Source organism: Pempheris klunzingeri, chromosome 2 (genome assembly GCF_042242105.1).
Source record: "Pempheris klunzingeri isolate RE-2024b chromosome 2, fPemKlu1.hap1, whole genome shotgun sequence".
NCBI lineage: Eukaryota > Metazoa > Chordata > Actinopteri > Acropomatiformes > Pempheridae > Pempheris > Pempheris klunzingeri.
The window spans coordinates 3038204-3273449 of NC_092013.1; the positions used below are offsets into that span (position 1 = coordinate 3038204).

General features: G+C 43.7%; 22 protein-coding genes and 1 non-coding gene across 25 annotated transcripts; 6 read left to right on the forward strand and 17 right to left on the reverse strand.

Moving 5' to 3' along the window:
• Window positions 1-29788: 29788 nt before the first annotated feature.
• On the reverse strand, window positions 29789-36518 carry arl8bb (ADP-ribosylation factor-like 8Bb). The gene is made up of 7 exons (XM_070851200.1): window positions 36317-36518; window positions 34146-34226; window positions 33940-34013; window positions 33622-33715; window positions 33116-33183; window positions 31886-31956; window positions 29789-31762 (listed from the first exon to the last, which is right to left on the reverse strand). Exons 1-7 carry the CDS (start codon window positions 36437-36439, stop codon window positions 31713-31715), a joined length of 561 nt encoding a protein of 186 aa, XP_070707301.1. The 5' UTR covers window positions 36440-36518; the 3' UTR covers window positions 29789-31712.
• Window positions 36519-37633: 1115 nt separating this feature from the next.
• Window positions 37634-44106, reverse strand: cxxc1b (CXXC finger protein 1b). The gene is made up of 14 exons (XM_070842674.1): window positions 43992-44106; window positions 42775-42890; window positions 42581-42681; window positions 42331-42467; window positions 41865-42020; window positions 40937-41083; window positions 40747-40854; window positions 40466-40641; window positions 39862-40069; window positions 39641-39751; window positions 39056-39105; window positions 38869-38965; window positions 38616-38768; window positions 37634-38013 (listed from the first exon to the last, which is right to left on the reverse strand). The coding sequence occupies exons 1-14, from the start codon at window positions 43992-43994 to the stop codon at window positions 37867-37869; spliced, it is 1710 nt and encodes a 569-aa protein (XP_070698775.1). The 5' UTR covers window positions 43995-44106; the 3' UTR covers window positions 37634-37866.
• A 3474-nt stretch (window positions 44107-47580) lies between these two features.
• Window positions 47581-57387, reverse strand: tfe3b (transcription factor binding to IGHM enhancer 3b). Its single transcript, XM_070841820.1, has 9 exons — window positions 57253-57387; window positions 54018-54243; window positions 53694-53918; window positions 53161-53256; window positions 52328-52439; window positions 52168-52224; window positions 51972-52047; window positions 50708-50855; window positions 47581-49918 (listed from the first exon to the last, which is right to left on the reverse strand). Exons 2-9 carry the CDS (start codon window positions 54207-54209, stop codon window positions 49436-49438), a joined length of 1389 nt encoding a protein of 462 aa, XP_070697921.1. The 5' UTR covers window positions 54210-54243; window positions 57253-57387; the 3' UTR covers window positions 47581-49435.
• A 346-nt stretch (window positions 57388-57733) lies between these two features.
• Window positions 57734-65526, reverse strand: gnl3l (G protein nucleolar 3 like). The gene is made up of 15 exons (XM_070844382.1): window positions 65508-65526; window positions 65363-65406; window positions 63793-63906; window positions 63576-63692; window positions 63396-63479; window positions 62174-62309; window positions 61700-61803; window positions 61452-61596; window positions 61280-61367; window positions 61020-61197; window positions 60335-60477; window positions 60109-60245; window positions 59114-59274; window positions 58828-59002; window positions 57734-57824 (listed from the first exon to the last, which is right to left on the reverse strand). The coding sequence occupies exons 1-15, from the start codon at window positions 65518-65520 to the stop codon at window positions 57760-57762; spliced, it is 1704 nt and encodes a 567-aa protein (XP_070700483.1). The 5' UTR covers window positions 65521-65526; the 3' UTR covers window positions 57734-57759.
• Window positions 65527-66534: 1008 nt separating this feature from the next.
• On the reverse strand, window positions 66535-69407 carry LOC139209095 (red-sensitive opsin). The gene is made up of 6 exons (XM_070838785.1): window positions 69305-69407; window positions 68302-68598; window positions 68024-68192; window positions 67780-67945; window positions 66746-66985; window positions 66535-66633 (listed from the first exon to the last, which is right to left on the reverse strand). The coding sequence occupies exons 1-6, from the start codon at window positions 69405-69407 to the stop codon at window positions 66535-66537; spliced, it is 1074 nt and encodes a 357-aa protein (XP_070694886.1).
• Window positions 69408-74455: 5048 nt separating this feature from the next.
• On the reverse strand, window positions 74456-77936 carry LOC139218870 (blue-sensitive opsin). The gene is made up of 5 exons (XM_070850601.1): window positions 77558-77936; window positions 76707-76875; window positions 76445-76610; window positions 76125-76364; window positions 74456-74560 (listed from the first exon to the last, which is right to left on the reverse strand). The coding sequence occupies exons 1-5, from the start codon at window positions 77934-77936 to the stop codon at window positions 74456-74458; spliced, it is 1059 nt and encodes a 352-aa protein (XP_070706702.1).
• A 1188-nt stretch (window positions 77937-79124) lies between these two features.
• LOC139219433 (blue-sensitive opsin-like) lies at window positions 79125-81249 on the reverse strand. Its single transcript, XM_070851282.1, has 5 exons — window positions 80871-81249; window positions 80583-80751; window positions 80322-80487; window positions 79739-79978; window positions 79125-79226 (listed from the first exon to the last, which is right to left on the reverse strand). The coding sequence occupies exons 1-5, from the start codon at window positions 81247-81249 to the stop codon at window positions 79125-79127; spliced, it is 1056 nt and encodes a 351-aa protein (XP_070707383.1).
• A 2014-nt stretch (window positions 81250-83263) lies between these two features.
• Window positions 83264-92901, reverse strand: LOC139214697 (blue-sensitive opsin-like). Of its 2 annotated transcripts, XM_070845618.1 has the most exons (6): window positions 92884-92901; window positions 84514-84868; window positions 84269-84437; window positions 84027-84192; window positions 83604-83843; window positions 83264-83365 (listed from the first exon to the last, which is right to left on the reverse strand). In XM_070845618.1, exons 2-6 carry the CDS (start codon window positions 84755-84757, stop codon window positions 83264-83266), a joined length of 921 nt encoding a protein of 306 aa, XP_070701719.1. In that variant the 5' UTR covers window positions 84758-84868; window positions 92884-92901. The 2 variants fall into 2 exon arrangements, with proteins under 2 accessions (XP_070701719.1, XP_070701712.1); XM_070845611.1 differs by lacking the exon at window positions 92884-92901 and having other exon boundaries at window positions 84514-84892.
• trnaf-gaa (transfer RNA phenylalanine (anticodon GAA)) lies at window positions 86090-86162 on the forward strand. Its single transcript has one exon. It is a non-coding gene; the product is annotated as a tRNA-Phe (tRNA).
• hcfc1a (host cell factor C1a) lies at window positions 91145-105217 on the forward strand. The gene is made up of 28 exons (XM_070845589.1): window positions 91145-91252; window positions 92376-92576; window positions 93146-93294; window positions 94256-94416; window positions 94509-94717; window positions 94895-94979; window positions 95108-95214; window positions 95337-95516; window positions 95599-95841; window positions 95976-96124; window positions 96220-96402; window positions 96492-96713; window positions 97116-97220; window positions 97336-97552; window positions 97829-97965; window positions 98058-98205; window positions 98335-98555; window positions 98805-99624; window positions 99836-99984; window positions 100146-100283; window positions 100373-100580; window positions 100902-101177; window positions 101267-101373; window positions 101466-101600; window positions 101690-101875; window positions 101992-102289; window positions 102383-102446; window positions 102565-105217. Exons 2-28 carry the CDS (start codon window positions 92381-92383, stop codon window positions 102602-102604), a joined length of 5133 nt encoding a protein of 1710 aa, XP_070701690.1. The 5' UTR covers window positions 91145-91252; window positions 92376-92380; the 3' UTR covers window positions 102605-105217.
• On the reverse strand, window positions 104895-107865 carry LOC139214710 (ras-related protein rab7). The gene is made up of 5 exons (XM_070845629.1): window positions 107810-107865; window positions 107494-107620; window positions 106483-106701; window positions 105284-105409; window positions 104895-105165 (listed from the first exon to the last, which is right to left on the reverse strand). The coding sequence occupies exons 1-5, from the start codon at window positions 107863-107865 to the stop codon at window positions 105079-105081; spliced, it is 615 nt and encodes a 204-aa protein (XP_070701730.1). The 3' UTR covers window positions 104895-105078.
• A 4573-nt stretch (window positions 107866-112438) lies between these two features.
• Window positions 112439-117089, forward strand: gata1a (GATA binding protein 1a). Its single transcript, XM_070851129.1, has 6 exons — window positions 112439-112627; window positions 114330-114544; window positions 114642-115142; window positions 115932-116077; window positions 116197-116322; window positions 116420-117089. The coding sequence occupies exons 2-6, from the start codon at window positions 114331-114333 to the stop codon at window positions 116705-116707; spliced, it is 1275 nt and encodes a 424-aa protein (XP_070707230.1). The 5' UTR covers window positions 112439-112627; window position 114330; the 3' UTR covers window positions 116708-117089.
• A 5122-nt stretch (window positions 117090-122211) lies between these two features.
• On the reverse strand, window positions 122212-125926 carry LOC139214389 (bcl-2-like protein 1). Its single transcript, XM_070845236.1, has 3 exons — window positions 125795-125926; window positions 123822-124467; window positions 122212-122836 (listed from the first exon to the last, which is right to left on the reverse strand). The coding sequence occupies exons 2-3, from the start codon at window positions 124362-124364 to the stop codon at window positions 122696-122698; spliced, it is 684 nt and encodes a 227-aa protein (XP_070701337.1). The 5' UTR covers window positions 124365-124467; window positions 125795-125926; the 3' UTR covers window positions 122212-122695.
• A 1438-nt stretch (window positions 125927-127364) lies between these two features.
• Window positions 127365-131851, reverse strand: adnpa (activity-dependent neuroprotector homeobox a). The gene is made up of 4 exons (XM_070851418.1): window positions 131764-131851; window positions 131084-131196; window positions 130699-130791; window positions 127365-130593 (listed from the first exon to the last, which is right to left on the reverse strand). Exons 2-4 carry the CDS (start codon window positions 131189-131191, stop codon window positions 128248-128250), a joined length of 2547 nt encoding a protein of 848 aa, XP_070707519.1. The 5' UTR covers window positions 131192-131196; window positions 131764-131851; the 3' UTR covers window positions 127365-128247.
• A 672-nt stretch (window positions 131852-132523) lies between these two features.
• Window positions 132524-137336, reverse strand: LOC139217300 (DEP domain-containing mTOR-interacting protein). The gene is made up of 9 exons (XM_070848629.1): window positions 137239-137336; window positions 136981-137159; window positions 136769-136892; window positions 134549-134727; window positions 134242-134457; window positions 134026-134163; window positions 133872-133942; window positions 133166-133270; window positions 132524-132649 (listed from the first exon to the last, which is right to left on the reverse strand). Exons 1-9 carry the CDS (start codon window positions 137319-137321, stop codon window positions 132524-132526), a joined length of 1221 nt encoding a protein of 406 aa, XP_070704730.1. The 5' UTR covers window positions 137322-137336.
• Window positions 137337-141190: 3854 nt separating this feature from the next.
• mafbb (v-maf avian musculoaponeurotic fibrosarcoma oncogene homolog Bb) lies at window positions 141191-143158 on the forward strand. Its single transcript, XM_070848618.1, has one exon. The coding sequence runs from the start codon at window positions 141486-141488 to the stop codon at window positions 142470-142472; it is 987 nt and encodes a 328-aa protein (XP_070704719.1). The 5' UTR covers window positions 141191-141485; the 3' UTR covers window positions 142473-143158.
• An 18741-nt stretch (window positions 143159-161899) lies between these two features.
• fam83d (family with sequence similarity 83 member D) lies at window positions 161900-166086 on the reverse strand. Its single transcript, XM_070842872.1, has 4 exons — window positions 165299-166086; window positions 163683-163850; window positions 163406-163530; window positions 161900-163236 (listed from the first exon to the last, which is right to left on the reverse strand). The coding sequence occupies exons 1-4, from the start codon at window positions 165785-165787 to the stop codon at window positions 162354-162356; spliced, it is 1665 nt and encodes a 554-aa protein (XP_070698973.1). The 5' UTR covers window positions 165788-166086; the 3' UTR covers window positions 161900-162353.
• A 2390-nt stretch (window positions 166087-168476) lies between these two features.
• zhx3a (zinc fingers and homeoboxes 3a) lies at window positions 168477-181887 on the forward strand. Of its 2 annotated transcripts, none has more exons than XM_070842851.1 (3): window positions 168477-168769; window positions 176860-179773; window positions 180328-181887. In XM_070842851.1, exons 2-3 carry the CDS (start codon window positions 177057-177059, stop codon window positions 180359-180361), a joined length of 2751 nt encoding a protein of 916 aa, XP_070698952.1. In that variant the 5' UTR covers window positions 168477-168769; window positions 176860-177056; the 3' UTR covers window positions 180362-181887. The 2 variants fall into 2 exon arrangements, with proteins under 2 accessions (XP_070698952.1, XP_070698960.1); XM_070842859.1 differs by having other exon boundaries at window positions 168477-168582.
• Window positions 181888-182710: 823 nt separating this feature from the next.
• top1a (DNA topoisomerase Ia) lies at window positions 182711-194081 on the reverse strand. Its single transcript, XM_070845601.1, has 21 exons — window positions 193940-194081; window positions 193424-193448; window positions 191149-191245; window positions 190864-190978; window positions 189702-189754; window positions 189510-189602; window positions 189358-189427; window positions 189100-189191; window positions 188895-189010; window positions 188679-188800; window positions 188458-188580; window positions 187473-187660; window positions 187230-187374; window positions 186331-186474; window positions 185940-186125; window positions 185789-185857; window positions 185558-185672; window positions 185091-185218; window positions 184492-184586; window positions 184235-184384; window positions 182711-184123 (listed from the first exon to the last, which is right to left on the reverse strand). The coding sequence occupies exons 1-21, from the start codon at window positions 193970-193972 to the stop codon at window positions 184021-184023; spliced, it is 2262 nt and encodes a 753-aa protein (XP_070701702.1). The 5' UTR covers window positions 193973-194081; the 3' UTR covers window positions 182711-184020.
• Window positions 194082-196430: 2349 nt separating this feature from the next.
• cyld2 (cylindromatosis (turban tumor syndrome) 2) lies at window positions 196431-203209 on the reverse strand. The gene is made up of 13 exons (XM_070851306.1): window positions 202721-203209; window positions 201427-201556; window positions 200757-200986; window positions 200493-200661; window positions 199725-199857; window positions 199465-199569; window positions 199144-199223; window positions 198944-199010; window positions 198727-198859; window positions 198525-198633; window positions 198304-198422; window positions 197508-197706; window positions 196431-197243 (listed from the first exon to the last, which is right to left on the reverse strand). Exons 1-13 carry the CDS (start codon window positions 203153-203155, stop codon window positions 197038-197040), a joined length of 2115 nt encoding a protein of 704 aa, XP_070707407.1. The 5' UTR covers window positions 203156-203209; the 3' UTR covers window positions 196431-197037.
• A 1103-nt stretch (window positions 203210-204312) lies between these two features.
• LOC139220294 (glutathione hydrolase 7-like) lies at window positions 204313-209231 on the reverse strand. Its single transcript, XM_070852374.1, has 16 exons — window positions 209093-209231; window positions 208396-208595; window positions 208161-208312; window positions 207960-208077; window positions 207794-207861; window positions 207640-207713; window positions 207373-207554; window positions 207189-207276; window positions 206967-207097; window positions 206776-206864; window positions 206339-206491; window positions 206110-206227; window positions 205889-206026; window positions 205110-205194; window positions 204913-205010; window positions 204313-204351 (listed from the first exon to the last, which is right to left on the reverse strand). The coding sequence occupies exons 1-16, from the start codon at window positions 209220-209222 to the stop codon at window positions 204313-204315; spliced, it is 1863 nt and encodes a 620-aa protein (XP_070708475.1). The 5' UTR covers window positions 209223-209231.
• A 225-nt stretch (window positions 209232-209456) lies between these two features.
• LOC139219059 (tumor protein p53 inducible nuclear protein 2) lies at window positions 209457-212446 on the reverse strand. The gene is made up of 4 exons (XM_070850848.1): window positions 212308-212446; window positions 211341-211563; window positions 210469-210571; window positions 209457-210014 (listed from the first exon to the last, which is right to left on the reverse strand). The coding sequence occupies exons 2-4, from the start codon at window positions 211447-211449 to the stop codon at window positions 209765-209767; spliced, it is 462 nt and encodes a 153-aa protein (XP_070706949.1). The 5' UTR covers window positions 211450-211563; window positions 212308-212446; the 3' UTR covers window positions 209457-209764.
• Window positions 212447-214627: 2181 nt separating this feature from the next.
• On the forward strand, window positions 214628-218158 carry snai1a (snail family zinc finger 1a). Its single transcript, XM_070846033.1, has 3 exons — window positions 214628-214896; window positions 215429-215947; window positions 216626-218158. The coding sequence occupies exons 1-3, from the start codon at window positions 214821-214823 to the stop codon at window positions 216808-216810; spliced, it is 780 nt and encodes a 259-aa protein (XP_070702134.1). The 5' UTR covers window positions 214628-214820; the 3' UTR covers window positions 216811-218158.
• The last annotated feature ends 17088 nt before the right edge of the window (window positions 218159-235246 follow it).

Below are 235246 nucleotides of genomic sequence, written 5' to 3' on the forward strand. Positions count from 1 at the left end.
ATTGTTCGATTGAATAACTGACTTCACAATAAAACCATTACTGTTATTTTCCCGTTAGGTTGGTTATTCCTTGGAGCTTTAGGACGGGCAAATGTCTGCTGGCCGACACAGAGAGCGGGAAGCCCTCAGTCCAAGCAACACGGAGAAAAGTTCATTTGCATACACTAACAACATTATAATGATATAAAGTCAGTTGAAAATAGTTGGCTGTGTTAATCAAAGCTGTCTTTAATGACTTCATTAACACAAGATGGTTTTTACAGCATGTTCCCAAACTGTGCAGTAGGCTAATGCTAATGCTAAGATTTATTCTGCTGTTATATTTTCAGTGCACAGTTGTGGCTGCACGCTTGCTGAAAGCCTTTTGCCGTCAGTGCAGCACAAATGAGCTCACAGCCAGAGGAGTTTAACCATTTAAGGAGTTACCGGTCATAGTGTTTGCGTTTCATAAGAGCATGTGAATAAGCACACGCAGCACAAATCACTCGTGATTACTTTAATGATGTACCAGCCAGGGTTTAAGGGGGACATCGGACCTGTATGACATTTTATCAGTGGACTCAAAGAAGGAAGAGTTCTTCAGTTCGCATCATCAGCTCTTACTGTCTTTCCCTCACAAACACAACTGTCCCTTGAGCCTGAGGGACGTGGCTGCGTCAGTGCTTTCACCACCATGTCTCCTCTTTACAGAGTCATCCACGAGCCTCACCGCATCCATCCCAGGAGCCACATCTGGAGGCCACATGTGCTCAGGACCTGGGTGGACCAGAGCCAGGGCCCAAAACAGCTCAGGGGGACATTTTACGCAAGGCTGGGATTGCTGGATAAACCTGGCTGCTTGTCAATCATTTTTAATTACCAGGGCTGCTTATTGATGTGAGCTCCTTCGCCGTAGTTTGGCTGAACAGAGAGCATTTGAGTATTAGCAGCAGGTACAGACATGGCATTACCTCAGCCCCCATGTGACCCAGCCCTGCTCTGACATTCAGACAAACGTCTGAACACCCAGTGCACTCACTGCTTTGCTGTGAACTCTTTATTTGTTATCATTTTTGTGCATTAAAGGATTTCCCCAAACCCCAAACACACTATTCACGAAGCACAAATAATGCATTGAACACAAACACCACATTTTGTTAGCTCATATTATTTGTACTGGGAACAAAGGAACATTTAGCTGTAGTGCGTTGAAAACCATTAAATCTTAGTTTGTCTTAAAAGACCAAACCAGGGTTCTTGCATGTTTCAGCCATAGATCACAAATTCTTTACATTCCCACCAGTCAAAGCGTAAAATATTGTTGTAAACTGTGAGCATGTTTTTTGCTCTTCAAAGCAGCCACGAAAATCAACTTGCGGAGGCTCGAAAACTCGCTCGAGCAACAATCTCTCCAGTAAATGTATTTTGTTTTTATGTCTGTCTGACTTACGGAGCATTTGTGTGCCGAGGAGAAACTGTAGAAACTGACTAATGAGCGCTGCAGTTGGAGCCCAGAGGACAAAGAGGATGTCACGAGAGGGTCATGTAAATCTGAGAGTACTTTGCAGCAATGGCGCCGTCCGTCAGTCAGTTGTTGTTACGCTGCTTCGATGCTTAAGTGACAAATTGGCAAACGAAAATTTGGTAGAGCAGATGTGCCGCTGGTGGGTTCCCGATTTGGAGGGCACGTTGTACAATTGTCTGTGAGCACAAAAACAGCTTCAACTGTTCATTCGAGATAAACGAGACCAACAAATCAAAAGCAAACGACCCTGGAAGAGCCACTCCAAACATTTCACCGCACATTATACTGTGTGTAACCGTGCATGTGACAAATAAAGGTCTTGAACGTGCTGCAGCTTCGGAGATGACGCCAATTCAACGCACATGCACCAAAATCAACAGCTGCAAGTGAAAACATGTGGTGCAGAAACACACAAACACCAACCAGAGTTCTCCAGGCCTCCAGGGCGGCGCTCTAAGTGGAACAGACCAAACGAGCAAGCGTGTTTGATTGTGAAGAGAATGGAGGTAAAGAGGCGACATAGAAAGCTGCTATTGTTTTATAATATTATATAATAATCCAATAATATTGTTTGGGGAGTTTGACTTTGCAGTTTGACTTTTTTTCAGCTGCAGCACGTTTCTTCTGTTGTATTTGTGTTTTTGAATTGGTTTCGTCTCCAGAGCTGCAGCTCGTGTCTCCAAATGGAAATGTTTGGGCACGTTTGACCATGTCGACCACCAAAGATCAGGGCCATAAAACCAGGAGCCAAACAAAACAAAAATCAATTAATCAGGCACTAAATCAATGAACAAATACTCTGAAGATGCCAAATGCAGGATAACACTGATGTCACATAAACAACTCAAGGAAATTCAGCTATTTGAGACACATATTGACCACGTCTTCATCCATTACAGGTCACAGAAAGGTCATAGAAAGCCTAAATCCAACAGGAAACAAGTGAAGTGAACATGTGACTGTCCACTGAGCCAATGACAAACTTCTGAAGTCACATCCACGTGCATAGTAACAGCTTAAAGGTCAGCTTTGGGTCACGCTGCAACTCATCACTGATTAATCCACAGCGACTGGATTGTCGTCGCTGTTGCCCCCATGTTGACTTGATCTCGTCCTCAGCGATGACAAAAGCTATTTTACACAATACGGATGAATCGAGCCAGTTTACGTGACTCAGTGCTTGTAAACAGATCCTAAATCCGTCCAAACAATGATGACATAACATCGGTTTGGTGCACAAGCCTTTCAGTTTCACAACAGTCGTCTCTGCTCTTTGATCAGAGACGCTTGTGAACGCCACTTGTGTGCGCTGACATATTTACAACGCTTGTGGAAGTTTTCCTGAAGTGTTCTTGGAAGATTAACACGAAAGGATTTTTGGGACGAGGAGGAGTCTCCTCATAACAGGCTGTCAGCTGTCCCAAGTGCAGACACAAATCAAGCTTTTTGCTCTTTCACCCTTGTTGCTCTGTGGTTATGCAACAGCGTTTAAAAGAGGGTTTGTGTCGTGTGGGAAGCTGATGTTGACTGTAATCGGATAATAAGAGCCGACATACAATTTATGTTGTTTACTGGCTGTGTTGCAAACATCTTTTTATTTTTTTTCATGTGACACTGCACACAGACGACGGCTAAATCTTATTGCTTCATTGGGAAATCTGAATTCTCCTGTTCTTTACGTAAAGATCTTTCTGATGCTATTTTAATGACTTATTAGCGCTCTAAAATCCAAAAACAGTAGGAAAACCATGCGTGTACGCCGGTGCACTCATGCACACGCTGCAGTGAGAATTTCCAAGAGTTCACCGGCATGTAAGCTAGATTAAAGACGAACATAACAGTTCTCTGTCCACTCGGTTGGAAGGAAACGGACGTACAGAGGGACCTGAAAAGCTTTTTGCAGCTAGCTGCTGGGTCTTGTAGCTCCTGGAGACTTTCAGTGTAGATTAGTGTCAGCAGGTAACAGAGTGTGGAGCCCCGTAAAGCTCCTGGGACGGGCATCTGCAGGCAGGACAACAGGAAACGATGAAACAAAGGGACACGTGGGAAGAAATAGAATAGGGACATGCAACCGAAGAGCTAGATAGGAAGAGTTGAGGGTTTTAAAGACAGCTGCTGTTTAACACTGTGGGGTATAGATTTGATCTCTTTATAGTTATTCACGTAGAATTATTGTTAAAGCTGCAGTTTGTGTCATTTATGGATTAAAGGAGACATATTTTCAGCTTCATTCTTGCATTTGGGTGTCCTACTAGAATAGTTTAACATGCTGTAAGGTATAAAAAATAAGGTTTTTCTCATACAGTTCATACGTAAGAACAGGGGCCATGTTTTCACACACATTTCCTGAAGCATGGAGCAAGAGAAAAAGAGAGAGGATGGTCTTTTCTCATCGTTTGGGGGTCTCTAGACACACTGGGGACACTGAAAAATGCAATTTGCAATGTCCAAGTGCCGCCTGTAATTTTGGTCCCCAAACAAGAACAGGATTATATCATCTGAGAAAAACTTCAATAGCTACATTCCTCTTTAACCTAATTTAAAGCTGAAATGTGCAGAGGCCCATGCATCTTAACAAGGAGAAGTGTGAGAGGCAGAAGGCGTGACTCCTGTCCTGTCAATCACTCCCAGCTTATTAGCCAGCCAGCAGGGCGCTGGGAGCACAGCAAAGTGTACCATTCCTTGTGTTGGTTTGAATTTCTGGAAAATAACATTCCTTTCCCCTCCCCTTTAAACAGCTTCGAGAAATAAAAACAAAATCTAATCTATCTAATCCAAGGCAATAATCTAGTCGTGCTCACTGGCAGGATCTTTGTCCTTTTCTATCAGTTTTAATGCCATTTAAATTAGCCCACGTCAGATTTGTTTGAAAAGCGGCAGGAGCCTGCTGGCATCCTTTCACGTATTAGGTGTGGCTGAAACATCTTGTCAGTTTGAAAAGGTCGGAGTGACTTTTGTCTTCTATGACACGTTTCTTTTAACGTACGATGTTAGACAATGTGCTTTGGGCGTGCGTGCAAAGTGTGTGAGAAGAGAAAATAAGTGCTGCTCCTCGTGTTTACGCATGCAGCGACGTCTCAATGCACTTACAGAGCATATGTGCATGCGTATATGTGTGTGTGCACACACTGGGCGAACTCTTTAAATGACCCAAAGTTAGTCATGCCTGGCACTGATCCCCCAATATGAGGGAGATACAATCCTTCTCCTCTAACTTTAAGGCTTAATAAAGGAAAATTGCTGCGCCCCTCTAGGAAAGGTCTTAATGAAAACTGTTCAGTCCTGTTCAGCGCCTCGCTCAGAGTGCGTAATCACAGGTTACAGGGGACAAACAAAACGACATTTCACACACCATTCGGTCCAACTGTGATCGCTTACCTGCTGAACTGCTGGGGACTCTTTTCACTCAGACTCACTTCAGGGTGTGCGGAGAGAAGTGTGTCTCCTTTCACCACAAGTTTATAACACTCATATCGCACGTCAGCATGAAATCGAATGGAAAAAGATGAAGTGGAGTCCATAAAACTAAATGTTAGGAGTAGTTAGTTAAACCTGTTTGACTGTCAAAAGCTGATAACTGGAGGACTTTCAGAGGGAACTCTTTTTATATTATTACCACTTTAGCACAGATTTAAATGGCCGTGACATTTCGTACAGGAAGTCATAGGGATTAAAGTGACTGGTAACTCTGACTTTTCCCGCTGTGGTTGACTTTTTGGGGTTTTCAGAAAATGTCTCATCAACTATTAGACTGGTCACCACAGAATTTGGTGCATTTGATATTCATGTTCTTGAATTGCGTCTTTACTTGCTGTGACTTTTATCTGTATCTGCTCCAAAGTGGTGACACATTCAATCAGCTGTTGTGAGCGTCTCAGATCCAGAGGACGAGACTCGACTGCAATGATATCTTCAGATAAACAAACACAAGCACACTCAGACAGACACGCCAGAACCGTTGTACCACTACAGAGCTGATTTTACAGACAGACACCGGTGGCTGCTTCGATTCACTCAGAAAGATGAAAGGCCGGATCCTCCCCTCTCTCTGCAATCAAGATGCACACAAAGATTGAAAATATGCAACCTTTCTGTCTCTGGAGGGAAACTGAACAAAGCCGAGAGGTTTAATCAGTCTGGACTGTGATGAGATCACGAGTCAAAGATACGGATCTTTTGTTTTGTCTTATCGTGATGAAAACAAACATTTTTTTTTTTGGGGGGGGGGGGGGGGGGAGCGAAAGCGTCGGACAAACGCTCGGCGCTGGATGCTTGGCTCCGCGAGAGGCTGGATCCAATTTAGAGTAATTTAAAGTGTGTTTCTCACAACAGCACAACAACAAAATCTCCCCCCGATGCATCAAACATAACCAGATACATGAAATATATCGAAGTTATTTACGCCTGTGTTCACATAACGCTCCCTCAAAGACGCCACCATGATGACATTACGGTGTGCTGTCATGGTTGGCTTCTATGTGGTCAGTGACATAACGCGTCTACTATGTCACATTGTGAGGGGACACTAGATCATAGCAGACCCACTATCTGATCCCAGAGACACAGACACGCTGCTTAAAAGCCCCAAAGTTCCCCTTATAGGCTCTTATCGAGTGGGTGGTCTTGTGAAACAGTCACAGCATCACAACGCTTGCTGGACGGTCGGTGTCGTTATGTCTGTTTAAAGGTGCAATATGTAATGTTTCTGCTTTAAAATGTCTAAAAAGGATTAGATCTGTTATATATTTTGTTGAGTTGTGTACTTACATTATGCTAAACATGTTTAACCCTTTCATGCATGGAGGTCACTACAGTGTGCAGCTATTCAAAAGATGTTTTCTTGTATATGCATGAGTTTTGACGGCATAGTTGCACATCAGCCACCACAGTGAAGCTACTGCATCATCTCATACACTGACTGCTGCCCAGTGGGAAACCAAGATGGCCGACAGACAGACAGAAACACCAAGTTGCTCATTTCTTTCTCTTCAAACCTTCTATAAAAAGAAACCCTGGCAGGTAAGAAAAAAATGGTGACATCAAGTAACATCTAAGGAGTCATGCAATTGCTAAATTTTCCAATCACGTGTCCACTGAAGTGTACATCATGCATCACTAGCTATATTTCAACTACTGGACATGTAAATATATCTTTATAAAATATGTTTTTCATGCCTATGGATGAATAAAAACACTTCCTGACTGAGGTTATCATAATTCATGCATAAAAGGGTTAAAATGTGTTATTTTATTTGTCGGAGGCGTCGCGTCCCCTGAAGAAAGGAGCTGGTTTACCACTCAGTTGCGTTTTTTTTCTTGTTCTATTGTTTGTTTGACTCACTCATCCGAAGGCGAGTTCTCGTTTCGTTTGCTAACGTTACTTGCGGCTATTGCAATAGAGTGAAGTGACTTAATCACTTTATGTCGCATGACTTGGAAAGTAAGTTTCCATATGACGAGGCACATTGTTGTATAACCAAGAAATATAAGATATAATAAAAATGTAGAAAAAGATGTTTACAATACAGAATATGAGGAGAAATGTGATTTAAAGAATGTGCATTTATATATTTGTATATTTGTACTATATTTTATTCTTGTACATTTTTTTATTTTGTATTTTTTGTACATTTTATATTATACTTTGTATATTAGTATTTATTTATTTATTTTATTTATTTATTTATTTTTTTCTTTCACTGTAATTTTTCCGACTATATGCGAATTTCCCCTTTGTGGGGATGAATCTTAATCTCATTCTATGTGTTTTTAAAAATGACAGAGCTAGATGAGCAATAAGAGGTGCCTTATATTATATAATAATAAGTATTGCAGGGGTCAACAGATAAAGAAGATATAAAAATAGATCAGCAGCGATGGCAGTGAAGACAGAAGCTCCCATAATCCCACAATAGTTCACGAGGACAACTAAGTACGTCTTTATCATTATTTTTCAACCCCTAGCAGCAGAAATGACACACTGAGGGTTTAAGACCACAGGTCGCTCAATGACAAACATCAGTAAAGCAGGAATGCTACAGTTACTGCCTGTACAGTGCTCTGGTAGCTGAGAAGGCCCCACACAAAGAACAAGGCACCTCCAGCATGTAATGCAACTCCTCGCTGAGAACAATACAGGTGATGGATGTAGGTTACAGTAAGCAGTCACAGGGTGGAACTAGTGCCTGAGGTCAGATCACACACTTTTCCCTCCTGAAGCTGAAATAGCTGGAGCCTCTTATAATTACTGGCTCATATTTCATAGAAAGCTGCAGCAAACGGTTTCATCCATTTTATGACCTCAAGACACACCAGAGTGTCACAGTTCAAAGATACGAGGCTGCGGTACAGTCATGATTCATAAAGGCATGTGTGCATACGCCCGCTCCTCTCCCTGCCGTGTTTTTGTTTCACTATGAGGCAAACGTGGCCTTTGCTCAGGAGTCATGTGTGTTATTTCACTGTGTGCACACAGGACACAAGGGACAGGAGCTCAGGCAGCTAAGTGAATTATGATCATCCATAAACATGTATTATGCATGAATATCAACAACTCTTAGTCAAGAGATTCAAACGTTATAGGAATAATTCGGTTTCATTACATCTTAGATCTTAATTTTGGCTTGAAATTCCAATCAGTAACTGTACCATATGTTACTGAAAGTGACTGACTGAGATCTGGTTATGCGAGGATGAATAAATCACCAGATTAGCCACATTTACTTAGAAGAAATATCGAAGACAGGCTGTAAAATCTTAATCCCAACTGACAGTTACAGTAAACATACGTCACAGTTTACAGACAGCGTCCTGCTACAAACCCACGCTGTAGTTTTCCTGTGCAGTGAGGGATTATTACTGACACAGCAGGTGTGTCCAAATAAAGTGATTTAGATGCTGGCTTCTTTACAGCCTGATTGTCGGGCCACTTGTGTTTGTTTTCCTGCCGCAGTGACGTCACCGTATCCTCAGAGTTCAGAAAATAAGTAATAAAACTTCAACAAGAAATGTCTCTCCTAGTAAAGACTAGGTTCATAGTTTTGTCTTTAAAAAAAGCTTAAAATACTTTTTAACGCCTGCTTGAGGAGGAAAAGTTCCAACAAACTGAAGTTTAATGGAAACAGACTGAGCACATAAATCATGACGTGCATGTGTGGAGACTCAGAGCGCTGGAGCTCCAAGCCTGACCTCTCATGACCAAGCTGAGAGTGCATCTCAGTGATCACACACACACACACATGTATAAACACAAGTCCTTCGTTCATGCAGCCACAGCATCCCCTGACCTCTCTCTCTCTCTCTCTCTCTCTCTCTCTCTCTCTACCTCTTGATAATCTATTACTCACCTCTCCACCAGCACACACTCTGACAGGCCTGAGGGCCCCAGATCACAACCTCTGTCTAATTTATACTCGGCTGTGCTGTGAGGCCACGTGCCCGCTCATGTTGTTTATGTGGTAGCTGCTGACAGGGCATTTGAGGTTCGACACTTAACTCTCGCTTTTGCTGAACTTTGAGGTCCTGCATGGCATAAACCAAATTCTCTCTCTCTCTTTTTTTGTTTTGAATGTCGTCCAGGACAGAAAGTGAAGGCTGAGTCCATCATTCTGAGGTTCAGGCTGAGGTTCGGGACTGTTTTTCACTGCACACAGAGACAAATTGAGGCAAAGTTACTGACGTTAATTAGTCGGGGAGCTCATTTCAGGGAGAAGTGGTAAGAACGGGTCTGGAGAAAGGAGGCGTCACGCTGCACTGTAACTAATGGATGGTGGTTCTTCATGAGGCACAGATCATAACTGCCACAGGCTGCATCTCTGTTTTATGTCTGAATATGACTCCTGGGCTCTTTACCTTCTCCCTTTCTCCTTCATTCTGTCTTCTCAAGAGCTCTAATCGCCCTCGACAGCTGCAAGAAAGCTCGGAAGATAATAGAGTAAAAAGAAAAAGCTCTGTTTTGACATAATTACACATGTACTGGGAGCCACTCGGACCCTTTGAGGCTCTCGCTCTTCGCTTTCTGCTCGTCTAAACACGCCGTGGCTGAAAGTGCTGCGTGGAGGATTTTTCTGCATCGTGTTGCTACCCTGAGGACGGAAAATGAGAGCGCGAAAAGAAAATGGGAGTGACATCAACTTTTCAGTGAGTGATGTCAAAGTGAAGGGTGGAAACTTAAGGGGAAGGTCAGACTTATTTATACATCATAGTATCGCAAATTAGCTGCAAGGGGTTTCACAATCTGTGCAGCATGCGACGCCCTCTATCCTCAGACTACGGTGGCCGGGAGGTGCAAAACAAATTTACAATAGGAGAAACACTTTTACAAAGCTGGAGACAAATTTACATTTTACAAAACATTTTTACAAATCAGAAAACAAAATTACATTTAACAACACATTTACAAGTCCTGAGACAAATTTACATTTGAGAAAACAAATTTACAAGACGTGAAACACTTTTACAAACGCCGAGACAAATTTACAAGTAACTTTTTCAACTAGAAAGGGAATGTACCGCGTTAATCGGCTCATATGTTCACCACAAAACGGGCAAAAGACCGCTTGACTGCCGTCCATCGTGGGTCGCCATGAACTCCTTATCACTTCCGGTTCTACTCCACAGTTGGTACATTCCCTTTCTGGTTGAAAAAGTTACTTGTAAATTTGTCTCGGCGTTTGTAAAAGTGTTTCACGTCTTGTAAATTTGTTTTCTCAAATGTAAATTTGTCTCAGGACTTGTAAATGTGTTGTTAAATGTAATTTTGTTTTCTGATTTGTAAAAATGTTTTCTCAAATGTAAATTTGTCTCCAGCTTTGTAAAAGTGTTTCTGGTATTGTAAAATTGTTTTGCACCTCCCGGCCACCGTACCAGACCCTCCATTCAGCTGAGGAAAAGCTCCCTAGAAGGAACCTTAGAGACGGAGGGGGTGTCCATTATTTGGACTGTTTAGTGCTCTGACTTTCTCACTTGGAATAAGAGAAAACACAAAGAGTCCACAGAAGACATAAGGGCTGATGCACGTTGCTGTTTTTTGTAAGATCTCTAACTCTTGTGAGTGACACTCTGAGCTGGCGGTGACCACGCGGACCCGCCACTGCTCTTAATTTAGCACCGAGTCAAGCGCCACCGTCTGTTCTTACGCACATACATAAAGACTGATGATATTTTCATAACCCGGTTATGGTGAGGTAATAGGCTATAAAGGAAGGCCTCCACCAACAGCTGCAGTGAGGATGACATTGGGACCCCGTGGGATCTAGAGAGGACTGCACCCTTTCCCTCACACCTATGTCCTGAAATCCATTTTATTTACGCGGAAACCACAGAACAGGAACAGAATAAAAAGCTGCCGCTCAGTTGCCAGCGGGCTGTCAGTGCTGGGATTTAAACGGCTGGATTGTCTTTTATGAGGATTTATATATCTGTCATCAGTGTTTTAGGTGTAGTTTAGTTAAAGGTGTAGCTGCACATGATCACAGATTAAGAATGAAGGAATTATTGTGCGGTGGATGGATTAGAAAATGTGTTTTTGTTTCCTCTTTGATAATATTTTCCAGAAAGAGCCATACATGGAAAACAGCCGTGACGACAGAAAGATTAAATAGTTTTCCTTCCATATGATTAATTTTTCATTTGACTTGTGAATGACTTTAAAACCGGAGAAACAGCCGCAACAATTAGCCAACACTGAGGCCATAATTGAATTTGACAAACAGTGTAATGACACACTTAAGAGACTGAGATGATAAATAATTGTGCGTTAGTCTCAGTCATCTAAATACACATTACTCACCGGCGACGTTATGATCAGCCATCATCGTGCATAAAATAAACACAGTCCACAAACTTTATTTTGAAAAGTAAATGGAAACAATTAACTTGGGACTTCGTTGGCCAGAGGTTTCTGCCAACATCTGTATGTTGTCGCAGCTGTCCACGTGAAACACGATGAGCATGTTCGCCTGTTTATGTGAGTGTGGGGGAGGAGGAGGAGGGAGGAGGGAGGAGGAGGAGGGGGAGGAGGTGACACCAGCTACAGATAACACTGTTATTCCAGAGGGGTTCACTTAAAGCCTCTACGGCGAAGAAATCTGGAAGTTTAGTCTGATGCCAGTGTGGACAGCTGGGTGTGTAGTTACAGAGAGGAAGAAAGACGTTCTTCTCAGGAAGTTCATTCAAGGACCGCTTTTTGGGATTTAGTGGCATCGAGCGAGCGTGTAGGAGAACCCACGGTGGCCGACAAGGATTCACACCTCCTCCCTTTTTTCTTGTGCTAAACGATAAGTTCGTCGCTCCATTTGTCACAACACACAATCTTATTCCTCCTCTTTGTTTTCTTCGTCCTCCAACTGGTGCATTTGTGTCACCAAATTCAAGCGGTCACATAAAAAGCAAGGCTGAAAAAGGTTGAAAACCTAATTATGAATATCAGATCATAATAGATCCTCCTGGCTCTCACACACTGGACCTCTAAGCTCCCCTTTAGTCACTGCTGCTCCGCCTGTCAAGCTTTACGTTCTCGCCTTTCATTTACAGCGATGATCACCGCTGAAAATTCACTGTTTTCTTCTAAACAACAGCTCGTCACATTTCTGGCTCCTTTTTATCAGGTGTTGCTTACTGGTTAAAAAAAACGCTGCCTCCAGCTGACTTTTAAATGTTTATAGGTGATCTGGTCCTGGTGGTTTTAAATATGTGGCACTTAACACCTGCATGTTTAACGTCATGCTAAGACACTGATGCTAAAGCTACATCGTCAGCTGATGATGGACGCAGAACCTAGAAGCCTAATTCCAGTATTATGAGTATGAAATAAAAAATTATTTCAATCTAACTAACGGCTGTTTTGAAGCCTCTAGTTTGGCATTTTGACCGTCGCCATCTTGGTTTTTTCAGAGCCAGAAGTGATGCTGTGTTCACTGTGAGGGATTTTGTGAAAGGCCAAGTAAAGTTTAATAAATAAATGCTTTATGTTTTAATTTAAACAGCAGGTTTTATCAGTATTGAGTTACAATTAAATAGATCGCTTGTTCTGTCGGCAACAGTGGTGTGTTTGTTTTGCTTTGCCATTCCTGTCAGTGTGTAACTGTGGTGCTTGTGGCAGGAGTGGGGGGTCCTTGGGGACAGTCATCCCAGACCAGAAGGGGAACAGGTGGCTATTCCTGTAAGCAGGCCTTTCCCTAATACCAGAGCGCAGAGTGAGCGTGGTGTTAACACTTTTACAGCTCCCCTGGGCGGCCTGTGTAAAAGCCCGTGGTGACAGGTCACCTTGGCAGAGGGTGGCACCGTCGGCCCGGGCGCTCCGCCAGGTCACACGGGTCAAACCTGCGGACAGACACACGATCAAGACGCTGCCAGAGAGAAACACGCAAACAGGTGGCGTGTATCTTAGTTACACTTTAAACTCAGACTGTGTTATACAGATGTTTTAGAGTCAAAGTGACAACATTATTAATTCATAAAAATGCTGTGAGGTCGGCTCCTTGCTCAGTTTATCAGTAGGATTAGGAGAAAATAGACATTTAGCAAAGCTATGAATAAAAAAATGTAATGAAGTTTAAAATGCTGGAAGGAAAATCAGACACAGTATCACAGCTTTCTGTGACACTACTCTTCACAGAGGTGGGACACGATGATAATAAGTGCAAATCACTTCTCCTAGAGGAAACAGTGGGCAACAAGGTTCAAACACGTGGCTGCAGTTCAGATATATCAAATATCTAATCATGAGTGATCCTCTAGTGTCTGCATACTCATTTTGTCCTTTTCACACTAGAAAAAGGAAACAATAAAAGAGGTTTTTAGGTAAAGTACTGTCTCACTAGCCATGAAAAGAGGTGAATAAAGAAAATATTCTAACATCCAAAAGTGTCCAGTGTTTCTGACCACTAGAAAAATGATGGCCAACCAGTTACTGAGGTCACAGGCGGTAATTATACCCGGCTGGATTTGGAAATGCTGCAGATTTCTTCACAGATTTCTGTTGTAAGTTTGTCGTTAGGTGACTAAAGGGTTCGTGAACACCTTCGGTTTCTTGCGGACAGGTGCACAGGAGAGGAAGCGAGAGAAGAGAAAGCTCCGGCACACGGTCTTATTACTTTAGTGAAAACATAATGTTTCTGTCCTGAGATCTTCGTCACGCGACGCAGAGGAACAAAGCAACAAACACCTGCTCAGGTGAGGCCAGTTACAGTCCTACAGTCTGTACGCTTGTAGCCAATCAAACGGCACCTCTCATACAAACATTGGTGTCAATAGTTTAAAATCATGTGTGGAGTCTGTGAAAGTGATTTATGAAGGCAGCAGTGATCTTCTTTGAAACAAACTGCAGGTCAGTCAATCTTACTTTTATCTTTCAAACAACTGCAGCACGTTAACAGCTTGACCGTGACATGAAATTCATTTAAATTCAGCTACTTTCATCGGGCGACTTCAGCTAAGTAAAGTCATCACCTGCTCGAGGTGGCAGATGCCCAGTGCGTCCTTCCTCATGAGGTTCACATTAAGTGAGACATCAAAGGCACAACGGGCGTATAAATATTGCCGCCTGTGCCTTTAATCCAGTAACATCATCAGCACCGTGCAGCGTTCACAAGCCGAAGCAATCTTTGATTTATACATTAGCCAGAATAAAGAAGGATACGATTTCACAGGGAAATGCTATTAAGAGCAAGTTGATGCTTAGAACATCCAACTTAATGTTACAGGTCCAGGAATGTGCCTGCAGAGATTTATGTGGGCTGTCAGGTGACATTACAGGTAACATCAGGCTGGAAAGGGTGGGCAAATTAACAGGAACACCTTTATTATTGTGTTGTCGGGGGATATGAAGCTTCTTTTCTAGCCACACTAGACTGTACAGACACCTGCTCACTGTGTTACCAGGTGATTAGATGATTATCTCACATCTGTCCCAAATATATGGGCTGGTGGGGGCCTGCTAACCTCCCGCTACAGTGGGTTCAGGAGTTTGTTATCCCTGATTGGATCCAGCGCTCCCTTCTGTGCTCTGTTATTTCTGTGTAGCGGACCGTTGCCACGTTTAACAGATACAGTGGAAGCCATACAAGCCTTCAAATCAATAAAATAGTTTTTTTTATGTCAGTATTTTGTCTAAAACTGCTGATTTCTTAAGTACAAAGCCGTTTAATGAGCGGGATAATGAGCAGAGAGCCATGTCATTGCTGCAGACCCCTGCTCGTGACTTTTGAATAATTTATTTCAGTTCAGGTTCAGTCTTCTGTGCCTGCATTATGTTCTACATGTGTGATGGTCACACTTCGCCTACTCGATGTCCTGATAACGCAGGCATCAGGTAAAGTAGCCGTCAGCCAGACCACCACTTTAGTCCTGACTGAAATATCTCAGCATCTATCAGATGAATTGTGGATGATGTACAGACGTTTGTGTCCCTCTCAGGATGACCTGTAATAACTCTGGACTCTTTATCCTGAACCATCAGGACGGCATCTTGATTCGTCCAATATTTTGCTTCATGACCATAAACCTTCCAAAACTAATGAGACTCCCATCAGAGACTCCCATCAGCCTCAGCCAGTGCTAAATAGCGACTGTTAGCATCCTAACGAGCTTCACTAAGCTAGTTATAATTAGAATTGCAGGCATTAGCATGAGCTCAAAGCACCACTGTGCCCAAAAGAGCCACCGGCAAGGCTGTACACCTGTACCTGCAAGTATGTAGTTATGCGAGTGCAATTTTTGAAAGAACATTAATTCCAAGATACTAAAGGAGATTTTTATTGCTGGTTTACATTTCAGGATCACTTGTGTACAAAGAAGTGGACGAAGCTTCTTAGTCTGAACAGTGAAGCTGATGCTGCATTCTGTCTAATGTCCAGCAGGGGGCGACTCCACAGACTTCTCATAAAGAAGTCTATGAGAAAATGAGCCGACTTCTCTCCTGATTTATCAGCTCAGGAAACATTTTCCTCATGAGTTTATGGTCTCTGTCGCTAGTTTACAGTCTTCTTCAACACAACAGGATGTTTATTTAGTAGATTATGATCCCATTTAGAGGAAAATAGACCATAAAGCAGGTTATGCTTTAAGGCCCTGTTGTGATTAGCTAATCGGAGACGGTCTTCGTGGGAATGAACGTCACTTCTGGCTCCAAAAATCAAGCCAAACTCGAGGCCTCCTAACAGGTGACATCACAGTGGCTTCCTCCGCTTCTTATGTGCAGACTAAGGTGGTGTCACAGCAGCTTACTGAGAAACTTCAGCCAGTTTATCACCATTATGAGCGATATCACCCCACCACAGCCAGATTATCAGACATCAGCAGGGTGTATTGCTCTTTCGTGGGTTCAACAAATGCGTATTGTCTGCAAACAAATTCCATCACCCAGCACAATACCAAGTTTCACAGAACCATCACAGCAACAATTACAGGGAACAAAGTGGTACAATACAGCTATTGAGAGCGGTTATACGAGCTGCAGGCTCACGGCCAAGCTGTCCACATCTGTTACCTTTTTTTTATACCTGCACACTGATATTTATAATCTGAAAGCTTCTGGGCAGCACGAGGAACAATCATTTTTTATTCGGAGATCACGCAGGACTTGAGGTGCCTTGTTTGGAGTGTTTCTCGGGCGAATTTAAAGGAAGGTCGAACGTTTCTTCTCGCAGGAGCGTTTGCTCACTCTTCCCAAATATCCCTGGCCCTGACGCGAGAGGGGGAGGACATAAATCTCATCCCTTAAGAGATTACACACTATTAAAGGCATATGATCCAGGTTTGATGGAAAGCAGAGATGCGGAGGGGGGGGGGGGGGGGGCTACAGGAAAGAGTCCAGCTTTGCCTGGAATGACTCTGGCTGACACACTGGCCCCATTCTGTGCCCCATTCTGTGCCCCACAGCAGGTTTATCACTGGAGCCCCGCCAGGATATTTGATTACTGATTGTGAAAATCTAAATCTAAATCTAGTGTTGCATATCAGATTTCAGAGGAGGGGTCGCGGTGCATCTATAAATGCATGATAATCTAATAACTCAGTGACTCGCACAGTCAAACAGGACTGGACACGAGAGGCAATTTTTACCTCTGCCAAAGGAGATCGTGCTTTCAGAGCCGTTTGTCAGCAGGATTATAAAGAGACTAGAGTTTCAGTACTTTCTGCACAAGTTGCTGTTCTCTAACAAGAAGCTTAACAGCAACATTCACAACAGGTTTGATCCATGAATCCACCAATACATTTCCTGCTTCAGTTAGAATTGGTATTTAAACAGTCCTCCTCATCCTGCTGTTCACATTCTGACATCATGAGACCAAGACGACACCTAACAGTTGATCAGCAGCACCTCAACACTGGAGGCTTCAAACAGGAAGTCCTCAGACGGAGGTGTTCACTGAGCTTAGAGGGTCACAGAGTGTCATCAGGAGGTTGGAACAGTGATACAGAGACTGGAAGAGTCACAGAAAGGAGAGGAGTGGACGTCCTTTGGCCACGTCCCAATTTATTGAGACACTGAAAATGTTTTGTTGTGGTATACCTACCACTATTGGTAGATTTTCTTCAAATACATTGTTTAAAATGAATAAAATCACCAGTGCATGCTTCTACTTAAATGCCCTACTTTCATGATATAATATCACTGTAGCATTCACTTTTTACATTTTCCATATATTTCACCTGAAAGTCAAATATCCCTAACTTTTTGTGAGTAGTGTATATCCAGACATATGTAGATGTGCATGTTTACAGACTGGGTGGAGGTCTGCGCTCTCCTTAGATATACGATACATCATCGTGCCAACTGATAAACTGATGTGGCCGATGCCTATGGTGCCCGGAGTTAACGCACAGATTGAGGGAAGAGATAAATAAATACGTATAAGTTGCCTTGTTGTAGATTCTTTGGCAGAAAAAGAAGGTTGTCTTTGCGGTCACTCCTCACCAGGCACAACCACGCTCACACAACCTGCGGCCGTTTGCACTCAACACGAAGTCCTCTTGAGGAAATTATTCTGAATGCACTCTGATGAGCTGACGTCGAACAAAAAGCTGCTGAGTGGTCTTAACGAGTCCCTGTTGTCTCAGCTTTGACGGCCACAATCAGCACTAATGCAAAGCACTGATGATCACTAATTCAGCGGCTAAATGTTCAAATCGTGTCTAAAATCACTGTCGTTCACTCTTTCACAGCTCCAGAGACGCTCAGCTGTGTGTGCAGGTTATTAAAAAAATAAAGAGATTTTGGACTCTTAACAATCATTTTACATCATGAAGCTTTGCACTGCTGACATTTCCACATTTTAAAAATGCGACCATGTGTATTGTGTCATTTGCAAAAAGTATTGTCCATGCAGTGGATACTATTCTGTTTGTCCAATGTGGGATTGGTTTGAAGGACACTAAACCAAAACAGAGGGAAGTTAATATGGAGCCCTCTACAGTAAATAAGGACCTGAGAGTGTGCAGCCACGCCTCTGTGATGCTCTTCTTAAAACACTTTGAGCTACATGCTAACATGCTCATTATAACAAAGCTGAGATGCTAGCTGATATTTAGCATGTATAGTGTTTTTTTTTTTTTGTCTGAACAAAATTTTCACGACAATCCCTCCAATAGTTTCAGATAAAAACCTTAAATATCAAAAAAGTCAATAGTTCACCAAAGCAATTAGGATTCATCCTCCAGATAATAACAATCTGTATAAAAACCCACAGCTTTCCGTCCAGTTCTTGAGATATTTCTGGTTTCTGGACGAACGTGGAGGCCTGACCCACATCGTAATGTTTGAGTCACGGCTCTTACACATGCACTTTAGCTCTAATTTAATGTAATAACTTGCCTGGGCCGGCTCCGGGAGATACACAACACTGAGAACAGATTAATTTACCTCATAGTTATTCATGTCCTTAATGCCTTCAAAGTGTAATTCACCCGCGGGTGTTGTGTTTTATTGACTGAGAGAGGAGCCAGAGGTGAGATCTGTAGATGATAATCTCTATATGATCTGTCTGGCACGCCATAAAAGCCGCCCTGATGTTAACCCTTTCACCTTAATGATATTCAGACTAGATACAGACTTACTCACTCAAAATCCCATCATGTCTTGACAGACGATGCAGATTAAAACAGGACGAAACACGCGTCTGACGGTGTCCATGTGACCCCTGTTAAAAATTAAACAAGAATTAATACACGCCGTGTGTTTGTGGTTACTAAACACACTCTGACACACTGTGAATCGCTTCCTTTCCGACAGTTGAACAAAAGCTGCTCTGTTTGAAACAAAACATCAGAATGTGCAAGAGGCCCCAGACTTCACTTGGCTTCCCCCCAAGCGCTCCAATGGCTCATCAAAGTGAGAATAAGGAAGGAACTCCGCTGTGGTTTCATGGCAAGCTCAAACATGGGCTCAGCCTTTTGAGAAGATGTTTGAAAAATTGCCACCTTTTTTTTCTTGGTTTTTACTTTTTAGTGTGAAAACTAGACAAAGAGAAATATCAGCAGTGCTATTAAAAAGAGCCCTTTACGTACGTATGAAGTGAGGAAGATACGACGAGTGGATGTCATCCATCCGCACTCACCAAAACCTATATCTAAATACGTCCACGCCTCATCTGGAGTTAATACCACTTGGCTCTTACAACAGGCTGCCTCACCCCCCCGAAGGTGGAGCTGATGGATCAAGACAAGTTTGTTAATGTATCTGTCCCTGGGTGGGTGGGAGGCAGGCGTCAGGCCAGTCAACCAGGCAGGCCAAGGTCCCTGGATGGCAGCATGACAGACAGGAGGGGGGAATGGCTGGAAGAGGTGCCTGGGAACCTTGCTCTAAGAGGATGACAGCTCTATAAGTCAGGCCCTGATAAAGCAGTCAGGAGTGACAATCTCTGGGCCCCAGCCAACGCAGCGTCCGTCCTGCTCAGATAAAGTCAGACAGGCCATCCATCAGTCCGGAGACAGAGAGCCGGACCCACGCTCTCCCACCTCAATGGGAACGGCTCAATGACCAGCCGCTGCTGGAATGCACGGAGCCTCTTGGTCTCGAGAGGCAGCGGTGGGAGGAACAAAGATGGCTGTGAACCATCTCTGGAGGAATCACGCATAGCGATTAGTAGGAGTGTGTGACGCGGAGCCTGCTAAGAGGCAGAGGTGCCTCGTCTCTCTTGCGTGAAAGGGCGGAGACGGTGGTTGACAATGGCGGGAGGGACGTGACACGTCTCCAGCCAAGAGGACCACCACGGCTGCAGACTGCAGGCCGACACTAGAGAACCGTCATACCGTAATGAGAAAGCAATAAGCCATGGAAAACTGCGAGTGTCACACAGTACATTCCACACGTCAGGCCAGACAAAGCCGGTGTCACGGGGGAATGAAAGGAAATGCCACCTCCAAGGATGCATGGACGCAACATGTTACGAAATTTCAGACTTAAAAGATGTGATTTCAAAAACGACAGGACTGAAAAAAAAGAAGAAAAAAACTATTTTGACATCCCAAGAATCTTGTGAATAAACACTATTGTAAATGCAATTATTCAGAGCAAACATCTTCACCTGGAAAAGCCTCCTCTGTATGGACAACCTCTCACTCTCTGCCTCGGCTGCACCCGCACAGCTTTGCATTGTGGTCTCGAGCCAGGAACTTGTCTGTGTGTCACTCCAAAGAAAACACAACCAATTTCACAAGAACAAACAATAATTTCCCTCTCCTGTTTACTCAGAATCAGCCTCCAAGGAGCTGCTTGTGACAGGCGAGGAGCAGGAAGTCTGCATCGGTTAAGAGCCGAACTAAATACGGTTTGATTCTGCTGGAAGATGTTATTAATCTTTTCCAAGCCTTTCGCTTCATTTGCATGCACAGAATACATTCAAACACACCAAACGCCAAAGTGTATTATGTGTGTTTTGTGAGCCAGAGAGGAAGCCCTCCAACAAATGAGCTCATTGTTTCTCTCAGTGTTTACAGTGGCTGCTTAACGGGTCCGATAAGTTATGAAAGTGGAAGTGTGTGGCTGTTTAAACGCTCCTGTCACCAGCATCTGGTGTGTGTCACTGGGACGGTTACTGAAAAACAATATCACACTGGTTTTGTACCAGTTTAAAATAATAGTTTTTGACACTTTAATCACTTTCTTAATGAGAATTAGATTAAACATGTGAACAACTGCATATGAAGCTACAGGTAGCAGCAGGTTAGCTTAGCTTAGCATAACGGCTAGAAACAGGAGCAGCTAGCCAAAAGGTAACATATAAAATAAATAATATATTTCATCTAGTTCATTTAAGTGGAAATTTGAAGTGTAGGAATTAAAAGCTGTGGCTGAATTCAGGGATTCATGTGCAGGAACATCTGTCGGCCAAGTGCGCTGACTTCTTCCCTCCATCATTCAACCACAAGTTTGTCATTTTTACACGTTCGCGTCTATAAAGAGCTACGTGTTTTTAACGCCATCATCTCAAAATCTCGAGTTATTTTTGCATTGTCTCGAGATTGCAAAGTTCGTTTTGATAACAAGTTCATTTATTTCGTTTTCTCGAGGAAACAAAAGACTGATCTCTGAAGGTAATGACATCATTTATCACGAGGAAACTACAAGATCACAGGATAATTAAGAAGAACTCAAAAATGAGCGTCTGGTACATTTGATCACTGCCGTTTTCAGCGCTCAAGATAGAAGATAGAAAGAAACGATGTAGTTTTTGCCTTAAAGTACAGTCTGGTGTGTTTATCCATCATAGGTCCTCCTCGATCTGACATTTTCATCTTAAATCAGTTGTCAAGATGCCGCCGATGTGTGACCCACACAGACTGTACTCACACTTTAGTGTGTTTATCTCATACTGATGTTAAATTAACTGTTTTTGGGACGAATATTTTTGATAGTTTGTTGATTGTGAATGGATCTTGTGGTGGGGCTACGACTGCTACCCTCTCATCGTTCTGCCAAGAGCAACCTGTCTGAACAGTGACACTTCCGTCTGGTCCTTTCTCCTGTTAAACAAGACAGTTTTATGGGACCTCTTGTCCTGCCATCATATACATGCAGGTGTGACACCTAGAAAGATATTGTTTTTGTGTGTGTGTATATAGTACAACCATAGTACATGTATTCACACTTGATGCGGTTTATTATGCTGAAACTTCTAGTTATTTGGTTCGAGCATAATTACACCCTCCAGTAGGGGGCAGTACACAGAGGTAGAGGAAGTCTTGTCTTGTTTTGCTTGTTTTGTTTGACCAGTTCTGTCGGTGAAATAATAAAAGTGAACTCATGTTTCTACATCACACTGTCCCGGTCTGAGTGGTGTAACATTGGCATCAGTAATAAGTAGTAATAAAAGTAATAAAGTAATAAAAGGAAACGATTTTTTTGTTTTCTCAAGACAACGGTTTCATTATCTCCAGATACTAAAGTTTGTTTTTTTGGAATCTTGAAATTACGGCATTAAAAAAAAAATAACTGCAATAACAGCCACACTGAACCAACACATAAGTTATTGATTAGTCAGCTTTAAACGTGCCGGGCTAGCTGTTTGCTGTTCATGCTAAGCTAAGCTAAGCTAAGCACCTGTTGTTTGTAGATACTGTATATTTAACAGACAACAATCAGAGTGATATCAAGCTTGATCCAAAAAAGTAAATAATATTTCCCAAAGTATTCCTTCAATAATGCTATTAAGGAATGAAACAGTGAGAGTTGTGAACTTGCAGCCGGTCTTGACGTCCCCGTTAGAACTGGCATCCACAGACAAAAACAAAAAAACAACCTTTCTGCCTGGTGTATCCTAGGACAGCCGGTTATTGTTTACCGCCAACCTCTGTGAAGAGTCACCTTCAGAGGGGATCGTGCTCAGTGCAGCCTGGCACAATGACTTGGAGTCGTACTCCACCAGAAATAGCAACTTGTCCTTATTTCAGAGTCAAACGCCAACAGCAAGGAAACAGCATTCCTGTAAAACAATAGCATTCCAGTCCTGCTTCGTCATGCTTCTTCAGGGAAGGACGCTCGGCTCGAACGCGTGCATATGCTGCGCTCAAATGTTATGCTCTATAAGGAGCCTTTAATCATGCTCTCAGAAATGCTTTTAACTTGGCAGCAGCGTGAGTGTGAAGGACATGCTAACCGTGTCAAAGAATGCAAGTCTTTCTTCAGCTGAGACTGCCATGGCTCATCTCCTTTCCTGTGTATCCAAACACTTTTCTTCATCAGATCGTGTTGAAACACTTCCCTAATTACAACATAACACTTAGAGGTGGTTGGATTGGCAAATCCTTCACACAAAACATGGCAACAGAGTTAATGACTGGAAAGTTTGCTTTGGAAATGTCTCAACGACAACATGCTAAAGCAAAGCTGCCACTTGGAAAGCATTGCAGGCGAGTCGGTGAAATTAAAAGGGACAATCCATTAAACTCTCACACACAGAGCGCAGTGTGGAAAACATGAACACGTTGTAGGAAGGAAAAAGGACGTCATAGTGAAACTCGGTATCTAGTACGCATTCGTAAGACTTTCACTGTCATTTCGTACACTTCTCCTGTTTTTCTCTCTGCTGAAAACAGTGTATATTCAGGCAGGTGGCTGAAAGTTGCCAAAGTGATATTTTTCCTATTCCTGCATACAGCTGTTTCTCATCAGCAAAAAACTTCAGCCTTCTCACAGTTTATAATGGAGCACAAACCCACAGGGGGAAACTGTTGCTTCTACTGGATGAGCAAGAGTAAATCATGTTGCTCAAGAGACGTTGCTGCAGATATTTCCCTCATGTTATAAAAAAAAAAAAAAAAAATGAATGAGAAAAAACAAAAAAGGCAAAGAAATCAGGATCAGATCACTGTCTGTCTTTCAAAGTGACATCCCAAATCCGAGGCCTCCTCACAAATCACTCCTCGTCTGGAGCTACGCTCACGCCATCATTGCTGCATATGCAGCATGCGGCACAGCGAGGACGAATGTACGATCACCTTCTTTCCGCTGTGACTCCAGGAAGGTTGCAAGAGGGGTCCTGGCAAGGGATCAGACCGAGGTAAAGGCTGTTCTTCCATCTGATTGGCCTCACGTTGTCTGCCAAGGCCAGCTACCTGCAGAGGAAAGGTTGTGCTAATATCAAAGGCAAGCTAGCTGGTCTGAATCCAGCTGTCACCGGGTTTCCAGTCCATCTGGCCCGAGGGAACATCTGCTCCTCTCATTGAACTGAATCCAAAGTCTCATCAAGGCCTCATTTGGAGGAGCAGGGGTGGTGGGAATGATGCTTAACTCTCCCTGGCAGCGAGGCTCATCACTCACAGGACGACAAACACGGATTTTTCTGATATTTTTTGGAATATTAAGTGCAAAACAAAACCGATTAAGTTTGGGAATAAAATACCAAAAGCCAGCACACTGAAACTGGCATTCAAAACTGAGTTTTTAGGTTGCCACTCTGTTTTCACAACATTATTTTCTCCTATTGTTAATCTTTTTTTTGTCCAACATTCCAGCCTGCGGTGCACCATTTGTCCCGTCAGCCTCTCTATTCACAGCCCACAGCGTTTTCAGCCATTGTCAACCTGGGGCCACGGTGACTGGAGGATAAAGGACTCCGCGGGCCCTGCGAAGTTCTCTGAACACACTCGTACCTGATGTTGCAGGCAAACAAAGAGCTGCAGATTCCTCAAAACTCCAGCCAGGAAGGCTGCGAGCCCACTGTGAGGACATCCTTTGTAGGGATTTGGACAGCATTTATCAGAAAAGACACATTTTAGTGACGTTGTTTTGTTTTTCTCTTTTTGCAATTGTCTTGTGTAGATTAAAGACCTCCTGGGGTCCAGTATGTTAATGAATAATCCAGTCTCAGGCTCAGTTTTGGAAGAGTAGTGATGGGTGACACTGGTAAAGCAAGTCACTTTTCACACAACAGAAGAAGCACTAAACTTAAAACTGTGTGACTGAAATTAGGAATTCACACTCAGACCAATGTGAAAGAGTTTTATGAACAATACTGTTATATTTCTGACGGAGTATATTTATTTACAATAAATAAAGACATAAATACATGTATGTTAAGCCACTATCTATCCCTAAATGAGTTAACACAAGGTTGATTGAGCCCACTTGCCTTCGCAGTATTTATATATATTAAGAACTGGGCGTCGAGTCGACATTCCCAGCAAAAAGTAATGAGTGGCGTCCATCATCCAGCAGCGGTCTGCTAACGTAGCGAGCAAATGGTTACGATGGCCAAACAAACAGACAAGTTTAATGACTCCAGACGACGAAGCTTCAAAATCAAGTTCGAATTCAAAGAAAAACAATTCAATTCAATGTTCAGATTAAGACAAATACTGTAGATAAAACCATCATGGAGGACAAAAAAAAAAAAAATCACAACTGAAATCACCACAATTACAACTCTCATGTTTGTCCTTTTCATGTAAATCCACTGCCAGTAGCCAGTTAGCTTAGCTTAGCTTAGCTTAGCTTAGCTTAGCATAAGGGCTGGAAAGAGGGGGAAACAGCTAACATGACTCCATCCACGGTGCCAAAACTATATCACTACCTCAAATGCTCACACACATTATGTCTTATCTAACAAATCTGTGCAAAAAGTGTTAAAAACAACAGCTGGACTTTCTTTTTGTCACAGACGTTCTCCATTATTCCCTGTCTTTATGCTAAGCTAAGCACATCCTGGCTGTCCCTTCATACCTAACAGCCAATATCCTCTCGTCCGACTCTAAAAAGTATGTTTCCTAAAGAGTTAAACTATCCTTTAACTGTGCTAATGGTCAGGACTGTTTCTTTGGACTCTCCTCTGTGTGCTTGGAAGAGAGATGGCAGGTGAACTCGGGGGAAAACCGATCATATCAAACCCGCTCCGGCTCGTGCGGCGAGGCCGACGACTTATCTCACTTCCATCTTCTTTTACAGCAGGATAATAAAAAATAAAACAACTGCAGATTGATATTTCATATTCTTAATCACATGATGTTTGTTGTTGAGGAGCTACTGAGAACAGAAGTGCAAAGAACACCACCATAAAAAAAAAAAAAAAAACTGACCACACCAAAGGCATTTGAGCACTTGAAAGTTCAGTTGGCTCACCGCCCCGGCATTACTATTCACCCCACATACCAAGTATACTCCCTTGTTCAAAGAATTACACTCCCTACATCAACTTTTCATTAAATATACATAAATCCAACATGGTTTAATAAAGTGGACTACAGTGAATCTGCCTTAAAATGCAGACTGATAAATACTCAATCTATATGTAAATATGAGGTACATTGGAAAAAAAAAAAAAATCAAAATGCAGGAAAAATGCATTAGCCACCCTATTTGATCAGAGCCCCGGGAGCTGAAGTTATGCTTTTTAATGGAATCTGAGGAGGGGAGAGTGTCGGAGCCGAGGCAGGAGGTGAGAGTCTGAAAGCGTTCACAGGAGAGCTGACTATCAGAGAGAGGACGCCGGATAACAGAACGGACCTGAAAGATTACTCGCGCTGAGTGGAAATGGAATTATTGCGTTTGGAGGGCTCAGCAGCTTTTCTGCACTCCCATAATCACAAAAAAAAAAAAAAAAGAAGAGAAGAGAGTCACGGTTTACGTAAAAAATAAAAAATAACTTTCTCGTTTGACGCTCAAACAGTGATTTCAGGAAACAATCAGGAAACATTGTAAAGTTTGAGTAGTTTTCAACTATTTTAGGATATTTTACTTGATTATTAGATTAAAAAAAATCACCTACTAGCTTCACCAAAGATAAAACATCTAAATATTCATTAGTTGACATTAAAAGGTCTACGGTAAAACCTCGCTAACTTTTCTAAATGCTGATGTCAGCATGCTAACATGCTCACACAGACTGGATGCAGCAGCATGCAACTGGTTTGTGGACTAACTTTTAAATAAGTTTAATTAAGTTTGGCATTTTTGTTTTTTTGAGCCGAAAGTGGCTCTTGATTGTCTTTTAGGATCCACATTCCACAAAGATTGGTTATGTTTAGGCATGACATGCCTCTGATTGGTGAGCACCACCCTAAATTATCCCATTTTGTCACCTATTTTCCCTTTAAACAAGACCATAATTCACTAAATTGAACATCCTGCTGTGCTGAAGAAGCCTGTAAACTACCGACTGAGAGCATAAACCCATGTTCACTGAGCCGATAAAGTGAGAAGTCGGCTCATTTTCTCATCGACTTCCATCCAATCAGACTTCTGTTTGGAGCCAGTGGAGTCGCCCCCTGCTGGACGTTAGAGAGAACGCAGCTTTAAGGCTCTTCAGCATCAGCTTCACTTTTCAGACCCTAAAGCCACGTCCACTTCTTTCACACAGTCAAAGTACGCTCAGTCACAAAGCTAACATGCCGTATTAGCATTATGTATTAGCACGCTAACATTTGCTAATTTCCGTGCATGTATTAAACCAAAGTACTGGACTGAGTGAAATGGTGGTACAAGGGAAAAAATCACTGTTGTGTGACTCTACATCAGATAGCAACAATAGCAAAACCCATCTTTTCACACTTTCCTACTCCCTCTGATTCATTTTGCACTGTTACTGTATTTTATTGCTTGTTTTTATACCTGTTTTATCTATTATATTGTATGTTTTATGTGTATTCTGTACGGCGCCCTAAAAATAAAATGTATTATTATTATTATTATTATTATTATTATTATAATAAAATGATGATTAATGAGCATCTGAAATGTGAACTTACTCCTTCCCTTTTGAGTGAACTAACAAGTGAATGAGTGAGTGAGGGGGTGAACGAGGGGGTGGTGAAAGAAACAACAGACCTTCATTACCATCCATAAAGCTACGACAGTGGCAGGAAATCATTAAAAAAAAAAAAAAGAAATCAATGAATGTAAAAAAATAAGCATCAAAATGTGATAAGAGCAGTCGAATCAGATGGTTTAAACAGAGCTGAATTGAAAATCACATTGGGCCAAACACTCACTGGTGTATCTGCACTAATCAGCACACGGCTCAGGAGTGTGTACGTCTACGGAGTCTCATTAAGACGGGCTATTACAAGGCGTGTGTAACATGTAACCATCTGTCTTTTACAGGGTGTAGAGCAGTAAAGCACGGCGATATGTGCCGCGCAGCCCTCTATGAATCATGTGACATTCCACAAATAGTGATTAGTGCCAAATTATGGTCCACGCTGGGACCTGAATGAGGTGCTCGCAGATGACTGTCGATGCCGGGGCTTCAGACCTCTAATCCCAAAACTGCAGTTTTAACAACTTTGGAACAACTTTGTGACGTCTCATAAAAACAGAGGCTTTTAAGATCCCGGGACAAATGACCCCACAGTTAGCTCAGCTGCAGACGGCGGTGCCCTGATGTTATCGCCGTCACATGAACAAAAGAGGACTTACTGGAAAATGAACAACGGAGTGCCTGAGCCAACGTGAAATCATGTCCGAAATATGAATGTTTTCATGCTGCACAGTAAAAAAAAAATAAAATACATTATAGAATGAGTGACTCCATCCGTGCTTCATTAGAGAATCAGGCTGCATCCACTTTGTGAAAGCGATGCTCTGTGGGTGATCTCTAAACGCTGTCTATCACAAATATTATGACCTTTAAGTCTAAATGCTGGAAGTGCACTAAATATTATTACAGGCCTGTCTGGAGAATACAAAAACAGTTTATAATAATGACATGGGGAATTAGCGAGAGGAGGGATGGGAATGATTCAGCCTCGATAGGGATAGTGCTGTAGTTACTGATGGCTCCAGTGTGCATGCTAAATGAAACCACATGCACACACACACACACAAAAACACACATATGACCATAAGCCGGGAGACAAAAGAACTCCAGGCTTGTCTTTGACGGGACAGAAACACATTTGGACTGGAAGAAGAGTCAGAAGACACCAGAGTGACCTCTCCCTTACACATTTCTGCACAAGCTGTGTACAAGAAATGATTATGGAGGTGGCACAAAACTAGGTGTGATGTGTTCGCCTGCTACAGCGCTGTCAGACAATCCAGTGAAAGTAAAGCACAGGCTTCCTACGCCGAGTGGTGAGCGAGACTGTCCAGGTCCAGAGCTTCAGTCTGTCAAATATTTATTCAAAAGGCCACGGTGAGTTATCGCTCAGCAGACTACCCGGAGTGCTACAATGATGTGTTCCTGATTACAAGAGTATGAGCAGCCGCTGCATGATTTAAGAGATCCATCAAGAGGATTTATAAAGCTCGGGGTACTTGGAGTTAAGTAGAGTGAAAGCTATGAGGGAGTGAATCGTGTCTCGAGGAATATTCCAGAACTCGAGTTACGGCAGCTCTTGTAATTTCGCTGATGAATGAATTGGACCGACTGAAGAGTCGGGATACTTGAGAAACGCAAACGGCGAAGTTGTGACAGGTGGTAGGTGCCAAACCCTGCTGTATTACATAATGAGGCCGTCGGTAATGGAGTGTAACTACATTAATAGTGTGTCACGCCTTTGGGTCTTCTCCACGACCTCCTCACATGGATGCATGTGGCAAGTTTGTTACCACTAGTTACTCCCATGTGGTTATTGCAACTGCAAACCACACAAGCATATATAAAGTTCCTATATGGACACACACACACACACACACACAGGTCTCCACTGACCCATGGAATTCATCAGACAACACCTACGTCTGTCCACACGTTCTAACTACCGCCCCGTCATTCAATAAATGCCAGCAGCTGTTCTTTAAATGCTGCGTTAAAGAAATGAGATTAATTAAGGTGTTTGGGCTCGAACGGCGCAGGCCTGCTCTCCGGCGGCTCCGTGCAGCTCCAGCTGTGAGAACACGGCTCACTTTATTGCCCCCTAGTTTGTGACACACTCCCGGCGCTCGTCTCAACGTTCTGCTCGGCAGAGTGTTACATTTCTGCACATAATAGGCATTTTTCTGCCAAGAAACACACGGAGGTGTTAATCATCCATTATGGGATCTGTAAGTAACAATAGCTGCTTAATGGAAAACGCAGAACCATATCAGTGGCAACATGGACTGGTCTGCCTTACAGAGGGCCGGCCTGATGTCTTGTTTTGAAATCCTGAGAGCTGTGAAGTGTCAAGTAAGTGTGAACACAGCTGAAAACAGAGCTTGAATCTTTTCACAGAAACACTGCCCTGCGATAACCACTGGGGAAAGTAGGTCCACGGTGCACCAAAAGAGAACTTCAGGTAAAACTTCCCAGTCTTTGGAGACTTTAAAGCTCCTTCACTAGTATCCTCCCACAGTCCTCTGCTTCCACCTAGTGGTGGCAAACTAAACTGACCGCTTCCCAAAGAACGGGGATGCCACGCCTGAAATCCTTAAAAATAAAAACAAAATTTATTAGCAATCACAGGGAAAGAATGCATGACATCTACAGGAGCATTTGTTGGAATAAAAATGCTAAACTTCTTATTTACAAAGTCTGCAATTGAATGTGAATAACTTCAGCACATGCACATACAAATTGCAAATAGGCTATGTTATTACACAGGTAACAAAGCTTTCCCCAAATTACCCACACAGTCACCCACATTTCACAGCCCCTCGCTGCTGCTGTGGTCCCAACAATCGGCATTTTACGGATTACGACGATCACCAGCGGACACAAAACAACATGTGAGATAACGGGGAGCGTGTGATGGATCTGTAAGCAACATTATAGTGAAATGCAGAGGCCGTCTAGGCCTACATATGGTGTTGTAGCAGAAAGGGGGGTAACCCACCCTGATCCAGCGACACTCACACACAGGAAAGAAAAAAAAAATGAAAAGAAGAAGCTTAGATTGATCAAGATGCACTGGCCAAGCAAGGGGCAGATTAATGACATACAGTGGTCAAACCTTGTCGCTGAAAGGATAATCAGGTGTCAATCAATGCGTCGCTTATAGAGGAGACGGCGTCGTCCTCGTGCTGCTAAGGCTTCTATAAAAAGACATCAGGATTGAGACGAGGGTGTGGCGAGGCATGGCTGACATCACAGCGTCCAACACTTTGAACTACAGGACTTCTGCTCTCCGTAAGCTCAGCGGTCATCACGACCAACGCTGGCTTCCTGTTATCCGACCCGAAGATACTTGGGCACACCCAAACTGTGTTGAATTCTTTAAAAAAAATTAAATTAAAATAAAATAAAATAAAAATCTAATAACATCCTGAGAACTGCAAGCAAAAGTTAGCCCACAAGTTAACGGCTACATAAAAGAGTCACAGGCTACGAGTGAAACAGCATCCAAATTATTCATCAACCAAACAACGTTGTAACATTTTCTCAGTCACCTCATCCATCACTTCATTCCTCATTTGTCTCCGTTAGTACAGTGCTGTCTTTTCTCAGACGTCATAATGCGTTCACGTGATTGCAGAACAGAAAAAGAGATTGTCGAGGGATGGTGTAATCAGCGTGATCAAGGGGGTTTCTGCTGCGTCTGTACCGAGAGTTTATTTCTAATAGTAGGTTAGAAGCTGCGTCGGGCAACGACCTGTCTGATTGGGACTCTCACTTAGCCGAAGGCACTTAAAAACTCTGCTGTCGTAGGATTACGCCTCAGACGCGACGCCCGCTCGGCCCTTACCTTCAGTTCTTACATCTTCGCGTCATGTGTAAACTTCACGTCGCTTTAATAAAACACCTCCGGACGCCGGCGAATAAAATGCAGGCTACATTGCTTTAGAGCTGATCGGGATTTGAAGGCATTAGCGCAAGCAGCAACCATCATCATCATCATCATCATCATCATCATTTGGCAAATAACTGATAAAAATTACAATCACAGCGTTGTCACGTAAACACCAAACGTTGCCAGGCAACAGAAGGGATGTCCAAATGAGGGACTGGAGAAGCTCCATCCTCGTCTAGCCGGGGGAAACGGTACACCGTGGTATCATTAGATTCTTGTATCGAATGGACCAGAAGCCATGAAAGGAACATTTTTTTTAAAAAATCCATGATGGACACAGACAAGAGAGCATGTCCGTAATGATGGGCGATAAGGCATGATGTGTACGGACAATCCACCTTCTAGCACGGTACTGAGACAACTTTTCCGGACAGTTGGGGCGGCGGTAGTGCTGTACAGGGGCTACACATCTATGGTAGTGTACTGGGTGGTGCAGGTGGTGACGGTAGTGAGCAGAGGGAGCTGGATTACTTCACAGAGGCAGTGGAAGGGATGGCTGTCGAGGACCCATGACCGTTAGGGGGGGGCTGAGGCCAGAGCTGCGACTGGGAGGGCGTCATTTTCAGCTTCTCCGTGACTTTGAGTGCTGGATGAGCCACTGCAGTGTGATATCTGCAGGGAGGAAGGGAGGAAGGGAGGGAGGGAGGGAGGGAAGCTTTAGGACCTTTATGTATTTTACAACTCCTGCAAGACCGAGTATTATTAAACACCGTCTCTCTCTGATCTGCTCTTTACCTATATTGTCTTTCTCTTTGCAGGAGACGGAGTAGCAGCAGATCTCTCGGTCCTGAATGGCAGATAGATTCCTGAAAAAGGAAAGCAGTAAGCAAAATCCTAATAAAGGGTCTTAATTCTTGTGTTTATGCAAGACCATAAAAACACCGCCTAGCCACAGGAATGTCCTCATCGGGCTCTCTGTGGCCGATCCAATACTTCTGACCATCTAAACGTTGTAGAAATATGAGAAGTTACAACGTTGAATAAGGGGAGGTCACTGATTTGTTAATGAATCGGTGTATTTTGCCGACCTTGGCGTCAGAACTCAAACTCACTCAGTGCTCAGTTTTCTCTCTTGTATACACAGATGATTTGAAATGCTAACAAATGGATAAAACGCTACGGCTGCAATTTCAATCGACCGAGTTTTCATTTGGTGGTTGATCTCACAGAATAAAAAAAAAAAAAACCCTCAAGCTACATTCGGGAACAGCACTGTGTCAATATTGGGTCAAAACCTGTGTCTCCAGACTGCTACAGGTTCGTTTGACAGGTCGAGGATTCAAAGTGTGGGATCATCTCGAGAGGGTAGAGTCCTGTCACGCTGTGTTTAGACTAATTAGCAAAAAAGTTCAGTCTCTTTGCTCCTTCTTACAACCTTCACAATCATCACCTCTTCGGTCGTTCCAGCGTGCGCCTCTATAATGTATATTTTAAAGGCTCATCGCTACAGTTTTGTATTTCTCAGAAATGCAGCACAGCGTTAATGTTGCTTAGAACTTTGTATCTCATCCACGGAACTCAAACCACTTCTGATGACCTGAGAAATATAGATTTAAATAACTAAATTAATGTCATGAATGTGCAACGACTAATCAACCAATGGCCCATTTGGTTCATTTTAGCCCACAGTGATCAAATAAAGTGACTCTCAGGACCGACCGGTAACATCTTTACCTACACGAAGCATCCCTATTCCTCTTATAAAGACTAAAGATTAACCTTCACTATATGGCCAGCGGTCTGTGGACATTCCTGACATTATTGATATGCGCACTAAAAGCCTCCACTCCTCTGGGAAAAGATTTCCCACAGTACTTTGCAGTTATTTAAGTATTTCATATGTAATACAGGTATGTGGGTACCCATGTCCGTTAACTATATTTACCAAGTTATGACAAGAGGACACTTTACATCTGAAGTAAAGTAACGTAACGTTTGTGCAGGATTATCGACAGAAACACTCACATTTTTTCAATGAGCTGCTTCTCATCAAGTGCGTTGGGTAGATCTCGTTTGTTGCCCAGTACTAGAACCTGAAACACGAGGAAGAGAAAGACTGATCAATATCAGGCACAGCAACGGATCAGCATTATCAAACAAGTTCAAGGATTTCTCTCCGCCACGTGCTTCGTTCATCTCTGAATCCTTACTACGAGGGCAAAACAGGCGGTCAAGTCAAAGCAGCATCGATTCAGCACATCAAACCCTGTCAGGTCAATTATCGTGTCAGTTTGATTTGAAAACTCATTAAAAAAAAAAAATCCTGGCTTGGGCTCAGATGACCACTTAGTATAATGTCATCAAGCCTGAGTCACCGTTGCCCATTAGCTGCAGTGACGACTAATTATGACGTTAACCGCAGCATGTGATCGGAGCCACTCGAGCCTCAGAAATCAATGTGATGAACCCCGTCGAGGCTGCGGCATCAGGAGGAGGTTTTTTGGGGCCAAACATCAAAAGTGTCCTCTTACAGGAATTCCTTGTAGCTGTGGTTTGTCTAAAAGGTTGTGCAGTTCATTTCTGGAAGCTTCTATCTTCTCTCTGTCTGCTGCATCCACCATGTAACTGCAAAGGAGGGGGGGAAGAAAAAGCTGCTTAGAGATTGATTGCCCAATGCAAAATTTAATATTTCAAACTCTTAATATGACACAAGAATGTGTAACTTTACACAGTTATACGGAGAATCGAGCCAAACACAGACACACTGAATGAATGACTTTAAGATGCCAAACTGTAAATCTGTGGTCACACAGGCCACCTGCTGCACTCTGGAGTGTCACAAAACTTACACAATAGCATTGACTCCTCTACAGTAGCGCTCCCACATGCTTCTGAAGCGGGGCTGTCCGCCTATGTCCCATATCTGAGAGCACAGAGAAAGCACAGTGTAAAGCCTGCGAGCCGACCGAGCAGCTGTGGGCAGGTCCACAGGAAAACTGATACTGGCTGAGCAGTGAAAGCACCCCCGGCGGGATACTTCCGCTTGTGGGCTTACCTTTATTGTCACATTTCCTTTAGTGACCTTCCGCATGTTGAAACCGACTGTGGGAATCATGTCTTCACTGAACTGGCCCGACTGCACAAGACAAACGAAGACAAAAGACGGCATGTTGGTGAAAAAGACACTTCACAAGTACTGACATGCATCTAATCTGTCTCTTTTCTGTCTGACCACCAACAGCAAATGTGTAATTTAGAGCTGCAACATTTAGTCCATTAATAGATAAGCTGTCGAAAATAATCACCAACTGTTAATGTTTGTTTTTTTTTAAGAAAAAATTTCCAAAATCTCTGATTCCAGTTTCTTAAATGTGAATATTTTCCTGCGTCTTTCTTCCTCTGTGGCAGCAAACTGAATATCTTTGGGTTGTGGACAAAACAAGACACTTGAGGACGTCATCCTGGACTTTGGGAAACACTGATCGATATTTTTACACCATTTTCTGAGCAAAACAACTAGTCACTTGACGGAGAAAATGATCGACAGATTATCCGATGATGAAAACAGCCGTTGGTCGCTGCAGCCTTGGTGTATTGACAGTCTGTGTGTTGTGAATGTCTCTGCATCAGCACAGCCAAATAAAAATCTGCCGACATTTAGTGAAAGCATTGTTTCATCTGAGTCAGAAGTCACGTGAAAAGCACAGCTGATGGGAACCATTTGTGCATGGGGTCAGAGTAAATCAAGGAATTAATTGATTATAAAGCCACGAAGCCTCTGTTCACCTCATGAATCATACTAAAGACGATGCATCAGCAAACAACAGCTTCATAACCACATATCCCACAGGCTCACTTCATCCTGAAGGCGGGGCCAGCCCTCATAAGAGGAGCCTAATAATAAGACTGATAAAATATTTCAAATATGCTCGGTCGTGTGGCTAATTTACAGCTTGGATCCGGTCCAGCGGCCTCTCAGCGACTCTGTCAAGGAAGCTTTGTTCAAGCCTAATTACACATCACCTGACATGACGACAACAGAGGCCGGAAACACTGTGAATTCTTGTGATGAATCCAGGACAGAGGGAGCCTACAGGACTGTAATCTATTACCTGAAGACAGACAGTGACCACAGTAACACCTACAGACATGAACATAAGCAAACTGGAATATCACCTTTACCGTGAACACACACCCAGCCAAGGTGTGGCGGGCTAAACAAGCTACACACAAGTCCGACAATACACATTAAAATAAAGTTTAAACCACATTTCAGGGGCCAATATTGTACATTTTACTTTCCCCTGACAGCTTCACTTACTTTGCACATTCAGCTAAAATAACACAAAACATAATCAACAAATAAATTATGATGTATTTTTATAGATTAAACTTTATTGATCCCTGAGAAACTCGCAAACTATCAAACTACTCCACCCTGAAAACATTAATGCCTCAATAACTATAACCCACTAATATCATATATATATTATTAGGAGCCAATTTGCATAATGAGTACTTTCACTTTTGGTGCTTACAGTGTATTCTGATTACTCCAATACTTTTGTAGTTTTACTGAAGTATAAATAACATCTGTTTTCTGTTCATTTCATGTGAAGCATGTCATTTCTTTGCTGTTTTCAGCTTCACTTCTTGTATGAAAAGTGCTATAAAAAGTGTTTTTAAGTATTATTATCATTATAACTGTTACTTTCAATCACAGCAGTACCCGACCTGAGTGGTTCTCCCACACCTGGCTACATGACAGCCTGCCATAAAACCAAACTATGGAGGAAAATCTCTGAATTGTGTCTTCTTTTCTGATTTGGTGTGACACCACGGACGGCTGGCAGCCCGTGGCCCTGGGGGCTGCAGGCCTGGTCCGGCTCTGGGCAGTCCGGCTGGGTGCAGACCCGGCGGACTGTTTTCCAGAGTCCAGCTGCTGTCAACACATGCTTGATGTTGACACAGAGCTCCGACAGGTCCGTTCACATGACCGCTTTCATAAGTAAGCGCACAGTCATGCTCACAACTTCGTCATTGTGGCTACAACCACATTTGGAGCACCGACACCGTCCAGACCTGCAGCCACGTCCCTGAACCCCTACAGTAATTACCTAAACACGACGTGACGACCACATTTATTATGAAACACAGCGTTTAAAAACCCCTCCCAGGTAGTAGCCGGGGCCCGCACTGACACTGCTTGTTTGCTAGCTAACTTACCGCGATCACGTTGACGAAGGTGGTTTTTCCGGAGTACTGGAGCCCCACCAGGGTGAGCTCCATCTCCTCCTTCCAGAAGAGGGACCGGAACCAGTCCAGGAGCCTGTTTATGAGGGCCAGCATCGTGGAGGACACGGTAGTCTCGGCGGCCGTCTGGATCGGGGCTGGCTAGCTGTCTGCACAGGAAGTAGTGGGTCTGCTTTGTCACGTCATGTGATCTGCTGGGTTCTGCGCGGCACGCAGCTGACGGGAGCGCGCACGTCAAATGCGGAAGCTGATTGAAAAATGACTTTTCTCTTTATTTTATTTTATTTTTTTAAATCTTTGAAAACGCTTCTCATAAGAAGTTTTTTTTTTTACAAAGATATTTATATATCCATTATTTTATTTTTACTTTTTTTCGTAGTTAGTTCCGTACATTAGTTTCATGTAGGAATAATGATTTTGCATTCTTCAATTCAGCACAAATATATCTAAAATAGAAAGGCTATAGAGAGAAATAAAAAGGAAAAAAAGATGCATAGACAAAATAGAATAAAAACAGGACATGGACGTAACAAAAATAATAGAATTAAATATATGTAAAGCAGGGCATTTTCTCATTTTTAAATAGTTTTTACTTCCTGTGTGCTTTTATCCTTTTCGTTTTATTCTTATTTTAAGCATCTTGTCTGGTTTTACTTTGTTTTGTAAAGCACTTTGTACGTTGTTGTTAAAAATTATTATCACCATTATTTATTGAGTCAGTGTAACAGTCTTCAATGTAATTACTATTATTTATTATTATTATTTTGAGACTCTATCAACATATCAGTCAGCCCATGTGGTGGCAGTAGTGCAGATTAAATAAATGAATAGTGTTCAGTTCCAGTGTTTTAAATGTGCACGTAAAACAAAGCAAACAAACAGAAGCAGCATGAGCCTCATGTGGCCCATCTTATTCACTCCTGGATCAGCCCTGATCCGATCATGTCCGTGCATTCGTATACTAAGATATGTTTAACAAAGTGTTCATGAAAATTACTAAAAATCAACCTAAAAAAAAACATCTCAGTAGATGTCAGTTATCGAACATAAAACCTTTATATTCTAGGTTTATGATTGCATGTTCACATTCATTTGGAAGTTAGACGAAGGCAACAGTTCTTATTATTGTTATTAGTTAAAAAAACTCCATTAATGGTAATAAAATATCAAAACAGATGCACTTTGAGCTTTTGTACAATTTAAACACTACTGTACAATATTGATAACTTAGTGTGTTAATAAAAAGGAGCACAGTCTTTGTTCACACACACACACACACTTATCCTGGAGCAAGTTTAAAAAGGTGTTTATTCAGGGCAGCCATACCAAAATCAGTAGTTCATCTGCTAGTCAGGAAAATATATATTGTTAATTATCATACAAAGATTTGAAAATAATTAGTTAGAAAATCATTTTTCATCCATATGGTAGTTATGGTTCTTTAAGCTTAAATCCTTAACACCCAAATCTAAAGTTATGCACAGTTGATCCACAGATCCGGAGACAGACGCTGGCCAGGTCGACTACCTGTCCTTGTTGCTACGGAGATCCGTCGTCAAGGGGTCGTGCTGAATAGTTTGGTGCAACATCAGCGCGAGCAGACCGGCTCTGTTGGTCATAGCAGTCCTGACGTTACGCTCCTGTTCAAAGAGCTCGTCCAACTTGTACCACTGTGGGCGAGGAAGAGGAGAGCGGGTTCAACAGGCTGAAGAACGGCTCTGATTAAAGTCACACAGTTCTCACTTCACTTATTGTGAGGAGAGAGACATGATACATTAGTGTGTTAGGGGCCATTAAAAGGTAAAAAATTAAGGTGCCTGGGGAGAGAGGTAATAATCAGGGGAAAAAGAAAAAAACAAAAACATTGATATTCTGAAATAAAAGTAGTAAATTCATGAGAAAAATACAGTTACACCAAAAAACACTCAGGAAAGAGTGCTGCTTTCTGTATAGTACACACATACTTGGAAATACTCTTAATTTTAGCCCAGAAACTATTTTTTTCTCATAAAGTTTTTACTTTAATCGCAGAGAATGTCTGAGTTCTCCACACAAACTTATCATTTTATAGCTTTTTCTCATTCATTTATCTACTTCATGAGCTTTTAGTGTTAAATATTCAGAATATTACATCCCACTCCACCAGCTACATTTAAAAAAAAAAAACCTACAATGGCTCTAGTTCGCAGTCGCACAGCGAGTCATTAGCTTTGGACACATTAAATCTAACTCAGGAAGTCTTATATATATCCGGTTGGACGGTTGGACCTACCACTCTGACTCGCTCCAAGTCCACCTCTGCCCTCCTGAGCTTTTCCCAGTTGTAATGTTTGTTGCATTTCCTTTTGGACACTCTGCAGTAATCTCCAGTCAGCTCAAACACGTTCTTCACCAGAGGACATCCACACACCTCATCCACCGACACCTGGAGACCACACAAGCAAACAATCTCAAGTTATTAATGACAATACTTCACTGGTGGAGATCACCTTGGTTTGACAAGTGGCGGAGGGGTCTCTGCTCACCTTGGGATCTCTGGAATGTTCTGGGCACAGGACCTGAAGCCTCTTACAATACGTTTTGCTTTGGGGATTGTACACGTCACAGAAGAGTCTGGTTGCTCTGCGGAAAAAAGAAAGAGTTAGAAAAAAATCAACTGAACTGCGAAGAACGTCTTTACACTTGGAGGGTTGGAGCGTTTCTTGTTCTTACCCTTCTATTCTTGTAGGGTACATGGAGCCGAAGGAGGTCTGACTCTCGTACTGTCAAGATAAGCATTTTGGAAAGAAATGTTACAAGCAGCCAGTGCGCTTTTGTTGGTGTGTACGTCTGATGCCAAATAATGCTGAAAGTGTTTTAAATGTCCGAACAAAACGGATAACCCAGCCAGAGGATTGATCATGGAGTCTTGTACGCGAGTCCGTCTCCTACGTTAAACAGCTGCTGTCCCGTCACAGGTTAGTAAGTCTGTCCGCTGATCACCAGTCCTCCAAGCTTTAGCAAGAAGCTAACTTAGCAAAGCTGCTAAAGCAATGAGTTTACAAAACACACATACAGGCAGGCCGTCTGAATAATCCCTGCGATCTGCTCTGACCATCCATTAAGCAAACAAGCTTGTGCTCCACTACTTATAAAAAGTAACTTCTCCCTAAAATACTCCTGAGGAGGTGGTGTGAGCGTTTCAAATCTGACGCCCACAGAGCACAACTCAAGCATCACATAACAAGTGTCACTTATCGCTTTCAGTGCGTCTGGGCCTTTTAGAAGCAGAGCCAGGAACTGACAGAAGATAATCACCTTTGCGTAGCATCTCTCCATGTGTCTCAGCGCCACTTTTGGATTGATGGGATGACTGCAAGACACGCAGAAAATCTGCAGGTCTGTGTCCTCGCTGTCACCTTCATTCACCTGCAAACAGAACCAGAGCATTTAACCAGAGAGTGACCTCTGCTCTTCAGCGGCTTCAGTTAAAGAGAGCAAGCTGCGCGACCAAATGAAGACGCATGCTGGTGGCTCACCTCCTCGTCCTGCTGCACCGCCTGCTGCTTGGCCTTGGCGATGATGCCTTCCAGCTCGTGGAAGCGTCGCTCCATCTCTGTGAGACGCAGCCGGGCGTTCTGCTGTTCCCGCCGGATGCGCTCCAGGTGCTTCTTACCGTGCTCCTCGGCGATGCAGGGACTCTGCTGCCACTGTTGGATGCGCTGAGGGAGGATCTCATAGATCCGGCTGTGGATCATAATGCAAATTAATGCAATTAGATGTTAAAAAAAAACCAGCATGAGGCAGATAGAAGACACACTAAACAGAGGGTGATGATGAGAAAGAAGCAGGAGCAGTGGAATAAATAGTGATACAAAAAAATTCAGCATTTAATTATTCAAGCACTAGGTGGAGCAGTTCAATCATTTCAATACAAACTGTATCATCCACGCTCTTTAAAAACAGACAGACATGTTAAACAAGGTTCCTATTATTTCCTGCAATGAGCAGGAAACAAACTTTTAATCTAATAACTTTAATTCTCCTGAATTGTTGGCTTTGTCTGTCCCGCATACAGTTTCTATCCTGACATAAGTAACACACAACACGAGCCCATGAAAGGTGAAAGTAAAGAGTTCCTACTTGGCAGCTAGCTTCATGCCACAGTCCTCGGAGCAGTATTTGGAGTTGGGTCTGGATGCCTCCATGCAGCTCGGCCCCAGACACTGACGCTGCCCTGTCTCGCGGGGGTCGCCCCTCTCGCTGTATCTGGTTCTGTCTTTGTGCTTCTGCTTCTGTTTGTGGCGCCGTGACTCCTTCTGGACAGTTCAGACAGGAGGGTTATTAGAACGGGTCTTTCCACAAGTGTTTCCACCTTCTCAGCTTTTCAAATAGCAACATATCTACGATGACGCACATCTTACTTTCTTGTCAAACTTCTTTTCCCGTCTCTTAACGTGCTTCACCTTCACCGCCTTCTTACGCATGACGGGGCTGAAAGGCGGCTCGTCGTCGTCATCACTACCCCACAACTGGACGAGGGAGAGCAAAATAAAAAGTTTTATTTGCTGCTGATTATGATGAAGAACAATATGCTGCCAAATGTTCCACTACCATGTTGCTGCTAATTCCTGCTGCCTTGTACTGCTGGTAGAGCTCCGCCTCGCTGTCGTAGTCATCGGAGTACCGTCTGCGTCTGTGGTAGGAATTGTCCCTCCTTTCTTGCAGGGACAATTCCTCATCCTTCACACGCAGCATTTTCTGTACAAAAATGACAAGCAGAAGCCACAAGGGACAAATACATCCCAGATTAAGGAGTGCTAACTGCTTCAAGGACTGATATGAATCAAGTATTATTAGTAGAGAATAAACTGTTAGTTAAGGAGCTCACACGACAAGTTAAATCTACAACTTTCAAGATCTTTCTTGTCAATTATTTGCTGATCTGATCCAAGGAGCCTGATTCAACTGCCAATCTCACTGTCGAATCATTAAAGTGACGTAAAATGTGTTCACTGGCTAAAGATTTGGCTAAATACTAGATAAATAATAGATGAATCCTGCTGGTCTCCGGGTATTCGTGTCTGTACCAGATGAAATGTCGAGACCACCTTAATAAAAGGACGCAGAGCAAGTGCTCTACCTTCTGCCAACATCTTTACATGCGCTGGTATCCCGTATCATGGCAACCAGAGCCATGATACGGGACACAGCAAGAGGCTGTTGTGTTCAGGCTGTCTGTCGATCTCCGCTCCATTCAATAGACAGACACGGGATTCAGACATCAGATTTTAAAATGAAAATAGGCAAACAAGAAGCATTTTAATTGGGTGTTTCAGCTTTTTTGTCTGATGTGGAAAACCCCGAGGCCAAAGTTGCTAATTAGATTATAGATCAATGACCAAAAGGGAAAAAAAAAAACCCGATCTGATGATCAGTTGATGAAAGACTTGACAAATCGGATCTGAAGATCAAATATGGAAATTCTTAGTTCTACCCTTTGGTGGTATTGTCTTACTTGAAAACAAATAAAGTGACTCACCCTGGCTCGGACCTCACACTGCCTAAACCTGCACTTCTGTCTGATTTTGTTGGGGCCTCCAAACTTCTTCATGTCCTTGCAGAAGTCACACTGGGCACAGTCCTCCGTCCTTCTGCAGGGCTCACACTCCCCACACATTCGGACTGAACGCTTCACCTGAGGGAAGTTAAATCATGGACAATAAAATAAAAGTCATGGCATCTTGAGAATTGTGCATCGTTTCACATCCTGATTGTTGATAATGGATCATTGTACAGCGACACAAAGCAATATTTTCATTTAAGAAAAAAATCAGGTTATGAGTTTAAAAACATCTGCACAAAATGATCAGCTTCATTGAGCAGCTCTCAAATATTTGGTTTAAAATGAAAGAACACTAATGCATGTTGTGTTTTATGATCCTATTATTTCATTTTGTCACATATTGCAGTAAAACATGAACATTTAAGTCAAAAGTACAGCTTACTTTGGATCCACGCCGCCTTTCACTCTTATAGTCTGGAGTACTCGGGGTGCTGTACTGTTTTTCTGATCTGTCGGGCTCAGATTCCTTCTCTCGGCTTTTCTTTGATCTGTACTTTATTTCCAGCAAAGGGTTTTTATCTAGTGAAGGAAAATAACACAACAATGTTTTCATTTCACAGATTTATGATGTATTTACTGTTCAGCGTAAGCACCCTTAAACTGCAGTGAGAAAAGAAGAGTCTTTTTCTCACCTCTGCATCTCATGCAGTACCATTCTCGGATTGCCTTCGCCGTCTTCTCCGTGATGTTAATGCAGTGGCCATGGAACCACTCGTTACAGTTATCACAGCCACTGTCGGTGTCAGAACATAATGCGTGAACATTGCTGCGTCCATTCGCAGTAGCTTTGTAAATGAAACAACAGCATTGGTGTTGGTGAACTTACATCATGAAGCAGTTGATGTCTGGTTTCCTGCAGATACAGTAAAGTGGGGCGTTCTCTCCCTCCATACTGCTGGTCTCAGGCCCGGGTGCGGGGTCATTGTCAGACAACTCGCTGTCCTGAGAAGAACCAGACACATTAACACCAGTGATAACTGATTACTGAGCTGCAGGGCGTTTTCCTCAAAGGAAGAGGGCTTCCTGTGTGTTTCTAGCTCCCTCTGCAGAGCAGCTCTGTTGAAACACAGTCTGCTGCTCTGAATCAGAATCGTACGAGGAGTCTGTTGTAGTATTTTGGTGCATTGCAAACATAGTAATAGAGAATCAGAAAATATATAGAACAAATAGGGCAAAGTCTAGATGCATGACTGGAAAACAGAACATTTAAAATAAGACGAATAGCTGTACTGTTTGTGAAGGAATTCATTATTAAACATGGAAAGTACAATATTCAGAGTATTAAGTATGAACATGTGCAGAGATGATAACCCAAATAATGTGCATTAAGACAGATTCACATATATAATTAACATATAAGACAAGTTAAATATTGCTAAGTCAGTGCAGCATGTCTGAAACAGACCATCCTTATGTGTTTCTACTGTTTCTAACAAACTCTTAACTCTCCCGCCTCTACATTTTTTGGGAAATGTAGTTTATTAAATTATCCTGTAAGAACCAAGACATGCTGTCAAACATTTTAAACTCCTCTAAAAGCAGAAGATCTTCAGTGCCTGTTAGTTAGCGTTAGCTGGCTGCCGCCTACCATGAGTTTGTAATGTCTAGAAAGATAATTTAACAGATACTGTTAAAAATGTGAGGAGTTAGTCCGTTAACAGACGATCTCAGGGTAGTGGTGATGTTAAAAACTGCTTTATTCACACACAAACCTGATGTTATTGTGTGGGCTAAAGTTAGCTAGCATAGTAAGTTAGCATCAGCTAACCTGACATTAACAGGTAGCCTGTGCAGCTAACGTTACTTTGCTGCACCCCGTAAGTTGTCAAACCAATTTCAAATGCAATACTATATTATTCTACAGTGCCAGGATTCATATTTAAGTGATAAACCTAAAGTTGGATGAAGTTAACTAAACCGGATGTAGTTAACGTTAGCAACAACTGTATAGCCTCATCTTACGTTAGTCGGCGAAACTGAATTAGCAAACTTTAGCTAAACGTAAATCTAACAAACAAGAAAATCCCCTTTTCTAGCACTCACCATCCTGTCAGATCTCTCCAGTCTTTGATTGCAAATAAAGTTTTTAAAAAAAAAAGGCACCAAAAACAAGCCGAAACAGTGAAGCTATTAGCTCGACGGCTTGCGTTGCTTTGAGGTTTACACGGAAACAACATCGCTCACAATCGGCTGAACTCGTTAAAACTCGTGAAAATGTCGTTGGTCATTGGTCAGTGTTCTTCTTCTGTGGTGTCAATTAACATCTAATGGCGCAGTGTCGCCACCTGATGGATCAATTACAAATTGTGTTTATTTACATAAGAAAACAGACAGACAGAGTAATCTGGATTAAGTAATAAGATTACAAATAATAAGTAGCACACAAATATAGTTATATATATGTTTTATATATTTACACTGTACTTAGAGGTTAAAATGTTTTGCTTATGTTAAATGTATGTTTCAGCTTTGTTGTTCTTGTTTCCCTGTTTGTCTATTAATGTTTAAGTACATGAGAGCAGTGGGAAAAACCAAAGACAAATTAATCCTGTGTGTTCACATATTTGGCAAATAAAGCTGATTGTGGTCTAATGAGCCCAGATTACATTTTTAAACATGCACCAAAGTTACATTGTGAAGCATTACTGTATTGCATTTTTGATAAAGTATTTAAAATTAGGGCGGCTTTGAAATGAATAATTTAAAACTGTAGTTTGTGAGAGTAATTTGATCTGATCAACTGTAGCTGCTGAATATGTAAAATGTATTTTATCTGCATTGAAAATGTGTTGAGATGTTTAAAGAAATAACATAGATTTGTGGATAAAGTTATAATATTTTCAATGTTTTTGAATTTGTAGTAATCCAATCCTACTCAGATAATTATATTTTTTATTAATCCAATGAAGTTATTTACAAATTACAAAAACTGATGCGTAATTTGTTTTAGTAACTACATTTCAGAGATTAATCTGAGGGCAGAATGTCATATTGTCTCCTGCAAAGCAACACACTGAATAACTTTAAATATATGTAATATATAATAATATTGCTTTATTTACATTACAGCATATTAGATAGATTACCTAGAACTAAACAGGCAATATTAATACAACGATTCTTGTTCTTGTTCCTGTTTTTACACATACCTGTGCACACACACACACACACACACACACACACACACACACTTGAGGAGAGAGCAGCTGTGAGATGTAGTTACACCGTACATCACACACACCGCTGACAGCTGATGGTGCCACAGAAGGATGCGGCTGTGATTAATGCTGCGTGCTGGATCGCCCACAGATGAACAGTAAGTACGATAATAATGTTTCTTACTAAACTGTGATCATACGGAACAACACGGAGACATAAACACTGCACGACCCCTGTGCATCACATCACAGGGATGAATCACACAAAATGTGAGGAAGATCGAATGGCTGTTGATTCCAAAACATTAGATGAACTGAATTAATGTTTATTGAATGTAAATAATTTGGATTTAATTCATGAAATTTGAAACAATTATTACTGTATAGCTAAAAAAGATTTATAAAACATTACAAAGACTTTGAGTTTTGATGAAATGCTTCAGATGGCTGAGCTAAATGACAACTAATCTGCTTTATCTTCAAATAAAAAAAAAAATCTCAAACCTCTGTCAGCGTGCTGCATGAGGTAAGTATTACTTGAAGACATGAATTATTGAACAGCGAAAACAAGATCTTACATTCTCATTCAGCTGTCAGGAAATCTGCGCGCCGCCTTTCATCTACATTAGAAATGTTTCCAAACTGGTCATTAATTATGGATTAACTTCTCTGCAATTTCCAAGATGTCCACTCATCACAAACAGCCACGAAAACCTCAGGCGCAGATCTGACTCTGGGTCTGCGGTGTCTGCAGACAGCCATGAGGTTTCATTTTATGTAACAATGTTAGTAAGTGAATGATTTCAGTTTAAAAAGAGAGAAGAAGTCAATTCAAAGCGTCACAAATGGTCTTATATTTAGGGGGCATTAACTTTAGGTCCTGGTTCACTGATTCCTCCCTCGTAGCCCTGCTTGGTCGTCTTTCAGGTGCTCTGATGTAGCTCAGTGGACGTCAAACTAAATTCTACGGACGTGCCTGAAAAGATGGACGACGGAAGTGACGTCAAACCGAAGCTCGAGGACCCGCTAACCACCGCCTCAGAGTCGCCCGTCGTACCTGACAGCTGCATCGCAGGTCAGACAGGTTTGTTTCCAGAGGACAGGGTTTACGGTTTAACTGATGAAGTGCACTTGTTCAGAAAAGCTCAACTTTGTTCTTTTGTCGTCTCGCAGAGTCTCTGACTGAATTCACCAGTTTTTCAGAACAGATTTCCACAGAGGACACAGAAATATCTTCAACTGACGTCTCAGTGAACCCAAATAAAGCAGCAGGTACCTTCATCTCTGAGCTCTATACTAATATCAGGATCTATTTCTGTGAAGGCCTTGGTAAGAAGTGTTAGTTAAGAGGTGATGAGACAAGGGGCAAGGTTGGATCTCCGTCATGCTCCTGGAGAGCTCTCTCAGCAGCCGGCAGAGGGTCGCTGCCGCCGGAGCCATGACCAAGTGTGAAAGGTAGCTGCTGATGGCCTTGATGTTTCCAACCATCAAGGCCTGGAGATCCACCAAAACCCAGACCGAGAGCCCAGGAAGGCGTCCGTGGATCAGCACATGACTGAGAAACCAGACACTGTGCTGCTCTCAGAGACATCCAAGCCGGTGGTCGTGCTCACAGTGCCCTGGGAGGGCTGCGGGTGTCGGAGGGAGGGGCTTTGCAGTAAAATCACTGTGCAAAGTCTCCAGTCTCCTGCAAAGGACAAGCCATCAGCAGAGTGGGGGGGTCTGAGTTTGAAAGACCCCAAAGATCACGATTAATATAAAGCTGTAATATGTCTATTTTCTGCCAAAGCAGATTTCATAAACATTTGTTCATTCTCCTCTCTTCTGCAGAAGATGTCTTGCATAAAGACCCAAAAGGTGGAGTGACCAGAGGGGTGTCCATCTGTAGCCCCCCCTGCTCTGTGGAGAAAGAGCAGCCGAAGCCTCTGTGTGCCCTCCTGCCGTCCTCTAAGGAGACCTGCACCGTCCATGAAGTGACTCAGTCATTCACGTCCATCAGCAGGAGTCCAGACCTCAAAACCACCGCCGTCCACACCGAGCCAGACCCTGACGGTGAAGACGTGGAACTCCGATTAGAACACGATCTCCTCTTCCTTTTAAAAGCTTGTTCCTGCTGAACTGAAGTGTTTCCCTCCCCTCTTTCTTTCCCCTAGACCTTTGCGCTGCGATCCTCTTGGCCTGCCTCTTCTGCCACCCACTGGACTGTTTCCTGGCCTCCATGAGAGGATGTAACGAGTGCCTCTGGTCGCTGTGCTCGTCCCTGTGCGGCTGCGAGCCCACCGCCCTGCGGCCCCTCCTGGACATCGCCCGACCCTGCGACCCCTGCGGCTGCCTGGGCGCCCGCTGCTTCCTGTGCGACTGTCCCGCCTGCGACGTCTGCCTCCAGGCGACGGAGTGCCTGGACCTCGCTATGGAGATCTCTCAAATGCTCTACCACTAACGCTGCCAGGAAATAACCACACCCGGACATGAGCCAATGGGAATCTTTTATTCGTTAAAATCTTCCGAAAAGCCAACTTGTAGGGACAAGACACAAAGGCTACCTGTTTACGGTTAACAGTCAATGTTAGCACTCAAATATATGTCAGGGTAAGACATCGTTAATATTGTGTATGAGCGGAAAAACTCCATACCATAGGTTTTTACTCTTATTGGACTAGGAACAGCGCAATCACCAGCCCTCAGAGTCACGGAGCGGGGCTGCTTTCATCTCAAAACACAGTACATAAGTTGTGAACGAACGTAAGACATTTTAAAATCACTGTAAGAAGCACTGATGTTTTTGGCTGCTTTAACTCCTTTTGTTTTCATGTTAGCACAGCTCAAAGAAGAGTTTAAGATTTAAGTAAATCGATAACTTGGAGGTTGTGTTGAAGGAAAAAAACAAAACAAAACAGTGCGTCAGTGTTTTAAAAAAAACAAAACAAAAAAAAAAAAGGTAGGTACTTTTGCAAACACACATTCAATAACTGTACATACGGTCGCGTTAAGCATCGGAGAAATTAAATGCCTTTTCTAAAGTCTGTTGCTAGTTTACAGAATAATAATTGCATTGCAGGTTTCACACAACAAACAGTTAAACCCTGTTGTTACAGAGCTGAGGAGGGTGGTTGGTATAAAAGAAGGTCATCTGAATTCACACTACAATGAGAGACAATCGATGAGCATCATTAGACACACCGCTTTTGATCATCCAAACAGAAAAAAATAAAAAAAGCCACAATCTTAGTAGAACATGCTAACCGGTAAAATCACTAGGTGACCAACAAGGCTAATGGAGACAACCGATCACTGACGACACAGATATTAGTCAGGAGAAACCACTTATCAAACTATTATTCAGGTATCAAAAAAAAAAAAAAATACGCAATGAACTACAGTACTATTGTAAAAGGATAAAATTGTTCTGCATTTCTCATTCTGTCTTGCATTTCCATTGAGTGAATGTATTCAAAAAATAAAACGCTGATTTGTAATTTGTAGCTACTCTGGAAGAAGTCCTGCTTTGGCTAACTAGCTGCAGCAGCGAGTGATTTTCCACTGCTTTTAAGTTTTATTACAAATACATGCGACCCGGGCATCAGCTGTCCACCGTGTGTGATCGTAATAAAAACAGACAAAAGCTCTCATAAAATGCATAGACTGCCATAAAATAAGGTGCAATACAACTGCTCAAAATAAAATATTCTTATGTACAATATGCAGTAAATATTTCACAAATGTGCCAATTTCGCTTTACAAAGATCCCTTCTGTAGCTGCTGGTGAAACAAACCAACACGGAGGAGGAGCATGCAACTGCTATTTAGCAAACCCTGATTCCAGTCAGTCGAAGAAAACGACAAGAAACACAAAATACACCGTGTGCTGGCATCTCTCGGTCGGTTTAATATGCCAATGTTGTTGTGAAAAACAAACCCCGCAGCTTTCCTCCCTATAAATGAGCACATAGTAGATTCAAGCAAACTTTATATCCCTCTTAAATCTCTGAATAAAATCTTAAAAACTATCTAAGAATGTTATTATTTCTTAATGCTAAGTCCATGCCCCTATTATACAATATTCCATTTTCATAAGATTGCATTTATAAACTCAGACATAATCGTGTCACCAGCTCCAAACAGGAACAATAAGAATTCGGTCTGTATGGCAAAAAAAAAAATTCAAGAGCTGCTTGTTTTCTCCTGATGCAACGTTTTTCGTTAGTTTTGATCGTTATGTTAGCGATTTCTGCTTCAGTCCTATAAATAGACTCACGTTATTTAAGGACAGACTGCACTTCCTGACATTCTTGTCCCTACAGACAGTCTCTGGGGGCCACGCAGGGCTCATCACAAGTCCTCGTCCATTTCAAGGCTGCTCCTGCGACTGCTGGTTTTAGAGGCACCTGGTGACAAAGGAGAGAACAGCGGCTCGGCCACCCGCTCTGGAGACAGGGCGCACCCGTCGTCCATAAGAATGTCTCCCAAGCCCACGTCAGGGTAGAGTGCTGAGGCGGAGGCGTCGTCCAGCTCTGCAAAGCTCAGGCTGCCCAGGTCCAGGGGGCTGCTGAGGGTGACTCCTGCAGAGTCCGAGGAGGGCGGGGACAGGAAGGAGGCCGGCAGGGGCTGTCCAATGGCTACGGCGCCCATACCGAGGAGGTTCTGGGAGGAGGCTCCTCCAGCACTGGGAGGCAGAGACTGGCCGCTCTGTGGGACCGGCTGCTGCTGCTGCTGCTGCTGCTGCTGCTGGAGCAGGGAGGGGTCGGAGCTCAGGCCAGCTGAGATGCTGCTGGTGGTGGAGAGGCCGTGCACCCGCGCCTGCATCTCCAGTTCCTGAAAAAAGAGCAGCTGCAGCTTTACTATCAGATGCCAATCTGATCTGAAATATGTCACTGTTTCACACCCCGGGACAGTTTGTATGTGGAAAGTAATGTCCTTTCTACAAACATTAACTTTAAAAAGGAAATTTCACCTTTGTCACCTAAAGCGAGATTGATTAAGTTGAGCTTTGACTAACTTTTGGCTGAGAGCTAATAAAAATAAACTGAGTATTTCTTGGACCTTCGTGGCAGATTGTTTGGCCTTACTGACTTTAGGCAAATATCACCTAATGGAGTTTTCTTACAAACAAACACAGTTTTGTTAACATTTTTTTATTCTACATGTTAAGTATGAACAAAAATCTTCATTTATTCTTTCCTCATTGGCACACTGCTGTTTTATGGTACATTACAGTGACCAAACTATCCAGATGTGGGATTTCATGATTGTCATACAGCCCCTTTATTTGAATAAGACCTGTCCACACTTTGGGTGCTGGAGCCAATCCCAGCTGACAGTGGGCGAAGTGGGGAACACCCTGGACTGGTCCCCACTCAATCACAGAGCATAACTTTGGTTATAAAGCTACAATAAAACAAAACAGGTCTGCAGCAACGTCCATCACCTGCGTTGGTGGTGTGCGCGTGCACCCTTGTTTACTGACCGAGCACTAGAAACCTGCTTATCACTGTACCGTACCGCTATTGATCACAAACGTGCCTTTAAGGTCTGGAGCAGAAATGTAACTACCACAACAAGTCAAGCAGTCCTGACATGCCACCTTCTGACTTGGATACTGACCTGGATGCGCAGCATTAGATTGTGGTTTGCCTGCTCCAGCTTTTTCTGACGTGTCTCGATGTCCTTGGATCTGTGCTGCTCCTTCTGTAGCTTCCTGATGTAGTCTACAGACGCTTTCAGAATGGTGCCTTTATTCCAACGCATCTCTCTGTCAGTCGATGTACAAGTTGTAGAGGCGGTGGAGAAGAAACGCAAAAAACAAGATTAGTCTCGGCTGTAAAATTTAAATACTACAGTTTCATATTTATTAAAGTGTAACTCTGATATTCTTAACCTCTAAAGACCTGGCGTACACATGCGTGGACATCACATCTTGGGTTATATTACCATAGTAGTTCATTCTGCTTAGCTGGGGCCGTATGGACATGTGTGTGGGCAAAATTGTTGATATTTCATATTGTTTTTTGCACCGTGATTTTCAAAACATGTTTTGTTTGTGTTATAAATACATGCAAAAGCAGTCAGGAAAAAAAAACTGCTATGTTCAGGGTGGAAATAAAGAGTTTTGCACAAAGGTGACTTTATTGTGTTTTCTGGAAATGAAGACCGATTGTCCACATATGTGGACATAATGTTTCTCTAAAACTACACCATGTAAAAAGATGATGCTTAGGTTTTATACTTATCAGGGTCCAATAAGCCCAAATAGCAAGGAGAAATAAAAAATGCATATCAAACAAGAGCTCGGGTCTTAAGAGGTTAAATCTAGGCGCTATTTCAATATTTTTGGTTCAAAGGGATGGCAGGTTTCTAGCAGACCACAGGAGTCTGTAGTTTAGCTGCTGTGACACCAAAGTCACACAATAACACAAACAAAGTAGCCGATCAAGGCAGCAGTAGGCCAGCAGCTCCTGTGTCCTGTGAGCTAAAATCTCTGTTTTAGTGAATGTAGTCTGGTGTGTGTGCAGAGAGCGATATAACGGCTGTTTGTGGTTAAACCAAAAGGATCTTCCAGGTCTCTCTCTGTAGGGATCCTTTCCATGATGCTGTCACACACTTAGAATAACACTCTGAGCCTGTCAGTGGATCAAACAAGCACGTTTAGCGGACCTACTTTGACGAGCCAAAGGACAAAGGATTACATTACAGCCACTATAGCCCATTGGAGGCTGTCTGCTGACGTGATCAACTGAATTCCAAAAACTCTTTGTACCACCCCGTCATTTCAAACCCAAAACATGAAAAAAGGAGACACCAGGAAATACCAGAACTACCCTTTAAGCAAAGGAAAATGATTATCCTATAAAAATCAGTGAGCACTTACGGGTCACTTGACTTTGGTATCAGAGTACCCAGTTCCTTTATGCGATCGTTGATGTTGAATCTCCGCCTCCTCTCAACTGTAGACGAAGAGGAACGTCCAGGCAGGGAGGGAAGGAAGGGAGAGCACTTAGGTTTCAACAATCATGAGCAGACACACATTGAACAGAGGGGTAAAGATGGTTGAAATAAAGTCTTACTGAGGTTATGGTTGTCTTTCTTCTGCCTTTCTTTCATTAGTGCTTTGGCATCTGCATCTGAAAGACAAGTTCATGGCGTTTCATACAATAAAAACACTCTCCTGGACATAAAAACAGTCAAAGACACGTTTTTAAATTGTAAGTGAGTACGTTTATGTACCAGTGATTTCCCTTTTAATTTTTGGAAGATCAGCAGGGCAGGAGTTGCTGACGGTGAGAGTAGGCGCTGCCATTCCAGGGCTATGGTATACATCCAACAGATTTCCTGGGAGCTAAAGGAAGAGAAACATGTGTTTAAAAATGTTCGAACAACACAAACCTAGATGGAAATGTGCAAGAGAGAGGTCTTCCCCATTCCTGTTTAACAGTGAAGAGCAACCAGTTCCTCAAGTTCACAACAGAATCAAAGCCGGTTTCTGTGGCAGTGCAATCGTGCCACAAAGTAAAAGCAGCTGATTATAATTAAACTTTAAAGCTAAAAGATGAATAAACAGATGCTGCCTGTGGCTATTTAAAAAAAGCATTTACCTCACTGTGCTTCTTCTTCTTTTCCTCCAACAGCATCACCATAATCCTCATTTTTTGTTCGGCAGCAAAGTTGTGGTTAGCTCTTTCTGTCTCACTAATCACTTGTTAGCCTGGCAGCTAAAAAGCACTTTTTTTATGAGCACAATCCACTTTGTGTCGCCTCTCCCTGTCTTCTATCCTCTGATCGCTTTGCCCCGCCCAGGCAGCACTTTTGTGACGAATAGTAACTGAGTGCTAAAAGTGTATATTTACTCCTACGACTCCAGAATTCCTCACACACGAGGCCGTCCATTCACAGGAAAAACCATCGGGGTATAAAGCGTTAGCGACTAAGACCTAAGCTGGAAATCCACTGAGTTACTCTGTCCCTGCTCATGTAAAGAAGAAGCTGTGAACCCAGGAACATGAAACTAAACCAAAAAAAAGGAAGTATTCACTGTTAACTGAGCACATTGTTCTTCATACCGTGCTGGGCAGCTGAAGACCTGAGTCAATCAACGTAATGATGTCATCATTAAAACTGGATTCAAGACTAATGATGTCGTCGATCACATCGTCAATCTAGATAAAGCAGATGAGAGAAAACACCAGTGAATGTGTGAAAGTAATCAACGCGTCTGTGCTTAAATATACTCTGTGAAGAATATCTGGCAGCACTGAACATTTAAACCAGTGAAACACTTCTTAAGAGGCCTGATTTCAGTGCTGGCATGCTTAAACTGTAGGTGCAGTATTTAACACGTTAATGTGACAACAGGCCAACAAGGATACGATGACAAAAGGCATGCATCGTTACAGTGGGACCTTTGGGCACATCACTGCAGAGCAAACAAAAAGTAATTAAGCTAGAAGTGGGCAGAAGGTTAGACATTTAACTTCTCCAAAAATGCCCTGTAAGTTTGCAGAAAGGCCGCTAGTGACAAGGTTGTGTAATCTGCTGTTCCAGACACACACACTAGAAGTTAAACCGCACGAATCAAAGCAGGAATTTCTCATACTTCCTCCTTGTTGGATCCGATGTTGAGCAGAGCCATGGGGCTGTTCGGGGCACTGCTGGCAGTGGGAGCAGCTTCAGGGGCGGAGCTGGACTGCGGCGCAGGGGACGCTCCCATGGTCTGAGTGACCGCCATGTTGCCCAGAGTGGTGGACAGGTACTGCTTCACCTGCTGCCTCTGTGCCTGCTGGATGTGGTACTTGGTGGGGTTCTCCAAGTGGGTCTGCACCTGATCATTTAGAGGGATGTTAGGAGTTAACGTCGGGCCTCATCGGACTTCACTCAGTAAAGAACAGAAGGGATGAACGCACAAACAAGACGCTCTTACTTTCAGCACCTCCACAGGCACCTGAGCTGGAGGGGGACGGGCAGCATTCGGGGGCAGAGTGACAGAGATGGCTGGAGTGGAGTCAGAGGCCCGGAGCTGAGAGGCAGAGGCCTGCTGCTGGGCCTCACGTCTCTCCTGCTCCTGGGCTTGTTCTCGCATCAGCTGCTGCCGCAGCAACACACGTGACGACATGGCTGAGGGGACAGATCCAGATCTAGGGATGGAGCTGGGAATCAAACAGGGACCATCACAGATGTGTCACACCAGTATTTTAACACACAACTCAAGTCATCATTTAAGAATAACAATTAAAGGTTCATGATAGAATCTGAACAAATCAACACTCAAGTTGAACCTGTGATTAAAAATCTAAATTACCAGAACAAATGATGAAATGATGAATAGGTGGAGAAAGGTAACATGGTAGAGCGCAAGAATTAATAGTTGACATGTTAGACAAAGGAATTTATATTACACAGCAAGACGTGGAGACTTCCTCTGCATAAATTATGGGAAAATGATTTGGAAATCTAGTATGGGAACTACTGGCTCAAAATGCTGACTTTCACTTCCAGAATTACAGTCTATTGTGCATTTTCTGTAGACGATTAGACCTCTGACTTCTGAGAGCGTGACAGTTCGAGGTATTTATCCATAGTCAGTGTATTATCAGTAGACGGCGGTCAGCACGGCCCCAGTTTGGAGAAAAAAGAAGGAGTCTCTGCACAAATGCTAACCAAGGTTCTGCTGTGGACGGGGGCAGCAGCAGGAAAATGTGTTTTAGCCACCAAAAAATGTCCCATTCAAAGAAATCAATATCAGTTTAAGATTATATTGTATTTAGAATATTTTCACTGCCGTCAGAAAACGCTTTCCAACAGAACTGAAACCTTTCTCTCGTTTTAAAGTGGCCAGACTGAATTGACGGAAACAGTAATTTTACCTTGTAGAACATGGGAGTTCACTGTGCTACCTCAGCCTTGATCAATAAAGTTACACACTAAGATCGGATCTGAACTACCCCTTAAGAATAAAAAAAGTCACACAATGACACAAGCAATCCAATCCGGTTCAGACATTGATAGACGAGCAGCTCCAGTGTTATACAAAGTAAAATTAATGTTTTTGTCAATGGAGTTTGGTGGACAGTTCTGTTGGAAGGGGCTGCCTGTTAAGTAGTGAAAATCCACTTCAATGATCACTTAAACTTTAAGTGATCACTATATTTAAGTATTAAGCTGATGATTTTTTTTAATAGGGCCTTTTAGAGGTGGCAAAAATACATTTTCCTGCTGCCCCTCTTCAAACTCGAGGCATGTCAACCACCATTTACAGCAGATAAAACAGCGACTTGGATAAGTACCTCATACAACCCCACTTCAAATAATCCAAACTCTACCTTTAAGCTAAACATGTCACAGAAAAAATGGTTTCCTGCACCACTGATCCTCCTGCTCCGACTATCTGACTGCTAAAGACTGTAAGCGTCTCCTTGTGTGCGATGTCGTGTCCATGTGGATGATGCGGCTCATCATCCTGCCGCCCTCGCTTCTACACGTTAGCAGAGGTGGCAGCACAAATGAACACATGTGGATGTTTACAAAACTGCAGCTTCATCATTTACTGTTTAAAGATTTAATAATATCTTAGAAACAGTGAAGCCAGAGAGGCTACAGACCATCATTTCTCTGCTTTCACAATCAGAGATCAAATCAAATCAACTTGTTCCACATCCTGCGGATGCTTCATCAGGCGTTAAGAGTGAAAAAAAAATTAAAATCACAGTCTTTGTCAAAGCTAAAATCTGTCTTGATGGTTCCAGATTCTCATATGTGAAAATTCACAGCTTTTCTGTGGTTTTGCATTATAATAAATTGACTGTAACTATTTTGGGGCCATAATCTGTGACCTGTGTTCATTTCATCCTGTCTTATTGATACTATTGATGTTCTTTCTTTGTGTTTGAATGTAGTAAAGTATGTTATATTTAACTCATTCAACAATCCACTGATTTTATTGAAATAATTTATCTTATTGTAATAATATAATTGTTGAATGTCAGGATGGAAGACAAACTCAGTGGGTTGATAGTCATGTACATCAACACAATATCTTGCATGAGTTTGATTGATTGTTTTGAGAGTTTGACTGTCAGAGCTGACATAATCAATAAGGAAAATATGACACATCCAAACTAAACAACTCTTTCGCCCTCTTCCATTTGTCTCTCATCTGTTTTCAAACGTATCCTGAGGGATCCACTATCAAACAGTGTTACTGTGTGTAAGAGGACCATTTTTCAGTGCCAACTTCAGCATTTCAGCAACTAAATTACTCCATAAATTTACTAGAAGGCAGCAGAACTGTCTGAAATTAACACTTTTCCAGATGGATGAGTAGGGATTGGCAAGGTGCTCAATAATACTTCGCGTCTTTAAACTGTGCATTTGGTAGCTGAACTGTTTGAACTAAATTCCTGGGGGGTTGAAGTGTGATGACTCTGACACTTTAGGTGGATAATTTCACAGGAGGACCTGCTCATAACATTCATATCCAATCTCACTCCGAACTTCATTAGAAAAGTTGGTGACTTTGCTCAGATTTAACCCTTTGCACGCCGTGACTTCTCACTGTATATATTAATAACATGTTATAGTCACTCTGTCCTGGTAAAAGAGAATAAAGCTGCATGTCAGATCAGGTTGTGTTCATGTCCGACTGGACAGCTGACTGTCAGTGTTGCTTCATCCGAAGGGTCAGTTGTGTCAAAATAACCACTGACAGCGTTCAGTAAAAACAGGCCGATTCCCTCCCTGTCACTTTAGCTTTCTGGTTCCTTTATGAGCCTTTAAAGCAGAAACTTCTGCTGCTCAGCTCGGTTACTTTAAGCTGTTTTCATAACCTCTATTTTTGGCTACGTTAATCTAACGCTACCTCATGAGTTAGCTGTTAGCTGAGTTCCCCCAACAGGCCAAACAGTGCGGACACACGACTAAAGCTAATATTTACATCACGGTGGCTTTTTAGTTACCTATCAGCTGCCACCTGGAAGGATGTTGGCTATTATTGCGGAAAGCAGCGGTGTCCTGGCAGCACCTCAAGTCCCAACCGCGGACAAGTCAAAAAGGGAAGTTGCATCTTAGCTAGCTAATTAGCTAGCTAGCATCTGCTAGCTGCCCAAAAAGCTAACTCCACCACGCTAGATGACTTATTTTTGAGTAAAGATGAAACGTACTGTGGCAATAGGTTTGTTTGATGTATTCACAGCCATAAATCTCCGAAGTCCTCCGCTTTCTTTGCCATGTTTAATGTCGGTTAGTACGCGCTCTTCGACAGTCGCTAGCCGCTGCTCCGACGTTTGCTAGCAGCGTTGTTTATCTTGGGCCGACGGGCTGACGTCATCCTGCCACCCGGAAGTTGTTGACGCTTTCAAAACAGCCTCATTGCTGGTTATTTAACTGAGCTGCAAAACGATTTTGTTACTTAAATGCAAACCATGAGATGCATAAAAACTTATTTAAGTGTAACTTGCATATTCCCTATATGCATTCGTGTCAAGGTGCACACAAAAAAGTGCAGTTTAATGCAATTTTCACTAAAACCAAAACTTTTCCAGTGGTAAGAATAAGTAGTTGAACAAGAGTCATGTTGTATAAACATTGATCACATTTTACTGCAGCTACAGCCAGAAAAGACAAAACACAAATAATATATCCTTTTTAAGTTTTTATTTCAGTCTATTTTAATCTGTAAATGAGAAGTCCATTGCAGATGTCAAGGTGTCTGAGAGTTTGGTGGCAATTTTGTCTGCAGAGGGGAAAGAAAGAAAAGAAATACACATTTACTATGCATGACTAAACACAATCGGTAATAGGTAAAACACGTTTACTCCTAACAGCCTGCCTGCGTGGCTGTGCGTGTGATTACATGCCGCATCTCAAGCCCACTTAGCCATATTAAAGGGCTAGTTCAGATTTTTTTTTAGTGTTACCTACAGTAGATGGCTGTCGGCACAGACGCTAAGTGAGGTACTGCTGTGGACCGGAGCAGCAGGAAAACATATCTCAGCCACCTAAAGAATGTGAAGTGTACCCTATATTTAGAATATTTTCACCGCTTTAGCTTGTCAGAAAGCCCTCCCTGCCCTTACATCTGTCAGATTCCTTTGACAAAAACAGTAATTTTACTTCACAGAAAACAGAAGCTGCAGTTCAGATCAGAACTAACCATTTAAAACACCAAAGTCACACAATAACACAAACTAACTAACTGATTAAGGTAGTGGGGGGAGACTAGTAACTTCCGTGTTCTGTGAGGTAAAATTACTGTTTTTGTGAATGGAGTCTGGTGGCTTTGAAGCAAGTCTGGACAAGGAGAGAACGGCTTCAGTTTCCTGCCAAAAGAGCTGACGGCAGTGTGAAGTGCTGAAAATATTCTAAATATCGGGTACACCTCAAGTGATTGACCTTTTTCAGGTGGCTGAAGAAGGTTTTCTTCTGTTGGCCCTGTTCACCTCTTGTAGGTAATACAGTACCTCATACAAAAATTCCAAACTAAGCCTTTAACACTGGGGTTTAACATCTCCACTATGAAGTGACGACGCCCTTTTTATGTCTTTGACATGTTTTGTTTTTTACTTTTTAAAATGAGGCCTGTTGACCAAAACTAACTGGCTATGAGGTTATAAAGTTTTTTATTACATTTTTCTTAGATTACAGTAAAAACAGTTCTATTAAATCACAGCATGAACACACACCACACCACAGACAGTGATAGACAGTATTAGACGGAGACCAATATCTGTACAAACCAGCTCTTTTCTGTTGCTTTTTCCTCTTCTTGCTGGCAGCCAGGAGTGCCTGGCCCTGCTGCAGAGGATCCACGCTCACGATATCCTTCAAGCTCGGAGCTCTGGACGCAGCATCATTTGCAGACGTGTCAGTTTTTGACTTCTGAGATTTTATCTCCACCGTCATTGGTCCAAACTATTTTGAGCAGGACAGAAAGTCGTGTTAAATGAAACCGCATTTTTTACAGTTACAGTTTTTAAGTGCACAACACACTGGGAAGTAAACACTTTCTGCACTGTTACACACCTCTGGGTCCTGGTTGTCCTCCATAGATTCAGTTTCATCTTTAAACTCTGGGTCTTCCACAGGCCCCTCCATCATTCCCAGGTGTGAAGCCGGTCCTCCACCTTGTGTCATTCCAGTGGTTTCCATGCAGAACCCCATTTGAATATCAGGACAAGATGACTCTGAAACACAGCGAGAAGCAAATCCAACTTTTGGAGCAACCACTGCTTCTTTGGTTTGTTTTAAAAATGCAGGTAATCTGACAAGACCAAGGCCAGTCCAGGAAACCCCCGCCTTCTAAATCCAACACATGGATCTGTGAACACATGCAGTCAAAACATTCCCAAAGCTTTCAGTAGAGTAACCTTTTAATTTCTAAATAAACACATCTCCCTCCAATTCAGCTCTGAAAGTTGCTTCAGCCGCATCAGCAAAGCTTTAAAAGGACAGTTCTGATTTGTTGAAGAGGGGTTGTATGAGGTATTTATTCACAGTTGATGTATTACCTTGAGTAAAGGGCAGTCAGCACACTTCCTGTTCAGACAAACTAGCAAGAGTCCCACCAAAGTGTTCTGTGATGTAAAATCACCGTTTTTTCCAATGGAGTCTGGTGGATTTGAATCGAGTGAAAAGAGAAGAGAAGGGCCTCTGTCTCTCTTAAGGGCTGTGTGAAAATGTAAAGAGGTGAAAATATTCTAAATATAACATAGACTTAAACTGATGTTGATTTGTTTTAGCTGGGTCTTTTTTAGGAGGCTAAAATAAGTGTTCCTGCTGCCCCCGTCCACTGCAGCACACTGCTCAGCATCAGTCCTCTCTGTTTCTCCTACTGCACTGACTATGAAGAAGTACCTCATACAATCCCACTTCAAAAAACTACTACTACCACCACTCACTCTGAGTAGCTGCTGATTTCTGTTGACATGATGGTTTTAATAGGTTGCATCCAAGTAATATGATGTCATGAAAAGGAAATAACAAGTGTGTTAGGAGCTCTTGTGTACTTTTGTTTTTACCTGCAAGAACCTCCTGATTTCCTTTTTCAAGCTCTTCCCAGTCAAAAGCTTTACCCATCTCTGTAACGATCTCTGCGCTGACGTGTGTGGGGAGAGTGTGTGTCTCTGGAGGGTGTGTGAAGTAGCTGATCCTCCCCCTAAAGAACACAGCATGCTCAAATGAACACATCCCTGAGAACACTGTTTGAATGTTTGTCAGACTTCCAAAATCCTAATTTGGACCCACCCTGTCCAGTCCATTAACACGCTCTTTGCTGCTTTGTCAGTGTCAGGCAGTCCTCCCTTTCTCAGTTTGCCTTGACGTCGAGCAAGCAACGCCAAGAACTCCAGAGCCGTGTGAAAGTCTGCTACTCCGTAGTGCTCCGTGATCTGTACATCCAGACAAGAGGGCGCTGTAATATCAGTGTGCATGTGACATGACGAAGCGACATACAGAAAGGCTGAAGAACATGACATTAGGCTTGTCCCTGCAGTCCGATTTCACTCATCACGTGACGAGAGAAAGGAAAGTTGACCAACAAGCACATCGATAAGACGACGGTGAAGAGCAAAAGCAATATTTGGCAATGTTTTTGATTTGAGGGGAATGTGAAACCACCTGTGAGCTATTTCTTTTAGTTGCCTTTGAGCAAAGGCTCTGAGTGAATTCGAGATCCCTCTGGTAAACAGATACGCAGTGTATAAGTCTAAGGCTTTTATTGTGAAAGGTAAGAACGTGGAGTGAAGTAATTAAGTTTGCAGTCTTGCTTCAGGCTACTGAGCCTCTGTGTTATTATCTATAGTACAGGAGCACCTCACAGCCCTCTGCTACACATTTAATGTTCAGGATCAACGTAAACGTAAAAATATGTTTTCTTGTGAAATGTTGGTGTAATCAGTAACACCAGTGTTGTCACCAGTTCATCACACACCTGCGCCTTGTTGCAGCGTCGCAGAATGGCTTCAACGGGTGGGAGGGGATCGACCAGCTGTTCGATTTTCACACAGTTGCGAAGGATCATGGCGGCGTCGGTCGTTGAAGTTGCCATGACGATGCCGGGGCAGTCCAGGAGCTTAATGTGTTTGTCCAAATGCACCTCCTGCAGGCACCTGAAATCCATCACACCCATCAGGAAGGCTGGAGGGACACGAGCAGGATTTTCTGCTACGCAAAAAGACGGGATCAACTCACTTGGTGACGCCCGGAGTGGCTCCGATGTTACAGGCTCGCGCTCGTTTCAAACTGTTGATCAAACTGCTCTTTCCCACGTTAGGAAAACCTGCAAAACACGAGTGGGAACATGACTTTACCGCGGAGCGCCTGGCATTAAACCCAGAAAGAGAGAGCCTGGTGTGTCGCTCACCTACGACGCCGACCGTGATGGCCGTCTTTATGTCCAGGTTGCGGCAGTAGTTGCCGAGAAGCTTCATCAAACAATCTGCACCAACACAGGCGCTGCTGCTGAGGAGCTCCGTGGTGGCTTGTGTCACCGGTACGTTACTGCGCTTCTGTTGATGACGGAAAAAGTGAAATGATGTTAATCTGCAGCTTTAGTTTGAAGGTGAATTTGTATTATTAGATTGACCAGAATCTACATGTTTAACTGCCTACCAAGTTTCTGGTCTGTTGCTGTGTAGACGCTTTGAAAGCTACAGTAGGAAACTCATTACGAAGATATCTGATCCACTTTTCCACGATTTCCTTTGACACCAAATCTATAATCAAAGTAAAAACAAACCAATCAAGCAACAAATATGAATAAAACCTTTGTGATGAGGGCTGTGTGATACAACCAAAATCTCATATCCTGATAAAGACCCAGATTATGATACAAATCACCACAGAGCAACATTTTCTGTCAATTCAAAGAATAAATTGTTTTTTTAATGAATTCTGTACTGGACAAATAAAAGGTAGTTACTCCTATTTGATTATTTTGCTCCTTTAATTTGGTACCTTTGTGCAATTCATTTTCAATTAAGTATAAAATATAACAATGTATAATAAACGATAACATGAAACGTAATATATCATCATCCAACCTTACACATGCAAACACAGGCAATTCCTAAAACATATACTCACCAATTTTATTAAGTATTAAAACTATTTTCTTGTTCGTTCCACTTTGAATGACCGCCTGCTCCACCTGAGGACACCTGCAGCCCAGAGGGTCACGTGCATCCAAAACCTCCAAAATCACATCCGAGGCCTCCACCACCTTTAAAAAAACATTTATAAAAAAGACAAGTCCACGATGTTTTATTACTTTTATGTCACAGCTGAAGGAAAAGCATGATTCAGAGCAGTGGTTCCCCGTCAGATAAACTCCAGAACAACTTCACTGACACCTCCTGCCATTTTCCAATTATATCAGCTATTAATGTTGTAAAAGAGGATTTGGTTACAGCACTTCGGACCATTTGGTCAAGTTGAATTCATCCAACCACCACTTGGAATTGGTAGATTAAACTGGATGTTTCAACCTTTTATCTGTTACAATTTGAGCCATCCAGCTGTTACTTTTACTCTTTAGCTATCTAAATTAACAATTTATCCATTACTTTGAGTTATCTCAACTATTCAGATAACTGTTTCGATTCCTCTTCTCGCTCGCAAAAAAAGTTTTCAAACACTCTTAATCACAACTGTTGGTGTTCAGGTATTATTTGTGCCCGTCTGGAGAAATTATGATTTCTTCTTTTTTTCTTTAGTAGCTAAGCTATTCACAAATGTTTACACATACACCCTGGCAACTGCAGAAGTGCTTTAGAAGACAGAAATCTGCCTTTTGATAAACAGATTTTTGATTCACCACGTGAGATGATGAATGTATTTATTCAGAAGCCACTGCCTGATGTTAGTGTGCGGTATAAATAACTATCCTCCCACAGTTGTCGTCTTTGGGCTGTTTTTAAAACCCTTTATGACCTACCATCAGTCCGCCAGAGCATTTTTTTTTTTTTTTAACATTTACTGTACTGTACTGTAGTCCCATTTTTTGGAGTATTTTAACGTACTATACATCAATACAACCCTTACATCCTAAATTTTAATAATATGTATAGATTCATGCCTATACTTATTAAATAAATTGCCAAAAAGGGCAGTAAACCACAAAAAAAGTGAAAATCGTTTTTTTTTTTTGGTTTTTTGTTTTTTTACACCTTTCCTTCCTCTCAGGCTACAATATTGTTAGATACAGTGAAAACAGCTCCTCTACATCCACACACTGGATCTCATTTGCATTAAAACTGCAGAGTGATAATTCTACGTATGCACCTCTAAAATTGGAGCAGCTACATACCTTTTTAAATTCTCTGTAATAAGCTTTTCTTGAGTTCTCATTTTCAAAGTTGACATGTTTCTCCAAACTCTGCATCTCCATCTCCTGTGAACACAAAGAAGAAACACAAAAACGCCAGTTTTCATCACTTGAAGCGGCTCTAACGGGAGTCAGTTTCCACTTTAGCAGGCTGACACTCACCCTCTGCTCAAACTCTCTCTGTCGCTGTAGGATGTCATTCTGAAAGCTCTGCAGGTTCCTCCTCTTCATCAGCTCCCGTTCTCTAGACATTCGCTGCTTGTCCTGCAGGTCCTGAAGCTAACGAGGAGAAAAAATATAAAGTGAGAGGCTGATTTACGTTATTTATCAGCAGTGTAACCCTCAAACGTGAGCACAGGGCAGATTTTAAAGCACTCACCCTTTGCCTCCTGATTTCCTCCGGCTTTCTTTTCGTGTCTTTGACATGCTGCACAGACGACTGCTCTGAACTCTTTGGCCGCCCTGAAGCATCACTCTTCTGTCCGTCTTTACTCTGCAGACAGGAAAACATGCCAAAAAGTGTTTCACGGTGCCTGATCTATTAACACTGTTCAGCTGTTTACTTTGAATGCACGTATATGAAAGCTTGAGTGTAACATTCATGACACAATAAATAAATCTGAAATCCCTCCCCGCACACTTGTTTTTTAACCCACTGCATTGCCCTGGTAGCTCTCTGCATCCCATATTCTAACACTGAGTCCACCTGATGAGCTTATGTGCTTATTTCACATTCATTTGAAGGTAAACTCCACCCTGCTGATGTAACGCCAGGTTGTGACCAGAGTGCTTACCTTACTGGTAGAGTTTTGTTTTGGGCTCATTGTAACGTGTTTGAAGATGGAGAGAAGGTTAAATACAGTGAAAGTTTGATGATTTCATGTCTTTTACCATCTTAAAATGTAAAAGTAAAAGCACATGAAGCTACGACTGATTATTGTTCTTTGTCACATGGCTTTGTTGCCACAGTCACAGTCTGTTATTCCTCTACAACATTATTATGGACGCAGTTATGACAGCAGAAGCAATAAGATCATTTTTAAAATCAATATTATATGTCAAATTATTGACTTCTTTAGTGTGAAGCCACGTAATAAGTGGGATGATGTACAGACAAACCCCTTCGCTGTACATTATCCCATTTATTCAGTTTAAGACAATGAGATGCTGTTTTTTATTTCTATCTCTCTTTTTTTATTTAAAGAGTAAAACGGTTGTTTATCATTAGTATTATTAGTAGTGGTATTATTGTTATTATTATTATTATTAGTATTATTATTATTATAAGACTCTGGACTCACCTGGTGCAGTAATTTACCTCTGTGTAATAGTTTGTAAAAATCATTTTTAATACATCTTTTTTTTATTCATACTTTTATATATTTATATATTACCTAAGTTTATTCTTATTCTTATTCTTTTGGAGCTGTGTGTAACAAAAAGCAATTTCCCCCTGGGGATTATTAAAGTAATTCTGATTCTGATAATAAAGAACATAAACATAAACACATAAATATACATAGAGATTTAATGTAAGACAGTGAAGTCACATTATGTGTGTGTGTGTGTGTGTGTGTGTGTGTGTGTGTGTGTGTGTGTGTGTGAGATAAACCAGCACTACACTAAAATACTCTAATTTAAGATGATTCTGTATCTCAGACCAAGATGAAGGTGCAAAAACTCAGAGTTCGGCTGTTGGATGACAGTGTGGTGATGGAGGGTGCAGGGTCAGTGTGTCACCCATCCACCCCTGCAGCTGCCTGTCAGTCTGAGCACTGTTTACCTGCACAGTAATGTGACACCTGCAGGGTGTAACCTCACCTGACAGGGTCTGGGTTGTCATAAAAAAAAAATCCCCACTCTGTGATATCATCTCGATATCATCTTCCCTGCTGAATGATGGCTCCAGCTGTAAAAGTTGAAGTTAGCCACGTTAGCCGTTAGCTTACCTGAAACCTGCCGAGGAAACCGAGACGTTTGGCGCGTTTTTGTTCTGCAAAACGAAAGAAAACAGTCGATTAAATCCGTTTGAAATCCTCCACGGTTGTTTAAAGAGTGGACACAAGCAGCCAACACAGATAAAAACACACATACTAGCTTTCGACATGACTTCACGTGTGCAGCAGCAGCAGCAGCAGGGTGGATGTGCGTGGCGGTGACGTCAGCCACAACATCCGGCAAACATTTCAAAATAAAAGCTCACAGCAAGGATTCAAGGATCTTTATTGTCACACCAGCACACAGCTGTAAGCCAAAGAGGATAAAGAAAAATAAGTGAGAGCTCTAGAAAATAAACAAGAGCACTAGAAAAACTCTATAAAACAACAAAAGCACTATAAGAACACTATAAAAACAACAAAATCACTGGTCGCTGGTCTGCAGCACGGGGCCTCCCCAAGGGGATGGTTAGTAAAACTGTAATCTGTCACATCCAGAAGTCCTGAATATTGAACATCCAGGGTTTGGGCATTGAGGTAGTGGAGGACTACAATTTCCTGGGTGTTCACCTGAACAGGAAGCTGGACTGACAACACTCTGGTTTCAGTGTCTTAATGTGGTATTTTGGAGGGATTTTTGAAATTTCATCAGTCAAAAATTGTTATATTTTGCACCAAACAAATGCTGGTCAATCTTCAGGTTCCCAGTTTTCAGATGATGTCTCTAACATCCACGTGGCCTATGAAACATTTCTGGGGCCGTCACTGGATCAATGAGCAACAACTGGTGTCTCTGTGTCCAGCTGGAGATCAGGTCTGGTCTCCACCAACTCCTGAGAAAACTATTTAGCACCAAGAGTGAGTCACTAACTCTAACGTTTGTCAGTAAGTACTGGGTAATAAGCACACAGTGGCTTTATGAGAGCTTGTTTCTGAAAACTGCTGCAGCTGTCAGACATAGAGGTGAAAAGAGCACAGGAACTACGTTTGTGTATTTCAAACCCTAAAAGATATTCTTATATTCATCTGGAAAAAAAAGACCAGTCATTAAATGATTCATTTGGTTTATGTATTTTTTTTTTCCTTTTTATTTTTGTATTTGCCAGAAAGCTATATTTACTAAAAACAAAAAAAGAAACAATAAATATTTGCAGTACAAATCACAAATGGGAGAACATGGAGGTTTATGCAGGAGCCACGGAGGAGACCTCTGTCTTTGATGTGGACACTTCAGAGCCGTCGTCCACTTCTTTGCCAAAGAGCTTCATAATGCACACACGGAACTGGAGAAGAAAATAAAATAAAAAATGGAAAATAAAAGTACGTTAAACATGTAAACCGACATTTTCAGACGTAGAAATTTGATCCACGTGGTTATGAGACTGCCGTGCCCACCTGTCGGTTCATGAAGACATAGATAATTGGGTTGTAGATGGTGGCGCTCTTGGCGAAGTATGCAGGCATGGCAGCAGCCAGAGGATGGAAGGCGTATCCAGGGTTGGCAGCGGCAAAGCAGGCAAAAACGGTGTAGGGCCCCCAGCAGACACAATAGGCCACGATCATCACGACGACCATCCTGGACACTTCTCTCTCAGCTTTCTGGGTCGACTCGGACTCCTTCTGCTGCATGGCAACCTGAGATCGACAAATCAGCACATTTTATTCAATTTGTTCGTTCGTTTTTATTTGAATAGTATCCACCGATGCAGTTTAACACAGTTGCAATGTAAATCACTATGGTTCGACCGTTTATGATCCCAAAAAATGGCCCCAGCATGCACCACATTTTGACATATTATCTTCTTGTCTTGTCTTCCTCTGCGTTTTGCTGTGTGGCTCCAAGAGGCTTTGTTTTTTTTGTACGTCTGAATGTGATACACATGATCACCATATTTCATCTTTCTAGGTCTTTGAAATTATTACATTTTTCACCGGCCCTGACAACTTAGCCAATTTATATTTATTATTTATAATTACAAATAATAATAAAAATAAATATAATAATAATATAATATAATATAATATAATATAATATAATATAATATAATATAATATAATATAATATAATATAATATAATATAATATAATATAATATAATATAATATAATATAATATAATATAATATAATATAATATAATATAATATAATATAATATAATATAATATAATATAATATAATATAATATAATATAATATAATATAATAATAAGGCCCCCTCAGGCCCTAATGAAAACTGTACAGCTGTACACATTAATTAAAATATCCAGCTTTCAGCATTAAAAAACTGCTTTATACTACAGAAATACAATAAAATACACATACCACAATGCACTGGTACACATATATCAAACACTAATAGTAACATAGAGCACAATAGAGTACAAAAAAGGGTAAATATTGTTTGAAATGTATAGGACTTATAGGACGTACGGCACGGATAGCCAACCAGACTGCCAGGTAGCAGAGGATGATGATAGCCAGAGGAAGGAGACAGCACGTGACCATGAGGACGATCATGTAGGACTGGACTCCGGGGTCGTCACTGCCACTGAATACGTCAGGTCCGCAGGAGGTCTTCAGTCCATGAGGCCAATACCTGATGCAAGAAACAGTTAGTCTTCCTCCACACTGATGCGTTTAAAACTTTTTATAAAGAGAAAAAACACCACGCTACCTGCTCCATCCAAAGATGGGGGGTGCACACCACACTGCTGCCCAGACCCAGGAGAAAACTATCCCACCTGTGGCCCATTTACCGTCGAACTTGATGTTTCCAAAAGGTTTGCAAACAACTATCCATCTTTCCCAGGAGATGATGGTCAGGGACCAGAGAGCAGCGATGCCTGTGTCGGGAAGCAGGACACTCAGTGAAGACAACAAACACACAGTCTGATCACATCTGCAGCACAGAGTCTCTACAAACTGTAGAGAAACAAACCTGTGGCCACTCACCACAAACTGAGACCACGTAGCCCTCAAAGATGCACATCGGGTGACCCAGAATGAAGTAACCAAAGAACTGGTTGCAGACACTGATGGTGCTGGCAAAAACCGTCTCTCCGAGATCAGCGATCGCAAGATTCACCAGGATCCAGTTCAGAGGGTGACGGAGCTTCTTGAACTTTGCTGTGGCCACCAAGACGAGACCGTTGGTGAAGACGGATAAGACGACCACTATGAACATCCAGAGCGTCGCAACGTTGTAAACCCATCGGGGAGCAATGTGGTAGTTTGGCCCCTCGAAGGGATCTGGGAAAGAAAACAGATATTCAGTCTCTAAATTAGAACCTCATGTGGTCTAATTTTGTCTTTTTGAGGCAGCACATATTTATAAATGTACACAAATACAGTAAATGCATGTAAAACAATGTAAACTACAGAGTCTGTCTTTAATAAAAATGAGACTAGGGTCTATTTTCTGTCATTTTTAAACTGTGTTGTACGATAATACACATATTCTTTCATATCCAAATGCATTACATTTGAGTCAGACTGTAGTTTAAGTTGCATTAAGCCTATTTGAGGAGAAATGCACAAACTCAGAGGTCATCAAAATGATCGGAAAAACACAATAAAACCACATATTATTCACATTTGGCCACATTTGGCTTGGAGAGCTGAGAGATGAAACTCTAATCTGTAATTCATGTTCACTATATTGAGCACAGAGCAGCTCTGTAATAAGTCTGTATATACGGACACAAACTGTGGAGCTCTGCACTCTCAAATGTCAAATGTGAGGCATGAAATTCATTCTTGCTGATACAAAATGATCAATAAAAACCAAACATGTCTTTGAATGTTGAAAAAGTTTATAAAATTCAATCATACTGACTTCAGGATTTATGTAGATTGTTCTGTCCTTCCTGGTTGTAGTTCTTTGCTTTCTGTTACAGTCACGATCATTTACATTCCCATTCAATATATTTTTTAAAACAACCTGATAATACTGTACCTCTGGTGTGATTGCTGTTTGTGTACACGAAGGCAGATCCCCTCGTTGTGTCCCCGTAGTACCGCCTGGCAGCAAACACCTGTTTTCCCCACTCTTCTGCCATCCTGGTCTTACAGTAGAGGAGTCGGCTCTTCGGGTTACTGCTGCTACACATCTGACTTTATAGCTTTTATACTCGTGCCTCGGAGACCTCTGATGGGATTAGGCCACAATCAAATTACAGCCGTGGTGTGCTGGTACTCGGCGGCAAAGTGAGAACAAGGAACCTTATTTTGAACTGTAATTAAAACTATCAGCTTATTGGGTTAAGTCAGAAAAAGCCTGAATAATCTGGTTTGAAAGCCGATTTCCATCCGCTCCGTCAAAAAGGGGGTTATCTGGTAGACCTGTGACTAACACATAAAGGTACATTTTGAGCAGCAAAGTGTGGCAATGTGGAAATCAATGAGTAATAAAGCAACAAATGCATGAATGTGTTCAGAGAAATGTTCGTATTTCTACACTTTTGGACGCAGAAGAATCATTCAACACTGAATTGCATCTGTTGCATCACATCAATATGATACCAAGTTGATTTGGGATATTAAAACAAGCACAGCAGAACTGTGGATGTAAACTAGACTTTACATGAAGCAGACTGTGATGCTGTGGTCCTCTTAAGCACACATGTGGACCCCGGTGGGCACGAGAGGACGGCAAAGTCCTAAAGCAGCTTTATTGGAGCAGGCAGTGACCCACAGAAGTAGAATAGTTTGACAGTGGCGGTTCTTGACATGTGAGGGACGTAAGACACCTTTAATCCTTCCGGAAACAGGGTTCACCTCAGAACATAAGATGTTTCAACACTCCTGTGATCCCACAACTCACGGCATTGTCCTCGTGGCAAGGGCAAAGTGGGTGAGGGGGCGTGATACCTCAAAGAATATATATGTATAAGTATATATATTACTTGAATTTGTTAATAGTTTTATACTCCTTTATACTGTATAGCTACTGTTTATTTATCTCCTTCCTTTATCTATTCATCTATTTATCTTATTTATCTACTTTTCTTTTATTCTTTTTTAATCCGGAAGCGGCATTGAAGTCAAAAGGGCAAAGCAAGAATTTCACTGTGCGGTGAAACTAGTTTTTAATCCGACAATAAAACAACGAGTTTTACCATCAAGTTGGAAGCTGGTTTAATAAAAAAAACACGTGAGTTACTGCAGTTTGGTGAATTTCAGACATGCTGTGCACAGATTTTTGGCAAAGTGACGCTAAGTGACAGCTGCGTCCGGCCAAAGCTCTTGAGTTGTGTGTATTTAGGGGACGAGAGCTGCCAGCAGAGTGAATACTAAGTACAGTTGCCAGCGCGGGTCACGTTCCAATATAACTGAAATTTAATTATACTAATTAGCTTTTGTACCATTAGATGGTCCCAACAACCGTCAAGACTGGATTTGAGTGGGATCAACAATTTAAAAACCTGCGCTTCCCTTCTGAAAATCTATTTCTTTTACCTTATCATGGTTATGTAGTGATAGTTCTTATATTTTACTCTCCTAAAGTCCTCAGTATGTGCGTCATGTGTGTGTGTTGTATATCGCATGTTGTATTTTTAGTACGTTATTATGCCAAGCACATTACTAGAGGGGGAGACAACGCACTTTCACTGCACAATGCAGAGATATGTTGATTATGTGATGAGTAAAAACTTTTAAAAACTATCACACCCACTTCATGACCAGGTGTGAAGGTGAGCTCTCACTTCTGATCCTTCACACAACGAACGCCTTTGAGGAGCGACAGTGAGACCACGTAGCCGTCTGGAGGCATTTCTGGTCGGATGCAGCCAGGAGGAGGCCTCTGAATGGGTCTGATCACTTGAATCTGGTGTGTTGGAGCAGTTAAAGGACCAGAGGGAAGAAACACTGATGTAAATAATCGTTTCTCTTCATCTTCAAGAAAATATTCTAAAGAAAAGTTATCAGTAGCAACATTAAGTTGTTACTCCTGCCGGCCTCAGGGTTAAGATTTGTCACACTGTCCTGGTTTAACTGGGGCGCTTGAATAACACAGAGCTGTCGTTAATCATATCAGTGATGATTCAAAATGTCTGCTGCAGAGAAGAACCGTCGCAAGAAAACATCAATTAACTCGTCTAATTTCTAGTTTTAATCTTTTCTGTTTGTTTGATTTACTTATTTTGCAGATTTCCCTTCGGGCGTGTATGTGTTTTTATTTTGTAGGTCACATGATGAACTCAATAGACTGCAGTAGTGTTTGACAGTAAATTAAAAACTGCAGTTATTTTATTCAGTCAGGTCTTAAATATCTCTTCACTGTCATAGTGGATCTACTGTCGCTTTAAATTATTTGTTGTGCTGCTTTTAACATATTTGCATATTCCCACTTTCTATCTTGCATTATGATGTTTGACTTGTGTTACTTAAATAAAGTTTGATTTGATTTAATTTGTTTAAAATAGATAAAATCAAAATGAGGGAGTTGAGGCTGTGTCTCCATCTCTTTGTGTCGCACCTCCAACCACAACCTTGTTGATCCTGAGAAATAAAGGTGAACATTTCTCATGTCACAACAGACCAAAGCAGATTATACGGACAACTCAGGTTCCTCCACAAAGCAGATTAACACAGAGTAATTACTTTCTGGCATGTTCAGTCCGTAACTCTTTAATCTCTCCGGAACGACAGTTCCCCTCAGGAGAAAGCACAGGTTAAGGAAGCAGCTGTGGTGATTTGCTTTAATCTGCTGATTCAGTCTTTTTCTCCGATCTGCTTCTTGCAGATCTGATGCATGTGGACATGAGGACTGCACGTCCAGAAGAGGACGGATCCCAAAACTAAAGAAATCTGGAAACTTTTCTTCCTTTTTTTCCTCATTTCCGTGCAAGTGTGGCCGTAGTCTTGATGCATTATTATTATAATCAGAGTTAACTGATGACTCAGGGGAGAGTATTTTGCTTTTGGGATCTTACAGTACATTTATGTGTCATTGAAGAGGTGGAGCTAATTTATTTTTCTCCCCCGTCTGTGTCCATGTGATGCTGTGATGGCTGGAATTCTGCTAGTTCTGAACTATTCGTGTTTGGTAAAAGTTCACTACTGGCAGAACTCGGATTTGCCGCCGACTGCCGTCAGGAGCCTCCATGAGCACGGCGACCAGGGGTCAGAGAGGTGTGGTTTACAGCAGGTGGTCTTCAGGTGCAGAGACGGTTACTTACACTGGTGTGAAGTGCACAGAGTCCAACTTTGCACACCTCATGTTCACTTCACATCAATTAATAATCTTGATAATCTCAGATTTGTGTGTTATTGTGTTGTAATGATTTCTTGTCTTGTTTTTCTCTTTGCTCTCCCTGCAGCACAGGTGACCCCTGATGGTTAGACAGGTGACCACTTGTGTGTGAGGGATAATGTGCAGCGAACCCCAAGTGCATTATCCTGCTTATTACAGGGCTTCAAAGAAATCAACAGCTGGAGACAAAATACTGACTTTAAAATGATTTTATTGATTTGAAAGCATCCAAAACAGACTGTACAATGACTGATTGACCAATCGCAGTCGAGTATAACTGTAACGACTGGTTTTAAAGTGCAGTTTGTAGGATTTAGTGGCGTCCAGCGGTGAGTTTGCATATTGCAACTGAATCCCCGTCGTCTCACCAGCACTCTGGAGAAACTACGGTGGCTATGAGGTAAATAAATAAGGGATGACGTACAGCAAGCTAATCCTTACCCTGACACAGCCACGTCATAATAAGTATGATCCTCCATTTGTCAATATTTGGGTTCTCAATCTTCCCACAACAGAAAATCGTTGTTAAAAAGTGCAATTTGCTTAATATGTGCATATAACTGTGAGCTGTTTATCATAATTATGATTTCTTATCATTTTTATTTTGGTTGCACTTGGTGTTACTTTTCAAATTTGAAATTGAAAAATTGAAAATTATTCATGCCTGCATTTTATGCAATGTGTGTGTGTGTGTGTGTGTGTGTGTGTGTGTGTGTGTGTGTGTGTGTGTGTGTGTAAACTCTGCAAAGTAAAGCCTTTAAGTCTCTGAACCACGCACAAGCAGCATCGTGGGAAACAGATAAGAACGGCCGACGCTGGCTCCACCTGTCGGCTAGAAATCAAAACTTTCACACTCCAGTGACGTCTGATATGTTTTTACACATTTGAATCACTTGATTTATTATCAGATGTTCTGAGGAAGAACTCAGATATTTCACTAAAAACAGCAATTCTGCTCTTACAAGAATCTTCACTTAAGTACAAGAGTAGAAACAGCAAGATGTTTTTAAAATATTAACATAAAACTAGGTTGGGTGGAACGGCTCCTTTAAGAGAGTTTTATTATTCTATATATCAAATTATTTTTATCATTAATAAAGCACGTCAGCTGCATTTCATTGTTACGGATGATATTATATTTTTGCTATCATCATATTACAGTATTATATTTAATAAATTGATCATGTGTTGTGTTTGTAAAATCTTAATCTGAAAAGTAACTTGTAACTCAAAATTGGAGTAAAAAAAGTAGAATATTTTTGTTGTGAAATGTTTCGGAGTAACAGAAAATTAAACCACACAAATAAAGTAAAAGTACCTGAAAATTGTACTTTATTATTAGTGCAGAAAAGACGTCCTAATCTTCCCTATTTAAGACAAACTGAAGGTGAGATAAAGACCAGGTACAAACTCCTGCTGCATGTTAAAGTGTTTGCACAGCGTGTGAAGACTGGAAACATTTTCTTCTCTGGGACGATGCTGAATTACACATGAGGTTCATCTCAGGAGACTAATTGTCTGATGATCTGATCTGTTTCCCCACTTTTGCTTCCCAGCTGTGAAGTTGTAGACCAAACGTACATCAAACTCGTTCACAGAGATTATTGAGGAGTAACTACTATGGGTTTCCACTGACCTCAGTCCAATAAAGATTTTAGGACAGATATGAGACTAAAAGAATAAACACTGCTGTTATGTACATCCGGGTTGCAAAGCCTGGTAACGACACAAATCATCACTTTCATCATTTATTTATTTCAACTTTTTTGTTTTTCTTTGCATATAATTCTTTATCAGTAAGAATAATTATTATTTACAGTCTGTACGTCATCTGAAGTAACTGTGAGCAGCCTAAGCAGGTCCCACTTTGGAGACTTCAGTGACCGATTGGCTTGTTGATGAGTCTTCATCATCGCCTTCACTCATCCCCAGCATCTTCCTCATGCACGAGCGGAACTGAAAGGGAACAATATCGTGAGCACATCTGTTGCAGAAGGAAATATCTTATTATATTATTATTATAATGCAAACTGTTCATGGTACGAAGTTCTGAAGCTGTATGTGAGTTTTAAAAGCCACCATTAGGGGGCGCCCCCCTACGCCCTCTTCCCTCTTCCACGTGAGCCATCTGAAATCAGTTAGCTAGGAGTGGAAGTTCGTTACAAAACAGCCAAATATCGTCACTTTTCTTACTCTAGTTGTTAAAAAAGAAATAAATGTAGCATCTTGCAGTTTAAACAGAACTTTTTTTGTAGAATAAAGTCGTATAACTCTCCACTTTTTTGCCGCTCTGTTGATTAACATTAAAACGTTGCTTCAAATGCCATAAAAATCTCATCAAAACACTACATTTTACGCAACTTTTCATTGAGTGATGAGCCTTTTTTTTCTGGTTTGTAGCCTGTAAGCGTCTAAAGAGGTGTTTTAATGTTAATCACCAGAACGACATAAATAGCTGCAAATTTTATAACTTTTTATGACTTAAAAAGCTGCGTTTAACATTACACGATGTAAAAAGCAGCATCTTGACAGTTTGAATGCCATTTTTAACACTTTCTGCTTGCTATATTCATGGAAAATACTCAAATGTAAGTTCTGTATGTAAACATAAACTGCTCAAGCTAAGACATTTAGTATTGTCATACAAATTACAAAAAAAGAAATAGGAATGGGTTTATGTTTTGAGCATATGAGTCGGTCTGGGCCAGAGATGACGATAAGAAACCAAAGTCACCAAAAGTCACAGCAGCTCCTGTCTCAGCCAGAGAGAAGGACACATCACCTGTGCATTTATACCTGACACCTTCAGGAAGCTGTGAGTGAGACTGCAAACGTGACCCAAATAAAATGTGCTCTTTCTTGTTTGTCACAGTTTAAACTCTGACAGCTGAGCGGACACAAAGTTATCACCCCGGCTGCAAATAGTCTTTAAGAGGAAAATGTTCTGAATCTTACACAGTTGATTATTCACATCAAGACAATTATTTTTTGGTTTACAAGTTTTCTGAAATGTTTAAAAATGCAAATGATATATTATGTGATTAAATCTGCATGTGCATACACCTCGACAACAGATATCTGAACATTGGATAAAGTCAGGTTGAAAATTATTGTTTCATTTTGTTAACATCTCAAAGCCAAAGGTTTTTTTTTCTTCTAATAACTCCATAAATCAGAAAATACTGTCAACAGCCATAACAAAAAACTTTTCAATCAACACGTTTTTTAGGAATTAAATCAATCTGATGTTAAATGAATGAATTACATATGAACTAACCCTCTCTGCAGAACCCTTCAGAATAAAACTGGAACGTTTGGTGACAGTAAGCGCTGTTTCTGGCTCAGTGTGAGAAAAAACTCATTTTGAGAAAACAGCCTTTAAAGATGGGACAAATCTGCAGGAACAGATCGACAAAGTGCAGGAATATAATCACTTAAATGTGTCTTTTGGGTGTTTTCTTTCCACTAGTCTGAAAGAAGACATGTTATGGCCCACAATTACTGACGAACATGAACCAACCTGCTTGTTGAGGAGAACGTAGATCACTGGGTTGTAGACTGTGGAGGCTTTGGACAGACAGGAAGGGATGGTCGCCAGCCTCAGGTCAAACGACTGCCCGCGGTTATTCACAACCCACAGAGCAAAGGAGGCATACGGCAGATAGCACACCAGGAAGCCTATCACCATGACCACCACCATCCTGCTCACCTCCTTCTCCGCCTTCTGGGTGGAGGCGGACTCAGCTTGGGCCTTCGCTGCCTGCGGACGCAGAAGCATGAAATCAGCACATGCCATCGCCCCAAACCCAACATTCAACCTGAAACACACACACTGCGTACCGATTTCAGCACTAACAGCAGCTGTGAGTAGCAGAAAACGATGGTGGTGAAGGGGACGGCGAAGCAGAAGCAGAAGAGGAACATCACGTAGGACTCGTTGTTAAACTTGTTGTCGGTTGTGTACCAGTCCGGACCGCACGAGCACTGCATGCCCTCTGGGATGTACCTGGAAGGACAAGAGGGGGGGAAAGTTACAAAAGTCGTTGAATGATTAGATTTCTAGTAGAACTAACTGTTGTGCGTTTGGTCGTTTGACACTGACCGACTCCACCCAACCAGAGGAGGAACCGCAGCAATCAAAGCAAAGACCCAAGTCAGTGCGCAGCAAGCTATCGCGTGGTTAGGCCTGAAGACAAAGTTCCCCAGCGGCTTGCAGACGACAAGCCATCTCTCAAGCGCTACCACAGCCAGAGACCACAGGCTGACCATACCTGGAGCCAGACAGGGAAGAACAAGAGACATGAACTGATTAAAAGTGTGTAATAGAGGCTAAAACATTGTAATTATCACTCTGAATATCAGCTGAGAGGCAGAATTAGAGGCACTTCTGGATAAACTGCAGTCCGCTGAAGTCTTTACTGGCATATCTTACTTCTACATCTTAATTGAAGAAGTAAGTTGAATAAATATATGACATTAATAGGCAGGTGGTAGATCAGGTTTGTTTTTTTTAAACACTCCCACGTCTCATCTTCCATGTTGGACTCAAGAAAGCTTCATAAAAAGCTAAGTTTGCTCTGATAATGACGAGCAAAATCTGTATTTCAGCAGGAAATCAACAGCAAAGATGTTAAAGTGATTCATATAGTTTAAGCACAAGCTGTAGCTTTTTGTATATGGTGAGAAAATTAAGTTACAAGATGCTGTTTCTGTGGTAAATCTCAAAAAAACTAATTATAGAATATATAATACCTATTATATATAAATATATATATTGTCATACAAGAAAAAAAATCTATTTAATACCATGATGCTGATGGCAAAACTAGACTTTTATCCATAATACATTGTTTTGTTGTCCCATAAAATTAGCAAATAGATCCAAGTTCAAAGAAATCCTGTGACTTTTTTTGTCACTTTTGAAGAATTCCTGCCATTCCTTTAACTTCTCACCACCAAGAGTTGCCGTAAATCCTTCAATCTTGCAGCCCAGCGGACCAAGAATCATGTATCTGAAGGCGAAGCAGTAGAAGCAGGTGAAGGAGCCCACAGAGGCGACGAGGAGGTTCGCCACGGCCAAGTTCACCAGGATGTAGTTCAGATGAGACCGGAGCTTCTTATACTGAGCAGTACATGCGATGGTTAAGACGTTAATGCCTGTACCGGCGACAAATAGGAAGAACATGAACGCTGACATGGAGTAGAACATCCCCAGGTTCCCCAAGTGGTCCTGGGGAACCAGGAACGGGCTGAGGGATGTGATGTTGTTGGTTTCCAGGGGGATGGGGATCCAGAAGTCCTCTGGAAGCTCCGCTGGACGATTTCCCCTCATTTTTCTCTGATTGTGTGTCAAATAGAAATTCAAGCACTTGTCAAAAATGTTAAACTAGTACAAAGACCACAAATGGTTTATATCTGATTTTAAAAATCACTGATACACTTGATGTCTTCTGTTTGAGGTTCGTCTCTCTCTGAAGGGGCGTTAAAGCCGCATTTATAGGAACTTTGAATATTACACAGGCTTAACTTAATTGGCTCAAGGAGCGGATTTAAAGCTTTGGTTTACAGACCACACACACACAGAACACATATATTTGTACATGTGTGCAGACATTCATTCAGTAAGAAAGCTGGCAGGGATCAACTCATCGCCTGCAGATGTAGTTTGATGACCTATTTGGCTCTGAGTAATCCAGGTTGGACTGATTTACCTCCGGATGGAGCCTTGTTTTTCCTTGATTGTTGTATTTTAAGAGGAGATTTTTATTTTCAATTATCATTTTTTAATTTCTCAGTAAAAAACGCAGTGGTGGAAGAGGTACTCAGATCTTTTTCACAAGTAAAAGTAGTAATACCACACTGTAGAAATACTCTATTACAAGTTCTGCAAGCATTAGCATCAAGATGTACTCAAAGTCATGCAGAATGGCCCATTTCATAATCACATGTATCCTTGTATCATAGCTATCGATGCATTCATGTGTTCATCACTTTAATGTTGCAGCAGGTAAAGGTGGAGCTCATTTTAATTCATTTCTCTCTCTTTTATACATTTTATACATCACTTTACAGACTGAAGCTGAAGCCTTATGATATGAAATAACATCACAATTAATTATTCTAAGTTATTGATTGGTTTTTGTATCGTTAAAGCTGTCAGATAAAAGTAGTGGAGAAACGTTATAATATATTTGCCTGTATGTGGTGGAGTAAGTAAAGTAAAAGTACCTCAGATGTGTACTTGAGTGCAGTACTGTAGTAAATGTGCTGAGTTAATTAAACAGTACAGTTTGTGTAACAGCCTCTTGCATGTTGCAGTGAATATATGACACATAAGGAAACCAAGACCCAATATACATGTTTATATATTTTTTATTTTTCACCTTGCAGATTATTTATTATTTCTTCATTATTCAGTTGCAACATTGCATATATTTCTTTTTTCATATGACAAAACACACGTTTATTCTTATTTACAAATCACAATCCTCAGTGGTCTTGAACAGCCTCGATGTTCAGTCTATGCAGGCCCAACTTTGGAGACTTCAGTCACCGATTGTGACGTCGAGGACTCCTCCTCACCTGAGCTCATCCCCAGCATCGTCATCATGCACGTGCGGAACTGAAAGGGAAAGTGGTGGTTAAGATTTACCCCCGATTCTGCAGAGCGTTCGATCATCTCAGCGTTATCGTCACACATGAAGAGAACTGAGAGTTAAAAAGGGTTAAATGTGCCGTTAAAGCCACTTTTTTACTGAACTTTAAGATTTACTTTGGTTGTGTCAAAAGAGGCAGCAACACAAGCGGCATCTGTTTTTAGTGGGACTGTCTCGTTTTTCATTTCTTTCAACACACTGTGGCTTTAATTTGCATCACATCGCTGGCAAAGTGGATAAATTAATGGCTGAACGTGTTTTTTAATGTGTTAGTCAGAGTAATCATTTTCCAAATTACTATTTATTCAGACTGAGCTGTCTGCCTGAGACACATAAGATGTACATCAGATGATAAGGTAGAACATGTGTTTTCATTTAAGCACAATTTGTAAAGGCCCCAGGAGGCTTTTGAGGCCCCATATCAGTCATACTTCTTTGCATCAGAGTCAAAAAGTGAGTCCTTTTCCTTTTAACAGACCTGTTTGTTGAAGAGAACGTAGATAATGGGGTTGTAGACTGTAGAGCCCTTGGAGAGGCAGGACGGTATGGTCGCCAGCCTCAGGTCGAACGGCTGCCCGCGGTTGTTCACCACCCAAAGAGCAAAGGAGGCGTAAGGCAGCCAGCACACCAGGAAGCCCATCACCATGAGGACCACCATCCTGGTCACCTCCCTCTCCGCCTTCTGGGTGGAGACGGACTCAGCTTGGGCCTTCGCTGCCTGTTGAGTTGAAGAAGTCAAAGATTTGTTAGTTTTTACTAAGTCAGCAGCCTCACTGTATTATTTTCTGACACATTTATCCAGTTTTGATCTAAAAAATCTGGACTCTGTCTGTCGGAGTCACGTCTTTATTGATGGTACAGCCTCGCAAGGACTGAACTTTGGCGTGTATTGACTCTTAAAGTAATTTAAAATCATCTTTTCACAGCCGTAAGCTAAGTCAGTCAGATAATAGACATAAAAGAACATGCCTTCAAATCTAAATGTTGTCTTTTTTAGTGTCAATCGTTTTCAGCACAACAAAGTATCTGGATTTGAGCTTTGTGCTGTTTGTTTGTCTCACCATTTTCATCACAATGAGGAGCTGAGCGTAGCAGAAGATGATGGTGGCGAAGGGGACGGCGAAGCAGAAGCAGAAGAGGAACATCACGTAGGATTCATTGTTGTATTTGTTGTTCGTGGTGTACCAGTCTGGACCACAGGAGCACTGCAGGCCTTCTGGGATATACCTGCACAGATAACACAAGAGCAGTGTAAGTGGCACATCCCGGCTTTCCAGATGCCAGATAAGATGTATGTGTGTAGGCTTCTCTCTGCTGCTTACCTGCTCCATCCGACAAGAGGAGGGACCGAGGCCATCAGGGCGAACACCCAGGTGAATGCGCAGCAAGCTATAGCGTGGTCGGGCTTGAAAACAAAGTTACCGAGTGGCTTGCAGATGACCAGCCATCTTTCAAAGGCTATCACAGCGAGAGACCACAGGCTGACCATTCCTGGAATCACAGAGACAGTCAAAACCTTTGTCAAAGCTCCCCCTGTTGAGTCCTTTAACGAAGTGCCGTGCTCAGAATAAATCAGTTCATTCATCCAAAACAGCAACTTAAAATCTTACCACCAAGCGTTGCCAAGAAACCCTCAACCTTGCATGCCAGCGGTCCAAAGATGAAATATCTGGTGGCAAAGGAGCAGCAGGCGGTGAAGGAGCCCACGCAGGACACAAGAAGGTTTGCGATGGCCAAGTTGACCAGGATGTAGTTGAGGTGGGACCGGAGCTTCTTGTACTGGATGGTGCACGCAACGGTGAGGGTATTAATGGCAGTGCCAACTACAAATATGAAGAACATAAATCCTGCCATGGCGTAGAAGACGGCCGTTCCCCCCAGGTGGTCCTGAGGAACCAGGAAAGGGCTGAGTGCCGTGATGTTGTTGGTGTCCAGAGCGACGGGTATCCAGAAGTCCTCTGGCAGCTCCGTGCCACGATTTGCCCTCATTTTGATTGTTTTATGGGACTATTAAACACAATCCTTATAAATCAATAGTCCTATTTGGTTATGCTGTTGTTCTACCTAAAGAAAAACAAAAGCTCTGAGAGGCTGCAGTGTGTCTGCGTCCCCAAAGTCTCTAATGTCAACCTTTTCTGGAGGACTGACTTATAAAGCGCCCCAGCATGCTACTCATCCCCATTAAAACTTTAATTAATTCTATAATTGATTGATTGATTGGTGTTTGCATTAATTAATGTAAGTCTTTTAGCGGTTTCCCTTTGGGGATGGCTCACAGCTCTGACATTAAAGCTTGTGTAATGTCCGGGCTGGAGCCAGTTTCTGCCAAACACTCAGAGAAAACAGTGTGTCGCCACATGCAGAAAATCTAATATTGAGCGTTATTGTAATTGTTATTGTCAGAAAACACACTTGCATGCGCCAACAGATGGAAACATATAATGATGTTTATCTAATTGCTGCTAAAGGGATACAGCAGGTCTGTGTTAGAGGTTGTTGTTTCTGGTAATGATCTGAATTATTAATATGTATGTTGCACACATGAAGATATGGGCCTCAGTCTCAGGATCTGAATCGTGGAACGCACACACACAAACATGTATGTTTAAGTATAAATGTTTACACGGTGCACCTTGTTTTTAACATCAAAGCCTGGTTAAACAGGTTAATCCCACTGTTTTAAGGAAGAGCGCAGCAGGTCTTTGCCCGCTAATCTGGTTTCCAATAACGTTAAGTCTCATAATCTCATGAGCTGTAGCCTTTTGTAATCCACTCTATGGGTTTAACTCAAGCTCTGTGTTACCTTTTTGGCATTTTGCCTCCTTGCCTGAGGTTGGAGGGTGCATGTGGAAGGTGCTCGCTGCGCAGTAACTCCGTCAGTCCAACAACCCAAAGCAGAGAAGCACAATATAGATCGTTGTGTCACGTTAAAGTTTGAGGATGAATATGAAATTAACAAACAACTAGAATTACCGCCTCCGAAAACCAGTCGAGTGTCAGTTTACATCCGTTTCTGTCCTGAACCAAGATTAGTGTCACAGATTCACTATCCGACCTAATGTCAATGAATCAATCAATTTATTTATATAGCGCCAATTTATAACAAGTGTTATCTCAGGACACTTTTCCGTAAAGAGCAGGTTAAGACCAAACTCTTTAAATAAGAGAGAGACCAAACGATTCAGGAATTCAAAATGATGGATTCAAGAATCCCCACATGAGCAGCAACAGAATCCTCGGAAAGGCTCAAGGCTTTCTGCTTAATGTGAAACATGGTCACAGTTTCCCTTCTACTCCTGAAGAACCCAAAAAAAATGTTCTTGCAGAACATTACGGTGGTGCAGGTGCAGTTGACGTTTCACCTTTTGGATATAAAATGTCATCTCTTCATAATTTTATCCTTTTAGACATTTGTGTGAAATGTTGTCATAATTAGCGTATGAATTCTTGAGTTATGGCTAAAAAATGTTTATGTTTGGTGACAGTAACTTTTGACCTCTGACCACCAAAATCACATCAGTTCATCCTTTAATCCAAGCGGACGTTTGTGCCAGTTTCGAGGAGATTCCTGCAAGGCGGTCTAGAGATATCTACAAGAACTCGGACAACGTGGAAGCATAATGCCTGCGGCCACAGCTGCCGTCGCGGCAGAGGTGTGAAAACGTTTGTGTTGGCATAAACAGATACTCACTCACTTCACAGATTCAGCTCGAATCATTTAACAGCTTGTGCAACAGCCTCTTGTATGTTGCAGTTGGGAAGCTGTGCACAGTTTAAACCAGTGAATGTGCTGCTTTCAAATATCAACAACATACAGACACCATAAACGTGTTTGTATATTTTTTTACTTTTTCACTTTGCAGATTATTTAGGATTTCTTTATTACTGAGTTGCAGCATTTGGATATATATTTTTCATATGACAAAACATGCATATATTTATTATTGTTATTTACAATTCACAGTCATCAGTGGCAGAGCAGTCAGCAGCCTGTGTGTTCGGTCTAAGCCGGCCCGACTTTGGAGACTTCAGTCACCGACGACTGTGAGGAGTCTTCGTCCTCGCCTCCTCCCATCCCCAGCATCTTCATCATGCATGAACGGAACTGGAAGACATCAGGGGGGAAAATAGTTAGAAATAAGCCTTAAAATACTGTTGTTTTTGTTAAAGAGATAAATCACCTGCTGCTTTTTATCGTATTCACGTGTGATGCTTTAAGAAGACAGTTTCAGTTACATTTGTGTGGTTTATGGATTATAAATCACACACCTCATAATAGGAACTTGCATAAACTGTGCTTCTTGAGTGCAACATGAACTTAACATGACAGGACGCCAACAGACCTGTTTATTGAGCAGAACATAGATGAGTGGGTTGTAGACGGTGGACGACTTGGAAAAGACGGATGGTATGGAGGCAAATCTAAGGTCGAACGGCTGCCCGCGGTTATTCACCACCCAAAGAGCGAAGGAGGTGTAAGGCAGCCAGCACACCAGGAAGCCCATCACCATGACCACCACCATCCTGGTCACCTCCCTCTCCGCCTTCTGGGTGGAGGCGGACTCAGCTTGGGCCTTCGCTGCCTGTTGAGGCGATTTAGGTCAAAGATTTGTTATGAATTCAAATTTCCGTTTAATTGACTGGGAAATTAGTCAAATGGAACATCCCTATTTATCACACTTTAATTATGACAAGACAAGACAAGATAACAGAACAGAACAACCCCTAATTCTTATTCTGTGTTTGTTTTCCTAACTTTGTCTCACCATTTTCAGCACAATGAGGAGCTGAGCGTAGCAGAAGACGATGGTGGCGAAGGGGACGGCGAAGCAGAAGCAGAAGAGGAACATCACGTAGGATTCATTGTTGTATTTGTTGTTTGTGGTGTACCAGTCTGGACCACAGGAGCACTGCAGACCTTCTGGGATATACCTGCACAGATAACACAAGAGCAGTGTAAGCCATGCCAGATAAGATGTATGTGTGTAGGCTTCTCTCTGCTGCTTACCTGCTCCATCCGACAAGAGGAGGGACCGAGGCGATCAGGGCGAACACCCAGGTGAATACACAGCAAGCTATAGCGTGGTCGGGCTTGAAAACAAAGTTACCGAGTGGCTTGCAGATGACCAGCCATCTTTCAAAGGCTATCACAGCGAGAGACCACAGGCTGACCATTCCTGGAAAGATAAAGAGTCGAATTATAAACATTTAAACCTTAAGTATCATAATTTTAAGTATCTGTGTTTGTCTTACCGCCAAGCGTTGCCATAAAACCCTCAATCTTGCATGCCAGCGGTCCAAAGATGAAATATCTGGATGCAAAGGAGCAGCAGGCAGTGAAGGAGCCCACGCAGGACACAAGAAGGTTTGCGACGGCCAAGTTGACCAGGATGTAGTTGAGGTGGGACCGGAGCTTCTTGTATTGCATAGTGCATACAATTGTAAGTAAATTGATGGTACTGCCTATAGTAAAAATAAAAAACATGTACATGGCCATTGCATAGTAGGTGCCTGAGCTCGCTAGGTGGTCCTGGGGGATCAGGAAGGGGCTGAGAGCCGTGATGTTGTCTGTTTCCAGAGGGATGGGGATCCAGAAATCCTCTGGCAGCTCTGCGACACGAGCGTGCTTCATGTTGCCCAAGAAGTATCAAAATTTGCTTCTCATGTGACAGTCAGTCACTCCTGCGGGTGCACTTGTCTTCAACAGTCCACCACAGAGGCCCGGGAGTACATTTATAAGGCTTTCTGACATAACATCTAATTAACTGAATGATTGAATAAGTAATTGCTTGAGTGAATCAAACTTTCATCAAGAGGATTCGAATACCGCAGGATGTCTGTAAACATGCAGCACAGTGGAGTGAAAACCAGGCCAGAGGACAACACAAGACTTCCGGACATCATTATCCTGGTCATATCCTGCTCTTATATCATCACTCAGACGCTGTTTTACATTAAAAGCAATGATACACACACACAAATTCTGGATAAATAAACACGTGTCTACTCATATCTAAACATTTTAGTTGGGTTGAGTCTTTCAGGGCCCAAGCTGCTTCAGTTGGATCCAATCTGCATGGAAGGGCATCCTTTTGGAATCAGATAATCCAGTCATCAGCGCTATTACGACTGCTAATCGGGTTCAATCTGTCCTTGGGTAACTTGCTTTCTGTTAGTATTAGCGTGGATGATCTCTGCCTTCGTTATCGTATCAGGATCAAGACAAGATTACCCCGTGTTGAGCGCTGGTCTCGGCACAAAGCAGAGCATTTCCAACTTTTTTTTTTTTTTTTCCACATCAGAAACAGAATGATTGTAGGGCATTCACGTCTTTGAGGTCAGCTTTGAACTTCAGGTTCACAGGTTGAAACGAGGAAGACTCTCTGAGCAGTCTGCGCTTCCTGTAAAGGATCATTGGCATCATTGCCTGAAGGCCAATGTGTGCCAAATATCTGAACCTGACAGGTAATGCAACAAGGAGACAGTTGTTATGCAGTAACAGAGCTGAGAAATAGACCTGTAAATCACAATTAGGTTGATCGATTTGTTTCAGTGTGTGTATTGTACTTGGTATTATTGATGGTTATTTCATTTAACTTTTTTATATTCATGTAATTTGAAGCATCATCATGTGTGTGTGTGTGTGTGTGTGTGTGTGTGTGTGTGTGTTGATAAGAGATTGTGAGCAGAACCTCATGGTGGAAAACAACAAGTGTCTTATCAGTGCTCTTCACCATCATTACTGCTGCTGGTGTTTTCGTAGGATGTCATGGAGGCACAAGTGCTGACCAGCGAGTCGGGTCACAAAAGGTCACTGTGCTGCATTCAGGCCGAAATAGCTCAGTTGGGAGAGCGTTAGACTGAAGATCTAAAGGTCCCTGGTTCGATCCCGGGTTTCGGCAGGATGAGATCCTCATATATATTTGTTATATAGAGGAAGAATAAATCATCACTGACACCATGAAAGCAAAATAAAACTATCATCCCAAACTAAACAGCCAAATAAATATAATCTAATGCTGGTGGGGAACAAAATGTTGAGAAATTACAGGTTATCACAATTAAAGGCTTTTTAGGAAAGCTCTTACTGTGACTATAAAAATCTCAGATTATTGATATTCATATATATAATATATATATTTTGTAAATTTCCCCTCCGTGGGACTAATAAAGGAATATCTTATCTTGTCTGTAGAATAGCTTTCTATAGAGTTATTGCACCTAAACAGTATCAGTTATAGTTAAATTCTGATTTTACATCCTCGGTCGTCTTGTTTGCTTTCTTTCGTGACAAACACCCTTTTTTTTTTGGCACAACCGTGCACAAGAAAATGTTCTTTAGAGGAGGCTGACACACTGATCTGCTGTGGTGTTCATAGGCCTGCTCAAAAACCTCCACCTCCTGCTGCCATAATCCTTGATCCATGTCACTTGAGGGACTTTTTACATCATGATCTCTTTAGGCTTTCAAAGTTCAGTTCTCCGGCCGCTTCCTAAGGCTCTTACCGTGTGTAAACCATTACCGGCAGCTCAGAGCGCCGTGCAAGGTCACGGTGTTTGTCTGAGCTCCTGTTTAACACATGCACGTCCTCGATTCAAATCCTAGTCGCTCCGGCATTAGCAGACAGGTGAACTTGTTACTGCAAATTAAAGCAAATGACTGGTGACTTAAACCACCAATTCTTTTAAAAAGCTAAAAAGAAAAAAGCATCCAATCAATCTGTGGCATTAACAGTAGATGTAAATATGTTTAAGTTTTTTATATACAGCTTCAACTTGTGCAGCGTTTCTGGGAATTTTTCATCCATTTATCCAATCACTGTCTTAATGACGCGTCTAATTATTCTCCAATCTGTTTCCAGAGTAAATCCCTCTCCCTCAGCGCACACGAGAGGCACACTGACACGGTTCCTCTAAACTAGTTTGGCTTTTTTTTTTCTGCTTTTCCTGATTAAAATCCTTAAATTAAAAAAAACCCTTAGAGCAAAACTATACCCCGAAACGAATGGTATCAGTTAACAAAGAGGGATAAGTTACGGTTCTCAGCTGCTTTTTGTGGAAAGGCCTCATTTTGACTGTGTCACATTCCAGTGATGTCTTCTTAAACTTTATTTATAGATTTTACCAATACTTTGATACCAAAACATTGCAACAACAGTGCTAATTCAGACATTAGTGGTCGTTATGAACGGAAACAAGATAAAGAAACTTAAGTACAGATACTGGACTATAGGAAAAATAGGTCAAACTAAATAGACAATCAATAAATCATAAAACATCCATCTAGATTTAAAGTCCTGGCTTAGTGGATCTTGTTCAGTCTAACAGGAGACCCAGTGAATCTCGACCTCTTTGCCGTGAGAGGGAGCTCAGTCTGTCTGCACTAAATAAAAATGGCCGCCTTAAGTGAAAGAGCAGTATAGACGTATAGATCAGTCCAGCCTCTAAGAGGATATTTAATATTTAGTGATGGTTAATTTAATACCGACCGAGGCTGAAGAGAAAACACAGAAACTAACTTAAAGCCTGAACAACAAGGAGGTTCATCATTTTATGTAAGTGAGAGAAAAATCTAATGACTGAGCTTCTATAGTTTGTTCCTTGTTCCTTTTTCTGTTGTTTATGCTGAAGCTTAATTCTGCCGGTGAAATAATAAAGAATAAATAAAGATAAGATAAGATGTTCCCTTAATTTACAATGTCCCAGCAGACAGGAGGAGATATGTAATATAATAGAAACATTATAATAAACAAAGGGGGAATAAAAAAAAGAAGGGATATTAGAACGTATTGTGAAGTGAGGTAAAAAGATGAATGTTGCACAGTTTGTGAGCATTAAAGTGCCGTTATGATCAGTTTAGGTGCAGTTTGGTCCGCTGGGAGCAGAGCTGGTGGTAAAGTCTGACATCTGATGGGAGGAAGGAGGAGGAGTCTGCATGGGGTGGGCGTAAACATATCAACAACGACAAGAAGAGATCTTTATCTATTTAAATTTTTAAAAGTCCTTTACATAGAAATAACCCTCTGGAAATCTGATCTACTCACATTTTTGATGGTTGAGTGTGACTTTGGTGTGGATGGTTTATTTCCTGTAACCAGAACATTTTCAATAAACTTCAGTACGTTTACTCTGTGACTTGCAGATGGAAATATAACACAATCATTAATAAAACATGCAAATGATGGGAGCCAAACTCTTCCTCTTCCTCCTTACTGCTTGTCTTATGGCGCCCTAAAAATAAAATGTATTATTATCTTGCCCTGTCTCTGTTGCTGCTGTAATATGTAATTTTCCCCCTATGGCGGATCAATAAAGTCCATCTAATCTAATCTAATCTAATCATGGTTTCATTGTAATCTGCAGATTAAACATAAAAGGAAAACTAACCGGGCAGCGTGGTGGTGCTGTGGTTAGCACTGTTGCCTCACAGCAAGAAGGTCCGGGGTTCAAATCCCGGTTTGAACTCGGGGTCTTTCTGTGTGGAGTTTGCATGTTCTCCGGCTTCCTCCCACAATCCAAAGCAACTCTAGATTGCCTGTAGGTGTGAGTGTGAGAGTGAGTGGTTGTCTGTCTGTCTGTCTGTATGTGGCCCTGGGATTGGCTCCAGCTCCCCCCGCGACCCCTGACGGATAAATGGTATAGAACATGAGATGGATGGAAAACTAACCGTTGCAAGTGTGTCATCTAATGGACAAACAGTGTATTACAAAACAGGACAGAAGTATTTGTGCTGTATGTTCATTTGATTGGCTAGAATTATATATATATATATACATTTTTACATTTCTGATTGAGCTAATGAATGATAATATTCTGATATGTTTTTTGTATCAATAGTGTCTCTTTGGTTCAGCTACTAGGAAATAAAATCCACAGTGTATAACCAGGATAATATTAGAGTTAGAAATAGTTAAAAATCAAAGCCAATGATATACTTTATTTTTTTCCTTTCTCAACGATGCTCAAGGTAAATTCCACTGCAGGTTAAGAGTAACCACTAAATAAAGATAAAAAATAAAACAACAACAGTAATGAGAACAATAAAATTAAAAAAAGAAGAAGAAATGTGTGTTTTGTGCAGCATCAAGTGATTTGAACTCATTCTTAGTTATGTGGATGTTAGATCCTCTAAAATCACTGGAGGCAAAGCAGCAGGTACTTCCAGTTTTAAAAGAAACTGGAGTATATATATATATAGATATATAATATTTTGTGAAACAGACTGATATTTCAGTTTGATCGTAAAGTGGCTGAACCCAGGACGTCCCATCACTGAAACACAGCTTTTGTTGGGGCTTTTTTTTGGTTTGCTTTTCCTTTTATCGCCTTATTTATTTCTCATTTATTACCCACCATCATGACGGACTGTGATCACCCTGCACATGCACTGTTTGCCTGAAAGTCACACACCTGGTATATTACATATTCTATATATACATATTCTAACCTGTACGTATTTTCAACAATAAGCATTAACTTTTATTTATTTCAATCTGTGCAATAGACACTGTTTGGGTGCAGCAACTGTTATCATGGCAGTTTTTATACACACATTTTACAACATATTCTATTTTTGTATGCACACTTGTGAGTGAGCTGCATGTGTGTAAGTATATAATGTATTAAATAATAAGATAAGATAAGATATTTATTTATTGATCCCTCAGTGGGGAAACTTTGCTGTTACAGCAGCTCAAAGGGACAGACAAAAAAAAATAAAAGCACACAGTTAAGAATTAGAAAAATTAAATAGCAGAATATAATAGAATTAGAAAAATTAAATAGCAGAATATAATAGAATTAGAAAAATTAAATAGCATAATATAATATAATATATACAGTGGTAAAATATATCTTTAACAGCAACAACACAGAGAGAAATAGTCCATAATCATTACATGGTAGCTAATTTGCACTGTTTTTCACTCAAAACACCTCATCCATACTGTACATTTATGTCTGTGCAACTAATTTTTCACGTGCAATAATTATTTATTTATTTTTCATTTCACCTTACTCAACAACCTTATCAATATGCTGCACATCGTGCGTGTTTACATAGTGTAAATATTTATTATCATTACAATATATATCTTTCTACTATTGCTTATTTTTCCTATTTGCTGCTGTAACATGTCCATCTCATCTCATCTCTAAAAGGCAATGACAATAAAGGAATCTTGACTCTTGGCTTTTGTCTCATTTCACTAAATAAATAAAGATATTTAAAAAAAATAAATAAATAAATCTATTTCCACAAACCAAACAAGATTCAGGGGGATCAATAACCTCCCCAAACATCACCACTGCATGCATGCACGCTCCCAGCTTTGTCTCGTGTGTGCAGTGCAGCAGACGCAGACGCACACGCACCCTGCTGCACTGCACCGGTTCGTCCAGTGGGTGGCGCACTGGCGGAGGGGGTGTGGGCGTGGCAACTTTTTAATATGTGTGAGCGCTAAATCTGTACAAAAAAATCGCGCTTGTGCACTATTATTGTGCATGTGTGGACGCATCTAAGTAGGTTCAAGGCGGAATAAAATCCGCATCGCCCGCTGTATTAAAATAAAAGCGGTCCAGACCCGGACGACGCCATCTTTACTAAGGGACAATAAGCCCAGTGCTATAACACAACTTGCTGTAATTTGCTGTAACTCGTGATATGTCCACTTAATATTCCCCATTTTATATTCCAAGTGTCCGCTGAAGCACCTCGCTGCACACACCGCCCTTCTCCTGTCCTCAGCAGCCAAATATCCCAAACTGTGTGTGTGTCTCTGTGTGAAACGGTTAGCGAGCGGGTCCCCGCCGCCATGTTTACTTTGGGTGACGCCGACTCTCTTCCATTTTCCTCCGCGTCTGGTTGTCAAGAAGATGGCAGCTTCCAGGCAGGCATGAGAGGAAATACTTCTTCACAAATCGAATGAATTTGGATTATTGCCGCACGATAAGACCTCTTACCCGTGTTTTTGCGATTACTGCATCGAAATATGTAAGTAAGGTTTTGAAATTCGAGCGCCTTTTTTCGGTTTGTTATGTTTTGTTGTGGCAGACCGTCCGGCCATTTTTCTTGTGGGAGCTGTAGAAGGAGGCCGAGTAGCGAAAAGATGGCTGCTTCCAGAGACGGCATGAAACACAATAACACTCCGTTTGTGCGGTTTCACTCAGTTTAGCTGCGCGTTAGGAGCGGTGTTGCAACCACGTTTGTCTCAGGTACAACATGCATGTCAAGATAACACGAAATTACATTGCATTTAATTGAAAAAACCGGCGACGCTTTGACAGATGCTAACGCTGTTAGCCGTTAGCAGCTAGCCGCTATTGCTAACGGAGTACAGCTAACGTTTGAATCCATTTGAGCACCACGATTACGCGTGAATTTTAACTATATTTCACAAAATCATTCGTTGGGAGTTGGGGCACGTTGGTATCACGCTGCTGTGGCTGTTAAAGGGGGCTTCAGGTGTATTTCTAACGTGATTAAAAACGATAAAGCGGTTGCAGTGGAAGCTAAGCTTGCTAGCTACAATATGGCGACTCCCAGAGAAGCATGAAAATAGCCGACTCTTGCTGAATGTTTTAACTGTGGATGTGCACTGTGTCGCAGCTACGCATTGCTCTGCTTCGCTGGACCGCTATTCATTTATTGAATTTGATTTCATTTCGGCGTTTTCTCTCTGCCGGCGTTGTCGGCTAAGCTATCATGTATTTTTCTTTTTCATTCGCTTCCGCCATTTTTCAGACTGGCAGCTGCGTTAGCGGGGGTTTGTTTGGTTACAAGATGGCTGCTTCCATGGATTGAATTCAATGGTTAGACACAACTTAAGTGTTGGGGAAGAGTACTTGTGGGGCCAGTTGTTGCTCGAAAGCTCCAACGCCGATGTGGTTTTGACTGAATGAGTTCACGAACCAAAGCTAGCTGCTAACTTTTAAGCTCTCCGGCTTCTGTGGCCGCACAGTTTTAGAAGTTGGCTACAGATGCTGCTGTTGAGCTTCTGCTGTGTTTAACGGGGAGAGAGGAGGGTGGGTAGAAACATCACGATTGCTTCAGCTGTTGAGACACATGCTCTTTTTATTATTATTATTATTATTATTATTGTTATTCCCCCTGACAGCAGTTATGTCTGCCCCTGGCTCCGCGGTGTCTGGGACCACGGCGGCGGTTCTGCAGCCGCGGTGGAAGCGGGTCCTCGGATGGTCCGGTCCTGTCCCCCGGCCCAGACATGGACACAGAGCTGTGGCCATAAAGGAGCTGATGGTCGTCTTCGGCGGTGGAAACGAAGGAATTGTGGATGAATTGCATGTATACAACACCGGTGAGAGCAACTTTGCATGTGTAACTTCACCGGTTTCTTTGTTTTTTCTTTTCTTTTCTTTTTTTTTTGCACTTTGCACAAACCAACCTGCAGCCCACGAGTCCAAAAAAAGCTGCCCTTTGTTTTTTAACTTTTTATTTCTAAAGATTTGATTCGTGAGGTGCAGAACTAAGTAGGTGCAGGCCGCAGCAGGCCGAGCTGAGCCGGGTCTGGTCACGTTTGGCCCCCTCTGCTGGAGGAAACGCGTCAGTGGACGTTAAAAAAGGCGGGCTAAAATAAAATGGATGATGCTGGTTGGTTTAAGCACATCCTCTGGCCTAATTCCCTGCACATAAACCAATAAGGACAGACAAATTCAGCAGATGTGGTCTGTGTGCGCCCCTATCATCACATGCAAAGATTACTTTACGCTGTGATATTGATAAGAGTTGTTTTGGAGGTTGTGTTAGTTTGTAATTCTCAGCCTTGTTTATGTCATAACGCAAACTTCCTTTTTCTAACGTGCATGGTTTGGTATTAGTGAGCATCAATCAGTTAATTCGCTGTCTTCTTTTTTTTTTTATTTCCAGCAACAAACCAGTGGTTTATCCCAGCGGTCCGTGGTGATATCCCCCCTGGCTGTGCCGCCTATGGTTTTGTCTGCGATGGCACCAGATTGCTGGTGTTCGGTGGGATGGTGGAGTACGGAAAGTACAGCAACGATCTCTATGAGCTACAGGTAATCTGTCTGCGGAAAGTAGCCTGCGTTTTTATATACAACATACACACTGTGAAGGTGGAAACATGTTTGATTTTATCTAAATAATCTAGGTTAATTCCAAATCTGACTTTTCCAGATATTTACAGTTATTGTAGCTAATCTAAGGATTTATGGGGATTAACACAAACAAATGTCTTGCGCGCAGGCTGCTGATATTATAAGATACTTTTGACTACTTTGCATGTTAATTTGAGTGCGCCCCAATCAGTTCAGCTACATGCGGAGGTAGTAAGACTCTGAACGCAGTTAAATGAAATCATGAGTGCAGAGCGCGAGGTGTGCTGCACAGTTGCAGGGTCGCCTCTGAGTCTGTTCGTTCTGACCGAGCTCTTGAGATAATTAAATTAGCTGCTTAGTGCAGTACGACGGCTTTACTCCGTCCCCGTCTCACATGTACAACTGTGAGAAGAATAATCAATTCTTGTGATTCTGTCCTGACTGATCCAGAATTGATTTACAGAAACTTTGTATTCATAATTCAGAGGATGAACAAGTTCCAGCTAGCGACTAAATGGTTAACTACTCGGCTGCTGCCTTCAGAAACTACAGTGAAACCACAGGCACGGGGTGATGCACTTAGTGATGGGCTGCGATGCTAATCGGCACTCGTCGTCATTGTTATTAATTTAACCAATCCTCTGTGTGCACTATAGCCCAGCATACGTCTTCATTTTCCTTCTTACCTACACTGGAAGGAAGTTAAAGTTCTCAATATGCTCCGTTGTTGGTTATGATACATAAAGTAGGTGCAACCAGACAGTCTAGAAGATTGAATTAGACAAATAACAACAACTGGATAAATTAATTTAAGATCAGACTAGGGAATGAGGTCAACTTGTGACATGTTTGTTACAGCTTCTGCTTTGACCTAATCAATCAATAAGCCAATGCGTTGTTTTGACCACGGTTTCTGTTACAGGCCAGTCGATGGGAATGGAAAAAGCTGAAAGCGAAAAACCCGAAGAACGGCCCCCCTCCTTGTCCTCGTCTTGGCCACAGTTTTTCCCTGGTTGGCAACAAATGCTACCTGTTTGGTGGATTAGCCAACGACAGCGAGGACCCAAAAAACAACATTCCCAGGTACGGGATGTGATTATGGCACGACTGCCTGAGATTGTTCTTCTACCAGCGGCATCAGTGTAACCCACGCCATCTGTGTGCTTCATTCTCAGATACCTGAATGATCTGTACACACTTGAGCTTCGTGCTGGTTCCAGCGTGGTTGGATGGGATATTCCGATCACATATGGGGTCCTGCCTCCTCCACGTGAGAGCCACACGGCTGTGGTATACACGGAAAAAACAAGCAGGAAATCTCGCCTGATAATCTATGGAGGGATGAGCGGCTGTCGTCTTGGAGACCTGTGGACACTTGATATTGGTGAGTTTGTTGAAGCGCAAGTGGAACAATCACAGCACTAAAATTTTAAATGCTCCACCGGTGCCACTCGGAGACAGTGTTTGACAACGTTTGACAATGATCGTGTGTGAATTTGCCTCGTCTGTGGTGCATTAATTTACCTGTTTGCAACGTCTTAATGCTCCTTATTGTCTCCAGATACCCTGACATGGAACAAACCATCAGTAAGCGGGACGGCACCGCTCCCCAGAAGTCTTCACTCTGCCACCACCATCACAAACAAGTGAGAGAACTGCTGCGCCTAAGCAGTAACATGACGAATGATGTTTTTAATTATGCTTAAAGTCTCAGTAGAACAGACTGTGCTTAGTGGCAGCACCTCACTGTGATTGAATTTTTCTCGACGTGCAGGATGTATGTTTTTGGAGGATGGGTTCCTTTGGTAATGGATGATGTCAAAGTGGCCACACACGAGAAGGAGTGGAAGTGCACAAACACTCTTGCCTGCCTAAACCTCGGTTTGTTTAACTCTATTTATTACTCCTAATTCCACTTAGAAGAAGTCTGAGTAAAACATCAGGAGAGTTTAACGCTGATGTTTATTTTTGTACCATCTGGTTTTTTTTTGTTTTGTCTGCAGACTCCATGTGCTGGGAGACAGTGTTGATGGATACACTGGAAGACAACATCCCCAGGGCCCGTGCTGGCCACTGCGCTGTGGCCATCAATTCCAGACTCTATGTTTGGAGTGGCCGTGATGGTTATCGTAAAGCTTGGAACAACCAAGTCTGTTGTAAAGACCTCTGGTACCTGGAAACAGGTAGGTGTGCAGTAGCGTAATTAGTCGCTCTACTTGTCAAAAAGTGCCAAGTTGTCAACTGTCTTGTGCTCCACCTCCACAGAACGGCCACACGCTCCTGCAAGGGTGCAGTTAGTCCGTGCCAACACAAACTCTCTGGAGGTGAGCTGGGGCGCCGTCTCAACTGCCGACACCTACTTGTTGCAGCTGCAGAAATATGACATCCCTGCAACTCCAGCTGCAGCCTCGCCAGCCATGAGTGCAACCCCCTCGCAGCCTCTGAACTCTCCAAAGAGCCCTGCGCCGGCTGCTGCAGCACCCTCAGCCCAGAGCCTACCACAGACAGGTATTGCACCACTGAACAATGATTCCTCTTTTCCACCTCTTCCATGTCCTTTGTTTTCACCATACCAGGAAGTTCAGTGACCACAAAACCACTGAACATAAAAGTCTAATCATCGGTTCCCTTATTTTTAACAGCTGTTTTGAAGGTTGCAGCTCAACAGGCTGCCACAGGCACATCTGTTGTCACAGTCCGCCCCAGCCAGCCTGGGAAATCCCCTGTCACTATGACATCTCTTCCTCCAGGTCTTCGGATGGTAGTGCCTGCCCAGACCACCCAAGGATCGGTAGGGACAATGTTGCGCTACATTTTCTCTTAAGATTTGAAGTATGTCAGATTAGCAGCTGTTTTTCAACGATTGTTTACTTTTTCTGTTTTCAGCCAATTGGCAGTAGCCCTCAGATGAGTGGCATGGCAGCTTTAGCAGCAGCAGCTGCAGCAACACAGAAGATCCCTCCCTCCTCTGCTGGCACTGTCCTCAATGTTCCTGCAGGTGCCACCATTCTCAAAACAGTGGCCGTGTCCCCTGGAACAACCACAGTGAAAATGGCTTCTCCAGTGATGGTACAGATCTCGCTACACGTTGTTATCTGAAACGTTTGGTGAATTCTGTCAGGTGCAGTTCAGTTGTTAAAATAATGTTGTACTTGTAGGTCAGTAACCCGGCCACCCGTATGCTGAAAACTGCTGCAGCCCAGGTGGGCACAGCAACTGCGTCCTCTCCGACCACCACCAGACCCATCATCACTGTGCACAAGTCTGGTGCTGTCACGGTGGCCCAGCAGGCCCAGGTGGTAACCACTGTGGTGGGAGGAGTCACCAAGACTATCACCCTGGTCAAGAGTCCCCTCACCATGGGCAGCAGTGGCACTCTGGTAAGAAAACAGGACTGTGTGGAAAGTCTTTACCACAATGTAATTCTGACACTGAGAGTTTCCTCTTGGGGCTCTCACACGCATGACGTAAATCACGGGTTCTGTAAATAGCTGTCACACACTTGGTATATGTGTGTGTTTTGTCTTCTGTCTTGTCACAAGACAGAAACAAAATGCACTGAGCTTGAACCAGTGGGGGAGGGATTAAAGGTTGGCCTACAGTGACCAGTGGAGAACTCTACTGAGCAAACAGGGAGCATGATGTTAGTGATCTGCATGACTGTCGGTCAGTTAGGGCTGGAATGATTCATGGACCCACCAGTGTGGTGGTCCACCTTCCCATTGTGCTGTCCGATGTTTTCTGGTGACTCATGAACTTGAGTCTCTCTCCTATGTTGGCAGATCTCCAACCTTGGCAAGATGATGTCTGTTGTACAAACCAAGCCAGTGCAGACATCAGCTGTCACAGGCCAGGCTTCCACTAACCCTCTCACACAGATCATACAGGTCAGCTATCTGCATGAGTGCAGGAAAAAAACAGGAGGTAGTTTAACCCTCCTGAGACAGGCATCAGATGCCTTTTTCCCAAATGGTTTACATTACGTGTCTCATCTCTCCCCAGACGAAGGGTCCCCTCCCAGCCGGCACCATCCTGAAGCTGGTGACCTCCGCAGATGGCAAGCCCACAACCATCATCACCACTTCCCAGGCAGGAGGCACAGGAAACAAGCCCACAATCCTCAACATCAGCGGCGTCTCTCCTACCACCACTAAGCAGGGCACCACCATCATTAAGACCATCCCCATGTCGGCCATCATGACCCAGCCTGGAGCTACAGGTCTAAACAATTACACATCACCACAGCTAGACTTATGGCTGAGATCATCACTACCAAAACAAAAGTGACGTTTAAACAAAACCTCATCCAAACAAAATCTTGCTCAAATGATTTTCTGTGTGGAATTTCCAAATGAGTGGCGATAATTTGCTTTTCCTGCAATGGCTTAAACATTTTGGAAATTAGTCTGGATGAATACAAACCCTGAGACTTTGTATTAGTAGTGTAGTGTGTCTTGGTAACTGGATGAAAACTGACGTGCTTTCGTCTTTACAGGTGTGACGAGCAGTGCGGGCATGAAGACGCCCATCACAATCCTTACCACAAAGGTGATGACCACTGGAACTCCTGGTAAAATCATCACTGCTGTGCCCAAACTTGCCACTGCAGCCGGCCAACAGGGACTGACACAGGTAATCCGACTCCGTTTTACTCTCCACAGATCGCATCTTTGTTGTGCTGCCCCGTTTATTGTGACACTCATCCTGACTTATGTGTCTTTTAGGTGGTTTTGAAGGGTGCTCCTGGGCAACCAGGGACTATTTTGCGCACTGTGCCCATGAGCACGGTGGGTGGCGTTCGACTTGTTACACCAGTGACAGTGTCTGCTGTCAAGCCTGCTGTCACCACCCTGGTTGTTAAAGGGACCACTGGTACGTTGTTTTCAAGTATCTATTGAGAAATGGCATTCGTATGTTATCACAGATTTTGTACTTTGTCAAATGGTACTCTGGTACTTTTTTTGTTTTTCCTGTTTTTAATGCCACTTCTCTTCCCTCCAGGTGTCACCACTCTTGGGACAGTCACCGGCACAGTCTCCACTAGCCTGGCAGGGGGCGCGGGGGACAGCTCCAACGCCTCTCTGGTTACCCCCATCACCACACTGGGAACCATTGCTACCCTGTCCAGCCAGGTCATCAGCCCGTCTGCCATAACTGTGTCAGCTGCTCAGACCAGCCTGACCTCTGCCTCCACACTGCCCTCCTCTACCATCACAGTGCAGGTAAAACCCTGCAGACTGTTATACTTATCATTTTAGTCTGTTGGACATTAAATCATGGCAGCAGTGAGTACTATACACTTTGAATTACTACATTACAACCTAAGAAAAGAACATAAGTGTTGGATAGTAGGTTACGGCCTTTTTCTGTAACTACTGCTGCTAGAAAACATGAGGGTAAGAGAATAAAAGGTTAAAATGTGCTTGTATGCCGTGAAGATAGCTGAGATTGCTTTACTCTCCTCTGCCCAGAACCAGCCCACCCAGGTGACTCTAATCACAACCCCCAGTGGTGTAGAAGCTCAGCCAGTGCAGGATCTACCAGTGTCCATCCTGGCTTCGCCGACCTCTGAGCAGCCCAGCTCCACTGAGGCTGGAGCGGCAGGAGAGGGCTCTGGCACCGTCACCCTGGTCTGCTCTAACCCGCCCTGCGAGACCCACGAGACGGGAACCACCAACACAGCCACCACCTCCTCTGCCACCATCGGGAAAGGACAGGTCTGCTCTAACCCGCCCTGCGAGACCCACGAGACCGGCACCACCAACACAGCCACCACTTCTTCTGCCGCCATCGGAGCAGGACAGGTCTGCTCTAACCCGCCCTGCGAGACCCACGAAACGGGCACCACCAACACAGCTACAACCGCATCCTCAAACATGTCGGCGCCGCGTGTGTGCTCCAACCCGCCGTGCGAAACCCACGAAACTGGGACAACCAACACAGCTACCACGGCATCGGCCAACATGGGAGGAGTCCAGCAGATGTGCTCCAACCCGCCGTGTGAAACCCACGTCACAGGCACCACCAACACAGCCACCCAGTCGTCATCCAACATGAACGCCGGACAGACGGGCACCGTTCAGAGGGTTTGCTCCAACCCGCCGTGTGAAACGCACGAGACGGGGACCACCAACACCCCCTCCACAGCCACCTCCAACATGGGAGGCGACCAGACCAGCACAGCGACAGGCCAGGTCCAGGGGGTTTGCTCCAACCCGCCCTGTGAAACACACGAGACCGGCACCACCAACACAGCCACCACTGCCACCTGTAGCATGGAAACGGGCGAAGGTACAAACACACGTGCTGTAGCTGTGTGATACATTTATTATTAACAACATATTTAACTGAGTCTGAGCTAAAACCTCCCCTTTTAATCAGTCTGGTCATTTTAATGTCTGTTATCTCATAACTTGCATAATAGTTTCAACCCAGAAGTGCTGATTTGGATGAAACTACTGGTGTGAAGTCAAATTTTAAATTGTGTTTTTGTATCTTTCAGCAGCCCAGCAGACAGAAGAGGGGGCAGAAGGTACCAGCAGTACAGATGTGGCCCCCACAACTGCAGCAACTAGCATGGTTACCACCACCCAGGGCAGGGCCATCACTACTGTCACTCAGTCGACGCCAGCCCCCGGACCCTCTGTCCCTGTAAGAGATGCACTAATTTACTGTCTGGAAATGACGTAACCACTGCTGAGGAGTGGTAGTGTCTGCTGTCTTAAGGCAGCTTGTCTGATTCTGATGGCATTACGTAAGAGAAACTTGTCACCAGTGTGACCAATCTGTGCTTCATCTTTGCTTCTCTCCAGTCGATCTCATCGATCACAGAGGGTGTGAGCACTGCTGCCAGCTCCACAGAGGAGCCGATGCAAACTGATGAGACGCCATCGGCAGAAGCTGCACCTGCAGAGGAGGGCGCCGCCGCCGCTATGGAGACACAAGCAGAGGTAAAGACGGGATCGTGTCTCTCACAGCCAGCGTTTGCTTTACATTTTTTTAAAGCGTTTACATGTGACATGTGTTTTTGTGCTTCCAGGGAGAAGCAGCCGCAGCAACAGCCTTGAATCTGCCCTCGGAGCTCATGTCTGGGGGTCAGGGCGCCACGCTCATGGTGACGGGGCTGTCGGACGAGGAGCTGGCTGTGACCGCAGCAGCAGAGGCTGCCGCTCAGGCTGCAGCCACTGAAGAGGCCCAGGCCCTCGCCATCCAGGCTGTCCTCCAAGCAGCTCAGCAGGCCGTTATGAGTGAGTTCAACCACAAATGTCTCAAACGTAGTCAGATTTCTCACTTGGTTTTGTTTGAGTTTGAACATCAATGTTAGAGATGGACGTTTAAATCTATTTGGATCCACATTAGCCACCTCCGAGGTAGCAACTACACTCCTGGGGTCATTATAATGTAAAACAAATAAGTAATTAAAACTCAAAGGGAACAAGAAAAAACAATGACTCAACAATAAATACAGTAACAACAATGGCAGCAAGTTGCCGCATTATATCTAAATCATTAATGAAACATTTGCTCACAGAGTTGTTTGTTTGAATTGTTATATTTTCTGTTTGCAGATGAGAACGAATCCACCGGAGAGAGCCAGCAACCCACCAGTATCCCCATCATGTTGACCCAGCACGAGCTCGCAGCGCTGGTCCAGCAGCAGCAGCAGCTGCAGGAGGCCCAGGCGGCTGCACAGCAGGCCACCGTGGACACGAACCTGCCCACCGAGGGCCTCGCCCCCGCCGACAGCCTCAACGACCCCTCTGTCGAGAGCAACGGCCACAACGAGATGGCCGCCGCGGTCACCAGTGCTGTGGCGTCGCTGCTGCCACGCACCACCGCAGAGAGTAAGACCTCTTTTCTTTTTGTGTTGGTAGTTTCTTTGCATCTATTTTTGCACGGGAGATTGACCTTTGTGTGTCGTTCCACCACACAGCACTCGCTCCGTCAAGCACATTTGCACCCTCCGTATCAGTGGCAAGTCCAGCCAAGCTGCAAGCAGCAGCCGCTCTAGCGGAAGTCGCCAACGGCATCGAGGGAGAGGTTAGTCACCGTAGTGTTACTCAGCATCTGGCCAGTCCAGCTGGGTCACAGGGAGAAGGCTAATGTGACTGCTTTGTTTTATTTCCTTACAGAAGCAAAGCCCTCAGCCAACCCCCGTGAAGCCGGTGGTAAAGAAGGAGAACCAGTGGTTTGACGTTGGAATAGTTAAGGTGACAAATATGGTCGTCACCCACTTCTACGTGCCAGCAGATGATCCTCACGGAGATGTAAGTGTCCCAGGAGGCTCTCTTCATGCTTACATGAGTGGTGTGTTGGTCTCTACTGTGTGTGTCTAATGGGGGTTTTTGTTTGGTAGGATGACTCTGGCAATGTGCCAGACTACAGCCAGATGAAGAAAATGGAGCTGCAGCCTGGAACAGCTTACAAGTTCCGTGTTGCTGGAATCAACGCTTGTGGTCGTGGAGCTTTCTCAGAGATATCTGCTTTCAAGACCTGCCTACCAGGCTTCCCAGGGGCACCTTGCGCCATCAAAATCAGCAAGGTAAACACACCATTAACGCCCTTTCCCCTCGTCGTCTCCTGATTTAGTTGAGGATTTCACATACCAGTGTGTAAAACATGGCGATGACACCAGATGCTCTCTCTCTCTGTCTGCAGAGCCCAGACGGCGCCCACCTGACCTGGGAGCCACCCTCGGTGACGTCAGGGAAGATCATCGAGTACTCCGTGTACCTGGCCATCCAGAGCAGCCAGACGGCCGAAGCCAAGGCCTCCACCCCGGCTCAGCTTGCCTTCATGCGCGTGTACTGTGGGCCCAACCCCTCCTGCTTGGTGCAGTCGGCCAGCCTCTCCAACGCCCACATCGACTACACCACCAAGCCCGCCATCATCTTCCGCATCGCCGCCCGCAATGAGAAGGGCTACGGTCCTGCCACCCAAGTTCGATGGCTACAAGGTGACCACATAGATTCCCAAACCGATGCTCGAGCAAGAGAACAATTCATGTGTGGATCCAGAGAGATATTTTAACCGTTTGTCTGCTTTGTAGAATCTGGCAAAGATGCCGCCTCTGCGAAACCGGCCCCTAAAAGACCAGGCACCTCTCCTGATACGTAAGTACAGAGTCCATCTCCATCGCAGCGCACACGGGCTGCACATTAACATGGAACACTGAATAAATGAATAAAACATGGCATTACTTATTCTGGTTTTGTGTGTGTGCTCTTGCAGTAAGGCTACTGGTCCAAAGAAAGCAAGGACGGACCAGTGAGGTTTCGCCCAGAGACCCCCCCCCCCCCTCCTCCTCCCAGTCTTTTGTCCTTTTTTCCACTCGCTGTCCTTTTATCAGGAAGACTGACCTTCACCCCTCCTCCACCTCTTCATCCTCATCCTAATCTCATCCTCCACCCTCAAGTCTCAGATCAAGACGGCAATGGAGGCAGAACAACCATATGAAGCCGAGATGAAAGTCGATCTGAGAGATGTTTCTGTAGATAAAAACCCTACTTCCTCCTCGTTCTGTTGGTCGTACTATTTTTAGAGCAACACAAACTTAGAAGCACATTTTCTTTTTCAGTCACATCCCCTTCCATCGTTTTAACATCTATTTTTGGCTTGTTTCAGTAGTTGAGCAGTATAGAGAAGCATTTACATCCTTCACAAACTGGGAGCCAGCCTGAGCGCAATGTTACCTATTTTTTTTTTTTTTTTGTCTTTTGTTTTGTGAATCCTGGGGGGATGTAGAGAGAGACTACATGAAATGTTGTACAGTGTTGAAAAAGGCTGTGGAGGCATTAGTTTAGATGAGAGGAAAAAAAATCGGTATGGAAACAAATAAAGCACTTGTCCTCAACGAAAGAGGACATCATTTTTTTTTTTTTCCTTTCTTTTTTTGGTTTTTTTTGCTCAAAAACAAATTTGCTCCAACGAGAACCAAGTCTATAGTCATCGTGCTGGACTCCAGTCTCCTGGTAATGTCATCACTGTGCGCTTTTTACCCCAAGATGAGGACTGGTGGCCGACGCTTCAGAGTGGACAAAAAAAACAGAACGACAAAAGGAAGAGATTTGTAGAGAACGAACGACAGACTTTGCTAAGACTAAGACTTGCAGCACACACACAAAAAAAAAAATCTTGCAAAATCTTCCCAAAAAATTAGCAAGCAATGACGCAGAAGATCTTTTGTGTAGTTTATTTTTGTATTTTTTAAGCTTTTTTTTTTTTTTTTTTTTCTGTTCTGTTCTGTTTTTTCCTTCCTCCTCCTGTGTGTATGTGTATGTTGTGTGCATTTTTAAAAACATCACTTTTTTTAACTGTTCATCCCCATAGTTTGTGTTGGTGGGCAGATTGGGTGGCTGTGTTGAGGTTGCCACTATATTTTTAAAAAAAAAACAAAAAAATCTTCATTCAGTTGGTTGTATGTTCTTGTTGTTAACAGACGGTGGTGAAAGAGAGAAAGACTTTTGTATTTGTTCCAAGTAGAACCGCAGAGGTTATAGGACTGAAGGGAACTTTGAAGTGGACCCAGGGAGAGGAGAGTTTTTACTTTGTTTACTACTCAATGCTTGTGTTGCTTTGTTTGCCAAACATGGAATATCACGGGGTATGAGGAGAAGTAACACCAGATCTTTTCATCGCCCCACCCCAAACCCAAACCCCCCCCCCCTCATATCCCAATCAGTTGTCCTACACTTTTTATGCTCATGAATGTGGTGTCTCACCTCTTCTTTCATTTTTTTTAGAATGGCAAATTATATTATTAGACATATTTTCCCTATCCTATTGATGTATGTGAATCCATTTAATAAATTTTAATTTTTTTCCTTCCACGGCTCTGTATTTCAGACTACAGATGGTGTGCAAGCTAACTGTGACGTGTAAACCCGTATGTCTTTTTGAATGGGGATGTCTTGGGAAGAAAGCTTACATAGCCGGAGTGTACTCGCCTGTAAATTAGTTCGTTCATAGAGCAAGAATAAAACAAACAAAAAAAAAACAACAAAAAAACATCTTGGCCTTTTTATATAATTACCTGTAACAAACAGTTTTTACATGTTGGTCATCTCTTGATTGCCTTTTGTGTCTTTACTTATAAAAGAAACAAATATATATATATATAAATATATATAGTCTCCCTGATTGCCCTAATTTGCTTCTGTCAAGCTGATTCACTGTAGGAGTCTGAATCACTGCTAGTTCATTACAATACAAACCTGTACAGGGAGGAGGTTTCTGACTGGACATGAGTGTATATCTACTTTGTAAGGGCCGATTCAGTTGTGATGGTAACTGCCAGGAAGATCAGAGCCGAGGGTTCCCGCCCGCCGCCTTTTCTCCGGCCGGCGCCTCGGTCTCCGTTTTGTGGTTTTTTCTCCTGATTTTTTTTTTTTTTTGTTTGTTTGTTTTGTTTTTTTTTTCTTTCTTTCTAGAAATGAACTTTCTCTTCATATGCATTCATAATTTTTGTGCGTGTCAGTGTGTCTGTTGAACAAAACTAGACATGCATGCAAAAAGCAGTGTATTTTAGTAGTGATGCCTTAAGTTAGACCATAAGCTGAAGGTTCTCAAAAAAAGAAAAAACATTTAATGAGTTTGTTCCTCTCTCCATGTGGTATACAATTGTGTCCTTTCCTTCCACAGTACCTTTGCTGGGTCACTATTTTTGCACCCTCGTTAGATAGGTCATCATCAGCAGTGCCGAGGTCTCTCTGAACTTTCCCTCCCACACTGGGACGAGCGCTGCCTTCAGCACTCACAGGTGTTGCGAGTTTCTCTCGGCTGTTTGCAGGTTATCTGGAAATGTCCTGTATTTTCCAATGTGTGTTTTTTGTACTGTAGGGAGTAATGTATCTTTTATCATCAAAAAATAAACATGTTAAACATAGAGAGAGATTTCTGCGTCTTTTCTTCTCTTTTCTCAACTGCAAAAGATGCAAAGCTGCTGAGTCACCTGCCGTAAGCCGCTCCGAGCTGCCCTCAGGAACGGCTCCTCCACGTCCACGTCCTCTTTGGCGCTTCCCTCGAAGTACTCGGCTCCCGTTTCCTCACACCACTGAAGGGCCCGTCTGCTGGACACCTGCCGGGGAAGAGGAGGATTTACCGGCCGTGACGTTTGACGAAGCACAAACACGACGGACGACGACGGCAAGAAACTAAAACAGCCAAAAGAAATTAAAGACTATATACAAGTAATCAGTTTATTTTCCGATTCAGGGTGTAGTAAATAATATCTTTTTATTTATTCTTATTATTCAGTTTATTCCCAAAACAAATCAATTAAAATCTAAATATAATCGCATACAACATGATAGAAATATGTCAAACGGGACAAGAAGAAGGGCTCAGACTGTATTCATGAATTACACTCCTCACTAAAAGTAGATATTCAGCTTTCAGGTGAAATTTCAGGATGAACCTAAAATGCATTCTAACCTTTCCAGGTGAACTTAATGTGACCTTCTCTAAACCTTTGAATGCACATGTCCAACTGTTCAGTGTCTCAGTACTTTCTGCACCAGCTGCTGTTTTCTAACAAGAAGCTTAACAGCAACATTCACAACAGGTTTGATCCATGAATCCACCAATACATTTCCTGCTTCAGTTAGAATTGGTATTTAAACAGTCCTCCTCATCCTGCTGTTCACATTCTGACATCATGAGACCAAGACGACACCTAACAGTTGATCAGCAGCACCTCAACACTGGAGGCTTCAAACAGGAAGTCCTCAGACGGAGGTGTTCACTGAGCTTAGAGGGTCACAGAGTGTCATCAGGAGGTTGGAACAGTGATACAGAGACTGGAAGAGTCACAGAAAGGAGAGGAGTGGACGTCCTTTGGCCACGTCCCAATTTATTGAGACACTGACATGTTTTGTTGTGGTATACCTACCACTGTTGGTAGATTTTCTTCAAATAAACTGTTTAAGATGAATAAAATCACCATTGCATGCTTCTACTTAAATGCCCTACTTTCATGATATAATATCGCTGTAGCATTCACTTTTTACATTTTCCATAAATTTCACCTGAAAGCTGAATATCCCTAACTTTTAGTGAGTAGTGTATAATTCACAGTCTGATTTAAGTAACATCAGATTTATCTTATCCACGTCCGCCCTTCTCTTTGACACCCACGTGTTCTTCACTGACCTCCCGGTTGCTCAGGTCCGTCTTGTTGCCCAGTACGATGAAGGGGAAGTCGGAGGGGTCCCGGGGCTCGGCCTGGACCAGGAACTCCTTCCTCCACTCGTCCAGGGCGGAGAAACTGGCTCTGGAGGTGACGTCGAACACCAGCATGCAGCAGTGGGCTCCTCTGTAGAGGGGGGTGCCCAGAGACTGGAACCGCTCTGTGCCCGCCGTGTCCCACATCTGAGGGGGGGTGAGGAGGAGGAGGAGGAGGAGGTGTTTATGATCCACATTTCATTTCACTCTGTTGTTTTATCCTTCTTTTATTACACTAAAAAACAGATCATACAGTTTCTATTATATTGTGTGAAGATGGTTTGTGATTTCAGATGGAAATATTGTACTTTTGGCTCATTTATCTGATTAATAAAACAAAACACGATCAACTAATAAATTATGATGAATTATTATCATAAATATCATATATTATATAAAACTATTAAATTGAGAAGACATAGTGAGTACTTTTACTTCAAGTATATTTTGATGGTCATACTTTTGTACTTTGGCTTAAGTACAATTTTTATTCAGGACTTTTGCTTGTACCAAATTAAATTAAATTAGTACTTTTACTGCCTATTTTTGTCTTGTTTTTTATTCTTTTAATTGTTTTTGCTTACGTCCTTTGGTTTTATTCTCATTTTAACAATCTTGTCTGGTTTTATTTTGTTTTGTAAAGCATTCTGTATTATTATTATTACAATTATTATCATTGTTATTATTATTATTATTATAATAATTATTATAATTATCATAATCATTATTATTATTATTATCATCATCATTATTATTATCATCATTATTATTATTGTTATCATCATCATCATCATTACTATAATATATCTATATATATAGATAGAGAGAGAGAGAGAGAGAGAGATAGATAGATAGATAGAGAGATAGATAGATAGATAGATAGATAGATAGATAGATAGATAGATATAGATAGATATATCTATATCTATCAGGACTCACCTGCAGGATCACCGTGTCTCCGTCTATGTTGACCGTCTTACAGAGGAAGTCTGTCCCCATGGTGGGTCTGTACATGTTGGTGAAGCGGTGATTCACGTACCTGTTCATGAACGAGGATTTCCCCACCCTGAGTAAACACACACACACACACACACACACACACACACACACATATATATATATATAGAACAGGTACAGGATCTACAGAACAGGTTTAAATCAGAGGAAATGAAAGTGAAACACGGAGCAGAAAACCGAAACTTTAAACAAAACAGACTTCAGAATAGAGAGATAAAAAAGTGATGGTTGATTTTACCCAGACTTTCCTATCAGGATTATTTTCAGGGTCACCGGACTTGTTGCTCCGCTCATGTTCACCTGTTCAGGTGTCCAGCTGCTGCCGCCTTCACGTGTCGCTCGGAATTTTGGCTTCTTGGAAATTTGTGCCACATTCGAGTCAGGATGTTATCATTATTATCATTATCATTATTATTATTATTATTATTATTATTATTATTATTATTATTATTATTATTATTATTATTATTATTATTATTACTACTACACTTTACTTTATACTTTGCAGATTCGCAGGATGAGAAGTTTGATTAAATCGAACTTAATTGACAAGCTACCCAGCGGATCAAGTATATGATGAATAACTATAATCCAGTGAGATAATATATGGGCCATTCTGCATAATGAGTACTTTTACTTTTAGTACTTTTTAAGTATATACGTCCTTCTGTACTTTTACTCGACTAAAAAATCAAATGCAGGACTTTTACTTGTAACTGAGTATTTCCTATTTTCTATATTATTTGTAATTTATTTAACAATTAACTGTATTTAAGTGTTCAGCTATAAACCTATGCAACATCTAATTCCTAATATGAAAGTCCAAAGGCTGTTTCTAAGCCAGTAGTGTGGAAATAATGAACCTGTAGAGACGATTAAATACCGACCACGTGTAATCATTCAGACTGCAGCATATAAACAGCTTCCTATAATCTAAATAGTTTTGTTTTTCTTTCTGTTCTCTCTGACCGTAATTACAGTATTTTTAAAACAGCCCTTGAAGGCATCATATTGTTTGACCTCTGAACTGTCTGAGTCACAACCAAAGGCCTGAAACTATTATTATATAATGCAGAAGATAGATAGATAGATAGATAGATAGATAGATAGATAGATAGATAGATAGATAGATAGATAGATAGATAGATAGATAGAATCTACTGTAAGTGGCATTTTGCAGTGTATTAACCGGCCACTAGAGGGCAGTGTAGGCCTCAGGTGAGTTTCCTCTGTTGGAGCCTTCAGGTGTGTTTTATCTACAATATGTCAAGTGATGCAGTTGTTTTCAGTCTGTTTAACGTGAAGCTGCTCAAAAATGTCTCAACAGTAAAGTGTTAAAGATAAAGAAACACAATTAAAGAGAGAGAGAGTTTAAAAGAATTTGCCCTCATAAAGTTGGTTTAAATCTATGGTGTAGCAGCACAGAAACATCACAGCAAAGTGCAAAATATGTGTGAAAATCATCCTGCAGGTTTAACGATCGCTGCACACTCAGAAAAATGATGCATGTGTCCAATAGATGTAATAATGCTGACGTGGATAAAGATAATAGAGTCTTGGCTTTGAATGTGTCACTCAGTGTGAATGAGGCAGCTGCTAAAGAGCATAAAGTGGAATAACATGATTTTAACACAGTTAAAGCTACTTAAAGGGAAATAATAGGATGTTACACCTCATTATTTGTGTGTGTTATGTAATTTATGATGGCTTTTTTCGTCTCAACTAAAGAGAAATGTATGACAAGTGATCAGTGCTTTCACTTATAATGAAAATATATTTATAGATGTATAAATAGAATTAAATGCAGGACTTTTATTTGTAACTGAGTATTTATTTATTCACTCTAGGTGGGTGTAAAATAAAGAGAAAAATATGATAAATGATTGATAAAAAAGGACCAGAAATAAAAACAAAACAAAACAAAAAAGGATTGAACAGCAGCTCCAGGTAAATACTGAGGGAGATTACACTGAATCAACAATAATAAAAAGCCACGTTATCATCAGTGAGCCGCACCATGTGACTTTATTAGTCAGAGCACACACACACACACACACACACACACACACACACACACAGATCAGTGGTGTGTGTCATGACACGGATACTTTCTGTTGACGCAAAATGTGAGAAAGTGGTGGGAAAAAGGAGTCAAACTGAGGGAGGATGAAGAGGACAGTGTGTGTGTGTGTGTGTGTGTGTGTGTGTGTGTGTGTGTGTGTGTGTGTGTGTGTGTGTGTGTGTGTGTGTGTGGCAGAGCGCTCTCCTGGGCCCTGCGTGGCAGAGATAAGGCCACCGCCTACACGGAAGCCTCTTCTGTTTCTTGGGAATTAGAAAGCTGTCCCCAAAGAGTCCACTGGTGAAACACACACACACACACACACACACACACAGAGCGCCATCACCATCCGTCACCCGGCCTCAACGGGCCCACGCCACCTCACAACTGTCCGCCATGACGCTCCAGCGTCAGCCCCAACTGCTTCTGTCGAGATACTGTCACCAGAGCAGGCGTGTTGTGTGTGTGTCGTGTGTGTTTGCAGGCTTATGAGCTGCTATGGCACGACCACAAGCGTGCTGCAACGTCCTGTAGGCCCGAGCTGCTCTATGACAGCGAGCGGCGGGCCTGTAAATTCTTGGCCTCCTCCTTTCATCTTGATAACCCCTTATCAGAGCAGAGCAGCCCGCTCACACATGCAGCCACATCCCTGCCCAGCTGTCCGCACAGGCCTCATTTCTCTCCTAATATAACCCCCCATTCACGCTCACCGATGCTTCCAGCGTGCAGCTTTGGGACAAATGTCCCCTCAAAGAGCAGAAAAGCAAGCGAAGAAAAAGAAAAAGGGGGAAAAAAAAGAAAACGCACATCGTTTTTTTCCATGTATTTCCTCATCCTGTTTAGGGTCGTGGCAGGCTGGAGCCTACCCAGCATGCACTGGGCGAGAAGCATACGACACCCCTGCACAGGTCACACACACACACACACACACACACACGGCCAAGATGGAGTTTTTCAGTTTATCTGCAAACTCTGAGTGCAGAGCTTTCTCCCATAAAGCAGATAAATAGTGTCTCTCTCTCCGTCCCGTCATTTTCTGCCACCTATTCAGTCAAAAATACCTAAAATAATGTGGTTATTAACTGAACTACCAGCAACAATCATGCAGCAACGAGGGGTAAAACTGACTACTGCAAAATCTGCCTGGTTACTCACAGGACGTTTTAACATGAACTGCATGTTTAGTTCACACTGAAAATGTGGGTTCAAGTACGACGCAGCGTACAAACACATTTCACTTTAACATTTAACTTCTTTGTTGTGGTTTTTTTTCCGTAATGGTGAAAATGTTTAAACTGTATGTTGTTTTTCATTGTGCACAGGCCTCTCTTGAAAAAAAGAGAGATCACAATCTCAATGAAACTACCAGCATAAATGAAAATGATTAATAATGAAAGTGATGAAGAACAATTTTAGAAACACTGAGGTTACGAGTCCTTTAAGTTTCAGCCAAAAGTCTTCTAAATATACTATCTGACTCTCTGAAATGGCTTAATGTCGTATTTATATGCAAATGTGGAAAGAAAATGCAATGATTATGTCATGAGATCAAATAGACGAGATATCTGACACAAGGGAACCTAAATTTCACAGCACAGGTAGTCAGGGGATAATCACAATAGCAGATTACTTCCACACCTGATTTCTAAATAAAAAAATATGAACATTAAACACGTTAGACCTGTTTCTAAATCTCCAGATGACCCAGTACAGGCTCTTGGGGTTCCTGCGCCGCTCTGTTCCCTCACAAATGATCAAAATGTCTGCGGCTGTTTTGACCTTCTGACCTTTACTATATTCTGCAGTTTGTATCCGTTTCACGCCGAGCAACTGTAGAAAGAGGGAAACATTTAAGGAAACAGGCCACCCGGTTATATTTTTGTTTGATTTGCATCTGTTTTAATGTAACTGTTGTGGGCTGTAAAGTGGAAGAAAGCGGCCCTGTGTTGCAAATAAAGGGAAAAAAAAAAGTCCTCAATTCTTCCCAACTGTTTTTCCTCCCCTGATTTCCCTGAAAACTGTAAATGAACAAAGAGAGAGGAAAGTTGCGGCGCTGCTTTGACTACCAAATGACAGGGACAGTATTGGGCTTGTGCGCAGCCAGGCCGTGTCCAGGCCATATCTCTCCCCCCATGATTGCAGCTCCTCTCCCGATTTGCATTACTGTGTTCCACTCTAAGCTTTGCCGGACCACAAAGAAATTGAGTGTTTGCATTTTATATTTGCTTTGTTCAAATGCCTGTCGACTCTTTTCCATGCGAGCTCGGCCTTATCAGCGGCTGTATGCACATTTCATCAACAGACAAAAAGTGTCCGTCCTCCCCTGCGAGCTTGTCCGGCCTGGAAAACAGCTCCATGATGCCTCTTACGCCGTATTTCTGCGTGTTTCTGCGATGAACTTACTCTGCTGTCTGTTGGCCACACAGCCGAGGCAGGTGGCAGTAAGTTAGCCTCTGCGGCACGGGAACAAAACACAGCCACGTGCATTCTCTATCAGCTACGGCCGTGCTTTGGTGCTGATACGGTTTATATATGTGGGAATCATCAGAGATACAAACATGTTATCAATACTACACCGGCAGCAGGCACAGCCATGGAGGCAGAGAAGAGGAACCAAGATTTAAAGCTGACACCTTCACCTTTCCCCACTTTGCTTAAGACACCAAAAGACAAACACAACTAGGAGATAAATGACACCAGCTGGAAATGATTTTACGTTCAGAGTTGTAAAGAAGCTCCATCTGCACTCATACAAGTTTTTTTCTTCTTCTTCTCTCTCTCTCTCTCTCTCTCTCTTTCTCTCTCTGGACCAAAGAGGTGTGTCTTTCAAAATAAGAGTTGTCCCCAACCCCTCCCACGGACTTTCTCTTTTAGCCCTAAACTTCACTGGTGGTGGGAGAAGTAGCTCTTGTAGCCATCAGTGTTTACCGAGGTCGCCTCCCGAGCCACCATCCGGGCCCCCCCGAGTCCCAACGCTCATCTGTGACGTCCAGGCAGGTAAGTGCCCCCTCTGCTCCCTGCTGGTGTCGTCCTTCAGCGCGCACCAATCCGGCTGATTTGGTGAAGAACGTCTGAGTACCTGGAGACATTTTTATGCATTTGAAGCTTTAACTGATGAGGTTTGATGTTGTCACCTCAGGCCGCCTTCTGCTCGGCTGACTGTGACCTGTAGAGATGTGAGAGCCGAGGGCTTTGCTTCCTTCTCCTGATGCAGTTTATCTTAAAACTAAGAATTTTATTTGGATTTTTATTGTTTTTTAAATATTTATTAAGGCCCAAGCAAGTGGTATTATTATTATTTTATTATTATTATTATTTTTATTATCATTATTATTATTATCAATACTACTACTACTACTCTTTATTAGATTGTTTGTTCGCTTACACTTGTTTATTTCAGTGAACTTTTTAAAGCACTGTGAGACACTGTTGTGATATTGGGCTATACAAATAAATTGAATTGAATTGAATTGAATTACTAATAATACTAATATATAATAAGATAATAATAATCAGCAGCTTTTAGGTGACTTGAGGTTAAATTAATTCATATCCAGTTAATATATACGTGTGTTAATATGAGAAACTGTTCTGAATGCTGACCTGGGAATCGTGATGATTAAACGTCGACCAGGTTCTTGTGTGAAACGTATTTTCTGAAAATCTAACAGTGATTATTATGGGCTGTTTTAATTTCTCGGCAGGACGTCGTAGGCTCGTCTGTCCACCTCGCGCCGTCTCACTCTGCATTTCTGAAATTTCTAGTCCAACAGATTTCTATTAATCAGATGAGATCAGGGTCACGTTGCATCGGTGGAGCTGGATATATTTAGCGTTATAATAATGCTGTCTATCAGATTTTCTCAGACTTTATCAGACACAATCAGCCTCTTCTCTTTCCTCTTCTCCTTCCTCTAAAGATATGGAGCGAGAGCGGCCTCGTCTGCTTTTACAGCTCTCATAATATTACTCTATAACTCTTTTTCCCTTTCCTTTTCAGTTTCTCCACTTTTTTTAAAACAGAAAATTTTATTTTTTCAATTTTTCTAAAAGGCAGAAAATTTACTTTTCATCTCAAGGACTAAAAAAAAAAAAGGGCATCACAGCTTTGAGTTATTGTTGGATAGAAATAAATAAATAAAAAAAAAAAACCTTCCTGAATCATTGAACGAGAACCTACCCAAACAAATATAGAAGACCTGTGTGAAAATCTCACATAACCTTCTGAGTGTGACAGAAGCTGCTGCTAACTTCTCAGTCAGACGACCAACCAGCAGAAGCAGCAAGTTGTTTTTTCTCAGTTGGACGGTCGTGCCGTGGGCGGCCCTGGGGGAATATGTTTTGTATTCTTCTAACTGGCACACCTATGGCAGACAGGCCACTCGCTAACCGTTTGGTCACTCGCTGCATCACTACATTTATAGACCCCTTTATTTTTAGTTTTTACTTTCAGCCACTGTCAAACTTCCTTTTCCTAGAAAAGGAAGTTTGAAGAAGCTGCTGTCGAGCGATCTCGTCCCTGATAACCTCAAGTCTCGGTGCTTGTTGTGAAGTGAAGAGTGTGGTGATAACGTACCTGCTTAAATCAAAGTTACAGCGATAACTGTGGCGACAACACAGCTGTCAGTCTTGTGAGGGGTGATTCAGAGAGGATGCATGTGACCTCTACAGTGCTTTCAGTTGAGTTTTTTTCTGTCAGCATGGAGGATTCGTCAGAGCAGCCCCACTGGGCGTCTCCAGCTCTCCTCGGCTCAGATCCTCTGGCTGCTTTCCCCTCTGAGCCCGGCCTGCTGCCTCCAGGAGACGACGGAGAGGCCTTCTTCTCCAGCCAGGACGCAGACTACGCCGGCCTGCCCTCCTTCTTCTCCAACCCCAGCCACGGCCGAGCGCCCACCGCCTACAGGCACGGCTCGGGTCAGTGCTCCCACCCACTGTCGCCCCTCAACTCTTCTCGTCCACCCTCCAAAGTAATCCTGATCTGACTTCACCTGTTCTGTCGCTCTCTCTAAAGTTCGTCAGGTGTTCACCTCGTCGAGCCTCCTCAGCAACCTCCAGCTGCTCGACGGGCCGGGCAGCCACTCCCTGAGCTCGCCCTACAACCCCCAGGCCTCCACCTGGAGCAGCAGCCCCCTCGGCAAGACCCCGCTGCACTCACACACCCCGACCTCCCTCTACACCTCCTCCTTCACCTCCACCTCCAGAGACGGGTACTCGTCTCCGAGCAGAGAGGGCAGGGAGAGCCCCCGGCTTCAGGAGGCCCTGAAGGCCGAGCGCCTGAGCCCGCTGGGGGGCTCCGGGGGCGGCGGCAGCTTTCTGAATCTGACTCCCGCTGCCGGGAGCATGTACACTCAGTCGTCCCACTCGCACCCACACATGCTGAACCCCTACAGCTCGTACATGACAGGCCCACAAGACTACAACTCTGCAGCCCTGTACTCCTCCGGCCCCGGGGCGTGGATCAACCCCTCATTCTCACCTAAACTCCACAATAAGATGCGGATATCCACTCCAGGTGAGAACACGCTGACTCAATACTTAACTTACTTTACTTTAACTTTAATAATATGAAAGATCAGCGAATAACTTTGAGAGCAGCACAAAACAAGCTCACCACAAGATCCATTTAGTGGCTGTTCTGGAGCTTTCAGTCGTATCACACAACCTTCCTCAGCAGATGGAGGTGCCAAGCTGTCACAGGAAAGTCAAAATTCCCCCAAAAAATCGACCAGGTCAAGAACGAACTTTTCATTTTTGGGGATTCGTCCAGATGGTAGCCAAGGGTTAAGGGTTCTGGTTAGGTTAAAGTCAGGCTATGTTAGAGTTAGTAGTTGCCTACACAATGACAAATCAATGAAGAAACAACAAAACTCTGTCAAAGTCACAAACCTACGGTTACCATCTAAACAAGACAATTTTTAAGCGAACATAGACGAGAAGTCCTCATGCTGTCTTCACACTACGAGCAGCAAAGCGATAAAGTGGCCTTTGTTCATCATATTGATTTCTGAATGTCACATTTCGCCGTCCCCACTGAGAAGCTAACGTCAGCTAGCCTCCACCATAGTGTTCTCAGAGAAGTGGAAATATTTTACATGCCATGACAATGACAGCTAACTCATCTGCTGAGGAAGGTCATGTGATGAGACTGAAAGCTCCGGGAGAGCAAATAAATGGTCTAAATGTGAGTCATTAATATTTTTTTTTACTCATTTCAGTGGAAATTTGTCTCTTAAATGTATTTTCTGATAATGACAAACAGCCACACGTACAGTAACACCTGCATACCTGTGATTTTGACCAGAGGCCAGAGAGTGTGTGAACTGCGGGGCCACGGCCACCCCCCTGTGGCGTCGGGATGGTACAGGCCACTACCTGTGCAACGCCTGTGGACTGTACCACAAGATGAACGGCCAAAACAGACCTCTAATCCGACCCAAGAAGAGACTGGTACGACCCACTGAGACACCTATAGATCTGCTTTATGTAATATTTAGCCCTTCATTAATAAATAAAATCATGGCCAAAGCAGTTTAAAGAGCCCCCTGATTCCTTTTCCTGTGCTTCAGATTGTCAGCAAGCGTGCAGGTACACTATGTGCCAACTGTCACACCAGCACGACGACCCTGTGGAGACGCAACGCCAGCGGAGAGCCTGTGTGCAACGCATGTGGACTCTACTTCAAACTGCACAATGTGAGCCAGTCATCTTTCAAATCAGCTAACTTTTGCACAACATCTTACCCAAACAAACCCCCTAAACACACGACGCTGTCTGTCTTTGTTGTCCCAGGTGAACCGGCCCCTCACCATGAAGAAGGACGGCATTCAAACGCGCAACAGAAAAGTGTCCAACAAGAACAAGAAGAGCAAGAAGGCGGCCATGTTCGAGCCGTACTCCGAGGGGGCTCAGCTGCCGTGCCTGGACGGCAGCGGCGGGCCCTTCTCCCTCAGCCCCGGGACCCTCCTCACCTACAGCCACACGCCACACCTCATCCCCACCCCGTCGGCCCTGCATCCCTCCACCTCCTTACCCTACACACACCACCTCAACACCGGCATGGTGCCCACGCTGGTGTGACGTGACGAAACACACACCTGACACCTGACACCTGTGTGGATTCAGGAATCAGCACGTGCGCTCGCTCGCTCGCTCGCTTGCCACTTATCTGTGTGAATCTGTACATACAGTGTGTGTTTCTACGCTGGATGAGGTTTTCTGTTTATTTTCACTGTATTTTTTAAGGGGAAGCACTAATTCTGTAGATAGTATCTCGATCGACTGCTTGTTTGACATCAGATAGAGGAATTATTTCAGCTGTAAATACGGACACGAGCCTGATTTGACTTTCTATTATTCCGAATGTGAAGTTACACTTTGGTTTTTTGTCCTGCACGGGTCTGTTTTGTGTTATGATCACACTGAAACTCTACAGAGAAAATAATAAAATGTGTTACTTATATCCCGTTGGAGTCACGAAAGGCTTCTGTTTTTTTTTTTTTTTTAACTCATTTGAATTCTCGGTGGACTGACCACAGCGAGGCCTCCTGAGTGAGTGCTGTCATTGTGCCGCCCTGCTCAGGTATAATAGTGTCTTTGTGCAGGCAGCGCTCCACTTTGACAGTGTAATTGTGCGTGTATGCAAATTGTCCATTCTGCAGAAGTGACAAACATTCATCTAAAGTGCAGCACTTACGCCTGCATGGGTTTTATTTTTAGGCCTTTTTTAGGGTTCAGACACACACAGACACACACACACAGGTCGTGTTTGTATTTATTACTCATCACTGTTTGGGGGATTTTTATTTATTTTTTGTCATGCATAACATTTCCACTCTCATGCTTGAAATGCAAAGGTCAGACGCCACAGAGAACTCGCTTAGTGATGATAAGTTATGATATGAAGCATGACCTAATTTCACAGTTTTGTTTTTGTTTTATTTGTTTCTGAAGACAAGAAAAGTGAGAAAGATCAGGAGATGTCCACAGATGATGAGCAGAGGTAGAAGAAGTATTCACATCCTCTACTAACCAAAGTTAAAATACTCCATTACAAGTAATAATCCTTTAATTTAGAATCTCAAACCAAGTATGACACGTAAAAGCATTCATTAGTCGGAGTTATATTGTACACTGTTGCACATAAAGTTGGAATAATTGTTCAATACCCCCAATTTAGTTAAAGCCTGAGTACACAGTCTGCAAAGAAGAGAAGATCTACACTTTATTTATCAAGAATAAATCACATTGTCACAATCATTTCATGAGAAGAGGTAAAAAAAAAAACTTTTAATCCACCTTTATGGGCAACAGTGTATTTATATATATATATATATATATTAAAGGTTGATTGTTCCAGATGCCTGAAAGTGTAGAAAGCATTTTAATGTTCAGTTTGTTAGCTTGAACATTTTTATCACATGTTGTGTTTAAAATGTTTCCTTCTGTGAAAAGAAACCTGAAAGTTAAATATTGTGGAGTAAAACAGCAGAACACTTTCTCCTGTTAAAATGTGGAGGAGCAGAAGCGTCTTTCACTTCATCGCTCGGTCTCTGCGTAGATCTCTGTGTAGATCCAGGTAATCCACCGACCGTTTGATATTGATCACCATAACCGATCAGATCAGACGTGTTAGGGAAGATTCTTTGACTGAACTGGGCTGCAAAAGACAACTGAGAATCCCTAAATGTATAAATTGTAGTAGCTTCTTTATATTGAGTGTTCAAGGACTGATTTTAGGATCTTATTGATTACCTTTACGGCTCTCCGTGGCCTGACTCTAGTTTATATTTCAGAGCCTTTGCATAGTTTTAAGTCCTCTCTTTCTTTTTGTCTCCTCAGAGTCCAAGCTGAGAACTAAAGTTACTATCTTAATGCTTTTAAGTTAGTCTTTTACCTCCATTGTGCATTTTATGGTTTAAATTGTGTTTGCTTTTATTGTAAAAGAACTTTGAAAGGTGCTATGAAGATAAAGATTATTGCTATATGTAAATATTTCATTTAAAATGCCAGCGGGGTGCATGTGTGAGCTGTGTTTTAGGGCTGGGGTTGCTCACTTGGGACTGGGCGATGACTGATAGGTTATCACTGAGACCACAGACTCCATCCATCCACCTGCTGCTGGCACCGCCACTCTCACACCTCCCTGTCAGTTAGTCAGCGGGGTGGGGGGGGGCTCCGTCCACACTTCAGGCATACAGTCATAACAGCAGAGAGGGTGGCAGATACACCATTACTGTCCGCTGAGGGCGAATAAAGGACTGCGGCAGGTATTTATTTGGTCAAAAAGAGCTCAGTGACAGTTCCAGAAACAAGTAGACTCAGGTTTGGGTCAAATGAATCCCGCCAGGTTTCATAATCTGGGGGAACACGCTTGACTGGAGACAAATCTATAAATGGTTACACACATCGCTGTGTGTGTTTTCATAGCAGATTTGTATATGCTTCACTGCAGACTTGCAGAGAGAAATAATACTTTCATTTGTACATTTGGTTGCAGCTTGGGGAGCACATCTGGGCGCACCACCCACTCCTGTTTTGGTGATAAACCAGCTCTGAGGCAGAAGTTTTGATTATAAGCATTTTAGTCACCCAAGTAGATCAAAACCATTAAAAGAGTTGCCGTTTCCTTTTCAGTGCATTGTTGTGCTTTGCTCCCCTGATTCCCCCCCGGTGATGGGAAAACAAGGGGTTTTCTATCTGAGGAAGTATCATTTACACATTTAAGTATACTCTAAATCAAGCTTAAACGATCGAGCACGATCAGAAGTAGTAAAACAACGATGAGGAAAATAATTACATGTGAAGAAAAAGAAAGAAGAAGAAGAAAAAAAAAAGATGATTTGGCAAGCACATCCATAATTTATACTCCTTTCCTTAACTGTCTCTATCTGCTGTTTATCTGCTGCAGCCGTCAGCTCTGCTCTGGGGAAATGGCAACAAATGCCGGCGACAGATTAGCAACCACAGGCCGGTTGACTCACAAGACCATCCGTTAGTGGCCTTCCCTCTCTTTTCCCACTCAGCCTGTTTTATCCTGCAGAGCTGCACAACGGCCTCAGTCGTCGCACAAAGTCTTACAACAGGGAAGCAAGTGATTTGATGATGAGTTGTTAGGCCTGGAGGGGATCATGTGTTTGATCATGTGTGTGTGTGTGTGTGATCGTGTGTGTGTGTGTGTGTGTGCTAACTGGACTCCATTTATTTATGTCTGTATGTGAAAACCCTCTGACAGTCGGAACGATTCACAACCACTGTAAGCTTTACAAGATGTTTATCTAACACTGCAGGTGTGTTTGTAGTTCTAGACGGAGGCTGCAGAAACTGTAGCTACTGTTAGTGAAGATAGATTTATTCGTGTTGTATCATAAACCTTTAGTGGATCTTAACACATCGGGTGTGTTTGTGGGGTTAATCTACAGGTGTTACAGCTCAAAACGAGACCAAACTTTTCTGTGGATGATTTTTTGGGCCACAACAAAAGCCAAAGTTTGGCCTGAACAGACACACTGAGGCTTGTTTCTGGCCTTTTTGTTCTGTGATGAATTCACGACCCGACATGTTATGATCCACCAAAGTCACACACAACAGGAGATGACTAAACAGTTACAGTGCACAGTGAGTCTACAATCACAAACACACCAAGCGTACGAGCTTTTTATCTGTTGTTCGTATTTAGTTTAAATCATTTATTTAGCTTAGATTTTCATTTGCTAATTATTTGTTTCCTTTAATTATTTACTTTCTTTTTTAAAAAAAAACATATTTAGTTTTTTGCTATTTAGTTTTAACTGTTATGTTGTTTCTTATACTGCACCTGCGGCCCCTTTGAGTCCACGTTTGGTTTAATTTGTTGGACGAACGGCTGCAACACCAAAGTTTGTGATAAAAAAAATAATTTAAAAAAAAGCAAAAAAGTTCAATAAACATCTCGTTAAATGTGCAGTGGTTACAGGATCATAGTGGTTATTTGCAGCAGGAATCGCCGTTCTAGTTTTATCTGTGAGTCTTGGAGACTCTAGAAGATGAATTAGAATCATCATTGGACGAATTCATGTGGTGTTTTATACCAGAAAACAGAACACACATCAACACGACACTGTCAGAAAGAAACTGTAAGTAAAAGCAGGTACCCACAGCAGGCCTTTATAAACCTGTGGAGCAGGAGCACCCCCAGAAGGTAAAACCACAGCACTGCAGCTCCACTCCCCCCCCCTCCGCCACTCCAACCTCCAACTTCCACAGGATGTAAAAGCCTGAACTCTGCAGCTCAGAGATAACAGACGTGCAGCTCATATTGTCCTGAACACGGTGGATATATGATCTGATGGAGATGACCTGAGGAAGACTTTACATGAAGAGGAGCGAACGTCTCAGAATATAACAAATCAAACCTCCTGTGAACTGAGATTCTGCACATTTAGACATTTTAGCCACTAAATAACATAATAAATATGAATGTTGTCACTAAATAATCACATCCGTGTAAGGCTCAGGCTGTTTAGAAGTATTACTCCTTGTTTCTTCTGTTATTAGTAGTAGTTTTAATGGTAATAATTTATTATAGTATTCAGTATTAGTCATATCTTTCCCTTGTTTCACTTCACATACAATAAATGGTGAATATATTTTATTTATAAATGTCAGCAGCTGCTCCAAACACCTTCAATAAAATATCTTTTAATAAAAACATACTTTAGTGTTAGTATATATGTTAATATAACAGATGAATGGAGGGATTAAAAGTGGGTAGATTTTTACTATAATTAAGATCTTTTTGATATACTTGAGTTATTCGATGTGCACTGGTATAAACTAAACCTGATAAACATCCAGTTAGGACTAACACACTGTCTGCTGAAATAGATAAGTGGCTTAGAGCAGAGTTATTATAGTGATTCATTATTCATTTGTTTTTAAATCAGTTTAGTTTCCAGAAAAGGTTTTCAGTTTACTTTTTTTTTTTTAATTTTCAGTACTAGTTTTATTTAATGATTTTTTTAAATTTAAAAAATCCATCAGGAGAAAAGTCAAAGAATAAAACTAAACACATCTCTGTATATTTCTTTATTTGAATGATTTCTGTGAATACACATCAGTTCAGTTTGTTGTTATGTTGTCTAGTTTTTTTTTATTCTTAAACAAATGTTAGTTTTTACTTTAGCTTTAGTAAATTGTGATAATCTTGGTTTGGAGTCAAAACTGTTTTCATTCACTCTGAATGCGAATTGATGCACGAGATAAAACATTAAAGGAGCCTAGAGGAGCATCTCTGCACCTCTGAACCACAAGAATCTGAATCTGAATTAAATCACATGTTGTGAATTTGAACGTGAGCATCGATTAAGAGGTCTGGAATCAGGTTCGAGCTTCCTTTACGTGATAAACCAGACATTTAACACATGACAGTGCAGTAAATCCTCTGGGAGTGGTTTGCACAATTATAATTTGCTGCACTCAGCTTGACAATATAAGATAGATGTGTGTGTGTGTGTGTGTGTGTGAACCTTTACACTGTCCCTTTAAGACAAACAAACCAAAGACACAAGAAAAACATAAATATATTTATTTTTTTGAAGCATGCCTAAAACTCCAGTACAGCCAACAAAAGGAGTTGAGCATTACACAGTGAAAAGGAAATATAACTTATATTCTCTGTCAGCTGTCAGTTGGTAAGTACTAAAAATTGGTCCTTGAACAGCACAAAAAGGGAAAAACAACATAAAAGGAAGCGGCCTCATCAAACCAGCTGAATCTTCTTCACCGTCTTTTAGCTTATCGGGTTCTTTTAAAGCACTTCCAGTCTGGAGAGTAAACAACTGAAAGTCTCTGCTGTGTGTTAAAAAAATAAAGACACAGGGACGAAGCGGGCTGAGACGTATAACAGCTCACCAAGCTACATATTATGGATTCTCTCCCACAGACTGCTTCAGCCGACCGGTCAGTTCTGTCAGTGCACAAGCAGACTGGGCGGTTTTTCTTTGTAAACATGAACTATTTAGTTTTGTTGGCGTAGCATTACACAGGGGACGGGCACAGGGGGGGACGGGGGGGGACGGTTCGCCACCTTCAGTGTCTCTTAGCGAAAAAGACGCCGACCACGGCTCCCATTAGCAGCGCCACTCCGACCAGCAGCCATCTACTCAGAGAGTCCCGAAACCTCTTCGCCTCGGCAGCGGTGCCTCGCCCAAAAATCTCAGCAAAGCAGTCCTGCAATCAAACATGGAGTCAAACACAAATCAAACACGTCCAAACTGTCCTCCATCACGGACAACACCTCCCACCCTCTGCGTCAGACTGTAGGGGCCTTCAGCAGCTCCTTCAGTGACAGACTGTAATGCTGCATTATAGTCTGCTGCACCAACCACTATCACAACCACACTTTATTACTATTATTATTATTATTACATAAACTGTGCAATAATCCACATCCCATTCCACCTCACCCTGTGGTTGTTTTTTCTGTAATTATTGTTTATAGAATTGTTTCTTTTATGTATATAGGTTTTTCCTCTGTATATATTATATTATTGCTATTTAATTTTCTATTTCTTTAACTGTTTCTGTCCCCTTGAGCTGCTGTAACAGCAAACTTTCCCCACTGAGGGATCAATAAACTATATATAATCTAATCTAAACAGGGAAAGAAAGTGTGTTATTAGAAAAGGTCCAGGTTTCTTTTCACTCACAATAAAAGGAAAATATACAGTTGTGGGCAAAAAAATATTGGCACAAAAATGCACATTATCCTTAAGGAATGTTTCTTTACAAACTAAAAAAATCAAATAAAGTTTATTCATACAGAACATTTGATGAGACTGAACGTGCTTTAAAGTGAAGGCACACAGAAAAAGATCATACATGACAGAAAACATAAAAAATAATATATCAGAAAGTCTTTTTGCATGTAAGCATGTTTGTCTTCTATCTAATCTTCTGTGTATCTGCTTTTTCCTCCTTTTTCCTGAAATCCATGCATAGTTTGTAATCTAAGGTGCTTCAGCTGCTAATAAATAAGAAAAAACATAATATATTATTCATAAAACGACTTCCACTAAATTGCTGAGACTAAAAATAAAACGTATTTAATTTATAATAAGTTTTCAGAGGAGAAAAACCGGAAAGCTCTGCAAATCTTTATATTTCTGAAACTCATCCGTCGACACATCCGAGTACGCCCCCCCCGCCGACTCACCCATCCCCCTTGGCTCTGGATCCACGGGCTGAGGTGCTCGTCCAGGTACGTGGTCATCCAGTCTGCGATGCGGGGAACCAGCTCGCTCATGTCCTTCTCAACACACTCCACGCACAGCACACCTCCGAAAGCAAACAGGCCCACTACACGTCCCCAGTTGACCCCGTCCTTGAACACCTCGTCCATCACGCTCTTGAAGCTGTGGTAGGCTGTGTCGGGAGTGATGTCGAGCTGCGAGGAGAGGTCACTAAACGCCTGCCTGAAGAGCAGCTCAAACTCATCCGCCGAGTCCTGAAGAGCCGCCTTTACGGCCTCTATGCCGGCGGGCGGGGACGCCGCCGATGAGGACGACGTCCCCGGCTGGTCACCTCCGTCCCTGCTGCCGACCAGCAAGCCGTTTCTGGCGGCCGAGCTGACCTTGTCTCCCTCGGTCCTCCCACCGCCGGCATCCTCCTCCGGCCTCAGCAGAGACGAAGGGTGGCTCCTCTGAGACAGTTTGTAGCTTACGAAGAACTCCACCAGCTCTCTGTTGCTGTACGACATTATTATTTCCACACTGTGAACTCCACCCTAATCAGACCCCATGGCGTCTCCCGCCACATCCGAGCGTCTTCACCTCGTGCTGCAGCAGCCTGCGAGCAGACAGCTGTGAGAGGAAAAGTCACATTAATTCACGTAAGCAAACAGTTTCCATTTCCACTGATTTCATGAGATTGTATGAGAAACATGTCGGGAGGCTCTTGTTCGAGTTGTTCGAGTTGTCAAATACAGTTTTCCCAAAGAACGTTTCTGTTATTTTAGGTCGTCCTTCTGCTGATATTTGTTCAAGTGTTCATTTTTCTGTTCAGATTGTTTTTAATTACTTATCTGATGCTATAAAAAAGGGGGTGACGGCTAACTTTACCTCATGATTGTCATATCGGCATCTTTTATCTTCAATCATCCTTTTTTTAAAGGACTATTTCCGGACTTTGATCTGTTAAAATTCTATCCAGAAACTATTTCACATGCTTTTATCTCGTCACACCTGGATTACTGTAACGGCCTTTTCACGTTTCCAAATAGACAAACTGTAGAAAGTCAACAGATCTAAACCGGTCACATCACCCTGATTCTAGCCTCCGGTCTCCACTACATTTAACAATTAGCTCTTCTAATTAGATACAATGAACTAAGTGGTCCGACTTCTTTGTACATCTCCGATCTTTCAACACACCAGGCTGCAGTCATGGTCTTCTTTTAAAGCTAAGATCAACACACACTTTTAATGCACATCCTTCTTCTGCTGCAAGGTTTTATTCTGCCAAAGGCTTTTACCATTTTTATTATTGTTATTATTATTATTATTAAAGTGGCTTGTTTTGCACTTTTATTCATGTATTGCTGTGGTTTTCTTGTGTTTCTGTGCTGTGTTGTTTGATCTTTTCTTGCTAGGTGAAGCCCTTTTGCAATCACCGCTGTGTAAATAATGAAAGTAAATATTCTATTGTGCCATCCATCACAGTGAAAATCAAATCTGCCTTCATTCCCACTCACACCACCACTGCTGTTTGACTAACACGTGTAGAAATAAATGCTTTTCAACATGTTGCTGATGTTCTTTTCCTGAAATAAATTAAAACTGATCAATATCTGGGAAGGAAATCCAAAAAAATAACGCCATTTAAAACTAAAACTAAACTGCAGCAAACACATGACAGTAAAAAAAACAACAACAAGCTAACAAACATTAGCACAGCAGCACGCTCAGCACTGTGACATCCACTAACATGAGGTCATTTTTACGATGTTTACAAAGCCAAAAATAGGCGTTTAGCAGCAGACCTGCCTCCTGACAGCTCCTGCAGCAGGTCACGTAGACACAAGCAGCTTTTTAGCTTCGCATGCTAACTAGCTGTTTACAAACAGTCCGGAGGAAACGCATCGAAAACAGCCAACAAACTCCCCAACCACGGCTCCTCGTCCATACTCACCGCTGCTAGAAGCTTCTCTCCCCTCTGGCAGCGCGGCTACGGAGTTACTAAGAGCTGCAGTCGTGGATTCAGACACGATGTGGACATTTTTGCAGCTGCTGCAGACTCTGTGGCCTCACTGCTGATGCACGCTGGCGGTTGGCCAATTCCGCTACTGTACGCGCCGGAAGTCCCGCCCCCTCCTCGTCGCCGCTCCACCAATCAGCGCCCGAGAAAGACCGGAAGTCGAAGTGGCCCCCTGAAATGAAAGCAAAAATCATTGGAATTATGTAGTCCAAAGCAGGGTGATTATGATCAGGTAAAACTAAACTGAAAATTAAATCTAGGTGTGAAAACATATTTTATTTAATGAAAGGATGATGTGTTCTTACAAAACTAATTGATATATTATATAAAACTCCTTCTTTCCCTCTGCCATCAGGCCAATAGGAGTCACAATCCTACCTCTAATCAGCACATTCATCTGCACACTGACTGTACTTTATGTTGCACATTTTGTAAATATATTTATGTTAAGCAATAGCAGTTTGTTTATTTAGCAATAGTAGTTTATATTTATATGTTTTTATATTTTATTCTATCCTCTTCTTTTTACTCTTTGGCACTCAGTGCGGATGGCAAAGTAAGATTTTCATTGTACAGGGAAACCCGTTTCTGCACTGTACACTTGACAATAAACGCTTTGAATTTTGAATCTTTGAATCTTAAATATACAGGAAATGTCTTTAATTCTAGTCTTTAATTTTAAATTTGTCACAACACAACCAGCCTGAGGAGGCGTCGGTGCAGAAAGTGGGATGTCTCCATGACTGTGGTGCTAAAGGACTTCAAATGGAGCACCAGAAAGCCACCATTTCAGTCCCCTTTTTTCCCGTAAAAAGCCCAGAAGAGTCCAAATTCGGCTGCAGAAGAATCAGATTTAAATTATATAAACAACATTTTAACAGGAGCAGACACAGAGTCATGAATCTTTTTGGGAGACGTGGTGCATTTAATGCTGTCTCATGGATGAAATGAGTGATGACTCTAAACCAAGGTTATTACAGTTCACTAAAAAAAAAAAAAAGTTTCAGTGAACTGGAATAAAAAAATGAAATAAAAATATACAGGAAATGTCTTTGAGTTTAGTCTTTGTACATTTGTCACAACACAATCAGTCTGAGGAGGCGCTGGTGCAGATGTTTGTATTATGAAATCAATTCTGAACCTCTTAAAAGCTTCTTGTGAGTAAACGAGCATTGGTTGTTTAGCACAGTGATTTAATGTGGTGAATAAAAAGCTCAGCAAAGTTATAACCTCTAGATCACCATACGTAGAAATATAAGTGGGATACATTTACTTTTACATAAGCATGTCTCTCATATCCTTTTCTCTATCTGCACCCAGTAAGAAGTTATCAAACTAAAAAGTGAAACTTGAGATCAGGAGCCTTTTTTCGCTGCTTTCTTTAACATTTAAAGCTCCATTATGTCGGGTTCATACAAAGATAACTGCCACTGACTGAGTGATTGATTGAGGAAAAAAAAAAAAAAAGAAATGTTTTTATTAAACATATTTATTAAAACGTGTACATAAGCAATTGGCATATCCTACACTTTCTAACGTGAAATGACAACTTGATACAGCCGTTTGTCACGAGGAAGAAAAAAAAACCTGTGGAAGTAGGGAAGTTGGCATAATCATTTCATAAATCTTGTGACAGTTAAAGGATGAATAACACAGATTGTATGAAGAACCTAACAAAGAATGGCTAAAATATGTACAATGTCACTTACATGTGCCTCATATTTATGCACTATAATGTAACATCATTCCTTCTTTCCCACACTGCCGACAAGGTAAACATCTGGAATTGAACAGTTTCAGGCTTTGCTCAGACTGCAGATTTGTTTCTCAAATCAGATCTTTAAGAACTTAAACTGTCTGCGCCGTTATTTGAAAGTGATCAGATCGAATTTGTCTTTGTGTCTCAGACATGACTATGCTATGCGTCGCTGTGGAGACAACGTGGGCATCAGTACGTCCCCACAAAGCCCCCGAAAGTGTGAACAGATGGTTTATTTCCACAGACCGTCTTTCATACCGCTCTGATATTAGCAGCGTGATCTCTGCTCCGCCGCGCTGATGCTCCTCTGTCACTCTGAATTTGACATCATTGTGTGCTGTAAGTGATTTAACATCTGCAGAAATATAAATGGGATCACATTTCAAACCACCTCAAAATGAAGCTTGGATCTTATTTGCAAAAAACTCACATTTCAGGTTTAACTGTCCAGACTTTCCTAAACGAATCTGGATACAATCTGGATACGCCGAGAAACATATTTGAGCTGCCAGTCTGAACAAAGCCTTAGCGGGGTGACTAAGCCATTTCAAATATGTGTGTCCTGTTTTTTTCTCTTAATTTATACACTCACTGCTTCTCAACCAAGGCACACTGCTGAGCAGGAACACTAACAGAAAGTCATCCAAGCATTTGTTTTGCTATCTTGCAAAGGGCTCTCCTTCCCTGTAGGAGGATTATCTAAATTCATGGGTTCTGTCTCTTCAGTCAGGTTTACTGGCTCCTGGGATTTTACATTCTCGTGTAGGTTTGAGTCAACTTCTCCATTCGCAGTGGGTTGTTCCTCTGTTTCTGGTTCACTGTCCGAGTCAATGGAAATGGTCTCTGTGCATGTGCTGAGTTTTAAGGTACAGTTAAGTGTCTCACACTGCTTGTTTTGGTCTGTGCTTGGAGTACCAGACTTGAGGCCTCCAGGTCTCCCCACCGAGGTGCCGTCAGACTTGCTCTCCTCAAAGATCATGTCATGCTTAACTTTCTTGACAGAGTGCATATCAAAGCCGAGCAGCACAGACACCCTCTTGGTCTGACACTGTCTCTCACATGCACTTTGCTTGGATGCGAAGTGAGCGGCAATGTCCGACTTCCACAGCCACAGGCTTGCAGACAGCTTCTCCTCTTCCTGAGGAGAGAGGTATGGCCGCCGGTTGAAGTAGGCTGTCAGGAAATCTTTCCTGGCTTCGTACGTCTTGTGCTCATAGCTCCTTGGATCCAGAGCGAGGCCATCTGACTCGGACTGACTCCCAATGGTCGTGGAGGGAATCTTTGACTCCTTGCTCAGTTTCATCTTCTTGGGGTTTGGCATGGCCGGCATCGGGGGCTGCCTCTTGAGGAAACCAGCCCCCGAGGAGTTGAGAGTCAAGGCTGACCTGAAGCCTTGGCTTGCCTGGGACCTACCGACAGCCCTGCACTGCACGAGATGCAGCGTGATTGTGGAGGCCACCATGTTGCTGGTGTACACTCCCAAGCAGTGAATGCACTTGTACGTCATCTTCTTTTCGACAGGATGCATCGTCTGGAGCACTTGGTGTCGCTCCCTCAGATGCATGGCCAAAGCATCCGAGATGGGACCTTTGAGGATGGTGAAACACAGCGGACACAGAGTCTTCCCAACCTCACCCTTGTGAGTCGACGAGGGGACACAACTAGCAGCAATGGGTTCACTCTTCTTTTCAATCATTCTGGGGGCAGTCACTTTGACCAGAGGGGGGACACTATTCGCAGCAGGTGCAGACTGATCTTGACCATTGATAGACTCCTTCATGTTAAAAGTGAGAACAACAAGCTGCACGTTGCTGGACATATCTTGCTTATTAGTGAGATCAAAGGTTAGAGGTGACGCACCAGGGGGTCCGACAAAGTCGTCGGGATGAGCCTGGGCCACATGCTCCAGGATTTTATCAACATTGTGGAAAGCAGCGTGGCACTGTGGACAGGTGAGTCCGTGGATCAGCATGTGGTTGAGCAGCGTATCGCTGGGCAGGTAGCGGTTGCAAAGCAAACACTTGCTGGTGAAGTTGTGGATTTTCATGATGTACTTGGCCAGCGCCCAGACTCTCTTTGCCTTGTGTGCGTTCTCAAAATGAGCGTTATAGAGGTTCTCAGGAAAAAGCTCGTTGCAAACTGTACATATCTTCCACTTCTGTGTCTGCGCTGTGTTTACACCAGCAGAATTATTTTCAGCCACCGTGCTGTTGCCAGGAACTGCACCACGCACCTGACTGGCCGCGATGGAAGACTGGGTTTTAACAACAGGAGCCATTGGTTTCAAATAGCCGATTACTGGTTGTGCTACTGAGTCAGCTCTAAGTGTATGACCCCTGCTGACCATCAGAGGGGGCTTCTGTGATGATACTGGTAAGGACTGAGGCCTGGAGACAATAACATTAGCATGCCCAATCATGGTGGTTACTTGAGCACCGATGCGCTCGTGGTACTCTATAACATGCTGTACTAAAGCCTCGTAGCTCCGAGTGGAAAACTGGCAGCGTTTACAGAGGATGTTGTTGCCGTTGACAGAATTAGCACCATTTTTGACAGATGACTCAGAAACCATACCAAGATATGGGGACACGATATGCTGAAAATGTTCCCTGTAGATGTGCCTTCTCACAACGTTGTATAGTGTGTCCCGGAACGTGCATTTTTTGCAAAAGTACATTGCTTTCTCCACACCATCTCCTGGTCTGAATCTATCAAAATACGATTTGTTGTTCTTTCCCAGCGCAATTCCCTGCGAGTTCCCATAACTCTGCCGCGCTGAACTGGGCATGTGGAATATCTTGACGTGCGTCTCCAAAGTTCTCTTGCTTGCCGTGAATGTGCAGTACGGACAGTTGAGCAGGATTTTGCTCTCAAAGGTTTTCCTGTGTACATTGCGGAAGTGGTTCTTGTAGCCTGAGTAGTATTTGGAAGAAAAGGGGCACTCTGTGCAGCAAAATGGCTTCGATCGGTATTCCTAGAAGACATCGGGGAAACAAAAAAGAAAGAAAGGCATTAAGACAACTACAGTGATTTGTGCATTCGCATTTGAAAAGGCCTTGGACACAGAAGTGAGATTTACCTGTGTTTTAGAGTATGCTGGATCCCATGCACAGATATCGAGACAAAGACTGCCCTTTACAAATTGCTCATTAGGGCAAAACTCTTTGAATTCCTGCAGAAAGAGTTGAAAAAATTGATGCATTATTGTTGTAATATGCAGTAAGTTTCAGCTTAGATACAATCTGGCATTTCAGATAGCAGATAATACTTTTTAATTACTAGCCACACTGATTTTGGATCATTTCTGCTGAGTCAATACAGAATTAAATTGCAATTTTCATCACATTTGAGATAAAAAAATCTTCTCTATAAAGACCTATTAGAGATTTCTTAAAGACACAAACTCTCAACCATGTTTTGCAGCATGAATGACGAGCATCTCTGAGCTCTGAAATCAGACCCACCTCTGCAGCCTCCTTGCAGAACTCCAGTCCAATGTCTCCAAGTGCTTTCTTCACTTGTTTCCGAGCTCTTCTGATTCTTGTGAGATTATTCACTGGGAGTTGATACATCTCTCCTGGCACACACAAAGCGAAAAACAAAAGTGTATGTCAGTTTTGAAGGCGTGCATCACTTCAAGCATATAAAACCCCAGCCTGCACATTCTTCAGTGTGTTTTATAATTTAACATTTGAAAAGGGTTGAATTAATAACCACAGCCATCACAGCCTGGCTGCACAAAACAGGGGACACGCCCTGTCATCGCTCTTCTCCGTTCAATAAACCAATGTCAACATCTTTCCTCATGATTGCAGGAGAACATTATCCATGTTGGAGACCTCTCAGTGTCTGTAAGGGCCCCAGTAACGGTGCTGCTTCAGCGGACGTGCTTCATGTATTAGCATTATTTACTAGCCGAGTGCTGCTCGGTGCACAAACACCGGCACGTACAGCACACCTGAGTCCGCTGCTGCCTCACTTTGTCCTCATCTTAATGTTTTACAGCACATCTTAGTAGCCTGGAGGAGCTAGCGTTAGCCACCGTTAGCTCGGCGTGGTCTCACAGTTAGCACCCAAGCTAGCCTGTTAGCATTATTGGTTGCTGCATTTTCACTGACTGTGCCAATCGATGCGTCTCACTCACCGTATGATACGTCCGAGGACTAGCTCCACAGTGGTTGCCTCACTTCATAAATGGCTAACAAAGGGGTTATCAGGCTGGTCGGGGCGTGCAGACGGGTGATGCTGCCGGTGCTGATGCTCAGCGCCACGGCTAGCTAACTGAGCTAGCTAGTTAGCTGTCACATATGCTCTGCTGCTAACTAGCCGGAGGAAGGAAAGGCGGGACGGGGTGGTGCACATGTCCTGAAAACGGTAACCTGCACTCTCAAAAACAAAACGAAGGCTGCCAGGACCACCCGGCGTCCCCTGAGTCTTGCTAGCTAACGTTATCTGCTCCAAGAAGTGAGCCAACTCTCGATCCAAAATGGCGCCGACCAAACGACGGAAGTCGAAGCAGGGAGCCGAGAGCTGCTGGTGATGGAAAAAAGTTAGTATTTACTGAGGTCAAATTAATACAATGCTTCAATTTCAGGTGTAAAAAGCTGGTGTTTATTGCTCAGGATCATGAAAACAACACAGGCACGTAACTTTGCTCTTAACTCACTCATGCAGCAGCCAAGACCAAACATTTTCATTGATTAACTTTTGTATTTTTACACAACAAACTGAACTAAAATTAAAAACAGACATTTAATAGTATTTTTATTTCATTTCCAGCAGGTGTGGTTGTGTGCAAAAGGAGAAATAGACTCAAAGACAGCTCCAGTTGATGCTCCTGTTGATGCTGATGATGATGATGACTATTGATGATGGTATTGATGATGATGATGTTGTTGTTGTTGTTATTCCAGTGGTTCCATAACTTCCAGTACAACAGTGCGAGTTCCCGTCATCACCAGTCTGGTGACAGTCCTGTAGTCCAGGTAGAGAACACACTGCCCGTTCACCTGGCACACGAACTGCCGCACCTGAAGAAAATGAGGTGAGTAGTATTTACCTTCACTATCAGGCCCCCCCCTCCCTCCCCAACACTGCTCTTATAGATCCGGGCTTCAAACAAGGTGTTGAAAGTCTGGAAAATGTTTGATTTTACCTGTTGTGTTCTCAAGGTTTAGGAATATGGTTGAATTTCTGAATAATTCTTGAAAAAATGCACGATTTTCAACACAATCTAGCGTTTGATGGACACAAACATCTTTTAATATTTGAAATGAAACAATCCCGTCTTCCTGCTTTAATCTGGTTTGTCTTATTATCATGTTATTATGAACAGCAGGTAAAATAAGCAATAATTTCTCCCAATTGCATTTATAGCAACAATTTAGATTCAAACCCTGCAGAAAAGTATAAAAAGGGAAACATGTAAGTTAAAGTAAAAAAGAATCTAAGACATTGCATGAACATAAGATAAAGCAGTGCAGAAGTGAAAATTCCTTTGAGGTTATATTAGCATTTTCTCTGTCGGTGTGCATCTCGTGTCCGACCTTGACTCCTGCAGCTGCTGCAGGGCTTCCGGGGTCAACAGCCTGCACGTAGCAGGGCCTCATTCCTCTGACAACGAAGCCCCAGCCCAGGGCGTCTCCTATCACCTGTGATTTCAGGACATACGAGGCAGAGCACACGTTCTGTAGAAATTAAATGGACTTAAATGTGCAGTTGAGCAGCAGCTTTCCAGTAAAGATGCTGAAAGTGAAAGTGAAAGTGAAGCAGCAGATTGTTGAGCATTCAGACAAAGACTCAAAACAGCTGCTGCAGCCATGTTTTTGTTTTTGTTTTTTAACATTAAGCCACGTAAACCTGTTCTGGAAGGACCTATATGTTAAGATGAGCAGAATATGTCCGACATGTGTCTATTTACACCTGGATGTGGATGAACGCTGTGTGAGACCAATAGTAAATTATATTAATTTGTTTGTAAACTTATAAATATAATAACTTATATATTTCAGTCGCAGGTTGGTGATGATTTGGGTTAAAACAATAAGACAAAAATAAATATAAGAGTTTCTAATGAAGGAGCTTGTGAATCTTTCCATTTTAAAGGAGTATTTTAGTTCTGTCCCCAGATAAATGCTTCAATAACTCACTTCTAGACTTTGGAGCACTGTTGTTTAGGTTATACTGAATTAATGGTGTTAAATCATGGAGATTATTTAAATGTCAGCTTGTTACGTCATGACAGTAACTCACCGTCAGCACCTTCTTGATGAACGGCGCACCAGCCGCCATCAACTCTTCACATGTAAAATTTCTTCGAAGTACTGTAAAACGGTTAAAAGACAGGCCTCGGTAAACCAAACGGTTTGTCTTCAAACACATTTGTGAATATTAAGGACGCGCTTGCCTGATTTAGGATTGCATGTCACCGCTGAGGCTGATGACAGCTGGACAAGAGGTGGAAATCCAGCAGAGAGAAGCTGCAGGGAATTCAGGCTGCCGCGACGCCCACTGGTCACCTGTTTCAGGTCTTTACTCGGCCCCACTGTGATTAGATTAGCAGTGAAATCATTGTGTATTTACGTCAAAGAGTATAACGCGGAGCAGAGATTGTGTCTTATACCAGACTGGAAAGCACTGTTGCCTTCCTGATGTTGGCTTTTGCGCAGCACAAACGGACTCTCGGGATGGTTGTCCTCCTGTGTCGGCACTGCCACACCTTCATCATCGTCCTCTTGTTCAGTTTCGTTCAGCAGTTCAGAAAGACGGCGTCTGCGGCGGAAATTGATGCAGAACTGATAGAGCAGTCCGCTGTCAAAGAATTCGTGCTTCTTTGCCACTAGTGGATAGAGAGAGAGAGCTTAAAACAACTGTGGAGCCTGTTTTTGTCCCAGCCGGCTCAGTCCTGGTGCCGTACCGTGAAGACTCACCATGCTGGATGATGCCGTGCTCCTGCAATGCGCGGCACAGCTCCAGTGCCCGGCGCCGGCTCTCAGCCTCTCCGTTCTGAAGGAGCCAGTCAATGAACTGGCAACCAGGAAAGGAGCGCTGATACGAAACGCCGTGCTCCTCTCTGAGCTGCAGGATGGAGTTCTTGTCCCCAATGAGACTGCGGAGACGGACAAGAAAACACAGATCAAATACATCAAAATGTGCAGATTAAGCACCAGTTTAGTGAATATCTGACTGGAGATTACTGTGAGTGAAATGTTAACTGCATTGTTGCTACTCAAAGCCACCAGCTGTTTGCTAGACTGAGTTAAAAGTCTTGCTCAAATACAGACAACTTCTGTCGTTTTCTAAGATGTTAATTCTAATAATCAGCCACCAAACAAACAACAGCGTGCGCATGGCTGCAGGAGCCAAAACTGTGTATTAATCCTCACCAGTATGGCTCTTCCTGCAGCCAAACGTCACCCAGTCCTCAAAAACAGAATTACGACAAATAATCTAATAATACAAACACATACACTACTCACTAAAAGTTAGGGATATTCAGCTTTCAGGTGAAATTTCAGGATGAACCTAAAATGCATTCTAACCTTTCCAGGTGAACTTAATGTGACCTTCTCTAAACCTTTGAATGCACATGTCCAACTGTTCAGTGTCTCAGTACTTTCTGCACCAGCTGCTGTTCTCTAACAAGAAGCTTAACAGCAACATTCACAACAGGTTTGATCCATGAATCCACCAATACATTTCCTGCTTCAGTTAGAATTGGTATTTAAACAGTCCTCCTCATCCTGCTGTTCACATTCTGACATCATGAGACCAAGACGACACCTAACAGTTGATCAGCAGCACCTCAACACTGGAGGCTTCAAACAGGAAGTCCTCAGACGGAGGTGTTCACTGAGCTTAGAGGGTCACAGAGTGTCATCAGGAGGTTGGAACAGTGATCCAGAGACTGGAAGAGTCACAGAAAGGAGAGGAGTGGACGTCCTTTGGCCACATCCCAATTTATTGAGACACTGAAAATGTTTTGTTGTGGTTTACCTACCACTGTTTTACCAGAAATCACCATTGCATGCTTCTACTTAAATGCCCTACTTTCATGATATAATATCACTGTAGCATTCACTTTTTACATTTTCCATATATTTCACCTGAAAGTCGAATATCCCTAACTTTTAGTGAGTAGTGTATAATGGTTGTAACAAATCCTTAAACAGTTACCAGTAAAATGATCATTAAAACCACGTTTGATCACTGCGCTCTCAAACACTTGTGGTAGATACTGTCCAGACGCAGGCACGGCACGCAGTGTGGGTTTGTGGTGCGTCATTGAAAACGAGAAAGAAAGTTGAGACGTGCTTTGGATTTCGATAAGAGCGACTCTGTCTGCAGGAGACGCAGAAAGAAAACCGCTGCGAAAGAGGGCAACACACATTTTATATGGTTGGAATGTGTTTACATAAGGTATTGGCTGTGTTATTAGCTGAATGTGTTTGCAAACAGAGATGGTGTCTGTGTCATGAGGGTTCGGCCTCTGGCCCGCCAGCAGCAGGTCCTGAGCGAACGTGATCACAGACTGTGACCAATACTTCACCTCACAGTCGGTGAAGTAAATACAGGACCTACTTTTCACTCTGTTGAAGTGTATTCGTGTGTTTTAACGCTGAGCAAAAGATGAACAGTGGACTTTAAAGCTCTTTCTGCTCCACCAGCTTGTAAGCTAACCAGAAAAACAGGCCTACAGCTGTTTCTCGCCTGTCTGTCAACCTGTTGGTGAAGAACAACGAACTCCAGCTGACAATAATAGCAAAGATCTGAATGGTTTTAACAGCTGTTGCTCAGTACAGGTTGTAGTTAGTTAGTTGTTTAATCACAGATGAGCTCGTGTGCTGCCCTCCATCCACACGACGTCCTCGGCCTGAAACGTGTCATGTTTCGTTATTAGGGTATCTTTGGTGCGACTCATTTTATTTGCGGTTTTCAATTTGTTTGGCAAAATGATTCCAGTTTATGCATCAATACTTTTTTGAACATTTTCTGCACATTTGAACAACAAATACGGAAACCTGTGATCATTTTGGTCACTACAGTTGTGACGTGACATTATCAAACCATTTCTCCTGTACTGGTGTGTGTGTGTGTGTGTGGCTTCAAGGTCGTCTGTTCCTGCTCAAACAAGAGACCTCAGCTCTTACTGTTCGTACAGCCGTTGTCCTCGCATGAAGACTTTCACCTCGGTGTTGAAGGGAAAGGTGCCGTCGTCCTTGCGGAAACGGTACAGCAGTTTGGCATCCTTGAACACCGTCCTCTTATCACAGACTTGGAAAAGACAAGACACAGTTTCAAGGCTCGGTTTCATTTCTCTTTTTATTTGTGCAGTGTGTGTGTGTGTGTGCTTCCCTCTCACCGTGGTGGACGATGTCTTGGTCCACGAGGTGCTGCATGAGGCCGGCGGCGGTCGCTCGATCTGGAGCCTCCTTGTGGCTCACTAACCAGTCTATGAGCTCCTGTGCCACAAAGCAGTTGGGATACGTGCGCAGGTGGTAGCGTCGGTCCTTGATCAGTTTCCCGTCGTGAAGCCTCAGCCTCGAGATTAAAGTCAAATCAGCCACAATCCAGAGTTTAACGTTTAAAAGCGAGCCGTGTGTCTGACAGTTCGTCATACCTGAGTTGCTCTCCGGCGATCATGACTTCTCCTTTATGTTGTCTGGCCATGGCTTTTTTCCTAATGCTACTTGTTCGCTCCATGTTTGTTGTCTGTGGACTAAACAGTAAGTGAGCCTCACTCTTAGTTATGGTCATTTGTGTTTACAAAATAGCCCCTGAAACACACAGAACCCCACCGCAATGTGGGAAAAGATGTTGTGTATACAGACGAGAAGAGCGACAAAGACGTGAGGACACTTCTTTCAGGACGCCTCAGATAGAAGGCGAAGCGTCCACAGCTGTCCCGTCCTTTAAATCCTCTTTAAGATGAAGATGTCGGTGGTTTTTTCTTGCCGGCTGTTCTGACGTATTGAATTATTATTATTGAATATTCTGAAGTATTTTGTATTTGAGCTTTTTCTCAGCGTTTTGGTCACTTGAGTGATGAATTCAGCACTGAAAATAGGAAATTAGATTAGATTAATCTAAATCTGCAACACAAGATAGACCTAACGCAGGATTATTTGGGGTGTCGGCCTGTTAGCATCTGATGAATTTGAGTAAGAGTCACACTGTAAATGTTGTTATATGGTTGTAATCGATAGTGTTACAGGTTGAAGTTGGGATGTGACGGCGTCTGTGCCTCCAGCCTGATGCTGCCTGCTTCAATACTGAGAAACCACACACCAGTAGACACCTTCAGTCTGTGTCCTGTAGACCTCCAGTCTGTGTCCTATAGACCTCCAGTCTGTGTCCTATAGACCTCCAGTCTGGGTCCTATAGACCTCCACTCTGGGTCCTATAGACCTCCAGTCTGTGTCCTATAGACCTCCAGTCTGGGTCCTATAGACCTCCACTCTGGGTCCTATAGACCTGCACTCTGGGTCCTATAGACCTCCAGTCTGGGTCCCGTAGATCTCCAGTCTGTGTCCTATAGACCTCCACTCTGGGTCCTATAGACCTCCAGTCTGTGTCCTATAGACCTCCACTCTGGGTCCTATAGACCTCCACTCTGTGTCCTATAGACCTGCACTCTGGGTCCTATAGACCTCCAGTCTGTGTCCTATAGACCTGCACTCTGGGTCCTATAGACCTCCACTCTGTGTCCTATAGACCTGCACTCTGGGTCCTATAGACCTCCAGTCTGGGTCCCGTAGACCTCCAGTCTGTGTCCTATAGACCTCCACTCTGGGTCCTATAGACCTGCACTCTGGGTCCTATAGACCTCCAGTCTGGGTCCCGTAGACCTCCAGTCTGTGTCCTATAGACCTCCACTCTGGGTCCTATAGACCTCCACTCTGTGTCCTATAGACCTGCACTCTGGGTCCTATAGACCTCCAGTCTGGGTCCCGTAGACCTCCAGTCTGTGTCCTATAGACCTCCACTCTGGGTCCTATAGACCTCCAGTCTGGGTCCCGTAGACCTCCAGTCTGTATCCTGTAGATCTCCAGTCTGGGTCCTGTAGACTGGGTCCTATAGACCTCCACTCTGGGTCCTGTAGACCTCCACTCTGTGTCCTGTAGACCTCCACTCTGTGTCCTATAGACCTCCAGTCTGGGTCCTGTAGACCTCCACTCCGGGTCCTGTAGACCTCCAGTCTGGGTCCTGTAGACTGGGTCCTGTAGACCTCCACTCTGGGTCCTGTAGACCTCCACTCTGGGTCCTGTAGACCTCCAGTCTGTGTCCTGTAGACCTCCAGTCTGGGTCCTGTAGACCTCCACTCTGTGTCCTGTAGACCTCCACTCTGGGTCCTGTAGACTGGGTCCTATAGACCTCCACTCTGGGTCCTATAGACCTCCAGTCTGTGTCCTGTAGACCTCCAGTCTGGGTCCTGTATACTGGGTCCTATAGACCTCCACTCCGGGTCCTGTAGACCTCCAGTCTGGGTCCTGTAGACCTCCACTCTGTGTCCTGTAGACCTCCACTCTGGGTCCTGTAGACTGGGTCCTATAGACCTCCACTCTGGGTCCTATAGACCTCCAGTCTGGGTCCCAGACCCAGGAAACGTGACAGGAGTGGACCATCAATATCTGAACCATAACCATTTATTACTTCCTGACTGCAGCTTGTCATTGACTACATGAGGACGTTTTATTGCTGTCATTCTGTTTTATCTCTGATGTTCAGGCTGTATTTCAGGATACATGCACTGGAAAGGAGAAGCTCTCCGATCTCATTGTACTTTGTATAATAACAATAAAGAGCATTCTATTCTATTCATATATCTTTAGTTCATTTAAACCCGTCACGGTTATCAAACCTTCTTTTACATAACGAAGAATTTTACACCCGTTTACTGTTACAACCAGAGTGACATTAAACATCTTGAAGTATTTAATAGAGACTTTAAGCACCAATAAATTAGCCTCAGACTTGGTGTTGGTCTACGGGTTGGATCAGACATGGCTGTGTGATGGGATCCAAGTAAAGTGAAGCCTTGTTTCCAAGAGCTGTGGATGGTTTCTGCTTATTATTCATCATTCTGGTGTGTAGAAGGTTTGTTGTTGTTTTTTCTAAAACCGACTGAAACGAAACGTCTGTGTTCTCCAACAGTGTTTTCTGACCTTTTGTACTGTCAGTACAGCTTCCACTATCTTTAGGAGTAAGAGCGAAGTCACCTCAGGGCGGGAACGTCACTTAACCTCTGATATCCTGTGCGGTCGTGTCACCGCTGGACGCCACTGAATCAGATTCTGGAGCATGCCAGAGGTTTTTATTGCTTTGTTTAAACCCTGGTCCACGTCTGAGGGCCAGCAGGTGTCAGAGGGCTTTCCTACAGATGTCTGAGCCCTGTGTGCACAGTACTACAGGTTGTGAGAGTCACCCAGACTTGATAACACTGCAGCTTAAAAAGGAAACAGGGGATCATAGAGCGACCTTGGAGATATCACAAAAACACATGACAGCTAAAGCCTCGTGATATGATGTTTTCATCTGCCCCGATCCGCTCAGAGATCCTCATCGAGCTCTCTATTCCGAGAAAAGAGCCAGCGGAGGTGGTTCGGGCGTCTTGGTCATGCCGGCTCCTGGGTGCCTCCCCTTGGAGGTCTTTCGGGCAAGTCCAAGTGGGAAGGAGTCCCCGGGGCAGACCCAGAGTCCGCTGGAGGAATTATTCATCTCATCTGGCCTGGGAACGCCTCGGGATCCCCCCGGGAGGAGCCGTAAAGCTCTGCTCCGGAGAAGGCCGTCTGGAGTGCCCTGTTTGACCTGGAAAAAAAACGGACGAAGGGACGTCCTGATCTGACAGTATGAATGTTTTCCTCAACAAACACTTAGTTTGTTGATTTGCATCTTAAAATGTGACTCAGTTTTCTGGCCACAGAAACACAGCTGCACTCGTGCCAGCCTGCACGCTTCAGAGCCCAGAGAGCATGGTTTTGGTTTTTGGGGGCTTGTGCAGCGTGGACTGGTGGCCACGAGGTGTCAGTGTACTCTTGTGCACTCGGTGAAGGAACACACCAACAACAACGGCGTCAAATGAATTGTCTTGCATCTTCTTTTTAACCGAATGCAGGCGCCCATACAGACATGTGTAAATCATCCAGATTCAGACTTAAATATAAACTAATTAAAGAGTGAAAGAAAAGGTAAAATTGCATTTAAATTTTTGTTAACGTGGATTTAAAGTAGTCAAAAGTGAGTGGGTTTCTAATAACAGTAGATAAGTGGGGGGGTTTGACACTCCTGTGAGATAAATAAGCCTTAATGTAGAAAGTAGGACAAGTTTAAAAAAATAAAAAATAATAAAGTGCATTGCATAAGAAAATGTGCCGCATGTGTAGGTTTTGGTAAAATGATGATCACGAACAGCTCGTGGGGACAGACTCGCAGCAACTTTTATGCAAATCGTCCTCCTCGGCGTGTTTTCATTGGACTGGAGCGCGGAGGTGTAGTCTGGAAGGCGTGACATCATGCCAATGCAGCTTTATGAAGAAAGTGCGCTTCTCCGGAGCGGACAGAGGCGCGTCCACTCCTGTACCGACGGTGGACTGTAGGTGTGTGGCTGCTGAAGCCAAACGGGCTGCGCGCTGCAGAGTCACCAGCTCGGACAGAGTTTGATAAAGGAGGGAGGCAATTTTTTTTTTTTTTTTTTTTTTTTTACGCACGCATGTTCCGTCTCTTCCCCCTCCTGAGCTGAAACCAAAGTTTGGAATTACTGCTGTTTTTTTTTTTTTCTAAAGTAGCTACTAAGCGCGCTTTCGCTGACTGCATGAAATAGCTGTGGACATTTCGGAGCTCTTTGAAGAGACCAGCTTGCTGTTTGACATGACCGCTGAGGCGCATTCACATTTGGGACTGCAGAAAAACCCCATGGATTTCGTCAGCGACTTCGACTTGATGAAGTTCGGCGTCAAAAAGGAGGCGATGCAGGGGATGGAGCGATCCTTCATCGGGCCATGCAGCCAGCTCCAGAGGCCAGACTCCGTCTCCTCCACCCCTGGCAGCACACCTTGCAACTCGGTACCCTCGTCGCCAAACCTCAACCCAAGCGAGCAGAGAAACAACCCCGGCGGTGACCAGTTCTGGATACCCAACAACGGATGTTACCCTCAGCAGATGTACCCCCAAGCTTTTGGTCTGACGCCCGAGGACGCGATGGAGGCCCTGATCGGCGCCACGGCGCAGCAGGGACACCCGTCTGCGCCCCACAGCCACCACCCGCCACCTTTCCAAGCTGAATACGAAGGGTACGGCCACCTGAACGAGCCTGTCCAGCACTACCCGGGACTCCCGGGTCACGCTGACATGCAAGGCATCCCCAGCAGCCATTGCCAAGACCCGTATCTGAAAGACGACCTGGAGAGCTCGTCCCCACAGTCGCCGGAGGCCCAGCAGGTCCTCGGTGCGCACCACCACCTCCAGCAGGGGCACGGCCGCCACGAGAGGCGATCCGCCGCCGAGAGCCACTTCTCGGACGACCAGCTGGTGTCCATGTCCGTCAGGGAGCTCAATCGGCTCCTCAGAGGCCTCAGCAAGGACGAGGTGATGCGCCTGAAGCAGAAGCGTCGGACCCTGAAGAACAGAGGTTACGCACAGTCCTGCCGCTACAAGCGCGTCCAGCAGAAACACATTTTGGAGCACGAAAAGACCAACCTGGTGACACAGGTCGAGCAGCTGAAACATGAACTCAACAAACTGGTCCGGGAGAGGGATGCATACAAACTCAAATGCGAGAAACTCTCCGGTGCAAACTGTTACCACGAAACTGGGTCCACCAGTGACAATCCTTCCTCTCCCGAGTATTTAATGTGAGTTTGTAAATTTCCCGCAGAACTGATTCTTCTCCACGGGGAGGCATTATGTCGACAGCTCGCCTTGCTACCATGGACCCACCAAGTTTTGATTAACGTGGGGCATAAGGATATTACTCAAATAATTGTAATAGATGCAACTAGGCAACAAGTCATAGATGGAAAATTACAATGAAGCATGCATGCAGGACATGTATGAGACGTTTTTATTTTATACAGACACATCTGTATTTTGTCTGAAAGGAGATACTTGAAATCAGAATATTCCCTTTTTGTTATTATTATTATTATTATTATTATTAATATTATTATACAGCTGTTAATCCCTCTGCTTCAGTTACTGCTCAATCTTCATTTTGGTGATTTTTTTTTTTTTATTTTTTTTTTTTTTTAGCTTTGCTCAAATTATATTTTGTGTTCATGCTTCCTTAAAATAGAAAACATGCTGAAGAGAATCAAGCTAGAAGTGACATTTCTATTATTTTTACCAAGCTGATTCTGCTGGACAGACGTGTTCCTTATTTGCTTTTCTTTTTAAGATAATATATAATTATGCAAAATTGTTTTTTCATCTACTATGTTTTTTTTTTTCATTTGCTATGGATCAATAAACCTATTGTGACTTTTTAAAATTGTGTCTCATCTGCTGATGGATTCATTATCCCATAAAAAAATGAGCCAGCTGTCCATAAAGTGAAACATTTACACCACTGTAATTTGTTTATACGTTTGAGGGCTACTCCAACACTTCTAATAATCATACTCACAATATACAAAAGAAATACCTGAACCCATTAAAGGAGATATATCCAACATAACGTGTGTGATAACCAAATAAAACTACTGAACTAGTGAAGTCTTTCATTCTGTATATAGTAAAAAAAAATAAATGTAAAGTGACAAATCTGAGCGCAGAGTAGCTGCTACGACTTTAACCATGAAAAACATTGTCGTCTCTATAGTTCCCAACTCTAAAACCACTTAAAACCTCATAAAAATTCAGAATATCCGTAAATTCCCAGTGTGAGTTTTGAGAAGTTGTGTTGTTTTACGTCTCAGTCGGCGTCAAAGCGCCGCCGTGTGTGTTTGTTGGTCTGCTGGTGAATGAAAGGACGAGTGGCTTTCTCTCCTTCCCTGACCTTTGCCCTTCATGGAGTGCTGCTTCCTGTGGGACCCCGGCATGTGAGAGCACAGGGGGCTGACTGGCAGGGGCAGATAAAATGTGGAGTGGAAATCAGGCTTCCCCTCCGCTCTCTTCCTCAGACAAACAGATCACCTCTGCATTCATTAACAGAGGAAGTGAGAAACAACAACCTCGGCACGCCGCTCCGCGCTCCAGAGGAAATTTTTTTTTCTCTCATGAAACGTTATGTGTGTTGTTTTTTTTTTTTTACATTTTGAGATCCTCAAGCACATTTCCTCAACACAGATCGTTCTCAGTTCAGGACTACAATAATATTTGGATGACTAATAGCTCCAAGGCCGCTGCGATAGTGTGAGATAAGTGGTCACATTGTAAATTGAGTTTATAACCTCTGTGTGCTGAAAATCTTTGAGTCCGAAGACTCTGTCCCCCCCTCTTTTTGTGAGAGTTCAGCTGGGCAGGTGGCTCCGTTAATGGCGCCGGCCTTTAGCCTGGAAACCAGGTTCTCTTTTCATGTGCGACCCCGGGCAGTTTTGACCTCCCCGCTCTCTGAGGGGAAAGCAGCTCTAAAATCACACCACAGGTGCAGAAGCACTTTCCCTCTGAAAACAGGCCTAATCCCTGAAGGTCGGCCCGCTGCACTGGGAGTACATGACGCAGATGAGTGCGTTTGTGAACTTCAAGGATGTAGCAGAAAATAAATAACCAGATGGTTGTGGCGATGAATAATGCTCCTCTATATTTTAATGTTATTGGGAAGGGCTCATTAATCAGAGGCTCTTATACGTGTGGCGAAAGTCTTTGTTTACAGCCGCAGTTTAATTTTAAAATGAGGTTTCTTTGATTTCATAAGTGCTCTCTAAAATATGCTCATTAACAGCGAACCTGCTCAGATGAGAGCTGTGCAGAAAGTAAAACTCACCATCAATTATAGTCGAGGAATTTGGTTATTAGATTAGTTTCTTTCTTCTTTTTTTTATTTTTTATTTAGCTCCAATAGATACAATTTTACATGTTTTCATGTCATTTGCAAGCAACATAATCAGGTGAAGTATTAAATGTTAAGTGGTTAAAATCTACTAAAATAAATCCACTATAGAAATAACATTTCAGATTGAACAACTGCAGACTGCCTGTGTGCACGCATGTGTAATTTGCTATACATTTTTACACAGCATGCACTGATGTATTTCGGTGGGTGTGGTTTTTCAAAAGGTGCATTTCTTTGTTCGGTGTCGTATGTTTTTGCGTACTTGCGTACATCACATGTGGATTTCTCAGCAACAGCAGAATAATACAGTAGAAGTGTTGGCAAGGAGAGCGGTTTGTGGTACTGTGTGACAGTGTGCAGGGTGCCATTGTAGAAACGATTAGCCAGCTCTTTTCCCTCGCATGTGATAGGCTGGTGGGCCTGATGTGGGAGCCTCGCACCCCCCTCCCTACCCTCCACCTCCTCCTCCTCTTCCTCCTCCTCCTCCTCCTCCTCCTCCCCGCCACCACCACCAACACCCCGAGCCCACAGCGCCTGAGGCTGGCTACTGAGTCAGCAGGAGGGAAAGGTGTCTGCACGGCTGTGGCATCAGAACAAGAGAGAAAGCAAAATAGCTGGAGAAGGATGAAGAGCAGTGAAAACGGCTCAGAATAGACATGCTTGCATTTTTTTTTTTTTTTTTAAATAAACAGATGGAGAGAAAGAACGATTGCACAGCGGAGAAAAAAAGTCAGAACGAGATGATGAAGCAGCTTAAAGAGGAAGCATCATCATCTCCGAAGTTATTTCAAAATGTCTTCTTCTATTTATTACAAATTGACTAACATTACTAAAATGCTCGCTCTGGTTGTATCTATGACGCGGTGAACTAACGCCGTTAGATGGTCGGTGTTGGGTGAAAACGCTCAGTCGTGTCCATCAGAGTCAGTTAATCGTGATGCCAACCTCTTGGCTGAGCGCTGGGGTTTGCCAAGGCCTGGCTGCGTCTCAGACAGCGGACACAGACAGAGGAATGCTGCAGATACTCACCATTGTGTGGGGAGAATCAGAGGAATGCAGGCTGCCAGGCTACGAACACTGTCACCAATGAACACAGCCAGAGGCCCCGAGCCATGAGGGAAGGCCGGAGCCAACAGACCCCTCAGTGAAACACCACTCACCACTTCCATCTGTGATATCATACCCGTCTTCTCTGGACAGTGTTGGTTTTGGTCTAGCGTGACTGTCTAAACACTGAGTATCTTGTTGAAGAGCTCCTGACTGACTGTCACACAAAAAACTGCCAGATTAGACACAAAACGGGCCGTCAGATAAGAATTAGTTGATCATTTGAGCAAACCCTGTTTATCAACCAGTGAATTCTGCGTTCACAGTAATGATTCTCACTAATCTTCTGAGGCTAAATGTCAACTGGACCAGACATTTGACCCCCCCCCCCGAATAACAAGTCATTTCCAGCCTCAGCCAGTTCTCTCTGTGCTGTTTTGCAACAGTAAACGCTCACACTGGCGAGCGCCTATAAGAGCGGCTTCACGTGAAGCGCGCAGCAGAGATTGGGATGGAGGACAGGATGGACGAGGGGCTTCCTCTTTCACTTCCTATATGCGGGTCCAGTCAAGTGACTCTTTGTGAGAGTGGTAGGTTGAATGTCGCAGGAAAACGCAGCTTCAACGGCTGTGGTTTCCGGTCAGGATGTCCAGTCGTTTCTGCGCACGGTTGTGACACAGTGAATCATGCACTGATCACACACGCACACAGACCGTCTCCATGGACGTGGACATGCGTATGCAAATACAGACTTTCATGTGTGTGTGCACTTTCTCGCACTCAGGCGGACATTTCGAATAAAATCATGTGATTGTGAGACCGTTCACGATCAGCAATCTCTTTTGAGTGTCTGACCTCCTGTGTGGATTATGAAGCCACTTTTTTTTTTTTTTTCTGTTGCCACATCCCGAAAGACAGCAATTATGATTGTACTACTGGTAATGACTAAAGTTATCACATGATGGGCTCTGCAGGCTCCAACAGAGTGGATTAATGTGTAGCCTCACAGCTACCATAAAGTTTGACTTGCTATCTTATTGGCTGTAATAAGGAATCCGGCTTCCTGGGGACGTTGTGTTCAGCATGTTTGTGCATGAACTCCTGGGGATCTGATAGGAAGGCACTCTGATAAAGTGCTTGTCACGTTTAAGTGGACACCACTGACAGAAGTGTGACAAAGTCCTGTCATATTACAGACCCTGGACTTTGCCTACGGGGCAAAAGGTAAACTACTGTATGTAATGATTATACAGGTTCTTCCCAGCGTGACAGAACCTTTATAAAAACAGCCTGAGCCTGTTAAACAGAGGTGAAAAACAAAGAGGTTGTGCTCACAACAGGGGTAAACGTATGTGAAAGTGACTTATCATTTTATATATATATTCCAGTAACGGCAACCTCAACACCTCGACTGTTTTTTTCCTACGATGGATGCACAGTATGTTCTCCCGTTTCATGCGTGACAATGCAGTTTAGGAGCATAAATAAGAGGCCAGAGAGTGCAGGAGGGATCACTAAAGAGGAGAAAAAAAGAGGAGAAGAGATCTCTTTCCCTTTCATTCCCTGCTAGGATTTCCTGCTCTGTTTTATGGGGGTCATGCAGCTGGCAGGCGCCCTCCTGTTTCTGTCCATAATGATGACAGGCGTCCATTAGTGCACAGTAGAAACACGAGCCAAAGAGGTTAACTCAGGCCCCCCACTCCCACCATGACAGCCTCTTCCCTTTCCCCAGCCCCTGGCCCCCCAGCACACAACCTACCTATCTATAGGGCAGATAATTGCGGCTCTCAGTTGCTGTTGGCAGAGCTTTCCTGATGAAGGGTCAGCTCCTGCTCAGACACCAGCATGTGCACCCTGGCGAGTTTAACACAACCTGGAAAGAACAGGTCCGGCCCTCTGGGACCATATTATGTCTCTGGTATATAACAAACTCACATCCAGGAAGAGTAATGGTGAGACTGGTGGCGCTGCAGATGAGAAAATAAACAGCTCTAGCTTGCAGATAGGAAGAGAAAGAGGAAGAGAGCATGTCCTCTGAGTAGATAATTATTAAAAATTACATGCAGTTTTTGAGTACATTTTCTTAAATGGTTAAATGCAGATACACAAAACCCTCTAGCTTTGAAATTGAAATTACAGTTGTCACAGCATGTGTAGCATTTAACACCCCTCTTCAAAAAGTGTCTGTGGGTGTCGCTGACATGAGAATATGGCGGCGGTGTCGTACATTCTGGTCAAGTCTAACAGGCTTCCTTGGAACTGGGTGTGTCCCTCTCCCACCAATGTGTCATGCTAACATCTCCCTTGTGTCATAACTCTTCTGTCATGTTCCTCAGAAGTCCTGTGCTGAACTTAAAGCTGTATTATTTTGACGTTCAGCCGAGTTTAGCGCCGCTGTATCCGTCTACGCTGCTGGAGGACTTGGCAGAACAGTGTTCGTTCACACGCCCCCCCCCTTTGATTCTTTGGCCATCTTTGTCATCATACTTGATGTTAAGCCTCCGCACGAACAACTGAGGAAGAGCTAACTGTGAGCTGTGGTTGGGCTGCCAGGGAGAGATGCCTGTGATTGGACAACGCCGATCTTATAAGGGATCTATTTCAGGGGTTGCAGGCCTTTATACTACAGTGAACCCATGTACTTGTTTGCTCCTTTTGTGGTCAAGATACAGGAAGTGCTTTGTTCTGGGATTTAACGGCAGAAAAAAAGGAAACCATAACTTCTCAAAAAAAATCAAATGAAAGGTTACAAGTAAACAACAAGGTTTATGGAGGGTGTGATAAGATTTCCCACTGAAATGAAGACAGACTTGTTAGACACTATTGAAGCTACGTTTTGAACGCTGCAAACAGAAATAAAATTCACATGGTTACTTGCATGATTTATTATTATATTATTTATTCAATAAAACCTGCATTGCCAATTTTTTGGACACTTATGGGTAGAAGAGGCAGACGTTTTATGATGTTTTATCCCCTTTTAAAGGACTAGTTTGATGTTTTAGGAGGCTATAGCAGCCAGTTAGCATTAGCCTATCTTAGCATAACGATTTGAGACAAAGGACACAGCTAGCCTCAGTTTCTTATACACATTCATCATTTCATCTACTGTTAATATAACAAACTAGCAGCATTTTCACACCGTCTCGGCCGCCTGCCTGAAAGCAAAGTCTTTAATACTGGCACTGCTGCTACGATCTAAGCTGCGATTACATCATAGCGTTGGTAAAACCCTCTCTCTCTTGGTTTAAATGGCGAGTTGCAGACAACTTGAAGATGTATACTGACGCCTACTGTCATTTCAACCTTATGTTGGTACACCCAGATCAAAAACCACCCATTTTTCATAGTAGTAGCTGTGCAAGCTAGCCGTAGCTAGCTCTTTATAACTAGCTAGTGCCGTGTTGTACAGCGTTGGGTATTGGGACACCAGCATTATCAGCTCCTCCGTCGCTATCTTTGACCCGCGATGTTCGCCTCCTTCGTTTTGAACAGCCAAAGCCAGGCGGTTACAAACTGCCAGCAAAATCTGTGCACGTTCACGTGGGCAGCAACCGTTGGTTTGTGGACCGCTGTTTTGAAGCCTTGAGTTTGGCTCTATGGAGGTCGCCATCTTGGTTTTTTGGAGCCAGAAGTGATTGGTTGGTCACAACGTAGTCCCGCCCTACAGCCTCCCCTCTTCCTGGTCTATTTTCCTCTAACTGGGACCAAAGTTTACTAAATGAACTGAAGAAGACTGTAAACTAGCGACTGAGACCATAAACTCATTAGAAAAATGTTTATTGAGTCAGATCATTTTCTCATAGACTTCCATCCAATCGGACTTCATACCCCCACTACTGTGATCGAAACCGCTCTGAAAACGTCAGAAGATCACCGACGTTATTACAGTTCATCCTGAGGGGATCATGAATGTGAATGAAAGTCGATTCATCCACTGAGGAACATGAATATCTGTGCAAATTTCTTTCCACCTAAAACATTGTTGAAATATTTAACCAAAGCGGCAGACTTAGCCGTCCCTTTGAAAATATTGATTACAGAGGAAGTGTATTGTCTCATATTATTTTTCATGAGATGCATTTGATTGTTAACTGACTGTCCAAATCTTTATACGCTTCCAAAAATGAACCAGAGTTATAATACATTTGAGTTTTATATTGTATTTTGTTTGTTTTTGTCTTTACTTTCCACAGCGGCTTTGCTCCTTTCAGTTTAGTTTTAGCTCGAAACTGTTTGGTTTTAGTTCAGTTCTTACTAGTTTCAATTGAAGGGAAGTTGACTTTCAACAAACATACTCCTCTTGCTGACTGTGGTGAGAAAAAAACTGAGAAAAAAACTAAAACTACAGACATAATCTGTATATTTTTGTTATTTTAGCCATCATTTCAGTTTTTTACTAAGTCTAGTTTTTGTTTTCAGTTGACTAAAATGTTTTTTCACACCTAATTCTAGTTTTAATGAACTGTGATAATCCCTGGTTTGAACACACTGATGTTAAACTGTAAAGTATCTAAAAGCAGCAGCAGTCCACTGTCAAAGAGGAGAAAGTGAAGTGTGTAAAGGAGCACAACGCCCACACGTGGCTGAGCAGCGGCCTGCAGCACTAACATGTCCGAACTGTACAACAACACTTGTGGGTGGCCTCTGAGTCGCAGCCCAACAGACTGTGACCCAAAGGCTGCTCGTCAGGTGTTGAGAAACCTCCAACTGTCCAATCGTTGTGGGAACCCCTCATCTGCCGGCCTCCCGTACGTTTGCACCGTTCCTCTGCAGCACAGATGAAAACCTCCGACAAATGAGTAGAAAAACAATACCCATCAGGCTGATAACACCCAGAAAAACATCTTAGAAAATGTGTCTCTGCCTCTGTTTGTCCACGCTGCTGGAAAACATTTGGAGTGAGAGTGTCAGCTTCGAGTCTCTTTTGCACAGGCGAGGTCAAAGGGTCACTATAAGTCTGTGAGTGACAGCGGTAATGGCGAGTGGGGCTATATTTAAATCCCGAGGAGAGGAACAGCCTTGACTCATGTGTGGACCCATCCTCTTTTTTTCAAAAGGGAAAAAAAACTGAAACTGCTTTTCTCGTTAAGCTGCCCTAAATAAATCTGTCAGCATCGATATGACTTAAAGGCTGTAGCTATTTTAAGACACTGATGTGTAATCAATGGCAGAATTAGGAAATAAAGGCAAACGGCAACCTGTGAAATAAAGGGCAGCTCTAAGATATATGGAGATTTTAAAAAGAAATATGGATTTTGGACAGTGTTGTCATGATAAGTTCAAAAGTAGGTTACATATTATTGGAAGGAGTAACGTGGGACTGCCTGGTCACAATAGATTTATTGATCCCGGTGATAAAGTGAACCCTTTCTTTAAAGATTTTCTCCCAATGTCCTGCAGAGGAGTTCCGGGATGCTTTGTTGTCTGGATAGATCTGGAGCCTAGCTGTGTTGACTCGTCGGTGTCAGTCGCGGTTGATTTGGTGGAAAGAGTGGAAAACAGGAGCGCCGGGCTTTCCCACAGAACTAGACGTGAAGACTTTGAAATAGGAGCAGCTCCTCTGCAGCTTTATCAAGCCCTGATCGCCTGATAAATCTGTCAGAAGCTGCGGTCCCTCCATTGGAACCTGTTATTCATAGTATGTGTTAGTAAAACAGATCTTTGAAGGACTAATCCTTTAATCCTGATGCACTGTTTCATCAGCAGAAGAAACACTCGTGTTTGCTGCAAGGACTTAAACTTGTTATCTCGAGCACTGTTTTCCAAATCCGTTGAAAGTGTCGCATAAATGTTTGAGATTAATGAGCAAAGTGCGGCAGATGGGTCGTGCGTTGTCCCTTCAGCCTTTGTGTTTTCAGACCTGCACACCCCCGGGGGCTGCTTTGACGCTCGCGTGCATACCTATCTGTGCCGCTATCTCTTTACAGTATATCTGTGTCAGCAGCAGGCTGAGGCAGGAGCATGAGAAATGGAGGCGAGCTCGGTCCTCAGTCCCACAGATAGGGGCTGTGCAGTCAGCTGTAAACGGTTTCTGTGGGTGTGTGTGTGTGTGTGTGTGTGTGTGTGTGTGCGCGGTGAGTTTTTTTATTTCCATCTGTTTTCATCACCTCTGGAAAGGTGGCATGACGAGTCTTCCCACAGGAGTGGCGAGAGAGCGTCACCGTCCCACACCTTCCTCCTCTCCTCACCTTACCCGACGACACGGGCCTTATCGCTGCATCTGCAGGGCCACTTAGCCCGCCCCCTTTGTTTGAGGATTAGAGGATGCTGCTGCACCCATTGTGCGCCACGGAAACACTAAATTGAGGAGGAAGAGGAGTCTGTGAAGAGTCTGTATTTAGAGTGAAGCGATTATTTCAGATCATCTTAAGCATAATTGAATCATCTCTGGAGGGGGGGGGGGCGATAGACTGACTGCTAAATATGCAAATATCCTCCTTTAGTCCACACTGCATTAAATCATCACTCTGTTTGGCCTCCAGCTGTGGGGGCTTGTTTAGATCCACAAGTCAGAAAGCGGTGGAGCAGTCTAACTTCACTCCTGTGAGATAATAAACTAAAATAAGAGTCCTCCATAATAATCAACGCCACCGTAATTCAGTTTCACTTTTAAGGAGGAGTCGGAAATGTTTCACAAAAGTACTTACAGCATCAAAGAGGTGACGCCTTCACTCCACAGTGAGCCACCATTACAAAGAGAGGTTGACCTTGCCTTTGGCCTCTTGGCTGTCTGACAAAGCAATCCCCATGCTCTAGTGCGGTACGGCTGTCCTCTAAATGAAAGTAGCTGAGAGGCGAAGGGCAAAGAGGCCCATGGAATATCAATGTGCGATGCTCTCAATTAAGATTAAAGCATAGAAAGGAATCCTATGGAGCTGCTTCCCTAAGAAATGCTTGACATTTTACCCTTGCTGACTCTGGAGAAAAAAAAAGAAGTCCTACCCCACCAGTACCACCACCACCACCACCACCACAGCCGCTAACTAGCTGCCCCTCCTCGGCCAACCCTCCATTCACTGAATTCATTCTTTAGATACTGACTTAGGCTACAGTCACACTTCTAAGAAATAAGTGAAATGGATCATCTTACTGCCAGTGGTTGATAAGAATACTGAAATATGAAAAAACGTCGGGATCAGCAAAATGACAAACTAGGGGAGGAAGGGAGGGTATGAGGCAGTCATGATAAACCCTTAGAGACAAATTCCCTACAGCTAGACGGAGAAATGAGGAGAGGAAATAGACGGGAGGGAGGTAAAGGTGAGCAGAAAATATACATCTGCGTTATTTTAAATGTATGTTTTAAGAGAGAGATATTAATTTACAATAGGTGTTTCCTCTGGAGGCCTGAAAACACGGACAGACTGCATGTCAGATGGCTTTTAAACACATTAAACACCACCCACTGGGATTTTTAGAAAATAAATCAGTCAATCTCATCTGATCCGAAACAGATTTATTATATAAAAACATCAGCCAGTTAAAGAATTTACTCTCTGTATTGTATTTCCAGTGTGATAAATACATCAGCACTCATTCATAAGAAGCAGCACATGACACAGCTACGACTCTTGTGCTTTATTCCCCGTGATTAATGCAATGTTTGAGCTCTATTCAGCAGTTTGTTCGGATTCAGCAGATGCCGTTTCTGGGCCGACTGGCTTCAGTTTGGATATAAAACATGAGTCGGTATTTAGTCGGAATATGCGGCACGTCTTCTCGGTGATTTACAGAACAGCATGTCAGCTGTTTACATCTGATCTCGTAGATTAATGCAGATTATGACGATCTTTTACTGTGCGTATCTGCCAGTATCGTCGCCTCCGAGCTAAGCGAGCGTTCCCAGTTATGTTTTTTCGGGGTGCAGGAGACACTGGGGGGGGGGAATACATTATGTGGCCATTTAAATCAGGGACGTTAAATCAGTTAGAAAGTACCTGCTCATTTTTACTGAGCGTGCGAGACTCCCGGTGGGGCTGAGCCACGTGTGTGAACGTGATCTTATGTCTCATTGCTGAAAATAAGGGAGCAAGGGGCTGATTATGAATGCGATGTGGAAAATAAGATCAAGATGGAGCCGATCGTGTAAACTCCACCCTTGATAAACAGAATTCCACATCACGCTCCAACTCTGCAGTTAACTGAATCAATGCAATTCCACTTGTGCTGATCTTGCAGACTGAGGCCCTTCCCCCATCCTCCCTCGCCCTCCCTCTTTCTCTCTCTCTCTCCCCCTCTCTCTCTCTCTCACACACACACACACACACACACACACACACCCATCTCCCTCCCCGTGCAGGTCTACCCATCGTAACACATTAGCAGTAGAAGCCATCACACAATCAAGACAAGGCAGTGTATGAGACGTCAGGCCAATTTGTTTCCTTCTTGGAGCTACATCACATTAGCAGGGTGGCTATACCCTTGAGCTAAATCCAAGTTCACACAGAGGGAGCGGGCTGCCGGACAGGAGGGCAGCAATGTCAGCACTTTTCAGACGGCTGCTGACATGTATCCAGCAGACTGACAAGTATGAAAAAAAAAAAAAAAGCTTGAGAGTTTGAAATATGGTCCTTTTGGATGTATCATCTCTTTTTTTTTAAATTTTTATATATATATATATATATATATATATATGCTTATAATGGTGTTTCTCGAGGCCTGGGAGAGAAGGAGGGTGTAAATTAAACCAAAAAGTTGTTCAGTCGGAGGTTTAGGACATCAAATGAGTCGAGTCGAGCGAATGAAAGGGGCTGGATTTTATTTCCACTCTCGTCAGGATCCAAACAAACGCGATATGACTTCAGCTGTGCCCTCCATGAATCAGGAGACAAGTGTGACAGGGAGAGGCCAGTCAATAGTTCAATTATCTGATGTCTGTCTTGCTTAATTAAACATATAATTGACTATCCGAGGACTAATGATAGCCATCCCGTTACCCATGAATCCATTGGATTTGGCATAACCACCACTTGACCCCGCTGTGGATTGACTGGCCTTAGGTACAGGGTCAGAGTGTATCCACCGTTCACCGCCGTGACAGTCCTCCTCGAGACCGCCGCATTCCCCCGTCGCATGTCTCAGGATGAGGCTCTCAGCTCTGCCAAAAACAGTCGGAGGGAAAAATGCAATTACTGCAAGATTATCATACTGCTTCCGTTTGAGTTTTCTGACTGAATTCATGAATATATATGAATCCATCTTGCATCTCAATCTGGAAACCCCCACATCTATGTTTGGCTGGTGGCATTTTCTTTGTTTCCTCAGAGTCTGTTCTTACGGGAAGATTAAGGCGTTAACCGCTGGAAGAACTAACTCTGTAATTCAAAAAAAAAAAAAAGTACGAAACATCAAAAATCTCTGCATATTTTTACTCTAATAATACCAGTAAAATAAATTTCAAGAGCGTTGGGGGAGAGTGCCGTGTGAAAGGTGTGTTTTTCCCTAAATATCGCTGTTGTCAGGTGAAAATCTCCAAAATGTCAACTTTTCAGGAACTGAGAAGCACAACCTGTGTTTTTTTTATCTTGATGACGAAGCAGTTTTAAGTTTATACAGTTGAATACGCAGAGCTTTTCATGCTGTCGAGTTTAAACAATTAAACTGAACGAAGAGTCAGACATTTTGGAAAATGCGCTTACTCGCTTTACTGGCGAGAGTTAGATGAGAAAGCCTCATATTTGTTTATTTATTACGAAGCTAGAGACCGTTAGCTTAGCTCCTAGCTAAGTCACCGCAGCAGGTTTTAGCATGTCGCTCCCTCTAAAACTTCAAATTGTTTTCATATTTAAGTTTGTGTATGAATAAAACAGACAAGATATAAGTTATTTGGTGAGCTTTTGAGGTGCTAGTAGGTGTATTTTTGGGCTTCAAACATCACCAGGCTAACTGTTTCCCTCTGTGTCCCTTTGTCTTAATGCTAAGCTAAGCTAGGCTAGGCTAGGCTAACATCCTAACTGAGCAGTTGTGCCAATACAATACCAGAGTTTTGGTACTGGTTTATTGATACTTTACTGTGACTACTGTAAACACATTTGGATAAGAAATCTTTTTTTTTCATCACAAAATGAGCCAAAGTCCAAAACAGAAGCTAGAAGGAACTATCACTATTATTATTTTCATTATATATGACTAGATATTTGATATTTGACGCCAGATTTGTTCTTGATAATTGGTTTATTAGTACACAGAACATAAGAAGAATGTAACCATGAAAAAAAAGAGCATAAAACAACTAAATTAAGTTTGTTAAATTAACTAATTTAATTGAGTCAGTATTAAATTAACTGCAAATTGCAAATTCCTGACAGTTTTTGATCATGTGTGCTACAAACACATTTTTGGGACGTGTTGGTGATCAATTACTTTTTATATTTTAGGTTCTGCCCCAGATTTAGATGATTTTACACTCGTATCTGTTACTACAAATATGTAGTAACGTCATAGCACACTTCTGACTGCCTGACAATACCTGGACCCAACCCCCAAACACACACACACACACACACACACACACACACACACACACCTCCCCTTGAATGTATCACCAACCTTTGGACTTCCCCACTACTCCCCTTAATAGCTCAATGTGACGAATCATTTAAAAGCCCGCTGAAACAGACAGATGGGTAATGGATTGCATGGCAAATCAATGCCGGGATCAATGGAAGACATGCATCAATAAATGGATAGAGAGCCGCTGAAATAGACACCAGAGTTAATGTGGAGCGGTGTTGAACATCATTGTGTGGGGCACACAGTGGAGAGGGCTAATACGAGTCGCCCCGGCTGATAAGGTGTCCTTTTGAATAATGGAGACAACAAACTGACAGTGATAAGCTAAACTTAAGCTTCGCAGCTATAGTGTGGCTGGGGGAGCTGCGTATTTAGTGCCCATCCCCAAAACACACACACACACACACACACACACACACATACACACACACCAGCAGGCCAATATCTGTGCCTGCTGTAGCGCCACAGCGGTTTCCTGCCAGTGTACGCGCCTATAATCATGTGACAGGCCTGGTCAGACTGAGACTGTAGATACAGTATCAGGGGAACAGCAAGGCAGAAAATGAACAAAAGGACAAATCTGTGTTTTCATTTTCTGTCCTGGGCATCTTTTCTCTGTCCTCAACGAGGGACGCGTGAGCAAACACGGAGTCACTTTCATCAGGAACAAACTATATTGTTATTTTCCAGCGTGCTGAGCTAACGTGCTGGGACACATGGTGCTGTGGGGGAGTAGGCAGCTCGCCACAAGTGTTGAACTTGCGTTGGACCCAGGTGACCAGAGTCTGAGTCATCCCTGCAGCAACGGACGCTCCAGACTTGTGGTTTTTTCGACGCTCAGCAGCAACGAACAACAGCGTCAGGCACCTCACTCACTGATAACTACACGTAGTACCAAAGAACAAAACAAAACAAGCAAACAAAGTAAATATAATTCTTAAGAGACCTCGGCTTGCTCTCCTTGGACAAGTGGCAAGACACTACAGCTGTTTCTCAGGGGCCTGTGCCGTAAATCTCTGGTGAATGGCTGGTTTAAGGGTGGGTGCTAAGGAGCAGCTGTACCCGACTAAAAATAGGCTGCTCCCGGACAGCGTGTTAAAGCTCAACATGCAGTTTAGCACAAAGAGCCTATCAACAATGCCTTCCACCTGCATTAGCCCGACTGCGGCCTGGCATCAGCATTACCACGCGGGAAGTGACTGACTGTTGTGCAAACCGAACATGCGCGCATGTCAGTGTGTCTGACTCACAAACAACGGCCAGACCCTGACCGCATAATTCAGACACACTTTATTTTATTATTTTTTTTCCAATGAGCTGAACATTCATTATCAGTGCGACGTTGCCTGAGGCAGGACGCTCCCTCCTCGGTGTGGTGACAACCGCCGGCCGCCCCGATGGAAAACAAAGCCAAGGTGGCGCGGCAAACACGAAATCATTATGACAGGCAGAGTTCAACAAAGTAGGACTCAGCACACTAAGCACATTTTATCAGTGTTTTCTTTTAGTCAGGTTCTCTCCCCGATATAAAGAACAGACTGAAATTCCTGCCCCCGGCCCTGCCTGTTCGAGCTGATACTAAAAAAAAAAAAAGTGTGTGTACATACATGAGGCTCGTGTGTGTGTGTGTGTGTGTGGCTTCACACACCTGTTTGGGTGTTACTGTAGGGTAAATATAATTGCCAAACACGGAGGGCTGCCAGTGTTTAGAGATGCCAAATTGCACCTCTGGGAGTCACTATAGCTCACAATCTGACTAATGAAGGCCAAGTAATCAAGCTTCAAACTCATCAACCATGTTTGCAGTAATTAAAAGGTTTATGTGCAGCACCAGGAGGGCCGTTTGACTCCGTCAGTCAGTGTCAGGAAGCCAAAACTGATGTTTGTAATTTCCAAGAGCCACAAAGTCCACTTCTGGCACCGTTCATCCAGTTTATATACAGTAATACAGACGCCACAACTGTTGTTATGTCATTCTTATGTTATGGGATAACAAATGCATCGCGAGGACGGCCACAGAGAGGAGGACTACATGAAAGCACACGGTGATGGATATAAATCCAATAATCAATCGCGTGCCGAGTGCTGCCTGTCTGATCTATTCTGTCCTGGGGGACTGTGAGGAGGGGACACGGCGGCTGTTAGTGTAAAATACTGCAGTCATACCACACAACCTCAATCTATGCTTCAAACACACACACACAGAAAAATCACAGGATTTTCCAGACAAGTAAAACACATAATAGACACAGAAACGCGCGTGTGTAATGAATGCACGATCATTTTTGCCAAGAAATTTGGATTTACGTCCGTTTAACATGCAGCAACCTCAAATAAACAAGACAAATCATGTCTGTTTTTGTTCCTGGTTCGACACACGAGCTACAAAAGAGGTTATTTCACCTCTGAAAGGGTGCGATTTGTCATTATGCACAGCAGCATACGCATGCTGACTAACTGGATTAGGCCCTAGCACAATATTTTGCAGGATATACTGTTACACCTTCTACCAGACATGCTGACACCCACAAGGATTTTACCCAGCATGCAGCAGGAGATGTTCTACCCCAACGATCCTCCAGGGACCATAAGTGACCTGAAGAGGACATCAGACGGTGGCTTTAAAATGCGTCCAGCCCCAACTTGAAAATGATTTTACAGTTTGAATCGGCGCAAGACAGATATCAGAATTAATCTCCAGCGACTGCATCCAAAATCTGGATTAAATTCTGATCATTTATGGTGGGAAAACACCAGTGTGGTGCTGTTTTTATTCTAAGGAATAAGCCCTTAGTGTTTCCAGAGGTCCAGCACTTCTCCATGAGGAGGTTGAAGCAGGACACGCTGAGAGAAATAAACCAGCGAGCGTGTTTTTTAGCTGAGGACAGGGCTCTCTCTGCTGGCTGAGTCCTGCTAGTGTTACCGCTGCTGCTATAATTCATTATTTCATTTTCATTTCCATCAGCTAAAGTAAAAAAAAAAAAAAGTGAATCACAGATATGTTTTTGGATATGTCGCATGTGTTTACCTGAGCCTACAGTAATAGGTTACAGACTGTCGCCTTGTGGATCCCCCTCTGCTTCCCTGATTACAGCCAGTGGTTACTTTGCAGCAGCCAATTAAAATCAAATGCCAATCTCTCGCTTATTGCCACCATTGTATTTACTTGTGGAGCAATTCCCTTCAGCTGCGCCATTTTACATAATGAATGCGGAGGCTTTTGATGTGTTTGCCTGGTAGGAGATGTGCACGCCGCAGGAGAGCGCGCCGTCCCACCCTCACCGTCGTGTAATAGTCTGAACTGTTGGTGATAATGTGGCTTCTTGTAAATGACAAACGTTTATGACACTGACGGTTTGATTTCATCTGGTGTTTTATTGTCGGAGGTTATAATGGTGTTTTACTGGGACCTTTTTGGTGCATGTCTCTGTAAAACAAACCACGTCAGTGTGGGTGAAACTACTAGTATCAAATCAATCAGTCTAATCAATTAACTGATATTGTGTAAGGTATCTGTGTGGCCAGTAATGGGAACAAGAAGGTAAATTATTTAGTGAATGAACAAGTGGTGGAAATCAGACCCCTATCTTTTGAATTAGTTGTTTTATTTTTTTTAATTTTACTATTTGTGATTGTTTATTTTCACCTGATCTTGTTTTTTAAAGCACTTTGGGCTTCATCTTCATCTTTGCATGAAATATTCTTACTCGTATTACTTTATATGTAGTTGGGTAGTTTATTTGAAACATCACTTTTATTTTAAAAGCTAATCAGCAACTATTGTGATGCTCTGTTATATGTTTTCTTTTACATTTTCTTTGCTGTTTTCTATGTCGGTCAGAGAACAGAAGATCAGATTCAGGTGCAAAATCATGAGTTCCCTTATTTATAAAACCATCTCATGTTTTGTATGTAAAATCTTAAAAGTAACTACATCTGTCAGACAAATGTAGTCGAATAAAAAGTACAATATTAGATATAAAGTAGCATAAAATGAATATACTCAAGTAAAATACCTCAACATTGAACAACACTGAAATAAATAAATTGAATAAATAATACGCTGTTTAAAAAAGTTGCTAAATGTTTACGCAACATAAATTATATTAACTGTAACTGAGTATCTAAATTAGAAATATGTCATCACATGTCTCTATGTAAAAATATGTGTGTCTACTGTAAATTAAACAGTAGTAATAATAATAATACTACTACTAATAATAATGGCTTGTCCATATATGTTAACTTGTACATCTAACCAACATCTGAGTATGTTGTACGACACAATATGTTCATTCCTGTGTCTCCTGTGTTGATATTTAAGGGGCATGAATGAATACAAACACGAGAATATCTATAAGATCCAAATATAACTTGAGAGCTTAAAAGAAATAAGAACTCAGGGGGTCAAAAAGAGGGAAGGAAGAGGGGGAAAATAGTTATTATCAGGATCATAGGAGGCTTAAATGGAGGTTGTAAAGTTATTTATAATAAACTGTGATCACGTTTTATTTGAAGGTTGTGGCTACGTCTTCATCTTGTTTTCTCCTGGGTTTACATTGTTTTTCTGTGTTATTCACACCATTTTATTCTTGCATGTCATCCCACATTACTGCGTGAAAGTTAAGTTATGCACATTTATAATGAAGACGCGATTACATTAGTGAGCAGATGTAGAGATGTTGTGCAACGTCAACGCGATATATCTTAGTTATTTATGTCTCACATGTAAAGTCTCCTCCATAATGGATGCAAAACAAAAACGACGACAACAAAAACATGATGCCATAAAAGTTTGATTCCTGCATTTAAAACTCATTAGTTAACCGCAGGCTTAAGTTGTTAATGATTCCTGCTCTCCGTCACCTACTGAAACCACATCCCACAGGTCAACACCTTGATATGTGATAGTGTCGCCTCGTCTCCTCGGTACAGTTAAACATTAGTCACATAAAGCTCACGGTGAGTAATACATTTATAACTCTGGACGCTTCTCACCGGGGCCGAGGCGCTGACGTGTCTTGATCCTTCGCAGTCGGACCTTTGTGCTTAAAGTGCGAGATATGGAGAGCTCAGCGGTGTCTGTGCCAGGCCCAGCAGCACGTAGAGCCCATGTAAGACCAGGATTAAAGCTATGTGGAGACTCAGAATCATTTTTTACCACATCTTTGTTAATATAGACCAAACTCCAAGCCTGTGATTCACTGCTGCATAAGAATTAGCTGTTTTATTGCAGTTTTGCTGTCTGAAATCACTTTTATTTCCAAATATCTGCGTGAAAGGGGAACATAAAATATAATATACATGCGTAATCCAATCTGTGTGCGTAAAGAAGCCTTCAGCGTTCATCCTAATCTATGCCTGTAATCTGAGACAGAGCGGCTTCCACATATATGGACACAGCAACTGTGATTGGCTGAGTAATCAGCAGAGGTGCCAGTATCACAGATGCTGCCTCTAAACTAATTGCATGAAGGCGCTGCAGTGCACAAGGCGCAGGTGCTCGCTCTCTTCGTGGAAGTCGCTTTGGCGTGGTTCGCCTCCTCGTGTGTCCTCTGAACAAATGTTTTCTAAGATAATCTTCGCGAGGATTCGATTGCAACTGCGGTGGAGCTGAAAGAGAACCCAAAGGATAAGGGGGATGAGTAGCAAGTGTTAGGGAAAAAGACAAAACAAAAAAAAAACAAAACAATAAAGCCACTCATCTAGCAAAATACTACTTTGTTTATTAGCAAAGCGCAGTGAGAGCCAGCTGCTCTCGGGAATGTTGTTCAGACGCAGTTACAGCAGCCAAATGTGATTAAACAATCAAAGCAGCACTTCAGTGTACTTTCACTCATACTACAGCAGATATTATCCAGCCTTAACCCCCTCCGAAAATGATATTCATTAAACTGACATGGTCAAAAAATGATTATTGCACCGTGTCTTTGGTTATAAAGTAATAACTTCCACAAGATGTCAATGTTATTTACAATTCTGCGTTGCCTTTTACCGTGGAACAATTGCTTCGACATGAACAGGACACCGAAAAAAGGACAAAAAGTGGAGAGAAGACGAGCAGGAAGCAGGAATTCTACTGCATAAGCTGAAACCTTTTATTCAAAACAGAGCATCCACAAAAAACCTTGCCGCAGCTCTTTCCCCCGCTACCCTCCATCACCGAAATCCCTGAGGACAAACTAGTGTACACATCTGGCTCTTGGCCACGTGCCCATGCCCGCACTTTCAACAAGCAGTCTGGGGTTTGGTTCCTGCCCACAGTCTTTGTGTGCGCCCTGCCTGCTGTGAGCGCCAGGCCCCTGAGTCATGTTGGTGACGTCCGCTAGCTCTCGCCTCTGGGACAGCGCGGTCACCATGTGCTCCAGCTTGGAGCGCATGGTGGAGTAGTGGTACTGGCGCTCTTTGGTCAGCTTGTGGAAGCAGTCCTTGAAGGTACCATCTGGAGCCGCCTGGGTGGGCGAGGTCTGCCCGGGAGAGGTGGCCTGGATCGGCCCCGAGCTCGTCGGTGCGGGGAGGGTGGGGTGCTGCGTGTGCTGGACGTCAGTCTGGGTGTCGCTGTCCGTCACCGACAGGCTGGTCTGAGTGGCTGCGTGGCAGGAGACGCTTCTCTGGGTCACCGGCTCTTTCTCTGCTGGCTCATCTGCAGGGAAACGCCGAGTCGTGCTGCCAGCCAGGATCTCCTCCTGCATGTGCCGCTGCTCCATCCAGTCCTCACCTAAGGTGGAGGAGTCCGACGGCGGGCTGGTTTTAAGGCGTCCTGGGGTCAAGGGTTCACACGGGGGCTGGGCGGCTAAGGTTTGGGGCTTCTTGCGGCTGGGTGTGCTGGTCAGGCACACCGGCTCCACGGGCCTCTCTCTGGCCAGGTGAGGGGAGGAGGCGACTGGGTGTTTGATGAGGAGGTGATCGTAGATGCCGCTGTTTCGGACACTTGGAGGTCCTCGAGTGTTTATAGGCAGAGACTGGGCGTAGAGGATGCGGAACTCCTCGTCAAATTTCTCCGTAATCTGACCAGAAAGCTCGATGAGGTTGCTGCTGTTTAGTTTTCCATCAGTCCAGTTGAACCTGCACAGTAATGACAATTAACTACATGCGTGACAGAAAGAAAGCAGCTGCTATCATCCAAACCCAGCAAGGAAAGTGTATTACTGTACAGTCTGGTGAATCTGGGGTTTAGGTGCTTCGTAACAGCTCAAGCATTTGACTCAAGGTAAAATAATTAGAGAGCTGTTACCTGTAAGAACCTGTAGCCACTCTGTTCCCATCAATCAGCATGAACCTCTCATGAACCTCCCCGGTAATCCTCGCTCCTGATCTCATGTAATAAGTGGTACCAGTTATGGTTCGCACTCTCATTTGCTGTAAGAATTTTAAAAAAGAGAGAGAAGAAGAGCAGGAGTGAGAGATAAAGAGCCATGTCGAGCCGAGAGACATATTTTAATTTGACGCCACTGATGTTGGTGTTGGGAGCGCACAGAGCCACACCCAGCTTTACTGGACCAAACACATACCCGAAGGTCATCCAAGCGAACGCCAACATTTCTGCACATCTTGAGGAAAGCAGGGGCGCACGACTGGTCCAGCAGGATGTAGACGGGGACTCCGCGATGGGTGCACGCCTCCTGAAGATCCTTAAAGATATCCAGGTCTGTCAGGGAGTCTGTAACTATGGCAATCACCTGCAGTGGAAAATTACAGAGGTAATATAATAGAATTCCTTTTAGGGCTGCAGCACATGACGGTGTTTTTATTATTATCAAATGCAAGGCCTTATTCAAACAGAGCTGCGAATCTCTGTCAGACGTGCTCCCAGTAATGTGTGTGCAGATGAGCTTTCTATTGACTGCGGTCTGTTACCATGGCAATCGGCGGTAACGCTTGGTCAGCAAACAAGTTACTTTCATGCAGGAGAAGAGTAGGTGCACTGTGGGGCTCGCCTCCTCTCTCCTGGGCCTTGGGTTCGCACTGAGATTTCCCTTTTTTTTTCGCGAGCAAGAACGGAATTTCACATGCTGTGGTAAAGGTTGTGTGTCGAGGATTAGACACGGATGTTTACATATCTCAGATTTATTGCTTCAAACCGGTGTTCTCCACATGCAGCTTTGTCAGGAGTTTCCCCACCTTATTTGGATGATAGAGCCACGGGTGCTTATTTTTAGGAAAATGTGTAAAAACAGAGTCAGATTTCACAGAAATACAGAGACAGGCTGTTCCTGTGAGCTGACCGGTGACACTATGGATGCAGGGTGTGTTGTTACTCTGTGTGTGTGTGTGTGTGTGGTTCAGCAGTACAAAAGGACAGAGGATCCAACGGTTTCAGGCACCTTTCAGCCGTAAACCAGAGAAGGAATCCGCTTCTTGGAGCTCCCTAATGAAAGAGGGAACGCAAGATTTTCTCAGAGGGGAGCAAAGCAAGTTGAAGCACATCTGGCACGCAGGCCCCACACAGGCCTGAGGTGCTGCTGCAGCCGCACACTCCCTTCATGCTGAAATGTTTCAAAACCGCTGGACTGACAGGTCCCATCAGGAGCGCCACCATGAATATTCATGCTCCGTTTGTGGGCGGGGGGAGCGTTTTATCCTTTTGGTCACTGCTTTTCTTTCTGATCAAGATTTCAAAAGCCTGAACTTCTACATTTCAGACTGATCAAGGCAATCCCATGGGGACGATGTGGCGTGTATTTTAAGGATGATACAAAGAAGATTTTCCCTCCAAAAAGTGTTTTTAATAAGTGGCTATATATACACTCACTCACTTATTTTGTGGCAGGGGGGCTATTTGATGAAATATCAGCCTGAATTTGACAGACGGACAGAATAATAATCCTGTTTTAGGACAATAGCACACAAAAGCGTGCCTCACTGCAGCCTGTAGGCCTGAAAAATACCACAGGAACTACAGTGATATTGCAGTGTTGAGTAATGGGGGGGGGGTGAGGAGACAACAGTAGACATATTGTACAGTATGTCCCTTCAGGAATATCAGAAGGAGACATAATCACAGACAGTGTTGGACTGCAGGATGGTGTTTTAAGAGGAAATTGTGGAATCAGCTGTCAGATTAGACAGAATTATAAACGGTAACCCAGTATGCAGCAGTGTGTTTTAATAATTTATCTGTGCATACCTCTCTGGCACTTTTAATCATACGCCTCGCCGCCTCCTTGCAGCTATATATGCACTCCCCGTAGCTGGGCTGGAAGTGCGCCACGGCCCGTGTGACTCCCCGGTAGGAGCCGGTGGTGAAGGCGGGCCACCCGATCTCCAGCAGCGGCGGCTCCACGTCCGACACCTCGGGGAAGTAAGTGACGGAGGAGCAGTCCAGGGAGCTGCTGAGAGACTGCTCCAGCGCCTGGTCCTCCCCCCCGTGGAGGGACGCGCACGGCGGGGCCACGGCGGCGCTCCTGATCCGCTGGATCTCGTCGTCAGACAGAAAGTTGGGGATCCGCTCCTTCTGGAGGAAGTCCAGGAAGGTGTCGAGCCCTCCGGACAGCAGCTCCTCCAGGGCCAGCCGGTGCCTCTCGTTGTACACCTCCTGCAGGTTCAGCTCGTCGGCCCTGCTCTGTTTTGGATCCACCCTGAGAGGTGAGTCGTCCAAAAGCTGCGACAGAGCCATTGTTGTGGATGTTGTTCCCACCCTTTCCTCAAACCTTCTCCACCGTACCACAGGTGGCAGGTAACGTTTTGACCTCCAGGAAGCCCGATTCGTATTTTCTCTTTTCCCTCCGTTCCTGTCCGACACGGATGCGTATTGGCTGCCGGGCGGTCGCCCAACCAGGATGGCGGCTCCGGGCTCGCTGATCCGGGCTGTCAGTCTAATGTAAAGCCGGTCTCATTGGCTCATTTGGAGGCAAACAAACCTCCCGTGCGTCCCTCCGCTCTGCCCCTGATCCGGTTACACCGCAGAGAGCAGGGAGCAGCGCAGAGCTCTCACTCCGCCGCTTTTTACTAGTATCACGGATTCCTGGAGACCAGAATCCCCAATCTCACTAAAACACAAACAAAACAACCCTCATCATTTGTTTTAAAAACTGCTGCTCCCCGACAACGAGTTTCTTTTCCACTTTAGACCAGGATAAACATGTAGCAAAGTAATTTCCCCCATCTGCGCGCCCGCCTGTCGTCTGTCACGGTGAGAAACTCGAGGCTTGTTGAAGCTGTTTGCAGTCAAGAAGGAGCACTTTCTGTTTTATGGTGTGAAGCCCACACGAAGCCGGCAGCTCATCAGTGGTTTTGTTTGTTTACAGGACCAGAAAACAACGTTGCACAATGACTGTGGTTGAGGTTTTTGTGTTGGGAAACGCTTCCAGCTTGCTTGTGATATCCTGCAGCCCAAAGACCAGGCGGTCAGAGAGCGTGTTTGAATGTCAAACTGTGTTTTAAAGAACAATAATAAAAGTCAGTAGAAATCAGATCAGGGAGGGGAGAGAACGAGAAAAGAAAAAAGGAGTGGGTTTAAATCAGACACCAGTTTATCCTTTTTGTAAACCAGTGCGCAAGGTGCTCAAACTGCGGGTAACCATAGCAACAGTATCCGCCTCTGGTGGATGCTGCGCGTTAATTTAAACTGACTAGAAAGTGCCACAGAGCCCGACCCGTGGTTTGATCACAGCTCGCACTGTTGTTAAATTTTAAGCAAGGGCGTTAATGCACACGAGCTTTCCTGGAGTGTGCATGCTCGTGCAGGCTTACAGGATGGAATAGCGCATCGGAGCGGGCAGGTGTGATGACTCCTGGGGTCTCTGGTGGTCGCTCACATCTTTAATAAACTGTAATAGAGGGCAGCTTCGACATGCATTTGTAGCTTCTAGTCTTCAAGGGGGGGAGGGAAAAGAAGACAATGAGCTATAAACCTAAAAAATGTTCCTTACATGGAGCCTCTAATCTGTATTATGATGATGTAGCTGTGCAGAGGCCTGAAATAGAGGAGCAGACACCAAACATTGTATAGTTAGGGTAAAAAATCAAATGCTGCATAGAGCCATAACTGCTGGTTTCCTGTCCTTCATTTGAACACGTGTTTTCAAGCATATCGTCTCTTATTCTCAGTGCTGCACCAGATCATGTCTCACTCATGCAGACTGGGACCACGGGCGCTGGGATTTCGTTTTGCTGTTGAGTGATTCATCTTCCTGATAGATAATCTTTGTTTTTCCGGACTGTATACCGCCACAGCTACAGGCAACGTCTGAACCAAGTCAGGACAAAGTGGGAGGGAAGAGCAGATCCATGTCTCCCTAAATGCTGGAGGCCTGGAGGAGCTCTATAGGTTCAGATTTTAGGCGGAGCGGCTGGTGTTTTTGTGCTGCATTGATATAGTCCCCCTACCTGTTACACACACACAAACACACACAGAGCAGTTTACACATGTCTGAACCTGTTATATTACTATAATATCTCCAAGGAGACATAAAATGTGTCCATAATGCGGAGTAACCTCACATCTGAAGTGATTTCTGCACTATTACTACAATAATCTATGTTTCTTGTTAAAGTCACTTGCTGATGTGTTTTCTTAATATCTTTCAAAAGTGTAATACCACACTTCTTCTCTGCTTATCTGGTTTATATCAGACCTACAGCCTGTTTTGGCGCCTTCCTCAGTGCGCCTTTACGCACAGAAGGCCAACAAGGTCACGGGGGTCACACCCGTGTGACCCCTGCAGTGCTACACCAACACAAAACTAACTTTAGTCATTTGATTTGAGGGAATAAATGTGTTTTTGTGGTCAGCTTGGACTAAACATGGACGCTAACACCTGGGCTACATTTGCTGTGTATCTGCGTAAATTGGTCCGCCACTATTACGCGTGTGCGTAAAAGTCTATTTTAAGCCGGCAGGCTAATAGGCCCGTGCTTTAAATGACAATTCCCACAACGATTCATATTCATAGTGGCCCATCAAGAGTTTTTTTTTTCTCCTAAAGACGGCAGCCATCTATTGAAAAAGCATGTGACCTAATTAAGAGGACCTTTTGGGTGATGAAGCTCACTGAAACGGCAGATCACTGAACTCCTGTCAAATCCCAAATTTACACAATACAATCCATCTGTTCAGGCTGCTCCGCGGCGCCATTGTAGCTATGTATAACCCAATCTGTTAGAGCGCTGCTTACCCCTATAACGACATACCCAAATGTGCACTGGGCTCAGTATATGTACCCCCTCCTTCCCTCCCCTTCTACACACACACACACACACACACACACACAGACATATACACACATCCCCATCTCATCCCCGCCCCTCTCCAAAATTTTAGATGAAAGGGCTTTTGGATTTTGGATGACGCTCCGTATCACGTGTCCATAGGAAATACACTCGCTATAATTTTTTTGGAGCTGCCTCGTCCTGCGCCGCCGACCATAGTTGTTTTGCCGTCTCCATACAGTGTGGCAGAGGGGTGGAAAGGTAATGTAATGTAATGTACCTTACCGTGGTCACTGACGGGTTCACGCCAGTTCACCGGGTTCACTTGAGGAGAGCTCCCACCCCCTGCTCGCCTCCTCTTCTTCTCCAAACGCTACGATCGGAGCTAATCCAATATTATTCATTTATATATTAATGTCGGATTCCATTTTTCCCACCGACTGCTGAGGTAAGGACACATCTGCTACTCCAGAGAAAAAAAAACGCGAATACCTCTCGCTATCGGCGAGGTGCGAGCTCCAAAGTTGTTTACTGAAATTATGCCTCGCTATTGAATATTGAATTTTCATCTGGTGCCGTAGTCAAGGCAGTTTATATGAAGTCGCCAATGTATAAAATGGCGACAGTAGGTGGAGGAGGGGGGTGGAGGATTTTTGGGAATATTCATAAGGTTATATAGAGTGCCAGATCGCCTTTGGCAAGTAGGCTCCGAGGCGGTGTGTTGCCCCACAGCCCCGTGGGTGGACAGAAACGGGTTAACTCGTCAGTTTGTCATAGTTACAATAACGGATCCTCCGCCTGGCTGGATCTGCGCTCTATACAATGTGGCGTATCTGCTTATTTTATTGCACAACGCGCTGTATTTCCCCCACTGTGGCTGCGTGAGTGAGTGTGTGTGAGAGAGAGAGAGTGCTTTTAGTTGTGAAAGACTTGTGAACGCAGCGCTATAAGCGAGGCTCATCGACTCGTATATAAGAAAGAAGCCTTGGGAGTCTATAGATTTCCAAACTGCACGCCAAGTATCAGTTTTCATCTATTGATCGCTCGCACTCTCCACACATTTCTCCCTCCTGCCTGAGCAGAAAGGTAGGCCTGTATGTCTATGCACAGGACTCTTTTTCTTTCATTTCCTCCTCTTCCTCCTGCCAACATGTGCTGCTGCCCTACTCTCTCTCTCTCTCTCTCACACACACACACACACACACACACACACACAGGCTGAAACATATACAGTACAGTAAGAAGAGCTGCTCATTTCAGAGGGGAGCAGATATTTTGCAAACTGTGGATTACCAGTGAGGCGCGGTACTAGAAAAGATCAGTTCCTGTAAGGTCACGTCTTCTATCTGTACATAAATATTGACCCAGCTTTGAATGCCATGTGTCTCCCCCTGCCTTTAGGGGAGGGACCTCTGTGCTGACTAATGTTGCCTCTGTGGATCATGTGTGGGTCCATAACACGGGAGACAACCCCATATTATTCAAGCGGCCAGCAAGACGGGCATGAATCACTGGAAATTTTTGGAATGTATTTTAATTATTTAACCATGTAAGCTTGTTACATATAATGTAGGTCATGGAAATGACTGCGCAACACTTGAGCCGCTGAGGTTTTCCTGAGAGTGTAGGTGTTTGGACTGTGGAGGGTGACTCCAGGGAGCACAGTCCAGGCTCCAGTGGACGTTTCCGCACTCCAATAGTTAATTTTCAGGCGTGTGTGATGACCGGCTAAACAAAGGTAAATGAGCTCTTGCTGTGCAGATCCGGCGGATTGGGTTCAGCTTGGCGCGGTGAGTTCAGTGTGTGTGGAGGTTTTCACTCCAGCAGGACTCTTACACTGGGGGAATGTCAATTCCCTTTGTGGATCCCTGGGAACGGGCTTCCATCTCCCTTTTTGGAACTGCTCTAATGAGGCCAGGCATATTGCCTTTCATCCCTCACTCCCTGCAATTAGGCACAGCTCACAGTTTTCGTTATGGCCACAGCGGACTGTTTGTATACACAGACACAATGTAGTGGGCCAAGGCTGCCCACTCCCCTTCCGCGAAACAGCATCTCTGCACATGCCACCTTTCGTATACCTGTAAAACTGTACTTTTCAGGTTTTGGTGTTCAGTTTTCTAACAGCAGTCACTGTAGATGTTGTGTTTGTGTGCCTCCCACAGCTCAGAAAGAATCCCCTGCCAGAGAATACCGAGGAAGGTCATATGGTCATGATTTGCAGATTTAGCTGACATGGAGTGTATAAAATTCCTTGAGTTCAGAGGAGAAAATCAACTATCTAATGCCAACCAGATCTATTTTCCAGCCATTATTATATAAACAAGCATTCATGATACCTCATGATCCTCTCAGAGAATTCTTCGACCCACAACGCAGAGTCCTATTTTTCCCACCAGAGAGGACGGCGTTCAGTGCAGGTTCACTTTTATTTGGGTCTTTCATCCATTTTGGTATTGCTTTTGTCACCGGACCAATGCCGTATCGAAGCCCAGACCGCTCAAAAGCCTCACTAAAACAGCATGTTTGCACAGTTCCAACCAAAAGAAACGCCCGTGCACTGACGGGGGGGGGGGGCAAAAACCTTGGGGCTAGTGGGGAAAGAGCCCCTGCCACTTTCTCTGTCCCATGCAAGAAAGGTTTGGTCAGCAGGAGCTGGCATTTGCCAGGCTTTGGCAGTTAGAGGAGGCTGTGATGTCAGCCATTTTAGGATGGACAGTACAATGTGCAGTGCGCCGCCATCTTTCTTCCTTTTCTTCTTAACTTGCCAAATGAATGCCTGTAGTCTTGGCTACAGAACTGAAGAAGTTATTCATCAAAAGTGATGGAAAAGGATGCATGACTCAGATTTTTTTTTTTTTTTTTTTTTCTCAGCGCACCATGGTTTATTTGTCTGTCATTCATCTGGGCCGCAGATAGAAGGGTCCGGAGAACAATGTAAGATTTCAGTAGTGAGCGCTCACCCTAACACAAAACAGGACCACGCAACAAAGATGCTCAGACAGGCAGAGCGCAGTAGGTATGTAGCGATGCGCCTCGGTCTCAAGGCCTCTGCACTGATTTAGCGAGACAATAACGCGAACAGGAGGTCATTTGCAGCGCGTGCGTCTGCGATGTTTCTTTTATCAACCTTTTTTTTTTTAAATCTCGCTACGACCTGATTGAGAAAGAGAAAGCAAAGTTGTTTGCTGTGACCCTCATCCAAAGTTATCTGAGAGAGACTTGAACCATGAATGGACTTTTCAAAGATGGCTGGCAGGGCATGTGGATTAAGTTTGTCCTGCACCGGATGCAGTCCAGGGAATTTAGCGTGTACGTCTGTGTGTGTGTGTGTGTGTGAGTGAGTCTTGAGGTTGGTGGGTGTGGGCGAGTGACGCCGCTGTGTGTGTGTGGCGTGGTGGGCAAGGGGAAGAGAGGGGTTGCCATGGCGATGTTAACACATGAGTGGCACCACCGACCGGTCTCCCAGTGGACGAGGCTGCAGTCATGGAGGTAAGGGGGGGAGTGTGTGTGTGTGTGTGAGTGTGTGTGAGGAGGACGACGACGAGATGGCTGACAACACCTGCATCTCATAATGTTCAGACACCAGTGCGCTCACACACACACACACACACCCATGTGGAAAAAACGGGGGAGCCCACAGACGAGACGCAGGCGGCACGCTGCCGGACGGGCGCTGAAGACGGCATGGACTAGTGTTGCTGTGCTAGCACTGTTCTGAAGACCCCGATGACTCTGAATTGTTTTTCAGCACACGTAACACTGGAGCCCGACACTTATTCACGCTGGCAAGCCTACAGTGCCGTTCACGCACAAAGATGTCCCCAAACTGCAACCTGTCCACCCGTACTGTCAGTAAAACCCCCACATTAGTCCACGCTGGCAGCTTGATGGACACAGGAGACACCCAGACACGCAGGAAATAGAACAATCTCAAATCGACAGTCAGCCGTCTAAATGCTCCCAGTGCTGGATCACGTTTCCCTTATAAATGAGGCGCCATTGTTCCCAATCTCTTCTCTGTGCAAGACAGTAATTGCTCTCTGTCTCTGGCTTATATTTGGGTGTCCAGCTGATCCACTCCCATGACGTTAATCTATTTAATGGACATTTGGCAGAAAATGTTCCCGCTAAACAGATTTTTTGATCATTCAAATGTATCTGTCAGGAGTTCCCCCTCTCTGCCCCAACCACCCCCCCACCCCCCCGGTGGACACCAGGTCATTTTTTTGGCAAATTTTTTAAAGCAGATTCTCAAGACGGCCGCGGATCAATGTCACAGCAAATTACCCACAAAACAAATACTGTCATAAGTGAGAGAATTTGGGCGTGTGTGTGTGTGTGTGTGTGTGTGTGTGTGTGTGGGGCTGTCACGTCAAGAGACTCTTCGCCAGTTATTCAGTTCAAAGAGAGATTTCGAGAACGGTGCTGGTGCTAAATGTTGCGGAGGTGAGGAGGGAGTGTGTGAGGAGTGTGTGTGTGTGTGTGTGTGTGTGTGTGTGTGTGTGTGTGTGTGTGTGTGTGTGTGTGTGTGACTGGAAGGTGTCAGTGGGGAGGAATATTGAAACGGCAGAGCCTGTCATCATCATCAGTCATCCTCTCACTTCACTCCCAAGTGTCTGAGTTTTGTCTTCCTTTGTCCTTCTTCCTCCCTCCAGCCCTCCAACGTTCTCCTTCATGTGACAGGCGGCACAACAAAAACACCGATCTCTGTTTGTTAATGTCAACTGTAGGTGACCCAACAATCTGGGAGTGTCTGAATCAGTGGACTGTTTTGAATTAAATTTTAATGTTTAGCAACCACTTTGCAGCCTCGCCTCCCTTTCGGCTGGAAGCAGCTCGCCGAGGATGGGGCATGTTTTTCGTGTTGTAATATTGTAATTACTGCAGCAGTTTATGAGGTGATGAGAGGGAATGCATGCTGCTTTCTTTCAGCTGGTTGTGCTGAAACGGGAGCAGCACGCTCAGCTGTTGGCCATTTGAAAGTATGGAGAATATAATTAAATATTAATGAGATGTAAATATATAATATTGTTATGGAAATGATCGTGTAAGAGCACATAAGGGAGGCCCTCCTGTAAATCTTTAAGCTGCTATTAAATCAGGCGGAACGTATAAACCCCATCAGAATTTAAACCTAGCTTAATCCCATTTGTTTTGGAACGCTTGTTTTTGAAAAGTTGAATGGTTCAAACGTGGTTTTAGTTTCGGCGAACAAGGCCCCTCTGCTCGCGCTGAGCGTGGGTGTTCAGAAAGCACGTCTGAGAGCTCTGCCACTTTCCCTCACTTCACATACGACTCCCCTGGTCCGCTCAGATGAAAAGAGTTTCCTCCCCCTGCGCCGCAGAGCCAGTGCCAGCGCGAGGACATACGACACACTGGGGACAGTGATCGTCTGAGCGTTGTCTACCTCGCCGCTGAAACACAAGGCCTGGCTTTTCAGAGGGAACCATTCAATGGCTCCCTGTCTGGGAAGCCCTTGTCTTGTGTCTGATCGCACGTCTCGCTCGCCAGATAAAGCAGCCCATTCTTTTGATAGGTGACCTGATTCTTTATGTAACCTTTCTCAACTTTTGGCTTGTCTTGGGTTTTCTCATGCAGGAAGCGGAGTGTTTTTCCGGGGAGGGGAGCTCCTGTGCTCGGGCCGGCGTCTGTCTCGTCACAGACCCGCGTCCCCTCCGAGGGCTGCACCGGTCACAGCCCGCCGCCGTCACCTTCCCCATCACTTTATTTCCTCAAACATGCAGGCATGCAGTGTGCTGTGAGCAAAATGAGCCACTTCAGCGCAGCTAAACTGAGCCAGCACTGATTTTTGTTCTATAGCATAGAGGCGTCTCTCTCACAGATGTTTCAGATGTGCATGACTACATCCCTCTGTTGCAGGAACACTGACTTCTAAATCCCTCGTTCAGTGGAACAAACTCAATGAACACCGTGTCCTCAGCAGGGGTTAATCGAGTGTGCCGTCAGAGGATATCATGACCTCTCTGGCGGCAAAACATACAGCACATGCCCGCGTCTGGATGCAGTGAACCGGGATTACTGCATAAGATGCTGGTGACCTAGTTTTTTTGTTGTTTGTTTGTTTTGTTTTGTTTTAGGGTTTTTTTCTTTTTTCTTTTTTCTGTCGGAAAGCAGCAGCCGTCAGTTGAAATGAAAAAGAGGCAGTTTACAAGGAGGACGTCACAGTCTGTCTGGGATCAGTGTGTACTGTTGGGCAGTCATTTGAGGGTTTTAATTCTGGAACAGGTTCATCTTTTATTTACCACCCAGCCGGCCATGGTGAACACGCACGTGGGATGCAGCAAAATGAAAGTCTGCGAAAGTGCTTTTCACTGTGTGCAAACGCGGCTCGACACAAAAAAAAGAATCAGGTGAAAGTATGTGAAAGTCAAAGTGTGTTTGAATTTTCTTTGTAACCGCTAAAGCGCCGTACAACTGAATCCAGGTGTTATGTGGAGCGGTTGGTTGAATTTGTGCAGCCGAATAATAAGCATGCAGGAAAACATAAAGCCTGAGTGATACGCGTAGATGATGATAGGATGAGACTAGTTTTCAGCAGCGTGTCACGCAGCAACGCTTCTCTCCAAAAAAACGAAGACGAGAGTGATTTACAGAGGCTGTGTGTGTGCGTGTCTGTGTCAAAAGTTCACACAGAGGGCAGAGCTTCATTTCCACTTTGATATTTTTTTTCCCCTCTCATCGCTTGTTTTACACGTTTTCTCCTATCCAGTGATAAAATGTCTATAAGAACCAGCTGTATCTCTAATGAAACGCTGGCCGGAGTGCATCTGATTGTCCTGTCCTGCAGACTTAGCTGAATATTTGTGGCTTCGCGAGAGAACATTTCATTTCATTTCATTTCAAGAGAGAGAGCAGAAATGCCGAAGACTGCGGGAACAATCCGGATCCATCCCTATGGCCGGAGTGTATTAGGAGGAGGGAGCCTGTGGATGTGGTTTGCTAATGGCTCTCAGGACCCGCTGATCTGTGTATTGTGTTTGTGTGCATGCATGCGGCGCCATGCTGCTGCTTGAACACATGTAGGATGAGATGTTTGAGCCTGCAGCTTGTAAATGGCTTCAGATGTGTTTGTAGTAACCTCCTCAGACCCTGAGAGAAGGTTTAAGGTCTTTAATAGTACTGTTGTTGGCTGGGTCACACACACACACACACACACACACACACACACACACACACCTAATTTGACACTGCATTATGCCGGGAAGGTGCACTGTAACATTTAATGTAAAACATATGGCTCAGGTCCAAGTGTGGCAGTAAAACACTCAAACTCACCAGCAAAGTCGTTCACATGTCTGCTTTACAATATCAAACTGACGAGGAACAGGGCAGCAAGAGGATGTGACCGCTTTTAAGCATTTTCAACTGCGGAAAAGTCTGTAAAAATTCACCTAATTTAAAGTAATATTACGTATACATACAAGACATGTTTACCAAATGTTTTTTGCATATTTTTGCATGTCCGTGGTCGCTGCAGACGATGTGAAACAGCTGGTAAGCTTGAGTAGTGAAATGCATCCCTCTGACTGGGTGCAAAATCCCCAAAGTCGTCTGTGGATGCTATTTATTTACTGATATTAACTCTTTTTCTGGAGGGAGGCAGGTGGCATCTGGCAACAAGGAGCCGAACACTCATTCAACCACAGCACATCACATTTACATGATATCAACTTCGCCTTCGGTCGCGGCGCCAACCGGCATTTTCATTACATGTTCTGTTGATGTCATGAAGCTTGGCTAAAAAATAATTCTGTTGACACGCGCCATCATTAATTAGAGGAGACAAACCTATGGCAACAGTGAGGAAAAACAACAAATATCCCTGAGATTAGACTGTCATTTCTGGCTCTGTCGATTTTCATGCTCTTCTTTCTGAATTCATAAAAAGTGACAGCTACACAGAAGTCCATAAATCCAAGTAAATAACCAGAACAGTGACAGGCTGCATTGATTGAAGGAACGTGTGTGTGTGTGTGTGTGTGTGTGTGTGTGTGTGGTGCCCTAAATTATTTTCATTATTGAAAAGCCTTTGTAGATTCCCCTGATAAACCTAATGTGAAATATTTTTCAACATTTAGGAAATCAGCCAAATGTAATTTTAAAACCGTAACAAGAATTTTTTTGCGTGCAGTGAGAGAAACCCACTTTTCCTCTGTCTGTAAAGTAATTCCACCTAACCTTCGTTTTTGATTATGAGCGTCATGCAAAAAGCTTTTTTGTTTAAAGAAAAGCCCTAGACTCTTTTACTTTGGGGCTCTAATTGCTGACAAATACCGCCTTACACGTATGACGGCGTATTTCCACTTACACTTATTACCCTGTGTGGGGCTATTAGCGTTCTCTGCATTCAGCTGACTGTAGTGTACTTACATGGTCGATATGTTTTAGATTGTAGACTGTAAATCTGCTCTCCACATACGACAGGTTTTTATCCGCCATTTTGACGATGTGCCGTTTCTTTTTCTGTAAATTAAAGATGGGCTGAAGGAGTGACATGTCTCTGCTCTCTCACAGGTTCCTGGGGAGCTGTTAAATTTGTCCATGTGACAGGAGTCCTGAAGTGGCAGAGGGCATGAAGCAACACTGTGATATCATAGTGGCTGGTCCATGACACTAAACTCCATTCAACCCTCTCCACTCTCCACCCGCCCTCTGTTCTCATCATACCGGACAAGGAATCACTCACTCTCCCATCTACACAAAGCTGCACAATGGCCAGCAAGAGGAAATCCTCAGTACCCTGCATGATACCATCCAAATCCAAACATGTGCGTGAGGAAATCATACTGGGCTCGCTACCAGATCTCCTACCAACAATCCCAGAAGATAGCATACTCAGCATCTCTGGAGAAGAGTCTGGCCATTTCTCTAACAGCTCCTCCAAATCCGAAAGTGGCATGGAGATGCAGAAAGGAGGTACATACAGCTGTCCAAAGTGCCGTTTTGAGTCCAGAGATCTAAACTACTTTTTGGATCACATGCACAACTGCCACTTAGACTTCAGGGCCCAGCCCACCTTCTACTGCCTGAACTGTGCGGTGTCAGTCGTCCGCTTTGAGGCTCTGGCTCTGCATAACGCTAACGCCCACCCTAAGATAATGGAGGGCCTGGTCACAGCCTCCCTAACTGTCAACCAGAGGGACGGAGTAACGACAGTGGAGCAAAGCCTCTTCACGGACAGCGGAGAAGACTACAGAGAATCTGGGATCTCCCTCACCAAAACACCCATTGCAAAGATGATGAAAGCCAAGGGGGAGCACAAAAAGATTGTGGTTTCTCACACCGTGGAGGTACGGAAGATAGACACTGGAAAGGATGTAGATCCCAACATGCTGACAAATGTGCCTGAACTCCAAAACGGGGCTCCCAGTGTTTCTGCCGCCCCAGCTATGCCGAGGACCACTGTCACTCATGTGATTACGACGACAGTGTCCAACCAAGTCTTTCACCAGCACACTCCCTCCCTTTACTCTCCCCCCTCCTCTGATTCCAATAAAGACCTTCCAAAGGTGATGATCCCTCTCAGCAGCATCCCCACATACGATGCCGCCATGGACACCAGCAGCTTTCTCAAAACATCCTTTGGCAAGTTCCCCTACCCGACCAAAGCCGAGCTCTGCTACCTAACGGTGGTCTCAGAGTTCCCCGAAGAGCAGATCAAACTGTGGTTTACTGCCCAAAGGCTCAAGCAGGGCATAAGCTGGTCTCCTGAAGAGATCGAAGAGGCCAGGAGGAAGATGTTCAACACTGTGTTCCAGGGTGGAGCACCTCAAAAGCAACCCGCTACACAACGACACGTCAATCACATTGTAACCCACCACACTGTCAACGCCCATCCAGGCTCAAAAGGACCAAACTTTCAGATGGCCAAAGTTCCCTACGGCGGTATCAAAACCAGGCCTGTTGGAGTCATAGCCACACAGGCAAGCATGTCAACCAACCCCCACGTCACCAGGGTCTCGTATTCTACTCCAATCGTCCCCCCGAGGTTTCCATCCACAGTCAGAACAACAACAAAGGTACTGACCAAGAATACTCAACCCACTGTGGAGCCAGACAAGAGCAACGGCCTCGGCCTGGACATGGCTGGAAGCAGCGGTTGTGTCAGTAGCACCAGCAGCAGTCGAAGCAGCAGTAGCAGCAGTAGTTGCAGTAGTAGCAGCAGCATCAGCAGCTATTCCAGCAGTAGTAATGGTGGTGAGACTGTCACCAGGAAACCGGTGCACAACAGCAGCCCGACCAACAGCATCAACAGCATCACCACTTGCTCTGCCAACATTAGCAATAATGATGAGCACTGTGTCGCTGCCACCAACGGGAAGCCAAATGTCAAAAGCAACAGTTTACCAACCGGATTGGAAAGTTCAAACAGTACTAAGAGTCAAGTGATCATCGACAACACCAGCAAATCCAACGTCACCTGTAACAATCACAACAGCGGCGTCATCAGCCCACAAGAGCAGGCCCACGCTGCAAACCCCGACGACGAGCGCAACAACTACGTCCACAAGACCAACAATAACAGTATTAGCAATGAAACCCCTAGTACTACCTGTAATGACAGTGTCCCAGACCTGAACCATGCCAGCAAATCCCCAACTGAAAGCACCAGCACCACTGTCATTACAAAAAGCAGCTCATCTGGTTCAGATGAAGGTAAAGGCAGCAAGGACTTTCCCATCAAAGGCATGTCAATCCTACAGCAACTCATCAAGGAGGAGGACCCGTTTGCCCGGGACAGAATCTGCCCAGAGCTCAAAGTGGACCCCATCAAGATCAGCTTCAAGAGGCTGAAGATGAATGAGCCGGAGACTACATCTGAGATGGTGCATCAAGAACACAAGACCGAGACGACCGAGGTGTCTGCTTCTCAGCCGTCGTTCTCACCCCCCTGGAGCAACAAGACCCCCCAGCAGCAGCACATCCTCCGACAGGTTTTCTCCAACACCCGCTGGCCCAGCAGTCAGCAGTATGAGGACTTAAGCGTCCAGACGGGCCTCCCCAAGTCAGAGGTGGTGCGCTGGTTCAGCGACAGTCGGTACAGCCACAAGAACGGGCAGCTGAAGTGGCTGGAGACCTACCAACGACCTGCTGCGGATTCAGAGGAACCGAAGGGCCCCGGAGACGCCGACCCCGAGTCACCGAAGGACTCTCCAGCGGCCAAAAAGAAACTTGTTGAGCAAGACATGAACAAGCACCTTGAAGCAGAGGCGGGATTGAACTCAGGGCAGCGGGGCGTGTGGCAGGATTCATACTCGCCGCTGCTGGGTCTGATGGGGGCCGAGGGGAGCGGCGAGAGAGGCCGAGCCGAGGAGTCAGCGCAGCCGGGAGTCCTGCAGGATCCCTGGTCAGAGCGGGCGGAGGACCACCAGCAGCCGGTGGCCAGTCAGTCACTCATTGATCAACAGACTGATGCCAATCAGGCCAGGTACTTCAGACACAACGCTTGAATTACAAAGTGTGACAAAAGCTCAGGGAACGAGACACACACCTCATTCACGGCGCCTTGTGATATTTTACAAGCTTAGCGCTATTTATCAATCAAGGCAGCGAAAACAATGTAAGCCAGGTGGAGTGATGAAAGCATGACAGCTTGTTGTTTGTTGTCTTTGCTGCATGATGTACAGTAAAAAAGGAGGCAGGAGAAGTGTGTACAGGTACTCATGCTGAGTAGCTTATTCAGGCAATCAAAGGTCTGTGTTTAAGAAGCTATTTTTAGATAAGTAGGAGTCTGGGCTGTTGAATTATAGATTGAGAGCGCATGCTAATATATGTGAATAAATCATGACAATTGTCTTTGTTGAGACGGATTTCCAAGAGGCGAGTTCACCCGAACACTGGCATCTTTCTGCAAAGCTCGGCCCCCAAAAATGCACCTCACTTGTACCTCAGTAGAACAAGCACAGTGTGAACTTTCCAATCACGTCCTCACGGTTTGTGCATGTGTGTGTGTGTGTGTGTGTGTGTGTGTGTGGCCGACAGGGATCGCCTGAGGATGGAGCTGCTGGAGGTGTGATGAAGCGGGCCCAGTCTCGCCAGAGGAACGTGTTGTTTAAAGGCTGGCTCGCTCCCCTGGCCGTGGTCTAAAAAGAGTGTTCATAATGACAGCAGATGTGATTGTAGCTGGACCGTTGGACTCTGACTGTAACTGTGAATACCCCCCACCCCTCCTCCTCTTCTTCCTCCTCCTCCTCCTCCTCCTCCTCCTCCTCTTCCATCTGCCATCACTTCCTGCCATCGTCAAAAGAAAGAACTTCTCACCTTTGAGTCCTGTGATGTTTAAGCCTTTCATGCTTCTTTGTGGTTGTGTGGGGAGGGTGCACAATGAGGTCAGTACGAGGGATCAAAGAAAAGAAAGAGAAAAGACGCACACCGACTGGAAAACTGACTTGAATGAGCGAAGATAGGATAGGATAGGGCCGAAAGATATTGTTTTTGGGTCAGAGGGAGAAATATATATATATGATTGAAACTGCACTATAAAAGAGGGTTTGTACTGACTGGACAAACAAAAGACGTGTCGAGGAAATGTTATTGTTGGCTTTGTGATATTTTTTACTTTTTTAGCAACCAGTACTTCAGCACTGCCTTGAATTTTACTTTTTCCGTTATTTGGTTTTTTCAATTCTATTTACTCTTCTATAGTCACTGTAAGTCCAGATGCAATCAAACATGGTTTATTTAGATCTGTATCAATGTTGGTGATCACTTTGCAGTTCAGCTACACGCAAGAGACTATATACAATGCACTAATGAAGACAGCAATGCTAAAAAAATCACACTGCCCCACAGTAAAGGTATTGACAGCTCCGTGGAGATCAATACACTACACTGCCCTGCAAACTGAACAGAGAGAAGCCTGTCACGCTAACGTTGCCTTACTCAGCTCTGTCCATGTGTTTATATGACCTGTCTGTCCATCACCTTGCTTTCCAGCTACCGTGCTGTCCTGAGATAATAAAAAAAAAAAACAAAAGAAGAAGAAGAAGAAGGAAAAATAAAAAAAACATGCCAGTGCATCGATGGTCACTGTTCGTCTATATCTGTGAAAAAAAAAAAAATCTTGTGCTGCTTTCTGTACACTTGGAGATGTTTAACTTTAAGCTGTAATTGTATCAAATATTGTTACTGGCAAAATGTTGTTTAAAGCGAAATTATCAATTTGATCCCTAGACACTGACAGAGTGAGATATTGTGCTAGCTAGAGAGCCAAATGAGGAGGCCTTTGCTCTCCTCTGAATTTTCTTGTGTTTATATAAACATACAGTCACTACATGAATCCTATTAAGCTGCATCTTTGTCAAGCTGCTAATAGCTAAGAACGGTGCTATACCATCCAAAGTGAAATTGAAGGTTGATCTCCTACCAGCAGTGTATGCACTTGTGTCGAATGTTACAAATTTATTTTGGTTTGAGATAAATGGAATCTGGACTTACGGTGTTATGATCACTTTAAAAACTTTTATGAAATAGTCTGATCATAAAGCACTGTTGTATCATCCTTTCTACACTTCTGAATCTTTACAGAATAAACTGAATACTCACCAACCAGCAACGTCTCATTGCTTGCCCGGCGCCTCGCACCAGGTGTAAATAGGAACTGCACCATGGATACCAGTCAAATTATTCAGTGTGATGGATGTGAGAGGAACATGTGATGCTCTGGGATTGAGGTGGAGGGGCGGGGGTGCGGGAGGATGCACACAGCTTCACCTGCTGGCGAGCAGCCGGCAGTGCAGCTCGTGCAGAGAGGTGAATTATGGAGGGAACATTTTATTCTGTTTCCATGGCAGGGCTGCAGAAGAAGCGTATTTGTTTTGTCTGGAAGGAGCATTGTGAGGTATTTAGTCTTAGGTATGTATGCAGATGGTGACCAGAGCGTCTCCGTTCGGTGAGGGATGTGCACCGCGGGCAGAGGCAGGGCCACAGAGCCGCCAGATGCTGCCACAGAAATGAAATCCTTCTTGACGAGGGCACAGGGGAGGACTCAGAGCAGCAGCATTTAACAGGAGAGTACAGGGCTGTAATGAGCACCAGTCACACACACACACATTTGAGAGCTGTTTAATTTAAAGGATTAGATTTATTCAATTCTTGGAACTCTTCCGGTTTGTTAAACCTCACATATAATGTGCCACAGGCTGAGTGTTTTCAGAGAACGTCTGAGCTCGTCCTGCGATTAGAGGAGATCAGATGTGTCTGATGAAGCAAACACAAGGATGCTGTAACTCTGGCGATGCCACCGCCACAGCTGGTGATACTTAAAGGCCACGTTTTCAACACACACATCGAGTTCCCCCCCCCCCGCAGTTTCCTTGAATGTGGAGGAGGAAAAAAATAAAAGTCACAAGCATATTTATTTGTAGGGTTTTATTCATTTTTCAACCTACAATGAGCTTAAAACTCAAAGAAAACATGATCAAAGGCTATGACAGAAGGTAAAACAGGAATAGGATGTTGACTTTACAGCTACTTACATCGATTTTCCTATAAGAGTGGAATAAAATGAACTGATAATTCACATTAAATGTTACATTACTTTATCCTCAATCTTTACATAATTAAAAAACTGCCTAAAACTGTAACAGATTGGGGATTTTTTTTTTGGCAAAGTTGATATCCCTCACATACCCTTCTGGGAAGAAGAAGAAAAAAAAAAAAACAAACCCTTTCCATTTACTGACTTTAAATACATCATAGCATTATCTTCAAGTAACAGATGTGGGAGGTTTTTTTTTTTCCTTGGAACAATTGTTAAATTAAGTTAAAAATCAGATGTCGACGGGGCTATGCAGAGAGATTCAGAGGATGCTTGCAACTCAAGAGGATAAAAATGATTGGTTCACATTTACACTGAAAAAGAAGTCCCTGATGGAGGCTGTAAAACAAAATTCACATTCTGCTTGCTTAAGTAAATATTGACATGGTTGCAGTATATTTCCCCCCCTTTGCCTGCCCAGACATCCTCTTTCAAGCTCAACAATTCAACATAGTCCAGTTTAAAATATTCAAATATTTCACCGACAGATAGCGTCCATGGCCGAGCCCCTCGCGCACACACACACACACACACACACACTCACGCGCACACAAACACACACCACTCAGAAGTCGAGCTCACATTTCCATTTCCTCGAAAGGCGCGTGGGTGTAGTTAAGGAATTCATTTGATTCAACTTTCTCTATCAAAATATAGAATTCATTAATAATACATGGGAGGGCTAAAATACAGAGCAGGTGAACAGAGAAAATAAAATGATACAAAGCATTTTTTGTTGTTTTTGCTGAATACAGTAGCTAAAAGGACCACAGAGTTCAAAGTTCAGGCATCGTCAGGTTTTGTCCCCGAGGAGGGAGAGGGACACGAAAGGTAAAAGGGTCTTCCAATTACTGGGACTACGCCTTGACGCTCAGTTGTGGGTATAGTTCAGCCTTGGTGCCTGATCTCAGATCAGATGTTTAGACTACCCACAACACCCTGCCGCCACTTCATTATGGCCCCATCTCGTCTTACCGTGTCGCCGCCGCCGCTGCTGTTCTGCTCAAACTCTCTGAAATTCCTGATCAGGTCTGGCCATCGAGCAAAATTCAGTTAAGCTAAAAAACAAGTATCCGATAAAAATCAAAAAAAAAAAAAAAAATGAGTGTATCATAGTTAAAACCACAAACTGGGATTTAAAATTCAAAGTCGTCGTCTGCCATGTCGATGGCCCAGGCGAACTTCTCCCGCTGGGTTTTGTTGTAGATCTTCTCCACGGGAATGCCCCACTTCTTACACCTGGGAGGCAAACAGGATCAGAGTTCAAGCACACGATCCTCGTTGTTACTGGTGCACCAAAAACAAAGCCAAGGAGAGGACGAGTTCACCGCTTCCTCCCCTGATACTCACCAAGCCACAGAGATGCGAGGGTCCAGATAGTTGAGCTTGGAAGTGCCGAGAGCGATCTGCTTGTTCTCCTCACGATCGGTCGCCTGCACCTCCAGTTTCATTAGCTGGTCCTCTATCCTCTGGACCGCCTTCTTCTTGGTCTCCACAGCTCTGACCAAGAGCAGACGGGCCAAACGCAATGTTATTAAAAAAAAAAAAAGTGCTCAAGCTTGAGGATTATTTGGAGACGACCGTTTACCAAATCTTCAGATACCTACTTTTTGGATTTTTCATCTTTCCGTACTTTGGCATCAGCCTTGGCGCTCTTCAGTTCTCTCTTGGCGTCAGACAGCTGGTCCCTTTTAGCGTCGATCTAAGAAATGACAGCGATTCGTCTCAAAACAAACAAAAAAAACGAACTACAAATGCTGATTGTTGTACTTGGAGATGACGCGCTCGGTTAACGAACCGCTTTCAAATGTATCAGTCAAGCATTCAAAACTGACAAAGGAGGAGAAGCCATGAAAAGTCGGAGTAGGAGCTGATTAAAACACTGAAATTATCCAATAAGCTCTTTCAAGACAAAAACACCCTCCGACTTTTCCACACAATATCTAAATAACAGGCTAAAAATGGTACTGATTAAGAACATTGTACTCCACTTGCTGTATTTGCCGCCTCAAATTAATTTTGCTACGGCGGAGTACAAAAACATTTATCGGTTTCCCTTTGAGCTCAGTCACAGAGAACAAGATTCAAGCATGTCGGGATTTAAAACTCAACAGTAACAAAATGCTTCTGACAATTCAGCATCAAAGCTGGAACTTTTCTTCTGGAGAGAGTATTTTAATAAACATTTTAAAAACAGCATGTTTACCTTAGTCTGCAGGTTCTGCATCGACTTCTCAAAAGTCTTTGGCGGAGCCCTCTGATGGTTACACAGGATGGCCACGGCCCTGTTGGCCCTGTTGTAGGACAAGATCTTGGCTGGAATGTTTTCTTCCGCTAGAGAGAGACAGCGAGCACACAGTCAGTTTTCTGTATGTGGCTGCAGCCAAATAAAAAGTCTATTATCATTTCCAAACACTGCACTAATCCCCCTCCCACAACTGCTGTTTCCATCTCCTGTTTAACTCTACGTGAGACTCGAGCTGGATTTCAGATCATTTGACCGCAGGTGGAGACAGTCGAGTCAAATCTTTACAGCCCAAAACTCACAATTTGCCTCAGGAGGCTTTACAATCAGAACAAAGTACAACACCCTCTGTCTTTCTTTCTGTGAGTCAGATAAGGAAGAAACAAAAACCCTCTTAACGGTGAGGAAAAAGAAACCTCAGGACGTACCACTTGTGAGCACCTTGAGCTGCTGTTGCAGGGTGATTGAGGCGTTGTAGGTACGGAAAACTTTGGCTGTCAGACCGTCCATCAACTCCTGAAGGTGTTTGTTCAGGACAGAAGTCTGAGGAGAGGGAGGGGGGGGCGCCGAGTGCAATCGTTAGAGACAGAGAAGTTCAGCTAAAAATGTGTGAATACTGATTTTATAGTTTTCCCACAGAAAGAAGTTGTTTCACTCACGTTCAGCCGATCGAACAGGTCGTCATCAGGCTCCTTGTTCTCCATGAACAACTGAAGATTCTTAAATACCTACAAGGGGAAGAGCTCATAAACACAGAGGCAGCTTTTGCACACTTGACTCAAAAACAGAGCAGTGTTTTACAGCTCTTACCCGTTTCTCCACAGGGACTTTGTTGTAGTAGCGGATGGAGTCTTTACCCAGGAAGTCAAACTCCACCACGTACTCCTGACCGTCGTTCTCTGGATACAGTTTGATGTGTTCCACTCTGAGCGAGCAGCAGCCCACGGTGTCCGCAGTCTCTCCTTCCTCCTTCTCATTACCCGCTCTCAGAGCCAGCTAAAGCACAGCGGGACAGCTGGATTAAAGCCGGCTTATAAAAAGACATTACGCTCCCAGCAGCTTGTGTTTAAGCACCTGCTAAAACCCCACCTGAAAGTCACATTCACTGTTAAAAAGCAGCCAGCACAGCAACGAACTCCCTCCCTCTCTCTCTCGAGCCTGCCCCACTCAGGACGATGTCAGGAGTGGCCGTGTGCCTCACCTTGTCGATGAAGTAGAGAGCCACGGCCCTCTGTCTGATCCTCATCTCCTTGGACTTCCAGTCCTCGCGGTACTGGGTTCTGATGCGGTCCACGCACTTCTTCAGTCTACGGGCCGTTTCATACTTCTGCCAATCCTTCTCTCCCTGCGGGCAAACCACAGCGTGGGCCGATCAAACACCAGGAACAGGTGAGTTAGATGCAGCCATGTTTGTGTACGAACTCCAAATGGTAGCTTTAGCAACTTTTCAGAGCACCTCTGCAACTTCTTTTTCCCCAAAAAGCACCTAGAAAATAAAGCTATCAGCTAACGTTAGCTACATTTACAATTTATTTTGAAAATCTCATTTAAAAAAAAACAATAATTTCCAAGGATTCACCAAGAAAAACATGAAAACAAACCCATCCTGTCATGTTTAAAAACCTAAAAATATCTGAGCAGTGGCGTTCTTAAATCATGTTTACAAATAAAAAACAGGTGATAAATCTAAACCTACAAATTCCAAATAATATTTTTTCACAGAAGTCCAGTCGTACTGAGTAGTGTCACAGTAAAATCTACTAAACAACGTGGTTTTACTTCATCACAGCGTCATTTAGCAACAAATCGACCTGCCTGCATCAACTTCCCTTGGAAACTAGTTGCCAAACTGATTATTGCACAATACAACATGCTTCCTGTACAGAAACTGTATTGAAGTGTTCAGATATAAACACGTGACATTAAAGTCTCGACTTTCCATCGGAGCAAATCATTTGTTAGATTATAAAAAAGGTCAACAAAACCTGGAGGAGTAAAATTCAGCCGAGGCGCTGCTGCTCACATGAATTTGTCATAATAAAGAGACATTTAAGCCCACACAGACCCGTCTCAGACCCGGTTCCCTGCCCACCAGCCTACCTTGATCCTGGAGCTGGGGTTCAGCATGATGTACTTGATCGAACCTTGGATGTTCTCCGTCCACGACACCAGCCAAGTCACCTTGTTGTCATGGCGAACCTCTTTCCACTTAGTGCCTGGAGGAGGCGCGGGGTGTTTGGAGTCCCTGAGAGGAGCGCGGTAAAAACATTTAGTCATTATTCTCTCACAACAGCAGCAGTACTGAGAAGGAAGGGGGGGGGAAATAAAGTGCCCTTTACTGACTTGCTGCAGTTGATGATGATGTCTTGAGGCCTGATGCGACGTTTGAGCATGCCCATCTTAGGGTGGTCTCCACGACCGCGGAACAGACCCGGGGGCTCAATGCGGAAGTTAGCGATACGTTCCCTGTGGTTATCCATGATGCAGAAGCCATACTCCTGTAAGATACGCTCATTCTCCTCTTTTATTTTCTACAGAAAGCAAGAAAGGAAGAGAAATGTGACCGTTAAGCAAGAATCTGCTGAATTTGCTCAGTTACTGATTCACTCAGATCCTCAACATCTTCAGTTATAGGAACAATAATCATTAAATCCGATAGAAATCATTCAGATTAGATTCCAACGTCACTGTTTACATGGACCCTAAGTAAAGTGATGAGATCAGTTACATGCTCCAGAGTCTTTAATCAGAATATGACGTTTGCACAAAGTGGTTCTGTCTGAAAACAGAAGGCGTCACTGTTAACCCGTGTAGAGCAAACATGGGAGAGAACACGTTTATCCGTTTATTATTTGGGCCACTATTGGATTGTAAAGGGGAATATTAGGGTCCATGTAAACACAGTGAATATGTGGGATAAGTAAACTATATTAAGATCACCTATCTTTATAACCTATCCTTTGAACAAACAAAGTGCAAAAATTCTCAAGTTCCTGCTTCTTAAATATCAGTGTTTCATGTTTTAGTTCCCTACAACACTAAACTGAATCTCTTTGCATTGCAGACAAAACAAGACATCTGAGGACGTGATCTTGTGCTTTGGGAAACACTGATTGATTTTAATACTTTACGGGCCAAATAATTAATCGGCTGACAATTAAAATCATTAGCTGCAGCCCTGCCGATCCATTTTATCAATCAGCACAACAAACAGCAACACTGGTGACGTTGCCTGAGCGATGTTTTCAGTGAGCTCCTCCTGTGAGGTTGATATTGTGGGTGGCCCACTCCACTGGTTTGATAATGCAGGGCACATGTAGAAGCTGACCTGCTTCTCCTCCTTCGTCATGGCCTTCCTGGCTTCAGACTGTGCCTTGAAGTAATTGCTCATCTCCACGAAGTCACACTTCTTCAGGTCTGAGATCTTAGCCTTCTCCTCAGAGGTCATTTCCTGTATCGGCAAAAAATAAAAAATAAATAAGCCATGAACTAATACTTCACTAAAATCTGCAGAGGTCTCTTTATTAACAACAGTGCCTCCTTTCCTACCTTCCTCCAATCTTTAAAGAAGTTTTTGCGGAAGATGTCCTTTGTGGTGTATTCATGGTCCAGCATTTTGGCAAAGAACGTGGCGACTTCTTCTGCCTCTGGGCTGAGCTTCATGTGCTTCCCTAAAATATGCAAAAATTGGTGGGTTTTGTTCGCCACTGACGATCCATCATGTGATTCAACAGCACAACACTTAGGGAGAAAATATAATCTTACCATCATAGTAAAATTTGACATTGCTAGGAACAGGCTCGTATGGTGGTGCAAACACAGGCCCTTTGTGCTCCAGAAACTTCCATTTGACACCGTCTGTGTATCTCTCTTCTTCCCACCTGGCGTTAAAAATCCAGTAAAAACACTGATCAATCCAACACGTCGCCACATTGATAATCGTACAGCTGACTGGCCCCGAACTACTCACCATTTCCACTTCTCCTCTGGCTCTTTCTTTGCTTTCTTTTTCCCGTCGGTGACGACATCTTTTCTGAGTTTTGTCTTTTTAGACTTCACGTCCTAAAAACGAGAAGAGAAACCGAGTTCTTTTGTTTGCAGCTTGGCAGGAAAGTCATGACAGAAAAGGCCGAGAGTGAAGACTCCGCAGTTCTTCAGCTGCTCCCCCATAGGTTTTAGATTTTCTCTAAAACAAAGCTTGAATTTTCCATCTACACGCTTTGGTTACCTCATCTGGTTTCCTTTTCTTTGCCTTCTTGTCATTTTCAGTCTTTATTTTCTTGGGCTTGAATTCGGTGCTGGAAAAAGAACCGCTGTGTTACAGATTTGGTAATGTGACTTTACGAAACATTAAGACGTCTAATCACACAGGCCACTCACTCGTTGTCGTCATCTCGTTCTCTTTTTAGAGATTTCTCGTGTTTTGGAGAGTGGTAAAAATCATCCTCGGGCTCAGACTTCATATGGAGAGGGCTACAAAAGAAGACGTGTTAAAATAAATAATCGGAAACGGCAACATGGAAAGATGCACCCAAAGTCAGCACGTGGGGGAAATGTGCAGGCCAGACGTACCTGGCAAAGCCGTTCTCTTTTTCCTTTTTGACTTTTCCATCAAAGGACTTCACCTGAAATATTTACACAAAGTCGTTGAGAAAAAAACAAACTATAAAATAAAACTATAAGAGCATAAACCTCATAAAAAGTGAACATAAAACTTCAGCAATGATTCCGTCATTGCCAAACATTTTAATTGCTATGGTTCATTAAAGTTATTTATAGTTATGAAACAACTTGTTATTCATAAAACATAAAAGGCTTATTCAGTGAGTTAAATTCAAGCACTAAAAAATAAAAAAGGTACCTAAAATCAAATACTTCCAGACTTGAACCCTTTACAATCACATCTAAATTGTTACTATAAATTCAATTGCAAATCTATGCAATATTGTCACTTTATTCCACCAGCTGTTCATATTAACTTTGTATGTTTTGATATCTAATGTGACACCAGAGAAGATAAAACAAATATCACAGCAGGATCATTTCACTTCAAATATCAAAATGATTCTCGGCTTACATGAGTGATTACAAAGATGAAACACCAGATTATGTTGAAAAGTATATTCAAAGTAAAGCTTATTCCTAACCTTGAAAATAAAGACTGTTAAAATGAAGCATTTAAAGACTTAATGTGAACCCTGGGAGTGGTAGAGACTGGAACATTTAAATGCTAACATTCAGCCATCTTGACTCAGATTCTCAGTCGCTCCGATCATGGTGCTATGTAGTTGCTTCTTTCTATATTATACACCAGCTGCCCTTAACATCAACCTAATTTGCAGACTGAGTATAAATATTCATCCATTACGTCTCCAAATCCTACTAAAAGACTACCAGGCTGCCTGAAGCCATCTGAAATTATGTGGAACAAAAAATATATATATATATATATAAAAAAAAGCAATCCAGTGTGTGATTCTATTTTTCCATTGGATGTCCATGTCCTGATTTGAAGGGCAGACTTGTCAAGCTAATAATTGAAACAGAAGATGTAAACTAATAAGCTGTACATCCTGCTCATTCCGTTTAAATAGCTGAGGGCCATGAACGCGAGTGCAGGATTTGTTGCCAGAACTTAATATTGTAAAATGATTCATAATGAACACTGAAATCTCAACATTACTTCCACGACCACGTGTGCGTCCCTCCACTAATTATTTGCCAGATAATTCACCTTGTCCTCCTTCCTCTTCTCCTTGTGCTTGTCCTTGTACTTGTCTGTGCTGCCATCTTTGTGCTTCATCTTTTCCTTGTCCCTGTGTTTTTTGTCAGAGAAGTCCTTGTGATCGCTAGAATTAAAAAAAAAAACACACACACATACGGAGCTGTTTAATTAAAAGGTGGTTTCGGCTTCCGCTCATCAGTGCAATAAGTACTGCAGTAATCCAGAGGTACATCTTGTCCACTTGGAGCGGACACCACCAGAAATATGCATTTAGGAGGAGCACACACACCATACCTGTTGCCATGCTTTGATTTCTCCCGCTCCTTATCCTTCTTGTGGTCCTTATGTTTGTGTTCCTTGTCTTTATACTTGTCTTTATGCTTGTGAGAGTCTGAGAAGAAAAAAAAAATAAAGCGTCACCTTCTTCAAAAGTGTGATATTGACTGAATCCATGCAACAACTGACTGAATAAACGTCAGCTTGCTATACCCCATGTGTGCCTATATTTAAATACAAGATCTTCTTTTGCGCCATAATAGGATGACTGACCACACACACACACACACGAGGTAAAGACACACTCCCCTCAACCAGGGGCTAATGTGGACAAGCTAAGAAAAGCTTACCGACCAACGACCCAGGAAGCACACAAGTCCCAACGACCCAGGAAGCACACAAGTCCATTCACAAGTAAAAACATGGGTCTAATTGCTACAAACATTGTCTGAACGTGCACCACAATCTGAATGCCAACCGCCTGGAGTCTTTTACACTGTAGCACAGCACCTCCTGCTGCCCGTATGAGCGCCTTTGTTTATGAGACAATATGCAAACAGACAGGTTGAAACATGCTAGTGAACAGCGTAGGCTTTCACCCTCCCTTCAACGGGGCAATGATCTAAATTAAAAAGAAAAGCAGGCGCCCAAACTGTGCCAACAAACACCAAGTCAAGTCTTTAAGGAGCTCGAGGTTGGAGAAGTGATCACAAGCACCGCGACAGCTAACAGGTCCCAAAAACAAGCCGCCTGTGTTCCCCCTCGGTCTGCCAGAGTAAGAAAAGCAGTTCACAAGCTGGAAAAGTCTGATACGTGAGTGATTTTGTCTCAAGTGAAAGCCCAAAGAGAGCTGTTCCTTCTACTAGTTGTTCCTGCTATCATCATAAAACTAGTAAATTTGAAGAAAATCATCCGAGACAAATCAATTTAAAAGACACACCTCATCACATCACTTAAGACACGCTAGCAAACAAATGTGACAAACTTGGCCGAGACTTCTCCACAGCTCACATACATAAATTCAGAATAATGTGTAATAATTGTCAAACAAGTTGAGCTAAATAGTTTACTCAGACTACAATGTGCATTAGTGACTGGTTGACAAGTCTTTTTAAAAACAATATCTCCACTTAACACCACTGACAACTACAAGTGAAGCCAGGGCCCCTTTTACATCCCATTGCTGATGGCTGAAAAACAAATGAGTGGAGTGGTGCTGTTGTCCAGATCATTTTAAGCAATGCAGGGACTGGACGGGGAAGTCAAGCACCAATCAATAATCCCATATGGGTGGTAACTGGAGTATCGTATGAGGAGGTTAAGCCATCGGTCTGACACCAGACATGTTGGGAGTTTTGATTCTAGGTGGGTCAGCGTTTACGGTATCCTAGAAAAATAAATAAATAATAAAGTTAATCCTGCTTAACTGTCAAAAATGATTTGCTTGGTATAGACATGGATGTATGTTGTATGCTTGATATAGGTTTCTAGGGCTTAAGACAGATAATAGCATTAAAAAAAAAACATGTGAAGCGTGTTCAATTTCTACTTTAGGACATCACCAAGCCCAGCTAATACACAACATCTTGCCCAACTTGCAAAGTGATGGTGAATTGAAGTAAATAATGTGTTGAACTGCTGAAATGTGGATCCAACTCCCCAAAAAAAAAGAAAAAGAAAAGCTCCACTTTCTCCTAGTATGTGGGGATGTTTCAGTCCCTGTGGCGATTATACAAAATAACTTTAGCTATGAATAAAACAAAAACAAAAAAAAAAGAGGAAACTATTTGAGGCTGCGTGTATGTGCAAGAAACAATCAGACTCTTCTTGGCCACCACATGGGATTAATGAAGCACTATGTCTTCGCATTTCTCCTCCTCACAGCCATCTGCACTTCACAGCCTGGGTTCAGCTTGCAGCACAGTCAGGCCGCTACACCGAAAAAGAAAATGGCGCAGAGACTAAGTCCTCAACCCCCAAACCCTCACTTTCAGACGGGAAATGTGGCCCTAAAAGCTGAACAACAAGACACCCCACCGCGGTAAACTGATAAAACACCTCGAGGTGTGTGCCATCAGCGGCTCGGATCGAGAAAATAATGCGCGGAAAAGCTTTAATTAGACCTCCCTTTTGAACAATAGGCGCTTGTGAGTGAGACAGAGGACTTAGTCTCTGGACGCCATTTCTGTCCTCTGCTAAGAACTAACGTAGCGATACATTAGAGCAGTGAAGATGTGTCAGAAACGGAAGAAAAGCGCGTTTGTAACTTGTTAGCTTCGTGTCAGGAACTTACCATTGAAACGGAAGCCGCAGTCAACCTGGAAAATCAAAAACAGATCAATGTTAAATTTCGTAGTAGCTAACCAGCCGGCTAACTAACTTTGAACTTGCTGGATGGCAAAGCGAGTTTTTTTAGCTGCCCGGCTAGCTAGCTAGCTAGCCCAGCTAGCCTAGCTAGCTCCGCTGCCTGGTAATATGGCTTAGCGGCGGAGAGCGAAGCCGCTACTGCTAGCATGGGCTACAGCTAACGCCGTGTTAGATGTTAGCGTTACCCCACTTTGCCTTGGAGTTTCACACCTAGCCACACAAGCCTGAAAGCTACCTGGGGGCCACCATGCTGTTACATTACAAACAAAAATGTAAGGAAACGTGTCAGGACGCCGATAACAACAAAATGAGTTGGCTTACAAACAGTCGGCTAACGCGCGCTAGCAGGCACTGTTCACAGTTAGCTAAGTTACCTTGTCAAACCGAGCAAATAAAACGGCAGCACGGCGCTAAACCCGTCCACCAGCGGCGGTGACATTACCTGGTCTTCGCTGTGGGAATGGTCCCCACTCATTTCCTAAACGTTGTTGGGTGGAAAAGCCAAAAGAAGCACAAACGTGTAAGGTTACCACACACCGGCGAGGAGATGCAGGCAGAATGAAGAAAAGACTCAGTTGGGCGAGAGATACAAGTCCCGATTGTACGCCAGTGCGCATGCGTCTTAGTTTAAATGGTAGAGAGCAGCATGGCTCCTCCTCTTCCTCACAAAACGTGTTGCTCTTCTGCCCACGATGGTCACGCGCTGTCCTGAGTGGGCCACACACACGTCAAAACGTTTCAACTTCCAATCCAACCACTCCTCCATGTGCGATTACTTTGTACATAAACTGGAGAGCATTTCTCCTGCTCTAAAGTGTATTCTCACCGGTCAGAGTGGTAACTGAAGATATTCCTAAAGTGTTCCTTTATTAGTCCCACGGCGGGGAAATTCACAACCTTGCAATCTAATGACGAATCTACATTACCACCTTTATCTATCTACAACTTTGACCGTACTTGTCAAAATATATATATATATAACAGCGCACAAATCTGCGACGTCATCCTTCCCAGGAATAATGATGTTCCCTTTGCCAGTCATGTGTATTGGGCTTTCAGTCCTAGAGATCCACAGTGAACATTCTGAATTTTGAAACATTTCAGAGTGAACATTCTAAGTTCTAGAACGTTACAGAGAGAACATTCTGAATTCTGGAATGTTTCAGAGTGAATATTCTAAATTCTGGAATGTTTCGGAGTGAATATTCTAAATTCTGGAACGTTTCGGAGTGAATATTCTAAATTCTGGAACGTTTCGGAGTGAATATTCTGAATTCTGGAACGTTTCGGAGTGAATATTCTGAATTCTGGAACGTTTCGGAGTGAATATTCTGAATTCTGGAAGTTTCAGAGAACATTCTGCAGTAGAATTCTTACAAGGAAAAACAACAATCTAGTTGTTAGTAGTCATAACTGAACTGAGCCATTATGTCATTTATCTTTTTGTGCATCCAGAATTGCATTCTTATGAGTTAACATACATTTTTGAATATATGCAACTGCATTGTTTCTAATGCATAATTCTAATTGTAGATAACTGAATTTTTCATTTTTAGTTGTAAAGCCAATTGTGGATATCTGTAATGACAGTTTTACTGGTCACAATGTATTGTATTAAAAATATTATGGATATGTGGAATGTTTTTTCATTTTGGAAATAAAATAAAATTATGTAAAATTAGAAACGTTTAGGATTGTAGATATCAAGTATTTAGTAAGAACTGCATTTCAGACATGCAGAATGTTCATTCTAGAAATCAAAAATAATGCTGTAGATATCATTTCTCATTTGTTTAATTTTGTTTCTGATTAGTACGATGTTGGATTACAGATATCTGCAATATATTTACAACATACCTATTAAATGTTAAAACGGCTTGCCATAGTGCACATGTAGCAGGGGCACGCTGGTTTCACACATTCCTGAGTGAGTCCAGACTTTGTTGTTTGTGTTCACTTGACCCAATAAGCGACTCTCAGCTCAGATTAGAAACAGTAAAAACAATAATCACTATCATCTAAAGAGGTCTGTCATTTCAGATATGTGACCTCACTTACCCTTATGTAATTTAGTGAATATGCATATCAACTTACACATATTAGTGTGTATAGTAACAGAGGTGGAACTAATTAGCATATATACGTGAAATGAGAAAATAACATGTATGTTAGTTGAGTGACCTTAGGTGCCTTTAAGGGCTTGACATGGTGCTGTGTGTTTTAAGTGATTTCAAACATGGCGCACGTCAGAATGTGTGTCACGTAACAGACAGGAACCCATCCTGCCCGGCACAACCTTGAAGGCCAACAGGCCTATCACATAACAACTGAAAGGCAAAGTGGTTCACACTAAAGCACATGGCCGTATTGAAAGTCAAAGGTATGGTTAAGAATAACAGCCATCGGATACATCTTAAAAAGTAGGTTTCAGTCTCATGCCAACTGATCGTAGTAATCCTCTTTAGACAAAGAATTAAAATATATAGTATTTTAATGGGGATACCAAAGCTGGCTGACAGATGACAGCTGAACAACTGTCAATGTAAACTGAATACACAGAACAGCATCTAAAAACAAAAACAACAACAAAAAAAAAGTTAGGTTTGAATGTCAGTCAGGGATGAATAAGACTTGACGGTGGATTTGAGTGAAGCTCACGTTTGTCCAGAAGAGGGCATTGCAGCCCATAATATTACCTAATGGGACCTCACAGCACTGCTTTCTGCAGAGATTTGGTCTTTTAGGACTTTAAGCTTATAAAAGGTGGTAGGTGTTATCTGAATGCATTATTACACACGATACATGCTGGTGTATCTTCTCATGAAAGTTATGTGATTAAAACTCATATAATTGCACCAAATCTAAGCTTTAAATTGTGTTTGTCTGATTTTAGTGCAATTAGTTTGTTAGGGTCAATTCACTGAGTTCCAACAGCAGTTTCTCATACATTTTATTGATGAACATACAATATTACAGATCCAGTGATGTGCTCGAGAAAATTCTGCACACAGTGCAATTGTTTACAGTAAATCCAGCCATTTACAGTGGATACTTTCCAACCTTCATGTGATCCAGGAGACATCAGCGAGTGTTTTAGGTCACACGTGATGATCTAGAGTTAAATTTAGGCCCCACCATGCAAAACATGCCACCAAGTGGATTTTATTCTTTGCGTTTTCATGCCATGAAAAATCACTTTCCTTTAAAAATCTTGGTATAAATAAGTGTAACAACTCAAAGACATTCAAGAGATAAAGAAAGCAATGATGAGGAGTTCAGAGTATTTTTACTGCTCATTCTTTCTCTCCCCATCTATCAACATCATCTTCGACCGTATGAACTCACATTTCTGAGCCGGAGTATCAACAAGAGTCGACCCCTTCCCTCCCCCATCATCATCATCATCATCATGTTAAAAGCATCCACTTCAGTTCCTGCTGTTTGGATGCAACAACCGTCGCAAAATCTTGCTGATTAGACAGATGCAAGGTTATTAAAGGCTCTGTTATGGGAACGTTGTGTCCTCGTCCTCACACGCGTTTAAGACTCCTGATGGTTTGGCTTTGAGAGAGGCTTGGCTGGGTTCTGGTATAAAAACATGTAGGAGTCACACAGCAGTCTGCGCACTAGTTCAGGAGCGTGGGAGGGGTTAGCCCGAGCCAGCTCCTCCTCCGGCTGGGACAGGAAGTCGCCCAGCTCAGGACACGCTCGGATCTCGGGAATGTTGTAGCCATGTTGATCATCACCTGTAAGGAAGCGTGGCCTTAAGATTAGATCGTCAGTTTAAAGACGAGATAAAGACCAGTCACAGACGTCAGAGCGTGGCTTTATCTGCCGCTGTCGAGGCTCCATTATCAGAAAATACAGCAGTCATGAGTAACCACTTCATAGAAAAACCAAAACAAGTCAGAGTTTGCACGAACATCTGGATAAAATTCTTTGCAACCCTATAATGCCTCTAATAGACGAAGAGGTTTTTCTCCAACCCAAGAAACGGCATGAAATCTTACCGCATCTGTCGGCCATGCTGTCAAAGAAGAGCCAGGAGTGGGGATCAGGGCCGTATTTCACAAAGGACACATAGTGGCTGGTATGAATGCAGAGCACGGCGAACAGCTGCATCATGTGCCGGAGCACAGGAGTACCAGAGTCTGCTGGCACTGTTAGAGCTTTGGGGGAGTGATCCTGCCGCAAGGGATGGCTGTGCACCTTGAAGAAAAATAGAAAGAGGAAGTTTCTCATATTAACCGAGGTGCCCTTTCACACATGAGGATACTGTCAGATGTGTTTTCTACCACTGGAAATACTCTGGTTTAAGTGAGGGCAGCGCCGGCGCAGAGGCACAGCATGACACTATATAGTTGTCTATGGATCAGAGTTGTACCAAAAGTACAGTCTGTGACCATTTGGTTGTTTACAGCGCATCAAAAGGCGACTAGGAGGCAACTGTCTCATCGTCAGTGACTGTTGGTATCAACACTACATGTATTTGGACGCATCCACAGCATAAATGAAAGAGTGGAGAAAGAGTACAGACAGTTTGTTCTTCCGGTTTCGCACCAGTTCCATTAATATCAATACCAACCAGACATCGACCTGCTCCGTTCACATGTGGGCTCAGTTAGACATTACAGAGCCTGCAGGGTAAAGTCTGTTCAATGTCCAGTCCGACTGATTTGGACATTTCTCTCATACGGCTCCTCTGGGTGACGTCTGCACAAGTTCAGGGTTGCAGTGCATGTGTGAAAGGGGCTTAAGTTTGGTCAGTGGGACACCTGAGATCTAAAAAGAAGCCATCTGGCTTACCTGTGTGTTGCACGTGGTGCAGAACTGTTTGATACTTCCTGGCTGCAGTTTACGATCTGTTAGACACTGAAGACACTCGTACTCTGCCAGATGCCCACAAATGAAGCATTCTCTTGGAGCTGTTGGAAAAGAAGGCGATGCTTAAGCTCTTTAAAAACACTGTATTAAAGAGAAGTTTCCTATATGTTTTCAAATCAGTGCTGATGATGTTTGCTCCTCACAGTTGTACAGGAGATCTGTGAGGTCCAGCTCGGTGGACGGGATGATGTGTGAAAACATCTTATACTTGTTTCCAAACCTTGGCATCTGAACCATTAGACAGGACGGCATCTAAGGGAAAAGTAGGAAGGGCAACAAGGAGGTCACGTGGCTGTTTAGAGGAAAACCGGAAACACACTCTCTTTTCCATTTTAAGATCCTCACCTCTTCAAACTTGAGGTCACCTGACAGGCAGGATGTGTCCAGCAGCTGTTGGACGGTGGGCATCTGCCCCATCTGTTCCTTCTCCAGAAAGATCTGGAAGGTGTAGGCACCCTGAGATGTTTCTCGTCTCGACCTAAAAACAAACAGAACTTCAGTAACTCAAACAAAACAGTCAAATCGGACAGGATACTGAACACCGGGCGGCTCAGGATCTTACCGGAGCCTAAGCAGCGGCTCCATGCAAAGCACCTTCTGGAAGAGGACTGTGATGAACTCCTCTGGATCTGCAGTGAAGAACAGCGATTAAAACCCATAAAGAAACGCAACAGTAGACTTCGGTATGCCATGTCACAATGCCTAAAGCCCTTCTATTAAAATATATTGTAACAACGCATGTTACGCGATCTGGCTGTGCACCTTTTTCCTCCGTTCGGAAAGTGTCGCAGCCGAGCTGTTTGCGGAAATTCATCACACTCTCAGCAGGCACAAAGCCTTGTCTGTGATAAAAGACATTAGTAATGGGTAAGCAAACACAGTAACACACACACACCTTCTTATAGAGGTAAGTTTTAGGTATATACATGTTTTTTTTTTTTAGCTGGTAAATATACAATGCAGTGCCCCAATCATTAAGACAGAGAGTTCTCGTTTACCAGCTGAGATAATGTAAAATGTCATAATGTTCTTGTTAGATGATAATACAAGGGTTTAGAAAAACAGACTGAAGACTGTTTATACCTGCGTAAACGGTTGACTATTTTTCTAAGAGTGCAAGTTATGGGTTGCTCTGTGTCAGCAGGCTTCTGGCAGATATTATCCAGGGTCACAGATGAGCTGAACAAACTGAGGAGAGAAAATCCACACCGTTTTAATCAAGTCAGCACTTATCTGACTGCACACGAGCTCCTCCAAAAGCAAATTACTGCAGATAATGTGAGAGTAAAGTGAATATGAGCCAAGTTTTTTCTAACAGTGGGAGGCCGGTGAACTGGTTTTACCTGAAGAGTGCGGCATCAAGGTAACAAGAGTTAATGTGGCCCTGAATCCCTTTCATTCGTCCCTCTAACAAAGACAAGGCCTCCGACTCAGGGATAGGTGGTGCATCCTCCTCAGAGTCCTCAAAAGGGGGAACTGAAAACACACAGAAACAGATCTTTCTATCAGACGTTATAACAAAACAGAACTGAGAGACGCGGTATTCTCCAGCAGCGTCTCACTGGAACATTACTATCACCCCTCAGGGACAATGATTAACCCGCTTCTCCCAAGCAGGAAGTGAACAGGACAGTCAGACACGATCCGCTGATAACGACTGTCTCAAAGCTGCATTGTTTCAGGTGTCACTGATATAACTTCTCTGCACTGCAACTCGTGCCACAGGCAAAAGGGTGTGAATATTAAGCTGTGAGTGCTCATGAGACACTTCAGCAGCACGCCAAGTTCCTTAAAACTGAGTGTGCGAGGTTGTGCGATGTGTAATTTTAACTGACAGGTAATGAAAGACACCTCTAAAGCTCTATGCAAGAACTTAATCTCTGAATATTGAGAGGGCCGGCTGTCCAGTCCACATGTTGAGGTGTCCTTGGACAAGACACCGAACCTCAAATTGTTCCTGAAGCTGTGTTTGAGTCTCCTCTTAAATTAGATTCCTCCCTGGTTAGAAAAAGGTTTAACATTTCATGCAGGTAATTAAAATAACCAGTAACCAATGGCATCAAATGTGTGCAATATGGAAATTTACAGGTGAAACAGAAGACGTGTCTAACCTGGAGGTGTCTCGGTGGGTTTGGGGGCCTCCTTTCCTGCAGAGGTGGAGGCGAATCTGCCGTCTGGGCTGCACTTTGTCACGGGAACGAACAGCGCCCTGTTCCCTTTGCAGGTGAAGTACCTCTGGCTTCCATACTTCCCGTCGGAGCAGCCACTCACCTCGTAGTCCTGAAACAATGACAAACCAAAAACCAGACATGAAGAGCCTCAAATGAGTCGACAGAACACTGAACTGTAGATATAAATATACTTTTAGCGCTCACCAATTCAATCCCAGCCCATTCAGCGGCCTTCCCTTCGGGGACTCCCAACCACTGGACGACCCCGTACACCGTGATCCCAGAGTTGGACACCACCTCCACCGTGGATCCCACCTCCAGGGGGCTCTGGCTCCGAGTGGTACTCTGCTCCGTGTGGCTCTCCCTCACTTGTCTTGCACGAGATCCTATAGCCGGCATGGAGTTGATGCGCGTCACCGCTTTTCTGTTTATACCTGCGGAGACGTACGGAGGGTGTGAGGCTGATGGTTAGACAGTCATATGACTCTCCCTCCCTCCCTCCCTCCCTTCCTAACCAAGCTTGTCACATGCTGGCTCATCAGATTGACCTCCAGCTAACACGGCACAGGTCTACATATGGAGGTATGTCGACAGCTTAGAGAGCGCAATGTGCAAAAAACGTCAAAGCATTCGATGAATCCACCGTTTAACATTCCAGAGCAACAGGACCAGTTTTTCCAGTCGTGTTCAGGGACCGCTTCTTCTGCAGCCCCTCTGGACTCACAGGTGTTTACTCAAAACATTATCCACAGATTAGATGGGAGGGGGATGGAGATTGTTCTTTTTTTTTAAATTTTAAACCATAAAGAGGATTTAGTCAGATAAATGTTGGCTCTGAAAGAGGCAAAGCTGCGACTTTGACCACTTCACTTACTCCCATATTGGCCGTCTTTCCAGTGCAGTCCGGAGGGAACGGAGTAGGATGGGACCACCTGGACGATGTCTGCAGCACTGAACAGGGGCAGAGGAGCAGGTTTCTTGGATGACAGGTTGTGATCGCTGTCCTAAAAGGAAGAGACGGACAAAAACCAGTGGTGGAAGCTGTAGATCAGTCAGATAGTAAAAATACTGTTACAGGGAAAAGTCCTGCAGTAAAAAAAGTATAAGTATATGTTAAAAGTAATTCAGAAAAATGGAAACATGAATTTATTATTACATGAAAAAAGACTGAAAGTATCTGCCAATCAGCTAATCGCTTGTATTTATTGTGGGGAGGTTTTTGATTTTCATCAAACGTTTCTTATGTTTTGTGTGCAAAAATCTTAATTTGCAGAGTAACTGAAGCTGTCTGATAGATGCAGCAGAGTAGAAGTGGAAAAGAAAAAAAAAAACCTCAAGCAGTGCACATGAGTAAATGTACTCAGTTACATTCCACTGCTGTACGTAACACTGTGTACTGGGGTGTGTGTGTGTGTGTGTGTGTGTGTGTGTGTGTGTGTAGCCTACATTTTGGACTAATGACACAATGACGTCTGTGACATCTTGTGACTGATAACAAACACACACACACACACACACACACACACACACACACATCAGGTTAATCATCATCTATGTCTCTACATTTCTTAAGGTGACAGTCTGAGCCTGAAACTTTTTCTCTGTGATTATTTTCCATTTTCTATTGTTTTTATTATTGATCTTATTCTTTTATTCTATGCATTTATGTTTTTTTAAATGTCTTTTATCTCATTGTCCTCTTAATCCTTGCTTTTATTTGGCCTCACTGTTTGACTGTCAAAGCACTTTTTAAAGAGGTGCTATACAAATAAAACTTATTATTACTGGCTTCAGGGAGACCTGATAGTTGCTCCTCTACCTCGCTCTTCATCCCAGACACCCTCACTCTTTAACACCAGCATCACTGGCTGATGTTAATACACTGTTTTTCCATCCATGTCATTCCATTCCTGTCCATACCTGTACATTACCTGTACATTTCTGAACCAAAGTGTAAATATCCCATAGTGAAAATATTTATTTCATCACAGCCATATATTTATTTTGCTATTTCTTCTTTTACTATTGCTTCTTCTCAGTCTCCCTGTTCTATTGTTGCCGCTGTAACATGAGAATTTCCCCCTATGGCGGATCAAATAAAGAAAAGTCTAAGTCTAAAGTCTAAGTCTAAGTCACTTTGCCGCTGCAAGCAATAAAACTCGACCCACCACAAACTCCACCTCGAAGCCGAGCATGTGCAGGTCGTCTTTGCCCTCCTTCCTCCCGATCTGCATCAGGTTCTTCACCAGCCCGGGCAGGTGCCCCTTCTTGTGCCTCACCACCACCAGGTCGTCCGGACTCAGCTCGCAGATGGCCGAGAACAGCTGCGGGTTGCACAGCAGCTCCAGGCGCTTGCTGGCGGGGGAGACGAAGAGCAGCAGCTGGGCCTGGTGGCGGGTCAGGGGGTAGGTGTCCTCCCTGCGCACGATGCCTCCGCTCTTCGGGCTCCCCGCGTTGCTGCCGCCGCAGTACAGCAGCCCCATCAGCTCCCCCCGCTGGGTCTCCGCCTCCACACGGCCGATGCACCCCCGGCAGAAGCCCTTCCTCGACTTCCCGCGAATCACGATGAAAAACTTCTCCTTCACCACCGCTTTGGGCTCCATTGGACCCACCGGTGCGCTCCGTTAAAGGCTCTGTTAAAGGCTGGTATCCTTATCGAGAGGAGGTGAGGGGGGGGGGGAGATCACCTGCAGGAGAGGCAACAGGAGGTCATGTATTACCTGTCTGACAGCACTCACTGTGGCATGGACAAGACCAACACGGCGTGAAAGTAAGTAATAATAAAAAATATCACCATTACTCCAACATTCACCACAATAAGATCACTTACTCTCTTTATTTGTTCAGAGAAATTAATCCACTGCAGCTACATGAGTGAAGCAGGTGACTCCTCTTCCTCTTCTTCTTCCCTCTGCTCTGAGGAGGTGGGACAACCCTGCAGGTGTTTAAATACTGACCTGTACGTGACCGACGACGCCCACCTGACAGCTCTCCGTCTCTCCGCCCTGAAAGCGACGTGACTTCCTCACCAGGGCCCGACTGTGGGTTTGATAAGAGCAGGGAGGACGAGGTGTGACCGCCAGAGAGAATATGGACATGTTGTGTGAATGTTGACTCATGCATCTGTGTCTGCAATGTGGCCAATATTATTGATTATTGATTGTTATCACAGGGAGACACTACAGGTGGAAAATCTTCTATATATTACAAGGTTTTCTGAAGTAATGTTTAAATATACAAAAGGTGAATTATCTAATTACATTTCCAGAACAGAAATGTGAACTTAGACATATTAGAGCCAAATGTTTTTACAGAGAGGCATTTTGGATCCTTTTTTTTATTATTATTATTATTACTACACAAAAATAAATATTGCAAACAGCCATTAAATCAAAATCCCCATGTTCACAGGAGTAAAACTAATCATGCCATCAATCACAGATGAACAAGCGCCAACATTTGGAACATAGAGAGGAATAGAATTGGAGAGTAGTCGTATGAAAGGAAAAAAACTATATTAAAACAATAATTTTGAGGAAGTAGTCGTTAAAAATATGCATTTAAAAGTAAAGTGGAGTGAAATAAGTACCTAAATGTGGATTTTGGGTTGTTTTGCTTCCACCAGTCTGGAAGCAAAACAACCCAAACTCTTAAAAAGAATGTTTTTGCCTGTTTGTGTCTCGTCTTGTTGGGACTGCTGGTGTCCTGTGTATCATATGTAGGGACACGTTTAAAGATCCATCTCATCACCCTTTGTCACCTACAGGTGGTTGGACCACGTCACTGAGACCAGCAGCTTCTGAGAAACACACGCCGAGCAAAATGTTTCGGGTGACCAATCCTGGAGTGCAGCGCCTTGAGTGACATGTTTGTCTGCATGCAGACGTAACACATGTGACATGTCCTCCCCTGTGATGTTACTGGTATGAACGTCTGACAGTATCTGAACTCCTCATCAGCTTTACGTAACAGCCCACATCTTCCTCAGCATGCTTACTGTGTGTGTGTGTGTGTGTGTGTGTGTGTGTGTGTGACATGTCCTCAACCAGCATAAAAACATTTTCTACTTAAAAAGTCCTTTACAAAACATCCATTTGGAGCTCCGGTGTGATGATAATCCTTTAATCAGTTTTAAGACAATTCATATGAACAACCTTTCCCTTCTTTAACAGACAGGAGGAGGAGGAGGAGGAGGAGGAGGAGGAGGAGGAGGAGGACCGCCCTCTGCTGGCTGCTGATCACCAACAACATAAGAGTGTGAGAGCCACAGCTTTCTGTTTTCTAATCTGTCCAGGGAAGAAGTTTGTTGACGAGAGGAGAAGAGCTATAATAAAGTATCAGACAGTCGAGGTGGTGTTACGGCCGTGATGGCGTCTCCCTTCCTCAGGATCACGTGGACAACACTGTGCGTCTTCACTCTTTGAAATGTGTGGCTCCTTTCAAACAGCACCCTGTCGTCTGGGAGGAGGAGAACATGACTCCCATGAATGAATAACGTAATATTAATAAGTAATAATAAAGGCAAAGGTGAACGAGTGGATACTGCTGCATGCTTACGCTCAACAAGAGGCCTGTGAGGCTGAAGCTGGGGATGGAGGCTGCCATTGTTCTCTTTATGGAGGGAGAGCACACTGATCAACACCTAAAGCACACAAAAAGCGTGAATTAGAAATGTTTTGGCATTAAAAATCAGAACAATAATGTGAAGCACAGACGGGATCTCGGCCATCGTGCACTTTTAAGCCACACGAGGGAGCTTCCTGGATTTTTTAAAAAAGTTTTTCACTAACTAATATTACACTTTTTTTTGTTTCTGTGGCCGCCATTCTGCAGAAAAGTGCATGTTAACTGTATATTTTTGATGATTTGACATTTAACAACAAGAGAGGCGAAGTCCCTGTTCGATAGTCGATGAGACGAATACTTTTTTTTTTGATTCCGTTTGAATCTTTCCATGAATTACACATAATATTTCTACTTTAAAACATCACAGCTTCTTGGCTCTGCTTAGCTTGAGGCTAGTTGTGTGACTTTTGGGTGTGTAGTCTTTCTAATGATGTATTTTCAAGTCATACACTTACACCAAACTTCTTATAACATCGTGTGTGTAATAAATTATTTGTCTTTTTCCGGAAAAAACATTGCAGTCAAGTGGAAGGGGAGGGACTTCCTCTCTTTAATACACTGATGATTTAGTTATTCAAGTAAAAAATTGTCAGAAATGTGTATTTATGCCCAGCTCGCTCTTCTCACAGTACATAGATGAGACCCATTGTGAACTGAGTTGTGATGGTTTATAATTTTTTAGAAAGTGGCTCCTCAGAAAGTGATCAAACCTGGGTGATCACACTCAGACTCTGTCGTCCAGCCGAGCTGCTGAGTGCCACGTAGGTTCCACATTTGCTCCCCGCTGGCACCACTATTGTGGGCATGAGAGACAACAGGGGCCTCTTTCCTGGCTGGACTCTGTTTTTCTACAGCACAGACGGAGAGAAGTGAGCCAAATTCAAAGCAACACTTTAAAAAAAAGCAGCTGTCGGACTGATTTTTGACCAACCTGGTTGGTTAAGAGTCGCCCTCTGGTCTTGTTTGGCCAGGTGAAGTCGAGGATGAGGCTGTTGAGGATCACCCCGGACCGAGTCATGATTCTGCTGCCGAACGGCCTGCTCAAGGAACTGTGAGATCAGAGAACGAGAGATAAGATGGAAGAATGCGAGCGTGCCTTAAAGCACATACCGCACATAACCCTCCTCACTTATGTCAGACAGAGACAGCGACACCATCACCTTGCTACTGACACCACGAGGTCATCGGGTCCCATGACTACGACCTGTCCGACCGTCAGCTCCGTCTGCAGGGAGCGGACAGTGGAGGAGTGCTCGGGCGGAGATGTATGGGAGGAATTGGTCCTCTGGCGAAGCGCTTCGGCCTGACTCTTACTTTAACAGAGAGATAATGAACAAGTAGTTCACTGAAATGCCAGAAATGGTCAGAAAATTTTCATTTTTCAAGACAAAAAGCCAAATGTTCTCTGGTTCCAGCTGGATTTTCTTTGTCACATTTAAAAGCAAACTGAAAATCATCAGTTTTAGACTGTTGGCCCGATAAAACAAGACATTTGGAGACATCCCTTTGAGCCCTGTGTTCTGACGTGTCCGCCAAATAATGACAATAAAATGATTCGATTAATCACTTGTGAAAATAATCTTTGGTTGTAGTTCACCTGAGCATGTCAGAGAGCCTCTCGGTCACTGAAGAGTTATGCTGAGGGTCAAATGAACCTCCGGCCGCAGCCAAAACTGCCCTCAGAGCCTGAACAGGGAGAAATAAATCACGTCTATGCAGGAGTGCTACCATTTGAACCAGGCCGCAGTATATTAAAAGTGGTGATATTTCAGCTTTGCAGTCCAGTGCCTCAGTGATCCAGTGGTGCGTCTGATTCTCGGTGTCACTGTTCTCATTTAGGTGGACGTCCTGCAGAAGGTTGAGCGCTGATATCAGAGCTGCACCAGCAGACGGCTGAGGAGGAACCTGAATAATAAATTCTAATAAAGATAAGAGTAGCAAATATTACTGAAGGTATCAGGAATGCATGCAGATTTATTCAGTCTGTGTTGAATAAAGTTTAGCATCTACCATCATACAGGCCTTCCACAGGCCGCTCCACTTGTGCACTGTAGTTCCTGATGTCGCCTCTGCTCAGGACCCCCCCGCTAGCTCGCACCTTCAGATTGAGACACAGAAAAGGCTGTAACATTACCCACATTTGAATGATTGTAGCTGCCAAACCAAGGCTACAATTGTGCCCACACCTCATCACCTCATCCTCCATCTCCTGCGAGAAGTTCCCGTCATAGAAGTTGGACAGACCAGCCTCCAGGACTCCAGCCAGACCGGGCATCCGCAGAAACAAACCAGGACTCAGAGCTTGGCCATCGGGGAGGAACACGTCCCTGAAACGCTGCGATAGCTGCTCACCTTTTACCTTCGATACAGCCTCGGCTGGAAGCAAGTCACGTCCCCGGTTCATCATTCTCAGCTGACGTTATCCTGTTCTATCACCAGTAAGCGGTGAAGTTTGACTCACCAAGACTGACAGACACGTTGAAACCTTCTTTGGCCACAGCGGCGGCTCTGGACACCACATCCTCCCACGGTAGCCTGCAGAGATTTTTGCAGTCAGACATGTTTGACTTAAACGTTAAATAAATGTTGGCTTTATCTGAACTGAACTGCTTTACCTCCCGTACAGGCTGTGAGCACGATTCAGCCCTCTGAGCACACCGGGCACTCCCACCTGTAAACCTGCCTGGGTGGATGAAGTAATAATCATACATGATAAAATCAAACAGCACTAACAGCAGCCCCCCCCACACACACACACACACACACACACCTTTATATTACCTTTAGCTGTGAAACATTTTGCAGCATCTCCTCTGTAAGTGTTTCAGGTGCCGTTCCCTGGAAGTTTATCACCCTGGTTTGATTCTTATGGATGTCATGAACCAGCATCACTCCACTTCTACATAAACACAATGTGACCAAACAAGCATGAGAGTATATTTTGCAGTAAGCTCATAAACAACAGGGCGCTGGGTCACCTACCCACCAACACCTGACACGTGTGGATGCATCACACCCAGACACAGGGCGGCGGCGATGGCTGCATCCACACTGGATCCACGGTCGTGAAGGACTCTCTGCCCGAGGGCAGTGCAGCTCTCATGATCCGACACCAACACACCTTTCACAAACACCTGTGACGTGACTGGAATGAGGATGAGTGATGCAGTGGTGTGGTAATGCTTGGAGTGTGTGTGTGTTACATGGCATGACTTACCGGACCTTCCACCAGGTAAATGTGCAGGAACAGGGCGATGGTCACTCCAGCGGCGAAGGTGATGAGTGCGGCGTAGACAGATGTGAGTGTGTCCTGGCCCTCGTCTGTCTCTTTGAGGGGGGGCAGGCTTCGGTCGAGCAGGTTTGGGCTACCAGACGTCATCTGTTTCAGAGGGATCTCCTTTGGGAGACGGCTGAGATCTGTGGCAGCAGCAAGGAGACACATTTAAAGCTTTACCTCAGGGGAAATGTTTCTCCTATCACCTCTAATCACAAGGTTCCTCCTGCTTGTTAAGAGTAAAAGTCAAGCACTTTTCAAACTGTTACTAGAACTGCAAAATAAATTCCTTTATACTCACAGCAATCGTTGTCACGTTGTTTATATCACCAGCTCTTTATATCAGCTTTGATTGCATGTTTCGATTAAAGCTTGAATGCGTTTACATGAGCGATTATGCAGATGACACCAGATTGTGTTTAAATAAATTCAAGCACTTTTCAAGGAGCTCATTCTAACTGAAGCCTTTTTCCAAACCTTGAAAATGTGAAAATTGAAAATTTTCTTTGCATAAATCCTGTAATCAGATGATTTCCACCCACATTGTTGCAAACTAGCATTGTATCAGGAGTAAAACAGTCTGAGAACTACAGCAGCATCCTGCATGCTGAGAGCTGTGTGTGTGTGTGTGTCCTCTCACCTGTGTTTCCATTCAAGTCACAGGTGGAGTCACTTGTTGACGAGCCATCGGCCACCTGAGAGGAACCAGCAAAGCTTTCGTAACCGGACTTTAACTGCTGGTTAAGTTTTGATTCAGGAGAAACATCCATCTTCACTGTTTTCACTCAAGAAAAAAAAAAAAACCCACAGGTGAAGCCCACAAACTGGCCTCTTCTCTGAGAGTCATGTGATCAAACACAGCAGGTACAATTACCTCCCAACCAATGAGATCTCAGCATTCGCATCCTTCTGCCCGTGAGCAGTTCAATGACACGTGGAGATTACAGTTTGACAAACAAATAAAGCAAAAACTACAAAGTCATCAGTTTTATTGCTGTATGAAAAAGGTTTTAAACCACGTACATAGAGGTAAATGCATGTCGATACACAAATCACATAATTTTGTCCAAAATGTTAGAGGTTACACTTTAACTTTGCATAGGCTGCCCTTTATGTATAAATTCACATGCAAACAAACGAAGAAACACGGTGGATCTCATTTCATGAGGTGAACGTCTTCTAAACAGTGTGAGTTATAACGTAGCTGCCTACGGCCTGTTAACTGTCGTCAAGTTTGTAGTTTATATCTGCACAACACTAAAACTAGTGTATTGGAGTGTGTGTGCTCCATCAGGAGGAGGTCAGGACTGCCTCAGTGGCAGAGGTTGCGATGTCCTGGCTGTTGGAGGTGGAAGGAGTGATGCTGGACCCCCTGGCGAACACGGTTCTGGCGCTGGATGGCGTTACGAGTCACGTGGTGTCGGTCTGCCCAGGTCTTAGCCCTCTGGTTCAGCTCGACCAAAGCTTTAGGCTGAGAAGCGGCAGCTGCGATGGCTTGACCGGTGTTGCTGCTGCTGCTGCTGCTGCTGCTGTGAACTGTGGGATCTGGATCGTTTGACACGCTGGAGAGAAACACAAGCAAGTAGGTCAGTCTGGTCACCTTCAGAGTCCGTGTTTGTCAAGAGAGGGATAATTACAGCGAGCAGCGGCCATTAGTGCAAAACCAATCCTCCTGAGGGGGTTCTTACTGCAACAACCACCCAGTCGATGTTCATTATCCCTCCACTTACACTGCTTTGTGCTAATGAAATCAATAATTAGAGAAAAACATTGATTTAAAAGTGATTTTGTTGATTTGAAAATTTTTTTTTTTTTGCTATTGCTATCAGAACTGCATCCATGGCAACAGTCAGTCATACAGAAATAACAGACGCTGTAACTGTATTCAACAAAGCTGTGTGGTAACAGAAGTTTATGTGATGTTAAATGCACTTTGTCTCTATTTATAGGTAGTTTACACTCCAAATTTAATACGTTACTGTAAATTCAACATGGATTCCTCCTCCTCCTCCTCACCTGACGTCAGTTTCCATGTTTGCAGCGGCATCGTAATGAAGAGCAGAGTTTGGTGTTTGGCTGTCGGTCGGCTCAGCACCCAGGCCCTCGGCTGAACGAGCCTCTGGGGACGCAAAATGTAGTTTTGTCATCTTAACGAGCAATAATTAGATTAGATTAGATTAGATTCAACTTTATCGTCATTACACCTGTACAGTACAAGGCAATGAAATGCAGTTTGGCATCTAACCAGAATTGTGAATTTGTAGCAAGTGCAGAAATATTTAAAGGGTATATACAGAATATACAGAAGGGTGTTTACAGATGCTATATACAGATTAGTGCTATGAATATGTGTGCTAGTAACTACAGGTATAAATATAAATACAATATACGGATTAGACTGAGAATGGAATGTACATATAATACAGGTGTATACAGGTTGAGGTGATATACATACTAATAATTCAATAATTCAACATACGGTAAGTATATAAAAACACATATTATCTCTCCAGCTAACTGAACATCAAGTAAAACAGTGAAAACAAAACATATGAGGTGCACAAAATCTTAAAAGGTGTTATTCCTTTTTATTTCATTATTCGGCTTAGTTAAGGGCAGGTAGTTCAGTGCAAACCAATTAGGGTTTTTAATAGATCAATAAATGTTTATGATGATTGTGATATTGATTTCAACCATGCTGCCAGCTCCGCTCATCAGCATAGTGTCAAATTAAAGTTTTAAAGTTGAAAACAAGAGAATAATTAACAAATGATGCCTGTTTGAATGTATTAACAGTGTATATTAGTATAGATACAGTTTAAATATATATATATGTTATTATATTTCAGATATTAAGATATGTGAGAATAACCTGCTCCATGCCTGACCTTGATGACTGACAACAAGCCACCCTTCTTCCACCACTTCTCCAGACTTGACATCCTCGGGCGTCTCCTCCTCTCCCCCAAAAAGCAGACGTGTGATGGTTTTGAACATCGCTGCCTCCTCTTTGTCTCCTCTTGCTCTTGAAGGTCGCCGCTGTTGCTCCTGTTTTCCTCCCCTTGTTGATTCAGCAGGACGCTCAGCTGCTGGGCGAGGTCTCTCTATTATCTGCAGAAGGGGAAGAAAAGACGGGGTCACGTGCACGTTCAACATGCAGCATCACTGCTCACTCTTAATCCCTCTTTGACTGTTTGGCAGTGGGTGAAGCCACTCTCCATTCTTGCATTATTATTTTTCAAATTTCATGCAATCTGGGTCAGCTGACTGGGACGTCCAATGAAATTTCTGGTGATACAGTGGGTTGAATAATGATGCCCACTCCCCATTTCATTGTTAGGGTCCATCTGTCTCTGGATACATGGGGGAGGGGCTCCTTTTATCAAGATGTGCAGGTTTAAATGGACTGAAGCGGCTCTGTGTGGGGATATTTAATGAATATGTGGATATTAAATCATTTTTCTGCAGTGCACACTGGGTGTAATGGTGTTCTGCAGCGTTTGCATTGTGTTTTCACTCACTGTCACCCAATGAGGTGGACAAAGCAGCACACAGAGATCAACCCCTTAACTTCCCTCACTGCCTGCATTCACTTTAAATGTGTTTTCTAACATGTTTTCAGGTCTTCGGGTCACTCACAGTCCTCTGGTTTTGCAGAAACACGTCGTTAAACCAGCTAACACACGCCGAGACAATTACTGACAGCCAGCAGCACGAATTAAACCAAATTATGAGGTTAAAAACGGACTACAATGAGTGTCCGGTGTCACCAGATATGATAATAGATGCGTTTTTATTGTCTTAACAGTCGTAATGTTGCATTTCTGTAAATTAAGCTAGCTGCAGCGACCTTACCTGCCGTTAGTGTTTCCTCAAATTCAGCCGCAGACCATGATCAAGTCCCGGGTTGATGATCTTCACATGTGCCCGAACATTTCTGATGGTTTTATTAAATAAAATCAAGGTTAAATCGGGATGTTTTCTGTTTTGTTTTGTTCGCCGTTTCAAATCTTCAACCGATCAATGAACACTGCAGGCCCCGCCCACCAGGAGGAACCCACCAATCAGAGGCCGCCCTCCGAGCATGCGCGTTGGGTGGTTAAAGGATTTAAAGATCAAACATTGTTGTCAAGATAAACTCCCGCCAAAGTTCATGTTGACGTTTAACCAAAGATGATTTGCAATTTTTACAACTAAATTGTTTCCGGTTTGACCCTCAACAAAACACCTGTGGAGTAAAATATCACGATTTGTTACTGATCATATCCACCATCTATTGATATTACTTTGGAAAAAAGGACTCTGTTTTTTTTTAGCAGAAATCCGAGATATGCAGCAAAAAGCCAAACTTTTTCAGAGCTGACAGTCCTTATCAAACATGTCTTTTAAATGTCCAAATTAAAAAAGCTGTTACAACATATTTATCTAACTTTTTATTCTTATTTATTATTTATTTAATCACTTTTAATCGCAACTTCTAGTCTCCCTGTCTTGCTTTAAACAGTAGATTCAAGCTGCATAAGCAAAATGTTGTAAACTTGCTGTATTTTAATTGCTTCAATGAAGAAGATGTTGAGAGAAGTTCACTCTCTTTTATCCTTGTTACCTTCACCGTGTTATTCTGAGGCTGTTAAAACGTGCAAAACTCTTTATTTGCTGTATTTACCACAAAACCCTATGGAAGCCCGTTTCCGCCAGTGGAAAAAGAAAAAGTTGAGATAAAAAGTCATAATTACGAGATAAAAAGTCTAAATTACGAGAAGGGAAATGCGCATGCGCTTTAGTTGTACCGACAGAGAAAGGGGTCCATGAACGCCTCGCTTGTCCAGCTACAGCAATGACGCTATCCTGTGGTTGAAAGGTCGCTATTACAAGTGACTTCATGACTGCATGATATAGCTTTGAAATATTAAATGAGTTCATTGTTGCAGGGAGCAAAACAAGTGGCGAGAATTTCTTTAATGTGGCTTTGAAATGATCTTCTAATGTCTAACTCTGTGGTCTTCGTCACAGTGCGTCTTATTCTTTCTACGCCAAAAGTTCTTCTTGCTTAAAATCCTTTCTAGTGTGTGTTTGCTCAGTATAATCCCCTGCAAATCAGAGAGTAAATGAAGTATTTCATCCGTTGTAAAGCCCCGTTTAAAGTAGTCCTCAATGTACTGGCAGTCCATTTGTGTCAAACTATACAGGATTCATACAAAGAGCTGCTGCTCTGTCGGTTCCTTTCTCGTAATTTCGACTTTCTATCTCGTAATTATGACTTTTTATCTCATCTTTTTTTTTTTCTACTGGCGGAAACGGGTTTCCATACTAAACCCCTTGACAGAAATATACAGAATCTTTTTTTTTCCATCACATAGACATTAAAACCTGTCACTTAGAGCCTCATCGGGATGAACCGGTCACAGATCTTTACTCACTTTCCTCCAGGAGATGGAGCAGTTACTCTACTGGAGATGTTACAAGGCTGAGACAGCAGCCTGTGTGTGTGTGTGTGTGTGTGTGTGTGTGTGTGTGTGTGTGTGTGTGTGTGTGTGTGTGTGTGTTTATTAAATTAAGTGTGGCAGGTCTGATGACACCGAATGAACACAGTGACCATCTGACTGAGAACAGAACTTCTCTGTTCTTCTGAAAATGTCAATTTAGTAGAAATGTTATGTTCATTTATGGTGTTTTTTTTTTTTTTTTTTTTAATGTTTAGACCTCAATCCAAATCCCCCAAACTGAGGGGAACACTATGAGATCAGGTCAATGCTCCACACAGGTGCAGATCAGGTGAACTGGAGGCTTTAAGATCATCGTGTGATTGGACAGGTTTGGATGTTTTAATCTGAACACAATGATGGACTGATGCCTTGTTCTGCACAGACATCAGTCCTGGCATCATTTAAGGAGCTGGAGTGTTTCAAACCCATGCAACAGACCTGCCAAAGTGTTTTTCCAGGCGTCTACACACAGTTATTATAATACTCAGCCACTGTTCCTTCACCCCTTCGTGTCCCCGCGCGTCCAAACGCTGTGAGGCTCGTGTTTTTGTTGTTGTAAAGTGCATGAAGGCACTTGAGCACTGATACGGGAGGTGGGGAGGGCCCTCGGGGCGAGCACACCCCTACCGCCTGTGTCAGAGTATTTCAGAACAGAGGCCAGCATTTAGTCATTCTGCATGAAGGCTGCACACACACATTCACACACACTGAGGTCCACTCTGACTCTTGTGGACTATAAGGAGGATATTTCTCTTCTTTTCTGTTTCTTGTCTCCTGCGGATCCGAGGATTTGACTGACTTCTTTCCCTCCATTCGTATAGAAACTGTGCGTCGTGGCCGCAGGACACTTTTACGCACAGTAACTTAACACTCACAAGGACAATGCCTCGGTCTTTCTTGGTCAAAAAGTACTTCGCTAAACAAAAGCCAAACTACAGTGAACTGGAATATCAAAATGGTGAGTTGAGAGGATTTATTTTTTTATTATTTCCTGTATGAATTAGGAAAAGTTTCCTTCTGTAAGTGCGCAAACTAAACAGAAACCACCTGTTTTCTTTAAGTGTAGTTGCGACGTTTTAGTGAAATCTACATTTCAATCCAGACCAGACAGTTTCGTTCTTTTAGTGCCTGGTTCAACCACAATCTCGGCTACTCCCCGTTCAAGTCGGGGCCCGTTAGATGCACTTTCCCCCCTTTCTGCAGCCAGACAGAGCTCCATTCATGTTACAAGCCCTTGTGAATACGTGGGAGGAAACGGCCCATGAAGCCTTCCCGTGGCTCCAACTTTATGCTCAGTAAATGCTGAGAAAAACAAGACTTTATGACTAGAATCAACACAGACAGGAGAGAGGGATAGTTTTTAAAGGCTCATTTCAAATGGTGGATCTGTGTGTGTGTGTGTGTGTGTGTGTTTAATTCAATTAAATCTCATTGCTTTGCTGTCTTGACACTGGCTGTGTGTTTGAACCATCCTCTCACTTCTGTCTCAGACGCCTCACTGGAGAGGTATCCTCTTGCTGAGCTCTCATCAGGGGACCACACCTCCGCTGCTACCTGCTTCACAACAGGTCTGGTGTGGGACCTGAGTGTCCTGCCCGCCCTCTACCTGCCCACCTCCCAAACAGAGCCCTCAGCCGCCCCGGGACCCCTGGACCTCAGCTCCCCGTCCAGCCTCAGCAGCAGTGCCAGCAGCTGTGGAGAGGACGACGAAGGACGCACCTCAGACCCCCCCAGCCCCGAACCCGTACACACATATGCCCCTCGCCAGCGGATGAAATGCACCGGCGTTATGCCTCACATCAGTGCCCCGGAGGAGGAGGAGGAGAGAGAGGCCCCCGTCACAGCAGCCAGGCCGGCCTTCCTCTGCAAACACTGCCCCAAAGAGTACACCAGCCTCGGGGCTCTGAAGATGCACATCCGCTCACACACCCTGCCATGTGTGTGTACCACCTGTGGAAAGGCTTTCTCCAGGCCGTGGCTGCTGCGCGGTCACATCCGCACACACACAGGTAAGATCCCACATCCAGAGATGCCCTACAGCATCACACACACGCCCTCATCCGTCTGCTAAACTTCCACTTTATTGTTGAGTCAAGAACTCGGCGTGCACATTTCTGGGAAACTATGAAGTGTAGTTGCTGTCATTGTGAGTCAGCGGGTCATTCCTTCATCATCTGTGCTGTGAAGTGATGGAGCAGGATATCCATGACAATCAGTCTGATGAGCTCAACACCTGACCAGCAGACATTATCACACAGGGAAGCCCTCTGTGGACCCTGCACTCATTGATCTCTCATTGTGTTTAATGCCCCGGTAACAATGACTCGTCAGCTAATTATCTTAGCACGGCTGCTGGGGAAGACAGCAGATTGGGGACAAAAGGTTTAAAGAATGCCTGAAGGCCCTCTGCTATCACTAAGCACTTAGTACCTGCAGCAACTTGTTAGCGTGCTAATCTCATTTGGCTCTGATTGAATCATGCTAATTCAGTCAGGCTCTGACCCCACCAGCCTGCCATGTGCTTCTTCTTTATCTCCAAAGTGTGTGTGCGTGTTGTGTGCTTTAGTGTGTGAGGTGTTGATGGAAGGCTCTTGTGAACTCCTGATTGTTGTCACTGGACTGTCGTTACAGCCACATCTAAAAGGGTTCGGTCATGTGACACGTGTTTCCTCCCTCTCTCTGTGCAGGTGAGCGCCCTTTTTCCTGCCCCCACTGCAACCGGGCCTTCGCCGACCGCTCAAACCTGCGGGCTCATCTGCAGACCCACGCCGAGGTGAAGAAGTACCAGTGTGGTATCTGCTCTCGCACCTTCAGCCGCATGTCGCTGCTGCAGAAACACAGCTCCTCGGGGTGCTGCTCCACCGCGGTGTGAGGCGCCACAGAGACGGACACAGGGTACCCGCTCAGAGCTCAGGGCAGTGGAGGCCTCGTGGCCACGGAGAGGGCGTCCACACAAGCCCGGCTGGCCTGCTGACGACCTGTAAGGCCACAAAGAGCATGAAATGGCCTGCTTTGAGAAACCTGGAGGGAATCGAGCCTCATTATTGGATCTGACTTTACAAGCCTTTTTAGCTTTTCTGCTCTGTGAAAAAAAAAAAAAAGAAAAACATCTGAGGAGCAGATTTCTTCTTCCAATCTAGACTGAGGTCTTGAGGCTGGACCAAATCTGAACAGAGCAATGCCGACACTCACTTGATATCAGCCCCTTTGTTGAGATTGTGCCCATTCCAAAGACCAAATATGTAGTGAACTCGTTGGGGTAAGAGGTGTTCTTTCCTGTCTCTGTCCTGGTGCCGGCCAGCTCAGGATCATGGCTGAGACACAGCTGCTGAGAGGTAGGGGTGCGTGGGTGGAATAAATCTCTCAGCGTGCCTCACAACACACACACACACACACACACACACACACACACAACAAAAGCAAATGCACACACAGCTGTCCCTGGTACTGTGGTGTAGATAGACGAGGTGCTAACAGGTGCTACAGCCGTGACCTTCACTGCTCGATAGCAGGTGACTTCCACTGCCCTTGGTTTGCTTAAGAAAAAAGAAAAAGCGGAAGCACGTCATCCCAAAAGAATGGCATCAGTTAGTTTTGTTGCACCAGTGGGGATCATCTTAAGCCTCTATTTTGACTACATCCAAACCTCCTCTTTAATCCGATGATTTTTCAGAGATATGAAAAGACGTTCTGTCCGCTTCACTTCACTTCACTTTGCGGCACCGCTGCAGCGTGGATGACAATGCGAGCCATGCACTCAAGGTTACCACAGTGTTAATAATAACAGCCAAAGCCATATTTTGTAACTTAAATGAATTCGTGCCTTGAAATTGTATTACTCTTGAAACCAAAGATGTGCCTTTTTTTTTTTTTTTTTTTTTTACCTCAGTAAGTATTTGTGGAGTTAAAATGAGCATTGATTGCAGTATTAGTAGAAATTAGCGCCAAACTGTTTCAAATGCAAGAAGGCTGGGACCAAAGATTTGTAAGGTTTACGCTATGGAGACACGGTTGTCTAACGTGTGATCAGAACCCTGTAAATGGACAGTATAAAGACGAGTTTTTAACTTTCCTAAACATTTTATGGCAGTGTTTTATAGTGCAATGTGCAAATGACGTGTTCTTTCAATTTTGTACCAATGCTTGTGTGTTCTCTTGTATTTCTTGTATGATGTAACTGAGAAATTTTCATTCAATAAAGTAATTTATGTTTATTAAAACTTCCTCTGTTACCTGCATTGGCATAAAAAGAACCCCCTCCCACACACCTGTGCAGTTTTATCTCCACGTGGAAATGGGTGCAGTCGATTCGTTGGCCTGTTTGATCATTAACTGGGACATTTCTGCATCTTGACATTAGACGCACGCGAGCGCGAACTGGCCATTTGTGCTGGAGCTGGATTGCAGATGCGCAGGTGAGCACACTGTGATGGACAGGAACAACCGATTGCACCTGCTTCCAGTTCCCACCTGCCAGCTACCTCTCTCGCTGTGGCTGTGCAAACACTGCTGGATGTGTGAACGCGAGGGCGTGTCTGCCCGAACAGCTAAAAGAGAACTCGAGTGACGGTCGACTTCTGTTTTCACTCAATCCCAACGTTTAACATGAATTCATACGTGCTCTGTAATCCTGAAATAATCTTTAAGGTGAAACTCTAGTCAGCTAAACCGTGATTGCAGTGCGTGGGTATTTATTTCCTCCTCGGGGAGAGGATAACATTCCCCTCTTCCCCAGCCTAGACGGTGAGTCAGAGCCTGCCCAGACTGGAGCTTTAGCTTCCCATGGCTCCTCTGCTCGCAGTCAGTAAGTCAGGCCGCTAGTCAGTCAGTCAGTCAGTCAGTCAGCTAGCTGGTGTGCGTGGGCTGAGGCCCGGACGGGGCCAGCACAGAGTGAGGTAAGCTGTTCCACGACACAGAAATAAGGATATTTCCTTCTGAGTCAGGGAAATGTGCTCACAGCTACCAGCCAGGACCAGGACCACTGCAGCATGGAGCAGTGAGTCACCTCACACACGCAGGACTTCAAACTAAACTGCTTATACAGACTCTCAAACATCTGTGTCTGAACACCAACAAGGTCCAATGTGGAACTGATGAGCGAGTCCTTGATTGTGGCACCTTTGGCCAGTACTCTCTCACGTCTTTTACCCAGGATGCTCTTGGATAAAAGGGCTGTTAAACTCTCAGCTGTTGGAGGTTAGCTCGGGACTATTTTGATGATGTCAGCTGGTGTGTCCCGAGGTGAGGGTGTTAGCAAAGACAATTGAAACAAGTCCCTCATTGGAGTTTTTCGCTTTATTCTTGACTGTGCTTGCTGTGTGACTTTTTTCTGCAGATTTTCATCTGCATATTCGCTCTCATCGCCTCATTTTTGTGGGCCACATAAATGAGACGCTGCATCTGCAGAACAGGAAAAGAGTTTTTTAATCCCTTTTAGTTTCTTTTTATTCTACAGATGAACATGTCAGCACATCTCGGCTTTTTCTTTCTTTCTGGTCTTATGAGCGCAGCGGCACGGCCTCATTTGGCCGCTGTAACCCCATTTATTTCAAATCTTTGCTGCATCACAACTTACTGTACTTATTTCTACCTTTTTATAGAGAAATGAAAACACAACATGCTCGCCTTCTTGTTCCTTGGGGAGAGTGGAAGGCCTGGATCTGAAATCTGAGAGCGTTTTCCTGCTGTGTGCTTTACAGTGCCAGAGCACTCACTGTAATTTACCAAAAGTGGCTGCTATTTATGCCATAAAGCATGTGTTTAACATTCCTGAACCCCACTGTGTTTGTGTATTCCTCGCTCTCTCACTCGCCTGCTCTCTCCCACTCACTCTCTTCCCTGCCTCTTCGGCTGTGTTTCTATTTATGTGTGTGTGTGTGTGTGTGTGTGTGTGTGTGTGTGTGTGTAGCGAGTGGAAACGGTCCCTACAGAGCAGCAGCCCTTTCCCTCTTCACAGAAGGATCATCTCTCCCCCTCTGAGACAAGGCCGACAGGAAGTGGGAGTTTACATTGGCCTGCTTTACCCAAAAAAGCTGCCTGGGTCGAGGAGCTGCAGAGCTCAAGTGCTGTTTCTGCTGCCGCCGCCGTCGCTGCTGCTTCGCTTTGCCGCTACCAGCTCTGTGTCCCACCATCCCCCCTCCTCCATCAGCTGTCCCACCCATGGCTGCTCTCTTCAGCCAAGTTTTGGGGAGGTGGAGTTGGGTGGCCAGGAACTTTAGAGTGGCCTTCGGTGCAGCAGCAGCAGTTGGGGCTCATGGCCTGGGAGACAGGAAGGAGCTGTCAGCATCTCATAAACAGGACTCATCCTGCACTCATGACACACAAGACCCGGAGGGAACTCTCCCAGGAAAAGCCTTCAGACACCCACTTAAACTCCAGACTGCGGTTCAGTCTGATGCTCGTCAATGACGTGCACGAGATGAACCGTAACACGGGCACTGAACTAAGCGTGGACCACCTTTCGCACTTGTGACTATCACCTGAGAGTCAGTATTCATCTCACTGGCACGTTACAGTCACTTGATAGTAAGCTGATTATCAGCGGTCGACAATCCAGATAAAGTGTGACCGTATCGTCGTGGGAATTGAGATGTCTAAAGTATAACCTCACCAGTGGGCAGCCGCCTGAAACAGAGCCACCCTCGCGCTTAATGCTTAAGAATAGTATTTGATAGCACCAAAGCTAACATCCTATCCTCAGCTGTACTCCCAGAGCACCTCTCACCTCATGTATTACTTCCTTGGCCTCCTCGACCAAGATTAGCACCTCTCAGTGTCTGTCGCCTTGCTCCAGAGCACTTCATTACTCTCTAATGTTTTGGCGTTAATAACTTTCCCTGCCTGCAAGTTCTGGTGGGCGTTGGTGTCCCTGAAAGATCTTCTGCACTGTTGTCTCACTCTCAGCACAGTCACTGATGTAAATGTCAGAGTGCAGAGCTGAAACCTCTCTGCTGAGCTGCAAACAGGCCAGAGACACAACCGCTGCATCTGGTAAATAAGAAGGCCAACAGCGGTAACACCACAAGTATGCTTAATGATGGATTTGATCAGGCTGTGGAGTTGCCCCAAGGCTGGATTGGAGAAGTGGTCGGGCGGGTGAGGGGATGGGGGTAGGGGGTGCATATTAAAGAGTAATGAATCACACACTCAGTCACAGGGTCGCCAGCTATGAATGTGTTCTCTGTTGGTTTTCCTGGAGCCTGGAGTTTACTAACTGATGACGCAGGCTGGGCTTGATCAGAGACATGTGTTGCTGCGGACTCCATGCCAGTGAGAAGCATAGCGAGAGAGAGAGAGAGAGGGGGGGAGAGAGAGAGGAGAGAAGGGGGAGAGGTAGAAGGATGGATGGCGCCTGAGCTCTCTGCTTTTCCTCTGCGTGTCCTTCTGGGCATTGCCTCACACTGGGGGTGGTGGGACTGGAGGGAGGAGAAGGGAGGTGGGGGAGAAAATGAACCCGACCTCTACCCTGGGACAGGAAACGACAGATTCTTACAGACCGTCCTGACCCAGCTTTCTTAACTACCATTACTCTTGAATTCTTGTGTGGCATCTCGGCGAGTAGAGGAGCGGCTCGTCTGAGGGACGACAGCAAACACAACAGAGTCACGACACGGCCACGTTAGCAGCTCTGTAGCGGCGGCATACGTGATCTGTGAGGCAGTCGTACAGGGTGTGTGTGGTGGGGGGGGGATCAGGTTAAACTGTTGCCATGAATGATCCACACCACAACCTGGAAATAAAGAGGAGGCTAAAACAATCAGCCTCTCTCTCTCCCCCCTTTCTCCCTTTCTCTCATGTGTCTCTCTGCCTTGGTTTCCCCTCTAAGTGCCCATTTGAAGCAAAGGCATTCGGTTTCTCCTTATAACAGCAGGTGTTACGTCTCTCCCCCCCCCCCCCCCCCAACATCAAACATCCTGGTTAAAACGTACCTTTCTGTTTTTAAGATTTGTTTTCTGATGCTCTGTTCAACTTAAATGTTTGATCAGGTTTGTCTTGTTTTTTCTGATGTGGTTTTTGAGTGGCATGTGGATCAGGGGCTCGCTCCTCCTCCTCCTCCTCCTCCTCCTCCTCCTGCAGTATCTGGATGTGACCGAGGACGCTTCTCCTCATGACAGAGCGCGTCTGTGTCATACTGGCTATATAAAGTTAGCTGGGCTGTTGTGACCCTTAATAGCCGGAGGAAGACTTTCATGTTATCTAATTGGCTTTTCTTTTCCTTTAAGCACTGGTGTCATTCCTGTTTTCTCTCTCTCATCCTGAAAACCCTGTCCCTCAGCATGAGCCTAGCCCAAAACTAATTATAACCCTTAACCTTAAAAACAGCCCTTTGAATTTGTGACGACCCATCAAGATGTCTTCACTTTCCATAAATGTCCTCACTCTATTGGTTAAATACTCGTTCCTGCTCTCTCGCTACGTAGCAAGTGCAAGAAAACACACACAAACACAGTGGTGGTGATCAGATGAGCACAGTAATCTTGGTGCTGTATAATAAATTTGCAGCAGTTATTTTCAGACACTCATTTCATCAACTGTTATCATTTGCATCTCAGTGACCTCAGTGGTGGTGGTGTGGTGCACGGCAACATGCTGATGTTTAGCAGCTATAATGTTTACTATAATGTTCACCAGTTTAACTTAGCAACTTAACATTTTCTAATTTCCCCAAGATGCAGCTCAGACGAGGCTGATGGGAATGTCATCACTCGTGCAGGTGTTTGAACTCCTGCTGGACAATATTAGATGAAAAGTCAAGGGAACAGTTGAGCCTATAGGGGACACGGATGTTCCAGACTTTTCATGGTAATTCATCCAAAAGCCTCGTAGACATTAAAACTAAAAAGCACACGCGTCAACCTCATGACCAAAGTCATTGAATGTTTGTACAAAACTTGGAACAGAGGAAGTCGCTTGCACACGTTGGGCTGACTCCTCTTCACCTGACAGTGGATGAAATAACACCTGTTTTCCACAGAGGAATGCACCTGAGCATATTTTCCCAGACAAGGTGCAAAGGGACGTTGAGCTGTCGCTCGAGGCCTTGACGAAGCATTATGAAAGTGTTAATGTCGATCTGTACCCACCTGTCAGGACGTGTCATGGCGCAACAGTGTGTGACAGTGCTGGGAAACACACTCCCCGCTTGTTTCTTACTTTTCATGGTTTTGATTTGTTGAAACTTAGAAAGCCGAACATGAAAGGGAGAAGCACCTACTTGGGCAAGCCGGATCATGTCATGACCAAACGTGTCGCTTGCTATCGGCTTGCTAATTGAGTCATGATGACATCTTTACCGTGCAATTTCCCATGAAGAGCCTCGCAAGTATAGAGAGGCTGAAAGCCAGGCTGGCAGGTTTGGAGCAGGAACAGAAGTTTGGTTCGTCACCACTGGAGGCAGAGGTGTCGAGTGCTTCCCATTTGTTCCCATGCAGATCAAAGACACCGACACCAACAATCTGCTTTGCGTAACATACAGCCTCAGACACACACAGAGCACACATGACAGCTGCCATATTGCTTTTAATCACCACACATGCTGTCACAGTATCTCCGACATCTCCACATACAAGTGCACAGACGTAGGTGAGCACACAGGCGTACACACTGAGGAGTGCTCCTCTGTGTGGGAGGCCTACGCAGCAGCTGGTTATGATGGAAAACACCCGGCACTCCCACTGACGCCCCACAGGCCGTCCCTGTCGTTGTGACGCACCGGGGGCTGCTGAGGCTCCAGATCTGGAGGAGAGCGATCTATTCATCAGCGGTCCGGCTTTCAAACAAGTCCAACTAAACAGAGAACCAGTTGATTCTGCACAGTTGGTTCCCAAACAATAGACATACACACACAGGCGAGTAAGGAAGCAGTCCCTCAATCCCAAATCTATGCACGCACACAGACACATGCACACAGTCCTGCACATGCTGAAGCCATTACCCTGTTGCTTGTTAAGTCATTACTCTATAGCTTGTTATTTTCTCAAGCAAGAGAAAGCAATCTATCCGCAAAGGAGTGCTGAGAGATTTGCCACCCGACTGAGCCTTGGGATATGGGAAGTTACCCTGAAATTTGAGGAATGTGGTGAGGTCTGAAACCTAAGGAATAAGAGGAAAAAAAAAAAAAAAATCATCTTCTGGAACAGCGAGGCTTCTTTCCCATAGTCTCCAGGTCGTAGCTGCAGCCAAGACTGTACGAGATGTCCACGGGGAGGGAGTATTATAGACATTACTGATGACAGTGCAGAAAAGTTTCAGTCCACCAATGGGACATGGAGGAACTGACATAGTCTGAGAGCTTTGACATATTCACGGTGGATCTCAGACATCTGGTTTCCATTTCCCTCCCCTCCTAAGACAGTGAATGCTGGCAGCAGGGCTTTTCAATGAAATCGTCTCTTCGACTTCCTGTGCTATCAGTTTAGCATAAGTGTGTGCACCACAAATGGTAATGCAAGCGATGCTCAGCACACAGGCAGTTATTAAAGTGAACTGCACTGCTTTGCTGCAGGTTTTTTTTCTTTCTTTCTTTCTTTCTTTCTTTCTTTCTTTCTTCAAGCTCCCCACCCCCAAGCCTTGACGCCACCCTCATGGTTTATTAGCAGGAACACCCCATGAGCAGCCATTTTCACAGCATCCTCTCCACTCTGCTCCACTGCTAGAAAAACCTGTGAGCAAGCACACTCTCACCATACTGCTAATGAGTGACACATGCCCCCCAGCTCCGCCGCTGACACCTAAGATCAAAGCCCTGGAAGAGAAGGGGACTGGTTTAGACATTAAACCCGGGCCCCCTCGTCCCAATCCGCCTCCTCTTTGACACCCACGCGATATGTCTGAGGGCGGCCAAATGGTGACACACCTGTCCTTTTCCACATTCAACACGAGCAGCAGCTCACAGGACCAATGCCGGGGCAAAGTGTAATGCGTATTCCAGCTGTGCTTGATAAGAGATCAGCTAACGCCATCCAGATATGTTGCATGTCAGCGCGAGAGACATGAGTGAGAGACACAGTCTAAACTATTCATCTGCGCTTAAAGCCTGTAGGTGGACAGATTAAAGGAGGAAATGGAATTATGGAAAACTGATTGCAAAAGTCTGGATCAACACTGAATCTCTCGCCCCGTGATCCCTGCAGTCCTTTTCATTAAAATCGATTGCTTCACCCATCTCCAGCTGAAATACTGTCCGAGCAGTTTCCATACAGCTGAAGGGCGTCGAGAATAGAGCGAGAGGGAAGGAGGGAGGGGAGCGGAGGGGGGCTAGCTAGGGCAAAGGCAGGAAATCCCAGTGCAGCATGAACTATTTTCCTCCATAGCTCCACCAGAACAGCTCTTTGTACCAGTCCCCCACCCCCCTCTATCAGGCCTGTCTCTGACAACCCTCCACTGCTGTTCCACAATTCGACCGCACCACTACCACCACCGCCACCGCCGTGATAAAAACAATCCAAACCTCTGTCACACACACACGCACACACACACACACATACATGTACGCAGTTCACTTGTGGGCCGTTACTCAGCAGCGCCGGGGCTGTGGGGTTGGGATCAAAAGCTTGGGGTTCCCCTCAATCTCAGTCCAAAGTCCCACTGTGGTTAGACCATAGACAGAGAGGCACCTTATTTTACACAGAACCCCCAAATGCCAAAAACATTCGAGCACACACAAAGAGAAGCACACACATGTGCGCTGCGAAGGCCTCACAAATGCAACACAGGGGTAAAATGATCTGTGGCGAATTCGGGCCCTTTTCTCGTCTCGTCCGTCTCCTCAAACATTCCTTGGCAAATAACCCTCAATCCTCTCACTGTATCACTTGATCACTGAGGACGCACATGCTCTTCATGTGACTCCAATGAAGAGATGGCTCTGCAGAGGCGTATCGCAACAAAACTCAGTTCTGTCCGGGGCTCTCATTTCGCAGTGACACACATTCCGCTTCATTAGGACTGAACTCTTAGAGGAATGACAGAAATTCAGGTCAGCGACGCTCGTGAAAGAGCAGGGAAAACAAATATCAGCGTTTGACTCCCTGCCACAGCATAATGCCGGGTGAATGTGTGTTTCCATATTGCAACATCGAATCCAGACACAGCGCTGATTTGTTGCAGAGCAGGAACCGGGCCGTGATTGACTTGGATTTATTTTATGCACCAGTGAGACCCCATGCAAAGACTGAGAGGCCTCCAAAAAAGCCCACAGCCAGGCCACTTTTTTTTTTTCTCTCTCCCGCCCCCCTTCTCCCTGAAACAAACTCAAGACTGTAGAGGAGGCAAGTGTGAGTGCAGTGGGTGGGAGTAGGCAAGGCACCTTGCAACAGCTGGTCTGAATTATCCGTGGGGTCGGCTCGGGAGGTGGAGGGGAGGCGAGGAGACTCCTGGCGCCAGGATCGGGCCAGCAGGTCAGGGAGGATGACGATTACCAAAATACTAGCAGGCAGCCATTGCCCTGCAGAGAGGGGGTGTTCCTGGCTCACAGCTCTCACAGCTACAGGATGGGCAGGCGAGTGGACGACCGTGGGGGGAGTGTGTGTGTGTGTGTGTGTGTGTGTGTGTGTGTGTGTGGAAGTGAGAGAGAGGGACGCTCCTACTTCCTCTTCCTATGAGATAGCCCCTTCCTGTCATTGAGAAACACAGAGAAACACCTTGTTAATGACTGTGTGGTGGAATTAGCTTCATCCCATCCGTGAATAAAACCAGACAAGTTAACGAGGGTTGACACGACATCGAACACGGGCTTATAATCTACCAGTAAACTAAAATTTTATTTAGTAAAAACTACGCTTTTTTTTCTCTGTTAGCCATAAAACCAGCTGCTTGCAAGGTGCAGTTCACTCACAAGGTTCCTTTTGTGCTTTCTCTCAGGCTGAACTGACCACATGTGAGCTGATTCCAATCTGTGGAGCCACAGGTCAGACACAGGAACACGGCTCCCCCTGCTGCTGAGGGTGTTCAGCACTGTGGACGATCAATATCTTCAAGGAGAGTGTGTTCAGAGTGTCTACTGTAATATTAATGGTCTTTATTGTGTGCACAGTGCACAGCTTTTCACTTTAAAGACACATATTTTGTACATATGTTTCATTTTATTCTGTTTTTTCATATTCTGTGTACTAAATATAATTCTATATTTCATGTTTATGTACTTCCTGTTTGTTTTTTGTTTTTTTACTTCTCTGATTATTGTATGACACATACAGACTAAAGCAAATCCCTATTTCTGATTTTTGGATCTGATTCTGACATTAATTTACATCTAAAAAAATATTCAAACAATCAAACGTGTACATCACAACAAAGCAAACTACACGTGCACACGACATCTTCCTAAATAAACGATATTATAGAGAACTAGTGTTTTTATTTACCTGTTAGGTTTGTATTTTAACACAAGGATTATATTTAATACAATTTTAAGGATATCCAATTTATGCTAATGTATACTTCTACACTTCTTTGCACTTTTTATACTCCACTACATTTATTTAACTGTTTGGTTTTTACATATAAAACACATAATCAGCATATCAAATATAAAATACAAACTGCAAAAATATTTTGGTTCATTTTGCTGGAAACACTTTTGAAATTTTACTCAAGTAGAATTTCAAATATTGCTGTATTGTTACTTTTAGTTCAGTAAAAGATTTGAGTACTTCATCTACTACTTCATAGACTTATCCATGCGACAACATTAACAGGTTTCAAAATAGTTTGTCACAGTTTAAAACTGAACACTGAAACTTTTGAGGCCATTTCATCACAGACTGTGGAGGCAAAACACTTCATTTCACCCAGATTTGCATCAACGTCCATTTCTATCACGTTTGATCTGACGCTGGAATGAAAATAAGATGAAATGTGCAGAAAATCCTCCAGCAGGCTGATGGAAAGCGGTGCCACAGTAAAGTCAGGAAATAGCACCAAGAAGCGAGTTCACTGAAGTCAATTAAACATTTTGGTCACCAGAAGATGAGTCAGTTAAGATAAAACAATGTTATTAAGGTTACCAGTTTATATTTTATAAATAAATACATTTCATTCAGATATTTAACTTGTCAAAACTAATATAAAGGCAACACGGTAATGCCTGTATCCCAGAGAAGGGTGTGATTAATGCTCTGTGGCAGTAGAGGGTAGCATTGGGCAGGATCACTGTAGTTTCCACCAAAAGGCCAGATTATTTAATCCCGTTTTCCCACACAGTTGATGGACCTGTCACACGCCCTCAGAGGGAAATATCTGCCTCTTAACAAAAATCTGATTACAAATCCAGCGTTTCTCCTCCCTCTCCTCTGCTCCGGCATCGCTCTCAGGTACGAAGCCTCCCCCTGAGCCTCCGACCCCTGATGTTCACACTATTCTTGCACTTCCAGTTAGGAGACGACAACACACTGCTGACACACTGTCGTACTGCCGTGTGAGAGAAGAGGAGGATTGAGACGCACACAGTGCCAGCTGTCCAAGTGTCTGGCCTGCTGCCGGGAAGTAGCACTTCTCTGAATGCCAAGCTGATCCTTCTGTTACGTCTTGGAGAGCGAAGAAGGAGCTCAAGGCTTTCCCTCAGGACTCTCTTCACCTGCTCCTGCCCCTGATTCTTACTGCTCTACATCCTGGGGCCCCACATAGCTCCGACTAGCTGCTAAATGTTGGCAGGATCTCTCAGAGGCCCGGGGAGGAAGCTTTGGGTTGGGCTGATGTTCTCTGCTCGTGGAGCTACTGGGAAAAAAAAAAAACTAGAGCCAGGCGACACATCTCTGACTTTACAGCTGTGAAAACGATACACAACATTTAGATTAGATTTCTTTCTCGATGGTTGAAGGCACAAAAGAGAAGTCCATGAGGAATGAGACGAGGAGAAAGCGAGGACACATGGCAACTGCTCTCGGCTGGATTTGAACCCAGAGTGCCTTCAGATATGTCAGCTGTTGGCGCCTTAAACCAGGATTCCCAAACATTTTTATTCTTTAGACCCCCCACATTCACACCCACATCACAGCAGGGACCACAGTTTTGGTTTCATTTGTTTGGTCCGTTTGCCATTACGAGAATTAAGACTATTACAGTTAATCACACACAACTAAGTCATCTACAGGTAATAAACAAAATAAAACAAGAAAGACAAAACATAGAATACACTGTGGTCCTGTGTCTGGACCATCCATCCACCCAACCTCATCCTCATGTCATGGATGTTTCTTAAGAGCATTTATAAAATGACTCATATCTTCCATATTGTGGGGCCCACAGAGCCCTCCGCTAACCTGAAAGGTAATAAAATGATTTAATCACGCAGCTCTTCTCGACTTTCAAGATGCTTTTTGACTGAAAAGATCAAATTCTGACACGAATCATTTCACGGGAGGTTGTGACGCTCCAAAAAATCCATCCACTGTCATGCTGACGTTTCTTTCACGATGTAAGTCTGCGGTAAAAATGTGTTTTTGTGCCCAATTTTTGTGCAGATTTGCTTCAAAGCCAGACTCATAAACTGTGTAAGAAGTGGACGTGGGTTTCAGGTCTGAACAGTGAAGAGCCTTAAAGCTGTTTTCTCTCTAACGTCCAGCAGGGGGCGACTCCACAGGCTCCAAACAGAAGTCTGATTGGATGGAAGTCAATGAGAAAAACAAGCAGACTTCTCTCTTGATTTTTTAGCTCAGTGAACATTTTCCTCATGAGTTTCTGGTCTCAGTCTCTAGTTTACAGTCTTCTTCAGCACAGCAGGATGTTCGTTTAGTAAATTATGGTCCCATTTAGAGGAAAGTGGACGGTAAAGCAGGTTATGCTTCAGAGTTGGACTACCGTGCGACTAACCAATCAGAGGTGGTCTTCATGGAGCTGACGTCACTCCTGGCTCCAAAAAACCAAGATGGCGACGCCCGTAAAGTGAAACTGGAGTCAACAAACCAATGGGTCTTATACAATATACAGTCTTTGTGAGGACCTTGTCACCTTATAAGTCATCTGACTTCATTTAGAGGCCTATAGAGGTCGCAGACGTAAACACTGGTCATTTTAACTCTCTGTAAAAACACTGGCTGTGTTTAAAACACGACCCCTGTTGTCACGTTCACTATGAGGACGCAGAAAAGTTGTTGCAGTAATGCAGATTTTTTTCGTTTGGTTGCTCTGCAGCTCTTCTCCAGAGGGTTTACTGAGCGTCTGCCTCTCTGCTTCAGATGATATTCCCCCTGAGTCGATTCTGCCTGGCAACCAAGTGAACTAATTCAACTCACAATTTGATGGCGTAAGACATGTGCTGCCAGTCAGCCGCCGCCGTCGCCTCCGCCTCCGTGTGTTTGAGCAGTTGCCACAGGCAACAGGTGACGTTGTCATCTGTGGCAGAGGTGGTGATTGTGTTTGTGGGTATGCGTGTGCTTTGGTGTATGCGTGAATGCTTGTGCACGTGTGTATAAAGGAAATATACAAGGGCTTGGAGCCTGTGTAAACTGTGAAAGAGCCGCCATGCGCCTCGCTGAAATGCCTCTCATTGTGACAGCAGCTCTGTCTAAACAGCGATTATGGTCAGAGGCCGAGCACTGCCACCTGCATCCCTGGACGTCTTTAGCAGACCTGCAACGGGGCTGACAGTAAATTAGGTGAAGCTATGTCTATCCTGACAGTGAGATGCTGTAGGTCACTAAATGAAGGTCTTTCCAAGCAGCTAGACAAGTTTCCCTTCCAAGTCTATTTAAAGTCAAGGAGAGCAACTGAAGTCATGGCCCACTGTGGGTACCACATGGGCACCGCAATACAAGAGATTAAAAACACGGAGGAGTATCTTTGTGTGAACTGAACTCTGCACAAGAAGCACAAATCTGCAGGGAAAACACGTGTAACAGAGGCGTGAAGGTGTCCAGACGTGGGCAGACATTGATTCTATGTAATCAGATTATAAAATAAACCAAGAATACAGCTGCTGTAAAGCCCTTCGAGATGATGTGCTGTGATTCGTTAGTTAGCGTTAGCTACATAAACGGGAACTGGAATTAGCTGCGGCCTTTGGCTAAGATTAGCTAAAGGGTAAACTGTTCAACGTAGCCGCTCATCACCTGCTTTCATGGTAAATCTACGGGCACAAGCTATCAAACCACTGCAACACAATTAGATCTGACAGGATAATGAAGTTAGCGGCTTCAATCATCGCAACCGTGATTGGGATATCAGTGCCGAAACTATTAACAACGGTCAACATTGTATGTAAGAGGTCTGATAATGGCGCTACATCCATGACACAATGTGAGGAGCCACTGCAACTCAGCAACGTTCTCGATACTGACTCATGTTTTATTCTTTATTGTCGCCTCTCTGTTTGACCGATGAGTCCGTCTTCTTTTGTTTGTCCTTGTTTCCAAAGCTGGAATAGAGACTTTCTAAGACGTCTGAAGGGACGTGCACATCCACGTTTGCAGAACAGCCAATAGCAACGCTCTCTCTCTCTCTGAGAGGGTCTGTGATTGGCCAAAATCTGCGGTCACAGGTTTTCTAAAGCCTGAAAAGATCCCAGAGGAGCAGCAGAAGTCTAGTTTTCTCTCAGACCACCTAAATTACAACATGCTGAGAGGTTATTATGGAATTCTTTCGCCCAGTGACACCAAAAATAAACTGCCTACGCAGCTTTAAAATGTGGCAATTTCAAATTTATGAAACCTCTTTTCACGATAAACGATGCTGTTTTTGTAAGGTTAACTGGATTTGACCCCGTGTGAATGCTTTTGTTTGAATTGAAACAATATGCATACATTTGTAGATCTCTAATTTTTGTTTCTGCGTCTATCTTTTTAGTATAAGATTCTAAATTTACAAATGATTTTGACGTGATACAAAAGTAATCAGACAGTGATGTGATGGCAAGTGGATAAACCTGTGATCCCATTGTTGTCAAATGATCACACAGGAAAACGTTCACCGTTTTCAGACACTGATTTTGAAGGATGTACATGAGTAATCTCCACACATCTACAGCGTCTGTAGCAAACACAGTGTGTCACCCTAAAAAGCTGCCTGACTGAACCCACCACTCACTAAATCCCCGTCTATTATTACACATCACATAACAAATGTATCTCTCCTTGCAAAGGACCGCTCATCGTGGTGTGTTTAAAGGAAGTCCTCGAGCTCCTGAGTGATGTGTCGAAGTGTCTGTGCCGCCTTGTTAACCCTTTACTTCTTCTTTATTGGGCAGGAGGGGCTGCAGCGGGGCTCTCGTCGGGATCCTGGAGTGCGTCAAATTGTCTGCGGGCCTGTGTTTGGATAAGGCAGCATGCCCATTGTCTCTGATGCCCCAGCTGGGCCGAGGTATGCCTCCATGCTCCTGAAATAGAAAGACAGCTGAGGGCTGCCATGCATACTGAGGGCAGGGCTGGCCACGCAGGCCGGGCCCACTGACCCAGACCACAACTTAGCACAATGAGAGACGGGTTATTGTCTGGAGCCAGAGGCTAATAGCTGAGGTATCAAAGCCCCAAACGGCTCGCTAAAAGACTGATTAACTCTGCTGTGTGTTATTGTTGCCTGTGTATGGGTGGATGTCAGGGGGCTGGAGTTAGTAATTGGGGCTTTAGAGTGTGTTTGTGCCACGCGTCAGCCCGTCTCCACTCTGATGAACCGATGGCTAAGACCTGAGCCCGCACAGTTGCTGCAAGGTATTGTGGGCAGGCACGAGGCGATTACAGAAATATCCACCCTCGATGAATGCTTTGATCCAAAATGAAACACTGCTTCACCGACCATTTTTAGGTCACTGCTGTGGAGCAAAACAGGGATTGTAATGTTTGTTCTCTCAAGCAAGAAAACTTACATGGCACTTTTCAGAAAAGAAAAAGAGATAATAAGTTAAGAGCAACATTTAAAGGTTTTTTTTACTGACAAAACGTGCATGTGTGTGGCTTCTCTGAGAATTTACACGAGGCTCGACAAGAAAGAATAAGAAAGAAAATAGATTTTGGGGATTTTATTGTTTAGTTTGTTCATTTTGCAGCCTCAGTGTGTAAACCCCTGTTTACACACCCACCTGTGCAGAAGCCAAACTTGGAGTGAGATATGATCATGTCGTGTGTGTGATTAAACACCGTTGAGAATGACTGCAGTCATAATTCCCAATCTCTCTCCATCTCGCTGCCTAAGCCTGCTGGCATTCGGTGCATGATGATCTAAAACAACTGTGACCGACCCCCAGATCAAGTCTTGATGCCCAAAATGTCGGCTCCTCACTCGCACATCACCAAACTGTCGGCCGGCCAACCCCCCCCCCCACGCTGAGCAGAGGACTCAGTGGTGCCGAGGCCTATAGCTGGACGTCAGTTTGGTCATTTTATATGGGAACGTAACTCAAAGCTGCACAAATGTCTAATAATGAAAACATGAGCATTAATGGGTCTGGGCACATTACGGTCTAAATGATTTTGAGGAACACTGGGGACGTAAGGAGAGCTGTTGCCCTGAGAAGTCAGCTGTTGCAGTGGGCTGCAGTAGAGCAGTGCAGAGAGATGTGCTGGGGGACTACGCTAACGCTGCATGCACTTCACTACGTGTTTGTGTGTGTGTGTGTGTGTTTACGTGCCGGAGTATGTGGACTTATTTAAAGCCAGCAGCTCTGGGGACTTTGGGATTCATCTCCTCCTCATGTGTTATCAGCATGCCAACTTTTTCAAATGGTGCAGCAAGTGACATAGTACATAAACCAGCCTCTGCCTCTCTGAAGAGCCCCTTGTCCCAGAATAGCTCAGGCCTGCTCTATCTAACTGATGCCCAAGAAAGTTTGAGCCATCACGGCAACACCTCTCAGTCTGCCACGGCAACAGATAGCGGCATCAACAAAGATGGCCGCCCCGCAAGTCAAGACATCCATTTGGACATCCGTTTGTTGTCTTGAATCTCCCACTGTTTATGTGTGTGTGTGTGTTGAGAGAAAATTAAACCTCTCTGTCGTACCATAAGCAGGCCTATCGCCTCTCAGGGTTTGTAAAAAGTCAGAGCTTCTCAGTTGGAAGCAGACGTCCGTCTTCGGCTTATCTACGTGGCTTCTGTGGAGTTTGACAACAGCCAACAGTTAACAGTCAATCTCCCTATCAGGAATGCTGGACTCTGGCTTTGTCTATTCTGAGAAACTGTGGTCCCCTTTCCCTCCCCCCGTGCTGCACTGTCACCCTGCTCTCATACCAGGCACCAACCTCTCCCCTTGCTCTGAAGGTCAGATCTGGTGGGGCCAGAGTGTGAGAGGCGCAGCGCTTATGCCAGAATGACTGGATCCACAAAATCACAGCAGCTACGCGTGACAATATAACACACCGATCTAACAAGGGGACAGTTTCCAAGACGCTTCATGTTTTTTATCTGCGGCGAAAGGTGTTAAAAGCTCTGGATATTGCTCACCACAGTTTCCTAGAAGCACTCTGGAAAAACTAAAATTAAATCTTTCATCACACACTGTACCTTGGATGTATTCTCACTCATGTTTATTGCTCTTAAAATTCATACGTGGCACTTTATTGTGTGGTAGGAGCCACGCGCCATGTTTCTCTCTATTAATATAATGTTGTGTATTTATAGTAGTGCGTTTAATGCCACGCTGCGCCTGAAATAATCTCCTCTAAGGTTGCATCCTCTGTGGCCACACACAATAGCAAACATCCCTGTTGGCACTTAACAACACAAAAGCAGCAGAGCTATTACTTAGAGGCCAACATGAGCTCATTAGCATCACACTCACCCAAAGTGGGAAGACTTAAATTGTGTTTGTCAGGAGGCGCAGGGTGGAGAAAAAACAATAACCAGAGAGTAGATATCTTCTGGCTGTATCTTGGATTTTCTTTTTATATTTTATGTACATAATTTAGTGGATTTCCGCAGAATGTTCCCTAAATTTTCTTCTAGTTTATAGGAGCGGACACAAATCAGTGTCTTGGCAGAGGCGGTGATGCACTGCCCTTCAAAATCTAAAAAATTCACCCCTACAGGGATGCTCCTAATGCAACTCTCTCCCACTCCCTCGCAGTGTGTACAGTGCATAAAATAACTGGGATACAAAAATAGCCGGCTTGGGTTTAGCGCAATGACAAAAACGTAGCTTTCCTTTTGTGTCAATTGAGACAGGCGCTCAGCACCAATAGGCGTCGGAGGAGGTGGCATATGCTAATGAGGGACAAATGTCCACTGACCGTGACCTTGAGGAACACAGTATAAAGGAGGGCACATCTCACCAGGCTGTTATTTCGTTGTGGTCGTCCTGAGGTCAGAGACAACTTTTTGCCTTTGTTTGGTAGGTTGTTTATTACGCATTTTACGCGCGGGTTGGCTGCAGCTTTAAGCGT

What these genes read in the sequence shown, in the direction of transcription:
- arl8bb (XM_070851200.1), bottom strand. Translation starts at nt 36,439, where the DNA reads ATGCTGGCCCTCATAAACAGGCTCCTGGACTGGTTCCGGTCCCTCTTC. An exon ending in AGAGGAGTCAATGCTATTGT is followed by an intron (nt 33,716 to 33,939) that starts GTAAGTTTTGTG and finishes CCTCCTTTGCAG; the next exon opens with TTACATGGTGGATGCAGCAG. An exon ending in CACAGCTACAAGGAATTCCT is followed by an intron (nt 33,184 to 33,621) that starts GTAAGAGGACAC and finishes CTCGTGTTTCAG; the next exon opens with GTTCTAGTACTGGGCAACAA.
- cxxc1b (XM_070842674.1), bottom strand. An exon ending in TACCCTACAAGAATAGAAGG is followed by an intron (nt 38,966 to 39,055) that starts GTAAGAACAAGA and finishes TTTTTTCCGCAG; the next exon opens with AGCAACCAGACTCTTCTGTG. An exon ending in ACTTGGAGCGAGTCAGAGTG is followed by an intron (nt 38,014 to 38,615) that starts GTAGGTCCAACC and finishes CCTCGCCCACAG; the next exon opens with TGGTACAAGTTGGACGAGCT.
- tfe3b (XM_070841820.1), bottom strand. Translation starts at nt 54,209, where the DNA reads ATGTCGTCACGTGTGTTGCTGCGGCAGCAGCTGATGCGAGAACAAGCC. An exon ending in TGCCTGTGGAGGTGCTGAAA is followed by an intron (nt 53,919 to 54,017) that starts GTAAGAGCGTCT and finishes CTAAATGATCAG; the next exon opens with GTGCAGACCCACTTGGAGAA. An exon ending in ATACCAAAGTCAAGTGACCC is followed by an intron (nt 50,856 to 51,971) that starts GTAAGTGCTCAC and finishes ATCGACTGACAG; the next exon opens with AGAGATGCGTTGGAATAAAG.
- gnl3l (XM_070844382.1), bottom strand. An exon ending in GTTTCCTCGGCAGGTTTCAG is followed by an intron (nt 63,907 to 65,362) that starts GTAAGCTAACGG and finishes TCCTGTCTGCAG; the next exon opens with AGTAAAGACGGACAGAAGAG. An exon ending in ATTACAGAGAATTTAAAAAG is followed by an intron (nt 62,310 to 63,395) that starts GTATGTAGCTGC and finishes GTTTTTTTAAAG; the next exon opens with GTGGTGGAGGCCTCGGATGT.
- LOC139209095 (XM_070838785.1), bottom strand. Translation starts at nt 69,407, where the DNA reads ATGGCAGAAGAGTGGGGAAAACAGGTGTTTGCTGCCAGGCGGTACTAC. An exon ending in TCTGGTTGGCTATCCGTGCC is followed by an intron (nt 66,986 to 67,779) that starts GTACGTCCTATA and finishes TGTCGATCTCAG; the next exon opens with GTTGCCATGCAGCAGAAGGA. An exon ending in ATGTCTTCATGAACCGACAG is followed by an intron (nt 66,634 to 66,745) that starts GTGGGCACGGCA and finishes TTTCTTCTCCAG; the next exon opens with TTCCGTGTGTGCATTATGAA.
- LOC139218870 (XM_070850601.1), bottom strand. Translation starts at nt 77,936, where the DNA reads ATGAGGGGAAATCGTCCAGCGGAGCTTCCAGAGGACTTCTGGATCCCC. An exon ending in ATTTACGGCAACTCTTGGTG is followed by an intron (nt 76,876 to 77,557) that starts GTGAGAAGTTAA and finishes GTCTGGCTCCAG; the next exon opens with GTATGGTCAGCCTGTGGTCT. An exon ending in TGCTGTTAGTGCTGAAATCG is followed by an intron (nt 76,365 to 76,444) that starts GTACGCAGTGTG and finishes CTGCGTCCGCAG; the next exon opens with GCAGCGAAGGCCCAAGCTGA.
- LOC139219433 (XM_070851282.1), bottom strand. Translation starts at nt 81,249, where the DNA reads ATGAGGGCAAATCGTGGCACGGAGCTGCCAGAGGACTTCTGGATACCC. An exon ending in TTTCTTGGCAACGCTTGGTG is followed by an intron (nt 80,752 to 80,870) that starts GTAAGATTTTAA and finishes CTGTGATTCCAG; the next exon opens with GAATGGTCAGCCTGTGGTCT. An exon ending in CCTCTTGTCGGATGGAGCAG is followed by an intron (nt 80,488 to 80,582) that starts GTAAGCAGCAGA and finishes TTATCTGTGCAG; the next exon opens with GTATATCCCAGAAGGCCTGC.
- LOC139214697 (XM_070845611.1), bottom strand. Translation starts at nt 84,892, where the DNA reads ATGAAGCACGCTCGTGTCGCAGAGCTGCCAGAGGATTTCTGGATCCCC. An exon ending in TTTTATGGCAACGCTTGGCG is followed by an intron (nt 84,438 to 84,513) that starts GTAAGACAAACA and finishes TTATCTTTCCAG; the next exon opens with GAATGGTCAGCCTGTGGTCT. An exon ending in CCTCTTGTCGGATGGAGCAG is followed by an intron (nt 84,193 to 84,268) that starts GTAAGCAGCAGA and finishes TTATCTGTGCAG; the next exon opens with GTATATCCCAGAAGGTCTGC.
- hcfc1a (XM_070845589.1), top strand. Translation starts at nt 92,381, where the DNA reads ATGTCTGCCCCTGGCTCCGCGGTGTCTGGGACCACGGCGGCGGTTCTG. An exon ending in GGTTGTTAAAGGGACCACTG is followed by an intron (nt 98,206 to 98,334) that starts GTACGTTGTTTT and finishes TCTTCCCTCCAG; the next exon opens with GTGTCACCACTCTTGGGACA. An exon ending in CCAAGTTCGATGGCTACAAG is followed by an intron (nt 102,290 to 102,382) that starts GTGACCACATAG and finishes TCTGCTTTGTAG; the next exon opens with AATCTGGCAAAGATGCCGCC.
- LOC139214710 (XM_070845629.1), bottom strand. Translation starts at nt 107,865, where the DNA reads ATGAGCGGAGCAACAAGTCCGGTGACCCTGAAAATAATCCTGATAGGA. An exon ending in CGGACCTGAGCAACCGGGAG is followed by an intron (nt 105,410 to 106,482) that starts GTCAGTGAAGAA and finishes CTTCCCCGGCAG; the next exon opens with GTGTCCAGCAGACGGGCCCT. An exon ending in CTCGGAGCGGCTTACGGCAG is followed by an intron (nt 105,166 to 105,283) that starts GTGACTCAGCAG and finishes TACTCCCTACAG; the next exon opens with TACAAAAAACACACATTGGA.
- gata1a (XM_070851129.1), top strand. Translation starts at nt 114,331, where the DNA reads ATGGAGGATTCGTCAGAGCAGCCCCACTGGGCGTCTCCAGCTCTCCTC. An exon ending in GATGCGGATATCCACTCCAG is followed by an intron (nt 115,143 to 115,931) that starts GTGAGAACACGC and finishes GATTTTGACCAG; the next exon opens with AGGCCAGAGAGTGTGTGAAC. An exon ending in TCCGACCCAAGAAGAGACTG is followed by an intron (nt 116,078 to 116,196) that starts GTACGACCCACT and finishes CCTGTGCTTCAG; the next exon opens with ATTGTCAGCAAGCGTGCAGG.
- LOC139214389 (XM_070845236.1), bottom strand. Translation starts at nt 124,364, where the DNA reads ATGTCGTACAGCAACAGAGAGCTGGTGGAGTTCTTCGTAAGCTACAAA. An exon ending in TCCAGAGCCAAGGGGGATGG is followed by an intron (nt 122,837 to 123,821) that starts GTGAGTCGGCGG and finishes GTTTGATTGCAG; the next exon opens with GACTGCTTTGCTGAGATTTT.
- adnpa (XM_070851418.1), bottom strand. Translation starts at nt 131,191, where the DNA reads ATGTATCAACTCCCAGTGAATAATCTCACAAGAATCAGAAGAGCTCGG. An exon ending in TCTGCAAGGAGGCTGCAGAG is followed by an intron (nt 130,792 to 131,083) that starts GTGGGTCTGATT and finishes CTCTTTCTGCAG; the next exon opens with GAATTCAAAGAGTTTTGCCC. An exon ending in CAGCATACTCTAAAACACAG is followed by an intron (nt 130,594 to 130,698) that starts GTAAATCTCACT and finishes GATGTCTTCTAG; the next exon opens with GAATACCGATCGAAGCCATT.
- LOC139217300 (XM_070848629.1), bottom strand. Translation starts at nt 137,321, where the DNA reads ATGGAGCGAACAAGTAGCATTAGGAAAAAAGCCATGGCCAGACAACAT. An exon ending in CCAAGACATCGTCCACCACG is followed by an intron (nt 136,893 to 136,980) that starts GTGAGAGGGAAG and finishes GTCTTTTCCAAG; the next exon opens with TCTGTGATAAGAGGACGGTG. An exon ending in GGACAACGGCTGTACGAACA is followed by an intron (nt 134,728 to 136,768) that starts GTAAGAGCTGAG and finishes CCGTCTCCGCAG; the next exon opens with TCTCATTGGGGACAAGAACT.
- mafbb (XM_070848618.1), top strand. Translation starts at nt 141,486, where the DNA reads ATGACCGCTGAGGCGCATTCACATTTGGGACTGCAGAAAAACCCCATG.
- fam83d (XM_070842872.1), bottom strand. Translation starts at nt 165,787, where the DNA reads ATGGCTCTGTCGCAGCTTTTGGACGACTCACCTCTCAGGGTGGATCCA. An exon ending in TGATTAAAAGTGCCAGAGAG is followed by an intron (nt 163,851 to 165,298) that starts GTATGCACAGAT and finishes TTTCCACTGCAG; the next exon opens with GTGATTGCCATAGTTACAGA. An exon ending in TTCGCTTGGATGACCTTCGG is followed by an intron (nt 163,531 to 163,682) that starts GTATGTGTTTGG and finishes AAATTCTTACAG; the next exon opens with CAAATGAGAGTGCGAACCAT.
- zhx3a (XM_070842851.1), top strand. Translation starts at nt 177,057, where the DNA reads ATGGCCAGCAAGAGGAAATCCTCAGTACCCTGCATGATACCATCCAAA. An exon ending in ACTGATGCCAATCAGGCCAG is followed by an intron (nt 179,774 to 180,327) that starts GTACTTCAGACA and finishes TGTGGCCGACAG; the next exon opens with GGATCGCCTGAGGATGGAGC.
- top1a (XM_070845601.1), bottom strand. Translation starts at nt 193,972, where the DNA reads ATGAGTGGGGACCATTCCCACAGCGAAGACCAG. An exon ending in ATCATCATCAACTGCAGCAA is followed by an intron (nt 187,375 to 187,472) that starts GTCAGTAAAGGG and finishes CGCTCCTCTCAG; the next exon opens with GGACTCCAAACACCCCGCGC. An exon ending in ACCCCAGCTCCAGGATCAAG is followed by an intron (nt 186,475 to 187,229) that starts GTAGGCTGGTGG and finishes GTTTGCCCGCAG; the next exon opens with GGAGAGAAGGATTGGCAGAA.
- cyld2 (XM_070851306.1), bottom strand. Translation starts at nt 203,155, where the DNA reads ATGGAGCCCAAAGCGGTGGTGAAGGAGAAGTTTTTCATCGTGATTCGC. An exon ending in GAAAGACGGCCAATATGGGA is followed by an intron (nt 200,987 to 201,426) that starts GTAAGTGAAGTG and finishes ACGTCTCCGCAG; the next exon opens with GTATAAACAGAAAAGCGGTG. An exon ending in GAGCCGCTGCTTAGGCTCCG is followed by an intron (nt 198,860 to 198,943) that starts GTAAGATCCTGA and finishes GTTTGTTTTTAG; the next exon opens with GTCGAGACGAGAAACATCTC.
- LOC139220294 (XM_070852374.1), bottom strand. Translation starts at nt 209,222, where the DNA reads ATGGATGTTTCTCCTGAATCAAAACTTAACCAGCAGTTAAAGTCCGGT. An exon ending in TGACTTGAATGGAAACACAG is followed by an intron (nt 208,596 to 209,092) that starts GTGAGAGGACAC and finishes CTGCTGCCACAG; the next exon opens with ATCTCAGCCGTCTCCCAAAG. An exon ending in TGTGGAAGGCCTGTATGATG is followed by an intron (nt 207,098 to 207,188) that starts GTAGATGCTAAA and finishes TATCTTTATTAG; the next exon opens with AATTTATTATTCAGGTTCCT.
- LOC139219059 (XM_070850848.1), bottom strand. Translation starts at nt 211,449, where the DNA reads ATGTTCAAAACCATCACACGTCTGCTTTTTGGGGGAGAGGAGGAGACG. An exon ending in GCTTGTTGTCAGTCATCAAG is followed by an intron (nt 210,572 to 211,340) that starts GTCAGGCATGGA and finishes TTGCGTCCCCAG; the next exon opens with AGGCTCGTTCAGCCGAGGGC. An exon ending in AACATGGAAACTGACGTCAG is followed by an intron (nt 210,015 to 210,468) that starts GTGAGGAGGAGG and finishes GTTTCTCTCCAG; the next exon opens with CGTGTCAAACGATCCAGATC.
- snai1a (XM_070846033.1), top strand. Translation starts at nt 214,821, where the DNA reads ATGCCTCGGTCTTTCTTGGTCAAAAAGTACTTCGCTAAACAAAAGCCA. An exon ending in TGAACTGGAATATCAAAATG is followed by an intron (nt 214,897 to 215,428) that starts GTGAGTTGAGAG and finishes CTTCTGTCTCAG; the next exon opens with ACGCCTCACTGGAGAGGTAT. An exon ending in TCACATCCGCACACACACAG is followed by an intron (nt 215,948 to 216,625) that starts GTAAGATCCCAC and finishes CTCTCTGTGCAG; the next exon opens with GTGAGCGCCCTTTTTCCTGC.